The following is a 288,358-nucleotide window of genomic DNA, read 5'->3' as shown; positions in this document are numbered from 1 at the left end:
GGAAAAATGGTGGGAGGAAATGGAAAGGAAGAGGTTTAAACAGAAAAAGGAAAGGCTAAATTTGTGCCATTTGGAAAAAATCAGTGAAATGGAGTGAAGAGGTGTGTTTAGGGCCCACCAAGCATGGTCAAAAGAAGAAAAAAAAGGCCAGAGATGGCCATTTAACCGACGAGATAAGGCTGTCCGGTTGGTGATAGTGCACTGGTCTTGGACGCATGTACCTCCGTTAGGATAGCTACTAGGAGTGATGGGTAGTTTGGTTCCCAAACTCGATTGTATAATCAATATAGTTCATCGTCAGTCATTGTGAAGTGACCATCCTTGCTACTATCACTCATGGAGCAAAACTTGTTCCTGTGCTTCAAAATCTCTAGGTTCATTTCCTGAGCTTCCCAAATTCTACTTAAGATGTTGGGTTATTCTTGTAGTGCAAGGTAGAGATGGTGGCCATGTTGGCTTACTTAAAGTTCTCGAATTGTTTCTAACATCTTCCACCTGGATGTTAGTAGATGCTTCAACGAGACTCGTTCTTCTCAATTAAAGGCACCATCGGGTGTTCTCCCTCTACTAGGATGTCGTAGGACTATAAAATTGTGGTCCTTTAGAAGATCTGTTCAGTATTCCTATCTTTTAGCCCATTCCTCCTTGAAAAATATTTATTTTAGGCTCTCATGATTAGTGTGAATCTCAAAGGTCTAGCCTTGCATATCATGACACCATATTTTTAAAGGGTAGACGATGGTAATGAGCTCAAGGTTGAGGTGGGTGTAGTCGTGCTCATACGGCTTTAGTTGCTTGGATCCATAGGATATAACTCAACCCTACTATACGAGCAATCTCCAATCTTGTATGGGATGCATTGCTTTCTATTTGAAGGTAGTTGGTGTTATCAAGAAAGGTCAATATTGGAGTGGCGACAAGTCGATGCCTAATCTCTAAAATACTTTCTTCACATTTAGGATCTCAATTAAATTAGAAACCATATTGAAAATGTTTGTAAGGGGAGTGGAGATACGAGAAAAGTCTTAGATGAAATACTAGTAGCACCTAACTCGTCTAAAAAATCTATAAACATTTTTAATGTTGATAGGTTGGTTTAAGCTAATGACGTTCTCAATCTCCACTGGGTCGATGAAAACCCCTTCACTGGAAACCATGTGTCCAAGAAAAAAGATTTGGTCCATCCAAAAGGAACACTATTTGAACTTGGGGTATAAACAGTGCCGACTGAGAGTTTCCATTACATGAGTGAGGTGGTTGGCGTGGTCTTGGGGTTCCTCAAGTTCACCAGCATATCATCAATGTGGACAAGAATGTACTAGTCCAAGACAGGTTCAAAAATCTAGTTCAAGAGGTCTGAGAGTATTGTTAGGGCATTTGTCAATCCATAAGGCATGACTCAAAATTCAAAGTGATCATAACAGCTGCAAAATGTCATTAATGGCATATCTTTAGTTTAGACTCTTATTTGGTGATAGCCCAATTTGAGGTGGATCTTGGAGAATATTATAGCACCTGAAAGTCAATTGAATAGGTTGTCAACACGGTGTAAGGGGCACCAGTTTATTGGTTGTCACTTGGTTGAGTTTTCGGTAATCGATGTAAATGCGGGGAATTCCATCCTTCTTTTTGTGAGTAAGACAGAGGCACCCCACAGAGAGGAGCTGCGTCAGATAAACTTCTTCTTCTGCAATGCCAAGAGTTGGCAATGCAGTTTCTGAAGCTCGATCCTATTTATTTGTCCTGAGGGTATGCGACGGGTTGAGATTTAGGAACTGGAATGATGAAGCACTCGACATCTCGCTTGGGTGGCAGTCATGTTAGTTCCTTAGGGAATAAATTCAAAAAGTTGCCAACGATAGGGATGTTTTGAGGTGATGGTTCAGGATCCATCGTCCTATGTACCACACAGGTTAAAATAAAACAATATTTGTAAAATAAGCTTTTACTACTAAGGTACATGCATTAGAGAGTTTTAAAATAATTCCTACTATTTTCTAGATGTAGTATGTTTCCTAACCTATCTAATTGGCAGACGACTCTTTAATGATGATAGTGATTGACATATAAGGCTTTCTAATGTTGGGATGGAGGGATCTCTCCTATAATCAGGCTCTGATACAATTTTTGTGTCGTCCCAAATACACATTGGGTGGAAAGGGCACTAGTACTCAAGTAGATTACGAGTGTGAAATAAAATATTTACATTGAAGTGGAATTAGGAAATCCCTTACAACCTTCTAAGTTCGATTCCCTATATCGAGGCCATAAGATGGCAATTTAATACAAGATATGCTCCTTGTAGGAAGCCTCATCAAAGTGTGGAGTAACTATTGCACTCGAATTATGTCTTAAAGTATTATCAAGAGTCTTAAACTAGGTCTAATTGGACTCCAAGAGGTGACTCAAAGAACTAACTCTTAACTTTCTCAACACTTGGGGGCGCACAAATTAGGGGTGAGTTCTATGTAAACTCAGTAAGGAAAATAGTATTTGAAATTACATGATTAAGGTTTACAAAGTAAGCAATTTGAATAAAGCCCGTATACCTCTTACCTTAGAGTTCATCATGGGATGGAGCTATTAAATCTTATAAAAAAACCATTGTCTTTAGAAATACCATATAAACAAATATTCAACATGATAAAATATCATCTTAAGTAGGCATATTTCATCAAGTATGCATAAACGGGTATCATACTGGGTAAACAGAGAAGTTGGACAAGGTGACAATAAGATAAACATCAAAAAGTATAATCAATGCACGAAAAGTAAGAATTTCATCATATAGATCAAAAGGATGCTCTAAACCATACTTAAATTTTATTTCTCTTTTACTAACCTTCGCATAAAGCCATTACAACATATATCCAATGAGGGTAGAAGGGATCCCCGACTACCACTATGAATCACCGATTCCTTTCTCAGGTCCCTATCATTTCCCTATCTAGACTCTAATCCATGGCAATCCATTCAGAATGGGTTTTTTCATTCTTTTCATTTACTTATTCAATGTTCACAATAATTTCATATTCTTTTCATATGCATGCTATATGTTTAATGCAACTATTTTTGAACCCGATAAGGATTCTTCAGATTATCCAGCCCGAAGGCTCATATCTGGCCCGAAGGCTCATTTCACATATCTGGCCTGAAGACTCATATCACATATCTGGTCCGAAGGCTCATTTCACCCAAACTTGATCTTCGAGTCACCTTCTTGAACTAAGGTCCACTAAAATAACCCTCTTCACCATTACGTAAGTAAGGTGAAGGGAAAAACCTATATGCAAACTTCAAACTATCATGTTTTCATGCAATATGTTCAGTATTTCCATAGCAAAATGATATTAAACATTTCAGAGGTAACCAACCAACAGTTTAACCAAGTAAAACATCACTTTAGACAAGGTTTCATGCATCTTGATCATGTAACCTACTCTTATGCATTATGCCTCATGTTTGGAACTCGGTGGGGGTTCAACCCATTTTACCAAAAATCCATTACCACTGGTCTTTACCATCGGAATATTTTCACGTAGCCATGGCTCATCAAAATACCCTCTTTACTATTACTAAGAGTAAGGCAAAGGATTAGTACCCATACAAATCCTATCTAGTCAAAACGAGTATAAAGACATCGGAGTAGATTATCAACCAATACTAAACAAAATATGACATCAATCAAGCATTCACAACTATCTCATGTTATCATTATTTTATTTAGCTAGAAAGAGCACTTAAAGGCATATAAGTAAATACTAAAGAATCTTATCGTATCTGAGTTGACCTGACATTTTGATAGCAAAAGAAGAGCTTCTAGAAATCCATCAAACGCTTGTGAAACTCCAAACTTTTCTTTCCTCTCTTGCTACTTAATCTCCTTAAAAGATCTTCCATTCTCTCTCAAAAAGTCTCTCCTCTTACTCTCTCTCTAAGATTGGAAAATGAAGAAAGAAAAAAAATGGGGAGGAAATGGAAAGGAAGAGGATTAAATAGAAAAAAGAAAGGTAAATTTGGGCCACTTGGGATAATTTGGTGAAATGGAGTGAAGAGATGGGTTTAGGGCCCACCAAGCATGGCCAAAAGATGAAAGGGAAGGCCAAAGATAGCCATTAGACCGACAGGGCAAGGCTTTCTGTTGGTGACAGTGCGCATGTAACACCCCACCCATCGTTGTGCTTAATTAATTTAGAAAATCCTATTTGTTCACGCCTTTGGCCGCATTAAACTCATTTAAATTACAACTTATATTATTTATCGTAATTCCTAAATCTAGTTGATTTTTAATTATTTTGATTTTATCTAATTTTATTAAATTTTATTTTTGTTATTTAATTTGCATTTAATTTTATTTAATTTAATTTTAAAAAATTGGAAAAAAATTAGAAAAATAGTAAAACGAGAAGAAATCCCATGGGATTTTCCCGCGGGGAAACAGAGCCGCCCGTGCGGAGCTGCGCAATGTGCACGTGCACATGTCCCGTTTACACGCATGCAAACACGGGACATGCCCATAACGCGCACATCCCATCCATGCGCACGACGCGGGGAAGGTCATGTGTGCGTCTTGTCGTGCGAAGGTAGGCTGTCCGCAAGTGAACTCTCGCACGGACTGGCATCACACACTGTGCGCGCACTATCCACGTAGTAGGCCTACGAAGATAGGCCCTGCACACGATACCCAGAGTGCCAAGGCACTACGTGTGCGGCAGGAGGCCTGTGCACCTACGCATGCAGCAGGAGGCCTGGGCCTATGCTGCACAGCAAAAGGCCTGTGTGCTTGTAGTGCGCTGGTCGGCACACTGCCACATTGGGCAGTGCACCACTGTCGCCTCGGGCGATGTGCCACCATAGCTGTGGAGGAGGCCCTCCTCTCTTATTTTTCGTGCCGAGCATCTTTTTCTCCTCTCTCTTCATCGAATTTTGCCACTTGGTGAGAATTCGACTGTTCAAAAATTCTATAAATAGGTCTTCCCATCCCATTTTTTCCCACACTTCCATTCTTCTATTTTTCTAGACTTAGAGAGAGAAAAAGAGAGAGAGAGTAATCTAGTGAGAGAAGGAGGAAAAGAAAAGAGGAATAGTGAAGGAGAAAATATCAAAGTTTTGGTAAGAAATTTAGTATTTGTTTCGACGTCTTAAGGTGTATTTTTAGATAAAATAAGGTTATTAAACATGATGATTGTGATTTTCCCTGCTTGTATGCCTTTGCGCTTATAGTTCAGATAAGTCGAATTGTTCTTTTTTTCAAGCATGCCGTGTGAGTTATAAACACTTGATGATTTGCATGTAATAAAATATAATATGAAGTCTGTATTATTACTTGGTAAAAATAAAGAAAAAAAAGAAAAAAAAAAGAAAAGTGGAATGAAACATGAATAGTCTGAAATATATATTTGTATTGATGTGCATATTACATCAAGTGTCTTGTTAGTCTTTTAATCTCTGAGAGGTATCTGTTTTCTCCTCCCCCATCTGGTCTAGAACTTAAGAGGACTGCTCACTAGTGAATGACGGTGGACCCTCTGATGTGAGTGATAACACAAATATCTATTAGGGGTCATCTTTGGCTAAGTATTGTCATGACTGTAGATATCTTATCGGGCCACTATAGTTGGTAAGGCCATGGTCGTAGATCATACCATGGTTTGGCCAGTCGGAAATGGGCCTAAGCAAATTGTCGTATCTGTGTCTTATCTTTTCATTCCACTTAGGTAGTTGAAAATCTGTATCTGCCTTTAGAGATGGAAGTTATAATGACTTCGTGAAGCATGAGACAAAAATATGAGCATTTCATGATTATTTGATTTTCACTATTATTTGACATGATGTATGTTTGATTTGTTCATATTAATGTACTGTTTTCTTAATCAATAAATTATTTTCATAATGTAAGATTGGTCTATGAGGTGGCAAAATGGTAAGCATTTAAGTTAAAATAATTCACCTTTAAGACCTTATGATGTTAGTTTCCTTGGCTTGGCAGGTTATTATCGACAGTTCATTGATGGATTTGCTAAGATTGCCACCTCACTGACCCGACTTACCTGAAAGGGGGTACCATTCATATGGAATTATGAGCGTTATGAAAGATTCATGGAATTGAAGCATTGTCTCACCTCTACTCCTGTGTTGATCCCTTTGTGAATTTACTTATAATAATAGTTATCATTCCAGCATCGGCATGGCCCCATATGTAGCACTATATGGAAGGTCTAACTGTTCTCCTACTTGTTGGAGTGAAGTCAGAAACCAACGCCATTTAAGACAAGACTTCATTTAGGAAACCATTGAGAAGGTCGCAATAATCCACAAGACCTTGGCAATTGCCTAAAGCAATTAGAAGAGTTACGTCGACAATCGTAGGCGACTCTTGGAGTTTGTCATGGGGGATCAGGTCTTCCTCAAGGTTTTCCCTCTAAGGGAAAGATTTGGTTGGGGAGGAGAGGGAAGTTGAGCTTTATTATGTGGGACCTTTCTGGATCATCGAGTACATTAGACCCGTAGTATACAGCCTCACTTTATCCTGAGAATTTACGGGTCTACATAACGTCTTTCACGTCTCGATGCTTAAGATGTACCACCCTGATTCTTCTAATATTATTCCTCATGATAAGGAGCAAGACAAGCCAACATGACTTATGAGGAGGTTCCTACGGAGATTTTTGGGTGGACCGATAAGGTCTTGCGTAACAAGACAATTCCCATGGTGAAGGTGAGATGGTAGCATCATACCCCAGAGGAAGCCACATGGGAGTTGGAAAGCGAGATAAGGAAGAAGTATCCGTACCTGTTCAAGACAAATTTGGGGATCAAATTTTTTTAAGGTGAGGGGGATGTAACACCCACCCATCGTTGTGCTTAATTAATTTGGAAAACCATATTTGTTTGGGCATTTGGCTGCGTTAAACTCATTTAAATTACACCGTGTATTATTTATTGTAATTCATAAATCTGGTTGATTTTAAATTATTTCGCTTTTATTAAATTTTAATTTTTATTATTTAATTTGCATTTAATTTTATTTAATTTATTTTTAAAAATTTGGAAAAAATTAGAAAAATGACAAAACGGGAAGAAATCACGCGAGAAAAATCCCACAGGGAAGCACAACCACCCGCACAGATGTCTTGCACTTTGCACAAGTATGCACGTGCATGTCACATCCGCATGCATGCACACAAGGGACTTGCGGAAAGTGTGCATGTCCCATCCGTGTGCATGGCGCAGGGATGAGTCCTGCACACGCAGGCAAGCTGTCTGTGCGTCACCTCATGCATGGATAAGTGCAACAAGCTATGTAAGCAGCACCCTGTGCGCACGCGGTGCCCAACACACATAGGCTCTACGCATGTGCAGGGGCTAGCTTGCGCGCGCAATGGGAGGCCTGCACGCCTGCAAGCTAGCCTACATCGCATCAGTTGGGGCACTACCGTCTCGGGTAGTGCACCGCCGTTGCCTCAAGCGGTGCACCGTTGTCACCGATGGAGAAGGCCCTCCTCCCTCGTTTTTCGTGTTGAGCATCTTTTTCTCCTCTCTCTTCATTGGATTTTATCACTTGGTGCGAATTCAACGATTTTAAAATTCTATAAATAGGTCTTCCCATCACATTCTTCCTAATCACTTCCATTTTTTTATTTTTTTAGACTTAGAGAGAGAAAAGGAGAGAGAGAGTAATCTAGTGAAAGAAGGAGGACAAGAAAAGAGGAACGGTGAAGGAGAAGACATTAAGGTTTCGCTAAAGAATTTAATATTTTTTTATGTCTTAAGGGATATTTTTAGATAAAATAAAATTATTAAACATGATGATATTGATTTTTCCTTCTTATATGCCTTTGCGTTTATAGTTCAGATAAGTCAAATTGTTCTTGTTTTTCAAGCATGCCATGTGAATTATAGATACATAATGATTTACATGTAATAAAATATGATATGAAGTTGGTATTATTACTTGGTAAAAATAAATAATAAAAAAAAAGAGAAAAAAGGAATGAAACATGAATGGTCCGAAATATATATATGTATTGACATCCATATTGTATCAAGTGTCTCATTAGGCTTTTTATCTCTAAGGGATATCTGTTCCCCTTGCCCTTTAGGGTATTTGTTTCCCCCTCCCCCATCTGGTCTGAAAAGACATAATAGGACCACTCCCAGTGGATAATGGTGTACCCTCTGATAAGAGTGGTAACGCAAATATCTGTTAGGGGTGACCCTTGGCTAAGTACTGTCGTGATTGTAGATATCTGATAGGGCCATTATAGTTGGTATGGCTGTGGTCGTAGGTCATACCGTGGTTTTGCTACTCGAAAATGGGCCCGAGCAAATTACTATATCTGTATCTAATTTGGTCATTACACTTGGGTAGTTAGAAATCTGTATCTACCTTCAGAGATGGAAGTTATAACGATTTCGCGAAGCATGATACAAAAATCTTAGTATTTCATAATTTATTTGATTTTTTCTATTATCTGGCATGATGTATGCTTGATTTGTTTATATTAATGTACTATTTTCTTAATAAATAAATTATTTTCATAATGTAAGACCGGTCTACGAGGTTGCCAAATGGTAAGCGTTTAAGTTAAAATAATTCACCTTTAAAACCTTATGATGTTAATTTAATACTCTTTCCATGCCCCCCTCATTTGAGAAAGAAAATGAGGAACCATAGACTGACCTACCCTTGGAAGTCTATGATGATCGTGTGGATCCACAGAATTTGAGTGCATGATTATTTCCGCAATCTGATGAGTCCAATAGCATAGTGAAAGAAGTGGCATTCTTTTGTGTTTTGTTTTTTTTTTTGTATTTTATAGCCATTTTCTACCTTAATTTTATGTATGTAATTGGAAATCATATATATTTGTAAGGGATTTGTATTAATTGTTCCGCTGTATAAAATTTTATTATGCACTCGTTATTCTAAATCTATATCTAACATCCATTTGCCTTAATTTGCATATGGGATATCACAACACAGCTATGCACGAGAGTAACCGCACTGCATTGTGCGCACAGTCGCGCTGGCCTGCCCACATGAGTTTTCCACGGTCACAGGTTGCAGTAATTGTCTGAGTTTCCTTAGCTGTTTTTTTTTTCATTTTTTCTTCTAAAATTTTGGGCAAACTCAAATAAAATTTTGGACAAGATAATTAAAATAAAAAGGCTTGTAAATCTAAAATTAAAAATTCCACACTGTAGTAGACTAAAAATATCGTAGTTTTAAAATCCATTAAGGACCAAAAACTCGAGGTGTTACATAAGAACTGTAGAGTGAACGTTTCAAGTAAAGAACTAACTTATACTCTTAGATTTTTTCAGATTTGATGTAATATTAGAAATGGACTGGTTAGAAAACTATCGAGTGGTTATCAACTGTGATGACAAATATGTAACCCTTGGCTCGCCCAAAAAAAACAACCTTAAAACTATAAGAAGATTTTGTTTTGTGAATAAATATAGTCTAAATGTTTATAAATTTTATTTGTTTAAGTATTTGCATGGAAAGGATTTTTCTTAAATTTTAAAATTACCTGTTTTTTTCTAACCTTTACCATATATAGACACATATATCCTAAGCCATCAATACAAATGATCCCCATCATCTATAACTCCTCAGATATTTTTCCTACGGAGCTACAAGATATGCCACCCTGGCAGAAGATTGAGTTCTCCATTGACCTAGTCCTAGGGACATAGCCTATCTCTAAACCATCTATCGAATGGGCTGAATGGAACTCCTGGAGCTAGAACATCATATCACAACATTAAAGGAAAAAAGTTTCATCATACCAAGTCATTCTCCTTGGGTGGCCTGGTTTTTTTGTGAAAAAGAAGGATGGGATTCTTAGGCTATGTATGGACTATCGAGAACTTAATCAGATGATCATCAAAAGTAAGTATTTCTTACCTCGTATTGATGACATGTTTGACCAATTATAGGGTTCATCAGTTTTTTCTAAGATTGATCTCAGGTCGACTTATCACCAGTTGAGGGTTAAGGTCGAAGACATTCCCAAAATTGTATTTTGCTATAAGTATGGTAAATTTGAATACCGGATCATGCCCTTTGGTTTAATCAATGCCCCTATAGCATTCATGGACCATATAAATCAAGTTTCCAAGTTTGCACTAGATCAATATGTCATCATTTTTATTGATGACATCCTAGTATATTCCAAGAGTCCTCAAGAACATGTTGTTCACCTAAATCAAGTCTTAGATACTCTCTGATGACACCGACTCTATGCCAAGTTAAGTACATGCTCTTTTTAGTTGTACAAAATCTTTTTCCTTAGTAATATGATTTCTGGTGATGGAGTTTTAGTTGATCCTTCAAAGATCAAGGTTGTAATCAATTGGAGCCAATCAACCAATGTCATAAAAGTTTGTAGCTTTTTGGGACCGACAGGATATTACTGGTGCTTTATTAAAGGCTTCTCCAGTATTTTCTGTGCCTTAACTTGTCTCACCAGAAAAGGTGTCATGTTTGATTGGGCTAAAAGATGTGAAGATTGTTTTGTTGAACTTAAACATAGATTTACCATTGTTCTAGTGTTGATCCTTCCTGACAATATCTGTCGATTTTAAATTTTTTATGATGCGTCTTATGTTGGTTGGGGATGTGCATGCATGCAACATGGTCGAGTAGTAGCATATGATTCCAGACAGCTAAAGCTGCTTGAACGTAACTACCCCACTCATGACCTTCAGCTTGCTGCCATTATATTTGCCGTAAAGATATGATGCCACTACTTATATGGTCAAACTTTTACAATCTACACCAATTCCAAAAGTATGAAGTATTTATTTTTCCTAAAAGAGTTGAACATAAGACAGTGGTGTTGGATGGACATCTTAAAAGACTATGATTATAAGATCCTATTACCACCCAGGTAAGAGTAATGTAGTCACTGATGCCCTTAGTTAAAAGGATTTAGCCATGTTGGCCCAGTTAATGGTTTTCAGCTGAGAAATACTAGCAACAATTCATGGTCTCTGACTGAATCATTACAGCAAAGGTACATAAGTTACTCAAATTTGGATCCAATCAACTCCCTTCTCGAGAATTTGGGAAGCTCAAGCAAGAGATCTAAAATCTTGAAGCATATAGACAAGTATGCATCCAAGGAAATCAGCGACTTTAGAATAACCAATTATGGACTGTACCAGTTCCAAGATCGAATATGGGTACCTTATGACCTTCAACTCATATTGAATATTCTGAAGGAAGCCAAAGCATCCACGTTTTCTATCCATCTTGGAAGTACAAAGATGTATTAAAATTTGAGGCACCATTTATGGTGGCTTAGTATGAAGAAAAACATTGTTGAATTTGTCTCCTGATGTCTCACGTGTTAAAAGATCAAGGCAGAGCATTAAAGATCCAGTGGCCTTCTGCAAGGTCTCCCCATCCCAGAATGGAAATGGGAGCATGTAATTATGAACTTAATCATAGGTTTTCCAAGAACAAGTTCATATTGTAATGCTATTTGGGTCATCGTGGATAGATTGACCAAATCTGCTCATCTTTTTTCAGTCAAGACTATTGACTCAACCAGTAAGTTAGCTTGGTTGTATGTTGAGGAGATTTTCTGACTCCACATTGTCCCAGTTTTTGTGGTTTTACATAGGGATCCTCAATTTACTTCTCATTTTTAGGAAAGTTGTTAAGAGACTCTTGGCTCCAGCCTTTACTTTAGCATTACCTACCATCCATAAATTGATGGGTAGTCTCAATAAACCATCTAGACCTTGGAGGACATGCTGCGTGCCTATGTACCGGATTTTGGTAGCAGTTGAGATCAGCATCTCCCTCGTGCTGAGGTTGCGAACAACAACAAATATTGCTCTAATATTGGTATGACTCCATCTGAAGTATTTTATGGTAGGCCCTGTTGATCCCCAACCTATTGGAATGAAATTGGGAAAAAGTATCTCCTTGAAATGGATTACATCTAGGAGACTGTTGACAAGGTTGAATCATCCGTAAAAGCTTCATTACCACTTAGAGTCATCAGAACAGTTATGTTGACAATAGAAGGAGAGCTCTGGAATTTGTTATTGGTGACCATGTTTCCCTCAAGGTCTTTTCATACAAGGGAAAAATGCAGTTTGGAAAGAGATGAAAGTTGAGTCCTCGTTTTGTTAGGCCTTTTAAGATTTTAGAGCATGTATATCCCGTGGCATATCACCTTGCTTTGCCCCCTGAATTTGTTGACCTACATAATGTTTTCTATGTCTTCATGCTGATAAGGTATCCCCATGATCCGTCTCACATAATCCTGCATTAGCAAACTCTGGTCCGTTCATACATGGCTTCTGTGGACCCTACCGAGTTCATTGATCAGATGGAGAAGGTTATGCAAAATAGGAGGATTCCGATGGTCAAGGTGCTATGGCAGCATCACACTCTAGATGAATCAACGTGGGAGATGGAAGATTAAAAACTTTTTTCAAATTTAGATGACTAAGTTTTTGTAAGGTGGAGAGGATGTAACACCCTGAAACCTTAATGTTCAAATGCAGTAATTTTTTGAAACTTCATATTTTTGGGCATTACGGCCTTTGACATTAAATTTAAATATTTATCAATATTCAAAATTTATTTCTCCTAGACATATTTTTTTTACTTTATTGGTCCTTTTACTTATTATTATTTTCACTAAAAATTATTCGAAATTTCAAAAAAATGAAAAAAAATAAAAAAAATGGAAAAATAGTGCAGGAAAAGCCTGCGAATAATAGAAACGACCCGCAAGCTTGCGTGCCTGTGTAACCATGCCCTTGCACCTGTGTGCCCGCACTCGTGTGCCAGTTGTGTACGTGGGGTTGTCACTTGACTTGACAATGTGCGTGCATGAAAGCCAGAACACATGCATGCGCGCTGCAAAGTTTGTCGCATCAGACTGCCTACACGTGTCTGGGTGCTGGAGTGCCTGCGTGTTCCGCTAGCTATCATGTTAGCCCTCAGCACTCGCAGTAACATCGTGTGATCAATGGATGAAAGTGTTATCCCATCCGTCACGTCCACCTAGTTGGGCGAGCATGGCCGCCACAGGGCGTGCATGTGGGCCTCATGTAGTGGTTGATCGACCACTTGGCCAATTTGTGGTCGTTGATTGCCCATGCGATCCGACGACTCTCGTTCATCTAAAAAATTATTTAAAGGGCCCTTCCTTTAAAGAAAAGTTTTGGGGAAAATTGTGTAGGAGACCGGGAGTTAGGATTTCTTCTTATGATTCACAAATTAAGAAGCAATTTTTAAATCTTTTTTCTGTAGGACTGCAAAAAAGCATTAAAGGTTTCGATAAGAGATTTCTTGAGTATTTTCTCATACTTTTTTAAATAGATTTCTAGATAATTAATTAGTGATTTTTAATTTTTTTTTATGCATGAATTTAAATGCGATTTATCGGCTATCTGATATAAGTGAGAATATATATTGATAGTGTTCTGTAAAAATGATTGCATGTTTGATTTAACATTTAATTGTTTGAACTATGTACGGGTTTGGACCTCTGCCTTGCCCTTGGGTAATGGTGGAGAGGATCATTTTATTGGGCCTCGGCTCAAGAAGATGACCTAATGGCTATGTCTGGGTAGAATAGCACTTGAGGCCAGGATATGTTATTAGACCCCCACTGAGTTCTATGTTCGTGATTAATTGTGAAATAAAATCAGTAAAGAAAGAGGAAAGAATGGAAAAATACATTTGAGCATCATCTCTGAGGGGTTTCTGCTTTTGTATTTTAATTTGTATCTGAATCTGTTAGTGAACCGCTCCCCATGAATGGTATTGGCGTTCCCTCAAATGAGAGTGGATTTACAATCGGAACTGTATGAACCACAGTAGTGAAGTAAGATCATGGTCATTGGGCTTATCTGATCTGTAGGGGCCATAGTGGCAAAGTAAAACTATTTTCATTAGTTTATATCTGAAATATCTTATATGAAAATGAATATGTTTGCCCATTTACAGTGGAAGTCGGTGATGCCTTCTACCCTAAGCTGATCTAAGTTAGAACGGCTTTGCATGAAGATCTATAAAAGATGTAAATAAAATTTAACCACTTGATGAAATGGCTAGAACAGTTGCTTGATATTCCATGCTTTAGTAGTTTCTCGTGATATGTTCATCCCGGTTCCATCATTACATTGCCATGCTTTTAGTTAGTTCAACTAGCTTCTATTACACTACCTGGTTGAATCATGACTATTTTATGTTATATTGCTCTATCTTTACTTTATGTTATGATTTAAACACCAATGTTCTGAATTAGTTTTAAAATAAAAATAAATGCTTTCTTAATATTTCAAATGAACCCGTTCTATGATAAGTATAAGAGGTAAGTCACTTGTCTATATGATAATGTTATACTTTAAAGTTTAATAACCTTTGAAAACCTTAGTAGTTTACTTTAAATACTATTTTCCTTATTGAGTTATTTGGAACTCACACCAATTCATGTCCCCTTTTAGATGATGGAAGTGATTATTTGCTTGCTGAGTTGCCCACTGAAGCTTGTTTGGATCCATCATAAGATCTTTAGGAAGATTACGAGTGTATTATGTATCCGCACTCTAATGAAATAATCTGGTAATGAAAGAAGTTGCTCTCTATAAACTTTTATATATATGTATTTTTACAACCATCATTTTCGTCTCAATTGTAAAATTTGAAACTCAAATTTTATTGTAAGTGATATTATTTGTATCTGTTCTATTATTAGGCTTTTTTTTATCCCACCTGGTATCTAGGATGTCACACCACTAAATCGCAAATGTTGTGGTGTCCCAACCACCTTTCAGAGAAGGTCAATTGCCTAGCCAATTGTTGAGCTACAGCTTCTTTCTCCTTATGTTGTTGGCCACTTTGGGAGAGTAATGGCCTGGATCATTTGCATGTGATCCAAGGGCTAACAATCGATGTAAATACCATTTACATGCTTCCTAATCTGACCTCTTTCTTCCTGATTTGATCAAGAAGAGAAAAATAGAAATTTGAGAGTAAAAATTGAGAGATTAGAGAAAAATCAGAAGAGAAAAAATGAGTGAGAAAGTAAGACAGAAAACAAAGCATATAAAGGAGAGTTGTGCGAGTTTGTAGGAGGGAATTTTGCTTCTTTTTGGTTAAGGTAAGCTCTATTCCTCTTATATTGTGTCATCCCTTTCTTCTTTAGTGTCTCAACATAATTGTTCATAGCCACATGAACCCAAAAAATCGCAGTAAGCTTCAGCCTGAAGCATTCCTTCAATTGCACCTGAACACAAAGACAACGATAGTAATCCTGTATTTTCCTTCTAAATTTTGTTTCTATCTTCGATTCCATTTCATTTCTAAGTAGTAAATGGTTAGATTAAGATCTTAGGAGTCTTAAGAAATGAATTTCAATGGTATAATTGTTTCTAAAATAATGAAAGCATCCAAACTTCACAACTGACTCTACAGTCACTACCTGGCGGAGTTATAGAACATTTTCCCTATTATAGATTCCTTCCACTCATGCGTTTAGGCCCAAATAGTTGTCTTCGTTGAGGTAAGATGGATAGTGATTTAGTGAATACAAGTATTGAGCTTTATATATGCATTTAATCAGTAAAAATTGAATAAAATCAAACTGTCCTTGTGGTTTTAACGAAAATAATGGGTGAGTGTATTCATGCATATTTTCTTTATGTAATTCAATGTTTTGTGCTGTTTTAATGATGATTGATGTTTAATTAATGTATAAGAATGGATTGGGGTGGAAAAAAAATTTTAAATGATCAAAATTGAATGGAAAATTGAAACAAAATTGTTGATAGAGCCCAAATGCCTCCATTGATCATGCCAGGCAGAAACATTCCGGTAAAGATGGGAACTCACAGCTTACTTGTGCGGGAATGCGCACGAGACCCTTCTTAGGCGCTCAAAAGCATAGGTGATGTAGGAGGGTATGGGGAGGATAGAATAAACTCCTATAACCCACTCAATGTTATGCAATATCGAACTTTAACCGCCTAGATAATCCCTTCCCTCTAATTAAATCTACAATCCTAAAAGCAATACAAAAATAAAGACTAGAAAAAATAAACAAAGAAGAGAAAAATGCCACAGACTTACCAATAAGTTAATCCCCGCTTCTTGGCTCAACAAGACTTCTGAAGACTCCTGCTTCCCAAAGAACTTGAAGAAGCTAAATTAGCAAAAATGCTAGTAGAAGAAAAGCTTAAGCTTTAAGAATGTCTCTCAAATTGATTGTAATTGGTGTCTTATAATCTATGGCCAAATGCTTATTTATAGCCTTTCCCGGGCAATCTAAATGAGTTAAACTCTTGAAATAAATTAGTAAAATAATACCCTAGATAAAAATCTATCTAAATCTAGGATAATTACATAATAAAATAATTATCCTATCCCAAAAAAATAATTAAATAATTGTAAGGATATAATTTACAATAAAATAATAATTAAAATAACCTAATACTTATCTCATGTGATTTTCATGTAAAACACATGGGAATATTAATTTAGGCATATGGGTTTTTAAATTTAAAATGTAGATAGTTAAAAGTGGGTCTCAAAGTCTTTTCAAAATAAAAAATAAAAAATTAAAAATATCTTAATTAATTAAACTGGGTGGAGAACGGGCCAGTTGGATTTGGTCAACTCGGGCCAGCCGTTCTGCATGGGCTGCGGATAGCAGACTTGGAAGTTGGGCCACAGGTCACACGCTGGGCCGGCTGGCCCAGTTTGCCCAGTTCCTAACCCGTCCATGTGGGGTGCGCGTGTTCAGCCCCTTAGGCTTGCACGTGCATAACGGGCTCCATGCACGATGCTTGCGGGCCTTCTAGGTTGTGCAACAGAGTTGTTGGGTTTGCTTGTGCGTGGGCCTTGCTGCGCGCATATGGGCTATGCAAGCTTGGTTTACGTAGGCCATCTTACTCGGGTGTGGGCTTTATTACAATTCTTAAAACCCATTAATCTTACTTGGGCCTTAAGTCTTTTGGCTTGAACAAACTTGGCCCATCTCTTGGAATAATCCCAATTGTGAAAGTAGTCAAGAATGAAATTACTTTCCTATTCTGAACATTCCCCTTTAGGAAACCAAAACTTACTTTCCTATTTGAGTTTAGACATGCTGGATTCGTCCTTGATGTAAATTAGCATCCTTGACACCAAATTTGGGCCATCCAATATGACATCATCCCTCCTTCTTCAAAAGGATTTGTTCTCGAATCTCAACCTTCATGAAAAGGAAAATGGTTAGTGATAACAATAGAAAATACACCATACTTTGCCAATATGTTTATTTTGTTGATGCATGTCATGACTTGATTCATAATTCTTATGGGAAAGGTGACTTATTTTAACAAAAATACTTACCATTTGGCTACTTCGTAAACCTATCTTATATTATGAAAATAATTTATTTATTAAGTAAATAGTACGTTAGCATAATCAAAACAGACACACATCAAATTAGATAATTAAGAAAATCAAATAAATCAGGAAATGCTCAGATTTTTATGTCATACTTCATGAAGTCATTATAACTTCCATCTTTGAAGGCAGATACAGATATCTAACTACCCATATGGAATGACAAGATCAGATACAGATAACGACAATTTGCTAAGGCACAACTCCGGCTGACCAAACAATGGTACGATCTACGACCACGGCTATACCAACCATATTGGTCCTATCAAATATCTAAAGTCACGACAGTACTTTTCCAAAAATGACCTCTAACAGATATTCGCATCACCAATCTCGTCAGAGGGTACGCTGTCATCCACAAAAAGCGGTTCTTATATGTTTTTCCAAATCAGATGGGGAAGGGGAACACAGATACCCTAGATGGGGTTAGAGGAACAGATACCCCTTAGAAATAAAAAGCCTAACGAGACACTTGATGCATTATGCATGTCAGTACAGATACATACTTCGGACCATTCATGCTTCATTCTATTTTTTTTTGTTACTTTTATCTTTCAAGATAACAATACCGACTTTATATTAATTTTATTACATGCAAAACATCAAGTGTCTATAAATCACATAGCATGCTTGAAAACAAGAACAGTTCAGCTTATAAGACCTACAAATACACAAGCATGAAAAACAGGCAAAGTCATAATTATCATAAGTTAATAATTTTTCTTTATCTAAAAATACTCTTTAAGACATCGAAAGAAATACTACATTCCTTATCAAAACTTTGATATTTCCTCCTTCATTGTTCTTTTTTTCTTTCCCTCTTTCTCCTTCTAAATCACTCTCTCTCTCCTTCTCTTTCTCAAAGTCTTGAAGAATAGAAGAATGGAAGTGTTGGGAAGAGTGGGAAAGGAAGACCTATTTATAAAAATTTAGAACTATTAGATTCACACCAAGTGACAAAATTCGGTGAAGAGAGAGAGGAAAAAGATGTTCTGCACGAAAAACAAGGGAAGAAAGTCCCCTCTACTGGTGGCAGCGGTGTATCGGCCGAGGTGATAGCGGCGAACTGCTTGAGGTGGCAGTGGCCTGCCTCACGTGCTGCAGGTGCATAGGCCACCTTCCACGCGCGGAGAGGCTAGCTTGCGCACATAGGGCCTTGGTGCGCTGAGCGCCACACGTACCCACTGCACATAGGCCCAAGGCGCACAAGGACTTATCTTTGCAGGCCTACTGCATGGATGGCACGTGCACAGTCTACACCACCTATCCTCGTGCAAGGTGACACGCAGACAGCCCGCTTGTGGGCAACAGGACACGTGCAAGGTCTGACATCGTGCTGGGAGAGCGAATGGGTTGTGCGCACGTCCTATGTCTGCTGTGCGCGAGGTGACGCGCAAACGACCTGCTTGTGCGCATCAGGACCAGCGCAGGCTCTGACCCCGTGGCACGCGCGCGGATGGGACGCATGCACTATGTCCATGTCCCGCGTTTACTGTACGTATGTGCATGTGCGCATAGTGCGCAAGCATCCCGCGCGGGCAGTTTTCCCTCCTTGCGGGATTTTTTTTTCATTTCATCATTTTCTCTGAATTTTTCAATTTTTTTATTAAAATAAATAAATAATATAAATGCAATTAAATAAAAATAATTAAAATAAATAAAATCAAAATAATTAAAATTAGCAAGATTCACGTTTTACGATAAATAATATGTGGAGTAAATTAAATGAGTTCTATGCAGCCTAAAGGCCCGAATAAATAAAATTTTTCAAATTAATTAAGTGCAGCAATAGATGGGATGTTACAATTATCTCAAGAATTTGTCTTCATCTAGATTGTCTGGGAAAAACTATAAATAGACATTTGCCCTTAGGATGTAAACACACCATATGGGAATAAATGTGAGAGAATTCTTGAGAGCTTCGGCTTTTCTTCTTTTAGTATTTTTGCTAAAATTAGCTTATTTAAGTTCTTTGGGAAGCAGTAGTATTCAGAAGTCTTGTTGAGTTAAGGAGTAGGGATTAACTTATCGATAAGTCCATGGCATTTTTTATTTCATTATTTATTTTCCCTAGTCTTTGTTTTTGCTTTTCTTCCAGGATTGTACATTATTGTGAGCATGTGGGTTGCACACGCTTGGTTCATGTGGGCCATCTTCCTCGGGCGTAGGCTTTATTATAATTCTTTAAGCCCATTCATCTTACTTAGGCTTTAAGTCTTTTGGCTTGAATGAATGTGGCCTATCTCTTGGAATAATCTCAATTAAAAAAGTAGTCAGGGATCAAATTACTTTCCTATTCTGGGCGTTCCCGTTTAGGGAATTGGAACTTACTTTTCTGTTTGAGTTTGGACCTGCTGGATTCCTCCTTGATGAAGGTTGGCATCCTTAACACCAAATTTGGGCCATCCAATATCACATCAACGGGAATAGGCCCCCTTGGCACACTGCACACGCAGTGTGTTGTGGATTAGAGTACGAGGTTCTGTTGGGCACCTTGAGGTGCTAAGAGAACATGCGCGAGAACGGGCATCGCATGCAATGCGAGTGTGCATGCTTATGCGAGTTGCACACTTATGTGCGTAAATATGTGTGTGAGGGTGCCCCATTGTGCCTCAGCACATGCCCCAGAGGCCAGCTGTTTTGTGCAACTGGTGGCATGAGTTACGCTGACCTGACAGGCATATGCACATCAAGAGGCCTTTGCGGATGCCAACAAGCATGAATAAGGGGAGAATTTCCTCAAATAGGTAGTGGTCTGAGGACAAATTGGTAATTTAAAAAATTGATAATTGATAAATTAAATTAGAAATTGAAATTGAAATAAAAATGGGTATGGAATGAGTAAAGATATTTTATTCAATAACAAAAAAAAATGAAAAACGGACCCCTGGGCAGCCCTTGCTGGAAATACTTATGGGCATACGCACGAACATGATAGCCCCCACACCTGCAAGCCCCGTGCATACACTTGTAATGCACGTCCCATCACTGCACACCAGTAACGCACGCGAAAAAGTCCTATCATAGACGGTCACGTCTGCGAACTTGTACACTTGCGTGTCCTATTGGGCAATCTATCACGTAGTCATTACCTCTCATGCACGCCCACGTCATGTCCACTTGCGTCCTGCAGGTCACGATTGCTTGCTAGATGCAAGTCATGTCCACTTGATGCCCGCAAGTAATTTGATATTCCTACAAAATGGGGATCTCTATGGGCCATAACTTTGCTCACAACATTGACCAGTCTCATACTGCAAATGACCATTGTCATAATGATCGTGTTACTTGGAACAATATCTTAGAATTGTAAAAACTAATCCCTCTTCATTTTAATGGTGGACCAAACCCCATGGTCTAGAAGTATGGATCATATGAATAGAGAAATGTTTCTCTGTCCTTGAGCTCACTAAAGAGTAGAAGGACACCCAGCTTACTCTAACTAATTGTGACCAGTTTATTGATGCTTCCTCAAGAGTTCTTTTCCAGTTTATGTTTAGGAGAAGAAAAAAGAAGAATTCCAAGACCTGCACCAGGGAAGCATGACTGTGAGCTAGTATGCTTCCAAGTTCATTCAATTTTCCATATTTGCCCCAAATATCATAGCCATGGAAAATAAGAAGGTCTGGAAGTATCTTAAGGGTTTAAGGGCCAACATCTTCGACTTAGTGGCCATGATGAGATCAAATACCTACGCGAAAGCCCTCGAGCATGCCCAGTTGGTTGAGGAGCTTTTTACTGCCCATTACCGACACATTCATAATGATAGAGCACAACACTAACAGAAGAAGATGTAGATCAACCAGGGTCATACTTATAAGTGACCCAAAATGGCTCCTGCTGTAGTTACTGCCCCACCTCCACCTCAAGGTAATCCTTCTCAACTTGTTATAAGTTGAACAACGCTTGTTACAAGTGCGGGACTATAAAACACCTTGTGAAGGAGTGTCTTAGAAGCATAGGGATGTTGCAAGACTCGTTGCTAGAGGAAGGGTCTTCCACCTTGATAAACCTGGTGCTGTGGTAATGCCAACTATTATTCATGGTACGGTTTCTATTCATAATTCTACTACTCGTGCTTTGATTTATACTAGTGCCACCCACTCCTTTATATCTTGTGAATTTGATAGTTGAGACCTTATGTGTTTTGGCGCCCATACCGGACGGGGTATGGAGACCTTATGTGTTTTGGCGCCCATACCAGACGGGGTATGGGGACGGCCCGTTTCACCCTCATACCGAACGGGGTATTGAGGTTCATGATTTTGGCACCCATACCGGACGGGGTATGGGGACGGCCCTAGAATCAGGTTGTAAATGTTAATGGTTCACGTATAGAGGCGACACCCTATGGATCACCAGGGATACTAGTAGGTTGGTAAAAGAAGAAATCTGTTTCCTGATGATTGAAATGTAAAGGTGTGATATATGTTATGTTATAAAGTGTGTATGATTTCATGATATTATAAGGTTATTGTTTTCATATGTTGTTTTCATGGATCTCGCCGAGGTAAGTGGATAGTAAAGGTTTTTATGTTAATAAACGAGTTCGTTATAAATTATGCTCCATTTGTCATTTTTGTTTTCTACCCACCTTTACTTCCGTGGCGGTGAGATAGTGTGATGTTTTTACTGGGCTGTTGTAGCTCATTCCTTATTTAACCATTTCAGATCAGGAATATATTGTTCCCGAGCTCGTTGCGTAGGAAGACGGCGAAGGGGACGCCTAAAGACTTCATAGCTATATTTATAGTTTTTATCTTGAGTATCTCTTTTAGTTAGTTTGTTCTTTCATGTTTTGAGTACGTTTTGGTTATTGTGTAAGGGATATTAATCAAAATTTTTATTACGCTTCTGCATTTGACATTTTTAATACATATATTTCATTTAAATTTCCGGGGCCGTTACAGTTGGTATCAGAGCCGCGTTCCTCGGACCCATCCCTTATGCAATAATGCTTAGAGAAATATTAACCGATAAACCGTTACTCAACCATTCCTTATGAAATGCAGGTGCAGAGAGATGAGGAGAGGAAGACCCCCATTAAACCGAGCGGCCCAGGATAATTCACTTCGGGAGGATGTAGATAGGTTATTTGAGATGATGGAAGGGTTCATAGCTGCCCAGCAAGGGCGAGGGGAGAGAAGGAAGTTACCCGACCCTCCTCCACTACCGCAGGTTGAGCCTCTACTACAGCAGGCTGATCCCGAGCCACCCTAGCAAGAGCCTGCTCCTCCACAGTACCACCCGGCACCACTGCCGCAGTACAACCCGGTGCCCCAGTCACGGTACTACCTGGCACCGCCACAGCACGACCTAGTGCCCCCAACATATCAGCAGGTGCCACCATAGGACCCCCCAGTCTATCCCCAGCCGGGTCCAGTCCCTCCTCCACGGGGCCCCGCTCCTTCCTTAATCGACCTGAGCTATATACAGAGGTACAGGAGACTGAACCCCTCCACCTTTGGAGGGGGATCCTCTTTTGAGGAGGCCCAGTACTGGCTGGCGGAGACTGAGAGAGCTTTCAGGATCTTGGGAGTAGTTCCTGAGCAGAGAGCTGCCCTTGCTTCCTACATGCTGGTAGGGGAAGCAGGACGTTGGTGGGAGCTAAAGCAGACCACCCTGCCTACACCAGTCACTTGGGAGCAGTTCCTAGCGGCCTTCCATGCGAAGTATCTCCCTGAGCACCTCCGACACCTAAAGGAAATGGAGTTTGTTCAACTGGTTCAGGAAAACATGACAGTATCAGAATATACTCGTAAGTTCCTAGAGCTGGGCCGATACTCCCCCGAGATATTGATGGATGAGGGCCGAAAGGCCAGGAGATTCCAGTCGGGTCTCCGCCCAGAGATCAGGCAGCACTTGTTAGTACTGGAACTCAAGACATATTCAGCAGTCCTAGCAAAGGCACAGATCGTGGAAAGAAGCTTCAGCACCTGTCCTCAGCCAAGAGGGAGTTCCCGACCCTCAGCTCCGTTCCACAGGCCAGCACCTACTGTGCCTGCCCAACCAAATAAGAGGCCCAGACCAGCCATCCAGGCCCCTCCTCAGGCTCCAAGGACAGCACGTGGGAAAATCTATCAACACTGCGGCAGAGATCACGGGGACCGACCCTGCTACCGCCTCAACAACACTTGCCGCATTTGTGGCAGTGCCCAGCATTATGCTAGAGAATGCTCGAGGAACCAGAATCAAGGGGGGCCTCCTATCCAGGGCAGAGCTTACAACCTTACCCAGCAGGATGCCGACGCCGACCCGGATGTAGTACAGGGTATGTATACTATCTGTAACCATATTGCTCATGTTTTGTTTGACACTGGTGCATCGCACTCTTTTGTTTCACATGCTTTTGCTTCCAAAATTAATGTATCACTTGATAAACTTGAATCATTGTTGTTTGTGTCTACTGCTGGGGGTGAAACACTACTAGGAGAAGTTATCTACAGGGCTTGTGCCGTGGAGATAGCAAATAGGAAACTGAGTGTAGACCTGATAGGGTTAGACACGGGGGATTTTGATGTAATCTTAGGAATAGATTGGCTAGCGGCGTATCACGCCACCATCGATTGCTTTAACAAGAAAGTTGTATTTAATCCTCCTAACGAGGAGCCATTTACAAATTAATAAAATTATTCAGTACTTATTCCCTGATGGTAAGTTTTCTTAACTTCTAGTGCCTTAATCTTGCTGTTTTCTCTGATTAAGCAAGCCCAAGAAGGAAATTCATATTCAAGAGATTCTGGTAGTCCGAGACTTTTTAGATGTGTTTCCGGACGAACTGCCCGATCTGCCAGTGGACAGAGAAATCGAGTTCACTATAGACCTACAGCCAGGCACCCAGCCCATTTCGGTTGCTCCTTACCACATGAGCCGCATGGAGATGGAAGAGCTGAGGAAACAGATCACTGAATTGCAAGACAATGGTTTTATTAGATACAATGTGTCCCATTGGGGTGCCGGAGTCACTTTTACAAGGAAGGGAGATGGAACGTTGAGACTGTGCATTGATTACAGAGGATTGAACAAGGTCACGATCAAAAACAAGTATCCCCTTCCCCGGATTGATGACCTCTTTGATCAGCTGCAGGGTACACAAGTCTTCTCTAAAATAGACCTACGATCAGGTTACCATCAGGTGAAGATAAGAACAGAAGACATCCCCAAGACGGCCTTCCGAACCAGGTACGGACACTATGAGTTCCTGGTCATGCCATTCGGGCTAACTAATGCCCCGGCAATCTTTATGGATTTGATGAACAGGGTCTTCAAAGAGTTCTTGGATCAATTTGTCATCGTGTTCATCGATGATATCTTAGTCTACTCAAAAAGCAGAGAAGAATATGCTCACCATCTGGCCCAAGTTTTGCAGGTCTTTAGAAACAAGAGGTTATATGCGAAGTTGAGTAAGTGTGGATTCTGGCTTGAGCAGACCGCCTTCCTAGGACACATCATATCGAAGGAAGGGGTATCAGTGAATCCCGAAAAGGTTGAAGCGGTACTGGGCTGGGAGAAGCTGACATCAGTTAAGGAAATCCATAGCTTCTTGGGAATGACAGGTTATTACCGCAGGTTCGTTGAATGATTCTCCAGTCTAGCAGCTCCTCTAACCCGACTCACAAAGAAGAATGCCAAGTTTGAGTGGAGTGAGGACTGTGGAAGAAGTTTTTTAGAATTAAAGAAGCGGCTGACCACTGCACCCGTGTCGGCTTTACCGAGTGGATCGGGAGGATATACAGTTTATAGTGATGCCTCCTATATGGGCCTAGGTTGTGTCCTGATGCAACATGGAAAGGTTATAGCATACGGGTCCAGACAGTTAAAGAATCATGAGAAGAACTATCCCACCCATGACTTGGAGCTTGTCGCAATCATTCATGCCTTGAAAACCTGGCACCATTATTTGTACGGAGAGACCTTTCAGATCTATACCGATCACAAGAGTTTGAAACACATATTCACTCAGAAGGATCTCAACATGCGTCAGAGAAGGTGGATGGAACTCCTTAAGGACTATGATTGTGACATCTTATACCATCCGGGTAAGGTCAACGTGGTAGCAGATGCCCTCAGCAGGAAAAGTGCATGTATCTTAGCCCATTTGATGGTTTCAGAATGCAGACCAATTGGGGCCACGCAACAGGTTCGACTTCATGATTTGAGGAGAGTCACATGTTTGGGCCACCTGACAGTCCAGCCCGAGTTAATCCAGAGAATAAGGGAAGCCCAGACAGTTGACCCCGCCCTGGTAGCCCGCAGGAAGGATGCAGAACAGAAAGGGAGCTCAGAATTGCGAATCTCTGCCGATGGATTACTTCGTTTCCAAGACAGGGTGTGTGTCCCAGATGACAGTGAGTTAAAAAGGGACATCATGATGGAGTCCCATAGCTCGAAGTTTGCCATGCATCTAGGAAGCACCAAAATGTACCAAAGCATGCGACCCCAATTTTGGTGGCATGGGATGAAGAGAGACATAGCCGACTTTGTATCTAAATGCTTGGTATGTCAGCAGGTCAAGGCAGAGCATCAGCGCCCAGGTGGGTTACTTCAGCCTTTACCGATCCCGGAGTGGAAGTGGGAACATATAACCATGGACTTCGTATCAGGGCTACCCAAGGTATGTTCAGGACATGATGCCATATGGGTAATCGTTGACCGACTAACCAAGTCTTCCCACTTCCTAGCCATCAGGATGACTGATTCATTGGACAAGTTGGTAAGGATGTATATCCGGGAGATAATCAGATTGCATGTGACAGTAGTATCCGACAGGGTTCCCAGGTTCACTTCTCGGTTTTGGAGTAGCTTCCAGCAAGCTATGGGAACAAAGCTGTCTCTTAGTACTGCTTTCCATCCCCAGACTGATGGACAATCAGAGAGGACAATTCGTACGCTTGAGGATATGCTTCGAGCTTGTGTCTTTGACTCCGGGGGCCATTGGGACAACCATCTACCCCTGATAGAGTTTGCCTACAACAACAGCTACCAAGCAAGCATCGGCATGGCTCCATATGAGGCGTTATATGGGCGCCCGTGCAGATCACCGATTTGTTGGGAGGAAGTGGGCGATAGAAGATTGTTCGGCCCGGAGTTGGTAGAGGAGACCACGTCCAAGATAGTTAAAATCAAGAAAAACATTCAAATAGCTCAGAGTAGACAGAAGAGTTATGCAGATACCCGGAGGAGAGACCTAGTGTTTGAGAAAGGCGACCGGGTGTTTCTTAAGGTCACTCCTTTTAAGGGAATTAGTAGGTTCGGCAGGAGGGGAAAATTAAACCCCCGATATATTGGACCCTTTGAAATCTTAGACAGGATTGGTACTGCTGCCTACAGACTAGCACTGCCTCCAGAGCTCTCTAGAGTCCACAACGTGTTCCACGTATCCATGCGCACGGACGGCCCAGATTCATGCGCACGGACGACCCAGATTGCATCACGATAGACGGCCCAGATTTAATCCCAATTAAATCGCGATCGAACGGTCCAGATTTAATCTTGATGGATGGTTGAGATTAAAAGGCAAAGGGTATAAATAACCCCACCCACACCTGACCACAAAAACCCTAGCCGCCAGTGCCTCGCCGGAGAAGAAGAACCAGACGCCAGAGGAGCCGGCCACCGTCACCCGTCGCCGCATCGGGGAAGTTTTTGACCACCGATTGAGGTAAATTTTCACTCCCTTGCTCGTTTTTCGATGCTGAGTCCGCCTATGGTCAAACTGGAGCAAAACCACCGGCCAAACGGCCGAAAAATCCAGCCGAAGCCCAACGGCGCCGCCGCGTCCCTCCTCAGTTTTTGCCTCCGATGAGGCCCTTCCCGTTCGATGTAAATTTTATACCACTGAGATCACCGTTCTTTTCTCTACAGGTTGATCAGAGCCAAACATCAAAACGCGACTCACGCCGGAAGAGCCGCCCTACCCGAGAGCACCGCCGCCGGTAAGTCTTAGTTTTTCGTGATTTTTTGGCCCACCGAGGGCCCTAGGCTTGTTTTATCACAGGGACCGATGCAAGTGTGGCCGAATTCGGCCGAAAACGGCCAGCCTGAGGCAAATCGCTGCCGTGCTGGAATTTCGATATTTGTCGAAAGGGGCCTAGGTCTGATTTGGGATTTTTTTGGGACACTTGCAGGTACCGGTAGTGCGTTTCAGTTTTTTGAAAAAAATTCAGGGAAATTAGGGACAACCTGTAGGCATACTGTAGAGTCGAATTCAGACCCTGAAACAAGTAAGGACCCCTCACTCTATTTCCTATCACAGTATTAAAGCTAAATAAATGATTAAATTGTACTGTGTGATTTTATAGATGTATAATTATTAAGGTTGCCAATGGAGCCCGAGTCTGATACAGTGTTGGTCTGTTATTGTTTGATTTAATTTTCAGTATTAAATGCAGCATGATGTTTGATGTAATTATGTTATGGTCTCGTATGCATGAACTATGGTTCTTTTTATTATGGTTTGTATTATGGTGAACCCGGTACTGTAGTGTCTTATTTGGTGTCAATTACTGGTTTACATGTTTTGTATGATTGGATGATTGAGATTAAGAAAAAAGGCAAAAGGGTTATGTGAATTGATAAGTGGATAATGTGGACAGTCTAACTAGATATCCTGGGAGATGGTGGACGGACCGGGTCCGTAGGGAACCCTACCGGGAATGTGGTCTCTCATACCGGACAGAGTATGGAGACCTTATGTGTTTTGGCGCCCATATCGGACGGGGTATGGGGACGGCCCGTTTCACCCTCATACCGGACGGGGTATTGAGGTTCATGGTTTTGGCGCCCATACCAGACGGGGTATGGGGACGGCCCTGGAATCAAGTTGTAAATGTTAATGGTTCACGTGTAGAGGGGACCCCCTATGGATCCCCAGGGATACTACTAGGCTAGTAAAAGAGGAAATCTGTTTCCTGATGATTGAAATGTAAAGGTGTGATATATGTTATGTTATAAAGTGTGTATGATTTCATGATATTATAAGGTTATTGTTTTCATATGTTGTTTTCATGGATCTCACCGAGGTAAGTGGACAGTAAAGGTTTTTATGTTAATAAACGAGTTCGTTATAAATTATGCTCCATTGGTCATTTTTGTTTTCTACCCACCTTTACTTCCGTGGCGGTGAGATAGTGTGATGTCTTTACTGGGCTAGTGTAGCTCATTCCTTATTTAACCATTTCAGCTCAGGAAGACATTGTTCCCGAGTCCGTTTCGCAGGAAGACGACGAAGGGGACGCCTAAAGACTCCATAGCTATATTTATAGTTCTTATCTCGAGTATCTCTTTTAGTTAGTTTGTTCTTTCATGTTTTGAGTACGTTTTGGTTATTGTGTAAGGGATGTTAATCAAAATTTTTATTACACTTCCGCATTTGACATTTTTAATACATATATTTCATTTAAATTTTCGAGGCCGTTACAGTCATTATTTCTACTATGATAAAACTATAACCCTCTGTCCCCTTAAAAAACAATCTTATAACCAATATAAATGGGAATTTTTGTTTTGTTTAAACCTATATTTTTTAAAATGAAATTGAATGTTTTAAATTAATTGTGTTTGACATTTCTGGAGGTTATATGCATAACAAAAAAAATAATAAAATAAAACTGCCTATTTTTCTGACATCTTTAGTGTTTAGGCAAATAGATGATGAAAACTCAATACAAATAATCCAAATCATTTGTGACTTCCCGAATGTTTTTCCTAGGGAGCTTTCAGGTCTGCCACCTAGGCAGAAGATTGAATTCTCCATCTACTTATTTCCAGAGACACAACCCCTCTCCAAATCCACTTATTGGATGGGCCAAGCAGAACTTCAGGAGTTGGAGATTACAACACTAAGAGAAAAGAGGTTTATCAAACCAAGTAATTCTCTTTGGGGTGCTCCAGGCTTGTTTACCAAAAAACATGATGGGACCCTCAGTTGTGTATTGATTACAATGAGTTCAACCAAGTGGTGATCAAGAACAATTATCCATTACCCCACATTGACAACCTATTTAACTGTTACAGGGTGCATTAGTCTTCTCCAAGATTGATCTCAAGTCAAACTATCACCATTTGAGGATTAGAGTCGAAGACATTCCCAACACGGCATTCAACCTGAGATCGAGGCCATTAACCACCCACATTCAATCTCGAAATTTGAAGATTCCATTTTAAATTTTGAAGTCACGAGATTCCTCTAACCCAAGCTGGTCTACTTTTTTCAAAATCTCAGGATCCATAGACTAGGCTTCTTAAATACTCTAGATGAGAGTGGTTAGATCTAAATTTAGGTAAGGTATGCGCTCTCACCATAATGGTTCAATAGGAGACCTTAAATCATTTCAAGCATTCTCCAACTAGAAACCATTATCTATGCTAACAAGGCTGAGTTCTTTCTATTAAGGGCATCCACGACTACATTACCCTTACCTGAGTGATATAGGATCTTACAGTCAGAGTCCTTCAAAAGGTCCATCAAATACTTCTATTTCATATTTAGTTCATTTTGAGAGAATAAGAACTTCAAACTCTTATGATTAGTATAGATCTCAAAAGTTTGACCATACAAATAATGACACCATCTCTTGAGAGTGAAGACTATGGCAGCAAGCTCAAAGTCATGAGTGGGGTAGCTCTATTCATGCAGCTTCAGTTGCTTGGAACCATAAGCTACTATTTGACCATGTTGCATGAACACGCATCCTAGACCAACATGATTCATATCATAGTAAACCTGAAATCGACCAGTATTATCAAGAAGAATCAACATTGGGACGGTGGTAAGTCGATGCTTAAGTTTGATAAAACTTTCTTCATAACTAAGGTCCTAGTGGAAAACAATATTCTTTTTAGTGAGGCAAGTAAAAGGGGTTAAATGTGGAAAAAGCCTTTAATGAAGCAATGATAATATCTAGCAAGTCCAAAAGACTACGGACCTCTGTGACATTGGTTGGTAGACTCCAATTAATCACTACCTCGACCTTCGAGGGATCCACAGAAACACCATCACTAGAAACAACATGAAATATAAACTAATATCAATGCACGTATGCTGGTACCCATGGACACCATTAAGAGTAAGTATCAATGAAAAAACATTACAGTGGAAGAAAAGCCAAATTTGCAGCATGGCATTCTAGCTTTCATGGCATCTGATAAGGATCCTCGTTTTACGTCTCAAGTTTAGGGAAGCCTCCAAGAAGCTCTTGACTCTAGTCTTTACTTGAGCACTGCTTACCATCCACAAACTAATGGCCAGTCTGAATGAAACATTCAGATGCTAGAGGACATGCAACAAGCCTATGTACTGGATTTCAGTGGTAGTTAGGACAAGTATCTACCCTTATAAGAGTTTTTTTACAATAACAACTATCACTCTAGTATTAGTATGGCTCCATATGAATCTTTAGATGATAGGCCATGTCGATTCCCTACTTGTTGGGATAAATTCAAAGAGAGACATTTTTCAAGAACTGAGCTCATTTAGGAGATGATAGATAAGGTTGCCACCATTTGCAAGAATATCATCATTGCTTAGAGTCGACAGAAGAACTATGCTGAAAATTGGAAGAAGAATTTGGAATTTGTTGTAGGTGATCGTGTTTTCGTCAAGATCTTTTCATATAAGAAAAGTATATGGTATGGGAAGAGAGGAAAACTAAGTCTTTATTTTGTAGGACCCCTTCAAGGTATTTGAGCATGTTGGCCCCATGGCTTACTATATTACTTTACCACTCAAGTTTATGGGTCTACACGATGTCTTCCATATCTTAATCTCAAGAAGTATCACCATGATCCTTCTCAATCATTCCACATCAATGACTTCTAGTTCGTTCAGACATGTCGTATGTGGAGTATCCTATTGAGATCCTTGATTGAGAGGAAAAAGTCTTCAGGAAAAGAGAATTCCTATGGTCAAGGTGATGTGGCGATACCATTCTCTTGAAGAGGCTATATGGGAACTCAAAAATGAAATGCAGGATAGGCATCCCCATCTGTTTTAATCTTCAATATTTGGAGGACAAAATTTTTTTAAGGAGGAGAGGATGTGACACCCTTGAACCTTTTATTTATCGGATGTAGTATTTTATTGTGTTTGAAATTTTTAATTTGGCATTTAAAATATTAAAGGTGTTTTACCATTGAATGTTGTACTTTATTTTATGTCGATTTTAAATTTTGCATTCTAAAATTTAAATTTGACATAATTTAAAATTATTATTTTAAAAGAAAACAAAAAAGATATGAAAAATGGACACTAGGACAGACCTCGCGGGAAATGCCGGTGGGTGTGCGCATGGACATATGAGCCCGCATTTGGCATGCACGCATGCACTCCTCTTAGCTATTTAAAGCCCATTTCTCCTCTCCTCTCTCCAATTATCTTCATTTTTCTTATTCATATTCCCTATGCCAAGAGAGAGAAACTAAAGAGAAAGAGAAAGAGACTTGAGAGAGACAGAACCAAGAAAACCCGAGAAGCATTCCTCCTTTGCATGGTAAGCTTTCTTCTTTCTTCTTGATTTATGTTCTTCACTAAGACTTTCAAGAGCTCACCCATAAGCTCTTCCTTTCTTTAAATTTTCATAAATCCTTTAAAAAATCCATGGGTTACCAAGTAACCTTCCATCTCCTTTAAATCCGTAAACAACTTCATTTTAGGAACTCAAAAGCTTGAAAGTTTAGCTAAGGGTCTTGGTATTTTTAGGTGCTCTCCTATTATGTTTTTTAGACTTTAAAAACATTTAAAGGTAATGAAATTCATGATTTTTTGGCTTAGTTTCATGCATGTAATGAGTATTATTTTAAAGATCATATTTTGTTGAGCATTTGATGGAATCTTAGTGTTTTGTCTTCGAACTCTATGTGGATATGAAAATGCATGCTTAAATTGAGTCATAAAAATAGAAGAAATTATTTTGAAGGGTATGCCATGTGTGCGGGTTGGGCCCTCGACCTCGCCTTTGGGTGATGGGAAAGAGGGTTAACCGATTGGGCCTTGGCCCAATAAGGTAACACAATGGCATAATCTAGGTATGTGGGTGCTTGTCAGGTCAAGTTTTGTTAATAGACCCCCATCGGGTCTAGACTGTAAATTTTACTTTGATCTCAAACCGATAAGAAAACTGAAAAGACTGAAATCCATTTGACCATAATAATTTAGGGGTGACCTAATATGATTGCTACTGACTGTTGGTCAACCGCTCCCTGTGAATGGTATTAGCATTTTCTTTAATGAGAGCAGAATTGCAACTGATTATAGGGGCTACAGTGGCGAAGTACGACCATGGTCATTAGTTTTCAACTATTTTATCGTATATTGAACTGAATTGTTTTCCATTCACAATGGTAGTCGGGGATCACTTTTTCCCTCTGTTGATATAAGTTAAAATGATTTCACATGAAGATCTGTGACATTCGTAATTAAATAAATTTGTTTGACTGTCTAGCTAAGACTGTTGACTGGTTACACATGTTTTGATTGTTTATTGAATTAAATATATTTATCACTGTTCTGTTATGTCATGCCATGTTATTATTGGTTATACTGCTTTCTATTATGTTTCTCACTCCATTATGTTATGTGTAACACCCTAAAAAACCTTCGTACTTAATTTGTAATGTGAACCCCTATTAATTCGGGCCCTATAGTCATTTAAACTCATTATTTTTTATTTTGAATTTTCAGATGAATTTCGTACTTCGTATTTTATTTGGTTAAATAACTATTTAAATTAATTATTTTATTTTTCTCGTAGGCAATTTACATTTTTAAATTAAATGAAAAGATTTCAGGGAAAAACATAAAAAAATATATGGAAATCCCGCGGGAACGCCCGTAGGAGGAATCGTGCCTGCGCAGGCTCTGTGCATCACATGCGCGGCCAGCACTAGATGTGCACACGTCCCATCTATGAAGGATGCAAAGCATAGTCTACACGTGCATCCCGTTGAAAATAGACAGACGTACAGCTCCACGCAGTAAGATTGCATGCAGGAGGCCTATTCGCAATAGGCCTATGGACGATAGGCTTGTCCACGCGGCAGGCCGAGATGGCATGTGCTGCCTTGGGCAGTGCATGTCGCACCCTTGGGAACCATGGGCCACCTTCGTGCGGCATGCGCCGCCAGTTGGGTAGTGAGCCACCATCAGTTAGGCGATATGTCGCCATCGTTTGTGTGGCGTGCCTTTGGTTCATGCCTCACTGTCATGTCGAATCGTCCATCCATTGGTCATATCCGTTGGTCGTCACATCTCATCATTTCACATTGACTTTTTCTCTCTTCGCTAGATTTTACCACTTGGCATAAATCTAACAGTCCCTATTTTCTTTAAATGGGGACCCTCACTTCCACTTCATTCTTCCATCCACCAAAGAGTTTAAGAGAGAGAGGGAGTGATCTAGAGGGAGAAGGGAGAGGAGAATAAGAAGAGAAAATGTAGGAAACACCAAGGTTTCAGTAAGAAATTTAGTATTTACTTTTAAACATCCTTAGGAGCATTTCTAAGTTAAAATTAACAAAGTTTAAATTAAATGGTTGAATGATTAAATTATATGCTTAAACAAAATAAGTTACGTGTTAATGCATGTTTAATGAACATATATAAATTGATTATTTGCATGTGTAATTTAAATGATTTAATGTTTTAGATAAATATTGATATGTGATGCATTATACGGTGAAAAAGTGATTAAGCATGAAATGATGTATAGACATGAGAAATATGTATTGGTATTGACATGCATAATTCATAAAGTATTTTGTTAGGCTTTTTATCTCTGAGGGGTTTCTATTTCTCCTCGCATCTGATCTGAAAAGACGTGAGATGACTGCTCCCTATCGATGATGGTGTACCCTGTGACGAGAGTAATGACATGATATGGTCGTAGGGGTCACCGTTGGTGAAGTACGTGGCCATAGTTAACATGTAAGACCATTATGATTGGCACGGTCGTGGTCATAAATTGTGTCATGGTTTGGCAAGCTGTAAATGTGTTGTTGGTTTGGAAAGCCGTAAATTATTGATATAAATGAAATAAATTAATAATTCCACATGGGTAGTCGGGAATCCGTATTGCCCTCAGTAGATGGAAGCCGGAACGACTTCACGTGAAGAGTAAAAATGAAAAATAGTGCATATCATGATTTGTTTGATTTTCTCTGTTATCAACATGATTGATTTGATTGACATGATATGACTTTGATGTTTTCTTTATTAAAATAAATCATTTTCGTAATTTATAAAGAACCTTGATATGACTCTTGATGGTAAATGATGATGGCACTTTTAATTACCTTTGAAATCTTATGATGTTATTTAAATATTGCTTTTCTTACTGAGTATATAGAACTCACTCTTTTCATGCCCCCTAGATGAGAAAGATAACAAAGAACCGATCACTAACCTATCCCTTGAAGCCTTTGAGGATCCTGTGGATCCATGATCTTTTATAAGTGCATGATTGTCTCGCACTCTAATGAGTCCATCTTTTGTAGAAGCTTGTAGTTAATTTTTTTTCTACCTCAGTGATGTAAGAAACTCTATTATTATTTTTTTAAGGGATTATAATCATTTGTTTCACTATACATATTTATCTATTATGCACTCGTAATCTATTTTTGTATCTGGCATCCTTATGCCTTGATTTGCATTTGGGATATCACATCATGTCATGCTATTATTGGTTCTATTAGTTTATGTTATGTTTCTCATTGTTCTATTTTATTGCTTATGTTTGAGACTAACATTTCAAAATGTATTTTGATTAATTTAAAGTGTAGCATTTTCAAAGGTATTTTAAATGAATCTATTCTACGATGGTCCCCAATGATAAGTTCACCAATTTCAAAGGTAACAACACATTTAAATACTCTTTCCTTTATTGAATTTTATAGAATTCATCCCAATCTATTTCTCCACAGATGATGAGGAAAGTGAAGAATCACTCTCCGAGCTACCCTTTGGCTCGTAAAACAGGATAGAATAACAACACTGCATATTGGTGCAGATCAAGGTTGAATGTTAATTTGATGATATGAACCATTATATTGGATAAAGAATTCACAAACCATTTAGATGCTGGAGGACATGATATCATCATCATCTGAGGGGGGATATAGAAAGGGGTGAGTTCCACATACTCAGTGTCAGAGGTCCATTTGAATAATTGTGAAAATAATTTACTTTATTAAAGAATATATCAAATCAATAATGTCAAGTCGTGTGATAATCATATAATGTTAATAAAATCAATCATGTTGAGTATAGAGAAAATCAAATAAATAAATACGTTCTTTTTATTTCTTTTTTATTATTTGCGCGAAGTCATTCCGACTTCCATCTACTGAGAGCAATACAGATTTTTGACTACCCATATGGAATGACCAATTCATTTCATATTATATCAGCAATTTACAGCTTGCTAAGCCAACAACATATTTGCGGCTTGCCAAATCATGACACGAACTATGACCACAGTTGTGCCAACCACAGATGTGCCAACCACAGTGGTCTTACATGTAAACTATGATCACAACCATACTTCGCCAAATGTGACCCCTACGATCATATCGCGTCACCACTCTCGTTAGAGGGTACGTCGTTGTCCATAGGGAGTGGTCTTCTCATGTCTTTTCAGATCAGATAGAGGAAAAACATAAATCCTTTAGAGATAAAAAGTCTAATGAAACATGTTATTTGTAAACCATGCATTCCAATATCAAAAAATATTTCTCATGCTTAAACATAACACCATGTTTCGTCACTTCATCATCTTACAATATGTCATGCATTAACATTTATCCCATGCAGTTTAATTATTATAATTAAACTTATAAATAACCTATTTATATACATTTATATAAACATGCACATAATAATCGTATTAAAGCATATAAACAGTCTCCAGGAAGCCATTGGTTCAGGTCTATACTTCAGCACTACTAATCACCCCCAAACTGATAGACAATCTGAGTGTACCATTCAAACACTTAAAGATATGTTGCGCGCCTATGTTCTTGACTTTAGTGACAATTGAAATGAACATCTTCCTCTTTACGAATTTGCCAACAACAATAGTAATCACTCCAGCATTAGCCTAGCTCCGTATGAAGCTCTGTATGATAGGCCTTATCGTTCCCCAGCTTGCTGGAATGAGGTCGCAAATAGGCATCACTTGGGACAAGATTACATCTACAAAACCATTGAAAAGGTCACCATTATTCACAAGAATCTTACCACTACTCAGAGTCACAGAAGAGCTACGCTGACAATTGTAAGAGACCACTAGAGTTTGCTGTTGGTTATCATGTCTTCCTCAAAATCTTTCCTTATAAAGGAAAAATGCAGTTTGGTAAGAAGAGGAAATTGAGCCCTCAATTTGTGGGACCTTTTATGATCGCGGACCATATTGGACCAGTGGCGTACCACCTTGCTCTACCTCCGGAGTTCGGGGGGTTTGCATGATGTTTTCCATGTCTCAATGCTTAAAAAGTACCACCATGACCCTTCTCATATTGTTTCACACTAGGAAACTCAGGTTCAAGTATACATGACTTATGCGATCCTCGATTGGACTGAGAAAGTCTTGCATAATAAAAGGATCTTGATGGTGAAAATGCAGTGGCAACACCACACTCAGAGGAACAACGTGAAAACTAGAGGAAAAAATGCGATAGAAATTTCAACACTTGTTTGTAACAAATTTAGAGGACCAAAATTTCTAAGGGTCAAGGGAATGTAAACCCCCAGAACCTTCACGCTTAAAAATATTGTGTAAAACCTCTATTTATTCAAGCCCTAAGGTCGTAAACTATTTAAATTTATGTTTTCAATTTTCATATAACTAGAGTTATTTAAAATTTTCTTTATTTTACTTATTATTGTAAGTTTTATCACTAATTTTAAATTTTTAGAAGAAAAACGGTGAAAAAATCCCGAAGTAAAGCCACAGGAAAAAATTTCACCGCCCGCGCGAGTCCTGCATGCCACGCACATACGCACACGTGGCTCGTTAAACATGCGTCAGCATGCGTGATAAAACTTGACTTGCGTGCTATAGGTCAGCACTTGTCCCTTGTGCAGTATGTGCCACCCCTTGGGGGCGTGTGCCACTATTCAGCTGGCACGTCACCGCCGTCTAGGAGGAGTGCACCATCGCTTTGCTGATGTGTCCTCAGCTTTCATGTAGTTGTCACGTCATCGTTGTCTTATCAGTCGTCTGTCAATCACATCCGTCAGTTTTCATGTCGTATCGTTAACCTTTCCTCCCTTTCTCCTCATGGATTTGTGCCACTTAGCAAAAATATAACAGTTTATTTTTCCTATAAATATGGACCCTCCTTACTATTTCATTTTCACTCGCCAAAGTATTTTAGAGAGAGAGAGAGCTACTGAGAGAGAAGGAAAGGAAAGAAGGAAGAGGAACATAGGAAAACTACAAGCTTACGATAAGAAAATTTGTATTTATTCAAATGTTCTAAGGAGTATTTTTAGATTAACAAATGAAATATTATAATAAATGTGAATTAGCATGATACATGTTTAGTAAAGGCTTAAAAAAATATATTTTTTTTATGATATTTTATGATTGGTAACGTACTAACGCTTGATGACGAGTGGATAAATGATATGAATACGTTGACATGCTAAGAAATTATATGTTGTAATTTTTATTCAAGAAGCATTATATTATCTAGTAAACATGTGAACATTGAAATATCTATGCATGGCATTTAAATTAGTATGATCTATTAGGCTTTTTATCTTTGAGGGGTTTTGTTTCTCCCCTATCTAGTCTAAAAAGACGTGAGATGACCACTCCTTATGGATGATGACGTACCCTCTAACAAGAATGGTTGTGCAATATGATTGTAGGGGTCACTGTGGCAATGTATGGTCGTGACTATAATTTACATATACGACCACTATGGTTGGCACGATTGTGGTCATAGAACGTGTCATGGTTTGAAAGCTATAAACATGTTATGGTTAAGAAACCCATAAATATACTAAAATAAAATGAACCTTATCATTCCACGGTGGTAGTCAGAAATCCGTATTGCCCTGAGTAGATAGAGGTCGAAACAATTTCACGCGAAAAATAAGTAAAGGATGAAAAGAAGCCATGACATTATTTGTTGATTTTCTCTATTTGATACACGATGTAATTATATCCATGATGTGATGTCTTGGTGTTGACATCTTTATAATTAAACAAAAAATTTTTTCTTAATATTGAACTGAACTCACATGCTATGACCTTCGATGGTAAGTGACTAATAGTACGTTTCTCTTAATTTATTGTACCTTTAAAATCTCAGCAATGTTGTTTAAATACTATTTTCCTTATTGAGTTTGTAGAACTCACCCATTTCCATGCCCTCCCAAATGAGGACGATAGTGAGGAACCGCTCGTTGACTTACCCATTAAAGTCTTCGAGGATCCCATGAATCCGTGAACCATTACGAGTGCATGTTTTGTCCCGCACTCTAATGAGTCCATTTTTGGAAAGACTTGCATTTATTTTATGTTGCCTCAGTATTGTGAGATTTGGAACTTAAACTTCACTTTGTAAGGGATTGTAATATATTTATTCTACTGTATATAATCTACCTTGATGCACTCGTAATCTGTTTCTATATTTGGTTTCCTTATGTTATGTTTTAGTTTTGGGGATGTCACACGAAGGGTGTCACATATGGCACCAAATTGCTTGAAAGTGGCTGCTATAATCGATATCAGCTCCCTTACTAACCGTGGCATTTTGTTCAGATAGCTCCTCTGCTGACTACATCTAGCATCCTTCTTCTGAGAGGAGTAATCCTTCATAAAAAAATGTATTAGAGATTTCTCTGATATGTCATATTGTGGACAACTTGCATAAAAGCATTTGAACCTCTCCCAATAGTTTTGGAGGTTCTCGGAATCCTTTTATCAAATTTCATATATTTCTCTTCTAATACTTGTTGCTTGGGAGACAGGTAAGAAGTGATCTAGAAAGGATTTTACCATCTCTGTCAAAGTTGTGATCGATCTACGAAGTAGATAAAACAACTACTCCTTGGCCGCTTCATTTAATGAGAATGGGAATGCTTGCATCTTGATTTATTCTTCAGATACACCTTATGGTTTCATACTTAAGAAAACCACATGGAACTCTTTAAGATGTTTGTGCGGATTCTCATTTTCTAGACCTCAAAACTTGGGTAGTAGATGGACCAAACTAGATGTTAGCTCAAAAGGGACATCCAAATCTGGGTAGGTGATGCAGAGGGGCTGTTGGTTTATGGGTGGGGCTGCCAGCTCCCTCAATATGTGTTCTTCTTTCATCTGTTCTGATTCGGTTGCAGCATATGAGGTATTGTTTTGATGCATTTGTGTTCTTTGTCTGGTTTATTTTTTTAAACTCTTGGCGATCTTCTCAATCTCAGTATTGTGAAAAAGTGGTTCTTCACGATCAGTAGTTGTCATAAAAATGAAAATAATAAGTTAATCTCAACTCCCCAACAACAATGCCAAAATTTGATGGCTTGAATCCACCAAAATAAAATCCTAATGATCTGACAAAACAAAAATGTGGTAATGGTAAGCAGGGTCGAAACCAAAGTGAATTAGAAACTGAATTTTTTCCTTAACCAGCAAATGAAAAACAACAGGGTTTTTGTAGGATTCAATATTAATCATAAAATGCAAAATATAAAATAAGAATATAACAAAACAACTAACAAAACTTCTATCTGCAAGTAAAAAAATAGATCAGTTATGAGAAAGATTCTTAGTCAACAAAATGACTAAACTCTAGTTATGTCATTAATCATAAATGTAAGGATTAATTTTATTTAACATGCAGCAAATCAATTATAGTTGTCGGAAACGTTCCAACAACCAATCATTCCTTAATCTTAAACCAGCCAAGAAATGTTCATTAATTGGCTTTTCGCTGAACAAACAGTCCTGGGAACGTCCTTAGGATTTTATCAATCAACGACCTTAGGAGTGAGAAGAACCTAATTCAAGCAGCCGGATTCATCCGCGTGAACTGGTTAACTAGATTACTTACCTCCTCAATGTAGCAATGATCGCCATTGGGTGTTGGAACCATTCAAAAAATTACATATGTAAGTGGTTCGGCTTGTTGCTTGCTATTTTATCTAACGTCCGACGAGCCTTGTTCAAATCGATTCAAAGATAACAAATATATATATGTGTGCAAAAAGTAAATAAATAGTATAATTGAAGTAAAACATAGGTTAACTCAATTTGATCTCATAACATGTCACCAGAGTTTGCTAAATTTGATAACTAAGAAGAGAAAATAAATCAGCCACTTATAGTGGGCTTTAATACAAAATAAGTTTCTTAACACATCATTAGAGTTTGATATCAGTCGCTTCCTCTTATATTTAAAAGGATTAGGTTTTCCTTTTGGTTTTCTTCTTAATGATTTTGGCACTTAGCTTTCTTTCCAAAATCATCTTCGTCTTTATTTTTGGTTGCCAATCCTTGTTGCGATGGGATTCTCTCTTTTGAATCTCAAGATCACGTCTTTTTCAAATCTGCAGCTATACATATTCTAAGCCTTGATGAAGGCTTAGTCAAGTGTGGATCGGGCCTACCTCCTGCTTCCTTAGTGTTAGATATGCCCAAGGGTAAGTTATGCTTCCTCCTTCTTTTGAGACGTAAGCCTTGGTTGAGGTTTATCTGAGTAGGTGTGCAAATGGTAATTCCACTGATGCCTTAGCCTTGTCTAAAGGACAAGTGAAAGGGAACTCGGGTCTACTGCTTTTTGAAGGTCCTAAGTCTTAGGCAAGGCTTATTCTTGGTTTGACAGCTTCTCCACGAATTCTACCCCTCTTCATGTTGTTTTTCCTTATTTTGCTCCCATCTTTTATCCTATATCAAAATGAATGGAATAACTCAAATCAGATAGCAATTATTCTAGTTAAGCATTAAAAATGGATAATGAAGGTGATGTTTTTACGCACTATCATCCAATCAAAATAAAATATGAATAAACAGAAAAGGTCATTCGTATTTTTTTAGTCAAATTTTTATGATTATAATATTATAAATTAAAATAATTTTATATGGTTAATAACCAAATTGTAAGTAGAAAAACTTTAAATACCTAATTATAACATGACAAATGACATATGAATATAATTTATTCTATTTATTAACATGCTACAAGTTGTACTATTGTTAAAAATATGTAGCCTCCTATTACTAAAAAAATAAAGTAATAATTTGCATTATTTGTTAAGATATTAATATTATACTTTTTAAGTTGATTAAACTAAATAATTTTTTTTGTCTTAAAAAATAGTTATAAGTTTAGGTAAATTGTTCATAGAAAACAAATGAATAATTATTTATTTTTTGAAAATTTTAATAAAAGCATATATTTATCATTAAATGTATAATGTATATTACTATATCTTGTTAGTTTTAAATAAATATAATTATCACTAGGGTAGTTAAATAACTTTATAAACTAAAAAAATTTATATTTTATTATTCAAAGTTTCGAAATTAGTAATGCTATTTATTTTCAATAATTTCAATAATAATTTAACATCATTATAAAAGTTGTTGGGCTTGGGTTCCCTCTTATGTGGAACACTCATGTTGTTTGAGCTCACTTATTTTGGTCCATTAGGATTATGAATGTTTTAGTTTATGCCACCTGTGCCCTAAGTTATTTGTGAGACAACTTCTTAACTAAGAAAACTACAGAGAACAAAAAGGGATAAAAAAAGGAAATTTTTGCAGACAAATTACATTAAACCAATCTTGGTTTTTCTAGCCATCAGACGACCATCTGCGCTCCAATCAGACTGAAATTTGGTAGACATTTTGATGACTCATTGTTCTTCATTCTAAATGCTGGAGATCAGTTTTAAATGGCTGGATTTATGGTATTTGTGGTTCAAAGTTTACTGTTCATGACATTTTTGCAGCACTGACCAATTTGGCTTTCTTCTATGATCGGACGATTATTTATAGTTCGTTAAGGCTGAAATTTGGTGAGTATGTTTGGGATAGATCTTTGATTTAGATTGTGGAGATCACATTTGAATAACTAGAGCTCATGCGTTTTGCATGAATAGTAGCTATCTTGGTGATATTTCTCCATTCACTTGTTTATCTCTTATTATTTGCTTGATTTGTCATTGAGACTTTTGCTTGAAGATTATTGTGGTAGTTTGTAGTTACTGTAAACATTAATTTTTGATAGTTAAAATCTTTTACTTGGACCAAGAGAGGTTCCGTTGATGCAATATTGAAACTTAACCACCTACAAAACCCCTCCCTCTACTTGAATCAACAACACCTAAAAGGCATGCATAAACAAGAGCTATGGAATTAAAAACAAGAAAAAGAAAAATGACATGGACTCACTAATAAATTGATCCTCACTCCATGGCTCAACAAGACTTCTAAAAACTCTTGCTTTTTGAAGAACTTGAAAAAGCTAAAAAAAATTAGAAAACTACTAATTGAAGAAAAGTTTAAACTTTATTTTTTTCTCAACTAAATTGTGTTCACAACCTATGGGCAAAAGCTTTTATATAGGCTTTTTTCAAACCAATACTAAAGGGTTACAAGCATTTGAAAATTAATTAAATGATATTCTGTCCTAATCTAGAATTCAAATTAAACAATTAAATAATCCTAAGGGATAGAAATTATAATAAATTAAACATAAAAAATATTTTAAAAATGTTGAAATTATCCCATGTGTTTTCCATGTAAAAAAGATGGGAAAATTTAAAAAATGTGAAAAGGACGAAGGTGGAGTGTAAAAGGACTCAAGGAGAAGAAAGGTTGACTAGGTCACCAATCGGGTTACATGTGCGAGCTGGCCCGCGAAGAAAACACAGGTCGTGTGGAGCAGGTCTGTGGGTTAGGCTCGCATGCTAGGCACGAGCCCGATGGGCGCTCGTTTGGCTCAACTGCCTTCTGTTCGCGTATCTCACCAGTTGGGTCTGCACGCACGTGGTCTGCTCTACGTGCAGAGCCTGCAAGCCTTGCGCATGAGCGCTACTGCACATACAAGTGCATGACCTGTGTACGTGTGCGGGCTGTCCATGCGTTTGTGGGCGTAGGGGGGCATACGAACTTGCTCATACACTCGGCGCATGTATGGGAGTCTCATTCATGCATGGGAAATTCCACACACGTACTAAGGTGCCTTCTTGCCACCTGCTCTCTTGCGGAGAATATGGTCACCCTTGCTTGTGCAGTATGGGTTCCCAGAATACTGACAGATATAGCGATTATGTCTCCTGAGTGTGCAATGCTAGACATGTGTACCCCAAGGGTGCCCATGCCTAGACAACATCTAGGCCATCGTATTGTTCCAGGATTTTTAGGTTGAGTCGTTCTTTGGTAGTGAGGCCTATCACCCTCTAGGTTTCTGATATTTTCTAGTGTCATTTTTTTCTAGGCCAGAGCTTTTGTACGGTGGATTCTATCTCGTTGCTTGATATTTGGTCAGGAATAGACTTGGCTTGAGTACTTTCACTTCAAAAATGCTTCATTTCTTTCTCCAGGAGGTCATTAATACCAGTTGTCTTCTTCCTTCCACCAGTTTAGGTTTGTCTTCAACTGCGACCGCGTCACTCATGGTTTTTATCCTTCACATTGAAGGCATTTTCCATGTTAAAAATCCTTGTTTCTTTGTGTGATGGTCTTTATACATCTTAGGGTAGATTTTATGCTATTTGTTTGTTGAATTTTATTTAACTTTCACTCCTCATAGATTCATTCAATAAGGGAGGGATATTTTTTGCTTTCGATTTTAGCCTAACTTTTCTTGGTTCCTTCTCATCAAAGTGGCATCAGAGTCTAGTTCACTAGTTCATTAGTTGATTGTAGATTTTTTGCTTGTTTCAATGATGAAGGTGAATGTAAGTAAAATGGTTTGTTTGGATCGAATAAATAATCACAAGTGGAAAGGAAAAATGAGGGATCTTCTTGTTGCGAAAATGTTGTATTAACCTATGTTTGCTTCTAAAAAACCTAAGTATAAATCAGATGAAGATTGAGAATTTGAGAATTTATAAGTATGTGGCTTTATTCGACAATGGATTGAAGACAATATGTTAAATTATATTATTAATGAAACAAATGCCAAAACTTTATATGCTTCAACGACTGAAAATAATAAGTTATTCTTACTTGAACAAGCTTTACACTTGCAACATAGAGAAGCTAGTTCTATACTTGATCATGTGAATGAATTTTAAGGTATCTTTAATCAATTATTTAGCATGAGTATCAGATTTGATGAAGATATTATTGGACTTTGTTTGTTAACTACACTTTCTCTTACTCATGGGAAAACCTTTGAGTATCTTTGACGAATTCAACTCCCGATGATATTGTCACCATGCAGTATGCAAAGACTGGTGTTTTAAATGAAGAGGTGAGAAGAAAAACTCAAGGGACTTCTAGTTCACAGTTAGAAATCTCAGCTACTAAAAATAGGGGAAGAAGTAAAAGTAAGGGTAGAATGGAGGCAAAAGTAGGAGTAAATCAAATTCAAGGTAAAAGAACCTTGAATGTCATCAATATGGTAAACCAGGGAATATCGAGAAATATTATTTCAAGTGAAAGAAAGAGAACAAGGTAAACTAAGGGCAATGACAACAGTATTGATCATGTTGCCACTCCCACTTCAGATGATGATTTAGCTGTAGTTTTTCAAGAGAATATCATCAATGTAGCCTATGATGACACCATTTAGGTTTTTAATAGTGGTGTATGCTTTTATGTTACATCAAGGAAGGTTCGTCACATCTTACACTCCAGGTGATTTTGGAATTATGAAGATGGGTAATTATGGGTGTTAAAGGTAATAGGCATTGGAACTATTTTTTTATGGACCCAAATTAGAACAAATTTATAGCTCAAGAATGTTAAACACGCACCAGACATTAGGTTGCATTTAATGTCCATTAGGAAGCTTGATGATGATGGCTATTGCAGCACTTTTGATGATGCAGAATGTAAACTCAGCAAAGATTCCTCAGTTATGGGTAAAGGAAAGAAGGCTTCAAGCTTATATTGGTTGCATGCTTTAATCTCTATAGATCTTATTAATGCAGTTAAAGGTGATTGCTCTTTAGAATTATGGCATAAGAGGTTGAGTCATATTAGTGAAAAGGGACTTAGTTGTCTAGCTAAAAAGAATTTGCTTTCAGGATTGAAAGGTGAAAGGTTAGATAGGTGTGTTCATTACTTGGTTGGGAAACAGAAGATGGTTTCTTTCAAACATCATTCTCTTTTTAGGAAAAATGATCTGTTTGACCTGGTTCATTCAGATGTTTGTGGTCCTTTAAAGGAAAAGTCATTTGGTGGTGCACTTTACTTGGTGACTCTTATTGATGATCATGCAATAAGAATTTGGGTTTTGTACCTTAAAGTCAAAAGATTAAGTGTTTAGTGTATTTAAATAATTTCAAGCTTCTGCTAAGAGAAAAACTAGAAAGAAGTTGAAATATATTCGCATTGATAATGGTGGTGAGTATTATACCTTTTGATGTATATTGCAGAGAAGATGGCATCAGACATCAAAAGACACCTGTTAAGGCTCCTCTGTTGAATTGCTTGGAAAAAAGGATGAATAAAACATTGATAGAGAGAGTCAGATGCATGCTTTCATATGCTAAATTGCCTAACTCTTTCTAGGGTGAAGGTTTGTATGTTGTTGCACATGTAATCAATATAATTCCCACTATTTTATTGGAAAATGATGTTCCTAATAAGTTATGGTATTGTAGGAATATTTCTTATTACCACCTACAAGGGTTTGGTTACAAACACTTTATGCATGTTCCCAAAGATGAAAGGTCCAAGTTAGATGCCAAGACTAGACAGTGTATCTTCATTGGCTATGGGAAAAATTATTTTGGTTACAAATGCTATGATCCAGTTCAAAAGAAACTTGTTAAAAGCCATGATGTTGTCTTTATAGAATATCATACTATTGTAGATATTAAAAAAGTTGAGAAATCAAAGCCACAGGTTGGTGGTTTAATTGATTAAGACTCATCTCATACAACTCATATTCCTGATACAGTTGAGGTTCATAATCATGTGATGTGCAAAATGACAATCATAATGCAGATGAGTACATACTCATGACAGATGGAGAAGAACCTAAATGCAATGAAGAGGCTATTGAAAGTGAGCAAAAACCAAAATGGATTACAACTATAAAGGATGAAATGCAATCTTTAGCTGATAATCATACTTTTGAATTGGTGAAGCTTCCTAAAGACTGAAAAGCCTTTAATAATAGGTGGGTCTATAGAGTGAAGTAAGAAGAGAATTCTTTATCTGCATGATATAAAGCCAGATTAGTCGTCAAGGGCTTCAGTCAGAAAAAGGAAGTTAACTTTGAGGAAATTTTCTCACTAATAGTCAAGATGTCATTAATTCGTGTTATTTTGGGGTTAGCTACTAGTCTTGATTTAAATGTTGAGCAAATGGATGTTAAAATTGTCTTCCTTTATGGTGACGTAGAGGAGGAAATCTACATGGAACAACCTAAAGGCTTTGTGGTGAAAGAAAAAGAAAATTATGTCTAAAAATTGAGAAAAAGTTTGTATGGATTAAAACAAGCACCTAGGCAATGGTATGAGAAGTTTGAGTCAGCTAAGGTTCAACAAGGCTACAAGAGAACTACTTTTGATCATTGTGTTATTATGTAGAGATTTTCTTAAAGTGATTTTATCATCCTGTTGTTATATGTTGATGATATGTTCATTATGGGTCCTATTTCTTCCTGAATTGATAGCTTGAAGTAAGAGTTAAACAAGTCTTTTGCAATGAAAGCTTTAGGGCCAAGAAAACCCATTTTTGGCATTAGGATCATTTGTGATAGAAAATGCAAGAAGTTATGGCTATCTCAAGAAAAGTACATTAAGAAGGTACTACAGTGATTTAATATGGCTAAATCTAAACCTGTAAGTACACTTCTTGCTATGTCTTTCAGATTGAGTGTCAAATAGTCTCCTTCTAATGAGCAAGAAAAAAAAACAAGCAGAAAATTCCTTATGCATCTGCAGCATGTAGCTTGATGTATGCTATGGCTTGTACTAGGATAGATATAGCTCATGTAATTGGTACTGTTAGTAGATTTCTATATAATCTAGGAAAAAAATATTGGAATACTTTAAAGTAGATTTTGAGATATCTCCATGGCACTTCTAGTTTGAAGTTGTGTTTTGGGATTGAAAAGCCCATTCTTAATGCTTATATATATTCTAATTTAATAGGGGATATAAATTGAAGAAAAGTTTACCTCTGGGTATCTAATTACTTTTGTAAGGGGGGTTGTGGCATGGCAATCTAGGTTTCATAAATGCATTACATTGTCTACTAAAGAAGTTGAACTCATTACAGCGATTGAAGCATGTAAGGAATTTCTTTGGATGAAGAAAATTGTGAATGAGCTTGGCTTTACATAAAAAAGATATGTCTTATTCTGTGATAGTCAGAGTGTTATTCATCTTGATAAGAATCCTATTTTTCATGATAGATCCAACCACATTGATGTGAGGTATCATTATATTCGTGATGTTTTGGATTCTAAGTAGGTTAAAGTTGAGAAGGTATATCTTGATGATAATGGTTCTAATATGTGAACAAGGGCTTTTTGTATGGTTACCTGTTTGGCAAACTCCTCCATATAGTCGGCAGGGGGGAAATTGTTAGGTTTGGGTTCCCTCTTATGTGAAAAACCCATGTTGTTTGAGCCCACTTTTTTGGTCTATTAGGGTTATTAATGTTTTAACCTATGTTACTTGTGTCTTAAGTTACTTGTGAGACAACTTCTCAACCAAGAAAAATACAGAGAACAAAAAGGAAGAGAAAAAGGAATTTTTGCTGAGAATTTACATCAGACCAGTACTGGTTTTTCTGGTGATCAGACGACCATTCATGTTCTGATTAGGCTGAAATTTGGGGGGCATTTAGAGAACTCATTGTTCTTCATTTTGAACAATGGATTAGTTTTAGATGGCTGGATTTCTAGTATTTATAGTTCAGAATTTATTATTCATGACATTTTTGCAGTAGTGACTAGTTTGGCTTTCTCCTGAGATCAGACGATTATTTATTGTCTGATTAGACTGAATTTATTGAGTATATTTGGGATAGATTGTTCTTTGATCTAGATGGTGAAAATCTGGATAGTTATTAAAAATCTGTAAACGTCTAATTACTAAAAAAAAAGAGTAAATATTACTAGTACACTTTTTAAGTTGTTTAAACTAAATAATCTTTTTGTTTTAAAAAATAGTTATAAGTTTAGGTAAATTATTTATGGAAAATAAATCAATACATTTTTAAAAAATTTAATAAAAGTGTATATTTATCATAAATATATATAATGTATATATCTATATCTTGTTAGTTTTAAATAAATATATTTATTAATAAGGTAGTTAAATAACTTTGTAAAAGAAATTCATATTTTGTTATCTTAAGTCTTTTTGTAACACCCCGTCACCTTCATGCTTAATTATGGTCATGTAACAACTTTTTTATTTGGGCACTAAGGGCGTTAACTATTTAAATTTGATGTTTTAAATTTCCATATAAATTTTGCTCTTTGTTTAAATTATTTTATTTATTTATTTATGTAATTTTATTACAAATTTTAATTTTTAGGAAAAATGGAGAAAACGATGGAAAAATCTTACAAAAATGGTAGGAAAATTTTCCCTGTCTGCGTGCTGTGCACATTCACACATGCGACCAGCTAAACGTACGCTTGCACACACGTCCAATTTGCACAAGGTGTAAGGTGCGCATAGGCACCTCGGCCAACACGCACGGCAGGCGTTGCCAATATGCAGCCTGCCTTGGGCGGTGTATGCAACACCTTAGGGGGCGTGCACTACCGTGAGCGTTTGGGAGGCGTGCGTCGTCTCATGGCTGACGAGCCCACAACATTTGTGCTAAGTCGTCACGTTGCTATTGTCTTGTCGGTCATCCGTCAGTCACGTCCCTCAGTTGTCCCGTCGTGTCGATCAATCCTTCTCCCCCTCTTTCCTCATAGATTTGTGCCACTTGGCAAAAATCTAACAGTTTTTTTCGTTATAAATAAGGGCCCCCTCCCCATTATTTCTTCACACCTCCTCTTCATTTCACTTTTCAAAGAAATTCTAAAGAGAGATAGAGAGCGAGAAAGACTTAGAGAGAAGGAAGCGAAGAAGAAAGAAAATGTAGGAAATTCTTCAAGTTTTCGGTATGGAAAATTTGGTATTATCATATACATTCTAAGGAGCTTCTTTAGAAATTATTAATTTAAAATATTGCATGATTTATGTGACATGGAAATTTCATGTTTTGAATAGTCTTTGAATTGTACATTAATTTATCAAGTGATATGATCCTGATAAAAATATGAATGAGGCATGAAGAATCGTGATACTTGCATTTAGACAGATGAATATATTATGAAAATGGACATGTAGGATAAACACTATAATGTTTATTGCACGACATTCAAAATGGTTAAACCCATTTGGCTATTATCTCTTAGGGGTTCTGTTCTCACCCATCTGGTTTGAAAAGACGTGAAAGAACCACTCCATATGGATGACAGTGTACCCTCTGACGAGGGTGGATACGCAATATGGTTGTAGGGGTCACAATAGCGATGTATGGCCGTGACTATAGTTTATATGTAGCACCACCATGGTTGGCACAGCTGTGGTCATAAAAAGTGTCATGGTTTGGCAAGTCATAAATGTGATGTAGTTTAGCAAGCTGTAACAGTGCTAAAATGAATTGAATTTATCATTGAAGAATGGTAGTTGGAAATTCATATTGCCCTCAGTAGATATAGGTCGAAACGAGAGGTCATAAGTATGTTTCATATTTGTTTGATTTTCTCTATTCTATGCATGATTGATATGAATGTTTTGATGTTAATGATTTTTTCTAAATAAATAAAAACATTTTCTTTATAATTAAAATGGACCCCATGTGGCAATCTTCGACAGTAAGTGGATAACATTATATTTTTTAAAAAGTTAAATTACCTTTAAAATCTTAGCAATATTGTTTGAATATTATTTTTCTTACTAAGTTTATCGAACTCACTCCTTTCCATGCCGCCTCCAAATGAGAACGATAGTGAGGACCCACTCATTGATTTACCCATTGAAACCTTTGAGGGTCTTGTGGATCCTAGAGTTGTTACGAGTGCATATTTTGTTCAGCACTCTGATGAGTCCATTTTTGTGGAGGCTTGTATATCATATTTTGCCAAACTTCTAGGCTTAATGTATGTAAAATTTGAAACTCAAATTTTATTTTGTAAGAGATTTGTAATTATTTATTCTGCTGCATATAATTATTTTTAATGCACTCATAATTTGTTTCTTTATCTAGCTCCGTTATGCTAGATTTTAGTATTGAGGATGTCACAAATTGTATCAGAGTAGTTACACGAACTAATCCTTTACACTGAGGCTATAGTCTAGGAAACCAACCTAGAGAACATAGGAGATTTCCTTATTCTTGAAACCAGCCACCAAATTATTGTCTTCTTTTCTTTTCTATAGGAGCAATGACTCGAGGAAGACCATCAATAAAAATAACCGAGAGACCCGAGGCTCAGGACATACTAACCAGGGTCGAATTCATCGAGCTCTTTCGAGCAATCCAAGGCCTAATAGTAGCCATGGGACAAAACCAAGCAAAACAATGCCACCATCCCCTAGCCCAAGACTATCACTCTGCTAACCACTCCATCTCACATAATATTGCCAAGTTTAAGATACTGAACTCTCCCCAATTTGAAAGAGGACCTGGCCCTTTGGCCGCAGAAGCCTAGATTAGGCAAATCGAGAAGTGTTTCTCTATCCTAGACCTAATCGAAGAATAGAAGGTCCCCCTTGCCACCTTTATGTTGATCAGTGAAGCATAACACTAGTGGTGACTTAAGAAGATATTCTGCCCACCCCCATCACTTAGGAAGTCTTCATAGATCCTTTTTTTGAAAACTTTTTTCCTGTATATGTCCGAGAAAAGGAGGAGGAATTTTAGGACCTCTGTCAAGAAAACATGACTATTAGTTAATATGCAATTTGGTTTACCCAGTTATCTCGATTTACCCCTTTACTAGTCACCCCTGAGAGTCGTAAGGCTTGGAAATTTTTGAAGGGTCTTTGTCTAAACATTTATGATCGAGTAGCATTGTTAAGGCCTAACTTTTGCACGGAGGTGTGCGAACATGCCAAGTTTATCGAAGAACTCATCTTGGCCCAACACCAACACACCACTTGAATCTATACCCAGCAGTAGCAAAAACAGCAGTAAAAGAGAAGGTTACCTGACCTTAATAATGATCGCCCTGACAAAAGATCCCAAATTGCTTTGTCCCCACCCACTGGAAATCCTACTCAACCTCCCCAACCATGCAAGAATTGTGGACATTTCTATAGTTATTAACCTGTTAGCATTTGAATAACACCTACTACAAGTGTGAAGCACTTTGTGAAGGATTGCCCCTAGAGACCCAAGGATCTTGCCTGATCAGTTGCCCAAGAACGTGTTTACTACCTCGATGAGCCTGGTGCCCCTACCACTCCTACCATCATCTAGGGTATGCTTTCTATTGACAATACCACTGCTCGAGCCTTGATTAATACAAGTGCTACCAATTCCTTTTTATCTTGTTCTTTTGCCTGTAATTTAGACATTAAGTCTGAACCATTGAATGAGACATTAGTAGTAGAAACACCCTCTAAGGGACTTTTAAAAGCTCACTGTGTGTATAGGAATTGTAAGATAAAAGATTCAAGAACATAATTACTTATAGATCTTATACTTTTAGATTTCTCAGGGTTTGATATAATTCTAGGTATGGATTAGTTAGAAAAGTATAGGGCGATTATTAATGTGGAAGTAAAATTATAACTATTCGCTCACCTAAAAAGTAAACTATTTTGTAAATGGTAATTAAGAAATATTCTATCGTGTATTTTTTTTTTTCTAATCTTGTGGTGAACAGAACATTGATCCAACAGTTTTTACAATTCTTATGGTTTGTAACTTTCTGGACATCTTTCCAGAGGAACTATCGGGGTCACCTCCTCCTCGGGAGATTGATTTCTCTATAGACTTGTTTCCTGGCACCCAGTCCATCTTGAAGCCTACCTACCATATGAGTCGTGCAAAATGGTCAAACTGGCTAAACTGGAATTCCAGCTCTCTGAACTCCAAGGGTTAAGATTCATTTGCCCCAACCTTTCCCCATGGGATGACCCTATACTATTCGTGAAAAAGAAGGATGGTTCTCTCAGACTATGTATAGACTACCACGAGCTCAATCAGGTGACTGTAAAGAGTAAGTACCACATGCCCCGCATTAATGGCCTTTTTGACTAGTGGCAAGGTGTTTTTGTCTTCTCTAAGATCGATCTCAGATCAAGTGACTATCAGTTGAGAGTGAAAGAGGAAGATGTTCCCAAGACAACATTTTGGCACAGGTACAGTCAATTCGAATTTAAAGTCATGCCTTTCGAATTGACCAATACCTCTGCCATGTTCATGGACGTAATGAAACGAGTCTTCAGACACACACTGGATCAGTACATCATCGTTGTTATCAATGATATCTTACTGTATTCCAAAAATCATAAAGAGCACATAGATCATCTCTTCAGAGTGTTAGAGAACCTCTAGTAGCACCATTTGTACACCAATTTTAGTAAATGTTCTTTTTGGTTGGACTTATTTTCCTTTCTCAATCATGTAATTTCTAGTAAAAGAGTTTCTGTCGATCCTTTCAAGGTTGAGACTGTCATCAATTGTAGCCAACCGATCAATGTTGTTGAAGTTTGTAGTTTCTTAAGATTGGCCAGTTATTACCAACATTTCATTGATGGTTTCTCCAAAATTGCAGACCCCTTGATTCACCTTAACAGGAAGGATATAGTCTTTAATTGGGATGATCTTTATGAAGAAAGTTTTGTTGAGTTGAAGTGTCAGCTCACTACAGCCCCAATATTGATCCTTCTTAACAATATTGGGGGATTTCAGGTTTTCTGTGACATATGTCGTGTAGGTTTGGGATGCACTCATGCATTATGGTCATGTATTCGCTTATGGCTTCAAGCAACTAAAGCTTCATGAGCGTAACTACCACAATCACGACCTGAAACTGGCTGCCATTATCTTCACCTTGAAAATATTACGTTACTTTTTGCATGGCAAGACCTTTGAGATCTACACTGATCATAAAAGTTTCAAAAGCTTGTTCATTCCAGTATCAGAATGGCTCTATATGAAGCCCTTTATGGTAGGTCCTTTCATTCACCTATCTATTGGAATGAGGTTGGAAACAGGCGTCATTTGGGACCATATTACATCCAAGAAACCATCGACAAGGTTGCCATTATCTACGAGAATCTTATCACTGCCCAGAGTCGCCAGAAGAGCTATGCTAACAACCCTAGGAGATCGTTGGAATTTATAATTGGTGACCATGTCTTCCTCAAGGTTTTGCCCTACAAAGGTAAAGTGCGATTTGGAAAAAAATGTAAACTGAGTCCTTAATGTATAGTACCTCTTGAGATTTTTGAGTTATTGGACCCGTGGTGTACTGCCTGGCTCTACCACCGAAACTTACAGGTTTGCATAATGTTTTTGATGTCTCTATGCTTAAAAGGTATTACCATGACCCTTCTCACATTATTCCACACCAAGAAGCTCAGGGTCAAGCAGATTTGACTTATGAAGAACTCTCAATCAAAATTCTCGATTGGATGGAGAAGGTCCTGCACAACAAGAGAATTCTGATAGTCAAGGTGCAATGGCAGCATCAAACTTCGAAGGAAGCGACATGGGAGTTAGAAGCAAAAATGTAGGAGAAATTTTTGTACTTATTTGTAACCAATTTAGAACACCAAATGTTTTAAAAGTGGGGGGAATGTAACACAACGTCACCTTCATGCTTAATGATGGGCATGTAAAAACTCTTTTATTCGGTCTCTAAGGCTGTTAACTAATTAAATTTGATGTTTTCAATTTTCATATAAGTTTTAAGCTTTATTTTAAATTATTTATCTATATTTTAATGTAATTTTATTACAAATTTTAGTTTTTAGAGAATGAAAAAAATGGCAGAAAAATCCTGCAGACCACGAGAAATTTTTCCCACTTGCACGGGCAAGCGTGCCACGCACATGCACGTAGACGGTTAGCTGGACGTGAGCCAACGTACATGTCCCATTCGTGTGAGATACGAGGCATACAATCTCCGCATGTAGGAGCCTCGGCCAGCGTGTACGGCAGGTACTACTAGCCTGCAGTAGGCCCACTGCCCCTTGAGGGGCGTGTGCCACCTAGTTGGGAGGCATGCACCATTCGTTGGCCAATGTGCCCTCAACCTTCACGCTGAGCTATTGTATCACCATCGTCTTGTTGGTCGTCCGTCAGTCACGTCCGTCAGTCGTTGCGTCGCGTCAATCAATCCTTCCCTCCCTCTCTCCTCACAAATTTATTCCACTTGGCAAAAATCCAATGACCATTTTTCTCTATAAATAAGGGTCCCCTCCCCACCATTTCTTCACACTTCCTCTTCATTTCACTTTTCAAAGAAATTCTAGAGAGAGAGAGCTAGACAGAGAGAGACTTAGAGATAAGGAAGGAAAGAAAAAAAATGGAGGAAACTCTTCAAGTTTTCAGTAAAGGAAATTTGATATTTTCTCATACATTATAAGGAGCATTTTTACAAATTATTAATTTAAAATATTGCCTGATTTATTTGACATGTAAATTGCATGTTTTGAATAACCTTTGAATTGTACATTAATTTATCAAGTGATATGATCGTGATAAACGTATGAATGATGCATGAGGAATCGTGATATTTTCATTTAGACACATGAGTGTATTATGAAAGTGGACATGTAGGATAAACACCGTAATGTTTATTGCATGACATTTAAAATGATTAAATCTGTTTGGATATTATCTCTAAGGGGTTCTGTTTTTCCCTATTTTGTCTTAAAAGACGTGAGAGAATCACTCCATGTGGATAATAGTGTACCCTTTAACGAGAGTGGATATGTAATATTTACACATGATTGATATGAATGTTTTGATGTTAATGATTTTTTTAAAATAAATAAAAACATTTTCTTTATCATTAAAATGGATCCCATGTGGCAATCTTCAATGGTAAGCGGTTAACGGTGTATTTCTTTAAAGTTTAATTACCTTTAAAATCTTAGAAATGTTGTTTAAATATTATTTTTCTTACTGAATTTACAGAACTCACCCATTTCCATGCCCCCATCCAGATGAGGATGATAGTGAGAACCTGCTCATTTATTTGCCCATTAATGCCTTTGAAAATCCCGTGGATCCCTGAGTTGTTATGAGTGCATATTTTGTTTTACACCCTTATGAGTCCATTTTTGTGGAGGCTTGTATATTATATTTTACCAAGCTTCTAGCTATAATGCTGTAAATTTTGAAACTCAAATTTTATTTTATAAGGTATTTATAATTATTTATTATGCTGCATATAATTATTTTTAATGCACTTATAATCTATTTCTATATCTGGCTCTCTTATGCTATATTTTAGTATTAGGGATGTCACACTTTTTAAATTAGTAATGCTAGTTATTTCCAATAATTTCGATAATAATTAACATCTTCGTAAAACATCTGGATAACTCGTACATGAAATATTGCCACACAAGTTATAAGCACAATACAATGACGATACATTATGTAAAGACATATATACATCTCCCTTTCTACATATCTTGCTATACCTCCTTTGAGAGAATTTACTAGCAACACTCAAGAATTAATGGCAGTTATCTAGCCCCGATGGGTAAAAAATTCTACTGAAATAAGACTTTATATCATATATTTTAATCCCTAATGATCATACATAAGGATTCATTAGGATATAACAAAAGATCAATGATAACATAACTACTAAATCAACCAAGACCATCCATATGTGGTCGAGCTATACCCATTATAGGAGGCCCCATCATATTCAAAAATCACGAGTATGATATTATTGAAAAAATGTATCATTATTAAACCTTAAATGATACTTCTAGAAGCCAACCAACTACACCCAAAACTAACACAACAAAGGATTAAAAGAACATACAGAATTATGCAATGAATACTTAAAAAATAGACAAAATCTAATGAAGAACTTTATAGAAATTCAATCTAATGTTGATACTAATAAATGACATAAAATGAGAACTATCAATATGAGATCAGGAAAGAAAACTTTATCTAAAAGAGTAAATTCCGTGTTATTATATTTCAATCTCTACCTACACTCTACATAACCAAAATACATAAAAAAAAATAATGATCATAATAGAAGCATACCCAAGCAATTTTTCCCAAAATCTAAAAAGATAACCCTAAGTTGTTGCATATTCAAAAGGTAAAATAAAATATCATTGGTACTGTGAAAGTTTAGGTTTCCTACCTTGAAGCCCATTTAAAATATATCCAACAGATATGTGGAACTTGAGAAATAAATGACCACATGCATAAATAAAGAAGGTTTAAAATAGAATCGATACATTCAAATATATATAATAGACTGGAAAAAAAAAAGATTTGTATTGCAGAATTTGCATGCTAGCTTCAAAGATTAGCTAATTAAATGTGGTTCTAACCTCTATAAGAGTCATTATGACAAGTGGTTACCGAATTGCTTTGATATATCTAGTTAGAAGATTTAGCAATCAATAAACAATCAACGTCTATTTATCAACTATATCTACTTGATAAAATATAATTTGAAAAATAACATATATGATAAGGTACAATTAAAATGTAGAAAAAGATCATTTCTTTTATCCTTATTTATTTTTTTTACTTTTTTTATTATTATTTCTATAGAACATTTTCTAAAATATCTGAAGATATTATCTGTTTGATTAAAACAAATTTACTATTAAAATATTAAAAATATTAGTCCTTCTCTCTTTTTCTTTTGAATAGAACTAAATAAATATTTATATATTAATTAATTTTTTTTTAGTAGAATAATAATTTTGTTCTTTTTTTTTTACAAAAGATACAAATCAAAATCTTGATTTTTTTCTTTCATATAACAATTTTATAGTTTATCATTTTATATAATATAATTAATCTTTTAAGAAAATATTTGCACATGTTTATTACAGATGAAATTTCTTGTAAAGGATAATAAAGGTAAAAATTATATAATATATGTTTTTTTTTTCCCAAAAATTTCTAGAGGAGAAACTACATACCAAGTAATAGAAGTATTTTGTATGAGCTCTCGCAGTCCATAATCAAAAAAATAAAAGTTTTGGACATTAATTAGCTTGTACCCATAGAACATTTGGCATGACATAGATAATGAATAAATAGGAGTTAATATCATTCCAATTGCCATTACAAAAGTAATTAGTATTTTTGTCATTAAAAAATATTTATGACTGATAATTATTCCAAAAGATACTATCAACTCTGCAACAAACCCACTCATGCCCGGTAATGCAAGGGAAGCCATCGATAAGATACTGAACATTGTGAATATTTTTGGCATTGAGATAGCCATTCCGTCCAATTCGTCGAGATAAACAAGAGAAAGCACAAGAGTATGAAAACCCAAAATAAAATGAGAGCTTACTAAAATGATAAAAAGAAAAAGGAGAAAAAGCAAAATCTAAAATATATAAAAAATTGGTAAAATTATTAAAAAAAAATTATAAAATTTCTTCGCCATTTACGAAAGAAATGAATATGTAGATAACTAAACAAAATAAATTAAAATATATTAGCGGTCTTAATTATCTTTTTTTTTTTTTTGTTCTTTTGTGAATGTCAAGATTGCTCTTTTTCAATACTTTTTTTTTTACAAAAGATTTTAAGAAAAGGAAACTTTTCAAATAAGGACAGGCACTTGAGCCATCTACTTCATATAATTTCAAGAACCCATATGAGAGGCTCAAAAATATTTTGCCATTTTCCTTCTTATGGTTCATAAGAAGATAAGTTGGTTATTCAATGGGAGGAAATTTTCCCATTTTATAATATACCCCAATTTGGTGTGAGCGAGATTTGATTCAAAAAAGGTATGTTTTTAATCTTTTGCAGTTCTTGATTCTTCATCTTCTTCACTTTCTTGTCGCCTTTTTCTGTTTCTTAATTCTTAATGCTTAATTTTCCTTTCTGGATATTTTGAGTATGAGCTTAGGCAGTAAGGTTATAGGTATTTAATTTATCTTTAATCTCTATTTGGAATAACCTAATTACATCCCTTGTCTTAGTTATTCCTTATCCTAATTCTAACATTTTTTTTCTCAATCATACTTGTATTGTCCTTACTTTATACATGTTATACATAATTTTCTGAATCCTTAATTTATGTATCTAATTTGAAGTTTTATTCTACAAAACTTATATATAATTGCAAGGTGAAAAAATTATTTTTAATTCAAATATTTATTTTTAGTAAAAAGATAGTGTATATTATATTTTGAATTTTAGTAAATTATATTTGAAATGAATAAATTTTGATAAATATAGAATATATATCTAAAGAAATTAAACTATATTTTAATTCTATATACAATAATTTAGATTAAAACATTACTACACCATTGATCTAAATTACTACAAATTAAGAAATTCAGCATTCTTTATAATATCAATTAATAAAAGTATCTATTGTTAATATTAATTAATAGTTATACAACCTATCAAAGTATCTTCATCTTGAAAGCTCATTTATCCATAACTATGACATAATTTATGAAGAAATCTTCATCTTAATTAGTAATATAAATTGTTGGAATATGTAAATTGATTTTTATGATAACAATAATTATTCCATACTTACGTAAATTCTTAAATTTTTGTAAGTTAACATATACACATCAAGAACGAAGAACGTTATAGAAAATCATAAAGTTTTAACCGCCTTCTTGCTGACCTATGATGTTATTGGACATAGCCTATATATTGGCAATGAACACCACCTATTAATTTCTCTCGACGTAATTTTTTATTTATTCTAGTTAATCATTATATAATTTTTACTATTTATTTTACTATTATTTTACTTTAATTTTCTTATAACCGTTAATTTATAATTTTTTATCATAACTAATAGTTTATAATTTTCATAAAAAATTAATATTGACATTATTTTGAATCATTTATTCAATGCTCTCCCTTGAGTCAAAATTGCATACACCAAGTAGTGATATGAAGTAGACATATTTCTAATTTGGAAGTGCTACTTTTGTAAATATATCTGTTACTTGATCAATCTTTTTCTTCAACTTGAATGTCTCAATTATCTCTAAGCTTGATTGTCATTTTTTGTGTCTCATCAACCTTTTTAAATATTGTCTTCATGCCTGATATATGGTTAGAGCAACCACTATTTACAAACCATACATCACTTGCAACTTCACTAGCATCATAATAAGCCATAAACAACTTACTTTCTTCATTAGTTGTCTCTACATAGTTAACTTGCTTCTCCTTATACTAGCAATCTACTTTGACATGTCCGTATATAGCGACCCAGAACTTGAAAGGAAGTAAATTATAAATTAAATGTAGAAGCAAAATAATAGTGTTAGGGTTTATATTCCTTACACAATAATTCAGAATACTCAATAGGGATACAGGAATGACCCTTCTAAAAGAATAACTAATAATTAAAGAAATAAATAAAAAGTAAACAAACTGAACATCCTACTCGCAACCTTCTTGTGGATCGGAATCTGCATCTTGGTCCTCTTGATCTGAAATGATTAATGAAAGAGTGAGTTACACTAGCCCAGCAAGAATGTCACACCACTCACCGATACAAAAATGAAGGTTGGTAAAAAATCATTAAAATAACTAATGAATCTCTTATTTTAAGTAAGTTCATTTATCATAAGTAAATCATTTATTGTGCATAGTAAAATTTTAAAAACTGACCTATAGAGGTAATAGTACCAACAATATCATAATCTCATGTACAATTAATCATAACAACTACCTTTCCTTTTTATTTGCATACTGGTATCCATAGGGGTTCATAGGGATATTCTCACTACGCGTGAACCCTTATTCAATATTTTAAATTAACCAACCATCCCCATACTCCGTCTGATATGAGTGCCAAAAATTTCATCCCTCAATACTCCGTCTGGTATGCGGACCGTCCCCATACCCCATCCGATATGAGCACCAAAGTACAAATCCTCCATACTCTGTTCAATGTGAGGCAACATTCATGGTAGGGTTCCCTATATACCCAATCCGTCCACCATCTCCCAGGATATCTAGTAAGGCTACCATTCATTCAATCACTTAATCAAACAATTTTCCGTTTACATTTAATTTTCAGTTTTACAATTAAACTGTAAATCACGCAAAACAAGCAATACATGCATCAAGGAAACACAACTAAATCATCTTACAACTCTAGCGTATTATCATGCATTAAAAATTGTAAAGTCAATTAAACAGGATAAACAGTGAATAATAACCGGTTTCAGCTCCATTAGTAACATGTGATTAATTATCAAAATTTTTAAAATTGAATAAAATACCACATTATTTATAATTAAACTTCAATTCCATAACAGGAAATAAGGTGAGAGATTCTTACCCGAATCAGTGTCCGAAAGTTAAACTTTTGCCTGCGGCGGCGGTTTGCCTCGTATTGGCTATTTTTGGTCAGTTTCAGCTGATTTCAGCTGATTTTGTAGTCATTCCTGCAAGAAAACACATTAATGGGCCTCAGTTGGCTGAAAAAAGTTGAAAAACAAAAGCTTACCGACGGTAGAGTTTTTCAGTGTGGTGGCTCCGCTAACTCACCTTTGCAGTTGGGTGTTTTTCTTCGATCAACCTGTGGAAAACAAAATGGTGAATATGATGGTGAAAAAATTACACAAAACGGGAATCGGGAAAGGCCTCATCGGAGACAATTTTTTATTTTTCCCGCGACGGCGCCGTCGGGGTTTACCCGCGATTTTAGGCTCATCTGCCGGTCCTTTTGCTATGATTTAGCAATGGGGGTGTTCAAAATTAAATTTCGAGCGAATAAAATTTTTTTTACCTCTTTTGGCGGTCGGAGGTGGCTCCGGTACGGCGACAGTCGGCGGTCGGCTAGGGTTAAGGTTTGGTGTGAAGTGAGGTACTTATATCCGTCTCCTTTTAATCTGGATTGTCTATCGCATTTGATCTGGACCATCCGATCGCGTTTAAATAGGAAGTGAATCTGGACCGTTCATCGCGATTTGATCTGGGTTGTCCGATCGAGTTTAAATAAAAAATGGATATAGACCATCCACACTTGTGAGAACAAATCTGAACCGTCCAATTGCGGGCATGCAGATTATCTGTGTAGCACCGCACTAGTGTGCTTTGCCACGTGACGCGCTCCAATACGTCGGGGCTGCTGACTGGGCAGTCCTACATGGCACATCTTTCCTAAATTGTGTTTTGACCCCTTGTTTCTAATTTTTCTTTCAAAAACACCCTCAGAACCTAAATTTTCACCCCTTTTTCCCAAAATTGTTTTCAATTTCATCCTCCACCTATTTTTCTTTATTTTTACATTAAATAAAAATTCAAAAATTTTAAAAATTATATTTTATATATTAATTTTAAATACATTAAAATTAATTCTGGATATTACAACTCTCCCCCTAAAAGAAATTTGGTCCCTCAAATTTAACTCTCTCTCACTCAATCGAACAGTTGGGGATATTGGGCTCTGAAGTCTAATTCTAGCTCCCATGTGGCCTCTCCCTATGTGTGATTCTGCCATAGGACCTTAACGAAAGGAATTTTTTAATTGCTGAGTACTCTGCTCTTTTGGTCCACAATACCAACTGGTACCTCCTCGTAGGACAGATCCTCCTAGAGTGAAAGAAGGTCATGGGCCAAGACGTGAGAGGGGTCCTGGTTGTACTTGTGTAGCATGGACACATTAAATATATTATGGACCCTTAAAAGTTCTTGAGGCAGTGCTAGTCTATTGGTGGCAGTACTAATTCTGTCTAAACTTTCAAATGACCCAATAAATTGGAATTTAATTTCTCCTTCTTACCAAACCTACTAATTCTCTTGAACGGAGTGACCTTAAGGAACATCCGATCACCTCTCTCAAATTCCAAATCCCTCCTCCGAGTATTCGCATAACTCTTCTGCCTGTTCTGAGCCGTCTGGATGTTCTTCCTGATTTTAACTATTTTGGTTGTAGTCTCCTCCATAAGATTTGGACCAAACAATCTTCTATCACCCACCTTTTTCCAATAGATCAACGATCTGCATGGCTGGCCATACAATGCCTCGTACGGAGCCACGCCAAAACTTGCTTAGTAGCTGTTATTGTAGGCGAACTCTATTAGGGGTAAATGATCATCCCAATGGCCTCTGAAGTCAAGAACACAAGCTCAGAGCATATCTTCCAGTGTGCAAATCGTCATTTTTGATTGTCCATCAGTCTAAGGGTGGAATGCAGTACTAAGGGACAATTTCATTTCCATAGCTTACTGAAAACTAGACCAGAACCGAGAAGTGAACTTGCGATTCGTGTCGGACACTATTATCACTGACACTCCATATAGCCTGACTATCTTTCGAATATACATTCTTGCTAGCTTGTCTAAGGAGTCGGTCATTCTCATGGCTAAGAAGTGGAAAGACTTGGTGAGCTGATCAATAATTACCCAAATGACATCATGTCCCGAGCGTGCCCTAGGCAATCTTGTTACGAAATCTATTTTGATATTTTTCCACTTCCACTCTGGAATTGGTAATGGTTGAAGTAGCCCGTCTGGGCGTTGATGCTTTGTCTTGACTTGCTGACATACCAAACACTTGGAAACAAAGTTAGCCACATCTCTTTTTATCCCGTTCCACTAAAATCAAGGTCACATACTTGGATACATCTTAGTGCTTCTGGGATGCATGGCAAACTTTGAGCTATGGGCCTCTGTCATGATGTCCCTTTTCAGCTTACTGTCACCTAGAACACACACTCTGTCCTAAAATCTAAGTAACCCATCATAAAGGAGTCGAAATTCTGAATTAACTCCCTGTTCTGCATCTTTCTTGAGGGCTGCTAGGGTGGAATTGGTGGATTGGACTTCTTTTATTCTCTTGATCAACTTAAGTTGAACAGTCAGGTGGGCCAAACATGTGACTCTCTTTAGGTCCTGAAGTTGTACCTGTTGTGCAGCCCCTATTGCCTTGCATTCTGAAACTATTAAATGAGCTAATATACCTACACTTTTTCTATTGAGTGCGTCGGCTACCACGTTGCCCTTACCCGGGTGATACAAAATGTTGTAATCATAGTCCTTGAGGAGTTTTATCCATCTTCTTTGACGCATGTTGAGATCCTTTTGAGTGAAGATGTGTTTCAACCTCTTATGGTCGATATAGATCTGAAATCTCCCTATACAAGTAATGGTGCCAAGTCCTCAAAGCGTGGATAATCGCGGCAAGTTCTAGGTCATGGGTAGGGTAGTTTTTCTCATGACTCTTCAACTACATAGACCCATAGGGTATGACCTTTGAATGCTGCATCAAAACACAACCTAATCCAAGGTAGGAGGCATCACTATAAACTGTATATCCACCTGTCCTGCTCGGCAAGGCCAACAAAGGTACGGTAGTCAACCACTTCTTTAATTCCAAAAAACTCCTACAATCCTCGTTCGACTCAAATTTGACGTTATTCTTTGTGAGTCGAGTCAAATGAGCAGCTAGACTAGAAAATCCTTCCACAAACGTGCAGTAATAACTTGCCATTCCCAGAAAGCTACAAATCTCCTTGACCAAGGTTAATTTTTCCCAACCGAGCACTGCTTCAACCTTTTCAGGGTTCACTAACACTTCATCACTTGATATGATGTGCCCTAGGAAAATAGTTTACTCGAGATAGAACCCACACTTGCTCAGCTTTGCATACAACTTCTTTTCTCTGAGGACTTGCAAAACCTGAGTCATATGTTGAGTGTGCTCCTCTCTATCTTTTGAATAGACCAAGATATCATCGATGAACTGATCCAAGAATTGTTTGAAAACCTTGTTCATCAAATCCATGAAGATGGCTAGTGTGTTGGTTAGTCCAAATAACATGACTAAGAATTCATAGTGTCCGTACCTGGTCTAAAAAGTTATTTTGGGAATGTCTTCTGCCTTGATCTTTACCTGATGGTAACTTGAACGTAAGTCTATTTTGGAGAAGATTGTTGCACCCTGCAACTGATTAAAAAGGTCACCGATCTTGGGGAGAGGGTACTTGTTCTTGATCGTGACCTTGTTTAGTCCCTTGTAGTCAATATATAATCTTAATGTCCCATCCTTCTTCCTTGCAAATGTGACTCCGACATCCCAAGGGGACACACTATGTTAGATCAATCCACTATCCTGCAATTCATTGATCTATTTCCTCAACTCCTCTATCTCAACACAACTTATGCGATAAAGGGCAACCGAAATAGGCTGGGTGCCTAGTTAAAGGTCTATGGTGAATTCAACTTCTCTCTCCACTGGCAGTCCAGGTAGTTCATCCGGGAACACATCTAGAAAGTCTCAGACTATCAAAATCTCTTAAATACAAATTTTTTTCTTGGGTTTGCCTAGTTAGAGAAAACAAGCGGGTTAAAGCACTTGATAATAGGAAAATTTTTCATGAGGGAACAAATGTTAAACAATTTTATTAATTTGTAAATGACTCCTCATTAAGAGGGTTGAATACAAGTTTCTTATGAAAATAATCTATGGTGGCGTGATACACTACTAGCCAGTTCATTCTTATGATTATGTCAAAGTCCCCCGTGTCTATTAGGCCCACACTCAATTTTCTATCAACTATATCTATGACACAGGTTCTGTATATAACCTCCCCTAGTAGTGTCTTATTTCCAAGAGTATACATAAACAATATAGAATCAAGTCTTTCAGGTAACACATTCAAGTTTGATATAAAAGCATGTGAAATAAATGAATGTGAGGCACCAGTATCAATTAAAACATGTGCAAGATGATTACAGATAGTGTATGTATCCTGTATCATGTCTGGGTTGGCCTCTGCATCCTGCTGAGTGAGGTTGTAAGCCCTGCACAGGATAAGAGATCTGGTCTGGTTCTGATTCCTTGGCACTCCTTTGCGTAATGCTAGGTACTTCTACATATGCAGCAGGTATTGTTGAAGTGATAGCAAGGTCGATCCTCATGATCCTTATCATAGTGTTGGCAAGTCCTACCACATCCTGTTGTTAGAATCTAAGGAGGAGCTTGAATCATTAGCCCAAGTCTCTTGTTCTGCTGAATAAGTGCAGTAGGTGCTGATCTGTGGTGTGAAACCGAGGGCCTGAGGTTCCCTACTACTGGAGGAAAAATGCAAAGTTTCCTCTCCACTAGCTGTGCTTTGGCCAGAACAAGCGAGTAAGTACTGAGCTCGAATACATACAATTGCTGTCTGATCTCAGGATGGAGGCCCCACTCAAACCTTCTTGTCTTTTTGCCTTCATCCATCATACTCTCAGGGGAATACCGGCTCAACTCTAGGAACTTTCGAACATATTCTAATACAGTCATGTGACCCTAGACCAGGTGTGCAAACTCCATTTCCTTCAGATGTCAGAGATGCTCTAAGAGACATTCTACATTAAAGGCCATCAAGAATTATTCCCAAGTGACTAGAATGGGCAGGGTAGCCTGTTTGAGTTGCCACCAATGGCACGCCTCTCCCACCAGCCTGTAAGTGGCAAATATGACTCTCTCTTCGGAAATCATCCCAAGAGTCGTGAAGGCCTTCTCTATCTCAGCTAACTAGTACTCGACCTCTTCAAATGAAGATTCTCCTGTAAAAGTAGATGAGTTTAGTTTTTTATACCTCTCAATGTAGCTTGGGTCCATCATGGGAGGAACTGGGTCCCATGAGAGGGGGACTGGATTATGTTGGGGATGGATCAGATGGCCCTGTGGTGGTACTGGATGATACAGCAGAGGCACCGGATTGCATGTGGTGGTGCCGGGTGATGTAGTTGGGGCACAGGGCTATATTATGGTGGTGTCGGGTGGTACTGTGGTGGTACTGGATGGTACTGTGGAGGAGCAGGGCGTACTGAGGTGTTAAGGATCCTCCCACTGTAGGGGTGGCTCAACCTGTGGTAGCAAAGGAGGGTCAGGTAGCTCCCTCATTTCCTCCCAGGCCTACTGGACAGCGATGAGTCTTTTTAGAATTTCAAACAATCGGTCAACATCCTCAAAGTGAATCCTCTCGGGCTGCTTAGTTTAATGGGGATCTTCCTCTCCTCATCTATCTGTACCTACATTTCATAAAGAATGATTGAGTGATAATTCATTCTTTTATGTAAGGAATGGTTCTGAGAAACGCGGCTTTGATACTAACTGTAGCGACCTGAAACTTGAAAGGAAGTAAATTATAAATTAAGTGCAGAAGTGAAATAATAGTGTTAGGGTTTACATTCCTTACATAAAAATTCAAAATACTCAATAGGGTTACGGGAATGATCCTTCTAAAAGAACAACTAATAATCAAAGAAATAAATGAAAAGTAAACAAACTGAACGTCTTACTCGCAACCCTCTTATAGATTGGGATCTGGATCTTGGTCCTCTTGATATGAAATGGTTAATGAAAGAGTGAGCTACACTAGCCCAGCAAGAATATCACACCACTCCCCGATACAGAAATGAAGGTTGGTAAAAATCATGAAAATAACTAATGAAGCTCTTATTTTAAGTAAGTTCATTTATCGTAAGTAAAATCATTTATTGTGAACTTACCGTAGCAAAATTTTAAAAACTGACCTATAGAGTTAATAGCACCAACAATATCAAAATCTCATATACACTTTCCTAGTTTTGATGTGATTTTAGGTATGGATTGGCTGGAGGCCTACCATGCTGTTATTGATTGTTATGATAAAATTGTAACCCTCTGTCCTCTCGAGGAGAAATATCTTTAGGATAAAGATAAATGGAAATTTTTTTTGTATAAACATATGTTTTGTAAATAAAATTTTGAATGTTTTAAATTAATAATGTTTGACATTTTTAGATTGAATACATGATGAAAGTTTAAAATAAAATTATCTATCTTTTTTCTAACCTCTTTGATGCTTAGGCAAATGGACTCTGAGAACTCTATACAGATAATCCCAATTGTCTGTAACATTTTGCATATTTTTTTTGAAGAGTTTCTAGGTCTGCCACCCAGACGGGAGATCTCCATTGACCTAGTTTTAGGAACACAACCTATTTCCAAGGCCACTTATTGGATGGGCCAAGTTGAACTTCAGGAGTTGGGTTGTCAGATTGCAGCACTACGAGAAAGAGATTTATCAGACCAAGTAATTCTCCATGGGGTGCTCCAGTATTATTTTTCAAGAAAAAAGATGGAACTCTTTAGTTGTGTATTGATTTCAGGGAGCACAACCAAGTGACAATCAAGAACAAGTATCCATTGCCTCGTATTGACGATCTGTTTGACCAGTTACAAGTACATCAATCTTTTCTAAGATTGATCTTAGGTTAGGCTACCACTAGTTGAGGGTTAGAGACAATGACATTCCCAAGAAAGTATTTCGCTGTAATTATGGCCATTTTGAATTTAGGGTCATGCTCTTCGGGTTAACCAATGCTCCTATGACATTCATGGATCTTATGAACTGAACTTTCAAGCCTACATTGGGTCAATACGTTATTCTTTTTATCGATGATATTCTATTTTATTTGAAGGATCATCAAGAGTATGTTGTCCACCTTAATCAAGTTTTGAGAACACTTAGAAGGCATAAATTGTATGTCAAGTTCAATAAGTGCGCCTTTTGGTTAGATTGGATCTCTTTCCTTGGTCATGTTGTTTTTGGTGAAGGTGTTTATGTGGATCCCTCGAAGTTCAAGGCAGTAATTAATTTGAGTCAACTAACCAATATCAGTGAAGTCCATAGCTTTTTGGGTTTGGCGAGATTTTATTTGTAATACTCTGACTTTTTGACACTGACCAGATTTTAAAACTACGATATTTTTAGTCTACTACCTTGCAAAATTTTTTATTTAGAATTATAAGCCCTTTTATTTTAATTAGTTTTTCCAAATTTTATCTGTATTTACCAAAATTTAAGGAAAAAAAAAGAAACAATGGCTTGAGAAAAATTCAGACCGCGGCTCGTGGCCTGCAACCCGCATGTCGCAGTCCACGACCCCCGAGTCGCAACCCGCGACTGTGGATAGCCCGCACGCACTATGTTTGCCTTCATTGGTCAAATGGCCACTCTCGATCTTTTTTTTCTTCTTTTGGCCATACTTGTGGGCCCAAATCCACCTCTTCACTCCATTCCACCTATTTCTCCAAAGTGGCGCAAATGCGACCTTCCCTTTTTCTATTTAAGCCTCTTCCTTTCCATTTCCTCATCACCATTTTTCCTTCTTAATTTTTCAATCTTATAGAGAGAGTAAGATGAGAGACTTTTGGAGATTGAAAGGGGAGACTTTAGGGAGATTAAGGAGCAAGAAATAAAAGAAAAGTTTGGAGTTTCACAAACTCGTTCGAATGATTTCTAGAAGCTTTTACTTGGCTACCAAAAGGCTAAGTCAACCCGGTTATAGTAAGGGATTCTTTAGTATTTACTTTTACGCCTCTAAGTGCTCTTTCTAGCTAAATAAAATAATGATAATATGAGATAGTTGTGAATGCTTACTTGATGTCATATTTTATTTAATATTGGTTAATAATCAACTGAGATATCTTTATACTTATTTTGGCTAGATAGGATTTGTAAGAGTACTAATCATTTGCCTTATTCTTAGAAAGAGCAAATAGGGGTAATTTGATTAGCCACGACTACGTGAAAATATCCTGTTGGTCAAGACTAGAAGGAATTGATTTTTGGCCAAATAGGTTGGACCCCCACCAGGTTCTGAACATGAAGCATGATGCATAAAACTTTATTTAGAGTGATGTTTTGCTTAGTTGAACTGTTGGTTTGTTTTCTCTATAATGTTTGATACCGTTTTGCCATGGAAATACTAAGCATACTGCATGAAAACATGAAAGTAGAAGTTTGCATGCAGGTCTGGCCCTTTGCCTTACTTAAGTAATGGTGAAGAGGGTTATTCTAGTGGAGTTTAGTTAAAGAGGGTGACCCAAAGCTCAAGTCTCGATATGTGATATGAGCCTTTAGGCATGATATGTCCAATGAGTCTTCAGACAGGATATATGATATGAGCCTTCAAGCTGGATATGAGCCTTCATGGTAGATGAATTGAAAACTCTTTATCGGGTTTGAAAATGATTGCATTGAACATGTAACATCCATATGAAAAGAATATGCAATTGTTGTGAACATGAAATAAATAAGTGAGAAGAATGAAAAAATCCGTTTGACCATTATCTTTGAGGGGTTTTTTTTTCCTCCCTTCTCTGAGTAAGTGTTGGCAAATCACTTTCTGTGATGATCGATGTTCTCTCTGATGAGAGAGGATACGCGTTAAGTGAATATAAGATTCCCATGATCAATAGATTGCCATAGATTAGAGTCTACATAGGGAAATGATAAGGACTCGAGAATGGGTCGGTGATTCACAATGGAGTCAGGATCCCTTCTGCCCTCAGTGGATATAAGTTGCAATGATTTTACACGAAGGTCAGTAAAAAACAAATTAATTTTTAAGTATGGTTTAAAGCATCATTTCAATCTGTATGATGAAAATTTCTATTTTTGGTGCATCATTTATACTTTTTGATATTCCTCTTGTCATTACCTTATCCAACTTCTCTGTTTGAGTATTCTTGATGAAATGTATCTACTTAAGAAGATATTTTTATCATGTTGAAAATCTGTTTATCTGGTATTTATAAAGACAACAGTTTTTCACACGATTTAATGGCTTCATCCTACAATGAACTCTAAGGTAAGAGGTATATAGGCTTTATTCAAAATGTTTACTCTTTAAACCTTAGTCATGTGATTTCAAATATTATTTCCCTTACTGAGTTTACATGGAACTCACCCCTAATCTGCGCCCCCCAAGGTGTTGAGAAAGTTAAGGCTACGCTCTCTGAGTCACCTCTTAGAGTCTAGTTAAACTCAATTCCAAACTCTTGATAATATTTGAGGACATAATTCGAGTGTAATAGCTACTCCGCACTATGATGAAGCTTCTTGTAAGGAGCCTATCTCGTATTGAATTGTCATCTTATTGCTTTAGTGTAGGGAAGCAAACTTAGAAGGTTGTAAGGGATTTCTTAATTTCGCTTTAATGTAAAAAAGTTATTTTGCACTCAAAATCTATTGAGTTCTTGACTCCTTTTTTACCCAATGGGAATTTGGGACATCATAAAATGGTATTAGAGCCTGATTCTACGAGAGATCCCTCATTAATAGGTTCCCAAGTCCAATATTAGAAGCCTTAGATGTCAGTCACTATCAATATTACAGAGTTGTCTACTAATTAGACAGTTTATGAAATGTACTACATCTAGAAAATACTAGGAACTATTTTAAAACTCTCTGATGTATACGCCTTAGCAGTTGAAAATTTATTCTACAAATGATGTTTTATTCTAACCCGTGTGGTACGTAGGAGGATGGATCCTAACCATCACCTCAAACCATTCCTATTGTTGGTAACTTTCTAGATGTCTTCCTTAGGGAACTAATGAGACTGTCATCCAGGCAAGATGTTGAGTGCTCCATTAATCTAGTTCCTGGAACTCAACCCGTGGACATATCCCCATGCCAAATGAACAAGATCAAGCTTTGGGAACTGCATCACTAACTCTTGTCATTGCAAGAGAAAATGTTTATTTGACCTAGGTCCTCTCCATGGGGTGCCCAGGTCTTATTCACAAAAAGAAAGGATGGAACTCCTGACCATTGCATTAATTACCTAGAACTCAACCAAGTGACCACCAACAAATGGTGTCCCTTGCCCCATGTTAAAAACCTGTTTAATTAACTTCCAAGAGTTGAAATGTTCTCCAAGCTCCACCTCAAGTCGGGGTATCATCAAATAAGAGTCTAAACCGAGGATATGCCATTAACAGAGTTTTCCTCCTGCTATGGTCGTTTTTAATTTCGAGTCATGCCCTATGGATTAACAAATATCCTGGTAATACTCTCTAACCTCATGAACCAGATTTTGAAAATTGCCCTAGATCAGTACATTTTTATCAACATCGACGATATACTAGTGTACTTAAGGAACTCCCAAGATCATGCCGACCACCAGACTCATGTAATGGAAACTCTTTGTCAACATCATCTATACGCCAAGTTTGAAAAGTCCTCCTTCTGGATGGATCAGATCTCTTTCTTTGGACATATGGTTTCCAAAGGGCTTTCCATCATCCCAGCGATGATCGAGAATGTCATCAGCTTAGATCAACTAATCATCATAAAAAATGTTTAAAGATTTTTCAGACGAGTTGAGTACTATTAGCATTTCATCCAGCACCTTTCTTGCATTTCCACTCCCCTGAAAAACCTTGTCAATAAGCAATTCTACTTTAATTGGGATCCTAAATGTGAAGAAAACATTTAGGAGATTAAGTGTCGACTTACCACTGCTCCGATATTTGTCTTTCCTGATAACACCAACTACCTTCGAATAGAAAGCAACGTGTCCCATACAGGATTGGAGAGTGTGTTCATACAGTAGGGTTGTAACACCCCGCTCACCATCGTGCTAAATTTGTACCTGGAAACCCCTATTTATTCAGGGCTTAAGACCACCTGAACTCATTTAAATTAATCTCGTAGCATTATATCGTAATTTGTTATTTAAATTCTTGATTTCAATTTTATACTGATTTTGTTATTTTATCTTTATTTTATTTTTTATTTTATTTTTATTTAATTTTATATATTATTTTTTTCTATTTAAAAATAATTTTCAAGAGAAAATAGAAAAAGGGGGAGAAATCCTGCAGGAAAATGCCTGCGGGAAAGGCTCATCCATGCGGGCACCGCGCGCATGCACACGCAACCAAGCGTAGGACGTGTGCACGTCCCATATGTGCGGGGTGCGGGGTCGGCCTATGTGAACACATCGTCGCACGCAGACAGGCCAGTCCTCTCACATCACGCACAGACTGGGCCGGGACCGCACACCCTGTGCGCTCACCGTCCGCACAGTAGGCCTGCACAGATAGGCCTGCGCACATGTAGGCTAGCTCCTGCATGCGGTAGGGTAGGCCCGCGCCTGCAACGCGCAGCTAGCCTGGTGAGGCACACTACTGCCTCGGGCAGTGTGTCATCGCCCCTTGTGCACCATGCACCGCCTTGGGGTAAGTGTTGCTGCTGGGGGAGGATTCTTCCTTTTTTTTGTGCTGTCATCGTGTCACCTCAAAGCATTCATCTTTCACTCAACTCTCTCTCTCCTCACTAGATTTTGCCACTTGGCACAAATCCAATGGTATTTAGTTTCTATAAATAGGGACCCCTTTCTTCCATCCTCCAAGAGCTTAGAGAGAGAGGGAATGATCTAGAGAGAGAAGGAGAAAAGGAGAAGAAGAAAAGTGTAGGAAAACCTCGAGGTTTTGATAAGAAATTTAGTATTTCCTTAAACATCTTAAGGAGCATTTCTGGAAAAATAAAAAATTATGAAGTTTTCTTTTTGTGCTTGCATGTTTTATGTCTAATAGTTCTAATAAAGTGATTTGTTCTTGATTTCAAGCATGCTATGTGATTTATAAGCACTTGATGATTTGTATGTAAATTAAATAACATGAATCTGGTGATATTTGTCTGAAAAATATTTTTTAAAAAAAAGAAAAGAAAAGGGGAATGAGCCTAAATGGTCTGAAATATATATATATATATAAGTATTGACATGCATAATGCATTAAGTGTCTTGTTAACCTTTTTATCTCTGAAAGATTTATGTTTCCCCCACCCCACCTGATCTGGAAAGATATGAGAGGACTGCTCCGTATAGATGACGGCGTACCCTCTAACGAAAGCGGTGACGCGAATATCTTTTAGGGATCACTTTTAGCTAAATATTGTCGTGGCTATAAAATATCTCATAGGACCACTGTGGTCGGTATAATCATGGTCATTGATTGTGCCATGGTTTGGCAAGCTAAAAATTTTCCTGAGCAAACTATCGTTATATATGTGATATGGTCATCCCACATGGGTAGTCAGAAATCCGTATCTTCTCTCAGAGATGAAATTTGAAACGACTTCGTGAAGCATGACATAAAAATCTGAGCATTTCATGATTTATTTGATTTTCTCTATTGTTAACTATGATGCTTGATTTGATTGTTGTGATTATTTATGCTGATTCTGACATTTTCTTTAATAACTAAAATTATCTTCATAAAGTAATAAATGACCCTGACATACCCTAATAGTAAGTATTAATGACATAATTATTCACTTTTAAAATTTTACAATGTTATTTAAATATTATTTTCTTTACTGAATATATGGAACTAACCCTTTCCATGCCCCCTCCCCAGATGAGGAAGATAGTGAGGAACCGATCACTGACTTACTCTTTAAAGTCTATGAAGATCCCATGGATCTAAATATCTTGAGTACATGACTTGTCTCGTACTCTGATGAGTCTAATCGCATAGTGAAAGAAGTGACCTTTTGTATTTTGATATTTTGTATTTTACCACTTCTGGCCTCAGTTATATATGTGTAATTGGAACTCATATATTTTGGTAAGGGATTTATAATAATTTTCTCTGCTGCATATAATTTTATCATGCACTCGTAATCTATTTTTGTATTTGGCACACTTATGCCTTTATTTGCATTGTGGATGTCACAAGGGCCAAGTTATAGCCTATGGATCCAGGCAACTGAAGTCGTATGAGCGTAACTACACTTACTTGATGTCGAGCTCACTTCATCGTCAACCCTTTAAAAATATGGCGTCATTATCTGCAAGGCCGGACCTTTGAGATTCACACCGATCATGAGAGCCTAAAATAAATATTCTCTAAGGAGGAATAGGCTAAAAGATGGAAACACTGGACGGATCTTCTGAAAGACCGCGACTATACAGTCCTACGACATCCCAATAGAGGAAGGAAACTTGATGGTGCCTTTGATTGAGAAGAACAAGCCTCGTTGAAGTGTCCGCAGACATCCAGGTGAAAGATGTTAGAGACGATTCAAGAACTTCGAGTAAGCCAACGTGACCATCATCTCTACCTTGTACAGATATGGGAATAGCCCAACATCCTAGGCAAACTTTGGGAAGCTAAGGCAACGGATCTAGAGATTTTAAAGTATATAAACAAGTTTTACTCCATGGTTGATAGTAGCAGCGATGGTCACTTCATTGTGACTGGCAATGGACTATATCGATTCCACAATTAGCTTTGAGTGCCAAACTACCCATCACTCTGAGTAGTTATGCTAAGGGAAGTACATGCATCCTAGCTACCCATCCATCCCAGTAGCACCAAAATCTATCGCGATCTAAAATGTCGTTACTAGTGGCCTAGCATAAAGAGGGATGTCGCTAAATATGTCTTCCAATGTCTCACATGTTAGAAGGATAAGGGCCGAGCATCTGACGCCCTATGGTCCATTACACAATCTTCCTATCCCCAAATTAAAGTAGGAGTATGTCTATATTGAATTCATCACAGGACTACTCAAGACCGGCGTCAACCATGATGCCATTTGGATCATCGTAGATCAACTAATCAAGACAACTTGCTTCCTTTCCGTTTGGACCACCGACTCAACTACGAAATTAGCGCAACTATTTATTGAAGAAATTATTCGACTTCACGACATTCCTACCTCTGCAGTGTTAGAAAGAGATCCCCATTTTGTGCCACACTTTTGGGATAGCTTCTAGAAAGTTATCGATTCTAGTTTGAACCTCAGCACTGTCGGACATTCCCATACCACTTATTAAATTGAGTAGGCTATTCTGACCCTGGACGACATGTTACGCGCTTACGCTCTAGATTTTGGTGGCTGTTGGGATCAACATTTGTCCCTTTGAAAATTTAATTACAGCAACTGTCACTAATTTAGCCTTGGTATGGCTCCCTTCAAGGCCCATTATGATAGACCTTGTCAATCTCCAACATGACGTAATGAGGTTAGAAACAGATGTGTTCTTGTGTGGGACTACATTCATGGAGTTATTATAAAGTTTAACACTATCTGGATACACCTTGCAGCTATGAGTCACTAGAATAGCTACACGGACAACCAGAGATGGCCTTTAGAGTTTATAGTCAATGACCATGTCTATCTTAAAGCTTTCCCATGCAAGGCAGGAAGGCCTGACGGACAGATAATAGACTAAGTGCTCATTTCATTGTGCCCCTGAAGACTTTAGAATAGTTAAGCCCCATAACATACCGCCTCACTCCGACCCCTGGGTATGCCACCTTGCACGATGTCTTCCATGTTTCCATGATTCAAAAACACCTCCATAACCCACCCCATATAATTCTATGCCCGAGAGCCCTTATTTGCTTGAACAACACCTATACTGCCAACCCTATGGAGATCACCAAATGGGCTGAGGAGATGATATATAGTTGAGAAGTTTCCATGACTAAGGTGCACTAACAACACCATGTCCGAGAGGAGGCGACTTGAGAGGATGAAAAGGAGATGTGGAATCTGTATCCAAACTTACTTTTACGAACTCTTACAAATTTATAGGATAAAATTTTTATTAGGTGGGGGGAATGTAACACCCTGACTTCTTGGCACTTAACGGATTTTAAAACTACAATATTTCCTGTCAACTACCTTATAAAATATTTCATTTAGAATAACAAGCCCTTTTATTTTAGTTAGCTTTTCCAAATTTTATCTGAGTTTACCAAAATTTCAGGAGAAAAACAAACAAAAAATGAGTTGGGAAGAAATTAGACCACGACCCCGACCAGTAGCCTGCAACACGTGCACTGCAGCCTACAATCGCAGATAGCCAAAGCATTGTGCATGCCTATGCGTAGGGTAAGGTTACGCACAATGCATGACATAGCCTAGTCTTGTCAGTCAAATGCCCACTTTTTCCCTATCTTTTCTTCTTTTGACCATATTTAGTGGGCCCTAAATCCACCTCTTTACTCCATTTCAGCGATGTCTGGCAAGTGGTGCAAATCTGGCCTTCCCTTTTTTTCTATTTAAGCCACTTCCTTTCCATTTCCTCCTCACAATTTTTCTTCTTCTTTTTTCAATCTTAGAGAGAGAGCAAGAATAGAGACTTTTAAAGAGAGAAAGGGGAGATCTTTAGGAAGATTAAGGAGCAAAAAGAAAAGAGAAGTTTGGAGTTTCTCAAGCTCATTCAAAGGATTTCTAGAATCTCTTCCTTTGCTACCAAACGGCTAGGTCAACCCAGTTATGGTAAAAGGTCCTTTAGTATTTACTTCTATGCCTCTAAGTGCTCTTTCTAGCTAAATAAAAAAATAATAACATGAGATAGTTGTGAATTCTTGCTTGGCGTCATATTTTTTTTAGTATTGATTGATAATCTACCTCAATGTCTTTATACTCATTTTGACTAGATAGGATTTGTATGAGTATTAATCCTTTGCCTTACTCTTAATAAAAGCAAAGAAGGGTATTTTGATGAGCCATGACTTTGTGAAAATATCCTGATGGTCAAGACCAAAGGTAATAGATTTTTGGTTGAATGGGTTGGACCCCCACCAGATCCTGAACTTGAGGCTTGATGCATAAGAATTTACAACATGACTAAGATGCATGAAACCTTGTCTAGAGTGATGTTTTGCTTGGTTGAACTACTGGTTTATTATCTCTACAATGTTCGATATTGTTTTTCCATAGAAATACTAAGCATACTACATGAAAAAGGTTATTCTAGCGGACCTTGGTTCAAAAGGGTATTCTGAAGGTCAAGTCTGGATATTTGATATGAGCCTTCAGGTTGGATATGTGCAATGAGCCTTTGGGTCGGATATGTGATATGATCCTTTGGGCTAGATATGTGCAAAGACTTCAGGCCAGATATGAGACTTTGGGCTGGATGAATTGAAGAATCCTTATCAGATTCATAAATGGTTGAATTGAACATATAGCATGCATACGAAAAGAATATGAAATTGTTGCGAACATGAAATAAATAAGTGAGCAGAACGGAAAAATTCATTTGACCGTTATCTTTGAAGGGTTTATGTTTCTCCCTCCTTTGAATAAGTGTTAGTGAATTGCTCCTTGTGATGATCAGTGTTCCCTCTAATGAGAGAGGATACGTGTTAGGTGAATGTAGGGTCCCCATAATGAATGGATTGCCATGGATTAAAGTCTAGATGGGGAAATTATAAGGACTCGAGAATGGGTTGGTGATTCATAGAGGTAGTTAGGGATCCTTTCTGCCCTAACTGGATATAAGTTGTAGTGGTTTTGTGTGAAAGTCAATAAATGACAAATAAAATTTAAGTATGGTTTAGAGCATCATTTCATTCTATATGATGGAAATTCCTGTTTTTGGTGCATCATTTATACTTTTAAATATTCCTTTTGTCGTCACCTTGTCCAACTTCTCTATTTGAGTATTCTTGATGAAATGTATCTACTTAAGATGATATTTTTATCATGTTGAAAATCTATTTATCTGGTATTTATAAAGACAATGATTTTTTATACGATTTAATGGCTCAATCCCACGATGAACACTAAGGTAAGAGATATACAAGCTTTATTCAAAATGTTTACTCTTAAACCCTAGTCATGTGATTTCAAATATTATTTCTCTTACTGAGTTGATCAGGGGTGATATTTTATTATTATTATTATTATTTTAATTATTTCAATAATTTTTATCTTTATCTAATTAAAAATAGATTAATAGGTTTAATTAATTTACCAAAAAATATGAGAAGATATTAATTTATATGTTATTTTTTAGATTTACTTATTTTAGTTTCTTTACTATTTTTTGTAATCTCCTCAAAGCTATATAAGAGGATTGCATTGTAAGAATTAGGCAAAGAAGAATGAAAGTTATCTTATCTTCTTCAGAGAACCCTTCTCTCAAATTTCCATTAACATATGTCTGAGAGTTGTCAAGTTCTATCACTCCCATACAGATCAAAATGGTATCAGAGCATTTTGATCCTACCTGTATATGGTTAAGACTAGAAGTGGTTACAAGGAGACTGGAGAACCGTTTTCTATTCTCAACATTCACCGAAGACCTTCAAGAAGAATAACAATTGTTGAGTCTGTTATAATGGCAAAAGACTCTACCGTAGTAGATTTAGCCAAGCAAATTGTTAGTCTATCTATACAAATGGCAAAAGTTATGTCTTGAATGGAGGATCAATCACATGATGATTCTGACAAAAACTCCGCTAAGACAATTAAAAGTCATGGTCCAAGTTTAAGAAAAAAGAAAAAGAACCAGTCTCCTCAAGAAGAAGAAGATGAGAGGCTGCCAAGACCTTTTAAGTTAGAGGCAAAAATAGACATTCCATCATATTATGGTTCAATTGATGCTAAGAAGTTAGATTCTTAGATCAACTAGCTAGAGACTTACTTTACCTTATATAGGTATAGTAATGAAGACAAGGTCTTATTAGCAAGACTAAAAATGACAAGTCATGCCTTAGCATGGTGGAATTCATATATACAAACCCATGAGGGTAAAGAAATTACTTGGGATAATTTTTTAGATCAAATCATAAAATAACTTTATCCAATAGGCTACTAAGAAGATCAGTGGAGGCAATGGCACAACCTACGCCAAAAGTGAGACCAATCAGTGCAAGAATATACAATTGGGATATTCATGAAATACACCTCACAACTATTGCCATATATAAGTACTGATATCTCACTTTACAAACCAAATGATGTGTCTAGCGCAAGTACGATCATTATGACCCTCGAGAAGAAAATAGTCGTAATGAGAAATTCTTTGAAGGCTTAGGATCAAGCTCATCAAAACAGAAAAATTTTAAGAATGCTACTTCAGTTTTATCTTCCCATCATCAATACTAAATGCTATAAGGTATTTTGACTATTGTAAGACCAATGGCCATACAAAGGAGAAATATTGGAAGTTGCACCCAGAGTTACACCAAAAAAAAGACAAAAAAGTAAGACCGTGGCAACAACAACTTGTGATAATGAACCTATAGTAGTTGCTCAGGTTCAAAGAGCATATCCAAATTTATCTCTAATGGCAACGCCAAAAGTTATGGATTCGGAGTCACTTACCAAGCATGATGAATGAGAGGAGTTATTTGTCTTAAGTCCAAGTAAAACAAGAGGTGATTATTAACGTGGTTGATAATGGAAGCCACAGAAATCTCATTTCTAAGCAACTGGTACAAAAGTTATGATTGTCCATGATTCTTCACCCTAAGCCATACCCATTAGGTTGGATTCACAAAGATGTGGGGCTTCAAGTTAATCGATAATGTACCTTTTGGTTTGCTATGACTAGTCAATTTATCGATGAAGTGACTTGTGATGTAGTCCCCCTTGATATATGTTAGATAATACTTGGAAGTCCTTATTTATGGGACCAAGATGCCATTTATTATCGCCAAGCTCAAAGAATTCAATTTACTAAAGAAGAAAGGAAATATCTCTTTTATGGTAAAAAGATGAAAAAAAAAAACTGTTGATTTGATCACCGTATTTCAAGCTAAACGAATGATTAACTCGTCAATGAAGTTTATATTACTATTTATACGACCTTCTAAAGATGAGGGACACACAGAGGCAATTAATATTGTTAATCCAACTCATCTGGCTATTGCTAGGCCATCTCAAACCAAAGAGAAAAATGAGTTAATAAAGTTATGTTGAGAATTCCTTGACCTATTCTCTGAAGAATGAGGTTTACCATAAAAGCAAGAAGTGAAGCATGAGATCCAACTCATCTCAGATTCATCACTTCTAAATTTAAGCATGTATCGGTATTTTGTAGTAGAGAATGAAAAAAATAAAGAAGCAAGTGTTTTATTTGCTTGAGAGTGGTATTATAAAACCAAGCAATTCACCTTATGGATCACCAATGGTTCTTGTTCCTAAAAAGGATGGTTGTTGGTGTATGTGTATTGACTACCGTGCCTTGAAAAAAATTATAGTGAAGAATCGATACCCTCTTCCCAGAATAGACGATCTTCTAGATCAATTGAAGCATGCATATTATTTCACAAAGTTAGATTTAAAATCTGGTTATCATCAAGTACGAATCCGAGAAGAAGATTCCTGAAAGATGGCTTTTAAGACAAAGTAGGGTTTATTCGAGTGGCTAGTCATGACATTTGGACTTTTTAATGCTCTTGCTACATTTATGCGGTTGATGAATGATGTTTTGCGACCTTTCGTTGATCAATTTTTCATTGTGTGTCTTGATGACATTCTCACCTACAGTCGTACTTGCAATGAACACCTAGATCATTTGAGAAAGGTATTCGAATTATTATAAAAATATGAACTCTACCTAAATAAGAAGTGTGAGTTTGGGCAAAGATCATTATTATACCTTGGATTTGTTGTGGGTAATGGTGAACTGCAAATCGACACAGGAAAAGTGAAGGCTATTAAAGAGTGATCTGGACCAGCAAATATTACTGAAGTTTGAAGTTTTATGGGAGCTTGTAAGCATGTTAGAAAATTTATTCAAAATTTTTCTATGATAGCTACTTCCTTACATGAACTAACAAAGGCCAATCAATGATTCAAGTGGACTCAGAAACATGATGACACATTTCATCTTTTGAAAAAGAAGATATGCAAGGTGCATGTTTTAGTTCTACCAAATCTACAAAAGCCTTTTGAACTCGAGACTGATGCATCTGGATATTTGATGGGTTCTGATGTACGAAGGAAAAGTTATTGCTTACTACTCTGAATTGTTTCAAGGGTCTCAAAAGAACTACCTAACTTATGATAAAGAGTTGTTTGCCCTACACCAAGCCATAAAACATTAGTGTGTGCCTTTTGGGTAAAGAAATGGTCATTTACACTTATCATCGACCCCTTCAATATCTTCAAACACAGTCTAAATTATAACAAGCTTGTCACATGAAATGGATGACCTACCTTCAACAATTTAACTTAGTCATCAAGTAGAAAAGGGAGTTCAGAATAAGTGGGTTGATATGTTATCTCGGCCACCGATAACAACACTTTGTTTATCTGTTGTGATGGAGATTCAGCCAAGTGTAGTGAAGAATATGTCAATATCTACGACTATGATCCAGATTTTTCTGATATAGTGATTATGGTGAAAATGGAGAAATCGTCTAAGTTTACATTGTGAGATGGATCACTCTACAAAGGATCACAACTATGTGTTCCAAAAAAAGCAAATTATATACAATGGATGCGAGAAGCTCATACTTTAAAAGTAGTAGGACACTTTAGAGTAAACAAAGCTGTACAAAATCTTCAACATTATGTCTACTAGCCCTAGATGCAATAAAATGTAACACATTTTATTAAAGTGTGAGTGCTATGTAGCACTTCAAAGCCATCAAATAGAAATATTGGACTTTACACACCATTACCAGTTCTAAGTAGACCATGAAAAAGTATATCTACGAATTTTATGAGAGGTCTACCAACTACTAAACGAGGATATAACTACCTATATTTAGTAGTAGATAGATTTTCCAATATGATAATGTTAATACCATACAAGAAAACCATCATGGGAGAATAAACATCGAAATATTTCTTCAGACATGTCTGGACACATTTTAAGTTACCAAGCTCTATTGTTTTAGATCGTGATAGTCGTTTTCTTCAAGTTTCTAGAGATCTTTATGGTCTATAATGGATATGAAGTTGAACAGAAGTATAGTTTTTCATTCTCAAACTGATGGTCAAACTGAAGTTGTCAACTAGACCATCATACACCTTCTGTGAGGTTATAATGCCCGACATCCTAAAACTTGGGATGAGAGCTTACCATATCTATAATTTACATTTATAGCAATTCATAGCTCTACTAATAAGTCACCATTTGAAGTTTGTCTTGGCTACTTACCACAAACCCATTTGACATTGAGTTTACCCTTAAGTCAACATCAAAAGAAGTGCAGGATAAGAACGGTTCAGAGAAGGCTCAAAAGTTCTTAGAATATATTCGACGGGTCCATGGTGAATTAGAAAAGTAGTTGCAAAAAACTCAGCAAAAATATAAAGTTAGACATGATCGACATAGAGTAAAAGGTGAATTCCAAGTGGAAGATCTAGTATGGCTACATTTGGGAAATGAGAGATTAAAAAGAGAAGGCAAGAAGTTGAAGCCTATTCATTATGGTCCTTTTAAGATCCTTAAAAAGATTGGTGGTAATGCATGTCAACTATAGTTACCAAGTTACATAGAAACATACTATGTGGTTAATATCAAAAATTTAAAACTTTTCAAACCATCAATGTTGGATGATGAACCTGGAGAAGTTTTGCCTTTAGTGGAGGATTTACACCAACAACGAGGCCTCATTACTAGAAGATACTATCCTTGAAAGGAAAGTCACAGAAACTCATAGGGGAACACGAGAAGCATTTTGTGTTGGAAAGAAAGGACAAAAGCCTAGTGCATCAAAGTGGTTCATTAGAGAAATGGGGGAATCTATGTTTCACAATCTCAAATTTTAAGATCCAATATGAGTTGGATTCCTCTAAAGAAAGGGGAGTAATGATCAGGGGTGATATTTTATTATTATTATTATTATTTTAATTATTTTAATAATTTTTATTTTTATCATTTTCTACTTTTATCTAATTAAAAATTTATTAATTGTTTTAATTAATTTACTAAAAATTTGAGAGGATATTGATTTATATGTTATTTTTAGGATTTACTTATTTTAGTTTCTTTACTATTTTTGTAATCTCCTCTAAGCTATATAAGAGTATTTCATTGTAAGAATTAGGCAGAGAAGAATGAAAGTTATCTTATCTTCTTCAAAGATAAACCTTCTCTTAATTTTCCATTAACATTTGTTTGAGAGTTGTCAAGTTTTATCACTCCCATATGGATCATGAGTTTACATGGAACTCACCCCTAATCTGTGTCCCCCCCTCCCCACCAGGTGTTGAGAAAGTTAAGGGTACGTTCTCTGAGTCACCTCTTGGAGTCCAACTAGACCCAGTTCTAGACTCTTGATAATACTTTAGGACATAATTCGAGTGCAATAGCTACTCTGTACTCTAATGAAGCTTCCTATAAGGAGCCTATTCGGTATTGAATTGCCATCTTATGGCCTTATTGTAGGGAACCGAACTTAAAAGGTTGCAAGGGATTTCGTAATTCCACTTCAATGCAAAAAATTTATTTTACACTCATAATCTATTGAGTTCTTGACTCCTTTTTTACCAATGGGTATTTGGGACGTCACATTTTCATCGCTTCCTTAAGGCTTTTTCCTACATTACGACCCCTCTGACCCGTCTCACTAGGAAGGATGTGGTTTTTTATTGGGACCCTAGCTTTGAAGAAAGTTTTGTCAAACTCAAGCGTCGATTAATAACTACCTCGATATTGATTCTTCCTCACAATACTGGTTAGGTTTAGGTTTACTGTGATGCATGCCCATGCAACATGGTGGGGTGGTAGCTTATGGTTTCAGGTAACTGAAGTCGCATGAATGGAACTCTCCACTCATGATCTTGAGCTAGTAGCCATAGTTTTCGATCTCAAAATATGGTGTCACTATCTGTATTATCAAACTTTTGAGATCTACACAAATCATAAAAGTTTGAAGTATCTATTCTTCTAGAAGGAACTAAATATGAGACAGAGGCATTGGATGGACCTATTAAAGGATTACGACTGCAAGATCCTATACCACCCAAGTAAGGGTAATGTAGTCGTTGATGCTCTTAGTAGAAAGAACTCAACATTATTGGCCTAGATGATGATCTGTAAGTGAAGAATGCTCGAGTCAATCTAGAGTCTCCAAGTTGAACCATTATGGTGAGGGCACTTATCTTGCCCAAATTAAGATCCAGCCTACTCTCATCCCGAGAATCTGGGAAGCCCAGTCTACGAATCCCAAGGTAATGAAGCAGAAAGAAAAGTTGGAATTAGGAGAATTGCATGACTTTAGAATGTCCGATGATGGGGCTCTTAGATTTCGAGATCAATTGTGGGTACCTAATGACCCCAAACTCATATTGGATGTTCTACAGGAAGCTCATGCCTCTAAGTTGGCTATCCACCCAGGAAGTACGAAGATGTATCAGGATTTGAAGTGTCATTTCTTATGGTCAAGTATGAAGAAGGACATAGTTGATTTTCTCTCAAATGCCTCACTTGTCAGTTGGTCAAGGCAAAACATTAGAAACCCATTGGTCTTCTATAGTGTCTCCCCATCCTGGAGTGGAAATGAGAACATGTGACTATAAAGTTTGTCCCTGGATTACCAATGGTTAGTTCATATCGCCATGTTATTTGGGTCATTGTTGATAGATTAACCAAAACAGCTCACTTCTTTGTAGTTAAGACTACTACTTTTGTCAGCATGTTTGCTAGATTGTATGTTCAGGAGATTATCAGGCTCCATGGCGTTCCAATTTCTGTGGTGTCTAACAGGGATCCGCGTTTTACCTCTCAATTTTGGGGAAGCTTATAAAAAGCTCTTAGCGCTAGTCTTTCCTTCAACACTGCATACAATCTATAAACTGATGCTCAGTCAGAATGAACCATTCAAATGCTGGAAGACATGTTAAGGGCCTGTGTATAAAATTTTAGTGATAGTTAGGACTAGCATTTACCCCTGGTGGAGTAGAATTATTAGGTCTACACGATGTATTTCATGTCCTAATGCTCAGAAAGTATCACTATGACTCCTCCCATATAATCCTGCATCGACAACTCTCAGTTCATTCGTACATGTCCTATTTGAAGTATCTTGTTTAAATCCTTGATTGAGAAGAAAAGGTCCTAAGGCATAGGAGGATCCCTATGGTCAAAGTAATGTGGCAGTATCACTCCCCCGAAGAAGCTACATCGGAACTAGAATAAGAGATATAAGAAAAAATTCCAAAAATATTTTAAAATTTTAAATTTGGAGGACAAATTTTTTTGCAAGGAGGGGAGGATGTGACATCCCTAAACATGTTTAAGGTCGGATACTTACGTTTTAAACTCAAATTTTAACTTAATAGTTAAAATATATATGCGTGATTTAAATTTTTATTTTTGACCTAAAAGAGATAATTTAAAAAAATAAAATAAATAGAAAACTAGCAAATTGGTGAAGGCATCCCATGAGAAACCCTTGCAGGAAATAGCCCGCATATACATGCACAGACTTGCAAGTCCACATGCCTGTATGCCTGCAAGCCTGCACACATGTGTGCCTGCGAGTCTGCACACCTGCGAAACAGTGCCCCATGCCTCACATAGGGAACAAGCTACCCGCTACAATAACCTTTTGTTGCTACCACTAGTTGGTGTACATGCATGACCTCCCTCACTTGTTGGTCAGCCACTTAGGCCGATCAATTCCCATCTTGCATGCATGTGATCTAAAAGATCATATAGTCTCCCTCTTGTTATTTAAACTTAATTTCTCTTATTTCTTTCTTCATTCTCTTATATTCTCTTCTTTTTCACTTGACCGAAAGAAAAGAAGAAAGTTTAAGAGTGAGAGAGGGCCAAACCGAGAGCACCGAAGCCTTTTTCTTCTCTTTCTGGAGGTTTCACTGTGCGTTCATCATTTAGCTACACGGTAAGTCTTTTATCCCTCATTCTTGACTTTTTTCTTCCCTGAAGGTGCTAAGGACCTCACCCATAAGGCTTCTTCCTTCCTCAAGTTTATAGAAAACATTCTACAAATAGGGCAAACAGTTGCAACAATTGTCCTTCTCCTTCAAAAACCCGAAGCTTCATCACTTCTTTTGGGAACTCAAATACTAAACAGTGAAGGTGAGGGTTTTGGTATTTTTTTCTCACACTTCTAATAAACATTTTACATTTTTAAAACTGTTTAAAATTGAAGTGCATGCATGGTTGTTGATTATTTTTGTGCATATAGGTGTTTGGTATTTAAATTTATATTTTACAAAATCTTTGATGAAAATTTTGACTATTTTGATGCTTAAAAGTCAATGTGATTATGCATGCTTGAAAAGGGATATATATGCTCAAAATTTGTGAAATGGTAAGGTGAAAAACTTATTTGAGACAGTTTTGAGCACCAAAGTGTCGAGAAGGATCTCAACTCACGACTATCTCGCGACTACTTGTGCATAGTAGCCGCGCACATGAGCACAGGTCCCACTAAGTGTGCCAGCATGACGAAGGACCTAATGCTTGTGCATGCATGCAGAGGACCTACCAAGAATTGAGAGGCCTGCACATGTGAGGTGAGGAATGGGCATGCACAACACGTTGTGTCATGTTGCCCTATCAAGTGCGCGTGCATATACACACACTGCGCATGAGGCATGTCCCGACCTACTCATGCATGCAACATAGCTTGACTGAAGCACACCACTCATGCAGCTTGCAGTGTTATGCGACTTCTTGGACGTCAACGTGCCAAGCAAGCCGAGCAAGTTGGGCCCTCTACCTCATCTTTTGGGTGAAGGCCGAAAGGATTACCTTAATTGGGCCTCGGCCCGATAGGGGAATTCAATGGCCCAATTCAGGTTTATAGGCATCTAAATGGGCTGAATTTAAGGTGTAAGCCCTCAATCAGGCCATGTTGGACCTATGGGCCAAGATGGCCTTGATAAGGTTTAGTGGGCCCCACTGATTTCGGGAAAGGTTAATAAGCCTTTACAAGCCAGGGTAGTTAATGGACCCCCACCTAGTCTAGGTCGAGTATATTTGGCCCTTAGTGAAACAGGTCCATATTGATTCGGTTAATAGACCCCCACCGTGTCTAAGTCGTGTATGTTATACCTTTAGTGTGCTAGGTCGGTTAATGGACCCCACTAGATCCGAGTCAATTCGATTAATAGACCACCACCAGATTTAGGTTGGGTATATTAGGCCCTTAGTGGGTCGGGTCAGTCAATGGACCCTTATCAAGTTTAGGTTCATTTAACAGGCCCCGTTTGGGTTCGTGTTTGGACAGTAGACCCCCATTGGGTCTCAATTCAACTTTTTGGGCCTTAGTGGGCAAAAACAATTGGGATTAGGGTAGTTTAAGAAATTGGGAAACTAATGGATTTTAAGAACTGGTTTGACGAACCCAAAAGGCTGAAATGAATTATGTGAACTGTAATTCATAGTGTGATCTTGTAATAGTTAAGAACAACCAAAGGACTAAAATTTATTTTACCGTTATCACTGAGGGGTGATTGAATATGACTGTTATCGACCATTGGTGAACTACTCTTTGTGAATGGTACTAGCTTTCCCTTTAATAAGAGCAGATTGTGACTGATTATAGGGTTGCAGTGGTGAAGTACTGTTGTGATCATAGTCTCCAACCATACTACTATATATCATTGAACTATCTCCCATTCACAATCATATTTGAGGATTCCCTCTTCCCTTTGTTGATGTAGATTACATTGGTTTCGTCTAAAGATCTGTAAACACTGAAACTAAACTGAATAACTTAACTGGTATAGCTAGGACTGTTGTTTATGATTTTATGCTCTAGATAAGTCTTCCTTAGGTTCGTTATGTTTCTCAATGTTCCATCTTGCCATGCCATGTTTTCGAATGTTTTCTTGTATTAGATATGTTTCTCACTATTTCATCGTATTGCTTATGATTTGAGACTTGTATTCCAAAATGTATTTCAAGCAATTAAAAACATAATGTTTTCACCAATATTTTAAATAAACTTAATAATGCGACAGAATCTGTAATTGTCTCTGATGGTAAGTATTATTGATTGTAAAGGTAATGACATAAATTTAAAGAATAAATACAACCTTTCAAACTTTAGTAGTGTAGTTTAAATATTATTTTTCGTACTAAGTTTTATGAAATTCACCTCAATCAAATTCCTCCAGACAATGTGGATGGTGAGGAGTTGCTCCCCGAGCTGCCCCTTGAAGCTTGTTTGGATCCGTTTGTAGACTAATAGTTGATATTTGAATGCGTATGGATAATTTTACTCTGATAGACAATATTTTATAATGATAGAAGTAGCTAGAACAATGTTTGTATATATTTTTGTTAGCCAACTTCTTGACCTTAGATGCATATAAACATCATATTTTGTAAGGGATGAATTTTTCTTCTACTATATAACTCTTTTATGCACTCATATATGTTTTGTTACCGGACACTACTACCCAATCGGGTACCAGGATGTTGCACATTGGCTATCCTGAATGGTGGAATTTTTCAAAGAAACCACGAAAAAGGATTGTAGGAAAAGCTATGATGACATCGTCTAAGGAAGTTGAATCTAATAAGGAGGATAATTTGTAGCCTATAACAAATGTAGTCGCCTAGGTATTATCGATCTGGCAAATTTTTTTTTACAACTTCTAAGAATACAAGTTGGATTATTGATACAGGTGCATCTGATCATATGACTAGAGACCCTGGCTAGTTACAATCCATTCATTCATCTTCTCAATCCGTTAAATCTACAGCTAATGGGAGTACCTCTTCTATTACTAGAGAAGGATATTCCATTATATCTAGATATAGTCACTTTGGATACAATTCTTATTGTTACATCTCTTGAATATAACCTTTTATCTGTGAGCTAGATTACCTTATCCCTTGATTGCACAGTAATTTTTTTGCCTTCGTTTTCTATATTTCAAGATATTTTAACCTAAAAGATTCTTAGTTATGGTATTAAACAAGGCAAACTGACGCAGAAGGATATAGGGAGGATCAAATCAACTCCAGTAACCTTCACCAACGCATCCAATATAGAAACCTAACTACCTAATTAATCCCCCCTAATTGAGAATACACCCACTTAAATTACATGCATAAATAGAGAAAAGTGAAATAAAAATGAGGAAAAGAAATATGCCACATATTCACTGGACAAGTTGATCTCAGCTCCTCGACTCAATAAAACTTAAAAAAAAACTCACTATCTTTGAAGAACTTGAAGACTTTAAAAGAAATTAGCAAAGCTAATTCTTGAAGAAAACAAAAGCTTCAATTCTTATTATTCTCAATTGTGGATTTATAACCTATGGGTAAAGATTTTTATATAGATTTTTTCCAGGATAGTTCTAAACAAATATAAAGACTTGAAAGATAAAATTATATCCTAGAATAAATAATAAAATAATGATCTATGCCAATCCTAATCCAAAGAAACTAATTAATTAATTCTAAGGGATAGAAGTACATGAAAATAATATTAAATAAATTAATAAAATAACTACAAAATTATCCCATGTGAAATTTGGATTAAAGCACATTATAATTATGCAATTTAATGTAGAAGAGGAAGAAAGAAAGAAAAGAGTCCAAAAAGACTCACATAAGTGGTTGCCACGCGGGCAGCAGCTAGGCACATGGGTCAGTCCAAGAGGGACACACGGTCATGTCAGATGCATGTGCGAGTCGTGATGGATGGGTGGTTGGGTCATGTGCAGGTCTCGCGCAGGTCACACAGGCAGGGCTTTTGCTCGGATTGGATTCACGCACAGATCGGGCACTAGCATGCATCTGCCATGTTGGGCTTAGGCGTGCGCAAGTGCTGGGTGTGGACTGGCCTCTTGGGGCCGAAACATGCGCAGGCGCTGGTAGTGCGCCTAGCCTGCTGGGCCTCGGCGTGCACAAGCATTGGGCATGCGTCAGGCCTACTGGACTGGGGTGTGCACCTGGGTTGGAAGCCTCGAACGGGCATGGGCATTGGGTGCTCTACTCAGTGCTCACTTGCGCATGCTACACGGATATACGCATTATCTGCGAACAGGCTTGTGCGTGGAAGGGGTTTGGAGTTGTTCGTCTTCACGCTCGGCATGCTATGTCACACAGGCAGTGACCCTACACGTACGAGTGAACCGTTCTACACGTGCTGAAGAATCATGTGTGCCGCATGTGACGTCCACTGATTCTCTAAGTCAGAAAGTTTCTTGTGGGCCTCCTCCTGAGCTTCAATGGTGATTTCATCGCTTACCCATCTTTGCACCAAAAGATTGAAAATATTTTAGAATTTTTTGGCCTAGCTTTGAGTAATTGGTCTTAGGGGCAATTGAACCTAGTTTCCCATTGGTCTTAACTTATCGTGGACACTATCATCCTTTCCTTTATGAGACATTTTGTTATCCACATTTGTTTATGTATTCTATGTGCTTGGAATCACATCATCCCCCTTTCTTCAAAAATATTCGTTCTTGAATTTTCACTTACATCAAAAGGAATAAATCTAAAATATTAAAAGTGACAGACACTTCATACTCACCTGGTAGATCAATCTTGTATGTGTTATCATTGACACGTTCCAAGACTTGGAATGGTTCATCTCTTTGGGGATCTAGCTTTGATTTCTGCTGTTTGGGGAATCTTTCTTTCCTTATATGAACCCAAACTTAATCTCTTGGTTGAAACACAACTCGTTTCCTCCCTTTATTAGAATTACGGGCATAGGATTCATTTTGCCTTTATTTGTGTTGTCGTGTCTTCTCTTGTATGGTTTTGATAAGTTTGGCTCTTTGCTGACTATCTGTACTCTTAATTTTCTGTACAGGAATAGGGGTTAGATCTAATGGAGTTGAAGAATTAAAACCATAAACCACCTTGAAAGTCAAGAACCCGGTAGAAGTATGAATACTATGACTATAGGTAAGTTCTATCATAGGTAAACAATCCTCCTAAATCATCATGTTTCAAACAACTACGGCCCTTAATAGGGAACCTAAGATCCAATTAACCACCTTAATTTGACCATCGATCTGGGGGTGACATGTAGTAGAGAACAATAGCTTGGTCCCTAAATTTCTCGCAATACACACCAAAAGTGGCTAAGGAACTTGATATCCCTTTCACTCACTACTGTTTTAGGTATGCCATGAAGCCTTATGACATCCCTAAAAAATATATTCACAATATTTATTGCATCATTAATCTTGTGGCATGAGGTAAACCGATCTACTACAACAAATATGTTACCGTGGCCCCTCCTAATCCTAGGCAATTCTAGCATGAAATCTATAGAGATATCTATCCAAAGTGCCATAGATACAAGCAAAGGTGTATAAAGATCATGAGGTAGTACTCTAGACTTGGCTTGTCTACACATAATACACTAGCTACAAATGCGCTCAACATCCTTCATGTTGGGCTAATAGAAATGTTCATGTAAAATATCTAAAGTTTTGGCTACCTCGAAATGTCCTATGAGTCCCCCACTATGCTATCTTGTACTGACAATTCCCTAATTGAACAACTCAATGCACATGGTTTATTCTCCCTAAGAAGGAAGCCACCACACCTATGGTACTTTTAGAATACATAATGCTCACTTACAAGGTAAAAAGAGGAAAAATCCTTATCATCAGCATACATCTCCTTGATGTTCTCAAAACCTAAGAATTTAGAGCTTATAGTGGAAAGTAAAGCATACCTAAAAGACAATGCATCAGTGACGATATTATATTCTCCCTATTTATACTTAATCACATAGGGGAATGACTGTATGAACTCTACCCACTTAATGTGTCTACAGTTGAGCTTACCTTATCCCTTTAGGTGCTTAATGGACTCGTGATCAGTGTGAATCACAAATTTATTCTCTAGCAGATAGTCTTTCCATACCTCCAAAGACCTTACGAAGGCATACAACTTATCATAGATTAAGTAGTTTAACAGTGTGCCACTAAACTTTTCACTAAAATAGCCTATTGAGCGTCCTTCTTCCATTAGCATTGCTCCTATACCTATCCTTAAAATATTACATTCAAGTTCAAATATTTTATTAAAATCAGGTAAAGCAAGAATAGGTGCGAAACATTTTTTTTCCTTTAATAAGGTAAAAACAACTTTATGTTTTTCAATCCACATGAACTGGATATCGTCTTGAACTAACTTATTTAAGGGTGTCGCAATGGAACTGAAGTCTTTGACAAACTTAAGGTAGAAGCTAGCTAATCCATGGAAAATTCTTATCTCACTCGTGGTTATCGGCGTAGGCCATTCCCTAATGGCTTTTACCTTTTCTTCATCCACCTCAATGCCATGAGTACTCACTAAGAATCCTAGGAAGATCAATTTGTCACTGCAAAAGGTGTATTTCTTGGCATTAGCATACAATTGTTCCTTTTTAAGAACCTTAAGGACTGAACAAATATCTTAAACGTGGTCATCTAGGTTCTTGTTATAGATCAAGACATCATCAAAATACGCGACTACTAACTTCCTAAGGAATGGGCGTTGGACATGGTTCATAAGCCACACGAAGGTACTAGTTGCATTTAAAATACCAAAGGGCATTACTAGCCACTCGTACAAGCCATACTTTATCTTGAAGTTCATTTTCCATTTGTCGCGGGATTCATCCTAATTTGGTGATACCCACTTTTGAGATCAGTTTTTGTGAAAATGGTTGCTCCACTAAGCTACATGTCATCTAAATTGAGGAATAGGATACCTATACTTTACTGTATTGATGGCTCAGCAATTGACGCACATCCTCCAAGCACCAATTTTTTGTAATAGTAGGACAGGAACAACTCAAGGGCTCAAATTTTCCCTAATATATCCTTTCTCTAACAACTCTTCTACTTAGAATTGAAGTTAGTTTCCTTCAGGTTGCTCCTATAATCAGGCTAGTTAGGAATGGTGGATCCAGAGACAAAGTCAATTTGGTGTTCGATCCCTCGAATTGGTAGAAGATGATCCAGAATTTCCTCTAGTAGGACGTCCTCAAACTCCTGTAAGAGAGAGATAATGCTACTAAGCAAGGATGGGCCAAGATCAAATACATTCAAATAAGCCTCTCCATACCGTAATATGACAAGGCTTTTCTTCTCATAAATTGCTTACCTCACATGTCTTCCCCTCGCATAAAGATTCTCTTTTTTTCTCTTGCTCTCTTGATTTTACTGGGTCGGGTTTATTTTCCTCTTCTACCCCCGTATTCTCCTTTTTCTTCTCTCTCTCTAAATATTCCTCAAAAACCCTTTTCACTCTTATTTGATCCTCGTAACCTCCTATGGTGAGAGAGGTATGAGGATATGGGTAAGGTTATCCTTTAACAATGAATAGTGGTTAGTCCGACCATGGTATTGTACTAGCCTATCAAATTGCCAAGGTTTGCTAAGGATCACATAGCTGGCATGCATAGGTATAACGTCACAACATACCTCATCTTTGTACTTACCGATGGAGAAGGGTACCATGACTTACTTAGTTACCTTCATTTCACTACATTTGTTCAACCACTTTAGTCGATAGGGGTTGAGATGGACTATGCACGTCAATCCCAATTTTTCCATAAGCAGGGTGTTTGCCACATTGGTGTAGCTGCCTCCATCGGTGATCATATTACACACCTTGTCATTAACTAGGCATCGGGTGTGGAATATGTTCTTCCTTTATTTGTGGTCCTCGCTCTTGACTTACAAGTTGATAGTTCTTCGCAGAACAAGGGCACTACTCTAGCTCGAAGTCCCTGCAACAATTTGAGACATATCGAAGACCTACAAGAAAAGGTTAGTGAAAGCAAATAACTCTCCCTCACATTCACTTGTGTTTACCTTGCAGTCTCTCACTCTATAATTTCTCCTATCGAGTTGAGCGTTCAAAATTAAAATCACTTAGATGGGGATCTGCACGCTAGTCTTTATGACACAATAAATAACCATAAAGGAATTTGATTTCTACTAAAGCTCAAAAACAAGCACACAAAAGAAGGAATGGTATGCTTTTACTTACGGGTTAAACAACTAGCAATGATTAGCCACTTAATTTTAATTAAAAGTACTATAAAATGATGGAAAGGTAGATCACGAAGAAGACAAATGCAAACTGATGTGTAGGGATCCAATCACCCTGATGGGTATAACTAATTACGAGTGCATAGTAGTTAATTGTATGCAACGGAGTAATTTATTACAAATCCCTTACAAAAGATATGAATTCTAACTACATTTATAACTGGGGCCAGAAGTGATAACAAAATACAAAATATCAAAATACAAAAAAATACCATTTCTATCACTATGTAAAAGGACTCATCAGAGTGCGGGACAAGTCATACAATTAAAGGTTTATGGATCCATAGGATTCTAAAAGACTTCAAGGAGTAGGCCAATGATCGGTTCTCACAATCTTCTTCATCTAGAGAGGGGCATAGAAAGGGGTGAGTTCCATATACTCAGTAAGGAAAACAATATTTATATAACATCATAAGATTTTAAAAGTGATTAATTATGTTATCAACACTTACCATCGAGAGTCATGTCAGGGTCCTTTCTTAAATTATGAAAATAATTTATTTATTAAAAAAATATCAAATCTATCATGTCATGATCATATCAATCAAATCAATCATGCTGATAAAAGAAAAAATCAAACAAATTATTATATGCACAGTTTTTTGTGTCATTCTTCATGAAGTCATTCTAACTTTCATCTACTGAGGACAATGCGGATTCCCGACTACCCATGTGGAATGACCAATTCATTTTATTTATAACAACAATTTGTGGCTTGCTAAACCAACAACACATCTGTGGCTTGCCAAACCATGATATGATCTATGACCACGGCCGTGTACACCACAGTGGTCTTACATGTTAACTATGGTCACGCCTGTACTTCACCAACGATGACCCCTACAGTCATATCGCGTCACCACTCTCATAAGAGGATATACTGTCATCCAAAGGGAGCGGTCCTCTCATGTCTTTTCAGATCAGATAAGGGAGAAAAAGAAACTCTTCAGAGATAAAAAGCCTAACAAAACACTTATGGAATCATGCATTTCAATAGCAGTACATGTTTCTCACGTCTACACACTATTTCATGCTTAATTACTTTTCCACCATCAATTGCATCACATATCAACGTTAAATTATTTAAATCATATACAAGTTAACGAGTTCATATACGATCATAAAACATGCATTATCAAGTAAAATTTACTTCGTTTAGACATTAAAACTTAATCATGCAAATCAAAAATTCAAACTCTATAATTTTGTTCCAAAAATGCTCCTTAGGATATTTAAGAGTAAATACAAAATTCTTTACCGAAATCTTAAAGTTTCTTACACCATTTCTTCTTACTCTCCTCTCCTCTCTTTATATCACTCCTTCTCTCTCTAAGCTCTTAGAGGATGGAAGAATGTAATGAAAGTGATGAGAAAATGGTGAAAGGAGGGTCTCTATTTCTAAAAAATGGGGACCGTCGGATTTGTGCCAAGTGATAAAATCTGGTGAGGAGAAAGAAAGTCAATGAAAAAAGAAGTGATGTGACGACTGACAGATATAACCGATGAACAAACGACGTGACGTGATAGTGGCATGAAAAATAAAGGCAAACCACCCAATCCACATCAGCACGTCACCTAAACGACGATGGCACGCTGCCCAAGCTGGCAGCGACTCGCTACCTAACTGGTAGCGCACGCCGCCCAACGTGGCACACAGTGCCCAAGGGGCAGCGCGCATTTCCCGAGGCAGTAGCTCGCTGCCCCAATCGGTCATACACGCAGGACCTACAAGGCACATGAAAACACACCCGTCTGCACGCGATGGGACGTGTGCGCAGACTAGGCCTCGTTCCCACATGGACAGGACGTGCACACAGTGTGCACGTCTAGTTCTGGCTACGAGCACGCACACACGAGCGGCGTGCTCTACCCATGCGGGTAGGACCTTCCTGCGGGTGTTTTCCCGTAGGATTTCTACCCTTTTTCCATTTTTTCCTAAAAATTATTTTAAAATATCGATAAAAATATTATTTTTCTATGACGAAATAAAATGATAAATTTTAAGAATTATTTAATTAAATAAAAATATGAAATTTAAAATACGAAATAACAATATTTGTCTGAAAATTAAAATCACAAAATATTCCTAGGCTGAGATGTTTGATTATTATAGAATGGTAGAAAATGTGTTCATTAAACCATTCCTAGGACACACATGAGTGATATTCACATGACACCTACATTTGTTCTACATAAAGTTTTATTTGCACCTCAACTTATTATTAATATCATGTTTGTTAGCAGATTAATTCTTGATTCACCTTATCATTTACTCTTCCATGAAAGTTGTTGTATTATTTAGGATGTTTAGTAATAGAAGATGATTGGTACAACTAGAGAGAAGAACGGGTTGTACTATCTTGAAGCAATTAAGACCAAGTTCTGTAATGTAGTAAAATCTGTTACATCCTTTTTCTTTGATTGTAATTCTCTTGTTCACCAACATTTATGGCATTTCCATCTTGGTCATCTTTTAGCACCGAGATTAAGAATAATTCATCAGCTTGATAAGTCTGTTTTACCTCATACTCTTAATGTATGTGACTTTTGTCACGTTAGTAAACAAAAATGACCATGTTTTCTTTTAAGTTGTACAAATAGTCTTCATTGTTTTGACTTGGTACGTTTTGATATTTGGGGTCCAGTTTCCATTGCTTCCCTTTATGGTCACCGCTATTTTCTTACTATTGTTGATGACCTAAGTAGGTATACATGGTTGTACCCTATGGAGAACAAAGCAGAAGCAAGGAAAATAATGGTTGATTTTTTTGCTTTAATTGCAAAGTAATTTGGTGGAAGAATTAAATATATACGGACTGATAATGGAAAATAATTCAACATACCTGAATTTTTTGCATCAAAAGGTACAATACATCAATCTTCGTGTCCATATAAACCTAAGCAAAATGATGTTGTGGAAAGAAAGCATCAACACATTTTAAATATGGCTCATTCTTTGAGGTTTCAAGCTAGTCTGCCAATGAAATTTTGGGTTGATTGCATACTACATGTAGTTCATTTAATCAACTGTATACCTTCCCTGGTCATCAACAATAAAACTCCGTTTGAGATTTTTTATAATTATGTTCCTCAGAACAAGCATCTTAAGGTTTTTGGATGTTTGTGCTATGCTTCTAACTTAGCACTAGTAAAATCCAAATTTGATTCAAGGGTGTCCAAGTGTGTATTTCTTAGATATCCTTCTCACATTAAAGGATATCGACTTTATAATCTAGATACTCAAAAAATATTTGTTTCATGTGATGTTGAATTTGTTGAGTATGTTTTTCCCTTTTCTTCTTATTCACCTGGGTCTTCAGACGATTTTGCACTCCCTAACATTCTTGACTCTATAACAGATTACAATAATGTTGCTTAGTCTACTAGACATCAAGGTAGTTCAACTTCATATCACTCTTAAGCACCAATCAGCCCTGATAATGCTTACTCTACCTCACCTTCTAATAATTCTATTTCATTACCCAATAATGCACCTGAATTTTCTACCATTACATCTTATATATAACTACATCCTGAACCACAATAAGTTGATATTTCCCTTAGAAAATCTACTAGAATTAGGAAGCATCCATCTCATTTGCATGACTACTTGTTATGTGATGATAAGTCTCAGAATCAATCCAATTTATCCACATCGCACTATATTTCTAAAGTGATTTCCTACAAAAACTTGACCCTTCTTATAAACCATATATTCTTGCAATGTCCCAAGAAATAGAACCTAAAAGTTATAACCTGTGATAGCTTGAAAATACATTCGAGTTAATTTTTTATATTTGATATATTTAATTTAGTCTTTATAAATGTTTGAAAATATATAATAAGATTAGGAACACAATATAAAGTCAAACGAAAAAATGATGGATAAGGATGAATGAGCTAGAATAAGCATGAAGAGGCATGGAATAAGTTGGGAACCTTTTTAATAAAGTGGTATAATGAAAAGTGGTAACTATTAGATAAAATGACATAATGAAAAATGACAACTTTTAGATGAAGTGACATGTGAAAAGTAAAAATTTTTAGATGAAGTGACATTACATAAAGTGGCAACTTTTGGATGAGGTGGCATCTGAAAAAGAGTAATCTTTTAGATGAAGTGGCATGTAAAAATACCTTTTAGATAAAATAGCATGCGAAAAGTGGTAACCTTTTAGGTGAAGTGACATGATTAAATAGTATGACGGAATGGTGACAACCTTTCTCTCGTGGTTCCCCACTCCTATAAATAGGGATAGGAGAGAGGAGGAAGAAACATTCTGAACGAGAGAAAAATAGTGAGAAGCATAGAGGTGAAGGAAGAAGAGGGAGTATGAAGTGTGTGAGATTTGATAGTATTTTGAGATTTTAGATAAAAACTTAGGGAAACTATGCAAAAATTGTGAGAGCAGAGAAAGATGAAGAAAAGAGGAATAAGTTTCAAGATCAAAAGGAAGTTATGAACCATTAGAAAGGTAAGCTTTTTCTTAAGTTTTGAAGTTCAGTTTCTCTTTAATTTTTGGGACTAGTTTTTGAGTATTCTGTTGGATATTTTTTGAGTCAAGAAAGTGATCAAAAATTATCCTGAAACTCTGTTGGATTTTTTAGAGGAAAAAGTCATAAATAAAGCCAGAACTCTGCCGAAATTAAGACTACTGCTGCTAAGAACCTAAAGTAAGTTGATATTATGGATTCATAGCCTACGTAGTTTTGAAGAACTTTACGTATTTTCAGTATAAAAATGTGCACATGTTTTATTTGTCTTCCGTGTTTGGTAAGTAAATATTTTTTAAATTTTTACTTCAATATAAGTATTATTTTGTTTTATATTTTTAAAATGTGATTTTGATATGTGTGCATCACTCATTATGGAAAGATATTATTTCCAAAACACCTGCATTATGCTAGGCTTCAATCTGGCCATACATAACTATTCCGTGTTCGGGTGTATTGACGAAGTGATAAGTTTGTACCCATACATAATCGTTCTGTATTCGGGTGTATGGGAAAACAGTCTGATCTGCATGCCCTAATCGTTCCGTGTTCAAGGGTAACAGTGTTTCAAGGTACTCATGTATGTTGTTCAGTGTCCAGTTACATAGGGAATCAGTGATAAGTATTTGTACCTAGGGATAATGTATGGTAACTAATTGATCCTCCATAATAATGATAAAGTATGCAACATGAATCTATTTTCTGATTTGTGCCTTCATCTTCGGATTCGTATCTGTTTTGAAAAGATTATATGATATATGTTTTATTGTGTGTAAAGAAACTATATATTGTATGTACTATGCTGTGATTTCATAATATTACTTATTGGGATACTTTATCTCACCCCCTATCACCTTCCAGATACTAAAGATAACGTTGTAGAGTGAGCGGTGATACGTAAGAAATTTCTGAAGTCTAGACTCTTATATTAAGGTTACTGTTTCGTACTTTTGTTTAGTAATGTTAAGAAAATTTAAAGTCTCATATATATGTTTATGTTTTATATTTAAGGGGTGTAATGCTTCTATGACTCTTTTATTATTAATAAAATTGAGTTATTTTACTTAACTCGAGTTTATATGATTTAAGAAAGTATGTTCCTGTCATTACCCTATAAGACAGGATATGGTCCGTGACATAACCAAACTATTAAATTTGCATGCTAGAAAGAGTCTATGAAATCTGAAATAGATGCTTTGAAAGAAAATCATACATGGGATTTAGTCACCTTGCCCAAGAACAAAACTCCAATTGGCTGTAAATGGGTGTTTAAGATAAAAAGGAAAGTTGATGGTTCCATTGAGTGATATAAGGCACAATTTGTAACACCCAAGTGTTATTATTTTTATTTTGTAATTATTTGAATTTTTTTATTTTTAATTAATTTAATTTGATTTAATTTAATTTAATTTTATGAAAATAAAAATAATAATAATGATAAATTGGGTAAAAATATTATTTGGATTTAATTGAAATTGATTTTGGGAAAAAGGGGTGAAAATTTGGATTCTGGGGGTATTTTTGAAAAGAAAACCGTAAACCGGGGGTCAAAACGCAATTTATAAAAGTTGTGCTGCGTCAACACCACGTCAGCAGCCCCGGCCAACCAGGACGTGCCGCGTGGCAAGGAAACGCTAACCAGGGGACGGGCCACGTGGGCGATCCGCGTGCGCGCGATCGGACGGCCCAGATCCGTTCCCTCGCGCACGGACGGCCCAGATCAAACGTGCGCACGGACAGCCCAGATCAAACGTGCGCACAGACGATCCAGATTCACGCGCATGGACGGCCCAGATTTAATCCCAATTAAATCGCGATCGAATGGTCCAGATTTAATCTTGATGGACGGTTGAGATTAAAAGGCAAAGGGTATAAATAACCCCACCCACACCTGACCACAAAAACCCTAGCCGCCAGTGCCTCGCCAGAGAAGAAGAACCAGACGCCGGATGAGCCGGCCGCCGCCACCCGCCGCCGCACCGGGGAAGTTTTCGACCGCCAATCGAGGTAAACTTTCTCCCCCTTGCTCGTTTTTCGATGCTGAGTCCGCCTATGGCCAAACCGGAGCCAAACCACTGGCCAAACGGCTGGAAAACCCAGCCGAAGCTCAGCGGCACCGCCGCGCCCCTCCTCGATTTTTGCCTCCGATGAGGCCTTTTTCGGCCTCCGTTCGATCCAAAGTTTATACCACTGTGATCACCGTTCTTTTCTCTACAGGTTGATCAGAGCCAAACATCGAAACGCAACTCATGCCGGAGGAGCCGCCGCACCCGAGAGCACCACCGCCGGTAAGTTTCAGTTTTTCGTGATTTTTTGGCCCACCGAGGGCCCTGGGGTTGTTTTATCGCTGGGACCGATGCAAGTGTGGCTGAATTCGTTATAAACGAGTTCGTTATAAATTATGCTTCATTGCTCATTTTTATTTTTTACCCACCTTTACTTCCGTGGCGGTGAGATAGTGTGATGTCTTTACTGGGCCGGTGTAGCTCATTCCTTATTTAACCATTTCAGATCAGGAAGATATTGTTCCCGATCCTGTTTCGCAGGAAGACGGCGAAGGGGACGCCTAAAGACTCCATAGCTATATTTATAGTTCTTATCTCGAGTATCTCTTTTAGTTAGTTTGTTCTTTCATGTTTTGAGTACGTTTTGATTATTGTGTAAGGGATGTTAATCAAAATTTTTATTACGCTTCTGCATTTGACATTTTTAATACATATATTTCATTTAAATTTCTGGGGCCGCTACAGTTGGTATCAGAGCCGCGTTCCTCAGACCCATCCCTTACACAATAGTGCTTAGAGAAATATTCACCGATAAACCGTTACTCAATCATTCCTTATGAAATGCAGTTGCAGAGAGATGAGGAGAGGAAGACCCCCACTAAACCGAGCGGCCCGGGATAGGTTATTTGAGATGATGGAAGGATTCATAGCTGCCCAGCAAGGGCGAGGGGAGAGAAGGGAGTTACCCGACCCTCCTCCACTGCTGCAGGTTAAGCCTCCGCTACAGCGGGCTGATCCCGAGCCACCCCGGCACGAGCTTGCTCCTGCACAGTACCACCCAGCACCACTGCCGCAGTACAACCCGGTGCCTCAGCCACGGTACTACCCGACACTGCCACAGCACGACCCAGTGCCCTCAGCATATCAGCAGGTGCCACCACAGGACCCCCCAGACTATCCCCAGCCGGGTCCAGTCCCTCCTCCACGGGACCCCGCTCCTTCCTTGATCGACCTGGGCTATATGGAGAGGTACAGGAGACTGAACCCCTCCACCTTTGCAGGGGGATCCTCTTTTGAAGAGGCCCAGTACTGGCTGGCGGAGACTGAGAGAGCTTTCACGATCTTAGGAGTAGTTCCTGAGCAGAGAGCTTCCCTTGCTTCCTACATGCTGGTAGGGAAAGCAGGACGTTGGTGGGAGCTCAAGCAGACCACCCTGCCTACACCAGTCACTTGGGAGCAGTTCCTAGCGGCCTTCCATGCGGAGTATCTCCCTGAGCACCTCTGACACCTAAAGGAAACGGAGTTTGTTCAACTGGTTTAGGGAAACATGACAGTATTAGAATATGCTCAAAAGTTCCTAGAGCTGGGCCGATACTCCCCGGAGACATTGATGGATGAGGGCCGAAAGGCCAGGAGATTCCAGTCGGGTCTCCGCCCAGAGATCAGACAACACTTGTTAGTACTGGAGCTCAAGACATATTCAGCAGTCCTAGTAAAGGCACAGATCATGGAAAGAAGCTTCAGCACCCGTCCTCAGCCAGGAGGGAGTTCCCGACCCTCAGCTCCGTTCCGCAGGCCAGCACCTACTGCGCCTGCCCAACCAAATAAGAGGCCCAGACCAGCTATCCAGGCCCCTCCTCAGGCTCCGGGGCAGCACGTGGGAAAATCTGTCAGTACTGCGACAGAGATCACGGGGACCGACCCTGCTACCGCCTCAACAACACTTGTCGTATTTATGGCAGTGCCCAGTATTATGCCAGAGAATGCCCGAGGAACCAGAATCAAGGGAGGCCTCCTATCCAGGGCAGAGCTTACAACCTTACCCAACAGGATGCCGACGCCGACCCGGATGTAATACAGGGTATGTATACTATCTGTGACCATATTGCTCATATTTTCTTTGACACTGGTGCATCGCACTCTTTTGTTTCACATGCTTTTGCTTTCAAAATTAATGTATTACCTGATAAACTTGATTCATTGTTGTTTGTGTCTACTGCCAGGGGTGAAACACTATTAGAGGAAGTTATCTACAGGGCTTGTGCCTTGGAGATAGCAAATAGGAAACTGAGTGTAGACTTGATAGGGTTAGACATGGGGGATTTTTATGTAATCTTAGGATTGGATTGGCTAGCGGCGTATCACGCCACCATCGATTGCTTGAACAAGAAAGTTGTATTTAATCCTCCTAACGAGGAGCCATTTACAAATTAATAAAATTATTCAGTACTTATTCCTTGATGACAAGTTTTCTTAACTTCTAGTGCCTTAATCTTGCTGTTTTCTCTGATTAGGCAAGCCAAAGAAGGAAATTCATATTCAAGAGATTCCGGTAGTCCGAGACTTCCCATATATTTTTTCGGATGAACTGCCCAATCTGCCAATGGATAGAGAAATCAAGTTCACTATAGACCTACAGCCAGGCACCCAGCCCATTTCGGTTGCTCCTTACCGCATGAGCTGCATGGAGATGGAAGAGTTGAGGAAACAGATCACTGAATTGCAAGACAGTGATTTTATTAGACACAGTGTGTCCCCTTGGGGTGCCGGAGTCACTTTTGCAAGGAAGGGAGATGGAACGTTGAGACTGTGCATTGATTACAGAGGATTGAACAAGGTCACGATCAAAAATAAGTATCCCCTTCCCCGGATTGATGACCTCTTTGATCAGTTGCAGGGTGCACAAGTCTTCTCTAAAATAGACCTACGATCAGGTTACCATCAGGTGAAGATAAGGACAGAAGACATCCCCAAGACGGCCTTCGGAACCAGGTACGGACACTATGAGTTCTTGGTTATGCCATTCGGGCTAACCAATGCCCCGGCAATCTTTATGGATCTGATGAACAAGGTCTTCAGAGAGTTCTTGGCTCAATTTGTCATCATGTTCATCGATGATATCTTAGTCTACTCAAAAACCAGAGAAGAACATGCTCACCATCTGGCCCAAGTTTTGCAGGTCCTTAGAAACAAGAGGTTATATGCGAAGTTGAGTAAGTGTGGATTCTGGCTTGAGCAGACCGCCTTCCTAGGACACATCATATCGAAGGAAGGGGTATCAGTGAATCCCGAAAAGGTTGAAGTGGTACTTGGCTGGGAGAAGCTGACATCAGTTAAGGAAATCCGTAGCTTCCTGGGAATGGCAGGTTATTACCGTAGGTTCGTTGAAGGATTCTCCAGTCTAGCAACTCCTCTAACCCGACTCACAAATAAGAATGCCAAGTTTGAGTGGAGTGAGGACTGCGAAAAAAGTTTTTCAAAATTAAAGAAGCGGCTGACCACTGCACTCGTGCTGGCATTACCGAGTGGATTGGGAGGATATACAGTTTATAGTGATGCCTCCTATCTGGGCCTGGGTTGTGTCCTGATGCAACATGGAAAGGTTATAGCATATGGGTCCAGACTGTTAAAAAATCATGAGAAAAACTATCCCACCCATGACTTGGAGCTTGCCGCAATCATTCATGCCTTGAAAACCTGGCGCCATTATTTGTACGGAGAGACCTTTCAGATCTATACCGATCATAAGAGTTTGAAACACATATTCACTTAGAAGGATCTCAACATGCATTAGAGAAGGTGGATGGAACTCCTTAAGGACTATGATTGTGACATCTTATACCATCCGGGTAAGGGCAACGTGGTAGCAGATGCCTTCAGCAGGAAAAGTGCAAGTATCTTAGCCCATTTGATGGTTTCAGAATGCAGACCAATTAGGGCCACGCAACAGGTTCGACTTCATGATCTGAAGAGAGTCACATGTTTGGGCCGCCTGACAGTCCAGCCTGAGTTAATTCAGAGAATAAGGGAAGCCCAGATAGTTGACCCCGCCCTGGTAGCCCGCAAGAAGGATACAGAACAAGGAGGGAGCTCAGAATTTCGAATCTCTGCAGATGGATTACTTCTTTTCCAAGACAAAGTGTGTGTCCCAGATGACAGTGAGTTAAAAAGGGACATCATGATGGAGTCCCATAGCTCGAAGTTTGCCATGCATCCAGGAAGTACCAAGATGTACCAAAGCATGCAACCCCGGTTTTGGTGGCATGGGATGAAGAGAGACATAGCCGACTTTGTATCTAAATGCTTGGGATGTCAGCAGGTCAAGGCAGAACATCAGCGCCCAGGTGGGTTACTTCAGCCTTTACCGATCCCAGAGTGGAAGTGGGAACATATCACCATGGACTTCGTATCGGGGCTACCCAAGGCACGTTCAGGACATGATGCCATATGGGTAATCGTTGACCGACTTACCAAGTCTTCCCACTTCCTAGCCATCAGGATGACCAATTCATTGGACAAGTTGGCAAAGATGTATATCCGGGAGATAGTCAGATTGCATGGGGTTCCAGTGACAGTAGTATCCGACAGGGATCCCAGGTTCACTTCTCGGTTTTGGAGTAGATTCCAGCAAGCTGTGGGAACAAAGCTATCTCTTAGTACTGCCTTCCATCCCCAGACTAATGGGCAATCAGAAAGGACAATTCGTACGCTTGAGGATATGCTATGAGCTTGTGTCCTGGACTCTGGGGGCCATTGGGACGACCATCTAACCCTGATAGAGTTTGCCTACAACAACAACTACCAAGCAAGCATCGGCATAGCTCCATATGAGGCGTTATATGGGCGCCTGTGCAGATCACCGATTTGTTGGGAGGAAGTGGGCGATAGAAGATTGTTCGGCCTGGAGTTGGTAGAGGAGACCACGTCCAAGATAGTTAAAATCAAGAAGAACATTCAGACAACTCAGAGTAGGTAGAAGAGTTATGCAGATACCCGGAGGAGAGACCTAGTGTTTGAGAAAGGTGACCGGGTGTTTCTTAAGGTCACTCCTTTCAAGGAAATTAGTAGGTTCAGCAGGAGGGGAAAATTAAACCCCCGATATATTGGACCCTTTGAAATCTTAGACAGGATTAGTACTGCTGCCTACAGACTAGCACTGCCTCCAGAGCTCTCCAAAGTCCACAACGTGTTCCACGTATCCATGCTACGTAAGTACAACCCAGACCCTTCTCATGTCTTGGCTCATGAACCGCTTCCACTCCAAGAGGACTTGTCTTATGAAGAAGTACCAGTCGGTATCACGGACCGAAAGAGCATAATACTCCGCAACCGGAAAATATCATTTGTAAAGGTCGTGTGGTAGAACCACACGCCCAATGAGGCTACTTGGGAGCTAGAATCAGAATTTAGAGCCCAGTATCCCCATTTGTTCGTCCAGGAGTAAGAGGCAAATTTGGGGGACCAAATTTCTTAAGGGGGAGAGAGTTGTAACACCCAAGTGTTATTATTTTTATTTTGTAATTATTTGAATTTTTTTATTTTTAATTAATTTAATTTGATTTAATTTATTTAATTTTATGAAAATAAAAATAATAATAATAATAAATTGGATAAAAATATTATTTGGATTTAATTGAAATTGATTTTGGAAAAAAAGGGTAAAAATTTGGATTCTTGAGGTATTTTTGAAAAGAAAATCGGAAACCGGGGATCAAAACGCAATTTAAAAATGTTGTGCCGCGTCAGCACCACGTCAGCAGCCACGTCAGCGGCCCGGTCAACAGCTCCGGCCAACCAGGATGCGCCGCGTGGCAAGAAAACACTGACTAGGCGACGGGTCACGTGGGCGATCCGCGTGCGCACGATCGAACGGCCAGATCTGTTCCCGCGCGCACGGACGGCCCAGATCAAACGTGTGCACGGACGGCCCAGATTTAATCCCAATTAAATCGCAATCGAACGGTCCAAATTTAATCTTGATGGATGGTTGAGATTAAAAGGCAAAGAGTATAAATAACCCCACCCACACTTGACCACAAAAACCCTAGCCGCCAGTGCCTCCCTGGAGAAGAAGAACCAGACGCCGAAGGAGCCAGCCGCCGCCACCCGCCGCCACACCGGGGAAGTTTCTGACCGCCGATCGAGGTAAATTTTCTCATCCATGCTCGTTTTTCGATGTTAAGTTCGCCTATGGCCAAACCGGAGTCAAACCACCGGCTAAACGGCCGAAAAACCCAACCGAAGCCCAGCGACGCCGCCGCGCCCCTCCTCGATTTTTGCCTCCAATAAGGCCCTTCCCGGCCTCCGTTTGATGCAAATTTTATACCACTGTGATCACCGTTCTTTTCTCTACAGGTTGATCGGAGCCAAATATCGAAACACGACTCATGCCGGAGGAGCCGCCGCACCTGAGAGCACCGCCGCCGGTAAATTTCGATTTTTCATGATGTTTTGGCCCATCGAGGGCCCTAGGTTGTTTTATCGCTGGGACCGATGCAAGTGTGGCCGAATTCGATCGAAAACAGCCAACCCGAGGTGAATCGCTGCCGCTTGCGGCGGCACCGTCGTCGACGGAGCACGGCGGAGCCTCCGTGCCAGAATTGCGATATTGGCCGAAAGGGGCCCTAGGTCTGATTTGGGATTTTTTGGGACACATGCAGGTACTGGTAGTGCGTTTCAATTTCCTAGAAAAAATTCAGAAAAATTAGAGACAGCCTGTAGGCGCACTGTAGAGTCGAATTCAGACCCCGAAACAAGTAAGGACCCCTCACCCTATTTCCTATCACGGTATTAAAGCTAAATAACTAATTAAACTGTACTGTGTAACTTTATAGATGTATAATTGATTAAGCTTGCCAATGGAGCCCGAGTCTGATACAGTGTTGGTCTGTTATTGGTTGATTTAATTTTCAGTATTAAATGCAGCATGATGTTTGATATAATTATATTATGGTCTCGTATGCATGAACTATGGTTTCTTTTATTATGGTTTGTATTATGGTGAACCCAGTACTGTATTGTCTTATTTGGTGTCAATTACTGGTTTATTTGTTTTGTATGATTGGATGAATGAGATTAAGGAAAAAGGCAAAAAGGTTATGTGAATTGATAAGTGGATAATGTGGACAGTCTGACTAGATATCCTGGGAGATGGTGGACGGACCGGGTCCGTAGGGAACCCTACCGGGAACGTGGTCTCTCATACCGGACGGGGTATGGAGACCTTATGTGTTTTGGCGCCCATACCGGACGGGATATGGGGACGGCCCTGGAATTAGGTTGAAATATTAATGGTTCACGGGTAGCGGGGACCCCCTATGGATTCCCATAGATACTAGTAGGCTGGTAAATGAGGAAAATATGTTGTTTAATGATTGAAATGCAAAGGTGTGGTAAGTGTTATATTATAAAGTCTATATGATTTTATGATGATGATAATGTTATTGCTTTCATATGTCGTTTTCATGGATCTCACCGAGGTAAGTGAACAGTAAAGATTTTTATATTAATAAACAAGTTCGTTATAAATTATGCTCCATTGCTCATTTTTGTTTTCTACCCACCTTTACTTCCGTGGTGGTGAGATAGTGTGATGTCTTTACTGGGCTAGTGTAGCTCATTCCTTATTTAACCATTTCAGATCAAGAAGACATTGCTCCCGATCCCGTTCCGCAGGAAGACAGCGAAGGGGACGCCTAAAGACTCCATAGCTATATTTATAGTTCTTATCTCGAGTATCTCTTTTAGTTAGTTTGTTCTTTCATGTTTTGAGTACGATTTGGTTATTGTGTAAGGGATGTTAATCAAAATTTTTATTACGCTTATGCATTTGACATTTTTAATACATATATTTCATTTAAATTTCTGGGGCCGTTACACAATTAGTTGTCAAGGGTTATACTCAGCAATCTGGAGTGAATTATTTAGATACATTCTCTCTTGTTGCTAAGATAACGACCATTCAGACCTTACTTGCTATGGCTGCAACTAAAGCTTGGTATTTACATCAACTTGACATTAACAATGCATTTTTCCATGGAGACTTGAGTGAAGAGGTCTGCATGGCTCTTCCCCCAAGTTTTTAAGCTAATCAGCCTAATCAAGTTTGTAAATTGAAAAAGAGTTTATACGGAGCAAACTAGTAAACAATGGTACTTTAAGCTCACTACTGCATTGAAAGGATTTCTTCAGGCACATTCTGATTCTTCATTATTTTTGAAGTCTTCTAGTAAAAGCTTTATTGCTATTGCTATGTATATGGATAATCTTATTCTTGCTAGTAATGATATGTCTCTCATTACTTTTGTAAAAGCTTTTCTGCATGATGAATTTCATATTAAAGATCTTGGTGAATTAAAGTTTTTCTTAGGGCTTGAGATTCCCCGTTCTCCTTAAGGCATTAATCTTTGTAAAAGGAAGCACACTTTAGTTCTTCTATAGGATACGAGTTTTCTGGGCTGTAAGCCAGCATCCACTCCTATGTTGTCTTCCACTCGGTTAATAAAAGATAATGGTTCTTCTTTGGTAATTTCTACTTCTTACCGAAAGCTAATTGGTAAGCTTCTCTACTTCACCAACACAAGGCCAGATATAAGTTTTTCTGTTTAGCAACTATCATAATTCTTGGATGCTCCGACTCAAGTTCACTTACAAGTTGCTCATCGGGTCTTACGATATTTAAAGGGGATACCTAGTCAAGGTTTGTTCTGTCCTTCTTAGAATTGTGTACAGCTAAAGGCATTTAGTGATTCGGAGTGAGCTTCTTGTGCGGATTCTCGCAAATCTGTTACTGGATTTTGTATCTTTCTTGGTACTGTACTTATTTTTTAGAAGACAAAGAAGCAATAAACTGTTTCTCGTTATTCATCTGAAGCTGAATATTGTGCAGTTGCATTTGTTACTTGTCAAATACAATTGTTACAATATCTTCTTTTAGATTTACAAATTTTTTACGAATAAGTAGCTTTCATTTATTGTGACAATTTATCTGCTCTAAAAATTACTGAAAACTCGATCTTTGATGGAAAAATTAAATATATTGAGATAGATTGTCACGTGGTTCATTAGAAGATTTCTAAAGGGCATCTTTGGTTACTACCTATCTCTTTTTCTCATCAGTTAGCAGATTGTTTCACCAAGCCTTTTCCTACTTCTCACTTCCATGGTGCAATGGTCAAGCTGGATATTCAAGATTTATATACTCCAGTTTGAGGGGGGGCTATTAGACATATGGAGTCAGTGTAAATTTTGTAAGTACAGGAGATTTATTGTAAATACGTAAATTTAAGGGGTCACTTGTGTAAATTTACACTGTATAAAATAGCATATTTTTTTCAGTAATAAAACAGAACTTTATTTTTACACAATCGAAACTTTCTTCCCATTTTCTCTCTGCACAAGCTGATTGCATATTGAATCAATCTTCCTATTTCATAGTCTTTCTTAGCAGAATTTCATTGCAAAATTATCCAGAACTCATCAGTTTGAAAAATCTGCGTCGGTAATAATGTTAATTAGGCTGTAAAGGATTCCTTGGCTGTCCAGATTTTGGAATTTATATATTCCGCTTTTATTATTATGAAACGTATTGAGTCATAGTCTAATTATTTTTTTGTTAGTTTAATTTCATATTAAATTAGTTTATATCTAGTTTTTCTTTTGTGCTTTCCGCAATAAAAATCTTCTCTAAGTCATGAAGACTTTATAACAATTTCCTAGAATTTTGAAGGCGGGGATAGATTGAGAAGTTTTAGGAGGAGTTTACCTAACATTTTATCTACCTTTTTCTCCTCATGATTATCCATCACAAAAATATCTAAATAGCGAATAAAATTCCTTAATAAATTGCCTTAAGTATCCCTTTCTTGAAACAAAGATAAGTATAAATAGCATAGTTATGGGAGGGTGGGAAGTGAATATCTCTTCTAAGTGTGTTGGTTAATATCTCGAATTATAAAGTGCTAAAGCTATTATCTAAATGATATAAAGCAAGAAAGAAAGCTTGAATATAGAATCGATTTAGAAAACATAACATTAAATGAAATGGTTTTAAGCTAACTTAATATAGAAGTTATGATGAGAAAATGCTTAAAATCTCTATATTTTAGATTTCTTAAAAAGGGAAGAGTCGTAATGCAAATATTTCTTTCAAGGTAAAATACTACAAGTATTGCTGTTATAATTTTAATAAAACAATCAATTAAAATAAGAATCCTAAGTCTGATAAAATATACCATAATCAGTTCCCTAGCTAGATTTGGGTAAAATTTGATCTTTGACTTGAATCACATTTCTCCTCCTTTTTTTTTCTTTTCTAATGCAGTAAATTTATTAATTTTGGAAGGACAAAAGGGCAATTGGCTGTAGAATCAAAATTTTATACCCTAATTGAAGTCTAAAAAATAAATGGCTATTTACGTTCAAGATCTATTAAAATAAACTAATTTAATTTTTAAATTAAATTTACGTTTTCTAAAAAAACTAATTAATTAATTCTTTGCCATATTCTCTTTGTTCTTGGATAGATAAGATGATGATATTCAATATTTTTTAAAAAATTTCATATATTAGCCTATTATAAATACAAAATATGTCTTCATATTTTTTTTTTTCATAAAATGAGATTAAGGAATTTTTTATATAAGAAGATCCATCCTCCTTTGTTCTATAATTTTTCTTAATAAAAGTAGAGATCACGATAGAAGACTATATATATATTTTTAAATTAAGTGGAAGCAAATAAAATGCATTATATTAAAATTATTCCAAGGCAAAACCACAAGCAAAACCTACACATTTTTCTTCTTTGGGTGGTTCAACTTTAGATTTAGTTCTTAAATAATGATAATAATTACCTTTAAAATCTATATAGAAGATAAGAGCATTAATATACTTAATAAAGCACTCTTTGACCTTTTAATGTAATTCTATACTTTAAAAAAAAAAACAATAAAACTAGTTTCCTAACTCTCATAAGTCTCATTCAACCAACTTCAATTAATGAGAATCTTATACCAATTTAATTTAATTTTATCCAATATAATAGTAAGTTTGAAAATCAATAAACTACATTATAATGCATTAGTTGTAACAATTTAAATTTTTATGGCTCTTAGAGTTTTTTAGAACATAAATTCACTCGCACGTATATGTAAGAGTTTATAAATGATATAACCCTAGTCATTTTAGTATAAAATGAATCCAACATGAAAGTAATTGACCAATGACAATGAATATCTTATATGTACATAATCTATAATAGCACTAACAAATATCAATTCAGTTTAAATTATTTTTTTCAGATGAAATGTAGTAAGAACATTATCTTCTATTTTATACATATGGTGATAATGTAGTAGTGTTCATGAACCAAAATAACTATTAAAATCAATATGAAATTTAAATTTCTTTCATAGAGTTAGTATAACAACTTATATATTACTTGAATTGTGCACATATCAATGATTCTGTCACTGTTTCCATTATAGAAATAATTATTATTGCTTCATGGGAATTGCTTTAATTATCCGCATTTTTTCATTAATCTATATGTAAAGCTTGCATGCATGTAATATATATATATATATATATGCTATTTTATTCATAGATATTATAAATTAATATTATTGTCCTTAATTAAATCTGACTTAAATTTAATAAGAAAATTATTATTGTGTATAGTCGAATTAGATTTCATCAATAAAATGCAAAATAATATTTTAGTAAATAATTGATAAAATTGTTATTAGAATATCTTATGAATAAATATATTTTTTTCAGTATGTAAGATATATAATAAAAATTGATAAAGCGGGTCTTCACAAGTATATATTACTTTTTTAAGCAGAATAATTACATGCAACCATTCACTAGATGCATTACCATACTTAAAATCAACATATGAATTGATTGAGGGTAAAATAAAACAAATCCAATTTAGATTTTACTAGTTAAGCTAATATATGTAGAATATCTAGAGAGAGAATAAGATATGCCTATTGAAAATAAGCATATATCCTTCCATTTTAATATAAATCTTACAAGAAAATAACTTTAGTTTCTGCTTAGATCTCATAATTACCATTATATATACCAAGCCTAGTTAACATCTATATATACAAGGATTTTGAAGCTTGGGACTCAACAGTGTCCTCTCCTCCATATTTATTTCTTCTGAAAATATGTTCAATGTTGAGCTTAGAACCTAAGAACAAAGCAAAATTAATGATGGTAGGTTTCGTTTCCTAACTAGACTTCAGCGAATAATCATATGCAATCTTTGTCTCTTTGTGATTCATTTTTTTAACATCTAATTTAAATGTTTACCTAATACAACATATAAAGAAATCATGTCTTCAATATATGTACATCACCATGAAATCTCATTTTTCTTGTACAGAAAATCTATTTCTCAAATTTTTTACGTTTTAAAAACCTTTAGAAATAAATATTTAATTGACTTACTTGCGTTTGATTTCTAGGGTTCACCAAAATTTTAAACTATTTAGAATTCTTTTATCCTTGTGGCAGTTTTTTACTTATTTATGACTAAAATGAATTTCAAAAAGTTGAATTAAGTGATCTACTAAGTGTGCATCACTTATATAAAGATTTGGTTTAGTACTCAATTTGTGCCATACTATAAACATGAAATATTATTGTTTTGTTTCTTCTTAGTAATAAAAATTATAAAACAATTTATATTAAAACGTTCAGAGGTAATGGTCTATGTCATCTCGAAGGGGATAAGACAATAATTCCTTTAGAGCTCATATTTTCTCTCAATAATTTACTACTTCTAGTTATTTTTCTATCATGTTAATAAGAATGTTCTTTGTTCAACTCTTTAAAATCATAGAAGTTTTTGTTACCCAATTCTTAAATTTTACGTTTTAAATTGAAATTTTAATGATTTACTTTTCTTTTAGAATTACTTAAAAAAATTATGATAGTAAAAGAATGATTAAAAACGACATTATTAGAAAAAATACCAATGCATATGGTAAATTTTATTTTTTTATATATATAAAACTATAAAACTCTCATAACTGTAGTCTAACCCATCGATTTGAGTAAAAATTTACATTCACAAGTGGTTCAAAGAGACAAACTTAGTCCACAGCCATATCGTTATCCTGATTATGATTGATATTTTTGTTAATCAAAGCTTTACCTTGGTTCGTAGCCGTGGGAGGACGCAAGTGCCATTGCACGTTTCTCCGTTAGTTCCCTCATGGAAACCTAAGTGATACTATTTAGTAGGGAGAGTAAGCATTGAATGAAGACATTAAATCAAAGTTGATGAAGTGGGCGATTCCATGGTCAAGAACTGCACTGTCCAGTGGCCCTAGCTTGGTGGCATTTAGTTGTGTGGCCAAGGGAGGAAGGTAGAGATTTTAGAAGACTTGGAGTCATTAACTAGGGTTTTTGAAGAAAAATATATTTTCGTTTTTTAAAAATAGGAATAAGTTGTAATTAATAAATTTATATAAAGATATTTTTGAAAAATTATTTATAAATCTTTTTTTTAAAAGTAAAAATAATTTTTGAAAAAACTTAGGAAGTCTACTTATGTGTTTATCTATATTAAAAATATATTTTAATTTTATTTTTTGTCAAAAATATTTATAATATTTTAAGATAATGTTTCTCAAAACACAAAAGCAACACCTAGAAGTTATTGCCAAACCTACAATAAAAAAACATAATACATTGAAGAAATTTATTGTGGATGAAAAAATTGAATGAAATGAATTTATTTTAAATTTATTATATTAAATCGATACGTCTCCCTTGGCTTAACAATATTTCTTCCCCTATCAAATATATATATTATAGTATATGGAACTAAATGACATTTAAGATGGAGATACTATTTAAAGATATAGATATATTAGTATGAAATTAGTTAATTTGTTTATTTTTCTAATCTGTGTATTAACCACAACTTGTTACTAACTATTTATGGATTTGATACGTTATGTTTTGAGGATACAAGACATTCTTGTTACAGTATGAACCAATATTTTACCTTTACAACTTTAAAAAGCAGCAGACAAGAGATGGAGAAAGAGAGAAGATAAATTTATAAAATAAGATAGCAAGTAATTAAGAAAAAAAAAAAAAAAACCGAAAGTTGAAGGAATGAATATCCTACTTGGGTTCAAGCTTTGACGAAAAAGTAAATCCACCACTGTAATCAAATGCATGAAGATGTAATTTTGAAGAGGCAAAATCAGTAGCTGATGAAGATGCTGAAGTAGTAGCAGATAAATCACTGTGTAGAATGGTTTCAATAGCCTTCACCACTTCACTCATGGTTGGACGATGTGCAGCTGATTCTTCCACACACTGCAATGCCAGCTCCACAAACCTAACAAATCCATTATTACCCATCTCATCTCTACACCGTTTAAGCCTGGGATCAATTAGATCACTTAGACCCCAGTACTCCTCCTCACTTCTGTCTATTGCCATTCGGACCTCCCGCACTATGTACTTTCCCTTCTCAATTGGTTGCTTTGCTGTTACTAGCTCCAGCATTACCACTCCAAAACTGAAAACATCGCTTTTCTCTGTTAATTGTTGACTCATGTAGTACTCTGGATCCAGATATCCCTGTAACCAAAACCTCTAATTTCATATCCCGTTATAGTTTAGAATCAGTAATTTCAAATTCAATACCAAAAGTTTCATTATTAGTCCAAACAGTTTTAACCAATTAGCTTAAACACGTGGATGATGTAGACTTTTGAAAATTTTGACATATGAACTGCTCAAATTAGACCTTTTTATCATTTTAGAAAACATTGGAATTAAATAAAATACTTAGAAAAGAAAATTTGAACTGCCAAAATTTGAAAAAATTTAGGAGTACTAAAACCAATTTTTAGGTTTTCTTTTTACTTTTGAAAAGGCTAATCCAATCGCTACACACAAACTTTTTAAAATATAAAATGTTCACTTATTTAAATTAATATTATTATATTATATGACTAATAGTAAAATTATTAACACCATGACCACTAAAGATAAAACATGGGTATTAAAGTTACCAAAGACTTCTAACCCTACCTAATACTTACTATTATATGCGTCATAATATATTATAAATGGTTTCGTTCATACTCACCAGCGTCCCTTTAACTTGAGTTGAGACATGTCCTTTAGAGGTGTCTGATACTAATTTTGATAATCCAAAATCTGCAACTTTGGCTGTCAAATTTTCATCAAGTAAAATGTTGGTGGACTTGATGTCTCTATGGATAATAGGAGGGTTTGCATGCTCGTGCAGATAAGCAAGTCCTCTAGCTGACCCAAGAGCAATTCGTAGTCGTCTTTTCCAATCAAATTCGATATTTGATCTTCCTAAAATCCATGGTTCACAAAACCAACTAAGCAGTTTTATTTATAATATAATCTAAAATGTAGGATGCCCAATTCATCTGCACGATGTACTCTTGTAAATTTTGATTTAGCTTAAACAATTTCTTATAATAACATATTAAATCTATTTTCATCTTTAAATATGATAAATGCATTTCTTTTTAATTGTCTTTAAGTTCAACTTATGTCACTCTTTTATACCATTTTACATAGTCAAACAAGTTGAATAGATCAAATGGTTAACTATTTAATTAATTTAGGATCTATTTAGTCAAATTGGTATTTTTGCTGTGACATAGTAAAAATACTTTGAAAATAACTTTCAGTAAAAATAATTTTAAAATGAAAAATAACATACACTTGAGAAAAAAGAAAAAAAAAACAATATAGTATTTGGTAAAGCTTGTTGTGCAAAATACTTTAAATATAAAATTAATATTATATTCCATTAATAATAAGTATTGAAATGCATAAAAAAATATATAATAAAATTAATTATTATAATTATTTAAATGATATTATTTTTCTTCTAAAATTATTTAATAATTTAAATGATTTTAAAATATTTACTTTATTAAAAATAAATATTACTTTGAAATTATTATAATTTAATTTTAAAATAAATATTATTTAAAAAGTTATAGCAAATATAAAATTAATAAATATGTTGATGGAAAATATTCTCACCCCTTAAGGCATAAATCATTTCTCAAAACATCTATTCTCAACTTTTAGTCAACAACAACTTTTTGTTTACCTTGAAACATTTATATTTTTTATTTTATAAGTATTTGACTAAACTTCTGTTCTAAGCAGAAGCAGAGACAAAACCTAGTCAAACATTCACTTAATATATATGTACATGGTGGCAGGTATAGAAATTAACATAAATAGATAATCTAAAACCAAATGCATATGTATACGTATTGCCACTGTATGCATATGGAAATTTAAAACCCAAGTACTATTGCATATTTGAGTTTGTTTTTATAGTTATTTAACCCTTTTCACTTCAACGAAATCAAGAAGATTGAAAAAGGTTCCATTCACTAATTGAATATAAATGTAGGACTCGTAACAAACTAAGTAATTAAACTGATAATGTTATGAATTACTCCAATTTGGTACTGTTTAAAGGGGAAAGAAATAACCTGACAAGCAGTGTCTAAGTGTTCCTCCGGCCATGTACTCATAAACCAACATCTGCTCTCCTTGTTCAAAACAAAATCCCACGAGCCCAACAAGATTCTTGTGATGAACTCGTGAAAGCAACTCAATCTCTGTTTTGAACTCAGCTCCACCCTGCATTGATCCTTGCTTGGCCCTTTTAATTGCTACTACTTGTCCCTCTGGGAGGATGCCTCTGTAAACCTGAAGTAGACCAGTACCACCATTTTTATTTTAAAAAACCATCTTATCATATTTATACTACAAATTTCAAAAAAGAATTTAATTACCTTGCCATAACCCCCATAACCTAATTCATTGCTTTCAGAGAAATTATTGGTGCACTTCTTAAGTTCCTCATAGCAGAACCAGCGTGCTCCTTTCAATTGTGGTGCTCCCCCACCACTATCTTTTCCACTGGGTGCCCACGATGCTGAAACAAAAAAAAACCTCAGTTTATTTTATCTAACAATCTTTCCGTTTAGCCTCAACCTTTTTTTAAAGACATGGTAAAAATAAAATTCTAACTAACATTGTCGACTCCACAATAAGAAATGTCATCGTATCTTAACAAAATCCTCTTGAATGCTTAGTCTAAACTTAAATTTTAATTTATTTTTTTCTTGTAAATATGTACAAATAATAATAAGTTTTTTTTATCTGGTTAGGAATGCATGAATCGTTAAGTATAAACAGTAGAAGAAAACAAAATCTATCAAAACTAAATTCAAACAAGCAGTACTAAGTAGACAGGAGGAGCCTCAGCTTACCAAACGGCTTACTGAACCCAATAGCTTTTTCAGCACGTTTCTTTTGGCGAATGGCATATATTACTACTCCCACAAGGCAGAGAACCAATGAGGCACACCCAATGGCTATTCCAAATACAACACTAGGGCTTATAGAATTTCCCCCATGTTCTGCTGAAACAGTAAAATAAATGTTTTTCTTAGTTTTCTTGGTTTTCTCATCTACTCTATGCGTATACATATAACTTCAACTCAAAATCTTCCTACTTACCTGGAAATGCATAAGGAGAAGCAATAAAGTAATACGGTCCAAATTCTGGCGGAGGCTTGTAAGTTTGATTACTTAAATCAAATCCAATCCTCTGTACTTCTGACCTATTGAAATACTTTCCACCAGCGGGAAACAGTGTGAGCTGCACCTCCAGATAATCGTCAACGTTGAAGAAAGGATTCTGAATAAAAACTGAACCAGGAGTAAGGTCCAGTTTCACCCACAAGCTCATCTCCAGGGCATGGAACAAGTTCACATTGGATGTGTCCCTAAAGGAAGGTCCTCTGAAGTACAACGTACCCTCATATGGATAACCACATTCACAGCTTTGGGGGCTCAACTTCTGATCAAGTGGACACAATTTGCTTCCACAGTTTGCCAGACTGGTAGAATATGGCTTTGTGGGTTGCTGCTGAAGCTGACAGTAGTTAGTATTCGATAGAGCAGTTGTGCAAACTGGGTTTCCTACAAGTCTGAACACTTACTGTTAGACAAATACAGACACATGATTCCATTTCCATCACTAATTAATTAGGTCAATCAACTATCTCACATCAATGTATCTGTATATTCAGAACTTAAGGTCACTGATGATATCCTGTTGTCCTGCAAATCAACTAACTGCAATTGTTGGCCAATGCTGTCACCCAAGTTCAATGTACCATTAAAGGCGTTGTTCTTGAGTCTCCTGTTCACAATAAAAAAAAATCATACATATTCTGCAACTTACTGCAACTTTAAATTACTGTTATGATACATTCAACTTCAAGCTTACACTTGCTGTATCTGAGGAAAGCTGAAGAGCTTTTGTGGTAGAGTTCCTTCAAGTGATCCATACTCTATGACCCTGCTGAACAGAGCAGATTATGGAACTTGTGCAACTGAGTTTCATATTCACATTTTTGTGAACTATTCAAGACTTACAGAGTGGTTAATGAGGGTAAGGTTGAAAACCAAACAGGAGCATCTGATGGATCAAATGAATTATTGCTCAGGTCCCTGTCAAAGTAAACCATTTATAAACATTGAAATGAACAATACATCAAGTCAACAAAAAATGGAAACTCCCATGCTCTCAACTCACACATAATTAAGTGTACTCATTTGTGCTAGATCTGGTAAACGGCCGGTCAGGTTATTGTGTGCTAAATTCCTGAAGAAAAGTAGAACCGCACAATCAGTTGGGTGATTACCGACCTGACGATTCTAAGAAGAAAAAGAATTAAGGAGATACCCACAGTTCATTGATGTTTGTGAGGTTGTTTAGATTTAATGGGACCTTTCCTGTCAAAGCATTTCTATCCAGCCGACTGAGGCACATTGAAAAAGTGTGAATTTCAATGAATTTCAGGATGTAAAACAAATTTCGTTGTAGAACAAAGAATGCAGTCATAGTAAGAGAAATGAGAATTATATGAAATTTATTATAGTTTTCACTCACAGAACCTCAATAGTCTGAATGAGTCCTAACGTGGTTGGGATACTTCCAGTAAATTGATTTCCATCAAACAACCTGTGGTTAAACTGAAAAACAATTAGGAAAAGAAACATTTAGGAAACCAAATAGCCAGAAGTTATGACGGGTCAACTTACACATGTATGAGTACCATCTTAGAGCTGAACAGCTTTGGGGGAATGGTACCTGAAAGTTGGTTCTTATTGAAGTGGCTGCAAGGGTCATATAAATGGAACACTCATTTCCGTGGTCGGATGCAAACTTGAATTGGGAAACTGAAAAGGACTCACAAGTGCTTAGCCTTTAAAAGCAGGTCGAGACCCGGATCAGTGGGTGTTGAAACTGGAAGATCACCTGTCAACTGATTGTCTGCAATGTCCAACCAGTAGAGCTTGGAGAGTTTACCCAAAGAAGATGGAATTCCGCCCGTAAAGTTGTTTGAATTCAAGGCCCTAAGAAGCAAACACGGTTCTCATTGTGTTACAAAAATCAAAAGAGAAAGTGAATGTCACTGATGTATATCACTATTGTAAGTTCTTACAAGAAAGAGAGTTGTGCGAGATTGCCGAGTTCTGGAGGAATATTGCCAGTGAAGCTACAGCCAGCCAGGATTCTGAAAGGTGAAATGGAATGTTTATTACACAATGCCATGTTGGATATATAGGAATTATGCAGACAGTCATCTTACAGGATATTCAATTTTTGCAAGTCACCTAACCGGGGAGACAAGGAACCAGTGAGTCCTCGATTAAATGATAAATCCCTGAAAGCAAAATCATAAATCATATTAAAATGCAGTCTGCAGATGGAATTCATTCTTTAATTTGGTTTCCATTACTGAAATTAATATCGCTTTTATCACAAACCCTATTTTCCTATTCTACACCCATTAATTATAAATGACACAACAGATGACCACAGTCTTCTGCACAACAAACAAGCTTAATTACGAGAAGAAGAAGAAAGCAGTACTGAAATCTGATTTAAAATCCAGAGTGCCCCCACACAGAAGCAAATTAATTAAAAGCTCCAATTCTGAAGGGAGGAAGGTTCTACTCACAAGGATCTCAATTCTGTCAAGCCCCCAATATCACCACTTAGTTTCCCTTTCAGGCCCATTGTTGATAAACCCCTGCCAACATTTGAACATGAACAAGTCCGCTTCAAGTACTCATTGCGATAATTTCCCAAAAACAAACAAACAAAACTGACATTGCAGTAACCCTGGAGTCGTTGCAGGTGATTCCTTCCCAAGGTGCTCCGCAAGGATCATCAGCCTTTCCCCAACTAGGAGGTGTATTCTTCCATTGATCCTTGAGAGATTGAAGAGCAGCAGCTGCATCAATTTAACCATTTAAATTACATTACCAAACTCAAAATAAAACACTAAAATCAAATCATCACCATTACATGCTTGAAAACACAAGAGCATTATACCGTCACGAGGATCGGTAATGGAGGAGATGGTGTGAAGGATTTTGAAGAAGAATGCAAGGAAACAGAGGAACCGCGGAGTTGCCATGGCAACCGCCAATCGTCACTGCCCTTTCTGATCCGTTCGTGACTGAAAAATATAAATATATACATATATATAATGTACATAGTCAGTCATGAACAAGCATCAGCGACAGCATAAGCGAAATTTTCAAGCTGGGAAATGATTTACCTTGTCTTCCAAGCCAATCTATACTCCCACATCGATTACCTGAAATCTATTCTTAAGTAACAATTTATTTTCGGTGGATGTCTGTTGTAAGTTTTAAGAATTAATCATACCTATTTGATTTCAGTGTAGAAAGGGTCCCACACTCGAATTGTCGAACTACTTTACTTACCTATTTTTTGTTTTCTTCTTATCAAATTTCCAACGACCTTTTATCATGTATTTTTATGCCACGACAAAAAAGAAAAGTGCAATCCACATCTTTGTAAAAAATGGTACAGTATTAAGTATTTAATTAAAGAATAATTTGTTTTATATTTATCATATTTAAATTTTATTTATAAAAAATATATCAAATATATAGTAAAAATAAACTATAATAAAATTATTGACAATAATGATAATAATAATTTTTAATTACATAATAATTAAATATTAATATTACTGTTATTTTTATATTATTATTATTTCTATTCTTATTATTTTTAGTCTTCTTATCATTTTATTTTTATTCATTGTTGGTGTTTTATTTTATTGATATTTGAGAAAGAGAAGACGGAAAAAAAAAAAAAGGACGAAAAAAGGCTAGAAGGGAAAAATAGGAAAGAAGAAAGGAGCCTGAAAATGATGTCGTTTCAATTAAAACAAAATCAGACCCCTTAAAGAAGAAAAAAAAAGAGGAACATGCATGTTGGCTATAGAGGAAGAAAAGATGTAAGTTTTGATGAAGAAAAAAGATTTTATGAGAAGAAACAGAAATCCAAATAGATCATTGAGAAACGAGAGATAAAAAAACAATAAAAGAATAGTGATGATATAAGAAAAGAAAAGAAGGTAAATTGTATAACGTATATACACGAATTTTTCCTTTAATCTAAAACTATGCATATGTATACATACATAATACATATGCAGATCCCTTCTAAGCTTATGTGCCACCTAGTTTCAAATAGTTTGATTTGAGATTTCCTAATTATCAGACTTAGTGAAATTCCAATCCCAATCCACCTAGGCACAAATAGAGTTTTGTGGTTAAAAACATATGAGGGTATTCTATTAAGTAAATATTTGTTCGATTTAGCTGTTTCCACAAACCTCTATTGGTGGACAATTCCATTTTTTTAGGTACAAATCCCCATTTCAAATTCTTTTCCATTATCACTGCAAATGGTTTTTGATTTTTGTTTTGAATTGAATTGTGTTTTTACGAGGCGTAAAAGTTTTGTAGGGTAAGACTAGTGTTAGCATTACATGATAAATAAGCTGTACAAAATAAATGATTCCCTTACAAACGACCACTGTCATCTATAATTTCAGGTAAAGAGTAAGGTATCTCTACGGTCGTCTTCCACCAGAACTTGTAAAAGAAGTTACTTTTGACCGCCAAGTGCCATACGGATGTAGAACGATAAGCGAAGAAAGACTAATCAATATCCTTACTTCTTACATGGCTCTTGCAGGAGTTCTTTACAATCCCTTATTCTTCAACAATGTGAGTCACTCCAAACAGATTTTTTTTCGATTGCATCTCCTTATTCACTTACATACTTTCATCTGTTTCAGCGTTGGAATTAGTTTATGACTTTGTTTTCTGTGATTCTTTGGTCTGACTATAATGTAACATTCTATCTCTCAAGTGGTTGCTGTCGAGCCCTAGAGAAGCTTCTCACTACACATTCCGTTACTTGACACTTTCAAGCTCATCTATGGATTCAAACATCGATAGAAGTTATCAAAAGCAACGTTTTGTGGCGCAAATAACTGGTTCTACAACAACAAATGATTGCTCCAACAAGAGAATTCCCATGTATTAACTGTTGTCGGGTCTGATTCAGGAGCTGGTGCTGGAATTCAAGCTGATTTGAAAACTTGTGCTGCTCGTGGAGTTTACTGTTCCACTGTCATAACTGCTGTCACGGCACAGAACAATGTTGGGGTTCAGGTTGCACTTTGATATTACTTTTCTCCTTAAAAAAAAAAAATCCCGAAATTGAAGCAAGCTTTTGTTTACTCAAAGATTTTCTCAAACAGCTCGGTGGAGGTATCTTATAAATCTTACTACCAAATTTATGGTTACAATTCGTCTAAATAATCTCTTTTTCGTTTGTTCCAGTTTGACAGCCAACTTTGTTCTATGGTTTCTCTGATCTATTGTTCTTTTTCTCAGGGTATTAACGCTTTGCCAGCAGAGTTTGTTGCAGAGCAGTAATGATTACATTTTATGGGTATTTCATTCAACTGGTTTCGTGAGTTGGTCTGACTGGTTTGATTTTATTGAGGTAATTGGTCATGAATTATGTCTTTTAGAACAGATAAACTTACAGCAGTATGTGTATGCATTTTATAAGCGCAAAAGAAGAAATAATTAAGGAAATTTAATATTCTTTTTGGAAATTATAATAAACTATTGGACAGAAGAAAATTATCAGTCGCTATAAGTCCCAATTTGAACTGAGCTTATGGTATCTCATAAGATTACATATAATTTTCTTGAGTTGAAAAATTAGGTCTTAATTTGAAGAAAAGATAATAAAGTAGTCAAATTGAAAAAGAGATCAATGCTCCCAATATTAATTGAGTATTATGAAAGCACTTGGATTTGATAAGATCCAATACAAGTTTTTTAAGTTAAAAAATTGGGATTTAATTTTGAAGAATACATAACAAACTAATCTAGGGAAAAAAAAGCCCAAATGCTCTAAGTCCCAATACGATTTAAATTTTGACAGCATTTGGAGATATCCCCATGCTGTCCTTCTGGGGGATTCACACTTCATTTTTCTTGGCTGTTTAAGCTTTTTACCGTGCTGTTTCTGTCACCAAGAATGTTTTTGGTGTCAGAAAAAAGATCTTTTGATGTGGTTTTGCAAGCAGAAGTGGAGGATATCCTTAGAATCAGAAAAAGGTTCGCCTCTTATCTTCTTAGCTTGGAAATCAGATATTTGAAGCTTTAGGGCCATAATTCTTGATCCAGAGTTTATAAGAGTGAGGGCAGGTTATCTCTATCTGGTTGAAATGGAACAGCAGGGGCATCTTCTAGAGCTGAAAGAGAAGAACAAGGGCAGTAAAGGGAGTTTGATGATCCTCAAACCAAAGCAGAGGGTTGGTGGCAACTGTCAATGGGGGTTTGTTTGGTTTCCGACATCAATTTAGAGGACAGGAAGAGGAAAGCCCTTGAGGAACCTTGCTGGTCGGAGGAAGAGGTAGAGATGCCAAAGAAATCGCCAGTTCTAGAGGCCTAAGGATAATGTTAATGGGCCAAATCTACCAAGACCAAATTCCTCTAGGCAAGAGAAAGAAAAGTAAGCTGCTAATGACCATAAAAAGGCTGCTAGTAATGCTGTTTCCTAAAGACCTTGCAAAAACAACCAAGCTGGTAATAAAAAAACCAGACCAAGTGACATGATCCTAGACGGCTCAAAGTTAGTTCCCAAAGAGCAACCCCACATCGAGGAGGAACCCCAAAAAATCAGGATTCTCGTAGGTCTTGTCCCAAACAGGCAAGCAATTCTAAATTCTTTTCATTTCCTAAATGGGGTCGACTCAAACGGGAAATAATCCTAGTTTCCTAAACTAGAACCCCCTGAAAAGAAAAGTAACTACATCTCTAACTACTTTTCTCAACGGGATTACTCCAAAGAATGGGAAAAATTTGTTCAAAGCAAGCTTAAAGCCCAAGTGAGATTAATGGGCTCGAAGGATTGCAAGAAAGTCCAAATGTTAGATCAACCAGAGAAGGCCTCAAGACCAAACAGCCACGGCCCAAAGGAGATCGCGCCAAAGGAAGCGGGCCAGCCCATGCCGCGTCTTGGGAAGCTTTTGCCACACGCTTGTGCGGGATGAACAAGCCACAAAGCCAACACGCCTGGGAAAAGTCGAAGCCGCCTGCAGCAGAGTGCGCATGTGCGCGCATTAACTCCAGCAGGCCACATGCAGGACGCGCATGTGGGGACAGCCTCTGCCGCATGCATGCACCAGCCATGCACGCGAAGAAGCTTCTACGCGCGCTAGGCGCAGACAGCAAGCTTGCGAACCAATTGCACGCGGACAGCCTGGACAGCAAGCTGTTTTCCTTCTCCAACTCCTTTTCCTTCCCTTATTTCCACATGTTTTCCATGCTGCAACAAAGGAGGCTCCTACACAAAATTGAAGTCCAAAAGAGCACAAAAGGAGTTAAGGAGTTCAAACAAAGGAAGAAGTAGTCTACTCCTAGTCATTCGATATTATTTTATTAATATAATTGGAGTTCTAGATTAAGATTCAATTGTTTAAATAATTTCCAGCAAAAGTTCTGGTTAAATTAGTTTTAAGAGTTCAAGTAGGAATATGTAATCCTACTTTGGTTGTATTCGTAAAATAAAGTCTATATAAAGGTTTCAATCTTTAGGTTGTAATCACAACTAACAACTTTCAAGATCAATAAAATTTGCAAGATTTTGCTTCTTAAAATTAGTGTTGTTGATTTTCTTTTAGTGTTCTTTAAGTGTCTTCAAGGTAGGGAGTTTCAGAAGCCTTGTTGAGTCAGGGAATCAGGATTGATTTATCGGGTAAACTTTGACATCCTTCCTTATTCTTTTATTTTTTCCAGTTATTTTGAATTTGCATTCCATATTGGTGGGTGTAATTTCAAGTAAAGAGGGTAAATTGGGTGATTAAGCTTTCCGGTGTCACGTTGTGTGAGGTTTTGGAAGTCAAAACAATCATTCCCCGACCCTCCCACGTCACCAAGTCCATGTTTTAGAGCACTCTTCCTCATCAAAAGGCTTGCTTTTCAACTAGGGAGCCAAACTGCCAGTCTCAAGGCAATGCATAAAAAGTGGAGGTAGAAACGTCTTCACATTGTTTATCAAGGTCTGATTTCTTCCTCTCTGGAATTTCCTCCTCTTTTGGCTAGACTTGGAACTTGTGAAAGGAGAGGTTGCTCCCATGCTTGCTAAGGTAGTAAACCAGTTGCAGGGCATGGTGTTTGCTGTAATGGGCTGATGAACAAAAGAGAAGTTTCTGTTTGCGTGAAAAATAATATTGTGAAGATGCATAAGGAGTATGAAGTGAGCTTGTAAGGTTTCAAACAACAAGCATTCAATTTGTTCTGTGCTATGGAGGCTAAAAGAGAGGGAGAGTCCACTGATGACAGGTCTCATAAAAGCAGGAACAGGAGGGGCAAGGGTGAAAGAACAAGAAAATCTAGGGAGCTTAAATGGTTAGAATGCATAGCCAATTATGGTAAGAAGGGCACTTCAAGGAAGTTGAGGGAGAAAGAAGACATGAAACCATTAATTAGAATTATTTTCTGGAACATGAGGGGGTTGAACGTTAAGGGGTCATAATGAAGGGCTTCCTTAAGGAATGGGGTGGCAGTCTAGTTTTTCTGCTAGATACTAAATTTGCAAGCATGAGTGAGGATATTTTCAGGGTACATACAGTAGGCAGGAGGTTGTTTGATTGGATCTATCTGCAGATGGGAGTGTTGGAGAAATCATTATCTTGTGGGAAAATCAACCAGAAATGTTCGGTGTTGTACACTGATGGTGCCCATTTCTTGTGTATGAAAAACAGAAGTGGGGGTGTTTCTTTCCTTTTCGTGGGGTGTATGGAAAGGGGAAAGGTAGAGATAGGCATTTGTTATGGAATGATCTTGAGGCAACTAGGGGTTAATGGGGTAACTTGCCTTTGTTTGTGGGTGGTGGTTTTAATACAGTGTTCTACTATCATGATAAGTGCAAGAACAGATTTCTCTTCGGTGTCTACTATGAATTTAGATGTGTTGGATACTGGAAGGTTATTTATCTCTCCCTCGTGCAGGGCAAATGGACATGGTCCATTTTGAGAGAGGATGCTTGCCTACCTCATATCGATCAATTTTGGTGTCTCTGTATTTTTAAGAATTGATGCCTAACTTTATCCAAAACTTTTGCTCAGGGTCAGTTTGAATCACCATCCCTTATTTCTTGGCAAATTTGGCATTAGATGAGCCACTTTCCTCTAGATTTTAGAATAAATGGCTGAAGATGCCTAGATCTTGGTTGATTATAAGTTGGTGAAGAGAGGAGAACTCGAGAGGCTTTTGCTAGTTCTCGAGTTATTAAAAATCTTTCTTTCGTCCAATCCAAATAAAAGCTTGGAGCTCTGCTTTCAATAACGGTGGTAGGTTTGTTGGGAAGGACTAGGCAGATTGATGTCCTCAATCAAAGGGAGAGGGAAGGTTGACAAACTTGATTCTTATGGTGGAAGTGGTTTGAAGGCAGAGATCTAGGTTCTTGTAGTAGGGGGACCGCAATACTTAATTTTTTCATAGGATTACCAATTTCCATTGCACAAAAAATTTTATATCCCTAATCAAGGTTAATGGGATTGGATTCAAGCTTGATATGTTCCTATCAACTGGATCTGGTTGAACACTCCCCTCTGCTTGTTCGTGTGGATGTGGATGGTCTATAGATAATTTTTCCAATCTACCTTATTTCAAAAAGATTTTTTCCAATCTGCCAGCCAGAAATTTGTACTTTAACTGATTGTCTTCATGATCTTCCTGGTAAATTTTCATGAAAGATTCAAACTGGCCTGTAATTCAAACCTTGGCTATAATTCACTCATAACTTTTGGCTCTGAGACCAAATTGTTAAGGCCCTTAGTGACATATCTAGTTATAGAAAATTGAATCTAATAAGAGTTTGGTAATGTTTGTGAGTTTTTTTTTCCTTTGCCTATTTTGATATCTACTTTAAGGACTCGTCAAGAGAGAGCCTTACTTTCTCTTGAGAAAAAGTACTTAAACTTTTTCTTTAGTTTTGTTCATACGTAATTCTGTCTTCATACATAATTCTGTCTCCAAGAGACTGCAGCTTTTGTTACAAACAAAGGAGTAGTTACCTAAAAGTTATTTTCAGATTTATCTTGACTAGCATTTTGTTCTTATCTTAATATTCAGCCTTACATTTTTTGAAGCATAAATTTGATGCATGTGGAGTAGCCAAGGATTTTGTGGCATATGTTAAAAGGCAAATTGGTTACTCTTTCAAAACTTTAAGAACTGATAAAGGCACATAATATATTACTTGTGATGATTTTTAAGAAAACATGAAATTAAGCATCAGTTACTGACTAGGTACACTCCTCAACAAAACGAAGTGGCAGAAAGAAAAAATAGAACCATTATGGATATGGTGAAGAGCATGTTGCATTGTAAGAAGTTACCTAAGTTTTTGGGCAGAAGCCATTGCTTGTACAGTTTATGTTGTAAACAGATGTCCTGTTAAAAGTGTTCGTAATAAAATCCCACAAGAAGTGTAAAGCGAACAAAAGCCTAATTTGAGTCGTATGAGGATATTTGGTTCAATTACTTATTCACATGTAGCAGATGAGTTAAGGAAAAAACTTGAAGACAAAGCGGACAAATGCATCTTCACTGGTTACTGTATGGAAACAAAGAGCTACAAGGTGTACAATCCAAAGGCCCAAAAAGATAATCATTAGCCGTGGTGTTAACTTTTGATGAAGATGGAGTATGGGAATGGTGAGAAGAAGAAAAGAGATTGTTGTCAGTTTCGCTATTCATAAACAACGAAATAGAAACAAATAATCACACTGGTGAGCAGTCTTCTCCTCTGGTTTCCGAAGAATCATCTGGTGTCTTTTTAGAAGCTTCATCTCCTTCTATACTTAGACGCTCACAACGAGATTGTCGTCCACCAGCTTATTTAAAGGATTATAAAATTAGTGATGATTCTGACGATGATGAAGATGTTGTTCATTATGCTTTCTTTGCAGATTATGATCTAATAGTGTTCGAAGAAGCATCTAATGATGATTGGTGAATTAAAACAATGGATGAAGAAATTTTTGCCACTAAGAAAAATAATACATGGGAATTAACTGTTTTGTCAAAAAAGAAGAAACCAATTGGAGTCAAATAGGTGTACAAGACAAATACAAATCTAACAGAGAAGTGGAACGATTTAAAGCGAGTCTAGTTACAAAAGGATACAAGTAAAAGTTAGATATTGATTACTTTGAAAGTATTTGCCGCTGTTGCTAGATTGGATACTGTGTGTATGATCATTTTGCTTACTACCCAAAATTGTTGGAAAACATATCAAATACATATAAAGTCAGAATTTTTAAATGGTGTACTCGAAGAAAAAGTGTGCGTTGAACAACCACCTGATTATGACAAACAAGGTGAAGAAGATAAAGTTTATCGGTTGAAAAAAGGTTTTATATAGGTTTAAACAAGTGCCAAGGACATGGTACACTTGTATTAACACCTATTTTCTTTATCATGGTTTCCAAAAGTGTCTGTACGAACATACTCTGTATATCAAAATAAACAAGGATGGAGACATTGCTGTTGTTTACTTTTATGTGGATGATTTGATCTTCACCGACAATAATTCAAGACTTCTATCAGAATTCATGGAGTACATGATTGCGCACTTTGAGATGACATATATGGGGTTAATGCTTTACTTTTTTAGTATTAAGATCAATCAAACAGATAAAGGCATATTCATTTCACAAAAAAAATACACAGGAGATATCTTGAAGAAATTTAAGATGGAAGCCTGCAAACCAATACTAACACCAGCAGAAGAAAGGTTAAAGCTTGCGAAAGACGGCAGCGGTGATTTGGTTGATGCAACAAACTTCAGGAGACTTATTGGAAACTTGAGGTACTTAACAGCAACTAGACCTAACATTGTTTATAGAGTTGGTATTGTGAACAGATTTATAAAATCATCACTACAGTCTCACTGGCAAGCTACAAAGTGAATATTGAGATATATCAAAGGAACGCTTGATGATGAAATTCTATTCAATCACTAACAAAATGGAATTAATTGGCTATACAGACAGTGATTGGACTAGTGACACTGAAGAAAGAAAAAGAATTTCAAGTTTTGTGTTTGATATTGGTTTAGGTACATTTTCTTGGTCCTCTAAAAAAAACAAATAATAGCTCTTTCAATAGCAGAAGCAGAATATATAGCAGCTGCAAGTTGCACTACCTAAGCAATTTGGCTACGGAGGGTGCTTAATGAATTAAAATATCAATAAGATGGTCCAATGACAATCTATTGTAATAATAAATCAGCTATCACCTTAACAAAGAATCTAATGTTCCATGGTCGTAGCAAACGTATGGACATCAAACATCACTACATCCGTAAGTTGGTGAAAGATAAAGAGATCATGGTCGAGTACTGTGCATTTGAAGATCAAATCGCAGATATTTTTACAAAATCACTTAAAACAGATATATTTATCAAGCTAAAGAAAATGTTGAGATTAAATAAATCAAGTTTAAGGGAGGATGTTAGAAAATTAAACTTGACTTAATTAATGTTGCAAAGTTAAACTTGAATAAATTAACAATAAAGAAGGGGAAAAGTGAGGTGACAATAGTAAAGAGGGGAAGGCAAAACAACAATAATAAAGAAGGTGAATACAAAATGGTAGCAATAAAGTGAGGGAAGTGGAACAGCAATTTTGTTGCTTATATAAGTATGTACATATACAGGTTAAAGATAAGTGTCAAGAAAAAAAAACAATTGGGGACGTGAGGTGAAAAAAAATAAATGAGATTTATTAGTTTCAATAAAGTAATGTATAGCGAGTTTGGGATATGAAATTTTGTTTTATAAGTGTTGTAAATTTTGTATTATTTCTATTAATAAAATTCTGAGTGTTTGTTTGATTATTAAATTTATTCTTGACAATTACAACAGAATTAAATTGTCAATAAAAAGGAAAAGTGTTCTAATCGTCAATGGTGTAATCATATTTTTTCAAACGTATTAGTGGAGAGAGCGGAAGATGGCATCTCATGTGTATTCAACAATCAGAACCCCTGTTGTCTCAGTATGTCCAATCATCATTCTCGAGGTCTGGTCATGAAATTCACAATAAGATGAAGAAAAAATCAATTTACAATTGAAGTCGTGATGATTTGGTCATTGAAATAAGATTTTGGCATAATTAGGAACATGAAATATGTTAGTAAGTGTAAAGTGGAGACTAATCTTTATACTTTCAATTTTTGGTACAATGGTCAGTGAACCATCACCTCTAACTGTTTTCTTATTGTTGGACATGGAACATAAGTGTTAAAGTACTTAGAAGAGTTAGTCATGTGATCTGTGCCTTCCGAGCCTATATTTTAGGACACTGCAAATGGTTTATTTAAGGCATTTAGTCCATGCGAGATAGAAAACATTTCTAAGTGTGTGAATAAATTGGTACCTGTAGGTTTCTCCAATGACACAAATCGAGTCCTTAATCTTTCAGTCTCTACTTTGCATTCTCTAAGATATGATGTTCTCTTCTCCAGTTCAGTTTTATACTGTTGCCATATTGAGATTAGTGCCAGTAACCTTTGATGTAAGTTTAGACATGATAAAAAAGTTGGAGTGATGAAGGCCCATAGTTCCAGTAGTCGGCAACGAAGATCGTGAAATCCGTGCAAGGGAAACAGCTGGTCGACGCGCAGCTTGCTGTGCTCAGCTGGTTGGGTGCCGCTGGCTGTATGAGGCTAGCAATGAAGGCTGGGAACAAAGTAGAATTGATCACTTGTTCTCCACGAAACAGAGGATGTGGAAAAACAGAGCCGAACAAAGGTTTTTGTGGCTGTGCAGAACAGAGCTAAACAGCCGAGCGGAACAGAGTAATATAGAAACAAAGCAGTCATGCGGAACAGAACAGGAAAGAAGCAGATTGCACAGAGGCAGAGCAAAACAGAACACCGGGTGGAGTGGAAACATAGGCTAAACAGAGCAGTGGCGGCTAAAACAGAGTTTGGAAAAATATCACAATGGCCGCCGAAAACAGATTCTGCAAAACAGAGTTCGGCTGGGTGTTTTTTGGCTATGAAGGATGGCTGGGCAGCAGCAAGATAGCTGCAGAATTTTGGCTATTAGGGCTGGTTATGTGTTTAGTTTTTTTTTTTTTCTTTTATTTCCGGCAATAAAGGCTGGTTAACTATTTGGTAGACTATTTATGATTGTTATTCAATATTGAGTTATTGATGTGATTATTATGATCTAAAATCTTCAAGTTTGATTCTTGATAAATTTCTTTTATATATTTTTGTTCAAGCTCTCTTTGTCCTGCATGAGCTTTCCTATCATCTTTTTTATTCTTTTCATCCTGTCTAGCAATCAACATAGAAACATCAAATAACTGAACACAGTCAGTTTTGTAAAGACAATAAGACTATCTAATCTCTTAGCATCCTCAGGGAAAGGCAACTTGATCCCTAATGATGGCCATAGAAAATGTTCTGAGGAGCAGATCCTTCTTAGAGCTTACTTTATAAATTATATGTAGGCAAAACCTGTCTTGCCCCATTGATTGCAGCTTGAAAACTCCTACACATTATAGCATGAATGACTGAATAAGCTATCAGAACCATTAGTTGAGTAAATTTTCATCTTTTCTTCTATATCTATATTCAAAGTTAACCTCACGGCGTAATTTGTGATATCTGATTCCTGAATGCAGTGGGGAGCTTTTTCCCTTGGCAGACATAATAACCCCAAGTATCAAAGAGGCATCTGCTTTACTTGGTGGTATTCCACTTGAGACAGCTGCTGACATGTATTCTGTTGCAAAGTTGTTACATAATATGGGGCCACAGTTTGTCTATTTGCCCCTCTATCAATCTTCTCATCAACTAATTTTATTGAACAGTTATTACTGAAGTGAATTCTCTGTCAAAGGTCTTATATAACTCGTACTCTTCGAAATATGTTTGATTTCCCTAACAAGATTCAGTTACACAACTAGTTTCAAGTCGTTGTTATCATTGAAAAATTGTATTCAGGATGTACATTCCTTTTTTTTGCTTTAGAGGGTATATAACACAAAGCAACCAAGGTGAACCTTTTGATCTTTGTATTTCTCATTCCAAGAATATATTAGACCATATAGGATCACGAAAAGAGGAAAAACTTTATAATGGAAACAACAACATTTTGCTTGCTAGCATCTTAACAAGGAAGTTAGTACTTCATTGCTAATTGATCTAATGAGGCCTCTAAATTAGGAGCTCAAGAAACAATGAGCTTCTACATTAAATTTTGAGAGAGTTAAGCAATAGTGTTAGGTTCTCTGGTTAAGGATCAAGTTATGGATCTAGAAATGGGATAATCTAAGAGGGGATTACAGTTTTTAACAACTTTTCCTCCTTTTCTTTCCTGGTTAAGGTTCTAGAAATAGAGTTAGGTTCCCTGGCTAAGGGTTGAGTTACAGCTCTAGAAATGAGATAATCAAAGGGGGGATTAGAGTTATGAGTCTAGCAATGGAGTTAGGTTACCTGGTTGAGGCTTCAGTTATGGTCTAGGGATGGGATAATCAAGAGGGAATTAGAGTTTTTAACAATTTTTCTTCCTTTCTTTCTTACTGCCACAGAAAGTAAGGCTTGATTGTGGAGAAACCTAAGGTATCATAATTTAGGAAGAACTCAGAGTTTAGGAAGAAAACCCAGCAATTGATGAACAAATATTGCTTGCCTTAATATCCAGCTGGAGATTTTTATCATCAATGACAGCAGGAACTTCTTACTAAGCAGAACACCCTAAACTTACATAAAATTAAAGAGGAAACTGAAATAAACTACTACAACAAATTTGGACATAAAGAAAACTAAAATTAGCCTAAAACTAGGACCAAGCAGGAAAAAAAATAAAGACAAACTATGGATATCCAAAGGAAGCAGATATCTGTTTCACCCCTTGACTTGATGTAGAAATATTAGGAATAAGTTATATTTACTGTTACTACTCACTGTCAAACATCTATAACAGAATGGTAGCTGTCATTTAGTAAGAAAGGTTATTAATTTGTTTTGTTTTTTTTTCCTTTCTGTTTTGCCTATAAAATGAGGCACAAAACCATTGATGAAATAAGATGACAAAAAGAGTTTTTGCTACTCTCAAAAATCTTTTTGGTATCGGAGCCAAGTTAATTTTGTATTCTGTGCTATACATTCCAAATTTGAATTACAATCTCTTATCAATAAGTAAACTATCACAAGACTTGAATTGTGTAATTATATTTAACTATAAACTGTGTGAATTTCAGGACTTGGATTCGGGGAAGACGATTGGCAATGCTAGTATGAATTCAGATCTTTATTTACTGCAAGCTGACAACTCTTCTCTTAGTAGACAAACTCATCATGCAGTACTAATTCTGAATTTGTGAACAATTTAAATAGGGAATGCCTCATCATGTTATGACATTATCGTTTAGGACATTCTAATTTCTTATACTTAAAAAAGCTATTTTTTACTTTTTTTTGAAATAAAAATCTAATTTCCTTTCAGTACAAAGTATGTCAACTGTCCAAATATATTTGAAATTCATTTCCCAGTTCAGTTTACAAATCCACAAAACCTTTTTCATTAATTCATAATGATGTATGGGGTCCCTCTCGGGTTACTAGTATCAGCGGGACAAAATGATTTGTATATTTGTTGATGACCACACTATAATCACTTGCATCTTTCTCACGAAAGAAAAATCTGAAGTTGGTCAAATTTTTCAAAAATTTTACACTATGATTCAAAATCAATTTCACACTAAATTCAAGTATTGAGATCAGACAATGGGTGTAAATACTTTGAAACTACTTTGAGATAATATTTTTCTGACCACGGCATTATTCATCAAAATTCCTGTATTAATACCCCACAACAAAATGGCGTAGCTGAACGAAAAAAATAGACGCATTCTTGAAGTATCCTGATCAATCATGTTCACTGCCCATGTTTCAAAATTTCTTTGGGGAGAGGCTGTTCTCACCGCTGCATACTTAATAAATCGCATGTCGTCCCAAACTCTTGCATTTCGAACACCCTATGATACATTCTTAAAAGCCTTTTCACAATCTCATATCCTTCATACCCTTCTCTACAAAATTTTCGGTTGTTCAGTTTATGCCCATGTTCATACTCACCTCAGGGGTAAACTTGACCTAAGAGTCATTAAATGTGTTTTTGTTAGATATTTACCAAATAAAAAAGAATACAAATGTTTTTGTTCCAGGACCTGTCATTTCTACAACACTATACATGTTATTTTCTTTGAAAACCAGTCATTCTATCCCACTATTGATATTCAGGGGGACAGTATTAATCAGGACTATCAAGTATGGGATATAAGTACACCACCTCTCAACTCTCTTCCCCAGTGTATTCCCGAGTCCTCATCAAATTTTCCTGAAACCAGTATCAAAAAATTTAAATCTAAACCTGTACCTACTACTTTCAACAAAGAGTTACGTATCTATATTAGGAGAAACAAAACTCCAGTTGATAAAAATTCTAAACCAACTACATATTACCATGAGTTTATTCCAGTTCCGAGCAGTAAGGACATATCAGGTAATGAGTTTTGAGGCACAATTTCTTATATTGTTATTATTACAGATCATGATACTGAGTTACCTATTGCCTTGCGGAAAGGAACTCGATTTTGTACTAGACACCCTATACAGGATAATGTTTTATTCAACAACTTGTCTTCAAAGTATCATGCATTTGTAAGTAAGTTTGATGGCAGCTCCACTGAACCTAAAACAATTCATAAAGTCCTTGCACTACCAGAGTGGAGAGGTGCTATTCAAGAAGAGATCAGAGCTCTAAAAAAGAACAAGACTTGGGAACTGACAGAATTTCCACCTGGAAAACATAAAGTGGGGTGCAAATGGGTATTCACTGCAAAACACAATCCTGATGGAAGTGTGAATCGGTACAAAGTTCGTCTAGTGGCTAAAGGCTTCACTCAGTCCTACGAGATAGACTATCAGGAGACATTCGCCCCAATGGCTAAGTACAACATTATTCGGGTATTACTCTCTCTTGCTTCTAATCGTGATTGGCCTCTCTGTTAACTTGATGTAAAAAATGTATTTCTCAATGGTGATTTAGAAGAAGAGGTATATATGGAAGTCCCTTTGGGCATTGAGACCACATATGAATCTCACAAGGTATGCAAACTGAGAAAGGCACTCTATGGTCTAAAACAATCTCCGAGAATTTGGTTTGACAGATTCACTAAAGGAGTCAAACATATGGGCTATGAGCAGTATCAGTCTGATCATACTTTATTTGTCAAGAACAGTGCCTCAGGTAAGAAAGCGATCCTAATTGTTTATATTGACGATATTATTTTAACAGGTGATAACATAGAAGAAATTCAGAAACTCAAAATTTTTCTTGCCATGGAGTTTGAGATAAAAGATCTTGGAGCACTCAACTATTTTTTTAAAATAAAATTTGTTCGTTCTAAAAATGAGATATATGTGTCACAATGGAAATATGTTCTTGACCTACTAAAAGAAACAGGGATGCTTGGGTGTAAACCAGCAGAAAAACCCATAGAAACGACTACAAAAGTTGGTTTTAAAACCAATGGCAAGACAGTTGATAAAGAAAGATATCAGAAACTTGTAGGCAAACTTATTTATCTCGCTCATACGAGACCTGACGTCAGTTTTGCTGTTAGTACTGCAAGTCAATTCATGAATCAACCTACTGATGATTATATGAATATAGTATATCGGATCCTAAGATACCTTAAGAAGACTTCAGGATAAGGACTACTTTTTTCCAGAAAACAATGAACAAGAATATTGAAATCTACACAGATGCAGATTGGGCGGGTTATGTAACTGATAAAAGATCCACATCTGGGTACTGTACTTATGTTTGGGGAAACTTAGTCACTTGGCGGAGTAAGAAATAATCTGTTATATCACGAAGTAGTGCACAAGCTGAACTTCAGTCACTTGCTCATGGAATATGTGAGGGGGTTTGGTTAAAAAAGATTATAATGAAAATAAAATTCTCAGTTACTACTCCCATAAAAATATGGTGCAACAATCAATCAACAATCAGCATACCTAAAAATTCTGTACATTATAATCGAACTAAACATGTGCAGATAAATCGGCATTTCATCAGAGAAAAGATTGAAGATCAAACTATTACAATATTTCATGTTCCTACTAGTCAGCAAACTACAAATATTTTAAAAAAGGCACTTCCCAAAGGATCCTTCAATGAATTGATATTCAATCTAAACTTACTCAACACTTATGTAACCTAAATTGAGGGAGAGTGTAGAAATATTAGGAATAAGTTATATTTACTGTTACTGCTCACTGTTATTTTATTTTTGTCAGACAACCAAGCATCCGTAACAGAATGCTAGCTGTCATTTAGTAGGAAAGGTTGTTAATTTGTTTTGTTTTTTTTTTCTTTCTGTTTTGCCTATAAAATGAGACACAAAACCATCGATGAAATAAGATGAAAAAATGAGTTTTTCCTACTCTAAAAAATCTTCACTTAGTTTTCTTTTACTCATGTTCAGAGTGTTTGTGAACTTGCCAATCAAAAGGAGCCACCTGGATTGCTTCATCTTCATTAACTGTTAATATTGACCTGTTTTGACTCATAACATCGCTTCTTCCTTAAGACAGTGTTTGTCCTCAAGCACGAAGGTGGGTAGCGAGCAGCAATAGGAATGATTCGCGAGTAGCATCTGCTGGTGAAAGAGCCTCCCAATGGATCAAGGTTTCTTGTTGTCTCTTTTATGGAATGATAGTTGTTTCTGCCAAAGGAGTCAGCTGAAACTTTTTTTGGATAGAAAAAGAAATCCTGTTTAAAAGGAAGAATGAAGAATGATACAGAAAAAGGAGGATTTAGATATCATTACTTAGAGAAAGAAGAAAAGGAAAAATACAACAAAGAATAAGGAAAACGAATCCTGGGAAAGGATAGCTAACCAATCTCTATATAAAGAAGCCAAGAATGACTCTCTAAAGTGCCCATTCGTCTTATTATCCCAAAGGGAGGTTAATAAGAGTAATTGCTGAAAACTTTTGTATTTCTTTTCAAGTCAAATTCCCCATAATCATCAAAGAAAGAACCATGCTGAAGTGCTTTAGCCTCTTTCCTCATATACTGAGTACATAGTATAAAAGAAAAGAAAAAACCCTCAGTTGCACCAAAAGATGCGCAGGAAACACCTAAAACACATAACTCAAGATGCAAAATCAGATGTATGAGTCTCTGTGGCTCTAAAACACAACATAATTCCCAGATGATAACGCACCATTTGATGGACAAGCTTGGAGCAAATTATTAATATGCAACTTAAAACAAACTGCAGTCTAACAAAAACCTTTAACTTTAGAGAGAGCAGGAACCTTCCAAAAATATTTATTGAAGATATAATTATGAGACGTAGGATTGCAAGTTGAAAGCAAAGCAGGATTTCTAAGTATAAAGGCCTGAAGGTCCCAAAGACTAGATTCAAGGGTCAAGGTTTTTAGAAAATCCAAAAGAAAATGTAACTGAACTAAAGAAATATTGTCAACTTACCGGTCATTAAGATTTCTAAGGAAAGACATGGTCCAAGAAAGGAAGCATTAGAATAATCTGCAAATGAAGAAACCGTAGCATCAGTGGGTCTGAGACAAATTGCAGAGTTGAGGGAAACAGGCTACTAAAGGATTTTGTTTGCATTGGAGATGGTGTCTGCTTCTTTTTCTTCTGGTTCTCTTTGCAGTCCTTTCATATTTGCATTTAGGCTGAGCTTTTCTCTTTTTCATGCAAACCATTTTTCATCATACTTGGTGATCATCATGCTTATTACTCGGGTTGTAGACCCTTTAGTCTATGATGCTTTTAAAGTTTAGATGTGGCAAAAGATGACAAGGAGGAGCAAATAAGCTAAATAAGAGATGAGCAGATGCTGTATTTTCTGATTTTTTTGTGTGATTTCCGATTGTTGAGGACATAATATGGATTCTACTGGATCATACTTCTATGTTTATATTGGTGGTTGCTGGTTAGGTTGTTTCTGTTAACAGAATTAACTTCCAAATGCTTGACTCTGCTGTTCTATTTCTTTGCATCTGCTCTAGCCCGGGACAAACCCTGCTAGAATTGTGTCTGATTAGTTCACCTCCAAGAGTATGTGTGGTTATCACAATAATTTATCCAATAACTGAAGAAATGACAAAATTGGGAAGCTTTCAGAACAATTATGGACTCAAACAAGCTAATTTGTTTTCAGAAATGTACTTGTAAAAGGTGGTGACCTTCCAGATTCATCAGATGCTCTTGATGTTTTCTTTGATGGTAAGATCAGGTTCTTAAGAATTCTTTAGTAACACATATCCCTTTATACAAAGTTAATGCTGTCGGATAGTTGTGTGCTCTTTTTGCAGGTGAGAACTTCCATGAGCTGCGTTCATCTCGCATAAAAACCCGTAATACTCACGGCACCGGGTGCACCTTGGCATCATGTATCGCAGCAGAGTTGGCAAAAGGTTCTCCAATGCTTTCGGCTGTGAAGGTATTTATGCAGATACTTTGTGTATTTACTCCCAAACTTTCTTAAAGACTTTGTGTATTTACTTCCAGATTCATCAGATGATTGTTTTGAGTAGACACTGGAAAACTTAAAACTAAGTACAATTAACAGCCAGTAGACCATTAACAAGACAAGAAAATGTTGTGATAATTATGCTAAATTCATTTGAGCAAAGCAAATTAACATTGACAAACCTTATCTGAACAACAGTAGCACCTCCTTCTACAGCAGCTTTAACTGCGTCTACAATAGAATGGCCCCACTTCTTGTTCATCCCTGAATCTGTCACAGCATATAGAAACAAGTCACTTGGATTAAATGCACCCAGCTGATGACAACAATAGTTTTTCCTAAGTTTCAAAAGGTGGTCAAAGGGACCTTGAGGCCCATTTCCAATGAGAATGCCTTTGCTGTAATTTAAGGCAGTTTCAACAACACGCTTAGCCACCTGATAAAGTTTAGACGAATGAAGATAAAAATAAGAGAGAGAGAGAGGGAGAGAGAGAGAGAGTAATTGTTGAATACCATATTTCATCATTTAATTATTTAGTAATATATAATTAAGATTTTATGAGAATAATAATCTCATATTATTAGAATTCTAATAGAATAAGAATTTTCTTATTATTAGATTAGAAATTTTATAAATACTCTAAGTGTAACAATTTAAAAGGTGATAAATAAAATTATTTTTTCTTCTAAAAACCACATGTTATCATAGCTAAATAAAATTATTTTAGTTTTCTTTCCAAATTTTAAAATAACACAATATGTTGGGTTGGTACCCTTTTATTCAGATCTACTCTCATCATTATCTAAAACAGATTTGAACTCGCCGATGTGTCCTGTGGTATTTATGATGATTTTCAACGGCAATGGATGCACTGGTAAAAAGGTGTAGCCACACTCTGGAAGCGATAAAAAGGTGCAACAGCACTCTAGAGGCGCTAGTAAAAAACTACAGCCGCACATCTTCAAACGCTAGTAAAAAGGTGTAGATGCACATCTGCAGATGCTGGTAAAAAGTTATAACTGCACATGTATAAGTGTCGATAAAAACGGCTGCACCATTCCATTTTCCTGCTCATATTCAAGGATCTGTTTGGAGAAGACGAGGCAAGCCGACTTTGAGTTATTTTTGAGCCGACTTCGAGCCATTTTAGAAACAAGTTTGAGCCGTTTTAGAGCTAAACTCGAGCCGTTTTAGAGCCAAACCAACCCGTTTTGAGCCGAGCCGAGCCTAGCTGTTTTGAGCCGGGTCGAGCCGTTTTGATCCAGACCAAGCCGTTCTAAGTCGGGTCAAGCGTTTTGAGCTAAGTCAAACCATTTGAGTCGAGTCGAGCGCGTGTACACCTCTGGTAGATTGCGTGATGTCTCGTTAGAATTTGATTTGCAGGTTGGGCATATGTGATATCCCTGTACCAACTTGAGTGGAAGTGTCGAATACCATATTTTATTATTTCATTATTTAGTATTATGTAATTAAGATTTTATGAGAATAATAATCTCATATTATTAGAAATTTCACTTAAGATGAAATTTGCAGATCTGTAGGTTGATTAGCTTGGGTTTTGAAATATAGAGTAATGATGATTTGTTGCGTTTATAATTCAATAATGCTACCTTCACCAGTTTGGATAGGTGAAGTATGATGATTCATATATTCTTACTGGCACTCACTTGCCTTCTTTAAAATGCTCTCTTCTAAAATTTCTCTTCTACAGTTTTTTGTTGATAGAAGAAGAATAATTAAAATGAGAAAGACATAATTATAAACTTGTAGAATAAGACGTCCTCTCAAAATCATCTGAAAAGAGAAAAGAAAATAGGAGTATAAATAGGGCACAAAACCATGTGCAAATCAAGCTTTTGTGCAAAACCACTATGGTTCCCTTTGACATACTAATTCTACATAATTGAAATTCAATGCTTTAATGCAAATATAAATAATCTGACATTTATGTTTATCTAATTGATGAGACATTATGGGAGGTTGACGAGTTTACTAGGCTCCTTCAATTAATGGCTGATGTGCATCTTGAAGCTTACAAGAATAAGGCTGTGTGCAAACTAGAGAAAGATGGTGTCTTTACAATCAAGTTCTTTTATGACTATTTGCCAATGATGAAGAGGGAAAAGGTGTGAGATTTCCGACTTTGCAGATTTGGAAAGTGAAGACACTATTGAGAATTACTTTTTTTGCTTGGGAAGCAGGACAAGAATGCATCGTTACCATTGATAAGTTGATGAGAAGGGGCCACAATATGTTTATTACATGGTTAATGGTTGTTATTTATGTAAGGAGGCGGCTGAATCATACAACCATCTACTTGTTTGGTGTCTGGTGACTAATAGTATATGGAATATGGTTTATAGTTTATTGGGTATTAATTGGATGATTGGGGGTATGGTGAAAAATGAACTGGGTTTGGGATGGGATTGGAAAGAAATCAGAAGTTGTAAAACTCATTCCTTTAACTATTTTCTAGGTGGTGTGGAAAGAGAGGAACAATAGAGCGTTTGATGAGTGTATGGGGGATTTGAGCAAAATTAGAGATAGATGGATACATACTTTTGGCACTCTAATTTTGGGGCATGATGTATATGGGTGGGATGATTTTGGGAAGCTTTTTGATATTTTAACAGATATGTAAATATTCTATACAAGAGTGGCACCCCCTTGGTGCCTGATACTTAATATACTTGATTTTTTATCTCAAAAAAAAAAATTGATGAGACATTATATCATCAAGACCATTTTGACGTGTTTCCCAAGATACTGCTGATAATAGTTTCAGAATCTTCCAATAAGAATTAGCATAAACTGGTCTCATCTCGAACTTCATAAATTAGTTATGGTAATGGGGATTACAACAAGAGGTAACAAGGATGGTTGGATCCCTGAAAATCTTAATAAAGGCCATATGGATAGGTTCTACTTTCTTATAGTTGTGCTTACAAGGTTTGATTTTGTAATTTATGTGTTTTGGGCAAGATGGTATAAATGCATCAACCTAGATCAGTTTAAGAAATGGAGATCATGAGGAATCTAGATCAGTTTAAGAAATATGTTATGATCAGAATCTGCAACAAGTTAAAGTTGAGATCAGGAATTGGAAATGGGTGGAATCAGATATCTAATTTCATTGTTGCTAGAGAAAATATAATGGAAAGCAGGAAAAGAGACTGATAAGTCTTTTCAGTAGCTGTGATAGCTCAGAGCCTTCAAATTGAAAACTTCTATCAAGTTCAATCCTGCTGGGGAGTAAGGACTACCAAGTTAGACGGAGATTAGGGAGTGGGAGTCGGTATAAGAAAATCACGTAGTTAGGCAAAAACTTTTTCTGGTTATGGAACTAATGAGCAGAAACCTATGAAGCTACATCAAGGAGATATGCGGCCAAAGAAATACAACTAAGAGGACCAGCTATCCTCCTTTTTCTTAAAATAAAAGTTAGTAAAGTATTATTAACATTGTATCAAGGGGTACCAAGTGTGTGGTACTCTTTTTTCTTTTTGTTGATGGAGTTAGAGCTGTCCTTGTTTTTTGTTCAGTTCAGCATTAGATACTGATTATGCTCTGAATATTTCCGTAACCCATAACATCTATAAGTGACGAGTTATTGGTTTCATAATTGAAATAGATTCTAATACTTTCATTATCACATAACATCACTCTTAATTTAATAGTTTTCTCTAATTTGAGACCAATAATCAGACCTTGAAGCTAGCCAGACCATAAAGCTTAACTTATTGGCTCGAAGATAATTAGTAGCCATCTATTCTATCTCTGTGGTAGCTTGCTGTGTAAGGCAACTATATATATAGAGATTTGTAAAGTCGTTCTCTTAGTAATGGCATACCCTAAAAGAGTAAATTAAGCACATATATTGTCTGTAATTGATCTTCTTTTTTTTCCAAGTCACCAACAAAATCAAAGTCAACAATCATACATTATTACCCTTTATGTACATTATTACCTTTACTAATTTACCCAGAATTGAATATATACACTGGGCCGAGCAGTGTACATATATGCTATTGGAGAGTCAATCTGAAACAAACTCTGCAGGAAATGAAGCTAGATAGGGGAGAGTTTCATGTTAAGTTTATGGCAAATATATACATCCATATATATATATATATATAATATAATGAGCATACCGCAGAATCAGGAATGTATATATATGTGTGTGTGTGTGTGTGTGTGTGTGTGTATAAAGCTAACCAGTATTGAAGATATCTATGTCCAAAAAAACAGTCATACAGAGTTTTGTAGTGGTGAGGGCACTATAAACGAGAGATAGAAAAGCCAAGGATGAAACAAGCTGTAATTATGATTAGCAAGTAACTTAAAACATGCAGCAAAAATTGAGCAACCTCTGTCGCAGATAAGTGAGGAACACAAACTAAGAAATCTATATTGTAAAAAGGCAGCAAAATGAAAGTGAAGAGCAAAGTACTTGAATAAAATTAACAATAAAACCCAATATGAAAAAGAGCAACCTCGGTTGCACTCTCAAAACTGTCTACAAACTCCATGACCACCAGAACTTTTTGAGATCCAAAACAAAAAGAACAGAAACAGGATTTAAAGAAAGAAAATGTGAATAAAATATCAAATAACAAACTAACCTTGAATTCAATGAATTTAAACTCTCAACTATAACTCATACATTTGTAAAGAAAATAAGCTAAAAATGCTCTAGATTAATGAGCTGAGTAAATGAGATTAGCAACAAAAACAAAATTGAACCAATGAACTAAGCATGCAGACTGAAGTAGGAGAGTGTTCTAATACTCTCTGCCACCTAATAGAGTACATTCTAAGAAAATCTGGAAGTAGACAATTCATGGTACACGTTATAACCATCTGCTTATTATTTTACCCATCCCAGCCAAGAACAAACGGTACAATCCATCTGGAAAATGCTTATGCACACCAAGGAAAAAGAATATGCAGAAATGTTCGAACAAACATATTCAAATGACCAACAAAAAAGAATGCAAGTATGAGTTTGCTGGATTTCTGCAATAGGTTCAACATAATGAAAACCCTAATGACCAACGAAAAATAAACGACATTGTTTATCATCTTCAACGTTCAACAGTAAAATTAGGGTTTATAAGAGAAGCAAAAAATAGGACAAGCTCTTCAAGGTTAAAATTTTGTTTTCCAATAAGAACTTGGTGATTTTCTAATTATTTTATACTAAAGTAATTTCTTAATTTTAATTCTTTTTATCTTAAAAAATTCTGATTCTCTTCACAGAGATGATAAACAACGAAAAATAAACAACATAGGTTCAACAGTAACATGTTGAAGAAGAGAAGCAAAATGAAAAACCAATCACCAGTTATTATCTTCATTTTCTCTTTTCGTCTTAGATTGAAAGAGAATCACTATAAACTAAACTAATTATCCAAAAAAATCATCACCTGCTACAAAAATCAGTACGCACCTTAATTGAAAGAAGGATAGATGAAGGAGCTAACACCGACGGAGACAATCGCAACAAGCAAAAGCTGACTCAGGAAGTGGAAGAAGCAGACTCGGATGAGAAGAGAACAACTATGGTGGACAAAACAGAAGCAGGTCGGGTTTGCTGTTGCCGAAGAAAACAAAATTTGGGGAAGAAAACAAAATAAGGGTAAAAGGAAAATTAATAAATGTTTGTAAGGATAAAATGGTCACAAAAATATTCAACCATTAAAAACTACTAATCGGTGTTGAAAAAACTGAAAAAGATGGGGAAATAATTTACCACCAAATACACTCAAACAACCATACCATCTGTTTAGAAGTGATCTAAATAAGAAAAAACTATGAAATTACCATACTGCACATTAATTACCCATTATCCAAACACAACATTAGTATATTTATAAAACTTTTAAACTATTAATAAAGAAATTTCCTATTTTGATTGAATTCTTATTATATAAAATTCATATTATATTAAAATGCTTATTCTAGTAAATAATAATAAAGTATCTTATTCAACACCTTTCTCAAGTTGGTATAGGAATATCATACATGTCTAACTTGCAGAACAAGTTGCAAATTGGAACTAGATCTTTCAGGTAGCAACTCACCTCGGTTCTGCTCAAAAAAAGGCTTGGGTTTGGCTCAAAATCGGATCGGGTTCGGCTAAAAAAATGGCTCGAAATCTGTTTGAAAACGGCTCAAACTCGACTCGAACTTGGCTCAAAATGGCTCAAACTCGGACTGAAACCGGCTTGGCTCAACGGCTATGCTCAGGCTTCAACTTCCTTTACTCAGGCATATCTGCAGTACACGACGACCAGAAAAATGAAGCAGATTGCATCTGCGATCTTGCGTGAAGGCACAGCAAGCGATGTGTCTGTGAAGTGAAGCTGATCACGGCCAGAAAATCTTCTTGCGCATGGCGGAAGAAAAAGGTTGTGTCTGTGTGTCCGTAGACGTAGATGATCGGGGCACGGGTTTGTGCAACATGGAATGAGGAACTGAATCGCGCAGCTCTTCGCGCGGTTTTGCGCACAGTGGAAGAAGGAACCCGTGGCTCTTCGCGTGACTCTGTGGGCAGTGAAAGAAGGAGCCCGCAGCTCTACGCGCATTGGAAAAAGGAGCCCGCAGCTCTTTGTTTGGCTCTGTGCACTGTGGAGGAAGGAATTGCGGCTCTTTGCACGCTCTGCGCGTGGTGGAGGAAGGAACCAGCTGTTTTCTCTCTTTCCTCTGATCTAGCCTGTCTTCCCTCTAATCTGACTCTTTTTGCTATACTTAGGGTTTGAAAAACTCTTGAAATTAGAACCCTAAAATAGAGGGTGAAGAGGATAACTTTCGATAAGTGGGTACCAACCCAATCTATTGTGTTATTTTAGGGTTCCAATGAGACCCTTAAATTAAAATTCTTAAATTAAAGATTTAAAATAGTTTTATTTGACTATGATACCATGTAGATTTTTGAAGAAAAAATAATAATTTTATTTTTCGTCTTTTAAAGTACTACATTTAGTGTATTTGTAGAATTTTTAAACTACAAATAAGAAAATTACCTATTTTATAGAATTTTTATTATATAAAATTGCTATTATAGTAAAATGTTTATTCTAGTAGATAATAATAAAGTATCTTATTCAACACTTATTCTCACCTATAATTGTCATATTACTGTTAACATATTGAATTAGTATATGTTTTATGTTAGATCTCACTTCCAACTCTTAGGTTGATTCCTCAGGGATGGGAATCCAATGTATATTTTATTTCATATGAAATGAATTCTCAACCACAAAGAATTAAATGTGGGGGTAGTGTGAGATTAAACATATAAATCGTGTTCTAGTTCTACATTTTAAGACTAGCATAAAGGTTAGGAGGAATTAATGCAAATGAATGGAATTTGAACCAAATGCAACTTTGGAGGAATTACTGCTTTTATAGCAGCGTGGTTCTCACTGTAATATTACTCAAAACTGTTTTCTTGGACTGGAGCGTCCCAGAATGACAAGAATTTCTGTTATAACTTGAAAGGATGCTTATTGAATTTAATGTGATTCTGCAGTTGCATGGTGATATTGATACTGAATGGGAATAAGCTATAAGATGAAATGGTTTATTATTAGGATGTATTGTTGGAATATATATGCTTCTGGAGTCTTTTGTATTTTACATTATAGGTAATTTAGGAAATATTAGCTAGATTTAAGAGTACTCTTGATTGTATGTTTTTATTTTATTTTTCTTATGATGACGTGGCACTTTGTTTCCTAATTGTTCCTTTAAATGCCAGCTGTGGTTGGTCCAAGTGTGGTGCTATCTTTATATTGGACTTGTTAGTTGCCAAGTTCTCTTGGTTCTCCTTTCCATCTATTTTCCAATATATGGTGGGATGTGAAAATATGGTGATAATTATTATGTTATTTTAGGATATCCCCAATCATGAAACCAAGAAAAGAACAAATAGGATAGAATATTAATGCAATGAAACAGTATCCAAAAATATGAATGATATTCTTTGAGATGGCATCATACAGTCATTCTCTGATCTACAATCATAGTCTTCCTTAGGTTAATCAGTTTTCTCTGACATTTTCATTAGATTTAGCTTCATCCGTCTTGCATTATCATAGGAGGTTATCAAAACCGATGGCGAGACAATCCGATGGCTCTTGTACCAAACTGAGCCGACCATCACTGCACTCAATGGGAATAAGGTTTCTCCTGCTCCTCCATCACCGGTGGTGGATTCTTTCTCCAGCTTACAAGCCTGTGCCTTCCCTGCCAGGACCAGAGTTCAATCAGTTAATGACGGTCCTTGGGCTTTGGAGTTGGAAGGCCAGCGGGTTTTTGAAATGGGTTGATCTACTCCGTTTAGATCGGTTGCAGATATCCTGAAATTTGCACTCATCTTGTTTAAACTCATGGGGGAAAGAAGCTCTGGAATTTTGTAGGTTAGAGTGAACGACTTGGCTTCGGAGGATGTATATCTAATCGCGGGGTTTGCATTATTTTGTGCTTGGAGAGAGAGAGAGAGAGAGAGAGAGAGAGCTTTTTAATTTTATTTTACTCTTCTTAAAAATCCTTCCCTTTACCACAAATTAATTGAAAAGACATATTATTATTATTATAACATTAAACAAATGATTTAGTGGTTGTATTAGTTGTTATTTATAATTTTAGTTTATTTTTAAGATTAAATTTTAATTTTATTTTCGGCTTCCATGCATAATTGTCTTTCAATTACTTCAAAAACAATAGCTTCAATGCTCAACTACAGAATAAGATCATTCCTCAGTTGGTTGCCCCTACTTTAGTGCTCTTTTTGATGCCTAGTTCGCCGCCAACCTACAGAATAAGTTCAGCGGTGCTCATCCTTCAGGGATTGAAAAACTGTGTTTGGCATTACCTGTTGACTCTTTTAGAAATAAAAGAATGCGCTCATATTTGGGGGTAGCTCTTCCAGTTTAGAGGAACTGAGACATGAGATCTTCAGATTGACAGAATACACCTTTCAAGCATCCGTCATTAAGACGATCATATCTGGTCATCGTACTGGTAGAGTAGAAAAACTTATCAACTGAACCCCGCCTCCTTACCATTGGATTAAGATCAATACTGATGGCGCTCTCTAGGGTAGCACCAATACGGCTTGTGCAGGTGTTATCAGGAATATTGGCACTTGCATTGTTCTTTAGGCCGAACTCTAGGATGGTCTTGAGCTGGCTTGAAATTTAGGGTCGCATCGTGTGATCTTGGAAATAGATAATGTCCTTACTGTTCAACTTTTGAACTGTGCCCTCAACAAGGAGCATATCCCCACCACCGCGAATTCTCACATAGTGTTGGCTATTCAGTCTTGGTTGGCGAAAGATTGGCACGTCATAATCCAACATGTTTATGTGAGGGGAATCGTTGTGTGGATTTACTGGCCAACCTGACCTTCACTTTTTCTCTCGAATCCTACTATCTGCAGCGGCTGCCCACTGAGCTTTTGAGTATCCTTAGGGAGGACTTTACTGGTGTCTTCTGGCTTAGAATGTGTACTCTTTAATTGTTTCTTTTGGCTTTTTTCTCCCTTGTATCCAAAAAAAAAATATTTCAATACCTTTTGTTTAAATGGGTAATATACATTAAAAAGCGAATTAAGTATTCTCTCTCTATTAATTTACTCTCATGTAGTCATCAATGTTGCCACATCATTTAAATTTTTTTTTAGTAAATACCAACATTAGCACCAAATGATTGTAAATTAGCATTCGTTAGGAAAGTTATTTTTATTATATATTAAAAATAAATAAATAAATAATTTTTATGTTAAAAATTATTTAAACTTTTAATATTTTTATGTTAATTATAATAATATTAAAATAACTTATATTAGGTCATTTAATAAAATAAGACATAATAAACTAATATATATGAAAAATCAAAAAATTAATTAAAAAAATAAAGATAACAATGAATAAGAAAAGAAAAAATGGAGAACAGTAGCAAAAAAAAAAAGGAAAAACATTAGCTTTACTTTCAAAATAGTTCCAGCATCGACCTCACCCTCCACAACCATCTCTGGCCAACATCCACCACATACAATACCCTACCAACTCATCATCATCTCTCTCTTGCCTCCTTTATCACTCTCATAATTGTTGACATTCTTTATCATCATTCCCAACGTGAAAATCAAGAAACTTAGTTCAGTTTCAAACATGTGAGAATTTGGTACATGGACATCTCATTTCCAATCCCTCTCCTCTTGATCCCAATATGGTCTTCACCACTATTATTGTTTCGCTTTCTCATTAACAATAGTGGTAGTTGATGTAGGAATATTTTGAGAGATTATATAAAAGTACTTCTAAAAGATAATTTTTAAGGATGAAAATCATCATCATCAAAGAAAGAATTTTATATGTCAAATCATCAAGAGAAATATATGAAATAAAAATATACATGAATTTACAGAAAATATCGTTGTATATTATACTTGTGACTTTCGGTCTTATAAGTTGATAAATATAAGATCTTCAAGATATAATTTTTTATCCAACTTTTCTTTAGAAATCTCCATCTCTCTCTTGCTAATAATGGGATTTTAGATAAGAATATTCACATTTATAACTTGGGGACTATAACTTCAATTTTTTTCTAATTTCTAATGAAGTCCATTATAAAGTTAGAAATTAAACTTTTTGACGTGAAATCCAAAATCAACCAATATAATAAAAAACTCACACATTTTGCTAATACTTTATTATCCATTAAAATTGAAAGAAAAATATCAATCGTTGAATTATAAAGTCATAATTTCTATCTAATAGTCACAGTTTATGGATAGATATTTACCATCTTTGTAACTGACATTACTTACAAGATTGTCTCAGAGAAAAATTTTGTGATATAGTTTAAGATATTGTGTTTTTCATAAATATAAATATTAGATCGTATTAATGCAATTACAATAATTGATTTTGAATAAAAATAAATGATAAATATTAATTTATTTAATTTAACAATTAAAAGTTTAAAAATGTAAAGTGTCTTTTATTAAAAACTCACACATTTTGATGATGTTCTATTGTCCATTAAAATTGAAAGAAAAATATCTGTTTAATTATAAAGTCATATAAAAGTAAGAATTTATGGATATATATACTCTTTTTGTAACTAGTGTTTATAGGTTAAGAAATTATTTTTTATAATTACAACCATTAGACCGTATAAGTGAAATCAAAATCATTGATTTTAAATAAAAATGAATAATAAATATTAACTTATTTAATCTAATAATTATAAATTTAAAAATATAAAATATTTTTTATTAGAAACTCACTCATTTTGCTGACATTTTATTATCTTCAATCATTGGATTACAGAGTCATAATTTCAATCAAACAGTTAAAATCTAACATTTTATTATCTTCAATCTTTTTTGTAACTAGTGGTTTGTACAAGATTGTCAGAGAGAAAAATCTTGTAATATAGTTTAAGATAATATGATTTTCATAGCCACAATTATTAGATCATACAAGAGAAATTACAATCGTTGATTTTGAATAAAAATAAATAATAAATATTAACTTATTTAATTTAATAATTAGAAATTTAAAAATATACCGTATTTTTTATCAAAAACTAACACATTTTGCTAGCATTTTATTATCCATTAAAATTGAAAAAAAAAATATAGACAGTTAGATTATAGAGTCATAATTTCAATCTAACTACCAAAATTTGTAGATAGATGTAGACCATTTTTGTAACTAGAATTACCTACAAGATTGTTCTAAAGAAGCATTTTGGTCATGTAAGTTGACAAATAGAAGATCTTCAAGATCGAATTTTCTATCCAACTTTTCTTTAGAAATCTCTCTCTCTTCCTCTTACTAATGATGGAATTTTAGATAAGAATACTCATATTTATAACTTGTGAACTATAACTTCCTACATTTCCTAATTTCTAATAAAACCTATCATAAAGTTAGAAATTAAATTTTTTTATATGGAACCTAAAATCAATCAATGTGATAAAAAACTACACATTTTGCTGACATTTTATTATTCATTAAAATTGAAAGAAAAATATTAGTCATTGAATAATAAAGTTATAATTTCAATATAAAGTTCATAATTTGTACAGATAAATACCCTTTTTGTAACTGATGTTACTTATAAAATTGTATTAAATGAAAGTTTTATAATATAGTTTATGATATTGTGCTTTTAATAATTACAACTATTAGATCGTATAAGTAAAATCACAATCGTTAATTTTTAATAAAAATCTGTTATTATTTTATTATGGAAATCAGTGTAAACCAACAAAATAAAAAATAGAAAAAATCAAAATTTTCAACTAATTTTTGTTAAAGAACGAATTTTCAAGAAAAATAAGATAAATACTAATATAATTTTAATATTTAAATTTTGGCAATTTTTTTTCTTAAAATTACATATTAATGAATTTTGTTTCATATTGATTGAATTCTTGATTTTTAAAATCAGGATTTTAAAATTTTCAATTCTTTATTTCCAATTCAAATTCTGATTCAACAATTATGTATTATGATAGTTAAAAATAAAAATAAAAATATATTCTAATTAAAAATTTAAAAATATAAAATATTTTTTATCAGAAATCTACATATTTTAATGATGTTCTATTATCCATTAAAATTGAAAGAAAAATATTAGTCAGATTATGAAATCATAATTTCAATCGAATAGTAAGAATTTATGAATAGATATATATTCTTTTTGTAACTGGCGTTGCTTACAAAATTATACTAAAGAAAAATTTTGTATAATAGATTAAGATTTTGTGCTTTTCATAACTACAACTATTAGGTTGTGTAAGTGAAATAACAATGGTTGATTTTGAATAAAAATGAATGGTAAATATTAACTTATTTAATCTAATAGTTATAAATTTAAAAATATAAAATATTTTTTTTATTAGAAACCCACATATTTTATTAATATTCTAGTATCTATTATTGAAAGAAAAATATCAGTTATTGGATTATGAAGTCATAATTTCAATCTAATAGTCCAAATTTGTGGATAAATATAAACTTTTTTTTATAACTGGCATTACTCACAATCTGATTTTGAATAAAAATGAATGGTAAATATTAACTTATTAATCTAATAATTATAAATTTAAAAATATAAAATGTTTTTTATTAGAAACCCACACATTTTACTAACATTCTTTTATCCATTATTGAAAAAAAATCATATAATATAGTTTAAGATGCTATGCTTTTCATAACTACAACAAGTAGATCGTATAAATGAAATCATAATCATTGATTTTGAAATAAAATAAATGGTAAATATTAATTTATTTAATCTAATAATTATAAATTTAAAAATATAAAATATTTTTGATCGGAAATCCACACATTTTACTGATATTTTATTATCTTAAATCATTGAATTATAGAGTTATAATTTCAATCTAATAGTCAAAATTTGTGGATAGATATAATTTTTTTTTAATTGACACTACTTACAAGATTGTCATAGAGAAAAATCTTGTAATATAGTTTGAGATACTATGTTTTTCATAATTACAATTATTAGATCGTATAAGTAAAATCACAATTGTTGATTTTGAACAAAAATGAATGGTAAATATTAACCAATTTAATCTAGTATTTAAAAATTTAAAAATATAATGTGTTTTTTATCATAAACTCACACATTTTGCAGATATTTTATTATCCATTCAAATTGAAGAAAAGTATCAGCAGTTGGATTATAGTCATAATTTCAATCTAACAGTTGGAATTTTTGAATAGATATATACTCTTTTTGTAACTGGCTTTACTTACAAGATTGTTTTAAAGAAAATTTTGGCCTTCTAAATTGATAAATAGAAGATCTTCAAGATAGAATTTTCTATCCAACTTTTCTTTAGAAATTTTTCCCTCTCTGTAAAGACCCGGAACTTAAAAATAAATAAATTCATAAATTAAATGCGGAAGTGAAATAATAGAGTTTAGGGTTTACAATAATTTAGAATGCCCAATAGAGCTATGAAAATGTCTCTTCTAAAAAAACAAACGAAAATAAAAAAAAATAAATAAAAGACAATATACTGAACATTTTAGGACGACCTTCACTAGCTTTTGAATGGAGTCCGGGTGGTGAACTATTCACAAACCTCTTATTGATTAGAATCTGGATCTTGGTCTTCTTGATATGAAATAGTCAATGAAAGAGTAAGCTACACTAGTCCAGTAAGAATATCACACTACTCACCGATACAAAAGCTGAAGGTTGGTAAAAATCATAAAAAAAACCAATGGAGCTTTTGATTTAAGTAAATTCATTTATCATAAGAAAAATTATTTATTGCGTATATTACCATTGCGAGATTTCTAAAATCAACCTATAAAAACAAAATAACATTCTAATCTTATATTCAAGTGAGCAAGAACAACAATTTTTCTTCTTTATTTGTTAAATGGTATCCCTGGGGTCCATAGAGATGTCCTACTACGCGTGAACTAATATCCAACATTGTCAACTAATCGGTCGTCTCCATATCCCATCTGGTATGAGCGGCAAAAATACAATCCCTCAATACCCTGTTCGGTATGAGGGTGAATCGGACCGTCCCCATACTCCGTCCAGTATGAGCGCCAAAAATATCATTCCTCGATACCCCGTCTGGTATGAGACAACATTCACGGTAGGGTTCCCTAATGTACCCGATACGTCCACAATCTCTTAGGATATCTAGTAAGATTATTATTTATTAATTCACATGATCAAATAATTTTCCATTTGCATATTAATTTTCAATTTCATAAATTAACTGTAAATCATGAAAGACAATCAATAAATATACATCAAGGAAGAACAACTGAATCATTTAATCATTCCAGTATATTCTCATATATTTAAAGCTGTAAAAATAAATAATCAGTTACACAGGACAAACAAATAAATAACTAAATGGTTCCGGCTCCATTAGTAATATGTAATTATTCTCAAAGTTTTCTAAATTACACAAATATTATATTATCGATTATTAAACTTCAATTCTATAACAGAAAATAAGGTGATGGATTCTTACTTAAATCGGTGTCTGAAATACTGAACTTTCTACTGCGCCTACTGGCGGTCTTCGGGTTTCCTGAATTTTTCTGCAAAGATTAAAATATGCTTTACGTACCTAAAAATACGGCAAAAACCTAAAATTAGTGTTAAAAATCCTTTTCTAGACCAATTTCAGGGTTCCGGCACAGTGGCACCACCATGCTCCGGAGATGGCGACGCCGCCCACGATGGCAGTTTGCCTCAGCCTAGCCGTTTTTGACCAGTTTTGGTCGGTTACGGCTGGTTTTATACTCATCTATGCGAAAAAACACGTTAGGAGGCCTCGATTGGCCCAAAAAAAATCAAAAAAATGGAAACATACTGGTGGTGGGATTTTTCGGTGCGGTAGCTCCTTTGGCTCACCTTCGCGGGTGGGCATTTTTCTTCAGTTAACATGTGAAAAACAGAATTGTGAACACAACGGTAGAAAAATCGCACAAAATGAAAAACGAAAAGGGGCTCATTGGAGGCAGTTGCGGGTTTTGTCTGCGATTTTCGGTTCATCCACCGTTCCTTTTGCTCTGATTTGCCCATCGAGGTGCTCAAAATTAAATTCCAAGGGGATAGAAAAATTTTTACTTTTTTTGGTGGTCAGAGGTGACTCCAATGCGGCGGCGATCAACGGTTGGCTTCCTTCTCTGACAAAATTAAAGTGCGGAAGCGAAATAAATGTTCAAGGGTTACATTCCTTACACAAAAACTTAAAGTACCAATTAGCATTCCGGAATTCACCATTTTGAAAGAAATATAATAAATGAAGAAATGAACGAAAAATAAAGAAAACTAGCATTCTACTCGCAATTATCTTATGGATTGGGCTCTGGATCTTGGTGCTCTTGATCTAAAATAATTAAATAAGGGATGAGGTACACTAGCCCAGTAAGAATATCACACTATATCATTGACCCAAAAATGAAGATTGGTAGAAAAATAAAAAAAAAACTAATGGAGTACTAAATTAAGCAAATTCATTTATCAATAATAAAACTATTTACTGTCCACTTACCCTAGTGATATTTATAGAAAACAACCTATAGAAATAATAATATTATGTATATTATGATTCCGTATGTAATTGGCAATATAACACATATCATACTTTTATATTCAAATCATCAAACAACAATTGCACCTTTTTCTACCAACCTGCTGATATCCATGGAGGTTCATAGGAATGTCCCTGCTATGCGTGAACCTTTTCCTTTAACATTCTCAATTTCGGACCATCCCCATACCCCGTCCGGTATGAACACCAAATTACCAAACCTCAATACCTCGTCCGGTATGAGGGTGAAGCGGGTCGTCCCCATACCCCGTCCGGTATAATCGCCAAGTTATCAAGTCTCCATACCCCGTTCAGTATGAGACACATTCACGGTAGGGTTACTTGTGTACCCGGTCCGTCCACCATATTCCAGGATGTCCAATAAGATTGTCGTTTCTTTCAGTCACTTAATCACATAAGTTTTCCATTTACCTGTAACCTCCACTTTTCTAATTCAACCGTAAACACATAAAATAACAATACATGCATTCAAAGCTATAAAATAAATCAATAAGGCACTATCATGCATTTAAACTGTAAAAACAATCAATATAAATTAATAGAGAATAGTTTCTGGTTATGGCTCCATTAGCAATATGTAATTAATCATGAATATTTTTTAAATTGTATAAAATAATGTATTTATTGTTAATTAGATTTCAATTCTATAATAGAGAATAGGGTGATGGATTCTTACTCAATTTGGTGCCTGAAAAACTAAGCTGTTCACTGCACTTGCAGGAGGTTCCCGAGTTCCCTGAATTTTCCTTCGGGAATCAAAACACGGTATAAGTACCTACAAATGTCTCAAACAAACCCAAAATCAGTATCAGGGTCCATTTTGGCAAATTTTAGAATTCCAGCATTCGGCTCCACCGTGCTCTGATGACGGTGCCACTGCGGGCGTCAGCGGTCCGCATCGAGTCGGCTATTTTTGGCCAGATTCAACCGATTTCAACATCAATCCCTACAAGAAAACATGTTAAAGAGCCTCGGTTGGTCAAAAAAATATAAAAAAACTAAAACTCACCAGTAGCGGGACTCTTTGGTGCGACGGCTCTTCAGCTCACATTGCAGTTGAGTGTTTTATTCCAGTCAACCTGTAGAGAAAGAAACGGTAATCACAACAGTAGAAAAATCACGTAGAATAGGAATCGAGAAAAGCCTCATCGGAGGCGTTTTGTGAAAATTCCCAGTGGCGGTGGCGCCGGGCTTTGCCCAAATTTTTGGCCAATCAGCTGGTCCTTTTTCTTTAATTTTGCCATGACTGTGTTTAAAATTGAATTCCGAGCAACAAGGGAAATTTTTACCTTTTTTGCGGTCGAAAAAGGCTCTGGTGCACCGGCGGTCTCTTTCCCGGCAATTAGGTCTTCTTCTCCGGCGAGGGGGTCTGGCGGCTAAGGTTAGGGTTTGGTGTGGATGGGGGTTATTTATATCTGTCTATTTTTTATCTGGGTCATCCATCGCGTTTGATCTGTACCGTCCGATCGCGATTAAATAGAGAGTGAATCTGGACCGTTGATCGCGATCCAATCTGGGCAGTCCATCGCAATCTAATATGCACTATCCAATCGCATTCAAATCTGACTGTTCGATCGCGTTTGGAGAGGGAACGCAACTGGGTCGTCCGTGTGCGCGGGAACAGATCTGGGCCATTTGATCACAGGCACGCTGATCGTCCGCGTGGCACTGTGTCAACGTTCGCTGCCACGCGGCGTGTCCTGATTCATTAGGTCTGCTAACCGGGTGTCTAACGTAGCGAAACTTCTCTAAATTTTATTTTGATCCCTGATTTCTGATTTTTCTTTTAAAAATACTCCGAGAACCCAAATATTCACCCTTTTTTCCCAAAATTATTTTCAATTTAATCCTCCATCAATTTTACTTCATTTTTATTCTAAATTAAAATTAAAAAATATAAAAATTAAGAAATTATATTTATAATTAAATCCTAATTTACAAACAATTAATTTAGGGTGTTACAACTCTACCCCCCTTAAAAGAAATTTGGTCCATCAAATTTGTCTCTTTCACTCTTAATCAACCAACTGGGGATAGATGGTCATCCCAATGGCCCCCAAATTCAAGAACACAAGCTTGGAGCATATCCTCAAGTGTACGGATTGTCCTTTCTGACTGCCCATCGGTCTGAGGGTGGAATGCAGTACTAAAGGACAGTTTCGTTCACATGGCTTACTGAAGGCTAGACCAAAATCGAGAAGTGAACCTGGAGTCCCTGTCAGGCACTACTATCACTAGCACTCCATATAATCTGACTACTTTCCAGATATATATTCTTGCTAACCTGTCCAAGGAATCGGTCATCCCGATGGCCAAGAAGTGGAAAGACTTGGTAAGTTGGTCAACAATTACCCAGATAGCATCATATCCTGAGCATGCTTTAGGTAATCCGATCACGAAGTCCATGGTGATATGTTCCCACTTCCACTCCGAGATTGGTAATGGTTGAAGTAGCCCACCTGGGCATTGATGTTGTGCCTTGACCTGCTGACATACCAAATACTTAAAAACAAAGTTAGCTATATCTCTTTTCATCTCATTCCAGCAAAATCGAAGTCGCATACTTTGATACATCTTAGTGCTTCCAGGATGTATGAAAAACTTTGAGCTATGGGCCTCTATCATAATGCCCATTTTTAACTCACTGTCACTTGAAACACACACTCTGTCCTGGAATTTGACCAACCCATCGGTGGAGACTCAAAAGTCTGGGTTAACTCTCTATTTTGCATCTTTCTTGATGACTGCTAGGGTGGAGTCGGCAGACTGAGCTTTCTTTATTCTCTGGATTAACTCAGGCTGAACAGTCAGGTGGCCCAAACATGTGACTCTCTTCAGGTCCTGAAGTTGTACCTGCTGTGCGGCCCCTATCTGCATGCATTCTGAAACCATCAAATGGGTTAATGTACCTGCACTTTTCCTGCTGAACGCGTCGACTACCACGTTGCCCTTACCCAAGTGATACAAGATGTCGAAATCATAGTCCTTGAGAAGTTCTATCCAACTTCTTTGACGCATGTTGAGATCGTTTTGAGTGAATATGTATTTCAAACTCTTGTGATCAGTATAGATCTGAAAGGTCTCCCCATACAAATAATGGCGTCAAGTCTTCAAGGTGTATATGATTGCGGCAAGCTCTAAGTCATGGGTGATATAGTTTTTCTCATGACTCTTCAACTATCTAGACCCATAAGCTATGACTTTCACATACTGCATTAAAACACAACCAAAACCTAGGTATGAGGCATCACTGTAAACTGTATATCCACCCGATCCACTTGGCAAGGCCAACACAGGTGTAGTAGTCAGCTGCATCTTTAGTTTTAAAAAACTTCTTTCACAGTTCTCGTCTCACTCAAACTTGACATTTTTCTTTGTGAACCGAGTCAGAGGAGCAACTAGACTAGAAAACTCTTTCACAAACCTGCGATAATAACCTGTCATCCACAGAAAGTTACGGATCTCCTTAACCGATGTTAATTTTTTCCAGCCGAGCACTGCTTTCACCTTTTCAGAGATCACTGATTCTTCATCCTTTGATATAATGTGTCCTAAGAAGGTAGTCTGCTTAAGCCAGAACCCATACTTACTCAACTTTGCATACAACTTATTTTCTCTAAGAACCTACAAAACTTGAGTTAGATAGTGAGCGTGTTCCTCTATACTTTTTGAATAAACCAAGATGTTATCGATGAATACAATAACAAATTAATTCAGAAATTGTCTGAAAACATTGTTCATCAAGTCCATGAAGATGACTGGAGCGTCGGTTAGTCCAAATGGCATGACCAGGAACTCATAATGTTAGTACCTGGTTCGAAAGGCTATCTTGGGGATGTCTTCTGCCCTGATTTTTACCTGATGGTAACCTGAACGCAGGTCTATTTTAGAGAAGACCTGGGCACCCTGTAACTAATCAAAGAGGTCGTCAATCTTGGGGAGGGGATACTTGTTCTTGATCATGACCCTATTCAGACCTGTGTTATCAATATATAACCTCAACGTCCCATCAGTCTTTCTTGCAAATATGACTTTGGCACCCCAAGAGGACACACTATGTCGGATGAATCCACCTTCCTACAGTTCAGTAATCTGTTTCCTCAGTTCCTCCATCTCAACGCAGCTCATGCAGTAAGGAGCAACCGAAATAGGCTGGGTGTCTGACTAAAGGTCTATGGTGAATTTGACCTCTCTTTCCACTAACAGTCCAAGTAGTTCATCTGGAAAGTCTCGGACTACTAGAATCTCTTAAATATAAATTTTTTTCTTGGGTTTGCATAGTTAAAGAAAACAGCTGGGTTAAAGCACTCGATAATAAGAAAATTTGCCATGAAGGAAAAAAATGTTAAACGATTTTATTAATTTGTAAATCACTCCTCATTAGGAGGGTTTACAACCTTCTTACTAAAATAGTCTACAGTGGCGTGATACACCGCTAGCGAGTTCATTTCTAAGATTACATCAAAGTCCCCCGTGTCAATTTTTATTATGTTTACACTCAATTTTCCATCTGCTATATTTATGACACAGGCCTTGTATACAACCTCTCCCAGTAGTGTCCTACTTCTAGCGGTAGATATGAACAACACAAAATCAAGTTTTTTTAGCAGTACATTTAATTTTGATGTAAAAACATGTGAAACAAATGAATGCGATGCACCAGTATCAATCAAAAAATTAGTAAGATGATTACAGATAGTGTATATACCATGTACTATGGCTGGGTTGGTTTCTGTATCTTGCTGTGTGAGATTATAAGCTCTGCCCTGAACCGGAGGTCTAACATAGTTTTGGTCCTCGGGCACTCCCTCGCAAAATGTTGGGCACTACCACATATACAGCAGGTGTTGTTGAGGCGATAGCAGGGTCGGTCGCTCATGATCCTTGCCACAATGCTGACAGATCTTGCCACGTCCTGCTGGTGGAACCTGAGAGGGAGCCTTAATCATAAGCCTGGGTCTCTTATTCTGTTGAACATGTGCAGTAGGTGCTGATCTGCGGTGTGGAACTGAGAGTCTGAGGGTCCCTGCTACTTGAGGGAAGGTGCGAAGGCTCCTCTCAGCTAATTGTGCCTTGGCCAGAACAGCCGAATAAGTGTTGAGCTCGAGCACAAACAACTACTGTCTAATCTCAGGACGGAGGTTCCACTCAAACCTTCTAGCCTTCTTGCCTTCGTCCATCATGCTCTCGGGAAAATATCGACCCAACTCTAGGAACTTGTGAGCATATAATAATACAGTTATGTCCCCCTGCACCAAGTGTACAAACTCCACCTCTTTCAGATCTTGAAGATACTCTGGGAGGTACTCTGCATGAAAGGCCGTCAGGAAATGTTCCCAAGTAACTAAAAAGGGCAGGGTGACCTGCTTGAGTTGCCTACAGTGGTCTGCGTCTCCCATTAGCATGTATGTAGCAAGGATGACCTTCTATTCGGGGATCACCCCAAGGGTCTTGGAGGCTTTCTCTCTCTCCGATAACTAAAACTCGTCCTCTTCAAAAAGGATCTCCCTGCAAAAGTATAAGGATTTAGTTTTTTATGCATTTTTATGTAGCCTGGGTCCATCATGAGAGGAGCTGGGTCCCGTGGATGAGGGACTAGGTTGGGTTGAGGATGGACTTGATGACCCTGCAATGGTACTTGATGATACGATGGAGGCACCGGATTGTACTATAGTGGTGCCGGATGACGCGGTGGCTAGGGCATCGAATCATACTGTGGTGGTACTAGGTGGTACTATAGAGAAATAGGGTCATAACAGGGTGGCTCGGGATCTTTCAACTACAGGGGTGGCTCAACTTATGGCAACTGGGGAGGGTCAGTTAGCTCCCTCCTTTCATTTCGGGCCTGCTGGGCAGCAATAAGTCTTTCCACCATTTAATATAACCGGTCAACATCCTCTCTAAGCGAACCCCCCCAGGCTGCTCGGTTTAGTGGGGGTCTTCTTTTCCTCATCTATCTGTACCGGTATTTCACAAGGAAATGTTGAGTGAAAATTCATTATTTTTGGTGTTTCTTAAGGGTTTTGTGTAAAGAACGGGTCCGAGGAACGCGGCTCTGATACTAACTGTAACAACCCCAGAAATATTCAAGGAAATAAATAAAAATTAAATGGCGAAAGCGAAATAAGGTTTACATTTCTTACACAATAACTTAAAGTACCATTCTGGAATTCAGGAAATGAACGGAAAATAAAGAAAACTAGCATTCTACTCACATCCCTCTTGCGGATCGGGCTCTGGATTCTGGTATTCTTGATCTAAAATGGTTAAATAAGGGATAAGGTACAGTAGCCCAGTAAGAATATCACACTATATCACCGACACAGAAATGAAGGTTGGTAGAAAAATAAAAAAGAACTAATGGAGCACTAAATTAAGCAAATTCATTTATCAATAATAAAACTATTTACGGTCCACTTACCGTAGTGGGATTTATAGAAAACAACCTATAGAAACAATAACATTATATATATATCATGATTCTGTATATAATTGGCAATATAGCACACATCATACTTTCATATTCAAATCATCAAACAATAATTGCCCCTTTTTCCACCAGCCTGCTGGTATCCATGGGGGTTCACAGGTATGTCTCTGTTACACGTGAACCTTTTTCTTTAACATTCTCAATTTCGGGTCATCTCCATACCCCGTCCAGTATGAGTGTCAAATTACCAAATCTCAATACTCCGTCCGGTATGAAGGTGAAGTGGGTCATCCCCATACCCCGTCCGGTATGAGCACCAAGTTACCAAGTCTCCGTACCCCATCCAGTATGAGACACATTTACGGTAGGGTTCCCTGTGTACCCGGTCCATCCACCATCTCCCAAGATATCCAGTAAGGCTATCGTTTCATCCAGTCACTTAATCACATATGTTTTCTGTTTACCTTTAACCTCCACTTTTTCAATTCAACCATAAACATGTAAAATAATAATACATGCATTAAAAACTATAAAATAAATCAATAAAGTACTATTATGCATTTGAACTGTAAAAACAATCAACAAAAATCAATAGGGAATAGTTTCCAGTTCTGGCTCCATTAGCAATCCGTAGTTAGTCATGAACATTTTCTAAATTATACAAAATATCGTATTTATTATTAATTATACTTCAATTTTATAACAAATAATAGGGTGAATGATTCTTACTCAATTTGGTGCCTGGAAAGCTAAGTTATTCATTACACCTATAGGCGATTCCCAGGTTCCCTGAATTTTCTTTTGGGAATCAAAATGCGCTATAATTACCTACAAATGTCCCAAACAAACCCAAAATCAGTCTCATGGTCCATTTTGGCCAATTTAAGAATTCTGGCACGGCAGCTCCGCCGTGCTCCGACGACGTCACTGCCGCAAGCGGCGGCTGTCTACCTCAGGTCGACTATTTTCGGCCGATTTCACATTGATCCCCGCAAGAAAACATGTTAAGGGGCCTCGGTTGGCCCAAAAAAAAATAAAAAACTAAAACTCACCAGCGGCGGGCCTCTCCGGTGCGGCGACTCCTCCGGCTCACGTTGTGGTTGGGTGTATTGTTTTGGTCAACCTGTAGAGAAGGAAACAGTGATCACAACGGGGAAAAAATCACGCATAACAGGAATTGGGAAGGGCCTCGTCAGAGGCGTTTTGTGAAAATTCTCTGTGGCGGTGCCGCGGGACTTTCCCCCAGTTTTTCGGCCAATTGGCTAGTTCTTTTGCTCTGATTTGGCTATGAGTGTGTTTAAAATTAAATTCCAAGTAAAATGGAAAATTTTTACCTTTTTTGGTGGTCGGAAAGGGCTCCAGTGTGGCGGTGGGTGGCGGCGGTCTCCTTCTTGGCGGCCAGGTCTTCTTCTCCGGCGAGGGGGTCTGACGGCTAGGGTTAGGGTTTGGTGTGGATGGTATTTATTTATATCCGTCTGTTTTTTATCTGGGCCGTTCATCGCATTTGATTTGGACCGTCCGATCGCGATTAAATAAGGAGTGAATCTAGGCCATTCATCGCGATCCAATCTAGGCTGTCCATCACGATCTAATCTGGACCGTCCGATAGCGTTCATATCTGACCGTCCGATCGCGTTTGGGGAGGAAACGCATCTGGGGCGTCTGTGCGCGCTGGAACGGACCTGCTCCGTTCGATCATGGGCACGCAGATCGCCCGCGTGGCTTGCATCAGCTTCCGCTGCCACGTGGCACGTCTTGATTCATCGGGTCTGCTGACCGGGCATTTGATGTGGCGAAACTTCTCTAAATTATATTTTGACCCCTGGTTTCTGATTTTTCTTTCAATAATACCCCCAGAACCCAAATTTTCACTCTTTTTTTTTCAAAATTATTTTCGATTTAATCCTCATCAATTTTACTTCATTTTTACTCTAAATTAAAATTAAAAAATTGAAAAATTAAGAAATTGTATTTATAATTAAATCTTAAATTTCAAAAAATTAATTTAGGGTGTTACAGGGTGCTCGAAATAAAATTTCAAGTGGATAGGAAAATTTTTACCTTTTTTGGCAGTTGAAGATGGCTGCAGTGCGTCGGCGATCGGCGGTCGACTCCCTTCTATGGCGACTGGTTCTTCTTCTCTGGCGGGAGGCTGGTGGCTAAGGTTTGGGTTCAGTGTGATGCAAAATATTTATACTCATCTTGCGTTAATCTCGATCGTTCATCACATTTGATCTTGACCGTCCGATCACATTTAAAGAAAAAATGAATATGGACCGTTCATCGCGATTTAATTTCAAATGTCCGATCGCGTTTAAAAGAGAAACGAATTTTGACCATTCATCGTGTTTGATCACAACCTTCCGATCGCGCTTGAGGAGGGAACGGATCTAGACCATCCACTCGCGTGGGAATGCTTCTGGGTCGTCTGATCGTGGGGCACGTGGCACTGAGTCAGTACACCTTGCCACACGGTGCATTTTGGTTCGTCGAGACTGCTCACTGGACGGTCCTATGTGGCAAAATTTTTCTTAACTACGTTCTGACTCACAGTTTCTAATTGTTCTTTCAAAAATACACTCCGAACTCAAATTTTCACTCATTTTTTTCGAATTTATTTTTAATTTCATCCTCAACCTATTTTTTTCATATTTTCACATTAAATTAAAATTTATTAATTTTAAAAATAGATTTTTATACTTTTTTTAATGTTAAAATTAATCTTGATCCAAATTTCGGGATCGAGTATAACACTCTCCCTCTTGCTAATGATGGGATTTTAGATAAAAATGCTCATATTTATAACTTGGGGACTATAACTTCCAACATTTTCTAATTTCTCATTAAGTCCATCCAAAAGCTAGAAATTAAATTCTTTGATGCGCAATTCAAAATCAAACAATATGATCAAAAACTACACATTTCGCTAACAATTATTTATCCATTAAAATTGAAAGAAAAATATTAGTCATTGAGTTATAAAGTTATAATTTCAGTCTAAAATTTATAATTTTGATAGATAAATATCATTTTTATAACTGACGATACTTATAAGATTGTATTAAAGGAAAGTTTTATAATATAGTTTAAAATATTGTCTTTTTAATAACTACAACCATTAGATTGTATAAGTAAAATCACAATCGTTGATTTTGAATAAAAATCATCTATTATTTTATTATAAAAATCAATGTAAACTAACAAAATAAAAAATAGAAAAAATCAATTTTTTTTCACTTAATTTGTGGTAAAGAACGAATTTTAAAGAAAAATAAGATAAATACTAATATATTTTTTTTAATATTTAAATTTTAGCAAATTTTTTCTTAAAATTACATATTAATGAATTATGTTTCATATTGATTGAATTCTTGATTTTTAAAATCAGGATTTTAAATTTTTGAATTTTTTGTTTCCAATTCAAATTCTGATTCAACAATTATTTATTATGATAGTAAAAAAAAAAATAAAAATAAAAATATATTCTAATTAGAAATTTGAAAATCTAAAATATTTTTTAATTAGAAACTCAAATATTTTGATGTTCTATTATTCACTAATTAAAAAAATTAATCGGATTATGAAATCATAATTTCAATTAACAATAAGAATTTATGGATAGATATAGTCTTTTTTTAGTGTTACTTACAAAATTATAATAAAGAAAAATTTTGTTCTATAGGTTAAGATTTTGTGCTTTTCACAACTACAACCATTAGATGGTATATGTAAAATCACAATTGTAGATTTTAAATAAAAATGAGTGGTAAATATTAACCTACTTAATCTAATAATTATAAATTTAAAAATATAAAGTGTTTTTTATAAGAAATTCACATATTTTGCTTACATTCAATTATGAAAGAAAAATATTAGGAATTGGATTATGAAGTCAAAATCTCAATCTAATAGTCAAAATTTGTGAATAAATATAAACTTTTTTTGTAACTAGTGTTACTTACAACATTTGTTATAGAGAAAAATCATGTAATATAGTTTAAGATATTGTGCTTTTCATAATTATAACAATTAGATCGTATAAGTGAAATTACATTCATTGATTTTGAAATAAAATGAACGATAAATATTAACTTATTTAATCTAATAATTATAAATTTAAAAATATAAAGTATTTTTTATAAAAAACCCACACATTTTTGCTAATATTTTATTATCTTAAGTCATTAGATTATAAAGTCATAGTTTTAATTTAACAGTTAGAATTTGTGGATAAATTATAAACCATTTTTGTAACTAGTGCTACTTACAAGATTGTCATTAAGAAAAATTTTATAATATAGTTTAAGATACTATACTTTTCATAACTATAACCATTAGATCGTACAAATGTAATTACAATCGTTGATTTTAAATAGAAATAAATGGTAAATATTGTAACACCCAAGTAATTTAATTTTTTTCTTATTTTTTTTATTTTTTTTTTGTATTTGAATTTTTTAGATTTTTATTAAGTTAATTTAATTTAATTTAATTTAATTTAATTAAAATAAAAATAAAAATAATGATAAAATTAGGTAAAAATATTTTTTGGATTTAATTGAAATTGATTTTGGAAAAAATGGGTGAAAATTTAGATTCTGGAGGTGTTTTTGAAAAGAAAATAAAAAACCGGGGGTTAAAACGCAATTTAAAAAAGTTGTGCCATGTCAGCAGCCATGTCAGCAACCCCGGCAAACCAGGACATGCCGCATGGCAAGAAAACGATGACACGGGATGGGCCACGTGGGCGATCCGCGTGCGCGCGATCGGACGGTCTAGATCCGTTCCCGCGCGCACGGACGGCCTAGATCAAACGTGTGCACGGACGGCCCAGATTGCATCGCGATGGACGGCCCAGATTTAATCCCAATTAAATCGCGATCGGACGGTTCAGATTAATCTTGATGCGCGGTTGAGATTAAAAGGCAAAGGGTATAAATAACCCCACCCACACCTGACCACAAAACCCTAGCCGCTAGTTCCTTGCCGGAGAAGAAGAACCAGATGCCGGAGGAGCCGGCTGCCGCCACCCGCCGCTGCACCGAAGAGGTTTTCGACCGCTAATCGAGGTAAATTTTCTCCCATTGGCTCGTTTTTTTATGTTGAGTCTGCCTATGGCCAAACCGGAGCCAAATCACTAGCCAAACGGCTGAAAAACCAAGCCGAAGTCCGGCGCCGCCGCCGCGACCCCCTATGTTTTTACCACTGATGAGGCCCTTCCCGGCCTCCGTTCGATGTAAATTTTATACCACTGTGATCACCGTTCTTTTCTCTACAGGTTGATCAGAGCCAAACATCAAAACGCAACTCACGCCGGAGGAGCCACCGCACCCGAAAGCACCGCTGTCGGTAAGTCTCAATTTTTCGTAATTTTTTGGCTCACTGAGGGCCCTAGGGCTGTTTTATCGCAGGGACCGATGCAAGTGTGGCCGAATTCGGCCGAAAACGGCCAACCCGAGGCAGATCGCCGCCGAAAGCGGCGAAGCCACCGTGCTGGAATTTCGATATTGGTCGAAAGGGGCCCCTCACTCTGTTTTCAGTTTTCTGAGAAAAAATTCAAGAAAATTAGGGACAGCCTATATGCGCACTGTAGAGTCGAATTCAGACCCCGAAACAAGTAAGGACCCCTCACTCTGTTTTCTATCACGGTATTAAAGCTAAATAAATAATTAAATTGCACTTTGTGACTTTATATATGTATAATTGATTAAGGGTACCAATGGAGCCCGAGTCTGATACAGTGTTGGTATGTTATTGTTTGATCTAATTTCCAGTATTAAATGCAGCATGATGCTTGATGTAATTATGTTATGGTCTCGTATGCATGAACTATGGTTTCTTTTATTATGGTTTGTATTATGGTAAACCGGGTGTTGTATTATCTTATTTGGTGTCAATTACTGGTTTATATGTTTTGTATGATTGGATTATTGAGATTAAAGAAAAAGGCAAAAAGGTTATGTAAATTGATAAGTGGAAAATGTGGACAGCCTGACTAGATATCCTGAGAGATGGTGGACGGACCAGGTCCGTAGGGAACCCTACCGGGAACGTGGTCTCTCATACCGGACGGGGTATTGAGGTTCATAGTTTTGACGCCCATACCGGACGGGGTATGGGGACGGCCCTGGAATCAGGTTGTAATGTTAATGGTTCACGGGTAGCAGGGACCCCCTATGGATCCCTATAGATACTAGTAGACTGCTAAATAAGGAAAATATGTTGTTTAATGATTGAAATGCAAAGGCATGGTAAGTGTTATGTTATAAAGTCTATATGATTTCATGATGATGATAATGTTATTGCTTTCATATGTTGTTTTCATGGATCTCACCGAGATAAGTGGACAGTAAAGGTTTTTATGTTAATAAACGAGTTTGTTATAGATTATGCTCCATTGGTCATTTTTGTTTTCTACCCACCTTTACTTCCGTGGCGGTGAGATAGTGTGATGTCTTTACTGGGCTGGTGTAGCTCATTCCTTATTTAACCATTTCAGATCAGGAAGACGTTATTCCCGAACCCGTTCCTTAGGAAGACGGCGAAGGGGACGTCTAAAGATTTCATAATTATATTTATAGTTCTTATTTCGAGTATCTCTTTTAGTTAGTTTGTTCTTTCATGTTTTGAGTACGTTTTGGTTAATTGTGTAAAGAATGTTAATCAAAATTTTTATTACGCTTCTGCATTTGAGATTTTTAATACATACATTTCATCTAAATTTACGGGGCCGTTACAAATATTAACTTATTTAATCTAACAATTAGAAATTTAAAAATATAACATATTTTTTGTCTTAAACTCACACATTTTGCTGACATTCTATTATCCATTATTGAAAGAAAAATATCAATTATTGAATTATAGAGTCATAATTTCAATCTGACATAATTACAAGATTGTCTTAGAGAAAAATCTTGTAATATAGTTTAAGATATTGTGTTTTTCATAACTACAACTATTATATCGTATAAGTAAAATCAGAATTGTTGATTTTGAAATAAAATAAATAGTAAATATTAATTTATTTAATATAATAATTATAAAATTAAAAATAGAAAGTGTTTTTGATTAAAAACTCACACATTTTGTTGACATTCTATTATTTATTATTGAAAGAAAAATATTAATCATTGAGTTATGAAGTCATAATTTCAGTCTAACAGCCAAAATTTGTTGATAAATATAGATTTTTTTTTATAACTGGCATTATTTACAAGATTGTCCTAGAAAAAAATTGTTTAATATAGTTTAAGATACTGTGCTTTTTATAACTATAATAATTGATCGTATAAGTGAAATTACAATCATTGATTTTGAAATAAAATAAATGGTAAATTGTAATAAAATTGTAAATTTGAAAATATGAAGTGTTTTTCGTCAAAAATCCACATATTTTGCTAACATTTATTATCTTTAGTCATTGGATTATAGAGTCATAATTTCAATTAAAAATCAAAATTTGTGGATATATATAAATATTTTTTATAACTGGTGCTCCATACAAGATTGTCAAAGAAAACAAATCTTTTAATATAGTTTAAGATGCTATGCTTTTTCTAACTACAACCATTAGATCGTGATAATGAAATCACAATTGTTGATTTTAAATAAAAATAAATGGTTAATATTAGCCTATTTAATATGACAATTAGAAATTTAAAAATATAACATTTTTTTATCAGAAACCCACACATTTTGCTAACATTTTATTATCTATTTAAATTTAAGAAAAATATCAGTCGTTGAGTTATAGAGTCATAATTTTAATCTAACAGTCAGAATTTATGGATATCTATACCCTTTCTGTAATTGGCTTTATTTATAAGATTGTCCTAAAGAAAAATTTATGTTTTCTAAGTTGATAAATAGAAGATCTCTAAGATATAATTTTCTATCTAACTTTTCTTTAGAAATCTCTCTCTCTCCCTTTCGCTAATGATTAATAGATAAGAATACTCATATTTATAACTTGGGGACTATAACATCTAACATTTTCTAATTTCTAATAATGCCCATCATAAAGTTAGAAATCAAATTTTTTGATGCAGAACCCAGAATTAATCCATGTGATCAAAAACTACACATTTTACTGATATTTTATTATCTATTAAAATATAAAGAAAAATATTAGTCATTAAATTATAAACTCATAATTTCAATCTAAAATTCATAACTTGGATAGATAAATACCATTTTTGTAATTGATGTTACTTACAAAATTGTATTAAAGTGAAATTTTATAATATAGTTTAAAATATTGTGCTTTTAGTAACTACAACCATTAAATCGTATAAATGAAATCGTTGATTTTGAATAAAAATATGTTATTATTTTATTATGAAAATAAATGTAAATTAACAAAATAGAAAATAGAAAAAATAATTTTTTTTCAATTAATTTGTGGTAAAGAAAATATTTTTAAGAAAAATAAGATAAATAATAATATATATTTTTTAATAAATTTGGCAATTTTTTCTTAAAATTACATATTAATAAATTATGTTCCATATTGATTGAATTCTTGATTTTTAAGATCAGGATTTTAAACTTTTGAATTTTTTATTTCCAATTCAAATTCTGTTTCAACAATTATGTACTATGATAGATAAAAATAAAAATAAAAATATATTTTAATTATAAATTTAAAAATATAAAGTGTTTTTGATAAAAAAAAAACCCACACATTTTGTTGACGTTCTATTATCCATTATTGAAAGAATAATATCAGTCATTGGATTATGAAGCCATAATCTCAATCTAACAATAAAAATTTGTGGGAAAATATAAACTTTTTTCATAACAATCATTGGATTACAAGATTGTTCTAGACAAAATCATGTAATATTGTTTAAGATACTGTATTTTCTGTAACTATAACAATTAAATTATATAAGTGACATCACAATCATTAATTTTGAAATAAAATAAATGGTAAATATTAATATATTTAATCTAATAATTATAAATTTAAAAATATAATGTATTTTTTATCAGAAACTAGCACATTTTGCTGACATTCTATTATCTATTATTGAAAGAAAAAAAATCAATCATTTGATTATGAAGTCATAATTTCAATCTAACAGTAAAAAAATTTGGATAAATGATGGCATTATTTACAAGATTGTCCTGGACAAAAATCATGTAATATAGATTAAGATATTGTGTTTTTCATAACTACAACAATTAAATCGTATAAGTGAAATTACATTCATTGATTTTGAAATAAAATAAACGGTAAATATTATCTTATTTAATCTAATAATTATAAATTTTAAAAAATAAAGTATTTTTGATTAAAAACTCACACATTTTTGCTAATATTTTATTATCTTCAGTCATTAGATTATAGAGTCATAATTTTAATCTAACAGTCAGAATTTGTGGATAGATATAAAAAAATTTTGTAACTAGTGCCACTTACCAAGATTGTTATAGAGAAAAATTTTATAATATAGTTTAAGATATTATACTTTCTATAACTACAACCATTAGATCGTAGAAATGCAATTACAATCGTTGATTTTGAATAGAAATGAATGGTAAATATTAACATATTTAATTTATAATTAGAAATTTAAAAATATAACATGTTTTTTATCGCAAACTCACACATTTTGTTGACATTCTATTATCCATTATTGAAAAAAAATACCAATAATTGGATTATAGAGTTATAATTTCAATCTAATAGTCAGAATTTGTGGATATATATAAACTCTTTTTGTAACTGACGTTACTTACAAGATTGTCTTAGAAAAAAATCTTGTAATATAGTTTAAGATATTGTATTTTTCATAACTACAAGCATTATATTGTATAAGTAAAATCAAAATTGTTGATTTTGAAATAAAATAAATGGTAAATATTAATTTATTTAATCCAATAATTATAAATTTAAAAATATAAAATATTTTTTATCAGAAACCAACACATTTTGCTGACGTTCTATTATCCATTATTAAAAAATCAGTCAATGGATTATGGAATCATAATTTCAATCTAACAGTCAGAATATGTGCATATATATAAAATATTTTTGTAATTGACGTTACTTATAAGATTTTCCTAGAGAAAAATTTTGTAATAGAGTTTAAGATACTATGATTTTCGTAACTACAATCATTATATCGTATAAGTAAAATCATAATCGTTGATTTTGAGTAAAAATAAATGGTACATATTAACTATTTAATCTAACAATTAAAATTTTGAAATATAAAGTGTTTTTAATTAAAAACCCACACATTTTATCGACATTTTATTATCCATTAAAATTGAAGAAAAATATCAATCATTGATTATAAAACCATAATTTCAATCTAACAGTCATAATTTGTAGATAGATATATATCTTTTTGGTAACTGGCGTTATTTACAAGATTATCCTGGAGAAATTTTTTAGTTGTCTAAGTTGATAAATAGAATATCTTCAAGATAGAATTTTTTATCCAATATTTCTTTAGAAATCTCTCATTTTCTTGCTAACGATGGGATTTTAGATAAGTACACTTGTTTATAACTTGGGGACTATTTCTTCCAAAATTTTCTAATTTCTAATAAAGCATATCTTAAAGTTTAAAATTAAATTTTTTGATGCAGAACTCATAATCAACTAATGTAATAAAAAACCACACATTTTGCTGATATTTTATTATCCATTAAATTTTTTTAAAAAATATCAATTATTAAATTATAAAGTCATAATTTAAATCTAAAAGTCAAAATTTGAATAGATATATACCATTTTTATAACTAATGTTACTTTCAAAATTATCTTAAAGGAAAATATTATTATATAGTTTAAGATATTGTGATTTTCATAACTACAACCATTGGATCATATAAGTAAAATCACAATTGTTAATTTTGAATAAAAATATGCTATTATTTTACTATGAAGATCAATGTAAAATAATAAAATAGAAAATAGAAAAAATCAATTTTTTCAAATAATTTGTGGTAAAGAACAAACTTTAAGAAAAAAAAAATAAAAACTAATCTAAATTTTTTAATATTTAAATTATGGCAATTTTTTTTTAAAATTACATATTAATGAATTACATTTCATATTGATCGAATTCTTGATTTTTAAAATCTAGATTTTAAAATTTTGAATTTTTATTTCCAATTCAAATTATCATCCAACTTTTCTTTAGAAATCCCTCTTTCTCTTATTAATGATGGGATTTTAGATAAGAACACTCATATTTATAACTTGGGGACAATGACTTCCAAAAATTTTTAATTTCGAATAAAGTCCATCATAAGCTAGAAATAACACTTTTTGATGTGGAACCTAGCTTCAACCAATTTGATCAAGAACTCACACATTTTGTAACAATCTAACCCACCTGGTTCAAAATGACGTCGTTTTAAAGTTGTTCACTAGAAGCTCAGAACAACTTGGGAAACCCCAAAATCACATCGTTTTGATGAAAGACAAAAAAAAAAGGAAAACCAAAGGCATGTTCGCCTTTGGCAGAGGAAGAAAAAGAAGCTTAGACCTTCATTCCTAAGAAGGAGGAAGAGTTGTGTGGGACTTTCATTCATTCTGGCTATAAAAGAAGGAGAGAGAGTCGTGCAAAGAGAGAGGAGGAGAGAAATCTTGGCACAGGAGAGTATTGGAAGGATCAAATCAACTCCTATAACCTTAACCAATGCATGCAATATAAAAATTTAATCGCCTTAACAAACCCCCCAAATTGAGAATACATCCACTTAAATAGAATACATAAACAAAGAAACTGAAAAAAAAAATGAGGATAAGGAAAACGCCAAAGATATATCGATAAATTGATCCCAGCTCTTTGGCTCCATAACACTTCAGAAAACTCCCTACCTTTAAAGAACTTGAAGATGCTAAAAGAAATTAGTAAAGCTAATTCTTGAAGAAAGCAAAAACTTAAATTTTATTCTTCTCAAAAGTATGTTTGCAACCTATGGATAAAGGCCTTTATATAGGTTTTTTTCTAAGATAGTTCTAAACAATTACAAATACTTGAAAAATAAAATTTTATCTTAGAATAAATAATAAAATAATAATCTATCTCGATTTAAAATTAAAATTAATGATTAATTAATCATAGAGGATAGATTTTATATTATAATATCAATAAAATTAATAGTAAAAAAAGTTAAAAAACTATCCCATGTATTGTTTTCTTAAAAAACACATGGGGAATTGAATAAAAGAGTCCAAAAAGGACTCTAGGTGAGGGTTGGTCAAACCTAGTGTACGAGTTAGCCCGTGAGAGGGGTGTAGGTCATGGGGAGTAGGTGCGTGGACTGCTCTAGATGAGGCACTCAGGTCGCGAGCATGGGTTGTTCCTCTTAGGTCGCCTGAGTCGTTATGCGAGTTGGCTTGTTTGCGGACACGCAGTCACATATGGGGCTATGTTGGGCACCCTGATGGGCTACCAACGTAGGCTAGGCTTGCATGCACACTGAGCACTAGGCATGTGTCTAGCTTGCTGCATACTGGGCATATGCCAAGCCTACTAGGCTTGAGCGTGTAGGGGCTACCTTGCTGTGGGCGTGCTGGGCATGGGCTGGGCACTTGGCTTACTGGGCAACACGCATACAACGTGCGCTTGTTGTGTGCTTATGTGCTCGACGTGAGGCCACACGCTTGCTTTTGCTTGGGCAGGGCATATGGAGATGTTCATTGGCACGGTCAACGTGCTATGTCACATGGGTAGCATTCCCACATGTGCGAGTGAGCCTGTCTGTGCATGGGAGACTTTTTACATATACCGAAGGCAAGTCAAGTGTGCTGCACATGATGACCACTGGTTCCTTGGGTTGAATTTGTCCATTTGGCCTTTCCTTAGGCTCTATTGGTGATCTTGTCATTTACCTATCTTTGCACCAACAGGTTGAAAATATCTTGGAATTTCCTGGCCCAGCTTCGCGTAGTTAGTCTTAAGGGCTATTGCACTTATTTTCCCATTAGTCCTAACTCGTCATGGATGCTACCATCCTTCCCTTTGTGAGACGAGGTGTCATCTTCATCTTCTTGAGTATCTTGTGTGCTTCGACTAGCGTCATCCCTCCTTGCTTTGAAAATATTTGTCCTCGAATCTTCACCTACATTAAAAGGAGGGAGAGATAAAAAACATTAAAGGTGGTAGACACTTCATACTCACTTAGAATATTGATCTTGTAGGCATTATCATTAACCCATTCCAAGACTTGAAATAATCTTTTCCCTTGGGGATCCAACTTAGATATTCTTTGCCTGAGGTGGCAGTGTGCCTCACTCGATCGACGTTTGCTGTAGGCCTAGCCTGTAGGCACCGGGCTACCCTGCCACGAACAGGGTCTATGGCACATTGGGGCGCCACGCGCAATCCTCCTGAGTATAGACCCCACTCACGTAGGCCTATCCGTACAGGCCTGTTACGCGGACGACGTACGACGCCTGGCACTTGCATGTGCACGATGTGACACATGTGCAGATCTGGCCCTATTTTTTGTGCGGATGGGACACATGTCCTGTGCCTATCGCATGCGCATAGCGCTTAGTGCCCACACGAGCAACCCTTTCTCGCGGGTATTTTCCTGCGAGATTTTTTACCCTATTTTATTTTCTCCTAAAAATCAATTATTTTTAAAAAATAATAAATTAAAATAAAATTAGGTGAAATTAAATAAAATCAAAATAAAATAAAATAATAAAATCAATATAAGTATACGAATTACGATATAAAACTACGAAATAAATTTAAATGAGTTTAGGTGGCCTTAAGACCTGAATAAATAGGAGTTTTCCAAATACAATTTAGCGTGGTGGTGAGTGGGGTGTTACACCCCCCCCCCCCCACCATGTTAAGAAATTTGGTCCCCCAAATTTGTCTCAAATAGGTTATAGAACTTTTCCCTCATCTCACTTTCCAACTCCTATGTCGCCTTTTTTGGAGTATGGTGCTACCACTGCACCTTCACCATGAGGATTGTCTTATTATATAAGACTTTATCGATCCATCCAAGAATCTCCATGGGAGTTTCTTATAAGTTATATCGGCTTATACATGCATTTCATCGTGAGGAATGATATGAAAATGGTCAGGGTGGTACCTTTTGAGTATGGAGACGTAAAAAACATCATGTGGACCTATAAACTCTCAAGGCAGAGTAAGGTGGTACGCTACAGGTCTAATGCGCTCCACGATCCAAAAAGGTCCCAAATAACAAGCACTCAACTTCCCTATTTTCTCGAACTGCACTTTTCCCTTGTAGGAAAAAACTTCAAAGAAGATTTAGTCTCTAACGAAAAATTCTAGGGTCTCCTACGATTATCAGCGTGGTGGCTCTGGGTAAAAGCAAAGTTCCTACGGATGATCGTAACCTTCTAATAGTCTATTGGATGAATTTTTGTCCCAAATGATGCTAGTTTCCAACTTTACTTCAAAAAGTGGGAGAACGGCAGGGCCTACCATAGAGGGCTTCATACGGGGTCATGCCAATGCTGGAATGATAACTGTTATTATAAGCAAATTCACACAAGAGAAGATCTTCACACCAGTTATCACTAAAGTCAAGGACGCAAGCATGTAACATGTCTTCAAATATTTGGATAGTACGTTCTGACTAACCATTAGTTTAGGCATGATAAGTGGTGCTGAAGTACAATCCAAACCCAAGAGCTTCTTAAAAGCAGTCCTAAAAGTGGAGGTAAATCGAGGATCTCGATCGGACACAATGGATGAGGTGACACCATAGAGCCGAACAATTTCATCGACATAAAGGTGGGCTAATTTACTGGTGGAGTTAGTGGTCCCGATGGGAAAAAAACCAGCGATCTTGGTTAGTTTGCCAACGATGACCCAAATAGCATTACGACTAAAACAGGTCCTAGGTAGTTCGATGATAAAATTTAGGGTTACATGCTCCCACTTCCATTCCAGAATCGAGAGGCCCTGTAACAAACCACCGAGTCTCTAGTGTTTTGCCTTAATCCTCTTGTAAGTAAGGCATCGGGAGACACAGTCAACAATGTCCTTCCTCATTCTCAGTCACCAGTATTGGCGCTTCAGGTCCCAGTACATCTTGGTACTCCCGGGATGGATGGATAGTTTAGAGGCATGGACAACCTTGAGAATATCCATCCTAACAACAACAGGAACCCAAATTCGATCTTGAAATCTAAATAACCCATCGTCTACAATCATAAATAAGGAAATTCATCAGAAGAGAACTTACTCAAATTTTTGGTGATTTCTTAGTTTATGGACTGAGCTTCCTAAATCTTTATGAAAAGATCAGGCAAGGTTTGGATTTGAGCGAGATAGGTACCGTTGCCATAATAGTTGAGGCGAAGTGACTGCATAACTTCTATTAATTTCCAACTTGAGGCCATGGTTAGGGCCAACACTGTGGGCTCTCTTTGGCTTAATGCATCAGTGACCACATTTTCTCTACCAGGATGGTAGATGATCTTACAATCATAGTCCTTCAGGAAATCTATCTAGCATATCTGTCTCATGCTTAACTCCCTCTGCGAGAAAATATACTTTAAACTTTTGTGTTTAATGTAAATTTCAAAGGTCTAACTAAACAGGTAATGATGCCATATCTTCAAGGTAAAGATGATGGTCGCCAACTTTAGGTCGTGGGCAGGGTAGTTCCACTCATGGGATTTTAACTGTCAGGATCCATAAGCGACCACTCTACCATGCAGTATCAAAATGCATCCCAAGCCAATATGAGATGAATCACAATAAACATGAAATATTTCAGTGTTGTCAGGGAGAATCAACACCGGAGCAGAGGTAAGACGACATTTTAATTTCATAAAACTTTCACCACATTAGTAATTCAAGACAAACAGTACGCCTTTTCAAGAGAGTCGGGTCAACAGAGTAGTAATCTTAGAAAATTCATCGATGAATCGCTGATAGTAACTTGCAAAGCCAAGGAAACTACATACCTCACTCACATTCGTGGGCGGATTCCAATTGATCACTCTTTTAACCTTGGCCAGATCCACGAAAACTCCTTCACTTGAAATCACATGGCCGAAAAAGGAAACTCGATCAAACCAGAAGTAACATTTGCTACGTTTAGCAAATAGCTAATTTCGACAAAGTATCCCAAGCACTTCAGACAGGTGGACTGCATGTTTTTTTGGGCTTTTAGAGTATACTAGGCTGTCATCAATAAAAACGATGATGTACTGATCCAGTGCATGCCGAAAAATCTTATTCATGAGGTCCATGAAGGTAGCAGGGGAATTAGTTAACCCAAACGACATCATCTTGAACTAGTACATACTGTATCTACACCGAAAAGCGATCTTCGAAATATCTTCTTCTTTGACTCTTAACTGATAGTATCTCAATTTGATGTTGATCTTAAAGAAGACCATGGCTCCTTGCAATTAGTCAAAAAGATCATCGATTCGAGGTAGAGGATACTTACTCTTTACTGTTACTCAGTTGAGTTCTCAATAGTCCATGCACAGTCTGAGGAAACCATCCTTCTTTTTCACAAATAATACCAGAACGCCCTAAGGGGAGTGACTAGAGTGAATAAACTTCTGGTCAAGAAGCTTAGAAGCTGGTTTTCTAGTTCTGTGAGCTTAGCATGACTCAAGCGATAGGCAGGTTTCGAAATTGGTTGGGTTATAAGTAGTAGTTCGATAGAAAATTCTACCTCTCGTGAGGAAGGCAGACTAGGTAATTCGACAGAAAAAACTTTCGAAAAGTTACAAATAATGGGAATAGAATACACAACAGGATCAACATCCATCTTCCTGTTTATTCACTTGTTAGAAGACAAAAATAGTTTTATTTCTTTTGTAGGGACTGCAATGTTACAACTTTACTTTCACAATCAATAATTGCTCTATATTTTTTTAACCAATTCATTCATAAAATAATGTCAAACCCTAAAAAATCTAAGAGTATTAAATTTACAAATACTTCTATTTCTGAAGCTTTTTTCTTACAATTTTTATATACACAGTGAGCTTCTAGTAATCCCCCTAGAGAGAGTCTCTACAATCAATATTTCCTTTAAAGGTTCAGACCTAATATTAAATTTATAACCGAATGCACAGGAGATAAAAGAGTGAGTAGCATTTGTATGGATCAATGCCTTGGCAGAAGTATCATGAATAGAAAGCATACCTTGGATAAAGACAGGAGTTGGGAGGGTATCGAGTTCATCTATATGGTACAGTGACCCTGGGCTACAGTTCTGGCCATGTCCTTCGATTGCTGAAGGTAGTCCTTTATAAGATATTGGGTGCTTCTACACTGATAGTAGACGTGATTGATACATTGATAATGTAGATCACCATACGAGTGACCATAATGCTTATATAGTTGGGAAGGTCGGGCAAGATGTCCAGTAGGTGGAGGTAGGGCAGGGGGAAGGGCAACTCGGATTTGTTTATTGAGGTGGCTACTTACTGGGTCGGACAATCTTCTTCTGAGTTATTGGGGTTGTTGTTGTTGGGTATGGACTCGAAAAATATGCTAATGTCTGGCTGAGATGAAGTATTTAGCCAACTGGGCATGTTCTAGCACCTCGGCATACGCAATGGGTCTTAGCATCGGAACCCAGTAATAGATATCGCACGAAGGCTATTTAGGAACTTTCTAGCTTTACGACTTTCAAGTGCGACTATAAGAGGGGCAAACCTAGATAATTGGATAAATTAAGCTGCATATTGGGCAATCATTAGATTTCCTTAGTGGAGGTCCTAAAATTCCTCCGCCTTCTTCTCTCAGACATAGGCTGGGAAAAAAAATTATCAAAGAATGCATCCATGAAAACTTCTCAGGTGGTAGGGGTAGATAGGACTTCCTTCTTAAGTGGCCACCAGTGTTCTGCTTCATCGATCAGTATAAAGGCTGTTAGGGGAACCTTCTGTTCCTCAGTTAGGTCTAAGGCAGAGAAAAACTTCTCTATCTGCAGGATCCAGGCTTCAGCTACTAAGGGGTTAGGGCCACCTTCAAAGTGTGGTGGGTTAAGTTTTCTAAACAACCTCTTAGTTGTTCGGTACTTTAGGGTAGGGGTTGGCTTGGTTCTGTCTTATGGCTGCGGTCAATCCTTGGATAGCTCAAAAGAGTTAGATAAACTCGACCTTGGTTTGTGTCATACTTTGCGAAGTCATTCCGACTTCCATCTCTGAGGGCAGATACAGATTTCTGACTGCCGATGTGGAATGATCAGATCATATATAGATAACGACAATTTTTTTAAGCACATTTTCGGCTGGCCAAACCATAGTACAACTATGACAACGGCTGTACCAACACGGTAGTACTTAGCAAAAGCTGACCCCTAATAGATATTTACATTACCACTCTCGTCAGATGGTACGCCATCATCTACGGGGAGCAGTCATCTCATGTCTTTCCAGACCATATGGAGAAAGAAAAAATAGATACCCCTGAGATAAAAAGTCTGACGAGACACTAGATACAATATATATGTTAATACAATACTTACATACTTCGGACCAATCAAGCTTCATTCCACTTTTCTTTTCTTTTCTTTTTATTTTACAAATAACCTCACCAGTTTTATATTATTTTATTTACATGAAAATCATTAAGTTCCTATAAATCACATAGCATGCTTGAAATCAAGAACAAATTATTTTATTAGAACTTCTAAACATAGAACATGCAAATCACACAAAATTGCATATTCATTATTTTAATTTTTCTAGAAATACTCCTTAAGACGTTTAAAAAATACTAAATTTCTTACCGAAACCTCGAAATTTTTCCTACGCCATCTTCTCCTCCTCCTCTCCTTCTCTCTCTAGATTACTCTCTCTCTTTCTCTCAAATCTTGGAAGGTGGAAGAATGGAAGTGATGAGAAAATCGAAGGAAGGATCTCTATTTATAAAAAATAGGGGTCGTTAGATTTGCGCCAAGTGATAAAATCCAATGAAGTGAGATATTATTGAAATGAAAAGATGCTTGATTTGATGTGGCACAAAAAACATAAGAGAATTTTCCCCCACCGGCAGCGGCACATCCCAAGCGGCGGCACGCTGCCTAAAAAGAGTGGCGGCACACTGCCCGAGACGGCAATGTGCCTCACCTGGCCGGCGCGCGCTGCAAGCTTAGCCTGCCGGCCTTGAGCTACCCTGCCGCGCACAAGAGCTAGCCTACACACAAGTAGGGCCTAGGGCGGGCTGGGGCACTGCGCATAAGCCTATCTGCACAAGCCTGTTGTGCGGATGGTGCACGCACAGTGTGCGGCTCCTGGCCCCCTATCCGCGTGCGATGTGATGGGCACGGACAAACATGCCTTCATGCAACAAGACACGTGCATAAGTTTGGCCCCACACCTTGCTCGGATGGGAGGTGCGTACTATGTGCACGTCCTGCGCCTATCACGCACGTACACAAGCGCACAGTGCCAAGTGCTTGCGTGGGTAACCCTTTCCCGCGAGATTTTTCCCTATCTTTCATTTTCTCCTGAAAATCAATTATTTTAAAAAGCAATAATAAAAATAATAAATCAAAATAAACTTAGGTGAAATTAAATAACATCAAAATAAAATAAAATAATAAAATAGGCATAAATTTACGAATTACGATATAGATCTACGAAATAAATTTAAATGAGTTCAAGTTGCCTTAAGGCTCGAATAAATAGGGGTTTTCCGAATACAATTTAACGCGGTAATGAGTAACCCCTACTGGTCCTAAACAATCCTAACACGAAATCCACGGAGATATCTACTCATTGGGTTATAAGTACAAGTGGGGTGTATAAAGGTCATAAGGCAATACTATAGACTTGGTTTGCCTGTATGCAATATATTGGCTACAGATGCACTCAACATTTCTTTTCAAGTTGGGCTAGTATAAATGTTCCTATAACTTGTCTAGGGTCTTGGCTACCCCGAAATGTCCCATGAGTTCCCCACTATGTGCTTATCGCACTAACAACTCCCTAATATAACAACTTGGTACATATAACATGTTTTCCCTAAGAAGGAACCCATCCCACCTATGGTACTTTTGGAACACATAATGCTCACAAGCTTGCATCAGCACTGCTCTTATACCTATTCTTGAAGTATCACATTTAAGCTCAATCAAGTAAAGCAAGTGTAGGTACAGAACATAAATTTTCCTTTAGTAAGGTAAAAGCGGACTCTTGTTTCTTAGTCCATGCAAACTTGACATCCTTTTTCACCAACACATTCAAGGGTGTCATGACATAACTGAAATCTTTGACAAACCGATGATAAAACCTAGCTAACCCATGAAAACTTCTCACATCGCTCGCATTCGTCGATGTAGGTCATTCCCTAATGGCTTTTACCTTTCACCTCATCAACCTCAATGCCATGAACACTTACTACAAATCCTAAGAAGATCAGTTTATCACTGTAAAAGGTGCACTTCTTGGTATCAACATATATAATCATTCTTTCCTAAAGACCTCGAGTATTGAACGAATATGAGATGGTTATCTAAGCTCTTACTATATATCAAGATATCATCAAAATGCATGACAATGGACTTTTCAAAGAATGGGCATAGGACGTGATTCATAAGTCTCATAAAGGTACTAGGTGCGTTTGAAAGGTCGAAGGGCATTACGAACCATTCATATAGGCCATATTTAGTTTTGAAGGTCATCTTTCACTTGTCGCTAGGATTCATTCTAATCTAGTGATACCCACTTTGATATCAATTTTGGTGAAAATGGTTGCCCCACTAAACTCATCTATTATGTCATCTAACATGTGATAAAATACCTACACTTGACCGTGATCTTATCGACGGCTTGACAGTCAACACACATTCTCTAGGAACTGTTCTTTTTGGGTATCAGTAGGACATGAATAACACAAGGGCTCAAATTTTCCTTGACATGTACCTTCTCCAATAACTCTTCTACTTGGATTTGGAGTTCCTTAGTTTCTTCCGAATTGCTCTTATAAGTCGGCCAGTTAGGAATAGTGGATCTGAGGAGAAAGTTAATCTGGTGTTTCATCTATCGAATTAATAAAAAAACCATCCAGAATTTCCTCCAATAAGATGTCCTCGAACTCCTATAAGAGGGAGACAATACTACTAGCCAGGGATGTGTCAAGGTTAGATAAGCGTAGATTAGCCTCTCTATACGTAACACAATAGGCTTTTCTTTTCACAAATTACTTGCATCACCTGTTTTCCCCTCACATAAAGACTTTTCTTTTGTTTCCCTCTCTCTCTTGCTTTTACTAGGCCTATTTACCTTTCTTTAAGGCCTTTTGATTCTCCTTTTTCTTTGTTCTCTCTAAGTATTCCTCAAAAGCCCTTTTGACTTTCACTTGATTTTCGTGTACCTCTCGTGGGGATAGTTGTGAGGACATGGATGAGGTCATCCTTTTGCAATGAGCAGCGGTTAGTCTAACCATGGTGTTGTACTTGCCTATCAAATTGCCAAGGCTTGCAGAGTATCATGTGGCTGGTATGCATACGTATAATATTACAACATACCTCATTCTTGTACTTACCGATGGAGAAAGGTACCATGACCTGCTTAGTTACCTTCACTTCACTGCACCGTTCAACCACGACAACTACTAGGAGCTGGGATGGATAGTGCATGTTAGTTCCAATCTTTCCACAAGTAGGGTGCTTGCTACATTGATGTAGCTACCTCCATCGATGATCATGCTGCACACTTTATCGTTGATTAGACATCGGGATGTGGAATATTTTCTCCTATTGTTCGTGGATTTCTCCCATAACTTGCAAGTTAAGTGTACTTTTAGGAAAAATAAGAAAAAATGAAGAAAAAAATTAAAAAAAGAGGAAAAAAATCAAGGAAAACCAGCAAAAAGGGGCTCGCAGGCACTGTTTGTGATCACACCGTGCGAGCCTGCGTGTCAACCCGTATGCAGCACAGTGCGTGCATGTCCCCGCTCTGTGTGTGCAGATGTGCACGCAAGTGCCTACGTAGGCACTGTGCACGCACAACGCCCGACATGGCCTGTCGACGCATACAGTGTGCACAGGCCATGCACATTGGCAGCCGTGCGGACATGCTTTCCTGCCGTGCAGACACGTTTCCCCGTGCACAGATGTGACAACTTGATGCACATCCAATACTTCTCTTTTAGCTATTTAGAGAGCCTTTTTTCCCTCATTTTTCTCACCATCTTCTATTCTTCCATTGAATAAAATTTTAGAGAGAGAAAGAAGAAGTAGGAATTCTTATGAAACTATTTTCTTCTCCACCCAAAAGATGAATTCAGTTACAGTTACGGTAAGAGACTTTTTGGTATTTTCTCTTATATTTCTAAGCATATTTTCTTGAAAGAAGAATTTAAATGTTAAATGATTTTTTATGCATCAATTTCTATGATGATTGGTGATTGTTTATTTCAATGTAAAATACATAATTATTGAATATGATGATTTTTTATGCATGAATTTATATGGTGATTGACTATTATTTATTTGAATATGAATTATGGAAATATTGAATATGATGCACGGAAAACATGATGATTTGAAATCCATGTAGGTTAGCCCTTTACCTTATCTTGGTAATGGAGAAGAGGGTTATTCTAGTAGGCTTTGGCTCAAGAGGATGACTCGATGGTCAAGTCCGGGTAAATGAGCCTTGGGCCAGATATGTTATTAAATTCCCATCGAGATCAAAACATGTGATTGTTATGATTAGGCATCGAATATAAAAGAAGAAAAGAATAAAAATTCATTTAACTATTATCTCGAAGGAGTTTCTGTCTCTCCCTACTTTAAATATGAAATGTTAGTGAACTGCTCTTTGTGAATAATTGACATTCCCTTTAACGAGAGTGGATATACAATATGATATGTAGGGCCAAAGTGGCAACGTACGGACATTGTCATAGAATTTACCCAACATGGATATGGAACCAACCAAATAAGAAAATATGATTGATTGATCATTCATAGTGGTAGTTGGGGATCCTCTCTGCCCTCAGTGAATATATGTTGGAACAGTTTCATGCGAAGATCAGTAAAAGATTTAATAAGCCATAAACATGATTAGAATAATTGTTTGATGCTCTATGGTGATTTTGTATGGATTTTCTACTTTATCCAGATCTTGTTGTGTCCTTAGTTAGTTCAACTAGTTTCTATTACAATGTTTGTTAATGATTGACTTTATACTTTCTCTATCTTTATTATTCAATATGTTGGTGATATTCATATGCTTTTCTAAAGAAAATAACGATCTTTTCTAAATATTTGAATTGAATTCGCCCTGTGGAGACTTCTAAGGTAAGTTATTTAATTGAGGAATGATGTTTTATTCTAAAAATTGATCCTTTTTATAAACCTTAGTTGTGTAGTTTAAATACTATTTTTCTTACTGAGTTTACCCTAATCCATGCCCTTTTTAGATGATGGAAGTGATGATTCGCTCGCTGAGTTGCCCCTTGAATCTTATTTGGATCCCTTCTTGGATCTTTAGGATGATTACAAGTGCTTTATTTTGTCTGCACTCTGATGACACCTGTTTGTAATTATTACAAGGACTCTTACTTTTGTATATTCATATTTTGGTCGCCAACCTTTGGCCTTACGTGTAAAACAAACCTTTGATTTTATTGTAAGGGATTTTTATTTTTCGATGCATATATATATTTTATTTGCAGTCGTATTTATTTATATTACCAGGCTCCCTTTTACCCACCAGGTATTTGGGATGTTACAGATTCTCTTCCAAAACATCTATTCATGTGAGAAAGTAAGAGTATAACATTCTGAAAGTCTGAAGAGAAGAATTTTATGTGTTGCAATGTGATAAACCTAGGAATCAAAAGATTTTGGCTTCACTCCAAATCCAATTAGAGATAGTGAATAAGTAAAATGATAGAAAGCTTAAACTTTTATTGAGAAGTCCATCTAATGAAAGCAAGAGAACAAAGTAAGAAGGTAGAGTGCCATTTATTTCTAGAATTCATTTGATGAAATTTATTAATAATTCTAATAAAGTGGTTTATGTCATTAAGAGGTTTATACATGGGTTTAATCCAACAAGAAAATCCCTATTATCCATTTTAGTTTTCTATTTTCCTAAATTTCTGCATGCTTTGTTTAATTTCTTATAATGGTGAATGTAGTATGTGTGTGTTATTGACAATGTTGAATATATGAAGCTGTAAATATGAATATGTATAGTTTTATATAGATACATATATATATATGCAAGCATATGGCTAGGTATGTGTATTGGTGATTATATATATGTATATATGAAAAATCTATATGAGAAATTGTATAATTACTTATGTACGTGGGAGTTTGTATGAGTCTTCATATGTAAATATAAATATGTACTTGCATGTAGTGATATGCATGTAAAGCGTGCTTTTATAAGAATATATGTATACTGAGTGCACTGTGTATCGTGTATATATATTGTGTGTGTACTTGGCATAATTTATGTAAGTATATCTGTACGTGAATTTATATACATATATACATGAACGAATAAGCGTAGGAGACATTGAATAAAATTTAGAATGGTATTGAAGGAATTATGTTTAAATTAAAGAAAATAAGACAATAATATGAATTGGATTAGTGTTTATACGGAGATTAAACCTGTCTTCTTTAAGTTTTATTTTTCTATAATTTCTTCAAAAAAATTCATGACATTTTAAGATTCCCTTGCATGTTTTTTTGCACTTTAACTTTATTTTTGTTTACTTAGATATGTAATCATATGAATGTTAGTAGAGCTAGATACCGTAGGAAAGTATGCGTGTTTATATGTACATATGCATGTAGTTAAGGATTTATGTGTTTAACTGCATGTATATGTATATAGAACTAAAGTTGTGTGGATATGATTATATGCGTCTATATATGATTACGTCTGTGAATGGTTCAGTATGACTAGTGTGTAGTTGCATATGAGTGTGTGTAATTAGGTGCATGAATAATATATATATGTTAGGTATACATGCAGTGTGATATGATTTTATGCCAGTATGTATGTGTAAGTGCGATATAGGTTTATATATGTCGTATATACATAATATAAATGCAAGTTTGTGTGATAATATATGTAAAAACTAAGGGTATACACACCTGTGTGTGTTACGCATAACATGCATATCGTTCTAAGTGTATGTATATATCAATGATGCTTAAGTATGTCTGTGTAGTGTAAAAATGGTAAAAAAGGTCTTAAGTATTTAAAAAATAGTAAAAGAAAATAGCATGAATAACATCAAGCTTTATAAAACCCTTCTTCTTAATAACCATAACCACTATAACAAGAAGTTTTTTCTCTCCAAACCAACAAGGAGAGATTGATGATGTGATAAACCCGCAACTCATATCTTAAGACCATATTTAAGAGTGGTCACTTGAAAATTTTGGGAACTTTCTACCTACAAAAACTAGAACTAAATATAACCACTTGTAACAAAACTAGTAAATGAACTTTATGTGAAAAGAATTCCTAATGATTGTCAACAATAGCCATGGATTCCATAATCCACCATGTACATTATAAAAAACTTTAGGAATAAGTTGATCAAATATTGAGGCATATTAGGAATCAATCAACATTTGATCGATGTAGAAGAATAATACGACTTAGTTGAAGGATAATACAGGTAGATGTCAAGTCATTAGAATAAAAAAAAAGTCTTGAGAACCCTAATATTGTAACAAATCCACAAGTAATATATGGAAGTTCAAAAACCATGACACCTACATAAATTTTATACTCAATTATCGTGAAGGGAATTAACCTACGGTAAAACCATCAAGTTGACACATTTTCACATTCGAGTACGACTAACCAAATATAGTTTAGAATCTCAAATCTTTAAAGGTAATGCATATGTTTGATGTATTTAGAAAATATAGAAGACATATGCCACATAATCGCATATTAATTTTTGGAAGATATAAAATAAATAAAATAATTTGGACATATGAAATTTGGGAGACTGGAAACGTGCCATGGCATTGTGGTTACTTAAGTAATTGAGAATTTATTATCGTAGTGAATTTACAATATGATACATATTATTGAGAGATTCTTATAATGATGAATAAACTAAAAATTATGTTTTCAAACCCTGCGGGATAGTAATGACAATTGCATACCATATAATTGGGAGACACTAAGCTTTGATAAATTTTGAGGATAAAGATAGCCTTAAATGATATTTCTTGGACAAGATCAAATGCTCTTAAAAGAAATTATAGTTAGATACCAAAAAAACCCTAAGTATTGGAATATTTAGAATTGAAAGATATATTCCTAGCAGTTATACCAACGTATGGAATTTAGAAAAGTAGGGATTTCAAATTAACGCGATCTCTTTAGTGATAAAATTATGATGACACCATTATGTCGAAAAGGAAACATGTAAATGGATAAAGGTGTCTCAAAACCTAATTACTGCAAATTTGGGGGACCAAATTTATTTTAAGGCGGGGGATTGTAATAGCCTAGCCCATCTGTTTTAAAATGATGTTGTTTTGAAGCTGGGCACCATAAGCTAAAAATGATGTCATTTTGGGAAACCCTAAGACTACACCGTTTTGATGCAAGACAAAAAAAGAAAGAAACTAGAGGTCTTGTTCGCCTCAAGTAGAGGAAAAAGAAAAAGCCTGAACCTTCAATTCGAATAAGAATGAGGAAAAGTCGTGCAGGATTCTCCTCTGTTCTAGAAATAAAAGAAAGAGAGAGTCGTGTGAAGAGAGAGTGAGAGATACTTATACCGTGGAAGGAGAGAAAAAGAGTCGCATGAGGAGAGAGAGTGTCGCTAGAGGAGACTTCCAGTCCTGAATGCGGCAAATCTAACCAGATATAGTGCATGTGATAAGTGGCACTTACGCGACTTGAAAACGAGAATACCAGAGAGAGAGAGAGAATGTGTGATAGTGCGACCAAAAAATAAAAAAAAATTGTGATGGCCAGTCGTGCGATTTCACAAATTTGCCGATCCTTTCAACGTGATTTCACTGGATTTTTGACAAATCTGAATACAAGACATGTTTTGTGGTGATTTCCAGTCAGTTCGTGGTGGTATAGTAGTGGCCGTAATGGTCCAGAAGAAATGTATGGCGACATGTAGAGATGAGTGCAAAGGTGCAATTTTCAATGGTTATGCATTATAGCACCCTGTAACCTTCACGCTTAATTATTGTTTAAAACCTCTATATATTTGAGCCTAAGGTCGTTAACTATTTAAATTATATTTTTTATTTTCATATAATTTTAAGATTTTGTTTATTTATTTTATTAAAATCATTGTATTTTGTTTATTTTTATCATTAGAATTTTAATTTTAAGAAAATACCAAAGAAAAACAGCGGAGAAATCTTGCGTAAAAGATGCAGGAAATTTTCCTTGCAAATTCGGGCCCTGTGTGTCGTGCACAGATGTGCCCACGGCTAGCCAGACGTGCTGCACACTTGCGCACCCACGACTAGCTAGATGTGCGCTTGTACACAGTCCCATTCGTCCGAGACGAGGTGCGTAGTCTGTGTGCATAAGCACTTTGGCTAGCGCGTGCGGCAGGCGTCGGTTGCGAGTAGCAGGCCTTGACTAGTGCGCCATCGCCATTTGGGAGGTGTGCACCATCCCTTGGTTGGCATGCCTTCAGTCTTCATGCTGCCATCGCGTCGTTGTCGTCTCGTCAGCCGTCCATCAGTTGTGGCATCACGTTAGTTTATTTTTTCCTCCCTCTATCCTCATGGATTTGCACCACTTGATGAAGATCCAACGATCCACTTTCTATAAATAGGGACCTTTTTCACCACTCCTTCATCACTTCTTTTTCATTCACTAAAACAATTTTAGATAAAGAGAGAGAGAGAGAAAAAAGGAAAAAAAGGAAGGAAAATGAGCGTAGGAAAAATTTCAATCTTTCAGTAAGGAAACTCAACAATTATTATTTTCAGATTAATAAACAGAATATTGCATGAATATGAAATGGCTTGTTACATATTTAATTTATTGTTATGGTTTTAATATATTTACACATATTCCATGTTATTGCATGTTTTGTATTGTACTAACACCTGTAAGTAAATAAGTAAATAAAATGAATATGATGGCATGATAAGAGATGATGGAAGGAAGATGATGTCATTTGATGAACATATGAAGTGAATAATGACAATTATATGCATGGTATTAAATACATATGATTTGTTTGGCTTTTTATCTCTGAGAAGATTATGTTTTTCTCTCATCTGATCTGAAAAGAAGTGAGAGGATCACTCCATATGGATGACGACATATTCTCTGATGAGAGTGGTTATGCGATATGATTATAGGTGTCATCATGGCGATGTAGGACTGTGACTATAGTTTACATGTAGGACCACTGTGCTTAGCACGACCGTGGCCATAGAATGTGTTATGGTTTGGCAAGTCGTAAATGTGTTGTGGTTTAGCAAGTCGCAAATATGCTAAAAGAGATATAAAAAAATGTAACTGTCATTCCACAATAGTAGTTAGGAATTCGTACTGCCTTTAGTAGATATAAGTTGGAATGACTTCGCGCGAAAAATAAGTAAAAGATGAAAAAAAGCATGATATGATTCGTTTGATTTTTTTTTTATTTTACACGTGACATGATTGTATCTTTGATGTGATTGACTTGATGTTGATGTTTTTTAAATAAAATAAAATAAAATATTTTTTTAATTATCGAAATGGATCGACATGTACAATTTTCGATTATAAGTGAATAATGTATAATTTCTAAGTTTAATTACCATTAAAATCTTAATAATATCGATTAAATATTATTTTCCTTACTAAGTATATGAAACTCACCCATTTCCATAACCCCTATTCAGATAAGGACAATAGTGAGGAACTGCTCATTGACTTACCCATTGAAGCCTTTGAGGATCCCGTGGATCTATGAACCGTTATGAGTGCATATTTTATTCTGCATTCTGATGAGTCTAATTTTTTGAGAGACTTGTATCTATTTTTATTTCATATTAGTATTATAAGATTTGGAACTCAATCTTTATTTTGTAAGATATTGAAATATTTTATTCCGCTGCATATAATTATTTTAAATGCACTCGTAATCTATTTCTGTATCTAACGCCCATATGCTTTAATTAGTATTTGGGATGTCACACACGAGGTTGAATTTAGCATTCAAGGACCCTTCTGCAAAGTAGATTGATGAGAAAAAATTAGCTAAGTGCATAAATACTTATAAATGTAGTTTAATTTATTTAGGAGATAAAAAATATGATGCCTAATAATTAATTTTTTTATTTTAAATTATAAATTGGTGCAAGATTTGACATGACTATATTATTTATTTTGTGTTCTTACTTATGTTTATTACTGATGATTTGTTATGTTTTGTTTTATAACTGAATTCTTATATATATTGGTTGCTGTTGTATGAACTATGAGGATATTAAAGGTATATAAAAGAGTCTAATTTGATGAGTATGAATAGGATGTGTGTTATCATAAACTTAAAAAATTTATTAATGAGTTGAAATAAAAAAAAATATTAAAAGTCATGAAAACTCATTTAACTAGTATCAACGAGGAGTGGGTGTGAGTGTTGCATTTTGGCATGTGAATGTGGTGAACCCTATCTATAGATATGACTTTAGCCAGACATGGCTAAGTGATAAATATTGTGAAACCGTGAACTGTATACTGTCTACTGTGACTGTAAACTGTGAATTATGAACTATGATGTATTCATGTGTGATGTGAGCATGGGCCATGAACATAACAAACAAGCTCTTCAACTTTTTATCTAAGAATGGATTAATTGGGAAAATGGGTTTAGATCAAGTGATGAAGCTCACGAGAAGAAAAAAACAAGCCCATTAACTTAAGGGCATAATGGTCCCTACAATTCAATCTAAGTGGAAAAGGGAATCAAACAAGAAAAGGCAAGAGAAGTTGGCCATAAAAGGAGAGATCTTCCAAACCATGAAAAGAAAAAATTCCCATAGGATTTTCTTTTCTAAGATTGTTGTAAATCTTTCCCTTCAAGAGGGCGGATCAGTCAAAGGGGGAAAAATCTCTTAAAATCACAAAGTACATTAAAAAAAGGGAAGACTCTTTAAAGAACCAAATCTTAGAAGAAAAGGAAAGGTTTGGGTGGCCATAATGCTCCTTTAATAGCTAGCCTTAAACTTCCATTTAGTATCCCCCCTAATTTTTTTACAATCAATTAAGATCTTCCTCAATTAAAAAAACTTCCAAAAAGGGAAGATCCTATCTAGCCTAATTAGTTAAAGTTTCTTAATTTTTATTAATTTTTCATTTAAAGTAAGATTTAGTTTCCCTTTCAATTCCTACAATTAATTTAGAAGATTTACTTTTTTGTATTGTATATAGTCTTACTCTATAAATAAGCCTTCAATTCCTAGTTGTAACCATTCAAATTTTAATAAATAATCTCCTAATAAAGATGATTTTATTATTTATTGGTATTTATACACTTAATGAGCATGTTAAGCTCGCTCAATTATTATTGATCTTTTTCTGATCAAAATAATCAGGATCAGGCTCCTGCACAGTGAAGGAGTTGCTATGAGATCTTTTTATTTTGTTACATTTTAATTAGAACTTAAAGTTATTTATTTCTTCTACTCTAAGTCTTTATTTTTTACTTTAGATATGTCTCATATGCATTGGATATTTCAGATTTAGTATGCACGGTTAACATTTCAAACCCAACATTTAGGATGTAATTTTAAATTTTTAAACTCGTTGTGTAATATAATATTTTCTAAATTATTTTACTACTTTATTGTGTGCATGCGGTAAGAACTCTAAATGAGAGTTTGGACTATTACATATTTTACTGATGTTTTATTATCCATTAAAATCAAATTAAAATAGTTCAATGATATTTAATAATGTGTAGTTAATCAAGAAACTCATCTAGTTGCATTTTATCTTTAAACTTTAGAAATTTAATTTTCTTAGCAAGATCTATTTGATAAGAAAGCCTCTTAGCCCTTTAATTACGTCAAAAGGAATAATCATTACTTGACTATTTGATATCCTCATGGTAAAAAATATTTTCATCATCTTCATGCTCTTCATAGTGAACATTATTCTTATGAACATCAATTCAACAATCACAAAAATCTATTGCAATCTTTCTTTGAAACCAAACTTGATATGGTTGAGAAATTAAAAGGTCAATTCACAAATGAGAGAGTATTATTTTTCATAATAAAATAGAAAAGACTTACAAATCTGTTCATAATTCACGTTGTGCAATTTGGATTAATATGAAACTTGAGAGAGCGAAAGTTCACGCTGTGAACTTTGCTTTCATATGATGAATCATGCTAAAAAATTAAAAAAAATAAATAATTTTTTCTAATAAATCACATTAAACTAAATGTACGCATGTGTGCGTGTGTGTGTGTGTGTTTTTTTTAAAGGTTTGCTATATAAATGGGAATTGTTAAGCCGCCACCCTATGGAATCCTAAAACTTGATAGCCACCCTATGGAATCCTAAAACTTGATAGATACAAGATAAATGTTTTATACTCTAATTTTATCATACCACAAATAACAAAAATAATAATTTTATAATAATAATAATGATAACAATAACAGTAAACTTTTATTAAACGGTGAGAAATTCAATAAAAATTAATTTCTCCACAATTTAGTATTATTATTACTATTATTATTATTGTTATTACTATTATTGTTATTATTATTGTTATTCTTGTTGTTATTCTTGTTGTTATCGGTATTTTTATTTTACTTTTTTTGTTTTTATTTATTTTTTTAATTTAAAAAAAATGAAGAAAAAAAAGAAGAATGAAAGAAAGGAAGGGAGAAAAGAAAAGACAAAGAAGGAAGAAGTCACAGAGGCCCGAAAACTCGCCAAAGGGAAAAGGAAAAGAAGAGTCTAATAAAAGAAAAAGGAAGGAAAATGAGCAAACTAGCCCAAAATTGTATGACTCATTCAACAATCTACATTTAAAAGTGTACATTCTGTCGGTTAGATTAAAAATTTTTAAAATTAAAAACATTAACCAAACCATATTTTGAATTTGATAATCTCAGTTAGATTAGTTGAAATTTAAATAATCATAAAATTAACTTGATTTTTTTTAATTTTATATTTTAAAATATTACTAATATATTAAATATATTATGTACAATGCATATATTTCTATATAGTATATTATACATAACATATAATCTACATTTTATAGTTTATATAGATATTATATTATATTATATATTTAGTATATCCTAAAAAATTATTCGATTAATTAGGTGGGTTTGGTTCCATAAATTTAGGACCAAAATCGGACCAAAAAGTTAATAATTTTCAGTTAAAAACCAAATATTATCAGACCAAAAAAAGTAATAAATTTTCAGTTAAAAACCAACTTATATCAGTTTAATTAATTAATCGAACCGATTTTCTTAAATCAATTCGGTTTAATCAATTAAATCGATTAAATAATGGCATTTTCTAAGGCTTTTAAGTGTGAAAAAAGGCGGTCTGAAACCACGTCGTTTTGTTTTAACTCCAGAAACAGAGGTGGTCGCGTGCAAGGAGGATCGGGCAATCGCGGCACCATGAAGATCCTTCCTCTCCTATAAAAGGCGAGCCCGAGGAAGAAGAAGGGGGGTGGGGGGTATCGAAGGGGGATTAGCAGAAGAGAGAAAAAGAGCCGAGAGAGCGAGAAGCTTAGCGGCGAATCCTTGGGAAGAGAGAATCCGAGTGAGAAAGAGCCCGAAACAGAGGAAACCAAGAGTGGGAACAAGAAAGCAGAAGGTGGCGGATAGAGGAGGCTGACTCCCATGACGGGTTCACCGAAGGTATTATTTCTTCATTCTAAAGTTCAGTTCTATTTATTTTTTATAGTTTAATCAGTGAAAATGGAAATGAAAATGGAGTTCATGCTAAGCTTTGGTTGAATGTGGATGATAAATTTAGAGTAATAATCTTGTTCCTGTTTTGGGTGAATGATTGAGGATGATGATTCCTAATGATATGTTTACTTGTGGATCTGTTGATTGAACTTAGAATGATAATTTCCGATTCACAAGACATTGCTAGGTTTAATTCCTCTTTATTTGAATGTTTGATGAGTCTTCATTTTCATTAAGTCTAATTCTTAAGAATGAAAGTGAATTAGTCACTTTCTATTGTCTTGTTTGGCTTCTTATTCATATGGGATTTCAATTGATTTGTTGGAGAATGAAGCATGCTATTGGTAAAGTGGTGATGTTTACATGATAAAGAAAATAATGGTGTCAAGTTGTAGGTGCGAAACCATAGGTTTGCTGCATGTGGTATAAATTCTAGTTAAGATGCAAAATTCTTGGTTTTATTTGTCTATATTTCGGGTCTAGAAGAGAATATGATTTGTAAACTTATGTCTATTTTCAATTAATGGAATTTAAGATCTTTTCTCATTAACATTTGTTGTTGCGTTTTTCCATTAGGACAAATGCAAGCATAAAAAAGAGTGTGTCAGGAAAAATTTGTTCATGGAGTTGAGGAGAAAAAGTAGATTACTTTTGCGCAGTTCCTAAGCAATTTAGTAGTTGTTAAAGAGGAAGAAAATCATGATGTTAAAAAAGAAGTTAATTAATGTGTTAAAAAGGAAGTAAAATTGGAGTGTTATGGAGGAAATACATCAGTGTGTTAGAGATGAGATAAATTAGAATATTAAAAAGCAAGTGAATCAAAATATTAAAGAGAAAATAAATTAGAGTATTAAAGAGAAAATAAATAAGGGGTAAGAGAGGAAACAAATTAGGTTAAAGGAGAAAATTATACCCTTTATAATCAATTGTCTATTTTATTTTATTTTTCGAGAAACTTGTATATATAGAATTGTAATATTCAATGGAATACAAATCAATTAAAAAATCATTACTAACATGGTATCATAGATTTAGGTTAAGAAATCCATAGACTCTTCTGCTAATCCTACTCCGTCTTCATTGCTGAAACAAAAATAAACCCTAAAGGGGCCAGTCTTCATAGCCAGCCATTCACCACCACTCCAAGCCTTTATAGCTGACCACTAGCTGAATTATACCTCCTCAGCCACACAGCTACTCCAGTTGACCTACTTCTGCTCCTAGTTTTGCTTCAACACGGTCTGTCTCTGCTCTTTTTTTTCGTGCAGCCACCTCTTGTGTGCAGCCACCAGCTGTGTAGTCTTAAGCTACTGTTTCAATTGGTTTTATGTTTGAGGCATCTCAAAATACTGAGAATATTACCATATAGAAAATTTCACCTGTGAATTCTAGTCAATTTAAGTTGTTTATCGGTTCTTAGGAAAAGACTATGTGAGATAGTTTTAATTAATTTGAACCACCCTAAAGGGAAAAGGGAAGCTCAACCACCTTTTAGGTACCGTACCAACACTAGGAGACCCTACATTTGATGCATGGGATGATGAAGATTCCATGATCATGACATGACTTTGGAACTATATAGCTGCAGAGATAAATAAAACTGTAGTGTTCCTTCCCACAACAAAGACGTTGTAGGATGCAATCAGCGAGACCGAATCCAAAGTCAAGGATGCCGCACAAATTTACGCTCTGACGGTCAAAACATGGTCCCGAAACAAAGGCATGTTAAAAAAGTGGTGGTAGGTACTAGACCAATACCACAGTCTGACCATAATTTGTAGCTGAGATGTAGGCCATCTCAAAAGGTTTGTAGAAAAAATCATGCATATCAATTGTTGACAGAATTAAACCCAGAATATGCTCAAGTATGAATCAAGATCTTCGGAAAAGGGGAAATATCATCACTTAATGAGGCATTTCTATCATAATATTAGAAGAAAGCAGGACAGAGATCAAGCTCGAACCTCGCTTCACTCATAGTTTAGCTCTAATTTCATGAGGTTTTAACTCCGTCAACATTCAAAAGAAGCAAGTTAACTAATTAAGAATAAAATATTTTATGAGAGAAGAAAATTTGAGAAAAATTGTGGGAAAATTTTGGAGAAATTTGGAGGGAATTTTAGAGAAAAAGGAATGCTAAGAAAGAGGGAGATGGAATGGAAGGAATTGAGGTCCAAAAAGTGAAGGAATAAGGCTAAATTAGAAGAGTCTCAGATGTATAGAAAATTTATATTTTTATAAATTTTGAGTTCTAATTTTTGAAAAATTTTTAGAATACTATTTAAAGTATAATTATGATATTTTTGAGAAATAATATAGAGATAGAATAACCCGAGACTTTGCTCGAAATTAGGAAGAAAAAATGGTACTCGTGTAGGCCATTACACTGTTGAGAACAACAGAAAGGTCTAAAGAAATTTTAAAAATTAGCGGGAGTTGAGATAAATGATTATTATGGTATTGTTAGCCTGATTTTGATATTTGGAGTATGAATTAATTATGTCATTATTTTAAAATTAGTAATTTTGATTAATTATATTATTTTATGAAAACTTTGAAAATTATTAAAATTTAGAATTTTGATTTTGCAATTGAAAATAGTATTGTTGTATTTTCGTTTATGAAATAAGATTTTGAAATTGCATTCATCAATCATTTTGGGGGACTCCAGCCTCATCAACACTCTCAACCCACTTATACCATCGTAGGAGTCTATTTATGTCCATACATGCTGGTTCCGTATTCGGGTGTATTAGAAATCTTTGTGTGCCCATGGGAGTTGAGAGTTTGTCCTTATCGGCAATCTGTGCCCGAGCATGACATAGCCTGATATGTTTGTTGTACCCTGCATAGTAATGATGAATTTAGGCTCATTGTACATTGTAGCAACGCTGTGCGCACCTTGTTGAGCGCAGGCTGCCTGCCATTCGCAGGCGCAGCTTTACTGCACACAGGGGGGGTGCAGTGCGCGTGCAGGGCTTGCCTGCGCGTGCAGGGCTTGCCTGCGCGGGCTCTCTGCGGGTCACAGGTTGCGGCTCACGGGTCTAGTGTCCCTTGCTAATTTTTTCGTCGTTTTTCTCTTAAAATTTTGGTTAGTTCGGACATAAATTTTGGGAAAGTTAAGTAAAATAAAAGAAACTCGAATTTCCAACGAAAATCTCATATTAGCCGAAGACCTGAGATATTGGAGTTTTGAAATTTTTTTACTGCCAAGAAGCCGGGGTGTTACAGAAGTGACTCTATTCAGGCAGATATTGCACGTGCTATGCATATGGAGGAGATTAGTTGGAAGCAGAAATCAAGAACAAGGTGGATTTTAGAAGGTGATAGAAATACTAAATTTTTTCATTGCTTAGCCAATCACCATCGAAGGAACAATTTTGTGGCTTCAATGTTCTTTGGGTCCAGGAAAATTGAAGGGAATTCTGAAATAAGAGAAGTTGCCAGAGTACTTTTCCAAACAGTTTTCGGAAAGTATGATTGGAGTCCGAAATTGGGGGGGGGGGGGGGGAGGGGGGGGGGAGGATCAGTTTTGCAGCACTAGATAACGTGAGCAGAGAGTCTATGGAAAGCTGTTTTACTGAAGAAATTCTGGACGGGTTAAAATTTGTAGAAAGGATAAGGCGCCGGGTCCGGATGGGTTTAACATGGGTTTTCTATAGGAGTTTTGGGATGTATTCAAGAAGGACTTTTCAATGAAATTCATAACTCCGGTAAATTCCTTAAGTCTTTAAATTCCACTTTTATTGTACTCATTGCAAAAGTGAGAGGAGCATCTAATGTTAAGGAGTTCGAACTGATTAGCTTTGTAGGTTGTGTATACAAATTAATTGCCAAAGTCTTGGTTAGGAGAATGGCAAAGGTACTAAACAAAGTCATTGGTGAAGCACAACATGCTTTTGTTAGTGGCAGACAGATTCTTGATGCTGGGTTAATTACTAATGAGGTAGTGGATGATTTGGTTAATAGAAAAAAAGAAGGCATATTATGCAAGTTAGATATGGAAAAGGCCTATGATTATCTTAATTGGGGTTTTGTGGATTATGTGCTATCAAGAATGGGCTTTGGAAATAAATGGAGAAAATGGATGGAAGCTTGCATGTCAACTGCCTTGTATGCGGTAATGATTAATTGTGGTCCCTCTTCTTTTTTTAATGCCTCGAGGGGACTTAGGTAAGGGGACCCCTTTTCTCCTCTTTTGTTCATTGTGGTTATGGAAGCATTGAATAAAATGTTAGCCAAAGCAAGAGACCAGAATTTATTTTAGTGGCTACAAGTTTGAAGGGGTGACAACAAGGAGGTTTTTTGCGGATGATGCTCTCCTTTTTTTGAACTGAAGAATAAGGCCTTGTTGAATTTGAGACGTGCGTTGATGGGATTTCAGGCAGTGTCAGGATTGAGTATAAATCTTCAAAAATCAGAAATTGTCTGGTCGGGTGAATGCAGTGGCAGTGTTAATTTGGCCAGAATTATGGGTTGCGATTTGGTGGATTTGCCTGTTAAATATTTGGGTTAACTGCTGGGCGCAAATTACAAATGCAAGAGGACATGGGAGCCGATAGTGAATGGATTTGAACAAAGATTAGCTGGCTGGAAAAGAAATTTACTCTCAAAGGGGGGAGATTAACCCTTATAAAAAGCACTACGTGTAATCTCCCCATGTACTATTTATCCCTTATTGCTATTCAAGTCAATATGGCAAAAAAGTTTGGAAAGCATTCATTTTAAATTCCTTTGGGGTGATAATGATGAGCAAAGAAGATATTATTTAGTTGCCTGGGAAGAGGTAAAGAAGCCTGTCAGAAATGGTGGCTTGGGGGTGAAATCCATGGTTGAGATGAATCAAGCCTTACAAGAAAAATGACTTTAGAGGTTTATGTTGGAGGAAAAAGCTCTCTGGAGACGTATTATTATGGTAAAATTTGGTGGGCATGTGAGGGATGGTTTACAGGGGAGATTATGAGAATTCACGGCCGCAGTTTATGGAAGAAAATAGGTGAAAGTAGAGACAAATTTCTGCAGTGTATTAACAGGGAAGTTGGGAGGGGTGATAGATTAAGCTTCTGGAAAGATAATTGGATGGAAGGGAGAAGCCTCAAATATCAATTCCCATTGATTTACTCAATTGCTCAGAGTAAAGATAGCATAATTTGTAATTGTTTTGATGGGGAGTTAAGGGAGGAGGGTGAATGGCAGGTGGTGGTGACAAAAAATCTAAAGGATTGGGAAATCAATGAGTGTGGGAATCTGTTGGGTTTACTTTCTGGTACTTCGTTGAAGGATGAGGATGACAAACTGAGATGGTCTCTGACAAAAAATGGTGTGTTCATGGTAAAATCTTGGTACGGTAGGCTGATGAGAATTTCGGATGAGACAGTTTCGTTCCCCTTCAAGCAGATATGGAAAGTTAAAGTACCTCCCAAGTTCTCTTTTTTTTACCTGGGAAGCGGCCAGAGGTTGTATTTTCACAATAGATAAATTTAGAAGGAGAGGGCAGATGTTGGTTAATAGACGCTTTATATGTCTAAAGGCTGAGGAGAATTGTAACCATCTATTGCTTTCATGCCCGACTACCATGGAATTGTGGTCATTGGTGTACAGAGCGCAGGGGGGTTGACTGGGTGATGGCGGGTACTGTCAAAGATGAACTTTGGGTTTGAGATTTTTTGAGAGACAGATGCTCCTTTATGGAGATTATTCTGCTCACGATTTGGTGGACTGTTTGGAAGGAGAGAAATAGAAGAGTGTTTGAGGGGGTAGACATGGATAAGGGTTTTGATATTCTAAAAAATAGATGGGTGAAGACCCTAGAGTTTTTGTTGCTGGGTCATCCAAAGGAGGTCATGGAGTCATTTTTGTTAGGCTCCTGAAGACTGTTTTGTAAATTTCTGTAAATGGGTTGCACCACCCTTTGGTGCTTATAGTAATACAATTTATATTTTTCCTTTTTAAAAAAATGCTACAATTTCATAGTATGTCGCTTATTGAAATAGTGTATCTCACTTACATATTACCCTTTCAAATATCAAGAATATCGCTGTAGAATGGTGGATAGTATTGGGTGAGACTTTTTGAAAGTTAGGCTCTTAATACATCTATAATTTGAGGTTATTGTTTAATATTTTAAAAAATTGTAATTTGAGTCTTGTACTTTACGTCTATAATATATATATGTTTCAAGCGATATGCTTTTGCATTGTTGTAATAATAATATTTTACTGTTCATAAAATTTTGTTTTGGTCATGCCTTATAAGAGGAGATTATGACATCATTGATTGTTATGATTATATCATCAACATTTTAAAAAAACTGCAGCGAAGTTTCTTCCATTATTTCACATGAATAGGCTAATCAGCCTTAGATTTTACCAATATTTGCTTGAAGGCCAAAAGCTTAGCATACCATTGCTGTGAAGCTTATTTGAGGCCTTATGTCCTCTTCAACAAGCTACACACCTCTGGTTTCCCTCATTACAATAGTCATGACAATTTCATGTACATTTCTTCATTTAAATCTCCATGTAAAAAAGTATTGTTGATATCAAATTGATGAAAGTGACACCCTTTAACAGTTGCCAAAGAAAGAAGCACTCTTATATAGACAATTTTTGTGATTGGTGAGAAAGTTTTACGATAATCTAACCATTCATTTTGCGTAAATCCTTTAACAACAGGTGTTTATTTAAATCTCTCTATTGATCCATCAGCATTGAGCTGAAATTTTTACACTTATGTGCACCTTATAATCCTCTTATCAAGTGGCGGATCAGTAAGAATCTAAGAATTATTTTGCTTTAGTACATCAATTTCAGTCTTCATAGCCTCTATCTAATTTTAATTTCTATAAGCCTCTCGACAAAAGTTGAGTTGACTTTGAGAGTTGATGGAAAATAAAAAACATTTATGCTTATTAGTAAGTTTGGCATATGAAATACTCAAGATATGGGTATAGGCTTATCTGTTAACGTATTCTCCTCGTCAACAGTTGCAAGTGAGTGATTGGGCATCAATTTGTTCACATACAAAGTCTTTCAGGTAGGAGGGAGGTATCCTAGTTCTGGTGGATTGTCCTATCATGTGAGAAGGATCAGTACTAAAATCATCTTGTCTTGGAATCTCATGATTTCTCTCTTGATCAAGGGCTGGTAAAGTGGAGGTTGGACTTGTATGTGTATAATCTAGGTGATGACTGTAAGGATCTGTTTAAGTATCCTTTGAGCTAAAATCATTATCCAAATTTTCTGTAGGATAAACATTTTGTGTTATCTTTGGCTGAATATGGAGCAAATCATGGGACTTGGGATTGATATCTTTGTTGGTTGAAACTTGAAAGGAAAAATATTCTCATGGAATGCTACTAGCATCTGTTGAAACAAATGTTTTTCTAATCTTAATATCAAGGATTGATGTCCCAAGAACACACACACATTTCTTAGCTCTGGGATCAAACTTGTGCTTGTTATTGGTTAAGGTAGAAGCATAGACTAAACACCTGAAAACTCTGAGGTGTGTGTAAATTGGATTGGTTTTAAATGATGGTTCAAATGGAGTTTGGTGGTCAATAACAGATGAGAGTATTCTATTTAGTGAATATTCGTTCTATTTAGGTGTTTCGACACACCACTTTTGGTGGGCAATACATCTTTTTAGGTCCAAATCCTTTATTTCAAATTCTCTTCCATTATCACTGCAAATGGTTTTGATTTTTGTGTTGAATTATGTTTTTACAAGGTGTAAAAGTTTTGTAGGGTAAGACTAGTGTTAGATTTACATAATAAATAAGTTGTACAAAATAAATGCTTCCCTTATATATGGCAACTGTCATCTATAATTTTAGGTAAAGGGTAAGGTATCCCTATGGTCGTCTTCCACCAGAACTTAAAAAAGAAGTTACTTTTCACCCCCAATTGCCAGACAGATGTAGAACAATAAATGAAGAAAGTAAAGAATTTAATGTAGGAAATAATGCTTCTGCTTATCATTTCCATTCATCAAAGGTATATATATACAGTCTAACTTCTAACAAATTCCTAACAGAATTATGGGGAGGAGGAAATAACAAAATTGGTTATTCTCCACCAAATTTGTGACTGCCTCCATTTACAACAGAAAACAAAAATTGTACATCTAACAAAATTAATTTAGAATTTATTCCCTTATTTTTCTACACTCCCTCGCAATTTAGTTTACATATATGTTTAGTAAACCTAGATTGGATATTATGTCATCAAAGTTTCTTTTGGGTAGAGATTTTGTTAGAATATCTGCAATCTGTTGATTCGTTGGAATGTGCATCAGAACAATAGCTCCATCTTCCAATTTTTCTTTTATAAAATGACGGTCGATCTCCACATGTTTAGTTTTGTCATGGTGTATTGGATTTTTGACCATATTGATAGTTAATTGGTTGTCGCATCATACTTTCATAGGCATATTATTAAGGGTTTTTAATTCTTCAAGTATCTTCTTCAACCATACACCTTCACAAATACCATGAACAAGTGCCATAAATTCAGATTTTGCACTACTGCGAGACACAACCGATTGTTTCTTGATTCTCCAGGTAACCAGGTTACCTCAAATATAGGTACAATATCCTGATGTAGATCTTCTGTCATCTGTAGAACCTGTCCAATATGCATCAGTTTAAATTTCAACACCTCTTCTTTTTGTCTTCTAAAAGAACAATTCTTGTCCTGGAGTCATCTTGAGATACCTTAGAATTCGATACATAGCTCTCATGTGATCTTCAGTTAGCTGTTTCATGAACTGATTTACTGTACTCACTGCAAAATTGATGTCTGGTCTTGTATGTGCTAAGTAGATAAGTTTCCCAATAAGTCTCTGGTATCTTCTTTTGTCAACAATTTTATCACTGATTTTGGATTCAAGTTTGATAACTGATTTCATCGGGTGTCAGCAGGTTTGCTTCCTAACATCCCAGTCTCTTTTAGGAGATCCAGAACGTACTTTCGTTGAAATACTGAAATTTCATTTTTGGATCTAGCCACTTCCGTACCGAGAAAGTATTTTAGTATCTCAAGATCTTTTATTTCAAATTCTCTAGGCATGAATTCTTTAAATTTCTGAATCTTTTCAAGGTGATCTCCTGTAAGAATGATATCATCAACGTATACAATCAAAATAGCTTTCTTACCTAAGATGCAGTGTTTGACAAATAGTATATGATCGGATTGACATTGTTCATATCTTTTATGCTTTACGGCTCTTGTGAATCTATCAAACTATGCCCTTGGAGATTGTTGTAGGCCATAGAGTGATTTCTTCAGTTTATACACTTTCTGAAGATTGTCTGTTACTTCAAACCCTGTTGGTATATTCATATACATTTCTTTTAAATCGTCATTAAGGAATGCATTTTTTACATTTAGTTGATAAAGTGGCTAATTAAGATTAGATGCAAGTGAGAGAAGTACCCGAATAGTATTGTGCTTGACAACCGGTGCAAACATCTCCAGATAGTCTACACCATATGATTGAGTATAGCCTTTGGCTATCAGGCGGGGCTTAAACCGATTCACACTCCCATCTGGGTTATATTTGGTTGTAAAGACCCATTTATACCCCACTTAACGCTTTCCTGGAGGTAGATCGGTTAGCTCCCATGTCTCATTCTTTTCAAGTGCCTTGATCTCATCTAGGACAGCTATCTTCAATTCTGGAATTTCCAAAGCCTTATGTATTGTTCTGGGCTATGGTGAGCTGCTGTCTATCCTGTAGACAAAAGCATGATGTTACGAGAACAATTTGTTCAATGAAACATAGTCCTGTATAGGATGTTTGGTGCATGTCCGGGTACTCTTCCTCAAAACAATAGGAATATTAGAATCAAGAGTTGGTACAGAGATTACATTACCTGGATCAAGAGTGGATTCATGGCAATACTTGGATGATTCAGGTGCTTTTCTTTTGTTTCTTCTCGTATACACACGTAACTCACTCATTGCGGGTAATAACTGGTTTTGGTTCAGTTTTCTTTTGTGAGGTTTCAGGTTCCAAAGAAGGTTTGTCTGGTGGTGGATTTTGTGGGTACAGAGGAGGTACACTGACATCCCACAACTAATATTTCTAAGTGAATGTCTCCCCCTGAATATCAGTAGTGGAATAAAATGGTTGGTTATCAAAGAATGTGACGTCCATTGTATTATAAAAATGGCGGAATTCTGGAATTAGACATTTATATCTTTTTTGATTAGCAGAGTACCCAACAAAAATACACTTTATTGCTCTTGGGTCTAATTTTCCATGAAGATGTTTATGAATATGGACATATGCTGAAGAACCAAAGACTTTAAGTAGCAAAGTGTTTAACATGTGTGAATTGGGAAAGGTATTTGAGAGGATAGTGTAGGGTGATTGAAACTGTAAAATACAGGAGGACATCCGATTAATCAAATAGTTAGCTGAAAGAACAGCCTCTCCCCAAAGAAATTTTGGGACATGGGTGGTTAACATGAGTGATCTGACAACCCCAATGATATGTTTATTTTTCCTTTCAGCTGTGCCATTTTGCTGTGGAGTATGGACACAGGAGCTTTGATGAATAATGCCATGTTTAGTAAAGTATTTTTCAAGAATAGTTTCAAAATATTCACAAGCATTGTCGGATTTCAACACTTGGATGGTAGCATGAAATTGAGTTTGAATCATTGTATGAAATTTTTTAAACAGAGATCCTACTTCAGATTTTTCTTTCATGAAAAATACTCAGGTGATTTTTGTATGGTCATCAATAAAAGATACAAATCATCTACTTCCGGAAGTGTTGGAAACCTTGGAAGGGCCCCATATATCACTGTGAATTAATGCAAATAGTTTTGAAGGTTTGTATGACAAGTTAGGAAATGAACTTCGAGTGTGTTTAGAAAATTGGCATACTTCACACTGTAATGAAACTGGATCTTTTTCTTTAAATATTAATGAGAACATCTTTTTCAAATACATGAAATTTGGATGTTCTAGTTTATAGTGCCGCAACATAATATCATGGTCATTATTTGCAGAAATAGAAACAAAGTTTGCACATACTGCATTGTGAGCTTGTTTTTTAGAAGTATTGATTAGAAGCAAATATAATCCTGAGCTCATTCTAGCACTGCCAATCGTTCTCCCCGAATGTAAGTCCTGAAAATTACATATATTAGAAACAAATTTTGCAGAACATTTCAAATCTTCACATAGTTTGCTAACTGATAATAAATTACAGTACAAAGTTGGAACATGGAGAATTGAACAGAGAGTAAAATTTGGAGACAAATTTACAGAACCCATTTCAGTCACTTTTGAGAGAGAACTATCTGCAATTCTGATTGAAAAATCTTTTTTATATTTTCTGTAATCTTGAAACATTGAGGCATCTCCACTCATATGGTCAGATGCTCTAGAGTCCACTACATTTGCCATTTTTTTGAAAAAACAAACAAGCCAAGAATATTACCTTTGTGTGCCACAAAGGTACTGACCGGGTAAGATTTCTTGGACAGAATACGTTGGAGGGCTTTTAACTACTCATGAGGAAATGGGTCTATTTCCACTGCATCAGGAGGCATTTCCTCGGCAACAATGTGATTCCCTTAATGCTTGCTGGAGTTCTCTGCCTTTGTCGTCTTCCACTCACCCGAAGATGGTTTACAGTCGCTTGGTTTGCTGTGAAGTTTCCAGCAACGATCCCGAGTGTGCCCTAGCTTCCGACAGTGATCGCACTAAGGCCTCGCCTTCTTCGTTCGACTGTCAACAGTTCGGCTTGTGAGTGCTGAAGCATTTTTAGTCGGGTGAGTTTGGTCAGTCTTTCCCATCATGACCTTCTGACGGTTCTCCTCGCGTTGAACTTTAGAAAAAGCTTCCTGAAGGCTTAGCAATGGCTTGGTGCTCAGTATGCGTCCCCGAATCTCATCGAAATTCTTGTTCAGCCCTAGCAAAAATTTGAAGACTCGCTTTTCTTCAACGAAAGCTTTGAAGCTTTTCACGTCCTCAGGACAGTTCCAATGACGCTCCTCGAAGACATCCATCTGCTGCCAATTACGGGTTAGGAGATTATAATACTGAGTGACGCTCAATTCACCTTGTCGAAAGTCATGGAGTGTCGATTCGATTTCGAAAATAGCCGAAGTGTTCTTCTTGCTGAAGTAGAATTCCTGAGCTACCTTATAGATTTCGTGGGCAGTTTCGTAGAGAAGGAAATTCTCTCCGATTTCAGGAGTCATCGAGGTGATAAGCCAGGATATGACCATGCGGTCTTCAATCTCCCAGACTTCCGCATTTGAGTCGGACGCTGGAGGAGGCACGAACTCGCTAGTGAGGTGCCCATAATGCCCTTTTCCGTGGATGAATAAGTGGACAGACGACGACCATTAAGGTAGTTGCTGCTGTCGAGTTTGTGTTGTGTGATACAGGACGATGACATCTCATTCACAGCTCTGGTGGTTGCTGTGTGGCGATAGGAACTAGAGGAAACCTCTGGTGGAGAAGACGGAAGCTTATCCATGGCCATTGAAGATGTTGGCTGAGCAGGAATCTCTTTTCTTTTGAATCAGGTATGCTCTGATAGCATAAAGAATTTAATGGAGGAAATAATGCTTCTGCTTATCATTTCTATTCATCAAAGGTGTATATATACAGTTTAAATTCTAACAAACTCCTAACAGAATTATGGGGAGGAGGAAATAACAAAATTGGTTGTTCTCTACCAAATTTGTGACTGTCTCCGTTTACAGCAGAAAACAGAAATTGTATAGTTAACAAAACTAATTTAGAATTTATTCCCTTATTTTTCTATAGAAAGACTAATCAATTTCCTTACTGCTTACATGGCTCTTGCAGGAGTTCTCTACAATCCCTTATTCTTCAACAAGGTTGTTCACTCCAAACAGATTGTTGTTTAATCGCATCTCCTTATTCACATTATGTGCTTTCATCTGATTCTGCGTTGGAATTAATTTATGACTTTGTTTTCTGTGATTTTTGTTCTGAATATAAAGTGACATTTTCTCTCTCAAGTGTTTGCTGTTGAGCTGTAGAGAAGCTTCTCACTACACATTTCGTTACTTGAGGTTTTCAAGCTCATCTATGGATTCAAACATCAATAGAAGTTATCAAAAGCAAAGTTTTGCAACCCAAATAACTGGTTCTTCGACAACAAATGATTGCTCCAACAGGAAAATTCCCCATGTATTAACTGTTGCGGGCTCAGATTCAGGAGCTGGTGCTGGAATTCAAGCTGATTTGAAGACTTGTGCTGCTCGTGGAGTGTACTGTTCCACTGTCATAACTGCTGTCACTGCACAGAACACTGTTGGGGTTCAGGTTGCACTTTGATATTACTTTTCTTCTTAAAAAAAAATCCTGAAATTGAAGCTTGCTTTTGTTTACTCTAAGATTTTCTCAAACAGCTCCATGGAGGTATCTTATAAATCTTACAACCAAATCTATAGTTATAATTCGTCTAAATAATCTCTTTTTCGTTTCTTCCAATGTAACAACCAACTTTGTTCTGTGGTTTCTCTGATCTATTGTTCTTTTTCTCAGGGTATTAATGCTTTGCCAGCAGAGTTTGTTGCAGAGCAGTTGAAGTCTGTTCTCTCTGATATGCAAGTTGACGTGGTAAGCTTGAAGTAATGATTACATTTTATGGGTATTTGATTCAACTGGTTTCGTGAGTTGGTCTGACTGGTTTGATTTTATTGAGGTAATTGGTCATGAATTATGTCTTTTAGAACAGATAAACTTACAGCAGTATGTGTGTGTATTTTATAAGCATAAAAGAAGAAATAATGAAGGAAATTTAATATTCTTTTTGGAAAATTATTATAAACTATTAGACAGAAGAAAAGAACCAGTTGCTCTAAGTCCCAATGTGAACTGAGCTTATGATTTCCAATAAGATCACATATAATTTTCTTGAGTTGAAAAATTAGGTGTTAATTTGAAGAAAACATAACAAAGTAGTCAAGTTGAAAAAGGGATCAATGCTCCCAATATTAATTGGGTATTATGGAAGCATTTGGATTTGATAAGATCCAATACAAAATTTTTAAGTTAAAAAATTGGGATTTAATTTTGAAGAATACATAACAAACTAATCTAGGGGAAAAAAAGCCCCAGTGCTCTATGTCCCAATACAATTTAAACTTTGACAGCATTTGGAGATCACCATGCTGTCCTGGGGGATTCGCACTTCATTTTTCTTGGCTGTTTAAGCTTTTCACCATGCTGTTTCTGTCACCAAGAATGCTTTTGGTGTCAGAAAAAAGGTCTTTTGATGTGGTTTTGGAAGCAGAAGTGGAGGATATCCTTAGAATCACTGAAAATGATGCTAAGAAAAAGGTTCTCCTCTTATCTTTTTAGCTTGGATATCAGATCTTTGAAGCTTTAGGGCCATAATTCTTGATCCAGAATTTATAAGAGTGAGGATAGGTTATCTCTATCTGGTTGAAATGGAACAGCAGGGGCATCTTCTAGAGCTGAAAGAGAAGAACACAGGCAGCACAAGGAGTTTGATGGTCCACTAAGGCACTGAAGCAGAGGGTTGGTGGCAACTGTCACTGGGGGTTTATTTTGTTTCCGACATCAATTTAGAGGACGGGAAGAGGAAAGCCCGTGAGGAACCTTGCTGGTCGGAGGAAGAGGTAGACATGCCACAGAATTCACCAGTTCTAGGAGCCTAGGGATAATGTTATTGGGCCAAATCTACCAAGACCGAATTTCTCTAGACAAGAGAAAGAAAAGTAAGCTGCTCCCAACCATAAAAAGGCTGCTAGTAATGGTGTTCCCTAAAGACTTCACATTTGTGCCTATTAAACCAACCAAGCTGGTAATAAAAAAAAGCAGACCAAGTGATGTGATCCTAGACGGCTCAAAGTTAGTTCCCAGGGTGCAATCCCGTATCGAGGAGGAACCCCATGGAAATAAGGATTCCCGCTAGTTCCGTCCCAAACGGGCAAGCAATTTTAAATTCTTTTTGTTTCCTAAATGGGGTCGGTTCAAACGGAAAAATAAATTTCAGTTTTCTAAAGTAGAACATGCTGAAAAAGAAAGTAATTTCATTCCTGACTACTTTTCTAAATGGGATTACTCAAAAGAATAGTGCAAGTTTGTTCAAAACAAGCTTGAGACCTGAGTGAGATTAATGGGCTTGAAGGATCGCAAGAAAATCCAAACATTAGATCAACCCGAGAAGGCCTCAAGACCTCATGGCCATGGAGGGCCACGGCCCAAAAGAGATTGAGCCAAAAGAAGCGGGCTGGCCCGTGCTGCGTCTTGGGAAGCCTTTACTTGCAGGCTTGAAGACCTGCTTGTGCGGGATGAACAAGCCACACAGCCCACACGTCTTGGAAAAGCCGAAGCTGCACGTAGCAGAGTGCGCATGTGCGCACACGCACTCCAGCAGGCTGCATGCAGGACGCGCATGTGTGGACAGTCCCTGTTGCGCACACGCACCAGCCGGGCGCACGAGGAAGGTTCTGCGGGCACCAAACACAAGCAGACAGCAAGCCTGCACGCCAGTTGACAGCAAGCTGTTTTCCTACTCCAACTCCACTTCCTTCCCTTATTTCCACATGTTGTCCATGCTACAACAAAGGAGACTCCTACACAAAATTGAAGTCCAAAAGAGCATAAAAGGAGTTAACGGGTTTGGCCAAAGGAAGGAGAAGTCTGCTCCAAGTAATTTGATATTATTTTATTAATATAATTGTAATTCTAGATTAGGATTTTTATTATTTAAATAAGTTCCAATAAGAGTTCTGGTTAAATTAGTTTTAAGAGTTCAAGTAGGAATATGTAATCCTACTTCGAGTTGTATTTGTAGAATTTAATATAAAAACTTCAATTCTTAGGTTGTAATCATAACTAATAACTTTCAAAATCGATAAAATTTGCAAGCTTTTGTTTCTTAAAATTAATGTTGCTAATTTTCTTTGAGTGTTCTTCAAACGTCTTCAAAGTAGGGAGTTTTAGAAGTTTTGTTGAGACTGGGAATCAGAATTGACGTATCAGGTAAGTCGTGACATCCTTCCTTATTCTTTTATTTTTGCCAGTTACTTTAAATTTGCATTCCATATTGGTGGGTGTAGTTTCAAGTAGAGAGAGTAAATTAGGTGGTTAAGCTTTCTGGTGTTAAGTTGTGTGAGTTCCGGGAATCAAAATGATCATTATTCCCCATCCCTCCATATCACCAAGTCCATGTTTTAGAGAACTCTTCTTCATCAAAAGGCTTACTTTTCAACTAGGGAGCCAAGCTGTCAGTCTCAAGGCAATGTATAAATAGTGGAGGTAGAAACAAGGTCTTCACATTGTTTGTCAAGGTTTGATTTCTTCCTCTCTGGAATTTCCTCCTCTTTTGGCTAGACTTGGAACTTGTGAAAGGAGATTAATGGGCTCGAAGGATCTTGTCCCAAACAGGCAAGCAATTCTAAATTCTTTTCATTTCCTATTCCTAAACTAGAACGCCTTGAAAAGGAAAGTAACTACATCTCTAACTAGTTTTCTCAATGGGATTACTCCAAAGAATGGAAAAAATTTGTTCAAAGCAAACTTAAGGCTCAAGTGAGATTAATGGGCTCGAAGGATCGCAAGAAAGTCCAAATGTTAGATCAACCTGAGAAGGCCTCAAGACCAAACAGCCACGGCCCAAAGGAGATCGCGCCAAAGGAAGCGGGCCAGCCCATGCTGCGTCTTGGGAAGCCTTTACCGCACACTTGAAGACATGCTTGTGCTGGATGATCAAGCCATAAAGCCAACACGCCTAGGAAAAGTCGAAGCCGCCCGCAGCAGAGTGCGCATGTGCGCATGCACTCCAGCAGGCCACACGCAGGACGCGCATGTGGGGACAGCCTCTGCCGCACGCATGCACCAGCCATGCACGCGAGGAAGCTTCTGTGCGCGCTAGGCGCAGACACCATGCTTGTGAACCAGCTGCACGCGGACAGCCTGGACAGCAAGCTGTTTTCCTGCTCCAACTCCTCTTCCTTCCCTTATTTCCACATGTTTTCCATGCTGCAACAAAGGAGGCTCCTACACAAAATTGAAGTCCAAAAGAGCACAAAAGGAGTTAAGGGGTTCAAACAAAGGAAGAAGAAGTCTACTCCTAGTAATTCGATATTATTTTATTAATATAATTAGAGTTCTAGATTAAGATTCTATTATTTAAATAATTTCCAACAAAAGTTCTGGTTAAATTAGTTGTAAGAGTTCAAGTAGGAATATGTAATCCTACTCTGAGTCGTATTCGTAAAATAAAGCCTATATAAAGGTTTCAATCCTTAGGTTGTAATCACAACTAACAAATTTCAAGATCAATAAAATTTGCAAGATTTTGCTTCTTAAAATTAGTGTTATTGATTTTCTTTTAGTGATCTTTAAGTGTCTTCAAGGTAGGGAGTTTCGGAAGACTTGTTGATTAAGGGAATCGAGATTGATTTATCAGGTAAACCGTGACTTCCTTCCTTATTCTTTTATTTTTCCCAGTTACTTTGAATTTGCATTCTATATTGGTGGGCGTAATTTCAAGTAAAGAGCGTAAATTGGGTGGTTAAGCTTTCCAGTGTCACGTTGTGTGAGGTTTCGGAAGTCAACGATCATTCTCCGACCCTCCCACGTCACCAAGCCCATGTTTAAGAACACTCTTCCTCATCGAAAGGCTTGCTTTTCAACTAGGAAGCCAAACTGCCAGTCTCAAGGCAATGCATAAAAAGTGGAGGTAGAAACGTCTTCACATTGTTTATCAAGGTCTGATTTCTTCCTCTCTGGAATTTCCTTCTCTTTTGGCTAGACTTGGAACTTGTGAAAGGAGAGGTTGCTCCCATGCTTGCTAAGGTAGTAAACCAGTTGCAGGGCGTGGTGTTTGCTGTGATGGGCTGATGAACAAAAGGGAAGTTTCTGATTGGGTGAAAAATAATATTGTGAAGATGCATAAGGTGTATGAAGTGAGCTTGGAAGGTTTCAAACAACAAGCATTCACTTTGTTCTGTGCTATGGAGGCTAAAAGAGAGGGAGAGTCAAGTGATGACAACTCTCATAAAAGCAGGAACAGGAGGGGCAAGGATGAAAGAACAAGAAAGTCTAGGGAGCTTAAAAGATTAGAATGCATAGCCAATATAGTAAGAAGGGCACTTCAAGGGAGTTGAGGGAGAAAGAAGACATGGAACCATTAATTAGAATTATTTTCTGGAACATGAGGGGGTTGAATGATAAGGGGTCATAACGAGGGCTTCCTTAAGGTATGGGGTGGTAGTCTAGTTTTTCTGCAAGATACTAAATTTGCAGGCATGAGTGAGGATATTTTCAGGGTATATACAGTAGGCAGGAGGTTGTTTGATTGGATCTATTTGCAGATGGGAGTGTTGGAGATATCATTATCTTGTGATAAGAGAATCAACCAGAAATGTTTTGATGTGAGCATGGTAAAGCCGAAGGACCTCCCGAAAATCCGAGCAAAGTTCCGAGAGGCATAGCCCCCATGCGGGAGGAAGAAACCCTGCGAAAAAGGAAAGTCCTGCAGGACCTGTCTTAAATAGGCAAACAATTCTGAATTTTTTTTCCCCTAAACAAGGTTGGCCCAAACAAGTTCCAGTTTCCTAAACTGGAATGCTTCGAAAAGAAAAGTAATTACATCCCTAACTATTTTTCTAAACGGGATTCTTTTAAATAATGAGTCAAATTTGCTCAAAGGAAACTTAATGCCCAAGTGAGATTAATGGGTTTGAAGAATCACAAGAATGTCCAAGTCTTAGCCCAAATTGAAGGAAGACCGAATCTTGGTCCAAGAAGAGTCAAGGTCCCAACGGCTGAAAAGGCTTGCAGACAGCATGTGCCGCGCATGTGAGTCTTTTACTTCACATGTGCGGGCTGCCACATGTGCGGGAAGGAGAACCCGCACATGCAAGACCTCATCTCGCGTGAGGAAGTCAACCTGACGGCTACCTCTTCTAAACCGACTGCAAATCCTCCTTGAAATCAAACAAGCGGCTTCTAGAAGACTCAAGGAAGTAAGGAACCCGAAGGAGGACTTCTACCGCAAGAAGGAGTCGCAGGAAAGCAAGAGACTGTGTGGGAGAAGCTTCCATGGCATGCTTGGACAGCAAGATAGAATCCAAGAAGGACTTCTCATTCTTTTCTTATTTTTCCATATGTGATTAATACGTTGAATTTAAAGGAGTTCTACTCAAAGTTGGAGACAAAAACAAGGATAAAATCGCTAAGGGGGTTCAACCAAGGGAGGAGGAGTTCTACTCCAAATAAATTAATATTTTTTATTAATTTAATCTTAGTTCTAGATTATGAGTTTATTATTTAAATAATTTTCAGGAAGAGTTCTAGTTAAATTAGTTTTAAGATTTCAAATAGGAATATGTAATTTTACTACGAGTCAGAGTAGAAAATAAAAGTATATATAAAAACTTTAGTTCTTATGTTGTAATCACATCTTTGAGATTAATAAATTTTCCAAGCTTTTGCTTCTTGAAATTAGCTTTGCTATTTTTCTCCAGTGTTCTTCAATTTCTTTAAGATAGGGAGTTTTTTAGAAGTTTTGTTGGGTTAGGAAATCAGGATTGACTTATTAAGTAGGTTGTGACGTCCTTCCTTATTCTTTTATTTTTCTATTATCTTGAATTTGCATACCATATAAGTGGCTGTAGTTTCAAGTAGGGAGGATAAATTAAATGATCAAGTCTTCCGAATGATACGTTGTGTGAGGTTCCGGGAGTCAAAATAGTCCTTTCTCATCTCTTCCATGTTATGTTCAGTGTTTTACAGTGATGGTGTCCATTTCTTGTGTATGAAAAACAGAAGTTGGGGTTTCTTTCCTTTTCATGGGATGTATGGAAAGGGAAAAGGTAGAGATGGGCATTTGTTATGGAATGACCTTGAGGCAACTAGGGGCTGATGGGGTAACTTGCCTTTGTTTGTGGGTGGTGGTTTAATACAGTGTTCTACTATCATGATAAGTGCAAGAACAAATCTCTCTTTGGCTTTTACTATGGAATTTAGATGTGGTGGATACTGGAAGCTCATTTATCTCTCCCTCGTGCAGGGCAAATGGACATGATCCATTTTGAGAGAGGATACTCGCTTACCTCGTATTGATCAATTTTGGTGTCTTTGGATTTGAAGAATTGATGCCTAACTTTATCCAAAAACTTTTGCTTAGGGTCAGTTTGAATCATCATCCCTTGTGTCTTGGCAAATTCGGCATTATATGAGCCACTTTCCTCTTATTAGATTTTAGAATAAGTGGCTGAAGATGCCTAGATTTGTGGTTGATTATAAGTTGGTGAAGAGAGGAGAACTCGAGAGCTTTGCTAGTTTTCGAGTTATTAAAAATCTTTCTTTCGTCCAATCCAGATAAAAGCTTGGAGCTTTGCTTTCGATAACGATGGTAGGTCTATTTGGAAGGACTAGGGAGCTTGATGTCCTCGATCAAAGGGAGAGGGAAGGTTTGTTGTTTGGGAAAGAGAAACATGCCAAGTGGCTAAAGTTGAGTTGACAAATTGGATTCTCACGGGGGAAGTGGTCTGGAGGCAGAGATCTAGGTTCTTGTAGTAGTGGGACCGCAATACTAAATTTTTCATAGGATTACCAATTTCCATTGCACAAAAAATTTTGTATCCCTAATCAGGGTAAATGGGATTGGATTCAAGCTTGACATGTTCCTATCAACTGGATCTGGTTGAACACTCCCCTCTCCTTGTTTGTGTGGATGTGGATGGTCTGTAGATAACTTTTTCCAATATGCTGGCCAGAAATTTGCACTTTAATTGGTTGTCTTCTTGATCTTCCTGTTAAATTTTCATGAAAGATTTAAACTGGCCTTGTAATTCAAACCTTGGCTGTAATTCACTTGTAACTTTTTGCTCTGACACCAAATTATTAAGGCCCTTAGTAATGTATCTAGTTATAGAACATAGAATCTAATAAGAGTTCGGTAATGTTTGTGAGTTTTTCTTCCTTTGCCTGTTTTGATATCTAGTCTAAGGACTCGTCAAGAGAGAGCCTTACCTTCTCTTAAGTAAAAGTAGTTAAACTTTTTCTTTAGTTTTGTTCATACATAATTATGTCTCCAAGAGACTGCTGCTCTTGTTACAAAGGAGTAGTTACCTGAAAGTCATTTTCAGATTTATCTTGACTAGCCTTTTGTTCTTATCCTAATATTCAGTCTTATACCTACATTACTTGCACTGTTTCTCTTGATGACAACCACTATAAGATTTCTGGAGTTGAGATGGCAGAAAAGGTTACTTAGTTTCATAGGAATGGCTTACAATTGTCTTATGATGAGCACTACACGATTTATTTTGAGTAAGATGACAGAAAAAGATAGTTTCTGTAGAATTACTGCTAACTTGTGATTTTCTGGGGTAGGTGAAAACAGGAATGCTGCCTTCCATTAACATAATCAAGGTTCTTAATCAGAATCTTATAAAGTTCCCTGTTAGAGGTATGCAGCGAACAAACCGTTTTCTTCTTTTCCTTTATTTAGGCAGCTTTTGAGTTGAATTTTCTGGTGATTCGAGGCAGCTTTGGTTGTTGATCCTGTTATGGTATCTACAAGTGGAGATGTGCTGGCTGATCCATCGATTCTCTCTGGATTTTGGTACAGTGAAGCTTTTCTGGATTAACATTTTCTGTCACATGGTTTATTTTTGCATCATCCATAAGTTGGAGACAAAAACTTCATCATGTAAGTGCTTCTTAAAAATTAAAGTTTATTGCTGGCTGTTACTTGGTAATGCTCTCAACTTGGCAGCATGAGCATTTGATTAAATGGCCTTATGATGGTTATATGGTTGGGTATTCGACTTCTAGTTGACTAGTCAATGCCATACTTTGGTTATTCTTTTACCCAAACTACACATCTTTCAAAATAAAATTTCAAATTCTAGGATGGCGCAAAACCCTGTTCATGGAGCCAGGGGATAGGTTTTATTTATTCATATATGATAACGTAGCTTGTGAGAAGATGAAACTAACATGGAAGCAAAGGGCAGAAGGGAGTACTATGTTAAACTTTCTGTCTCAAACAATACTTAGTGTTAGAAAATTCCTTAATATAAGATATGAGGAAATTAATCTTCACAAAACCAAAAGATACATGTTAGCAAGTCCCGCTTTTATGGGATTTGATTTGATGTAAATGGATACCTTTCTTCTCAATATACAAGAAAATCCAGTCTCAAATTCCATATGGTATTAGAGCCCTAACTCCTTTGGGGATTTCTTTGGGACTTTCTTGCTGTTTATACTCTTGTTCTTGCTTTTAAATAAAGTTTGCAGCATCATTTGCTTGAAATTGCTCCAACACACATCCGTCCTAGTGCATGCTTATTCTCACTGTGTGTACTCATACACGCCAAAGGTGATCCTAGCAGATTGTTTCCTCTACTTTCATCAGTTTTCTTTTTCCTGTGGCCTTCATCGCTGCATAGTTGGTGGCGACTTGTGTTGCTGTCTCCATCATTGGACTTGGATTCTATGTTCACTGCTTTAATTGCTAGGATCCTTGTTGGAGCTCTCTGGTACTTGATCATTTGAAGAAGAGACTGAGATATCATTCCAACAAAGAGGAGGTCATCTTTCAAAAATATTGGATAGGCTGTGGAAGTTCACATCAATCGACCTGCAGGACAACTCCAAAATGTTGAGATAGCATATAGGCAGGATGAATTATCTTAGGTGGTCCTAATTTTTTTGAACTTATTGAAAGGAAAAAGGAAACTCAATCATCTCCTAGAAATGATACTGAAGGAAGGAGATCCAAGATTTGATGTGTGAGATAAAGTAGATTCAATGATCGTATCATGATTATAGAACTCAATGAATCCTGAGATCAACGATAGTTACATGTGCTTTTGATCACTGCTAAAGGAATTCAGGATGTTGTTTGACAGATTGACTTATTTGAAGACTCTTGGTGCAGCATAAATATATTGCCATACCTTTTGTAGTGGCAGAGGGAGAGTGCTTGCAGTTTTGTTCTCCATTGGCTTCCCTTATTAGTGACGGTTTAGATGGCTTCTAGCACGATTTGACGATACCACCACCGTTGACCAATAGCGGTGGTCATCTGTCCAGAATAGGACCAGACTGGACCGAAGACCAAAAATTGGTGATGGTCCAGATGAAAGATTGGACCATTGGCAGTCCAGTCCGGTCTGGGTCTGGTTTGATCGAGATGGACCAACTTTTTAAAATATCTCTTGATTAAAGAAATTAGTATAAATATAAATATAAATATTGAATATAATCAATATCCATACACAATAATATATATATATATATATATACAAAATGAAATTAGTGAAAAATGAAATAACACTGCCAGACCCATCTTGTCTAAGCCATAAACACGCTCATAAATCAACATCATACATCATACATCATACATCATAATTGTCATGACTCAAGATGGAAATAATTTTCTAAAAAGAACACATATGTATATGCACTTAATCATCGACACATAGTGTAAGAGGAACCAGCAGCTACAGAAGGAGAGCAAAGAAGGAAGCTGCTTGCTTTTGGCGCTGGTGGTGGTGGAGCTGCAACGACAACTTGGTTTCATTAAGGCACTGTGGTTGTGGGCCTTTGGTGTTTTGCATGGGAGGAGTGTAGGAATTGTGATGCATATGGTTTAGGGAGGGCAGAGGTGCGGCAAAGAGGCAAAGAGTCAGAGGTCTTTTTTTGGAGAAAATTGAAAAGTGAGAGACGAGAGCAGGTAGGTTAGTTTCTTTTTTTTCCCCTCTATATATTTATGTATTTAATTGGTATAGACTGGGGCCAGTTTTCTCAGTCTATACCCTCTTCGACTGGAGACTAGAACAACATTCTTTTGGTATCCAGACAGGGAAATAGATACTTCTATTGACTAATGATAGCTCTGGTGATAATTATTGCAACATAATTTGATCCGATAGCTTCGCTTCTGCCTTCTAAGATCTGTGTGGATTATGATTATAATTTAGTTAAATTAAAATTTCTAGGTGGTGATAGGGTTTTGGTGAATAGCAGAGAGTGATGAAGATGGAGAGAGAGACAAAGTGAAGAGAAGTTTTCTTAGGAAATTGTGGAATTTTGTTTTTTGTTTTGATTTCTTTAGAAGTTTTCGGAATTTTGATTTGGGTTTTATTTTCTTCTTCTTGTCTCAGTTCCAACTTGGTTTTTCCTGCTGCTATGGTGAATAACGTCGAAGAAGATGAATAATTATGATTTTGATTTTTATCCTAAATTTAACTTATTCTCAATTTTGCTCTAGACTATAAGTCAACCCTTTTTTTTTTGGTTCCCAAATAAGACTGTTTTTTCTGCTTCTTCTATTTAGAAGTAACTGAGTCAATATTTTCAAAACAAACTTAAAATGTGGTGACTAAATTGAAATACATATAGGACTAAAATGTTATATGAATCATACTTTGGCTAAATTATGTATTTTCCTAAAAAATACTGGGAAGAGATTGTTATTCCCGTTGATCAAGTTGAGTTTTCCAATGATGGAGCTCTTGATTTGGTCATAAATAATGATATTTTTGAAGTTAAAAACAATGCTATTTTTGTTGATTTTAAGAAGAAAGAGACCCCAACTATCGTGAAGATTCTACCTCACATGCTTCTTTGGCTCCTAGCAATAATGAGGAAAGTTTTGCTATTCTTCCTTTCATGGATCTCATCGTTCTTAATTGGTTCAAAACATTTTTTGAATCTTTGATTTGGAAGTATTCAAGTTTTTTCATGACAATTTCAAGTTTTGTAAGCTTTATTTGTTAAGAATATAAGTCCCATCTTTGATACTCTTTCTATTTCAATATTTTTGAACTTGAAGTCTAGTTTTAACAAAGTGGGGTTGAATGATGCAAAACAGTTAGATCTTAGAATGAATATATTTCAACAATAAATATATTTATGTAATTGTAATATTTATATATTGTGGAAAAACATAATCTAGTATCTATTACTGAATATGGAGGCCTTATATATATTTATATTCTTGGAGTAATAAAACGAAACATACAATTAATTACATATACGGGTGTTTTACTAATTCACCTTTTATCCTGATTATGTAAAACATATACTTTCCAACATTCCCCTCAAGCTATTAAATAAATATTGTCCATTCTCCGGTTGGCAATGGTTGTCTAAAATTCTAGATTACTTGCAAGTTGCGAGTTGGTAACTATGTAAGGTATGCATATCATGCTCCTATTTAATTTTTCTTGGATAAAATGTCTGTCAACTTCAAAATGCATAGTTTTATGATGTTGTATTGGGTTGTGAGCAATTCTGATCATTGACTTGTTGTTATAGTAGAGTCTCATAGGACATCTCATTTAATCTTTAGGTCTTTGAGAACCTTCTTTAACCATAGTACCTCACATATTTTTGTATCATTACTTGAAATTCTGACTCTGCATTAAACTTTGCTACCACATTATGTTTTTTACTTCTTCATATGACTAGATTTTCTCAAAGAAAGGTACATAGGCTGTGGCTGTCCACTATTAATCCTACATAATCTACGTTAAGTGTAGGTTTCAAGAAGTAACTTGTTTCTCCTGAACATGATACTTTTTCCTAGTGTTCCCTTTAGGTAGTGTAACTTCAATATGCAGCCTATAGATGCCTTTTTTGTTAGACTTGTGCATAAATTGACTTATCATATTTACTGCATAAACAATATCTTGTCTCATGTGTGACAAGTATATTAGTCTTTCAATCAGTCTTTGGTATATCTCCTTATAAACTTATGTGTCTTCCTCATCTAATCCCAATTTATGGTTGGTGTGCTAACCACTTTGTATAACAGTTCACCTATCATTTAGTATATTACTTGTGTACTTTTACTGTGAGATGAAAATTTCGGCCTTTGAGTGAATCACTTTTATTCTAAGGAAATACTTTATATTTTTCTGATTCTTTAATCTCAAATTTTTTGGTTAGGCATGCTTGAGCACCAATCTCTCCTTTTCATCATACCTGTTCCAATAATATCATAAACCTATACAAGGAGAGCTGTAACTCCCCTTGAGTATGAGTACTTGATAAATAAGGTTTGGTTTCCTTGACTCTACTTATTCGCTATCACTGGCTTTACCTTTGCAAATCTTCCAAACCATACTTTTGATAATTGTTTGAGCCTATAAAGTAATTTTTTTAGTTTGCACACTTTATTTGCTCCTACTTTTTGGTAAATCCTGGAGGAATTTCTATATAGATTTTTTTTTTCAAGTCTCAATGTAGAAATGCATTTTTTACATCAAATTGCAGTAACTACCAAAATCAAAGTTGGCGGCTAGGGATTGTAGGACGATATTATATTCATCTTGGCAACTGGTGCGAACGTTTCCTGTTAGTATATCCCATAAGTTTGAGTATAATCCTTGGCCGCCAATCTTACTTTATATCTCTCTATGGTCCCCATAAGCCTTGTATTTTATGGTAAATAGCCACTTGCATCCACAGGTCTCTTTCCTTGGGAAAATCCACCACTTCTTATGTCTGTACTCTTTTCAATATTTATATTTCAACACTCATGCATTTGTTCACTCCTTACCAAATAAAGTCTCAGACAATGAATTAGCAATAGACACTGCATTTAGACTTATGAGAAATTTTTGTAATATGTTGAGCATCTATCAAATAACAAAAAGTTTGTAATTGGGTAGAATGGATGTTTAGTATATTCACTAGTCCTTTTTCTGAGTATAATTAAATATATTTCTAAAGATAAAGAGTTATTAGAAGTTTCCTCATTCCCAGCACTCAGTGCTCAGATACTTGAAGTTGCTTTGGTTTAGGATTCGAGTTTCTTCTCCTTGAGTACACTTCAGTGAATCATGGGTCCTGTATGGTTTCTGATCCAAATTCATTATCTGGATTTTGGTGTACCTTGGGTTCATTTTTTGGGTTTTTGACACTGAGAATGAGAGAGTTCATTTTTTTGGTGAGGAAGGTAGTGTGATGTCAAGCATGATTAAATCCTTATCTCTACGACATTCTCCCCCTAAAGATAAAGTTGGCTAAAGAAGAATTCAATTTCAACAAACTTTTTGGTAAGAGGGTGATAATATTGAATCTCCTTTATGTGGATGGAGTATTCTAGAAATACACACTTAAAGGGTCTTGGGTCAAGTTTTCCCCTTTGATGTTAACGTATCTGAACATAGGTAATATACACCTAAAGACTCTAGGGATAAGATAATTTGTGACCCTTACCTTTGGAAAAAAAATATGGAGTAGACTTCCATGTGACTATGAAATTCCAATACCTTAGATGGTAACATGTTAAAAAGATATGTGACAGTCAAAATTGCCTCCCACCAATATCATTTAGGTACCTGATATTGAGACAAGAAGACATAGGTAATATGATGTAAGTAACTATTTTTCTTTTTTGCTACCTCGCTTTGTTGTGAAGTGTGAACACAAGAATACTTATGAATAATCCCCTCACTGTAGAAAAGGATGATAGTGTTTGATTGAAGTAGACTTTGGTGTTGTCAGTTTGAAATCATTTGATTTTTATCCCAACTTGAGTTTTAATCATATTGTGAAATTAGGGAAGGACATCACTCACTTCAAGTTTAGATTTTAGTAAGAAGACTTAGGTCATTCGTGTTCAATCATCTAAAAATAAACCATTCAGCTCTAGAAATGTTGGGAATGTTTGACAAACCTCAAACATCACTATGAATTAACGTAAAAGGAAAATTGCTTCTTCTATTACTTGAACGAAATTACTTCTTTATATTTTGTTAGTTCACATACATCACAGTATAAATTCTCATTATTGAAATTTTAAATGAGAAGAGAAACATAACCTTAAGAATAGAAAAGGAAGAGTGTCTTAATCGTCTATGGTGTAACCATGTTTTGTCTAATGTATTAGTTGAGAGAGCGGAAGATGGCATCTCAGGTGCATTCAAGAAGCACAACCCATTCCGTGTCTCAGCATGTCCAATCATCAATCCTGAGGTCTGGTGCTGAAATTCACAATGAGATGAAGAGAAAATTAGTTTACAATTGAAGTCGTGATAATTTGGTCATTGAAAGAAGGTTTGTGCATAATTAGGAACACGAAACATATCAGTAAGTATAAAGTGGACACTAATCTTTATAGTTCCAACTCTTGTTATAGTAGTCAGTGAACCATCACCAATAACTATTTTCTTATTATTAGAATGTGGGACATAGGTGTTAAAGTACTTGGAAGAGTTGGTCATGTGATATGTGGCTCCTAGTCTATAATCTAAGGATGCTGCAAAGGGTTTATTTAAGGCATTTAATCCATGTGAGATATTAAGAGTCCTTGACTGTGTGAATAAATTAGTACCTGTAGGTTTCTCTAGATACTCAAGTCAGAGTCCTTAACCTCGTAGTCTCTACTTTGAATTCACTAATATATGAAGCAGACTCTTCTCCAATTCAGTTTTGTATAGTTGCCATATCGAGATTAGTGCCAGTGATTGGTGATGTAATTTTAGGCGTGATAAAGAAGTTGGAGCAATCAAGGCCTACAGTCCAATAGTCAGCAACGAAGGTTGTGTAACTATAAATCCAAGGGGAGTGGCTGGTCGGTGCACAGCTGGTTGTGTGCCGCTGGCTATACTCGGCTAGCAATGAAGGCCGGGAACGAAGTGGAACGGACCACTTGTTCTCACGAAACAGAGGATGTTGAAAAACAGAGCCCAACAAAGGCTTTTGTGGCTGTGCAGAACAGAGCAAAACAGAGCAAAAACAGACACATGGAACAGAACAGCAAAGCAGCAGATTAGGTCCGCAGAAACAGAGTCAAAATGGAGCACCAGCTGGACCAGAAACAGAGCACCGGGCAGAGCAAAACAGAGGCGAAACAGAGCAGTGGTGGCTGAAACAAGAGTTCGGAAAAACAGAGCAATGGCGGCAGAAAACAGATCTTGCAAAATAGAGTTATGTTGGGTGTTTTCTGGCTACGAAGGGTGGCTGGGCAGCAGCAGGATAGCTGCAGAATTTCGGGTATTAGGGGTGGTTATGTGTTTAGTTTTTTTGTCATTTTATTTCGGGCAATAAAAGCTGGTTAACTATTTGGTAGACTGATAATGATTGTTGTTCAATAGAGTTATTGATTTGATTATTAAGATCTAAAATCTTCAATATTGATTCTTGAGAAATTTCTTTAAGTATTTTTGTTCAAGCTCTCTTTGTCCTGTATGAGCTTTCCTATCATCTTTCTTAGTCTTTCCATCCTGTCTAGCAAGCAACATAGAAACATCAAGTAACTGAACACATTCAGTTTTGTGCAGACAATAAGAATATCTAATCTCTTAGCATCCTCAGGGAAAGGCAACTTGATCCTTAATGACAGCCATAGAGAATGTTCTGAGGAGCAGATCCTTCTTAGAGCTTACTTTATAAATTATATGTAGCCAAAACCTGTCTTGCCATATTGATTATAGCTGAGACGTGGGCTTGGTTGCAACTTGAAAACTCCTACACATTATAGCATGAATTCCTGAATAAGCTACCAGAACTGTTAGTTGGGTAAATTTTCATCTTTTCTTCTATACCCATATTCAAAGTTCACCTCATGGAGTAATTTGTGGTTTCTGTTCCTGAATGCAGCGAGGAGCTTTTTCCCTTGGCAGACATAATAACCCCAAATATCAAAGAGGCATCTGCTTTACTTGGTGGCATTCCACTTGAGACAACTGTTGACATGTATTCTGCTGCAAAGTTGTTACATAATATGGGGCCACGGTTTGTCAATTTTCCCCTCTATCAATTTTCTCATCAACTAATTTTATTGAACACTTAGTTACTGAAGTGAATTCTCTGTCAAAGGTCTTATATAACTCATACTCTTGGAAGTACGTGAGTTTTCCCTGAGCAAGATTCGGTTACACAACAAGTTTCAAGTCATTGTTATCATTGAAAAATTGTATTCAGGATATACATTCCTTTTTTTGCTTTAGAGGGCATATAAAACAAAGCAACCAAGGTGAACCTTTTGATCTTTGTATTTCTCATTTCAAGAATATATTAGACCATATAGGATCACGAAAAGAGAAAAAATTTATAATGGAAACAATAACATTTTGCTTGCTAGCATCCTAATGAGGAAGTTAGTACTTCATTGCTAATTGATCTAATGAGGCTTCCAAATTAGGAGCTCAAGAAACAATGGGCTTGTACATTAAATTTTCAGAGAGTTAAGAAATAGTGTTAGGTTCTCTGGTTAAGGATCAAGTTATGGATCTAGAAATGGGATAATCTAAGAGGGGATTAGAGTTTTTAACAACTTTTCTTCCTTTCCTTCCTGGTTAAGGTTCTCTGAGTTAGGTTCCTGGCTAAGGGTTGAGTTACGGCTCTAGAAATGAGATAATCAAAGGGAGGATTAGAGTTATGAGTCTAGTGATGGAGTTTGGTTACCTGGTTGAGGCTTGAGTTATGGGTCTAGGGATGGGATAATCAAGAGGGAATTAGAGTTTTTAACAATTTTTCTTCATTTCTTTCTTACTGCTACAGAAAGTAAGGCTTGATTGCAGAGACCCTAAGGTATGATAATTTAGGAAAAACTCAGAGTTTAGGAAGAAAACCCAGCAATTTATGAACAAATATTGCTTGCCTTAATATCAAACTGGAGATTTTTATCATCAATGACAGCAGTAACTTCTTACTGAGCAGAACTCCCTAAACTTACATAAAATGAAAGAGGAAACTGAAATAAACTACTACAACAAATTTGGACATAAAGAAAACTAAAATTAGCATAAAACTAGGACTTGGTTGGTTGGTTTTCTTTGAAAACTAAACAAATAACGACAAACTATGGATATTCAAAGGAAGCAGGTATCTGTTTCACTCCTTGACTTGGTTGGTTTTCTTTTCCTCATGTTTAGAGTGTTTGTGAACTTGCCAATAAAAAGGAGCCACCTGGATTGCTTCATATTCATTAGCTGTTAATATTGACCTGTTTTGACTCAACATCGCTTCCTCCTTAAGACAGTGTTTGTCCTCAAGCACGAAGGTGGGTAGCGAGCAGCTATAGGAATGATTTCCAAGTAGCATCTGCTGGTGAAAGAGGCTCCCAATGGATCAAGGTTTCTTGTTGTGTCTCTTAAGGAATGATAGTTGTTGCTACCAAAGGAGTCAGCTGAAACTTTTTTTGGATAGAAGAAGAAATCCTGTTTAAAAGGAAGAATGAAGAATGATACAGAAAAAGGAGGATTAAATATCATTACTTAGAGAAAGAAAAAAGGAAAAATACAAAAAAGAAGAAGGAAAATGAATCTTGGGAAAGGATAGCTAACCAATCTCTATATAAAGAAGACAAAAATGACTCTCATAAGTGCCCATGCATCTTAGCACAAAGGGAGGCCAAGAAAGACTACTTTATTCTAAAGAATCATAAATGGCGAAGAGTAATTGCTGAAAACTTTTGTGTTTCTTTTCAAGTCAAATCCCCCATAATCATCAAAGAAAGAACCGTGCCGAAGTGCTTTAGCCTCTTTTCTCATATACTAATTCCAAAGTATAAAAAAAAAGAAAAAACCCTCAGTTGCATCAAGAGAAGCCCAGGAAACACCTAAAACACATAACTCAAGATGCAAAATCAGATTTATGAGTTTCTGTTGCTCTAAAACACAACATAATTCCCAGGTGATAAAGCAACATTCAGTGGACAGGCTTGGAGCAAATTATTAGTATTCAACTTAAAACAAACTGCAGTCAACAAAAACCTTAAATTTAGAGAGAGCAGGAACCTTCCAAAAATATTTATTGAAGATTTAATTATAAGTAGGATTGCAAGTTGAAAACAAAGAAGGATTTCTAAGTATAAAGGCTTGAAGGTCCCAAAGACTAGATTCAAGGGTCAATGTTATTAGAAAATCCAAAGAAAAATGTAACTGAACTAAAGAAATACTGTCAACTTGCCTGTCATTAAGATTTCTAAGGAAAGACATGGTCTAAGAAAGGAAGCATTAGAATAATCCACAAAAGAAGAAACTGTAGCATCAGTGGATCTGAGACAAATTGTAGAGTTGAGGGAAACAGGCTACTAAAGGATTTTGTTTGCATTGGAGATGGTGTCTGCTTCTTTTTCTTCTGGTTCTCTTTGCAGTCCTTTCATATTTGCATTTAGGCTGAGCTTTTCTCTTTTTCATGCAAACCATTTTTCATCATACTTCGTGCTCCACATGCTTATTACTCAGGTTGTAGACCCTTTAGTCTATGGTGCTTTTAAAGTTTAGATGTGGCAAAAGATGACAAGGAGGAGCAAATAAGCTAAATAAGAGATGAGCAGATGCTATATTGTCTGATGTTTTTGTATGATTTCTGATTGTTGAGGACATAAAATGGATTCTACTGAATCATACTTCTATGTTTATATTGGTGGTTGCTGGTTGGGTTGTTTCTGTTAACAGAATTAACTTCCAAATGTTTGACCCTGCTGTTCTATTTCTTTGCGTCTGCTCTAGCCCGGGACGAACCCTGCTAGAATTGTGTCTGATTAGTTCAACTTCCAAGAGTATGTGTGGGTATCACAATAATTTATCCAATAACAAAAGAAATGACAAAAATGGGAAGCTTTCAGAACAATTGGGGACTCAAACAAGCTAATTTGTTTTCAGAAATGTACTTGTAAAAGGTGGTGACCTTCCAGATTCATCAGATGCTCTTGATGTTTTCTTTGATGGTAAGATCAGGTTCTTAAGAATTCTTTAGTTAGACATTTCCCTTTATCCTTCAAAGTTAATGTTGTTGAATAGTTGCGTGCTCTTTTTGCAGGTGAGAACTTCTATGAGCTGCGTTCATCTCGCATAAAAACCCGTAATACTCACGGCACCGGGTGCACCTTGGCATCGTGTATCGCATCAGAGTTGGCAAAAGGTTATCCAATGCTTTCAGCTGTGAAGGTACTTATGCATATACTTTGTATATTTGCTTCCAAACTTTCTTAAAGACATGATTCTAGAACCTTGACGTAAGGTGTTTGTCTCTTACCTACTGTTATTTAGAAAGATAAAGATAGAGGATGCTTACAGAGTCTTTTGTTGTACAAAACTGAGAAGTTAGGTGCCTCTGAAAGAGATAATGTTGCTTTCACATTCTGTGAGCTAATAGGGATAATGTTGAAAAAATTAAAAGACAGAGAAACTTAACCAGGATTCATAAATTTGATGGTTTCCTCTTCTAGACCATAACATAAACACAGTTTATACTGACCATCAAGATATAAAGGATATGAGTTTATGGGAATAATTGATACAGTTCTCCTCCTCCCCACCCTTTCTCTCTTCCACTCTCTCTCTCTCTCTCTCTCTCTCTCTCTCTCTCTCTTATTTTTATCTTCATTCGTCTAAACTTTATCAGGTGGCTAAGCGCGTTGTCGAAACTGCCTTAAATTACAGCAAAGACATTCTCATTGGAAATGGGCCTCAAGGTCCCTTTGACCACCTTTTAAAGCTTAAGAAAGATTATCATGGTCATCAGCTGGGTGCATTTAATCCAAGTGACTTGTTTCTTTATGCTGTGACGGATTCAAGGATGAACAAGAAGTGGGGCCGTTCTATTGTAGACGCAGTTAAAGCTGCTGTAGAAGGAGGTGCTACTATTGTTCAGATAAGGTTTGTCAATGTTAATTTGCTTTGCTCAAATGAATTTAGCTTAATTATCAGAGCATTTTCTTGTCTTGTTAATGGTCTACTGGCTGTTAATTTTACTTAATTTTAAGTTTTCCAGTGTCTACTCAAAACAATCATCTGATTCTGTTTCATGGGTAGAGTAGGGAATTTTGATGTTTCCATTTCCTCTCTGTATCTTTGATTGTTAATTTTTTTGTCATGTTTACTTTGTAAGATATACTACAAGGTAGTCATGTTTGTCCATTTTCACGGTTTTCATTTTATTCTGTGAATTCCAGTATTCCATTACAGTAAAAACTTTTATATATCCAGAAAGTTTGGCACATCCAGGATGGTTAGTATTGTATGGCATGATTTGATGCTTAAAATTTTGATTTCACTTCAGATGAAATTTGCACATCTGTAGGTTGATTAGTTTGGGTTTTAACATATAGAGTAATGATGATTTGTTGCGTTTATAATTCACTAATGCTGCCTTCACCAGTTTGGATAGATGAATTCTGATGAGTCATATATGCTAACTGGCACTCACTTGCCTTCTTTAAAATTCCCTCTTCCAAAATTTCTTTTCTACTGTGTTTTGTTGATAGAAGAAGAATAATTAAAATGAGAAAGACATAATTGTAAACATGTAGAATAAGATGTCCTCTCAAAATCATCTGAAAAGAGAAGAAAATAGAAGTATAAATAGGACACAAAACCATGTGCAAATCAAGCTTACGTGCAAAACCACTATGGTTCTCTTTGACATACTAACTTCTACATAATTGAAATTCAGTGCTTTAATTCAAATATAAATAATCTGAAATTTATCTTTATCTAATTGATGAGACACTATGGGAGGTTGACGAGTTTACTAGGCTCCTTCAACTATTGGCTGTGCACCTTGAAGCTTACAAGAATAAGGCCATGTGGAAATTAAAGAAAGATGGTGTCTTTACAGTCAAGTCCTTTTATGACTATTTGCCCAATGAAGAGGGAGAAGGTCTGAGATTTCTGACTTTGCAGATTTGGGAAGTGACAATGTTACTAAAAATTGCTTTTTCTTATTCAAAGCAGATAAGGAATGCATCCGCACCATTGACAAGTTGAGGAGGAGGGGCCATATTATGTTTAATTACATGGTTAATGTTGTTATTTATGTAAGGAGGCGGCTGAATCATGCAACCATCTCCTTCTTTGGTGTCTGGTGACTTATAGTATATGAAATATGGTTTATAGTTTATTGGGTATCAATTGGGTGATTGGGGGTACGGTGAAAATGAATTGGGTTTGAGATGGGATTGGAAAGAAGTCGAAAATTGCAAAACCCATTCCTTTAACTATTTTCTGGGTAGTCTAGAAAGAGAAGAACAACAGAGTGTTTAATGAGTATGTGAGGAATTTGAGCAGAATTAGAGATAGGTGGATTACATACTTTTGAGACTCAAATTTTGGGGCATGATGTATATGGGTGAGATGATTTTAGAAAGGTTTTTGATATTTTAACAGATATTTAAATATTTTATACAAGAACGGCACCATCTTGGTGCCTTATACTTAATAAACTTGATTTTCTATCTCAAAAGAAAAAATTAATGAGACATTATATCATCAAGACCATTTTGAGGGTGTTTCTTAGGATACTACTGATAATAGTTTTAGAATCTTCCAACAAGAATTTGTATAAACTGGTCTCATCTCAACTGCATAAATTAGTTACGTTGTATTTGGTTCAGATCTCTTTCTATTCTCAATCTCATTCTCACCCATAATTGTCATATTACTGTTAATATATAGAATTAGTATATGTTTCATGTTAGATCTCACTCCCAAGTCTCAGGTGGATTCCTCACTGATGGGAACCCAATGTCCATTTTAATTCATACGAAATGAATTCTCAACCACAAAGAATTAAATGTGGGGGTAGTGTGAGATTAAACACGTAAATGATGTTCTAGTTCTACATTTTAAGACTAGCATAAAGGTTATGAGGAATTAGTGCAAATGACTGGAATTTGAACCAAATGCACCTTCGGAGGAATTACTGCTTTTATAATAGCATGCTTCTCACCATCATATTACTCAAACTGTTTTCTTGGACTGGAGCATCCCAGAATGACAAGAAGAATTTCTGTTATAGCTTGAAAAGACTTAGTTTAGCATCATTCTGATTCTGTTGGGATGCTTGTTGAATTTAATGTGATTCTTCAGTTGCATGGTGACATTGATGATCCGTGGGAATAAGTTGAAGATGAAATGGTTTATTATTAGAATGTATTGTTGGAATATATATGCTTCTCGAGTCTTTTGTATTTTACATTATATAGGTAATTTAGGAAATATTAGCTAGATTTAAGAATACTCTTGATTGTATGATTTTATTTTATTTTTCTTATGATGATGTGACACTTTGTTTCCTAATCGTTCCTTTAAATGCCAGCTTTGGTTGGTCCAAGTGTGGTGCTATCTTTATATTGGATCTGTAACGACCTGAAAATTCTAAAAGAAATAAATCATAAATTAAGTGCGGAAACGAAGTAATTAGTTAAGGTTTACATTTCTTACACAATAATTTAAAGTACCAAATAATGCTATAAAAATTACCCTTTTAAAGGAAATACAAAAATTTAAGGAAATAAACGGAAAATAAATAAAACTGACATCCTACTCGCAACCCTCTTATGAATTGGACTCTGGATCTTAGTACTCTTGATCTGAAATGATTAATAAAGGAATGAGGTACATTAACCCAGTAAGAATATCACGCTACTCACCGACACAGAAATAAAGGTTGGTAGAAAAATCAAAACAACTGATGAATCTCGTAATTAAGCAAATTCATTTATCATAATAAAATTATTTACCGTTTACTTACCGTAGCGAGATTTGCAAAAACAACCTGTAGAGTCAATAACATAATACATATCATGATCTCATATTCAATTAACCAGAACAAGAATTTTTCCTTTTTATCAGCCTATTGGTATCCATGAAAGTTCATAGGGATGTGCCCACAACGGTGAACCATTTCCTTCAACATTTCCAATTCACGGGCCGTCCCCATATCTCGTCTGGTATGAACGCCAAATTACAAAAGCTCAATACTCCGTCCGGTATTAAGGTGAAACGATCCGTCCTCATACCCCGTCGGGTATGAACACCAAATTATTAAGTCTCGATATCTCGTCCGGTATGATACAACGTTCACGGTAGGGTTCCCTATGCACCCAGTCCGTCCACCATCTCTCAGGATATCCAGTAGAGTTGTTGTTTCATCTATTCACTTAATCACACAGTTCTCCGTTTACTTTTAATCTTCAGTCTTCCAATTCAACCGTAATCACATAATACAAATAACACATGCATTCAAATCTATAAAATCGATCAATTAGATACTATCATGCATTTAAACTATAAAATCAATCAACAAAATCAACAGTAAATAATTTTTAGTTCTGCCTTCATTAATAATCCGTAATTAATTATGAATATTTTTTAAATTGCACAAAACACCGTATTTATTGTTAATTTGACTTCAATTCTATAACAGAGAGTAAGGTAAGAGATTATTACTCAAATTGATTTCCGAAAAGCTAAACTTGTTGACTGTACCTACTAGCGGTCTCCGGATTCCTTGAATTTTTCTTCGGAGATTAAAACGCGTTATAAGTACCTACAAATATCCCAATAACCCAAAATTGGTGTCAGGACCTCTTTTTGGCTAATTCCAGAATTCCGGCACGGTGGCTCCGCCGCTGCCTGCAGCGGCAGTTTGCCTCGGGTCAGTTGTTTTTGACAGTTTTCAGCCGAATTCGGCTGGTTTTGCATCAATGCGAGAAAATACGCTAAGAGGTCTTGGTTGGCAAAAAAAAAAACGAAAAACCGAAACTCATAAACGGCGGGGTTCTCTGGTGCGGTGACTTCACCAGCTCACCTTTACGGTTGAATATTTTGCTTCGGTCAACCTGTAGAGGAGGAAACGGTGTTACAATGGTGAAAAAATTACGCAGAACGAGAATCGGAAAGAGTCTCATCGGATGCGTTTTTTACAATTTTGTGCGGTGGCCGCACTGGGCTTTATCCGCGGTTTCCTGCCAATCCGCAGGTCTTTTGGCTCCAATTTGGCCATGGGGGTGTTTAAAATTGAATTCCGAGTAAAGGAAATTTTTTTTACTTCTTTTAGCAGTCAGGAGTGGCTCCGGCGCGGCGGTGGGTGGCGGCGGCTCTCCTTCCCGGCAGTTGGGTCTTCTTCTCCGGCGAGGGTGTCTGCCAACTAGGGTTAGGATTTGGTGTGAAGAGGGTTATTTATATTCGTTCCCTTTTAATCTGGGCCGTCCATCGCGTTTGATTTGCACTGTCTAATCGCGATTAAATAGGAAATAGATCTGAATCGTTGATTGCGTTTAAATCTGACCGTCCAATCGCGTCTAGAGAGGGGATACATCCGAGCCGTCCGATCGCAGGCACGCGATCGGACGTGGATGCCCAGACCATTAAAGTCCCTTACCACGCGGCGCATTCTGGTTCATCGGGGTTGCTGACTGGGCATTCTACGTGGTGTAACTTTTTTAAATTACGTTTTGACTTATAATTTTCGTTTTTTTTCAAAATATCTCAAGAATTCAAATTTTCATTAATTTTTCTCAAAATTATTTTCAATTTCATATTTTACCTAATTTTTTTTATTTTTATATTAAATTAAAATTAAAAAATTATATTTAAAAATTAATTTAAATTACAATTAAATTAATTTGGGTATTATAGGACCTGTTAGTTGTCAAGTTGTCTTGGTTCTTCTTTCCATCTATTTTTCTATATATGGTGGAATGCGAAAACAGGGTGATAATTATTATGTTATTTTAGGATATCCCCAATCATGAAACCAAGAAAAGAGAATATAGAGAACAAAAAAATAGGATAGAATATTGATGTAATGAAACAGTATCCAAAAACATGAATGATATTGTTTGAAATGGCATCATGCAGTCATTATCTGATCTACAATCATAGTCTTCCTTAGGTTAATCGGTTTTCTCTAACATTTTCATTAGATTTAGCTTCATCCGCCTTGCATTATCATAGGAGGTTAGAAACTTGTACAGCATCAGTAGCTTCTGTGTTAGCTCCCTTCTGTGATAATTTCCATGAGATTGCTTGGGGACTGACTAAGAAAATTGAGAGGGTCATGAGGGATTTTTATGGTCTGGGCTAGTTTTTCTGAAATAACAAGATTGAAAATATATTAATTTTCAGCACCAAAAAGGTGGTGCCGCCCGTATATAAAATTATTTACATTCAATTAAGCTATCTATTATATACCCCAAATCCTCCTTTCTATACAAATTATACCCAAGATGAATGGATCCAAAGAGATGAAACCATCTATTTTTAATCTCAAGAGATGATTTCATTAGATAAGTTTTGTATTATCTACCTAAAATAGATAATGGTATGGTATTGAGAATCTTATATCTAAAACATATTTTGATTGGCTAAATAGTTATGGCATTTGTTATATCCTAATAATTGCTAAAGAAAATGAAGAAAGTGAATGAAAGTAGTGGCAGAAGAGAAAGCAGAAGAAAGAAAATAAGCGGCTGAAAAGAATATGATTGTCTAGGTGTGAGCCTGACAAGTACATGGAAACTTTTACAAATTATTAGAATTAGGAATGAACTAGAGTTCGCTATTGTCTGTTAAAGAGGAAAATTTATGCAGTCACTTATATGTATGTAAATAGTTCGTGTTTATAAAATCAAATATAAGAATAATAAATTAAAAATTAGTTATATAATAGCTTAACCTTCAGAAATTGGTGGGTTCTCTCTTACAAACCCTAAAGCCTAAGTTTCAAAGTGAAATTAGACAGGTTTTGCCCATCTAATTTCACCAGGTTTCAAGGTTAATTCAAAAGTGAACAGGTTTTGCCTTCTCTTACACCATACATGCCTACCAACATACAACTTGCCGACGTGTTGGCCAAAGGCTTGAATAACCCAGTATTCGAGAATATCATTGACAAGTTAGTGATGGACAATATTTAATTTTCTAACTTGAGGGGAAGTGTTGAACGATTTATTTTACACGTTATTAAATTAGAAGAATTAGATTAAAGGGCATTATGATATAATACACCTTGTGTAGTTAATTGTAGGCTTCCTTTCTTACTCTAGAAAACTCGTCAATATAAAATTGTGTTATCCAATAATAAATACAACACATTATTCTTGACAGTCAAATTAATCTAGTGTCTATCTTAATGGAGAAGCCTTTCTGAACCTATGAATGAACTGGTTTGGAGACTTAGGTTGAAGAGGCCCTTTTTCAGTCAAATCCTTCAACTCCCATTTGGCCATAAACAGGACAACCTTAGAAGAGCTTCTATAGAAATTGATATGGGCAGTCAACTTATGGTTGCCTTCTCGGCATGGGAAGCAGCAAGAGGTTGCATCTTCCCCAAGGACATCTTGAGTAAGAGGAAGAAGATTATTGTGAATGGCACTCTCTTTTGTAAGAGGGTTGCAGAGTTGGTCAAGCACCTCCTTTTATCGTGGTCTGTTTCCTATCGGCTTTGAGTTTTGGCTTATAATCATATTAAGAGATGAACTGGGTCATGGCAGGTTCAGTCCATATGAGTCTAGAATAAAAGATATAACAAGACTTCAGGCACTATCTCGCTTGTCATATTATGGGTTTTATGGGAAGAAAGAAATAAAAGGGTCTTTAAGGACATTAAATGGTACTTAGATAGATTTAAAGATTCTTGGGTCCAAATTATGTCTTTCAGTGAAATATCCTCCTCTTTGCACTGGGAGGATTTAGGAAACTTGATTGATCTGTTGATAGACATGTAAAGCTTTTGGATGTGGGCTGCACCTCTTTGGTGGTTGTTAATATTGTACTTCTAATTTTAAAAAAATTTAATATCATTGTACATATATTAGTAATTATAACAGTATAAATAATTATATTTGATTTGGATCTACGAGTTCGAATTCATATGAAATGAAATCCGAGTTTGATGGAGTCGATACATATTGAGTCTAAAAATCAAATCAGATTCGAGCCTAAAGATACTTGTATTAGGCTTCCAGTTGAACTCGAGCTCAATAATATTTAACTAAACTGAGCTCGAATACGCAAATATACAGCTCGTTCTGCTGATTTCTACTCTAATTGCAACAGGGACTCGTATAAACTTAGTTTAGGATGCCAACTAACTCATTACTCTAGGCACAGAAACTACTGAGATTTGATAGAATTACTTATTCTATGTATCCTCAATTCTAAGTGGCAGCAATGGATGATTATTAATGTGTTTTTTTTTTTTTTACTTCCAGATGAATGTAAAAATGAGATCAATGGCCTGTGTGACTACTGTGACGATATTTCATTTCCCTCTACAGGGAGAAGAATGCTGAAACACTGGACTTTCTGGAAGCAGCCGAAGCATGCCTTGAAATCTGCCGTTTACACGGAGTACCTTTGCTGATAAATGACCGAATTGATGTTGCCCTTGCCGTTGATGCTGATGGAGTGCATGTTGGCCAGTCTGACCTGCCTGCTCATGTTGTGCGCACCCTTCTTGGCCCTGAAAAGATTATTGGTGTCTCATGCAAGACACCGGAGCAAGCCCAACAAGCATGGATTGATGGTGCTGATTATATTGGTTGCGGTGGAGTTTATCCAACTAATACAAAGGCAAACAATCTCACTGTTGGATTGGATGGATTAAAAACTGTTTGTACAGCCTCAAAGTTGCCAGTTGTTGCAATTGGTGGTATTGGAGTGTCGAATGCTGGTGACGTCATGGGAACTGGTTCACCCAATCTAAAAGGTGTTGCTGTTGTATCAGCTATGTTCGATAGGGAATGTGTTTTGACAGAGACAAGGAAGTTGCGTGCAGTACTTATGGAGGCTACGTCTTCTGTGAAATAAAGAGCCTCCCTCGAGTGTTTGTTGGTTCTAATAAAATATGTTTTATATTCGATTTATTTATGCAAAAAGAATTGCTTTATTGTTCGAAATACCGACATTGTTGAAACAGACATGAGATGTTGATACTGAATTACATAGCAAATAATCCACTTGTCATTAACCTCCAAAGAGTAACAAACTGTTGATTATTATGTGCATTGTGCATCAACAGAACCATGATTGTCCACTGGCTACGCAATTAGGTTCTGTGTAATACAGAGATAATTTCTACCTTTATTTCCTGCATACGTTAAGAATGAGTTTGTACTGCCGTGTATACTTACTACATATTTTTGTGGGGCCATGCATATGCATGATATTAGAAACAAAAAATTGACTGTATTGTTAAAATCTTATTATTCATCGCTTGAATCTTACAATTATTTTGATAATTTATTTTTTTTTAATTATTAAATACAAAATATACACTTCAATTTGAAAACCAATATTTCTTCAATTTTTTAAATACTAATATAAATTTTTTAAAATATTTATAAATTGTGGCAATTTTTTCTTTAAATTTTAGATATTAATGAATTATGTTTCAAATTGATTGAATTCTTGATGTTAAAAATCTGGATTTTAAAATTTTGAATTTTTCATTTTCAATTCAAATTTTGTTTCGACAATTATGTATTGTGATATTTACAAATAAATATTAGAATATATTATAAAAAATAAAAATGTCATAATTACTTTTACTAGTTTTTTTGTATGTAGTTTTTGTTTATTTATTATTTTTAAAATATTATATTCGTAGGGTTAAAGAGATATAACTTGAATTTAATAATTAAAATTTATAAATAGATATATATTTTTTTTGTTACTCGAATTTTAATTTAAAATAAGTAGAGCTATAAAATTATTAAGTAAAATCACAATTTTTTATTTTGATTAAAATTAAATGGTAAATATTAATTTATTTAATGTAACAATTAAAAGTTTAAATATATAAAGTGTTTTTTGATATATGATAGTACTGCTATTTTACTACGAAAATCAATGTAAAATAACAAAATAGAAAACAGAAAAAAAAATTAATTTTTTCAATTATTTTGTGGCAAAGAAAAAATCTTTTAAGATAAATAAAATAAAATTAAAAAGCTCTCTCTCTCTCTCTCTCTCTCTCTCTCTCAGCCCAAACCCACGCAAACCCAGCGATTATGTATAGAGGTTCTCTGAAGCCAAGGTGTTAACTCTAACCTACAAAATTACAGAGCTTCTTTCCACCATGAGTTCAAACAAAATGAGTGCAACTTTCAGGATGTCTGCAACCGATCTAGACGGAGCAGATCAACCCATTTCAAAATAATAGTGGAGGTCAGGGACTGGACAATCCGGATTCCGGTAGCGTGCGCCGCCAGGATTTTCCAGCTCACTCGAGAGCTCTGCTTCAAAACCGATGGCGAGACAATCCGCTGGCTCTTGTACCAAGCTGAGCCGGCCATCACTGCACTCACTGGAAATAGGGTTTCTCCGGCTCCTCCCCCGTTACCGGTGGCGGATTCTTTATCAGGTTTACAAGCCTGTGCCTTTCCTGCCAGGACCGGAGTTCAATCAGTTAATGGCGATCCTTGGGCTTTGGAGTTGGAAGCCCAGTGGGTTTGTTTTGAAATGGGTTGATCTACTCCGTATAGATCGGTTGCAGACATCCTGAAATTTGCAGACATCTTGTTTGAATTCATGGTGGAAAGAAGCTCTGGGATTTTGTATGTAACGGCCCCGTAAATATTAAAATGAAATGAGTATTTAAATATATCAAATGCGGAAGCGAGATCAAAATTTCAGTTAACATCCCTTACACGAAAAACCAGAAACGTACTTAAAATATAAAAGATTAAACTAACTAAGAGAGAAACTCGAAAATAAAACTATGAGTATGACTACAGAGTCTCTAGGTATCCCCTTCGTCATCCTCCTGCGGAACGGGCTCGGGAACCATGTCTTCCTGATCTGAAATGGTTAAATAAGGAGTGAGCTACACTAGCCCAGTAAGAACATCACGATATCTCACCGTCACGGAGGTAAAGGTGGGTAGAAAAACACAAAAGACCAATGGAGCATAATTTACAATAAAACCTTTTATCAATAATAAAACTTTTACCATCCACTTACCTTGGTGGAATTTATGAAAACAATATGAGAAAAACAATAACATCATCATAATCATTGAATAATCTAAGCTGTAAAACATAACACTTATCACGCCTCTTGTAATTCAATCATTGTACAACATATCTTTTTCTCATTTACCAGCCTACTAGTATCCGTGGGGGTCCATAGGAGTTCCGCTACCCGTTAACCTTTAACATTCATAATCAGTTTCCAGGGCCGTCCCCATACCCCGTCCGGTATGGGCGCCAAAACCATAAACCTCAATACCCCGTCCGGTATGAGGGTGAAACGGGCCGTCCCCATACCCCGTCCGGTATGGGCGCCAAAACCATAAGATCTCCATACCCCGTCCGGCATGTGAGACCACAATCCCGGTAGGGTTCCCTATGGACCCGGTCCGTCCACCATCTCCCAGGATATCTAGTCAGGCTGACCCCATCATACAGTTATCAGTCTATACAAGGTTTCATTTCCCTTTTCCTCAATAAGCATCATCAATTCACATTTAAACAAGCAAATCGTAATTCATGCCGAACAGACAACATACAGTATCAATTCTTCAGTCATTCAACCCATAATTAATAAAACAGTAATATATGCATTCGAAACTATAAAATGAACACATCAAACCCCATAATGCATTTAAAGCTGTAAAACAGTGTAAAACAGGCCAAATAACAGTGAATCATCAATCACACTAGACTCGGGCTCCATTAGCAACCTTAAGCAATTTCACACATGCGTTAATTCAAGAAATACCGTTTTATCATTTTGAACTTTAATACCGTGATAGGAAATAGGGTGAGGGGTCCTTACTTGTTTTCGAGATCCGAATACGATTCACAGTGCGCCTGCAGGCCTTCCCTAATTTTCCCTGAATTTTTCCCGGGGAACTGAAACACACTAACAATACCTGCACGTGTTCCAAAAAAATCCAAATTAGGCCCAGGGCCCCTTTCGGACCAAATCGCAACTCCGGCACGGCGGCTCCGCCGTGCTCCGGCGACGGCACCGCCGCTGGCGGCGGCGAGTCGCCTCGGGTTGACTGTTTTCGGCCGTTTTCGGCCGAATTCGGCCACACTCGCATTGGTCCTTGTCAGAAAACAGCCCTAGGGCCCTCGGGGGGCCAAAAATCACGGAAAAAACGGAGCTTACCGGCGGCGGCGCTCTCGGGTGCAGCGGCTCTCCGGCGAGGTTCGTGTTTTGGTGATTCGGCTCCGGTCAACCTGTAGAGAAAAGAATGGTGATCACGGTGATATAAAAATTGCATCGAACGGAGGCCGGGAAGGGCCTCGTCGGAGGCAAAAACCGAGAGGGGGCGCGGCGGCGCCGCTGGGCTTCGGCCGCGTATTCCGGCCGTTTGGCCGGGATTTCGGTTTCGATTTGGCCATAGGAGGAATCAGTGCGGAAAAACGAGTCGGGGGTATGAAATTTACCTCGATCGGCGGTCGGAAATTTCCCCGGTGCGGCGGCGAGTGGCGGCGGGTGGCGGCGGTCGGCCTCTGGTTCGTCTTCTCCGGCGAGCGGCTGGCGGCTAGGGTTTGTGGTCTGGTGTGGGGGTTCTATTTATAACCCCTTGCCTTTTGATCACAGCCGTTCATTTTGTTTTAATCTGGGCCGTTCGTTTTTGATTGAATCTGGGCCGTCCGTGCGATTGAATCTGGGCCGTCCGATCGCGTGATTGATCTGGGCCGTCGGATCGCACCCACGCGGATCGCCAACGTGGCTCCTTTCGGAGTGACGCGATCTTGCCACGTGGCAGGCACTGGTTGGCCGGGACTGCTGACGTGGCTGCTGACGCGGCTGCTGACGTGGCCCCCCTTTTTTTTTTTTTTTTTTTTTTTTTTTTTTTTTTTTTTTTTTTTTTTTTTTTTTTTTTTTTCTTCCCCTCCTCCTTTCCGGGTGCTACAACTCTCCCCCCCATAAAGAAATTTGGTCCCCAAATTTGCCTCATTACTCTTGATCAAACAGATGAGGATATTGGGCCCTAAATTCTGATTCCAGCTCCCAAGTCGCCTCCCTAGGCGTGTGGTTCTGCCACAAGACTTTTACAAATGATATTTCCCGGTTACGGAGTATTCTGCTTTCTCGGTCTGTGATACTGACCGGTACTTCTTCATAAGACAAGTCCTCTCGGAGTGAAAGCGGTTCATGAGCCACGACATGAGAAGGGTCCGGATTGTACTTGCGCAGCATAGATACATGAAACACATTGTGAACCCGGGAGAGCTCAGGGGGCAGTGCAAGTCTGTAGGCAGTGGTACCAATCTTGTCTAAGATTTCAAAGGGTCCAATGTATCTGGGGTTTAATTTTCCCCTTCTGCCGAACCTACTAATTCCCTTGAAGGGGGTGACTTTAAGAAACACCCGGTCACCTTTCTCAAAGGCCAGGTCTCTCCTCCAAGTATCAGCATAGCTCTTTTGCCTACTCTGAGCCGTCTGGATGTTCTTCTTGATCTTAACTATCTTGGACGTGATTTCTTCCACCAAATCCGGGCCAAACAATCTTCTATCGCCCACTTCCTCCCAACAAATCGGTGACCTGCACGGACGCCCGTATAGCGCCTCGTATGGGGCCATGCCGATGCTTGCTTGGTAACTGTTGTTGTAGGCAAACTCTATCAGGGGTAGGTGGTCGTCCCAATGGCCTCCGGAGTCAAGGACACAAGCTCGGAGCATATCCTCCAGCGTACGGATTGTCCTCTCTGATTGTCCATCGGTTTGGGGGTGGAAGGCAGTACTGAGGGACAGCTTTGTTCCCATAGCTTGCTGGAAACTATTCCAAAACCGAGAAGTGATTCTGGGATCCCTGTCGGATACCACTGTTACTGGGACCCCATGCAGTCTGACTATTTCCCGGACATACATTCTTGCCAACTTGTCCAACGAATCAGTCATTCTGATGGCCAGGAAGTGGGAAGACTTAGTGAGTCGGTCAACAATTACCCATATGGCATCGTGTCCCGATCGTGCCTTGGGTAGTCCCGATACGAAGTCCATGGTGATGTGTTCCCACTTCCATTCTGGAATCGGTAAAGGCTGAAGCAACCCCCCTGGGCGTTGATGTTCTGCTTTGACCTGCTGACATACCAAGCACTTAGATACAAAGTCGGCTATATCTCTCTTCATCCCATTCCACCAGAATCGGGGTCGCATAATTTGGTACATTTTTGTACTTCCTGGATGCATGGCGAACCTTGAACTATGGGACTCTGTCATGATGTCTCTTTTTAATTCATTGTCGTCTGGGACACACATTCTGTCCTTGAAACGAATCAATCCGTCGGCAGAGATCTGAAATTCTGAGTTCACTCCTTGTTCTGCATCCTTCTTGCGGTTTACTAGGGCGGGGTCGATTGACTGGGCTTCCTTTATTCTTTGGATTAACTCGGGTTGGACTGCTAGGTGGCTCAAACATGTGGCCCTCTTCAGATCTTGCAGTCGAACCTGCTGCGTAGCCCCAATGGACCTGCATTCCGCAACCATCAGATGGGCTAGGGTGCCTGCACTCTTCCTACTGAGGGCATCGGCTACTACGTTGCCCTTACCTGGATGGTATAGGATGTCACAATCATAGTCCTTGAGGAGTTCCATCCACCTTCTCTGACGCATGTTGAGATCCTTCTGAGTGAAGATGTGCTTCAAACTCTTATGATCGGTGTAGATCTGAAAGGTCTCTCCATACAAATAATGGCGCCAGATTTTCAAGGCGTGTATGATTGCGGCAAGCTCCAAGTCATGGGTAGGATAGTTCTTCTCATGATTCTTTAGCTGTCTAGACCCATATGCTATAACCTTTCCATGCTGCATCAGGACACAACCCAGGCCCAGATAGGAGGCATCACTATAAACTGTATACCCTCCTGATCCGCTCGGTAGAGCCAGTACGGGTGCAGTAGTCAGTCGCTTCTTCAATTCTGAAAAACTCCTTTCGCAGTTCTCATTCCAATCAAACTTTGCATTCTTCTTTGTGAGTCGGGTTAGAGGGGCCGCTAGACTGGAGAACCCTTCGACAAACCGGCGGTAATAACCCGCCATCCCTAGGAAACTGCGAATTTCCTTAACTGTTGTCAGCCTTTTCCAACCAAGTACCGCTTCAACCTTTTCGGGGTTCACCGACACCCCTTCCTTCGATATAACATGTCCTAGGAAGGCGGTTTGCTCGAGCCAAAATCCACACTTGCTTAACTTTGCATACAACTTCTTTTCCCTGAGTACCTGGAGGACTTGGGCAAGATGATGAGCATGTTCTTCTCTACTTTTTGAGTAGACTAAGATATCATCGATGAACACGATGACAAATTTATCCAAGAACTCTCTGAAGATTCTGTTCATTAGATCCATAAAGATGGCCGGGGCGTTGGTTAGCCCAAACGGCATAACCAGGAACTCATAGTGTCCGTACCTGGTTCGGAATGCCGTTTTGGGGATGTCTTCTGCTCTCACTTTTACCTGATCGTAGATCTATTTTAGAAAAGACCTGTGCACCCTGCAACTGATCGAAAAGGTCATCAATCCGGGGGAGAGGGTACTTGTTTTTAATTGTTACCTTGTTTATCCTTCTATAATCAATACACAGCCTCAACGTTCCATCTCCTTTTCTTGCAAAAGTAACCCCGGCATCCCATGAGGAAATGCTGTGTCTAATGAAGCCACTGTTTTGTAGCTCAGTGATTTGTTTCCTTAGCTCTTCCATTTCGATGCGGCTCATTCGGTAAGGAGCTACCGAGATGGGTTGGGTTCCTGGCTGTAAGTCTATGGTGAACTCGACCTCTCTGTCCCCTGGTAGACCGGGCAGTTCATCCAGAAATACGTCTGGAAAGTCTCGGACTACTGGAATCTCTTGGATATAAACTTCCTTCTTGGGTTTACCTAGTTAGGGAAAATACAATATCAACGCACTGGGAATTAAGAAGAAAAGAATTTGTCATTAGGGAGAATCAGTACCGAATAATTTTATTAACTTGTAAATGGCTCCTCGTTGGGAGGATTAAATACAATCTTTTTATTAAAGCAGTCTATGGTGGCGTGATACGCCGCCAGCCAATCCATTCCTAGGATTACATCAAAATCCCCTGTGTCTAACCCTATCAGGTCTACCCTCAATTTTCTATCTGCTATCTCCATGGCACATGCCCTGTAGACAACCTCTCTATGAAGCCGGGGTCGATCAAGGAGGGAGCGGGGTCCCGAGGTAAAGGAACTGGGGCCGGCTGAGGGTGAACTGGGGGACCCTGTGGTGGCGCCTGCTGATGGGGTGGGGGCACTGGAATATGCTGTGGCGGCGCCTGCTGGTACCGTGGCTGTGGTACAGGGTCGTACCGCGGCTGTGGCGCCGGGTGGTACTGTGGAGGAACAGGCTCCTGCCGGGGTGGCTCGGGATCAGCCTGCTGTAGCGGGGGCTCAACCTGCGCTAGCGGAGGAGGTCCGAGTAACTCCCTTCTCTCCTCTTGCCTTTGCTGGGCAGCTACGAGAGCCTCCACCATCTCAAATAGTCTGTCTAAATCCTCCCGAAGTGAATTATCTTGGGCCGCTTGGTTTAGTGGGGGCCTTCCTCTCCTCATTCCCGTGTACTCGTTTTCACAAGGAATGATTGAGTAACGATATATCGGTGAGTATTACTCTAAGGCATTATTGTGTAAGGGATGGGTCCGAGGAAACCTGGCTCTGATACCAACTGTAACGGCCCCGTAAATATTAAAATGAAATGAGTATTTAAATATATCAAATGCGGAAGCGAGATCAAAATTTCAGTTAACATCCCTTACACGAAAAACCAGAAACGTACTTAAAATATAAAAGATTAAACTAACTAAGAGAGAAACTCGAAAATAAAACTATGAGTATGACTACAGAGTCTCTAGGTATCCCCTTCGTCATCCTCCTGCGGAACGGGCTCGGGAACCATGTCTTCCTGATCTGAAATGGTTAAATAAGGAGTGAGCTACACTAGCCCAGTAAGAACATCACGATATCTCACCGTCACGGAGGTAAAGGTGGGTAGAAAAACACAAAAGACCAATGGAGCATAATTTACAATAAAACCTTTTATCAATAATAAAACTTTTACCATCCACTTACCTTGGTGGAATTTATGAAAACAATATGAGAAAAACAATAACATCATCATAATCATTGAATAATCTAAGCTGTAAAACATAACACTTATCACGCCTCTTGTAATTCAATCATTGTACAACATATCTTTTTCTCATTTACCAGCCTACTAGTATCCGTGGGGGTCCATAGGAGTTCCGCTACCCGTTAACCTTTAACATTCATAATCAGTTTCCAGGGCCGTCCCCATACCCCGTCCGGTATGGGCGCCAAAACCATAAACCTCAATACCCCGTCCGGTATGAGGGTGAAACGGGCCGTCCCCATACCCCGTCCGGTATGGGCGCCAAAACCATAAGATCTCCATACCCCGTCCGGCATGTGAGACCACAATCCCGGTAGGGTTCCCTATGGACCCGGTCCGTCCACCATCTCCCAGGATATCTAGTCAGGCTGACCCCATCATACAGTTATCAGTCTATACAAGGTTTCATTTCCCTTTTCCTCAATAAGCATCATCAATTCACATTTAAACAAGCAAATCGTAATTCATGCCGAACAGACAACATACAGTATCAATTCTTCAGTCATTCAACCCATAATTAATAAAACAGTAATATATGCATTCGAAACTATAAAATGAACACATCAAACCCCATAATGCATTTAAAGCTGTAAAACAGTGTAAAACAGGCCAAATAACAGTGAATCATCAATCACACTAGACTCGGGCTCCATTAGCAACCTTAAGCAATTTCACACATGCGTTAATTCAAGAAATACCGTTTTATCATTTTGAACTTTAATACCGTGATAGGAAATAGGGTGAGGGGTCCTTACTTGTTTTCGAGATCCGAATACGATTCACAGTGCGCCTGCAGGCCTTCCCTAATTTTCCCTGAATTTTTCCCGGGGAACTGAAACACACTAACAATACCTGCACGTGTTCCAAAAAAATCCAAATTAGGCCCAGGGCCCCTTTCGGACCAAATCGCAACTCCGGCACGGCGGCTCCGCCGTGCTCCGGCGACGGCACCGCCGCTGGCGGCGGCGAGTCGCCTCGGGTTGACTGTTTTCGGCCGTTTTCGGCCGAATTCGGCCACACTCGCATTGGTCCTTGTCAGAAAACAGCCCTAGGGCCCTCGGGGGGCCAAAAATCACGGAAAAAACGGAGCTTACCGGCGGCGGCGCTCTCGGGTGCAGCGGCTCTCCGGCGAGGTTCGTGTTTTGGTGATTCGGCTCCGGTCAACCTGTAGAGAAAAGAATGGTGATCACGGTGATATAAAAATTGCATCGAACGGAGGCCGGGAAGGGCCTCGTCGGAGGCAAAAACCGAGAGGGGGCGCGGCGGCGCCGCTGGGCTTCGGCCGCGTATTCCGGCCGTTTGGCCGGGATTTCGGTTTCGATTTGGCCATAGGAGGAATCAGTGCGGAAAAACGAGTCGGGGGTATGAAATTTACCTCGATCGGCGGTCGGAAATTTCCCCGGTGCGGCGGCGAGTGGCGGCGGGTGGCGGCGGTCGGCCTCTGGTTCGTCTTCTCCGGCGAGCGGCTGGCGGCTAGGGTTTGTGGTCTGGTGTGGGGGTTCTATTTATAACCCCTTGCCTTTTGATCACAGCCGTTCATTTTGTTTTAATCTGGGCCGTTCGTTTTTGATTGAATCTGGGCCGTCCGTGCGATTGAATCTGGGCCGTCCGATCGCGTGATTGATCTGGGCCGTCGGATCGCACCCACGCGGATCGCCAACGTGGCTCCTTTCGGAGTGACGCGATCTTGCCACGTGGCAGGCACTGGTTGGCCGGGACTGCTGACGTGGCTGCTGACGCGGCTGCTGACGTGGCCCCCCTTTTTTTTTTTTTTTTTTTTTTTTTTTTTTTTTTTTTTTTTTTTTTTTTTTTTTTTTTTTTTTTTTTTTTTTTTTTTTTCCCCTCCTCCTTTCCGGGTGCTACATTGTAAGTTAGAGTGAACAACTTGGCTTCGGAGGATTTACATATAATCGCTGGGTTTGCATCGTTTTGTGCTGAGAGAGAGAGAGAGAGAGAGAGAGAGAGAGAGAGAGAGAGAGCTTTTTAATTTTATTTTACTCTTCTTAAAAATTCTTCCCTTTACCACAAATTAATTGAAAACAAATGATATAGTGGTAATATTTATTATCTTATTAAGTTGCTGTATTAGTTGTTATTTATAATTTTAGTTTATTTTTAAGATTAAATTCTAATTTTATTTTCGGCTTAAATGCATAATTGTCTTTCAACTACTTCAAAAACAATACCTTCAATACTTTTTGTTTAACCGGGTAATGTACATTGAAAAGTGAATTAAGTATTCTCTCTCTATTAATTTACTCTCACGTAGTCGTCATTGTGGCCACATAATCTAAATTTTTTTCTTAGTAAATACCAGCATTAGCACCAAGTGACTGCAAACTAGCATTTGTTAGAAAAGTTATTTTTATTATATATTAAAAATAAATAAATAATTTTTATGTTAAAAATTATTTAAACTTTTAATATTTTTATGTTAATTGTAATAATATTAAAATAACTTGTTTAATAAAATAAGACATAATAAATTAATATATATGAAAAAATTCAAAAAATTAATTAAAAAATAAAGATAACAATGAATAAAAAAAGAAAAAATGGAGAATGGTAGCAAAAAAAAAAAAGTTGAAAACATTAGGTTCGCTTTTAAAATAGTTCTAGCATTGACCTAACCTCCACAACCATCTCCGGCCAACATCCACTACATACATTTCCCTACCAACTCATCATCATCTCTCTCTTGCCTCCTTTATCACTCTCCTAATCGTCGACATTCTCCATCGTCATCCTTAATGTGAAAACTAAGAAACTTAGTTCAGTTTCAAACATGTGAGAATTTGGTACATGGACATCTCATTTTCAATCCCTCTCCTCTTGATCTCAATATAGTCTTCACCGCTATCATTGTTTTGCTTTCTCATTAACAATGATGGTAGTTGATGTAGGAATATTTTGCGAGACTATATAAGAGTACTTCTAGGAGACGAAATTTTTAAGGATAAAAATCATCATCATCAAAGAAAAAATTTTACATGTCAAATTATCAAGAGAAATATATGAAAAAAAAGTATACGTGAATCTACAGGAAATATTATTGTATATTAGATTTGTGACTTTCGGTCTTATAAGTTGATAAATACGAGATCTTCAAGATATAATTTTTTATCCCACTTTCTTTTAAAAATCTCTCCATCTTTCTCTCTCTTGCTAATAATGAGATTTTAGGTAAGAATACTCACATTTATAACTTGGGGGCTATAACTTCAAATATTTTCTAATTTTTAATAGAGTCCATTATAAAGTTAGAAATTAAACTTTTTGATGTGAAATTCAAAATCAACTAATGTGATTAGAAACTCACATATACCATTAAAACTGAAATAAAAATATCAGTCGATGGATTATAGTCATAATTTCAATTTAACAATCAAAGTTTGTAGATTAATACATAAATTGTTCTAGAGAAAAATTTTGCAATATAGTTTAAGATATTATATTTTTCATAACTATAACTATTAGATCGCATAAGTACAATTACAATCGTTGATTTTGAATAAAAATAAATGGTAAATATATATTTATTTAATTTTACAATTTGAAATTTAAAAATATAAAGTGTTTTTGATCAGAAACTACACATTTTGATGACGTTCTATTATCCATTAAAATTAAAAGAAAAATATCAGTCAGATTATAAAATTATAATTTTAATCTAACAGATAGAATTTATGGATAAATATATATTCTTTTTGTAACTGGCGTTACTTACAAAATTATCTTTAATAAAATTTTGTAGTATAGGTTAAGATATTGTGCTTTTCATAACTACAAACCATTAGATTGTGTAAGTTGTAACACCCCGAGCCCGAGATTTAGGCTTGAGATGATTAAATTTATATTAGTAATAATTTTAAAAATTTTAATTTTAATTTTTTTTTAGAATTTTTGAAGAAATATACATTTTTGGTATATTTGAAAATAATTTTCAAAAGTCATGGCCAAACTAAAAATAAGGAAAGACCTATTTGAAAAGAAAATTAAAAAACTAGGGTAAAAATGCAAATATAAAAAAATAGCCACGTAGGACGGCCACGTCAGCAGCACGACCAATCGCCGTGTGCCACGTGGCAGACACGCGGATACACATCCATGCGGGAAGCCACGCAAGCAATCTGCATGCCAGTCGATACAACAATCCGGATTCACTCCTGTGCCCACGAACGACCCGAATCTCTTTCAAGCGCGATCGAACGGTTCACATGCCTTTGATCAGATGACTCTGATTTATTATCCAAATAAAATAGATCCGACGATGGAGATTAGGCCATATAGCCTCGAACAGACGGCCCGGATTAAAAGCGGAGAGGTATTTGACCTCTCCACCTGGACCCCCCAAAACCCTAGCCGTTAAGGAGAATCGGAGAAAAAGAAAAGGGGGAGCCGGAAAGAGAACTAGTCACTTGAGAAAAAGATTGACCACCGTCACTGTCGCACTGGAACCCGTCGCCGATGCGAGAAAGTGAGTTTTTTCTTTCTGTTCACTTCGTTTTTTGATTTTAAGCAACCCCAAACCTTTATCGGGGCCAAAAGACCAAAGGAGAAGCCAAAAACGGAGGGCAGAGCTTCACCAAGCCACTGCACCCGAAACCGAAAACTCCTCGAGTTAGCCCAAATCCTCTTCTCGTTCCCTTCTATTTTTCGACCATTGGTTTCCTAACATGTTTTCGGTGCAGGGCAATGAAGTAAATCGCAACCACGAGGGAGGAATGACAGAGCCGCTGCACCAAAAATCCCAAACCACCGGTGATTTTTGATTTTTTCTAATTTTCTACTAGTAGGGGCCACCTAACCCCGAATTTTATAGGATTTCGTAAAGAACCAGCCAAAACAGGCATGACTGAGAGGATGAACTGCCGTAGGCAGCAGAAGCGACCCCAGAACATGGTAGGGCCAACGCCGGAACACGGCAGTATCGCTGCCCTGAAACCCTAAATTAGAACCCGGGAAAATTTTAACCCTTTTTGGTAATTTTTTGCGTATTTCCATAATATTTGACTTGTATTTTTGGTTTTTCTAAAAAAAATCCAAGAAATCTAGGAACTAGGAATTGTCGAGAAGTACAGTGAAAAAGATGATGTTCCGAACACTTATTCGGGATAAGAATCCCTTACATTTTTCTCCCGTTATAGTTAATTAATGTTTAAGAAATAATAAACAAAAAATTATAAATGTTGGTAACCCCTTGATTAATTAAATACAGGTCACGGATGGAGCTAGTAATTAGTCAGTGCATAATTGCCCTAACTTATCTGTGTTGTCTATTTATTGCTATACTGCCTTACTTGTTTATCGTTACTTCGTGTACTTTATTTTGTTCATTTTAATTGCTTTTCTTGTTTATTAGTTTACACAACCGTTTTTTTAATCTCTATTCGTTAATCTGATTTGAAATAAATTTCTTAAATTCACTTTCTTGAATTATTGAGTATTGAACTATATTGCTTATTAAAGGAATCATACTATTGTCTTGAAATATTAAAATGTGAGTGTTGCATGTATTGGTGCTAAATGGTGATGGGGACATATATGTGTTAAGTAACTAGAAGAGGCTTACCGAGTGTCATGGGAAAGGGTGTACAAACCCTGTATATAGGGCAAATCCTACCGTGGACGTTATTCTCAGTTGAATGGGGCTAAGAAGTCCTATACCGGAAGGGGTTGGGAAGTGTTTTGATCATGCTTATACCGGATGGGGTATTGAGGCGGTGGTATGTTTGGTACCCATTACCGAATGGGGTATGGTGACGACTAGTTGATTAATAGAATGAATGTTTAGTCCACATATAGTGGGAACCCTTATAGACCCCCAGCGACACCGGTAAATAAGTAAAAATGTAAGGTTTGATTTCTGTTGGTATCTTAGAATGGATGATGTGTATTACTATTCTGTTTTCTTTCCTTCATAAATAGTATCTCAGAACTTAAACATTAGTAAGGAATAAATATTTTTTTTAGTTAAATGAATTTACTTAAAAAGAAAAATAAACTCTATTGGTTATTTTACGATTTCTACTAACCTTTAATTTTTCTGTATCAATAGTAAAGTGGTAATATTTTTACTGAGCTAGTGTAACTCACTCCCTTATTATTAACTATTTCATATCAGGACGACTAAGATTTGGGTTCTGAACAACAAGAAAGTTAGCAAAAAGTTAGCAACAAGAAGGATAGGTTTTCAATTTGCATTTCTCTTTCTTTTATGTTTAATTTTCTTAAGGGGTATTGTCGTAACCCTATTGGGCATTTCATTTAAACTGTGCAAGGAATGTAACCCAAAATTAGTAAACTACTTCCGCAAAGTAATAAATTTCAATATTATTATTTAGTATAAATGTTTAGATCTTTATAGTTGGTATTAAAGCCGTATTCCTCATAACTGTTCCTTGCAGATAATTAAAATAATTTAATACAACCCGAATCTTAAATCTTGCTGTGAAATATTGGTACAACTCGAACAACAAGCATATACAGAAATTCCCAGCAATACGCGAGAGAATGCCTGCAGAATCAGAATCAGACCAGACTCGCAATCTAGGGCAGAGTCTATACATTCACCCAGCAGGATGCTGAAGCTAACCTGAACGTAATACAAGGTATGTACAGTATCTACAACTATCTTGCACATGTTTTAATTGATACTAGTACTTCACATTCTTTTATTTCACATGCTTTTACTCGAAATTTAAATGTGCTACCTGAAAGCCTTGATTCTGTATTGTTTGTATCTACACCTAGAAATGGGACACTACTAGGGAATGTTATATATAAAGCTTGTATCATCAAAATAGCAGGTAAAAAATTGAGTATAGATCTGATAGCACTTGACACGGAAAATTTTGATGTAATTCTAGGAATGAACTAGTTAGCGGTGTATCACGCTGCTGTGGACTGTTTTCATAAGAAGCTTGTATTCAATACTCCTAACAAAGAGTCTTTCACAAATTAATAAAAGTTTTAGATATCATTCACACTTGGTAATTGCGTTTTTTATCAAATGCCTTAACTCAACTATTTTTTTCCATGTTAAACAAGTCTAAGAAAGAGATTTGCATTCAAGATATTCCTGTTATCCGAGATTTTTCGGACGTATTCCCTGATGAACTACCAGGACTGTTAGTGGATTGAAAAGTTGAATTTGTCATAGATCTTCAGTGTGGCACCTAGCCCATCTTGGTTGCCCCATACTGAATAAGTCGTGTTAAAATAGAAGAACTGAGGAAACAAATCAAGGAGTTGCAAGATAATGGGTTCATTCGACATAGCATATCTCCTTGGGGTGCCGGAGTCACGTTCGCAAGGAAAAGTGATGGCTCGTTAAGGTTGTGTATTGATTACAGGGAACTTAGCAGAGTTACAATCAAGAACATGTATTCCCCCCCCCCCCTCTCGTAGGATTGATGATTTTTTCGACTCGTTACAGGGCATCAGATTTTCTCCAAGATTGACTTGCATTTAGGATATCATCAGGTAAAGATCAAGGCAGAAGACACTCTTAAAACGACCTTTAGAACCTGGTATGAGCACTATGAGTTCCTGGTCATGCCATTTGGGTTAAACTAATGCACCCACAATTTTCATGGACTTAATGAATAGGGTCTTTAAGCAGTTCTTAGATTAGTTCATCATAATGTTCATTGATGATATTCTAATTTATTCGAAGAGCATAGAGGAACACGCTCAGCATCTGACTCAAGTCTTACAGGTTCTCAGGAAAAAGAAACTATATGCAAAATTGACTAAGTATGAGTTTTGGCTTGAGCAAACTTCCTTTTTGGGGCACATAATTTCAAAGGATAGAGTGTCAGTGAATGACGAGAAGATTGATGTAGTGATGGGCTAGAAGTAGTTGATTTCAGTTAAGAAAATTAGAAGCTTTTTAGGTATAGTAGATTACTACCGCAGATTTGTAGAAGGATTTTCAAGCATAGTCACCCCCTTGACACGACTTACAAAGAAAAATGTCAAGTTTGAGTGGAATAAATAATATGAAATGAGCTTTACAGAACTTAAGAAACGATTGACTATTGCGCTAGTTTGGGCTCTATTGAATGGAATAGGTGGATATATAGTATACAGTGATGCGTCATACCAAAGACTGGGTTGCATTCTGATGCAGCACTGGAAAGTCATAACTTATGGGTCCAGGCAGCTGAAAACTCATGAAAAGAATTACCCCACCCACGACTTGGAATTTGCTTCCATTATCCACGCCTTGAAGACCTAACACCATTACTTATATGGGGAAACATTTGAAATTTATACAGACCATAAGAGTTTAAAACACATATTCACCCAGAAGGATCTCAACATGCATCAGAAGCGTTGTATAGAGCTCCTTAAGGATTATGTTTGTAAGATCTTGTATCACTGGGGCAAGGGTAATGTGGTAGCTGACACTTTTAGCAAGAAAAATGCAGGTATGTTAACTCACATAATAGTTTATGAGTACAGGGTGATAAAGGCTACGCAGTAGATACAGCTCCAAGATTTGAAAAGGGCCACATGTTTTGCCCACCTAACAGTCCAACTTGAATTAATTCAGAGAATAAAAGAGGCTCAACTAACCGATCCCACTTTAGCAGCTCTTAGAAAGGATACAGAATAGGGTTTAAACTCAAAATTCTGAGTCTCTCCCGATGGGTTGCTCAGGTTCTAAGATAAGTTATGTGTTCCCAATGATAGCGAACTGAAAAAGGATATTATGATAGGGGCTCACAGTTCAAAGTTTATCATGCATTCGGAAAGTACTAAGATGTATCAAAGCATGCGACCCCGATCTTGGTGGAGCAGGGTAAAAAAGAAAATTACCGATTTCGTCTCCAAGGGCTTTATATGCCAATAGGTTGAGGCACAACATCAATGCCTAGGTGGGCTACTTCAACCATTATCGATCTCGGAGTAGAAATGAGAACATATCACCATGGTCTTTATAATAGGGTTGCCTAGGGCACGCTGGGGACATGACGCGATTTGGGTAATTGTTGACCGACTCACTAAGTCCTCTCATTTCCTAGCCATCAAAATGACTGACCCCTAGGACAAACTAACTAAAATCTATATTCGGAAGATAGTCAGGCTACATGGAATTCCTGTAATAGTAGTATCAGACAGGGACCTCATGTTCACCTCTCAAGTTTGGATAAGTTTTCAACAAGTAATGGAAACGAAGTTATCTCTTAACACAACATTCTACTTTCAAACAGATGGACAATCAGAGTGAATTATCCGCACACTTGAGGATATATTCAGGACTTGTGTCCTAGATTTCGGAGGGTACTAGGATGACCACTTACCATTGGTAGAGTTCGCCTACAATAACAGTTATCAAGCAAGTATTGACATGGTCCTGTATGAGACGTTATATGGCCGACCCTGTAGATTGTCGATAAATTGGGAAAATGTGGATGATAAAAAATTGATTAACCTAGATCTTGTAGATGAGACCACAACGAAGATTATTAAAATTAAAAAAAATATCCAAATGGCTCAGAGTAGATAGAAAAGTTATGCGGACACCCAAATGAGAGAGTTAGAATTTGAGAAAGGCGATCAAGTGTTTCTTAAGGTCATCCCCTTTAAGGGCATCACCAGATTTGGAAAGAGGGAGAAGTTGAACCCCCGGTTCATCGAACCATTTAAGATCTTGGACAGGGTTGGAATATCCGCCTATAGATTAGTACTATCTCTAAAACTATTCAGAGTTCATAACGTATTTCATGTGTTAATGTTATGCAAGTACAACTCGAGCCCCTCACATGTCTTGTCTTACGAGGAGATACCAGTTGATATTTTAGACCAGAAGAGCAGAGTGCTTTCAAACAGAGAAATTTCCTTCACCAAGGTCCTATGACAAAATCACTCATAGGATGAGGCCACTTGAGAGTTAGAATTAGACTTAAGGACCCAGTATCCTCAATTATTTGACTAGTGGGAGAACAACAAATTTGAGAGACCAAATTTTCTTAAGGGGGGAGAGTTGTAACACCCCAAACCCTGGATTTAGGCTCAGAGTGATTAAATTTATATTAATAATAATTTTAAAAAGTTTAATTTTCATTTTTCTTAGAATTTTTGAAGAAATATACATTTTGGGTGTATTTAAAAATAATTTTCAAAATTCAGGGCCAAATTGAAAATAAGGAATGATCTATTTAAAAAAAATTAAAAAATTGGGACAAAAGTGTAAAAATAAAAAAAATGGCCACGTAGGTTGGCCACATCAGTAGCATAGCCAGTCATCGTTCGCCGCGTGATAGACATGTAGATATGCGTCCACGCAAGCAATTCGCGTGCCAGCTGATCCAATGGTCTGGATTCGCTACTGCGTGCACGAATGACCCAGATCTATTTCCTCTTCAGGCGCAATCGAACAGTCCACATGCCTTCGATCGGACGACTTTGATTCATTTTCCAAATAAGATAGTTCCGATGGTGGAGATTGGACCACGCAGCCTCGAATGGATAGCCCAGATCGAAAGTTGAGAGGTATTTAAACCTCTCTGCTCGGACCCCCAAAACCTTAACCGCCAAGAAGAATTGGAGAATAAGAAGAGGGGCAGCCGAAAAGTGAACCAATCGCCGAAGAAGAAGATCAGTCACTGGAGAAGAAAACCAGTCGCCATTACTGCCAAACCAGTCGCCGACGCTGGAAGCTGAGTTTTTTCTTCATGTTCGCTTTGTTTTCTGATTTTAAGCCAGCTTAAACCCTTATCGGCGCTGAAAGACCAAAAGAGAAGCTGAAAACGGAGGGTGGAGCTCAACCGAGCCACCGCACCCAAAATCAAAAACTCCTCTAATGAGCTCGAATCCTCTTCCCGTTCCCTTCTATTTTTCAACCATTGGTTTCTTAACATATTTTTGGTGTAGGGCAAATGAAGGAAAAGTACGACTGTGACGGAGGAACGGCAGAGCCACAACACCTAAAACCCCAAACTGCTGATGAGTTTTTATTTTCGCCTTGTTTCTGTCAATAGAGGTCACCTAATCCTGAATTTCACAAGAAACTGCACAGAACTGGTTGAAACTGGCCTGATTGCGAGGAGCAACCGCCGTAGGTGGCGGAGCCGGCATCGAAACAAGGTGGCACCATCGTGTTGGAACACTAAACTGGATCTTGAGAGAATTTTAATCCCTTTTTGCCATTTTTTTCATATTTCAATAATATTTGATGCGTGTTTTTGGTTTTCGTAGAAAAACTCAAAAAATCCAGGAACCAAGAACTGCCGGGAAGTGCAATGGAAAAGGCAATGTTCCGAACATCGACCCGGGATAAGAATCCCTCACCTTTTTCTTTCGTTATGGTTATTTAAAGTTTAATAATAATAAATAAAAAATTATAAATACTGGCAACCCCTTGATTAATTAAATACATGTGGGTGTCAGATACAGAAACAGAATTACGAGTGCATGATAAAAATTATATACAGTAGAGCAAATTAATACAAATCTCTTACAAATATATGAGTTCCAATTACATATATAATTGAGACCAGAAGTGGCTGCAAAATATAAAGTCAAAATATAAAAAGGGCCCACTTTTTTTACTAAGATATTAGATTCATCAGAGTGTGGCAATGATCATGAATTCAAGTTTTGCAGATCCACGGGATCCTCATAAACTTCAATGGGTAGGTCAGCTGGAGGTTCCTCATTTTCTTCCTCATCTGGCAGGGCATGGAAAGAGTGAGTTTTATATGCTCAGTAAGGAAAATAATATTTAAATAACATTGTAAAGTTTTAAAGGTAAATTAGTCTAACATAAATACTTGCTATTTAAATAGTCTAACATATGGAAAGATTGAATTCTATATGCTCAGTAAGGAAAACAATATTTAAATAACATTGTAAGGTTTTAAAGGTAAATTAGTCTAACATAAATACTTGCTATTTGCTTACTTCGTAGACTTATCTTACCTTATGAAAAGAATTTATTTATTAAAGAAAACATCAGGTTAATATAATCAAAACAAACACACACATCATACTAGATAATAGAGAAAATCAAATAAATCATAAAATGCTCAGATTTTCATGTCATGCTTCGCAAAGTCGTTACAACTTCTATCTCTAAAGGTAGATACAGATTTCTGACTACCCATGTGGAATGACTAGATCAGATACAAATAACGACAATTTGCTCAGGCACATTTTTGGCTTACCAAACCATGGTACGATCTATGATCATGTTCGTACCAATCATAGTGGTCCAATTATATATTGTATAGTTACGATAGTACTTAACCAAAGGTGACCCCTAACAGATATTTGCGTCACCACACTCGTTAGAGGGTACGCTGTCATCCATAGAGAACGGTTCTCTTACGTCTTTTCAGACTAGGTGGGAGAGGGAAAAACATATACCCTGAATGGAGTTAAGGGAACAGATACCCTTCAGAGATAAAAAGCCTAACAAGACACTTGATGCATTATGCATGTCAATACAGATGCATACTTCAGACCATTCATGCTTTATCCCACTTTTCTCTTTTTTTTGTTTCTTTTATTTTTCAGGTAAACTTATTTGTTTCATATTATTTTAATTACATACAAATCATCAAGTGTCTATAAATCATGTAGCATGTTTGAAATAAAAAACAATTCAACTTATTAAACCTATAAACACAAAAACATACAAAAAACATGCAAAATCACAAATTATCGATTTAAATTCTTTCTTTTTATCTAAAAATATCTCTTAAGACATTTAATAAAATATTCAGTTCCTTACCAAAACCTTGATAATTTCTTATACACCATTCTTCTTTTCTTCCTCTCCTTCTCTCTCTAGATAATTTCTCTCTCTCTCTCTCTAATTCTTAAAAGGTGAAAGAATGAAAGTGTGGAGAAAATAGGAAGGAAAGGCCTCTATTTATAGAAATTAGGAGCCATTGGATTTGCACCAAGTGGCGAAATCCAGTGGAGAGAAAAAGATGTTCAACACGAAAAACAAAGGAGGAAGACCTCCGTCAGAGGTGGCGACGGCACACTGCCTGAGGCAGCAGTGGCCTCCTCGCTTGGCACATTGCAGGCTAGTCTATAGACGCACGGTCTACCCTGTCGCACGCGCAGAAGCTAGCTTGTGCCCGCGTAAGCCTACTGCACGCAGGAGCTAGCCTGTGCGTGTGAAGACCAACTGCATGCTGGGGCCTATCCGCACAGAATTGTTGTGCAGACGGTGCGCGCACAGTGTGCGACAGTGCTTGTCCACACGTATAGTGCGCGACGCATGTCCGTGCGCATAGTGTGCGGTGCCTGTCCGCGTAGCAGTGATGGGCGGGGTGTTATATCCCCCCCACCTTAAAAAAATTTGGTCCTCAAATTTATCTTGAACAGGTCTAAAAAGTTTTTCCTCATCTCTCTCCATCTCCAATGTCACCTCTTCTAGAGTATGAAGCTTCCATTGTACCTTCATCATGGGAATCATTTTGTTGAGCAGGACCTTGTCAGGCCATCCAAGAATCTCCATTGGGATTTTCTCATATGTCATATCAATTTATATCTGCGTTTCATTGTGAGGAATGATATGAGAAGGGTCAGGGTGGTACTTTTTGAGTATCGAGACATAAAAAATATCATATAAACCCATAAACTCTCGGGGTAGAGTAAGGCGGTACGCCATGGGTCCAATGCACTCAATGATCTGAAAAGATCCCATATAACGAGTGCTTTACTTTTCTTTTTTGCAAACCACATCTTTCTTTTGTAGCAGAAAACCTTGAGGAAAACCTGCTCTTTAACAGCGAATTCTAAGGGTTGCCTACGATTATAGGCATAACTCTTTCTGACGGCTCTAGGCAGTAGCCAAGTTCTTACGGATGATCATGACCTTCTCAATAGTCTCTTCGATGAAGTCCGGTCCCAAATGACGCTGGTTTCTGACTTCATTCCAACAAGTGGGAGAACGACAAGGCCTACCATACAATGCTTCATACGGAGCCATGCTGATATTGGAATGATAACTGTTATTATAAATAAATTCACATAGGGGAAGATACTCATACCAGTTATCGCCAAAGTCAACGACGCAAGTAGGCAGCATGTCTTTTAACGTCTGGATCGTACGTTCTAACTGACCATCCGTTTGGAGATGATAAGCAGTGTTAAAATACAATCCAGATCTTAGAGCTTCCTGAAAGCTGTCTAAGAAGTGGGAGGTAAATCTAGGATCTCGATCAAACACAATGGACAAGGAACCACTATGAAGTTGAACAATCTCATCAACATAAAGACGGACTAATTTACTGGTAGAGTCAGTGGTCCTGCTGGGTAAGAAATGGGCGGTCTTGGTTAGTCTGTCAATGATGAACCAGATAGCATTTCGACTAGAACAAGTCCTGGGCAATCCTGTAACAAAATCCATGGTTACATGCTCCTACTTCCATTTTAGAATTGGGAGGCCTTGTAACAAATCGTCGAGTCTGTAATGTTCTGCTTTAATCCTCTAGCAAGTAAGGCATCAAGAGACGTAGTTGACTATATCCTTCTTCATTCCTGGTCACCAATATTGATGCTTCAAGTCCTGATACATCTAAGTACTCTTGGGATAGATAGATAGCTTGGAGGTATGGGCAGTCTTGAGAACATCCGCCCTTATAGTGACGAAAACCCAAATTTGGTTTTGAAATCTAAACAGTCCATCATCTAAAATCTTGAAATCATAAAATTCATTAGAAGAGAACTTACCTATATTCTTGGTGAGTTTCAGGTCCGTGGATTGATCTTCCTAGATTTTCATAAAGAGGTCCGACAGAGCTCGGATCTGAGCGAGATAGGTGCCTTCACTATAGTAGGTGAGGCAGAGTAACTACATAGTATCCATTAATTTTCAATTAGAGGCCATGGTTTGGGCCAACACTGTGAACTCCTTTCGGTTTAGTGCATCACCGACTATATTTCCTCTACTAGGGTGATAGATGATCTTGCAGCCATAGTCCTTCAAGAGATCCATCCAGCATCTCTATCTCATATTTAACTCCCTCTATGAGAAGATGTACTTCAAACTCTTATGGTTAGTATAAATCTTGAAAGTCTGACAAACACGTAATGATGCCATATCTTTAGGGTAAAGATAATGGCTGCTAACTCTGAGTCATGGGTAGGGTAGTTTCGCTTTTGAAGTTTTAATTGTCGAGACCCATAAGCGACTACTTTACCATACTACATCAAAACACACCCCAAGCCAATATGAGATGCATCACAGTAGACCTGAAATCTTCTAATAGTGTCAGGGATGATCAACATAGGAGTAGAGGTAAGACGACGCTTCAATTCTATAAAACTTTCATTGCATTCATAATTCCAGAAAAATAGCATGCCTTTTCGGGTGAGTCGGGTCAATAGAACAATAATCTTAGAAAATTCATCGATGAATCAACGATAATATCCTATCAAGCCAAGAAAACTATGTACCTCAGCCACATTAGTGGGCAGATTTCAGTTGATTACTGTTTTAACCTTGAACGGATCTACACAAACTCCTTCACTTGAAATTACATGACCAAGGAAGGATACTCGATCTAACCGGAAGAAGCATTTGCTAAGTTTAACATACAGTTGGTTATGATGAAAGGTCTCCAACACTTCAGACAAGTGTACTGCATGTTCCTACAAGCTCCCCTGTGAGTAACTTACCACACTTCTGGTGGTAGCCATTGGGCTAAGTCTCCATAAAGAGCCACTCACATATTTATAGTTCGGTGTGAGATCAGCTAAATTGAGCTACGCTCATCATTTATGATCCGCGGCTCACTCAATTAGAGCACTAACTACTTCAAAGGCCAAAGACGCTTTTAATCTTGGAGTACATTAAGACGTCATCGATAAATACATTGACGTAGTGATCTAGTGCGTGCTAGAAAATTCTGTTCATGACGTCCATGAAGGTTGCAGGGGCATTAGTTAACCTGAACGACATTATCTTAAACTCGTACAAACTGTACATGCACTAGAAAATAGTCTTTGGAATATCTTCTTCTTTGACTCTCAGTTAGTGATATCCCGTCCTGAGATCAATTTTGGAGAAGGCCATGGCTCCTTGCAATTGATTAAAGAGGTTATCGATATGAGGTAAGGGGTAATTGCTTTTAATTGTTACTCAGTTAAGTTCCTAGTAATCCATGCAGAGTTTGAGAGAACCATCCTTTTTTTTCATGAACAATACTGGAGCGCCCCAAGGAGAATGACTAGGGCAGATAAAATTTCGGGTAATTAGTTCAGAAAACTGATTTTCTAGCTCTACAATCTCAGTATGACTCATACGATAGGTAGGCTTCGAGATTGGTTGGGTTCTGGGTAGCAATTCAATTAGGAACTCTACTTTTCGCTGGGGAAGCAGACCAGGAAGTTCGATGGGAAAGACATCCAGAAAGTTACAAACAATTAGTATGGAACACACAGTAGGATCAACACCCATATTCTTATTTATTCAATTGTTAAGAAAAATAATAATAATAGATTTTTTTCCTTTTTCAGGGACCGCAAAGTTACAATTTTACTTTCACAGTCGATTATTGCTCTATATTTTTCTAACCAGTCCATTCCTAATATCACATCAAATTCTGAAAAATCTAATAATATTAGATTCACAAATACTTTTATGCCTAAAGTCGTTATCTTATAATCTTTATATACACAGTGAGCTTCTAATAATCTCCTAGAAGGAGTTTCTATCATTAATATTTCTGCTAAAGGTTCTGGTCCAATGTTAAGTTTACAAGCAATTGCACAGGAAATAAAAGTGTGTATTGATTAAAGCCTTGATAGAAGTGTCATGAATAGAAAGCATACCCTATATAAGAATAGAAGTGGGAGAGCACCGAGTTCATCCAGGTGGTACACACGACCCTGTGCTACAGGCCCGCCACATCCTTCGGTCACTGGGGGTAGTCTTTTATAAGATGTTGGGTACTTCTACACCGATAGCAGGCGTGATTGATACATTGATAGGGTAGGCCATCATGCGAGTCGACCACAATACTGATAGGGTTGGGTAGGTCAGGTAAGTTGACCCATAGGTAGAGGTAAGGCAGGGGTAAGGGCAACTCGGGTTCGTTTATTGGCATGGCTACTTACTGGGTCAGAAAATCTCCTTCTAGGCTATTGGGGTGGTTGTTATTGGGTACGGACTTGGGCAATACGTTGGTGTTTGGCCAAGATGAGGTCTTCAATCAACTGGGTATGTTCTAGCACCTCCGCATACGAGCTGGTCTCAGTATCACAACTTAATCATAGATGTCGGCACGAAGGCCCTTTAGAAACTTCCTAACTTTTTGACTTTCGGGAGTGATCATTAGAGGGGCGAATCTAGACAATTGGACAAAACAAGTTGTATACTGGGTAATCGTTAGATTTCCTTGGTGGAGATCTTAAAATTTCCCTTTCTTTTTTTCTCGAACATAGGCAGGAAAGAAGTTATCAAAGAATACATCCATGAAAACTTCGCAGGTGGTAGGGGTAGGTAGGACTTCCTTCTTAAGTCGACACGTGTGCTCTGCTTCTCTGTTTAGCATAAAGGCTACTAGAGAAACTTTTTATTCTTCAGTTAGGTCTAGGACAGAGAAAATCTTCTCTATCTATAGGATCCAGGTTTTAGCTACTAAGGGCTCGCTTGGTACGCTCTACGGATGGTCTTTTTTGTATCATTCCTACAAAAAAAAAAGACACGAGTTGGTGGTTGATTTTTGAAAAGATGACTTATTCTTCCTAGGTACTATAAGAATCTTTTTACCTAATTCCTCAGTGTAAGGGATTTAATCCATGTAATTTGCTCTGATACCATCTGTGACATCCCAAATGCTAATTAGGGCATATGGGTGTCAGGTATAGAAACAGAATTACGAGTGCATGATAAAAATATTATGTAACGGAGAAAATTAATACAAATCCCTTACAAATATATGAGTTATAATTACATATATAACTGCGGGCAGAAGTGGTTGAAAAATACAAAGTCAAAATATAAAAGAGGGCCACTTCTTTTACTATGCTATTGGACTCATCAGAGTGCAGGAATGATCATGCACTCAAGTTTTGCGAATCCACAGGATCCTTATAAACTTCAATGGGTAGCTTGGCTGGTGGTTCCTCATTTTCTTCCTCATCTGGGAGGGCATGGAAAGAGTGAGTTCCATATGCTTAGTAAGGAAAACAATATTTAAATAACATTGTAAGATTTTAAAGGTGAATTATTCTAACATAAATATTTACCATTTGGTTACTTCATAGACATATCTTGCCTTATGAAAATAGTTTATTTATTAGAGAAAGCATCACGTTAATATAATCAAAACAAATACACATCATACCAGATAATAGAGAAAATCAAATAAATCATGAAATGCTCATATTTTTGTGTCATGCTTCGCATGTGGAATGACTATATCATATATACATAATGGTAATTTGCTCAGGCATATTTCTCGCTTGCCAAACCATGGTATGATATATGATCACGGTCGTACCAACCATAGTGGTCCTATCAGATATTCTATAGTCACGATAATACTTAACCAAAGGTGACCCTTAATAGATATTAACGTCACCACTCTCATCAGAGGGTACGCCGTCATCCAAAGAGAGCGGTCCTCTTACATCTTTCCAGACCAGATGGAGGAGGGAGAAATAGATACTCTGAATAGGGTTAGGAGAATAGATACTCCTCAGAGATAAAAAGCCTAACAAGACACTTGATGCATTATACATGTCAATATAGATGCATATTTTGGACTTTTCGTTCTTCATTCCACTTTTTTCTTTTTTTTTTTAATTTCTTTTAGTTTTCAAGTAACCTTATCGGTTTCATATTATTTTAATTATATAAAAATCATCAAGTGTCTATAAATCACATCGCATACTTGAAATCAAGAACAATTCAACTTATTAAACCTATAAACACAAAAGCATGCAAATATAGACAAAATGACAAATTATCAATTTAAATCCTATTTTTTTGTCTAAAAATACCCCTTAAGACATTTAAAGAAATACTAAATTTCTTACCGAAACCTTGATAAGTTCTTTTACACTGTTCTTCTTTTCTTCATCTCCTTCTCTCTCTCTCTCTAATTCTTGAAAGGTAAAAGAATTGAAGTGTGGTGAAAATGGGAAGGAATGGCCCCTATTTATAGGAACTGGGGGTCATTGGATTTGTGTCAAGTGGAAAAATTTGGTGAAGAACGAAAAAAAGATGCTCAACACGAAAAATAGAGGAGGAAGACCTCCTCAACTAGTAGTGGCAGCATGTTGCCCAAAGTAGGCGGCAACACACTGCTCGAGGCAACAGTGGCCTCCCAGCTCGGCGCGCTGTAGGCTAGCCTGCAGGTGCATGATCGACCATTGCCATGCGCACAGGGTCTAGGCACACTGGGCACCGCACGCAGGCTTACTACACATAGGCCCCATACGGGCAAAGGCCTATCCGCGTAGACCTGCTGTGCGGACGTCTCGTGCATAGTATGCAGCGCTTGTCCGTGCACGAGGTGACGTGTGGACGGCCCGTTTGCGCCCAACAAGACGTGCCCAGGGTTGAGCCTTCGCCGCATGTGCAGATGGGACATATGCACTGTGCGCACAGGCTCCCACGCGGGCAACCCTTTCCTGCTGGATTTTCTCCTATTTTTCAGAATTCATTTTAAAAAAAATAAATAATTAGAATAAAATAAAATAAAATAAAATCAGTATAGTTCATGAATTACGATAATAATTTGCAGAGTAAATTAAATAAGTTCAATGTGGCCTAAAGGTCCGAATAAATAGAAATTTTCAAATAAATTAAGCACAGTGTTAGGCAGGGTGTTACAATACAGCTCATCGATGGAGCCAGTAACCGGTCAGTGCATAATTTTCCTAGCGTATCGGTGCTATCTATTTATTGCTATAGTGCGTTACTTGCTTACCGTTACTTCGTATACTTTATTTTGTTGATTTTAATTTCTTTTCTTGTTAATTTGTTTACACAACTATTTTTTTATCCTTATTTGTTAATCTAGTTTGAAATGAATGTCTTAAATTCACTTCTTGAATTATTGGGTATTGAACTATATTGTCTATTAAAGGAATCATATTATTGTCTTGAGATATTAAAATGTGAGTGTTACATGTATTGGTGGCTGAATGGTGATGGGGACATGTATGTGTCAAGTAAACTAAAAAGGGCTTACCGGGTATCATGTGAAAGGGCATATGGACCTGGTATATAGGGCAAACCCTACTGTTGATGTTAACCTCAGTCAAATGGGGCTGAGATGTCTCATACCGAAAGGGGTTGGGAAGTGTTTTGATCACACTCATATCGGATGGGGTATTGAGGCAATGGTATGTTTGACGCCCATTACCATACGAGGTATAGAGATGGTCAATTGATTAATAGAATGAATGTTCGGTTCTCGTGTAGTAGGAACCCTTATGGATCCCCAGCGGCACCGTTAAGTAAGTTAAAAGGTAAAGTTTGAGTACTATTGGTATCTTAGAATGGGTGATGTGTATTACTATTATGTTTTCTTTCCTTTATAAATGGTATCTAGGAACTTAAAGGTGAGTAAGAAATAAATTTTTTTTTTTAGTTAAATGAATTTACTTAAAAAGAAAAATAAGCTCCGTTAGTTGTTTTATGATTTCTACCAACCTCTGATTTTTCCGTATCGGTAGTAAAGTGGATATTCTTACTAAACTAGTGTAGCTCACCTATTTATTATTAATTATTTCATATTAGAACAACCAAGATCTAGATATCGAATAACAAGAAAGTTAGCAAAAAGGTTGCCTCTCGCTTTTTCCAGTTATGCAGTGGAAGTTGACCGCGTAGGTTTTCAGTTTGCATTTCTCTTTCTTTTATATTTAATTTTTTTAAGGAGTATTCTCGTAGTCTTATTGGGTATTTTATTTAAACTATTCAAAGGATGTAACACAAAATTAGTAAACTGCTTCCTCAAACTAATAAATTTCAATATTATTATTTAGTATAAATGTTTGGGCCTTTACATAAGTGAAATCACATTTATTGATTTTGAATAAAAAATGAATGGTATATATTATCTTATTTAATTTAACTATTAAAAATTTAAAAATATAAAGTATTTTTTATCAAAAACTTATACATTGCGATGAAGTTCTATTTCCATTAAAATTGAAAGAAAAATATTAGTTAGATTATAAAGTCATAATTTCAATCTAATAATCAGAATTTGTGGGTAAATATATACTCTTTTTGTAACTGGAGTTACATATAAACTTTTTCTAAAGAAAAATTTTGTAATTATAGATTAAGATATTGTGCTTTTCATAACGAAAACTATTAGATAGTATAAGTGAAATTACAATCGTTGATTTTGAATAAAAATGAATAGTAAATACTAACTTATTTAATCTCACAATTAAAAATGTTTAAATATAAAGTGTTTTTATTAGAATCCACTCATGTAATACCCTTAATTAATTTTAATATATTTAAAATTAACGTATAAATATAATTTTTAAAATTTTGAATTTTTATTTAATGTAAAAATGAAGAAAAATAGGTGAATGATGAAATTAAAAATAATTTTGGAAAAAATGGGTGAAAATTTGGGTTTTATGAGTGTTTTTGAAAGAAAAAACAGAAACTAGGGGTCAAAACAAATTTTAAAAAATGTGCCACGTAGGACGCCCGGTCAGCAGTCCCAACGAATCGGAGCGCGCCGCGTGACAAGGCACGCTGGCACGGTGCCACGCGGAAGGCTACACTAGCAATCCGCATGACCGCGATTAGACTGTACGGATTTTTTCCACGCGTGTGGATGGTCCGGATCCATTCACCCTTTAAACGCGATCGTAGGTCTAAATAAAATTGTGATAAACGGTCCAGATTCACTTCCTATTTAAATGCGATCGAACAGTCCAGATCAAATCGCGATGAACGGTCCAGATTCATTTCATATTTAAACGCGATCGGACGGTTCAGATCAAACGCAATGGACGGCTCAGATTAAAAGGAGACGGAAATAAATAACCCACTTCACACCAAACCCTAACCCTAGTGGCCAGACCCCCCGCCGGAGAACCCCGCCGGAGAAGAAGAACTAGACGCCGGGAAAGGAGTCGACCGACTCCCACCGCCGTGCCAGAGCGACTTTCGATCGCCAAAAGAAGTAAAATTTTTCCCATTCGCTCAAAATTCAATTTTGAACACCCCCATGGCCAAATTGGAGCAAAAGGACCGGTGGATGAGCTGAAAAGTGCGAGTAAAGCCCAGCGGCGCTGTCGCGGGAAAAAATAAAAATCGCCTCTGATGAGGCCATTCCCGATTCCCGTTTCGTGTAATTTTTCCATCATTATAATCACCATTCCTTTTTCTACAGGTTGATCGAAGCAAAACAGCCAACCGCGAAGGTGAGTCGGTGGAGCCGCCACACCGAAAAACCCTGCCGCCGGTAAGCTTCAGCTTTTTTTGACTTTTTTCGACCAAGTGTTTTCTCGCAGGGATGGGTACAAAATCAACCGAAATGGGCCAAAACTGGCCAAAAAATGGCCAACCCGAGGCAATCCAAGGCCGCGGGCAGTGGTGTCGTCACCGGAGCACAGTGGATCTGCCGTGCTAGAATTTTAAAATTTTTCAAAAGGGATTTCTAACACTGATTTTCGATTTTTTGGGTTATTTCTAGGTACTTAAAGCATATTTTAATCCCTAAAGAAAAATTCAGGGAACTAGGGGACCGCCAGTAGGCGCAGCTTAAAGTCTAGCATTTCGGACATCAATTTGAGTGAGAATCCCTCACCCTATTCCTTATATAGAATTGAAGTTTAATTATAAATATTGTGGTCTTTTGTACAAATTAAAAAATATTCATAATTAATTACAGGTTACTAATGGAGCCAGAACTTGTTATCTATTACTGTTTGCCATGTTTACCTGATTGATTGATTTTATAGTTTGAATGCATGATAATACACTGGAATTGGTATGATAACTCAGTTGTATTTCCTTGATGCATGTATTGCTTGTCTTACGTAATTTATAGTTAATTAGAAAACTAAAAATTAAAGGTAAACGAAAAATTGTTTGATTAAGTAAATATGAATAGTAGCCTTACTAGATATCATGGGAGATGGTGGACGGACCGGGTACATAGAAAACTCTACCGTGAATATTGCCTCATACCAGACGGGGTATCAATGATTAGTAATTTAGCGCTCATACCGAACGGGATATTAAAGGATGATATTTTTTGGCACTCATACCGAACGGGGTATGGGGACAACCTATTAATTGAGAATGTTGAAAAAAGGTTCAAGCGTAGTGGGGACATCCCTATGGGCCTCCATAGATACCAGTAGGCTAATAAATTAGAAATTTGTTGTTCCGACTGATTAAATATGAAATTATGATATTGTTTATGTTATTTACTCTATAGGTCGGTTTTAAAAATCTCGCTATGGTAAGCATGCGGTAAATGATTTTATTTATGATAAATAAATTTTACTTAAATTAATAACTCAATTAGTTGTTTTTATAATTTCTACTAACCTTCATTTCTATGTCGGTGAGTAGCGTGATATTCTTACTGGGCTAGTGTAGCTCACTCTTTCATTAACCATTTCAGATCAAGAGAACTAAGATCCAGAGCTCGATTCATAAGAAGGTTGCAAATAGGACATTCAATTTATTTACTTTTCTTGTATTTCTTTGATTATTAGTTGTTCTTTTAGAAAGGTCATTCCTGTAGCCCTATTGGGTATCCTGAATTATTTTGTAGGGAATGTAAACTGTAACGCTATTATTTTGCTTCCGCATTCAATTCATAATTTATCTCCTTTCAATTTAACGGGTCGTTACAGAGCTACTTTCCTCGGAACCATTCCTTACACAAAATCCTTACGAAACACCAAAAATAATGGATTATCACTCAACCATTCCTTGTGAAATGAAGGTACAGATAGATGATGAGAGGGAGACCCCCACTAAACCGAACAGCCCGGGAGGGTTCGCTTCGAGAGGATGTGGACCGACTATTTAAAATGTTGGAGAGACTCATCGTTGCCCAGCAGGCCCGGGAGGATCCTGAGCCACCCTAGTATGACCCAGCTCCTCCACAGTATGATCTGGTGCCCCAACCACAGTACCACCTGGCACTGCCACAGTATAGCCCATGGCCCCAACCGTATCACTCGACACCACCACAGTATAATCTGGTGCCCCCACTGTATCATCTAGTACCACCACAAGGCCATCCAGTCCATCCCCAGCACAATTCAGTCCCTCTCCCATGGGACCCAGTACCTCCCATGATGGACTCAGGCTACATTGAGAGGTATAAAAGATTAAACTTATCTACTTTTACAAGGGGATCCTCATTTGAAGAGGTTGAGTACTAGTTAGCTGAGATAGAGAAGGCCTTCACGACTCTTGGGGTGATTCCCGAACAGAGAGTCATACTTGACACTTATATGCTAGTGGGAGAGGTAGGCTGCTGGTGGCAACTCAAGCAGGCCACCCTGCCCGTTCCAGTCACTTGGGAATAATTTTTGGTGGCCTTTAATACAGAGTACCTCCTAGAGCATCTCTGACATCTAAAGGAAATGGAGTTTGCACACCTGATCCAGGGTGATATGATTGTGTCAGAATATGCCCGAAAGTTCCTAGAGTTGGGCTCGTATTCTCCTGAGAGCATGATGGATGAAGACAAGAAGGCAAGAAAGTTCGAGTGGGGTCTCTGTCCTGAGATCAGGCAGCAGCTATATGTATTCGAGCTCAGTACTTACTCGGCTGTTCTGGCCAAAGCACAGCAAGTGGAGAGGAATCTTCGCATTTTTCCTCAAGTAGTAGAGAACCTCAGGCCCTCGACTTCACATCGCAAACCAGCACCTACTGTACCTGTTCAACAAAATAATAGACTTAGGTCAATTACTCAGGCTCCTCCTCAGATTCCAATAATAGGAAGCAGTAGGACTTTCCAACACTGTGGCAAGGATCATGAAGACCGACCCTACTATCACCTCAACAATACTTGCCACATATGTGAGAGTGGCCAACATTATGCGAGGAAATGCCCGAGGAATCAGAACCAAGTCAGACCTCCTATTTAGGGAAGGGCTTACAACCTCACTCAGCAAGATGCAGAAGCTAATCCAGACATGATACAGGGTACATACACTATCTGTAATTATCTTGCACATATTTTGATTGATATTGGTTCCTCACATTCATTTGTTTCACATACTTTTGCATCAAATTTGAATGTATTACCTGAAAGACTTGATTATGTACTATTTGTGTCTATTCCTAGGAGTAGGACACTACTGGAGGAGGTTATATACAGAGCCTATGTCATAGATATAGCAGATAAGAAATTGAGTGTGGACCTAATAGAGATTGACACGTAGGACTTTGATGTAATCCTAGGAATGAATTGGCTACCGGCATATCACGCCACTTAGATTAGTTTTATAAGAAACTTGTATTCAACCCTCCTAATGTGGAGCATTTATAAATTAATAAAATTTTTTAACATTTGTTCCCTCATGGAAAATTTTCCTATTGTCAAGTGCTTTAACTCGGCTATTTTCTCTAACTAGGAAAACCCAAGAAAGAAATTTGTATTCAAGAGATTTCGGTAGTTCGAGACTTTTCGGATGTGTTCTTGGATGAACTACCTGGACTGCCAGTAGATAGAGAAATTGAATTCACCATAGACCTTCCGCTAGGCACCCAGCCTATTTCGGTTGCCCCTTACCGCATGAGCCTATTCCAATAATAGGAAGCAGTAGGACTTTCCAACACTGTGGCAAGGATCATGAAGACCGACCCTACTATCACCTCAACAATACTTGCCACATATGTGAGAGTGGCCAACATTATGCGAGGAAATGCCCGAGGAATCAGAACCAAGTCAGACCTCCTATTTAGGGAAGGGCTTACAACCTCACTCAGCAAGATGCAGAAGCTAATCCAGACATGATACAGGGTACATACACTATCTGTAATTATCTTGCACATATTTTGATTGATATTGGTTCCTCACATTCATTTGTTTCACATACTTTTGCATCAAATTTGAATGTATTACCTGAAAGACTTGATTATGTACTATTTGTGTCTATTCCTAGGAGTAGGACACTACTGGAGGAGGTTATATACAGAGCCTATGTCATAGATATAGCAGATAAGAAATTGAGTGTGGACCTAATAGAGATTGACACGTAGGACTTTGATGTAATCCTAGGAATGAATTGGCTACCGGCATATCACGCCACTTAGATTAGTTTTATAAGAAACTTGTATTCAACCCTCCTAATGAGGAGCATTTATAAATTAATAAAATTTTTTAACATTTGTTCCCTCATGGAAAATTTTCCTATTGTCAAGTGCTTTAACTCGGCTATTTTCTCTAACTAGGAAAACCCAAGAAAGAAATTTGTATTCAAGAGATTTCGGTAGTTCGAGACTTTTCGGATGTGTTCTTGGATGAACTACCTGGACTGCCAGTAGATAGAGAAATTGAATTCACCATAGACCTTCCGCTAGGCACCCAGCCTATTTCGGTTGCCCCTTACCGCTAGGCACCCAGCCTATCTGACTCAGGTTTTGTAGCTTTTTAGAGAAAAGAAGTTGTATGCAAAACTATGTAAGTGTGGGTTCTGGCTCGAGCAGACTACCTTCTTAGGGCACATCATATTAAGGGATGGAGTGTCAGTGAACCTCGAAAAAGTTGAGGTAGTTCTCGGCTGGGAAAAATTAACATCGATCAAGGAGATTCATAGCTTTTTGGGAATGGTAGGTTATTACCGTAGGTTTGTGAAAGGATTTTCTACTCTAGCTGCTCCTTTGACTCAGCTCACAAAGAAGTACGTCAAGTTCGAGTGGAACGAGGACTGTGAAAGGAGTTTTTCAGAGCTAAAGAAGCGGTTGACTATTGCACTTGTGTTGGCCTTATCGAGTGGGACAGTTGGATATACAGTTTATAGTAATGCCTCCTACCTTGGGTTGGGTTGTGTTCTAATGCAGCATGGGAAGGTCGTAGCCTATGGGTCCAGGCAGTTAAAGATTCATGAGAAAAACTAACCCACCCATGACTTAGAACTTGCTGCGATTATCCATGCCTTGAAGACTTGGCGCTCTTACTTGTATAGAGAGACCTTTCAGATCTATACTGACCATAAGAGCTTGAAACACATATCAACTCAAAAGGATCTCAACATGCATCAGAGAAGATGGATAGAAATCCTTAAGGACTATGATTGCAACATCTTGTATCACCCAGGTAAGGACAACGTGGTAGCCGACGCACTCAGCAGAAAAAGTGCAGGTACATTAACTCACTTGATGGTTTCAAAATGCAGGGTAATAGGGGTCACACAATAGGTACAACTTCAAGACCTGAAGAGTCACATGTTTGGCCAACCTGACTGTTCAACCTAAGTTGATCCAAAGAATAAAAGAAGCCCAATCCACCGATTCCACCCTAGCAGCCCTCAAGAAAGATGCAGAATAGGAAGTTAATTCAAAATTTTGAGTCTTTACCGATGGGTTGCTTAGATTTCAGGACAGAGTGTGTGTTCCATATGACAGTGAGCTGAAAAGGGACATCATAACAGAGGCCCATAGCTCAAAGTTTGTCATGCATCCCAGAAGCACTAAGATGTATCAAAGCATACGACCCCAATTTTGGTGGAACGGAATGAAAAGAGATGTGGCTGATTTTATTTCTAAGTGTTTGGTATGTCAGCAAGTCAAGGCAGAGCATCAACGCCCAGGCGGACTGCTTCGGCTATTACCAATCTCAGAGTGAAAGTAAGAATATATCACGATTGATTTCGTGACACGATTGTCTAGGACACGCTCGTGACATGATGCTATTTGGGTAATTGTTGACTAGCTCACCAAGTCTTCCCACTTCTTGGCCATCAGGATGACCAATTCCTTGAACAAGCTAGCAAGAATGTATATCCAGAAGATAGTCAGGCTACATGGAGTGGCAGTGACAGTAATGTCCGACAGGGACCCCAGGTTCACATCTCAGTCCTGTTCTAGTTTTCAGCAGGCCACGGGAATGAAACTGTCCCTTAGTATTGCATTCCACCCTCAGACTGATGGACAATCAGAAAGGACGATCTGCACACTTGAAGATATGCTCTGAGCTTGTGTTCTTGACTTCGGGGGCCATTGGGATGATCATTTACCCCAATAGAGTTCGCCTATAATAACAGCTACCAAGTAAGTATTTGCATGGCTCCGTACGAGGCATTAGAAGATTATTTGGTCTAGATCTTATGGAGGAGACTACAGCTAAAATAGTTAAGATCAGGAAGAACATCCAGATGGCTCAGAGCAGGCAAAAAAGTTATGCGGATACTTGGAGGAGGGATTTGGAATTTGAGAAAGTTGATCGGGTGTTCCTTAAGGTCATTCCCTTCAAGGGAATTAATAGGTTTGGTAAGAGGGGGAAATTAAATTCGCGGTTTATTGAGCCATTTGAAATCTTAAACAGAATTGACACCACCGCCTACAGACTGGTACTGCCTCCAGAACTTTTCAGGGTCTATAATGTGTTTAATGTGTCCATGCTACGCAAGTACAACCCGTATCCCTCTCACATCTTGGCCCACAAGTCTCTTTTACTCCATGAGGATTTGTCCTACAAGGAGGTACCGGTCGGTATTGTGTACCGAAAGAGTAGAGTACTCTGCAACTAGGAAATTTTCTTCGTTAAGGTCCTATGGCAGAATCACACATAGGGAGAGGCCACATGGGAGATAGAATCAGACTTCAGAGCCCAATATCCCTAACTGTTTGATTGAGTGAGAGAGAAAAATTTGAGGGATCAAATTTCTTTTAAGGGGGGAGAATTGTAATACCCTTAATTAATTTTAATATATTTAAAATTAATGTATAAATATAATTTTTAAATTTTTAAATTTTTATTTAATGTAAAAATGAAGAAAAATGGGTAGAGGGTGAAATTGAAAATAATTTTGGGAAAAAGGGATGAAAATTTAGGTTCTGATGGTTTTTTTGAAAGAAAAATTAGAAACTGAGGGTCAAAACACAATTTAAGAAAAATATGGCATGTAGGATGCCCAATCAACAGCCCCGACGAACCGGAGCGCACTGCGTGGCAAGGCATGCTGCCGCGGTGCCATGTGGAAGGCAACGCTGGCAATCCGCGTGATCGAGATTGGACGGTTCGGATTTGTTCCTGTGCATGTCGATGGTCCGGATCCGTTCTCCCTTTAAACGCCATTGTATGGTCTAGATCAAATCACGATGAATGATCCATATTCACTTCCTATTTAAATGCGATCAAATGGTTTAGATCAAATCGCGATGAACGGTCCATATTCATTTTCTATTTAAACATGATCAGACAGTACAGATCAAACACGATGGATAGCCTAGATTAAAAGGAGATGGATATAAATAACCCATTTCACACCAAACCCTAACCCTAGCCGCTAGACTCCCCCGCCGGAGATGAAGAACCAGACGACAGGAAGGGAGCCGATCGCCTCCCGCCACCACGCCAAAGCCACTTCCGACTGCCAAAAGAAGTAAAATTTTCTCCATTTGCTCGAAATTCAATTTTGAACCACCCCATGGCCAAATTGGAGTAAAAAGATTGGCGGATGAGCCAAAAATCGTAGGTAAATCCCAACGGCGCCGCCACAAAAAAAGCAAAAATCACTTCCGATGAGACCCTTCCCGATTCTTGTTTCGTGTAATTTTTCCACCATTGTAATCACCATTCCTTTTTCTACAGGTTGACCAAAGCAAAAAACCCAACCGCGAAGATGAGCCGGCAGAGCCGCCGCACCGAAAAACTTTGCCACCAGTAAGCTTCGATTTTTTGACTTTTTTCAGCTAACCAAGGCCCCTTAACGCATTTTCTCGTAGGGATTGGTACAAAATCGACCGAAACTAGCTGAAAACGGCCAACCTGAGGCAAATAACTGCAGTGGGTGGCGGTGCTGTCACCGGAGCATGGCAAAGCTGCCATGCCAGAATTTTAGAATTGGCCAAAAGTGATTTCTAACACTGATTTTGGATTTTTTGGGGTTATTCTAGGTACTTGAAGCATGTTTTAATCCCCGAAGAAAAATTCATGGAACCCAAGGACCGCCAGTAGGCACAGTTGAAAGTTTAGCATTTTGAACATCAATTTGAGTAAAAATCCCTCACCCTATTTCTTATTATGGAATTGAAGTTTAATTATAAATAATGTGGTCTTTTGTACAAATTAAAAAATATCCATAATTAATTACGAGTTACTAATGGAGGCAGAACCGGTTATCTATTACTATTTGCCATATTTACCTAATTGATTGATTTTACAATTTGAATGCATGATAATACACTGTGGTATGATAACTCAATTATGTTTCCTTGATGCATGTATTGCTTATCTTATGTGATTTATAGTTAATTGAAAAACTAGAAATTAAAGGTAAATAGAAAATTATTTAATTAAGTGAATAGATGAATGGTAGTCTTACTGGATATCTTGGGAGATGGTGAATGGACCGGGTACATAGGGAACCCTACCGTGAACGTTACCTCATACTGGACTGGGTATCGAGGATTGGTAATTTAGCACTCATATCGGATGAGGTATAGGGACGGACCGTTTCACCCTCATATCGGACGGGGTATTGAGGGATGGTATTTCTTGGCGCTCATACCGGACAGGGTATGGGGATGGCCCGTTAGTTGAAAATGTTCAAAAAGAGTTCAAACGTAGTGGGGACATCTTTATGGGCTCCCATGGATACCAGTAGGCTGATGAATGAGAAAGTTATTATTCCGACTGATTGAATATGAAATTATGATATTGTTTATGTTATTGACTCTATAGGTCGGTTTTGAAAATCTCGTTACGGTAAGCATGCGATAAATAATTTTATTTATGATAAATAAATTTTACTTAAATTAAGAGATCCATTAGTTATTTTTATGATTTCTACCAACCTTTATTTCTGTATCGGTGAGTAGCGTGATATTCTTACTAGGCTAGTGTAACTCACTCTTTCATTAACCATTTCAAATCAAGAAGACCAAGATCCAGAGCCCGATCCACAAGAGGGTTGCGAGTAGGACATTCAGTTTATTTACTTTTCTTGTATTTCTTTGATTATTAGTTGTTCTTTTAGAATGGTCATTCCCGTAGCCCTATTGAGGATCCTGAATTATTTTGTAAGGAATGTAAACTGTAACGCTATTATTTTGCTTCCGCATTCAATTCATAATTTATCTCCTTTCAAGTTCACGGGTCACTACAACTCATCTTGGCGACATTCTATTTTCCATTAAAATTAAAAGAAAAATATTAGTTAAATTATAAAGTTATAATTTCAATCTAATAGTCAGAATTTGTGGATAGACATATACTCTTTTTGTAACTAGTATTGTTTACAAAATTTTTCCAAAGAAAAATTTTGTAATATAGGTTAAGACATGATTCTTTTCATAACTACAACTATTAGATTACATAAGTAAAATTGCAATCGTTGATTTTGAATAAAAATAAATCATAAATATTAATTTTTTAATTTGACAATTAAAAATTTAAAAATATAATGTGTTTTTTATCATAAACTTATACATTGCAATGATGTTCTATTGTCCATTAAAATTAAAAGAAAAATATCAGTCAGATTATAAATTCATAATTTCAATCTAACAATTAAAATTGGTGGATACATACTCTTTTTATAACTAGTGTTACCTACAAAATTGTTTTAAAGAAAAATTTTGTATTATCGACTAAGATACTGTGTTTTTCATAACTACAACTATTAGATCGTATAAGTAAAATCACAATCGTTGATTTTGAATAAAAATAAATGGTAAATATTAACTAATTTAATATAATAATTATAAATTTAAAAATATAAAGTGTTTTTGATCAGAAATCTACACATTTTGTTGACATTCAATTATCTATTATTGAAAAAACAAATTATCAACCATTGCATTATAGAGTCATAATTTACATCTAACAGTCAGAATTTGTGGATAGATATAAACTTTTTTTGTAACTGGCGTTACTTATAAGATTATCCTAGAGAAAAATTTTGCAATATAGTTTAGGATATTGTGTTTTCCATAATTACAACCATTAGATCGTATAAGTGTAATTAAATTGTTTTTTTAAATAAAAAATAAATTGTAAATATTAACTTATTTAATTTAAAAATATAAAGTGTTTTCTATGAGAAACTCACACATTTTGATGATGTTCTATTATCCATTAAAATTGAAAAGAAAAATATTAGTTAGATTATAAAGTCAAAAGTTCAATCTAACAAACAAAATTTATAGATAGATATATACTCTTTTTGTAACTAGCATTACTTACTAAATTTTCCTAAAGAAAAATTTTGTAATGTAGGTTAAAATATTGTGCTTTTTCATAATTAAAGTCATTAGATCGTATAAGTGAAATCACAATCTGTAAAGGCCCGAAACTTAAAAGGAAATAAAATCATAAATTGAATGCGAAAACAGAATAATAGAGTTAGGGTTTACATTTCTTACACAATAGTTTAAAATACCCAATAGAATTACGTAAATGTCCCTTCTAAAAGAACAAACAAAAATTAAAGAAATAAATAAAAAGTAAACAATTGAGCATCCTAGGACGACCTTCACTAGCTTTTGAAGGAGTCTGGATGGTGAACTATTCACAACTCCCTTGTTGATCGGGATCTGGATTTTGGTCCTCTTAATAAGAAATAGTTAATGAAGAGGTGAGTTACACTAGCCTAGTAAGAATATCACACTACTCACTGATACAGAAACTAAAAGTTGGTAAAAATCATAAAAATAACTAATGAAGCTCTTAATTTAAGTAAATTCATTTATTATAAGTAAAACCATTTATTGCATACTTACCGTTATGAGATTTCCAAAACTGACCTATAGAGACAATAGCTCAACAATATCATAATCTCATATTCAAGTAAGCAAAAATAACAACTTTTTTTTTATTTGCCTACTGGTATCCATGGGGGTCCATAGGGATGTCCCACTACGCGTGAACTAATATCCAACCTTGTCAACAAACCGGCCGTCCCTATACCCTGTCCAGTATGAGCACCAAAAATATCATCCCTCAATACCCCGTCCGGTATGAAGGTGAAACGGACCGTCTCTATACCCTGTTTGGTATGAGTGCCAAAAATACCAATCCTCGATACCCCATCCAGTATGAGGCGACGTTAACGATAGGATCCTCTATGTACCCGGTTCGTCCACCATCTCTTAGGATATCATGTAAGGCTACCATTCATTCATTTACTTAACCAATCAATTTTATATTTACATTTAATTTTCAGTTTCACAATTTAATCAGAAATCAATGCAAGGCAAATAATACATCAAGGAAGCACAACTGAATTATTTTACCCATTCTAGTATATTATCATGCATTTAAAGCTGTAAAATCAAACAATCGGTTAAATATGATAAATAATAATAAATAACCAGTTCTAGCTCCATTAGTAACCTATAATTAATTTTTGAAGTTTTTCTAAATTACGCAAAATACGTATTATTGATAATTAAATTTCAATTCCATAATAGAGAATATGATGAGAGATTCTTACCTGAATCGGTGTCCGAAACACCGAACTTTCTACTGTGCCTATTGGCGGTCCTCGGGTTTTCAGAATTTTTCTACAGAGATTAAAACACGCTTCACGTACCTAAAAATACCCCAAAAAACTCAAAATTGGTGTTAAAAACTTTTTTTTGGTAAATTTTAGAATTCTGACACGGCGGCACCGCTGTGCTCTAGCGGCAGCACTGCTGCCCACGGTAGTGGTTTGCCTTGACCTGCCCGTTTTCAGTCAATTTTGATCAATTTTGGCCGATTTTATACCCATCCGTACGAGAAAACACGTTATGGGGCCTTGTTTGGCTGAAAAAAGTGAAAAAATAAAAATCTAGCGACGGCAAGATTTTTCAATGTAGTGAATCTGCCGGCTCACCTTCGCGGCTGGGCATTTTTCTTCGGTCAAGCTGTAGAAAACAGAACGGTGAACATAATGATGAAAAAATCGCACGAAATAGGAAACGGAAAGGGGCTCATTTGAGGCGGTTTTGGGTTTTGTGCGCGGTGGCGCTGTCGAGCTTTCCCCACAGTTTCTGACTCATCTATCATTCCTTTTGCTCCAATTTGGCCATGGGGATGTTCGAAATCAAATTTTGAGCCGATAGGAGAATTTTTACTTTTTTTTGGTGGTCAGAGGTGGCTTCGGCGCAGCGGCGGTCAGCTCCCTTCTCCAGTGACTGGTTTTTCTTCTCTGGCGGGATGCTGGCAACTAGGGTTTAGGTTCAGTGTGATGCAAGATATTTATATCCGTCTCCCTTAAATCTGGGTCGTTCATCACATTTGATCTCAACCGTCTGATCGCATTTAAAGAAGAAATAAATATGGAGTATTCATCGCGATTTGATCTTGACTGTATGATCGCTTTTAAAGAGAGAATAAATCTGGACCATTCATCACGTTTAATCGTGACCGTCCGATCGTGTCTGAGGAGGGACTAGATCTGAACCATCCACGCGCGCGAGAACACATCTGGGCTGTCCATCATGGGCACGCAGATTACCAGTGTGGCCTTCTGCATGGCACCGAGTCAACATACCTTGCCACGCAGCGCGCTCCAGTTCGTTGGGGCCACTGACTTGTCGGTCCTATATGGTGCAATTTTTTTAAATTGTATTTTGACCCCCAGTTTTCGATTTTTCTTTCAAAAATACCCCCCAAACCCAAATTTTCACCCTTTTTTTTTTAAATTAATTTCAATTTCATCCTCAACCTATTTTTTTCCTAATTTTACATTTAAAAAAATTTATAAATTTGAAAATTATATTTTTATTCAATTGTTTTTCTAATTTTAAGATTAATCTCGGGCCAAAATTTGGGCCTAGATATTACACAATTGTTGATTTTGAATAAAAATGAATGGAAAATTTTAATTTATGTATTTTAACAATTAGAAATTCAAAAATATTAATTATTTTTTTATCAGAAAGCCACACATTCTAATGATGTTCTATCATATATTAAAATTGAAAAAAAATTATCAGTAAGATTATAAAGTCATAATTTCAATCTAACAGTCAAAATTTGTAGACAGATATATACTCTTTTTATAACTAGCATTACCTACAAAATTGTTTTAAAGAAAAATCTTGTATTATAGATTAAGATATTGTGTTTTTTATAACTACAACCATTAGATCGTATAAGTGAAATCACAATCGTTAATTTTGAATAAAAATGAACAGTAAATATTAACTTATTGAGTATAATAATTATAATTTAAAAATATAAAGTATTTTTTATCAGAAACTCACAAATTTTGTTAAAATTCAATTAGTCGTTATTGAAAGAAAATTATCAACCATTGGATTATGGAGTCATAATTTCAATCTAGTAGTCAGAATTTGTGAATAGATATAAACCCTTTTCATAAATGGCATTATTTACAAGATTGTCCTGGAGAAAAATTTTGCAGTATAATTTAAGATGTGTTTTTCATAACTACAATCATTAGATTGTATAAATGTAATTAGACTGTTGATTTTAAATAAAAAAATAGTAAATATTAACTTATTTAATTTAACAATTAAAAGTTTAAAAATATAAGGTGTTTTTATTAAAAAAACCCACACATTTTAATGATATTTTATTATCCATTAAAATTAAAAGAAAAATATCAATTAGATTATAAAGTCATAATTTAAATCTAACAGTCAGAATTTATTGATAGATATAGATTCTTTCGTAACTGGCATTACTTGTAAAATTTTCCTAAAGAAAAATTTTGTAATATAGGTTAAGACACAATGCTTTTCATAACTACAACCATTAGATCGCATAAGTGAAATCGTAGTCGTTGATTTTGAATAGAAATGAATCATAAATATTATTTTATTTAATTTAACAATTAAAAATTTAAAAATATAAAGTGTTTTTCTATCAGAAACTTATACATTGCGATAATGTTCTATTATCCATTAAAATTGAAAGAAAAATATCAGTTAGATTATAAAGTCATACTTTCAATCTAACAATTAGAATTCGTGGATAGATATATATATATTTTTATAACTGGTGTTACCTACAAAATTATTCTAAAATTTTTTTTTGTACGTTTTATATTAAGATATTGTGCTTTTCGTAACTATACCTATTAGATCGTATAAATGATATCACAATCGTTGATTTTGAATAAAAAAATGATAAATCTAAAAATACAAAGTGTTTTTTATCAGAAACCTACACATTTTGTTGATATTCAATTATCCATTATTGAAAGAAAATTATCAACCATTGGATTATGAAGTCATAATTTCAATCTAATAGTCAGAATTTGTGGATAGATATAAACCATTTTCCTAACTGGCATTACTTATAAGATTGTCCTAGAGAAAAATTTTGCAATAAAGTTTAAGATATTGTGTGTCACATACCATACGCCGTCTTATAGGGTAATGACTGCAACATACTTAAATCACAATACTCGAGTTAAGTAAAATAACTTAATTTTATTAATCATAAAAGAGTCGTAAAAGTGTTACATCTCTTAAATGTAAAACATAAACATATAGACGAGACTCTAAATTTTTTTACTTACATTACTAAATAAAAGTACTAAACAATAACTTTAATATCAGAGTCTAGCTTCAGAAATTTTCTCCGTATCACCGCTCACTCTGCAGCAGTATCTTCAATATTTGAAGATGACAGGAGGGGTGAGATAAAATATCTCAATAAGTGATATTATGAAATCACAACATAGTACATGCAATATATAGTTTCTTTAAACACAACAAAATATATATCATATAATCTTTTCAAAACAAATACAAATTAGAAGACAAATGCATAAATAAAAAAACATATTCATGTTGTATACTTCATCATTATTATGGAGGATTAATCAGTTACCATACATTATACATAGGCACAGATATTTATTACTAGTTCTCCATGTACCCGAATATGGAACGACATACATGAGTACTTTGAAACACTACTACCCCCTGAACATGAAATGGTTAGGACACACAGATTAGATTTCTTCCCTATATACCCGAACACAGAACAGATATGCATGGGTACACACTTATCACTTCGCCAATACACCTAAATACGGAACGATTATGTACGGCCAAATTAAAGTCTATTATAATGAAGGTGCTTTTGGAATAACTTCTTTCCATAATGAGTGATACACACATATCAAAATAACATTTATATCGAAGTAAAACTTTAACAAATACTTACTTACCAAATACGAAAGACAATTAAACACTTACACATTTTTATACTGAAAATACATAAAATATTTCAAAACTACACAGGCAATGAATCCATAATATCCACTTACCTTAAGTCTTTAGCAGTCGTAATTTTAATTTCGGGAGAGTTCCGACTTTATTTCTGACTTTTTTCTCTCAAAATTTGGCAGAGTTTCGGGATGATTTTTAGTCACTTTCTTAATTCAAAAATATCCAATACAATACTTAAAAACTAATCCCAAAAGTAAAAAAAAAATCAAAATTCAAAACTTGAGAAAATGCTTACCTTTCTAACAGTTTATAACCTCCTTTTGATCGTGAGTCTTCTCCCTCTTCTCTTCCTCTTCCTCTGCTCTCACAGATTTAGTAGAGTTTCACCAAGGTTTTTATCTAAAACCTCAAAATATTCTCAAAAATTACACACTTCGTACTTCCTTTTCTTCCTTCACCTCTATGTTTCTCACTATTTTTCTCTCATTCGGAATGTCTCTTCCTCCTTTCTCTCATCCCCTATTTATAAGAGTAGGGAGCCACGAGAGAAAGGTTGTCATTATTCCATCATATCATTTCATCTAAAAGTTATCACCTTTTATTGTAATGGCCCCAGAAATTTAAATAAAATATATGTATTAAAAATGTCAAATGCGGAAGCGTAATAAAAATTTTGATTAGTATCCTTTACACAATAACTAAAACGTACTCAAAACATGAAAGAACAAACTAACTAAAAGAGATACTCGAAATAAGAACTATAAATATAGCTATGGAGGCTTTAGGCGTCCCCTTCGCCGTCTTCCTGCAGAACGGGCTCGGGAACAATGTCTTCCTGATCTGAAATAGTTAAATAAGGAATGAACTACACCAGTCCAGTAAAGACATCACACTATCTCACCGCCACGGAAGTAAAGGTGGGTAGAAAACAAAATGACCAATGGAGCATAATTTATAATAAATTCTTTTATCAATAATAAAATTCTTTACTGTCCACTTACCTCAGCGAGATCAAAGAAAACAACATATGAAAATAATAACCTTACAATATCATGAAATCATATACACTTTATAACACAACATATATCACACCTTTACATTTCAATCATCAGGAAACAAATTTCCTCCTTTACTAGCCTACTAGTATCCCTGGGGATCCATAGGGGGTCCCCTCTACAGGTGAACCATTAACATTTATAACCTGATTCCAGGACCGTCCCCATACCCCGTCCGATATGGGCGCCAAAACACAAGGTCTCCATACCCCGTCCGGTACGAGAGACCACGTTCCTGGTAGGGTTCCCTACGGACCCGGTCTATCCACCATCTCCCAGGATATCTAGTCAGGCTGTCCACATTTTTCACTTATCAATTCACATAACCTTTTTGCCCTTTCTCTTGGTCTCAACCATCCAATCATACACAAACATGTAAACCAGTCATCAACACCAAACAAGACAACACAGTATCGGGTTAAGCATAATACCAACCATAATAAAAGAAACCATGATTCATGCATACGAGACCATAATATAATTACATCAAACATCATGTTGCATTTAATACTGGGAATTAAATCAAACAATAACAGACCAACACAGTATCAGACTCGGGCTCCATTGGCAACCTTAATCAATTATACATCTATAAAGTCACACAATACAGTTTAATTATTTATTTAGCTTTAATATCGTGATAGGAAATAGGGTGAGGGATCCTTACCTGTTTTGGGGTCTGAATTCGACTCTACAGTGCACCTACAGGCTGTCCCTAATTTTTTTGATTTTTTTTGCAGGAAATTGAAACGCACTACCGGTACCTACACGTGTCCCAAAAATTCCAAATCAGACCTAGGGCCCCTTTCGACCAATATCGCAATTTTGGCACGACGGAAATTTGCCTCGAGTTGACTATTTTTAGTCGTACTTGCATCGGTCCCCGCGATAAACCAACCCTAGGGCCCTCAGTGGGCCAAAAAATCACAAAAAACTGAAACTTACCGGCGGCAGTGCTCTCGGGTGCGACGGCTCCTCCAGTATGAGTCGTGTTTTGATGTTTGGCTCCGATTAACCTGTAGAGAAAAGAACGATGATCACAGTGGTATAAAATTTGCATCGAACGGAGGCCGGGAAGGGCCTCATCGGAGGCAAAAACTGAGGAGGGGCGCGGTGGTGCCGCTGGGCTTCGGCTGGGTTTTTCGGCCGTTTGGCCGGTGGTTTGGCTCTGGTTTGGCCATAGGCGGACTCAGCATCGAAAAACAAGCAAGGGGGAGAAAATTTACCTCGATCAGTGGTCTGAAACTTCCCCGGTGCGGCGGCGGGTGGCGGCGGCCGGCTCCTCCGGCGTCTGGTTCTTCTTCTCCGGCGAGGTACTGGCGGCTAGGGTTTTTGTGGTCAGGTGTGGGTGGGGTTATTTATACCCTTTGCCTTTTAATCTCAACCGTCCATCAAGATTAAATCTGGACCGTTTGATCGTGATTAAATTGGGATTAAATCTGGGTCGTCAATCGCAATGCAATCTAGGCTGTCCGTGCCTGATTGAATCTGGACCGTGCGTGTGCGTGAATTTGGGCCGTCCGTGCGCACGTTTGATCTGGGCCGTCCGTGCGCGTGGGAACAGATCTAGGCCATCCGATCGTGCGTACGCGGATCGCCCACGTGGCCCGTCCCCTGGTCAGCATTTCCTTGCCACGCGATGCATCCTGGTTGGCCGGGGTTGCTGACCGGGCCGCCGACGTGGCTGCTGGCGTGGTGCTGACGTGGCACAACTTTTTAAAATTGCGTTTTGACCCCCAGTTTCTGATTTTCTTTTCAAAAATACCCCCAGAATCCAAATTTTCACCCCTTTTTCCCAAAATCAATTTCAATTAAATCCAAATAATACTTTTACCCAATCTTATCACTATTATTATTTTTATTTTCATGATATTAGATTAAATTAAATCAAATTAAATTAATTAAAAATAAAAAAATTCAAATAATTACAAAATAAAATAAAAATAAAAATAACACTTGGGGTGTTACAACTCTCCCCCCCTTAAAGAAATTTGGTCCCCCAAATTTGCCTCTTACTCTTGGTCGAACAAATAGGGATACTGGGCTCTAAATTCTGATTCTAGCTCCCAAGTAGCCTCCTTGGGCGTGTGGTTCTGCCACACGACCTTTATAAATTATATTTCCCGGTTGTGGAGTTTTCTGCTCTTTCGGTCCGTGATACCGACTGGTACTTCTTCATAAGACAAGTCCTCTTGGAGTGGAAGCGGTTCATGAGCCAAGACATGAGAAGGGTCTGGGTTGTACTTACGTAGCATGGATACGTGGAACACGTTGTGGACTCTGGAGAGCTCTGGAGGTAGTGCTAGTCTGTAGGCAGCAGTACCAATCCTGTCTAAGATTTCAAAGGGTCCAATATATCGGGGGTTTAATTTTCCCCTCCTGCCGAACCTACTAATTCCCTTGAATGGAGTGACCTTGAGAAACACCCGGTCGCCTTTCTCAAATGCTAGGTCTCTCCTCCGGGTATCTGCATAACTCTTCTGCCTACTCTGAGCTGTCTGAATGTTCTTCTTGATTTTAACTATCTTGGACGTGGTCTCCTCTACCAACTCTGGGCTGAACAATCTTCTATCGCCCACTTCTTCTCAGCAAATCGGTGATCTGCACGGGCGCCCATATAACGCCTTATATGGAGCCATGCCGATGCTTGCTTGGTAGCTGTTGTTGTAGGGAAACTCTATCAGGGGCAGATGGTCGTTCTAATAGTTCCCGGAGTCAAGGATACAAACTCGAAGCATATCCTAAAGCGTACGAATTGTCCTCTCTGATTGTCCATCAGTTTAGGGATGGAAGGCAGTACTAAGAGATAGCTTTGTTCCCATAGCTTGCTGGAAGCTACTCAAAAACTAATAAGTGAACCTGGGATCCCTATCGGATACTACTGTCACTAGAACCCCATGCAATCTGACTATCTCCCGGATATACATCCTTGCCAACTTGTCCAATGAATCGGTCATCCTGATGGCTAAGAAGTGGAAAAACTTGGTAAGTCGGTCAACGATTACCCATATGGCATCATCTCCTGAACGTGCCTTGGGTAGCGCCAATATGAAGTCCATGGTGATATGTTCCCACTTCCACTCCGGGATCGGTAAAGGCTGAAGTAACCCACCTGGGCGCTGATGCTCTGCCTTGACCTACTGACATACCAAGCATTTAGATACAAAGTCGGCTATGTCTCTCTTCATCCCATGCCACCAAAACCGGGGTCGCATGCTTTGGAATATTTTGGTGCTTCCTGGATGCATGGCAAAATTCGAGCTATGGGACTCCATCATGATGTCCCTTTTTAACTCACTGTCATCTGGGACACACACCCTGTCTTGGAAATGAAGTAATCCATCGGCAGAGATTCGGAATTCTGAGCTCCCTCCCTTTTCTGCATCCTTCCTGCGGGCTACCAAGGCGTGGTCAACTATCTGGGCTTCCCTTATTCTCTGGATTAACTCGGGCTGGACTGTCAGGCGGCCCAAATATGTGACTCTCCTCAGATCATGAAGTCGAACCTGTTGCGTGGCCTCAATTGGTCTGCATTCTAAAACCATCAAATGGGCTAAGATACCTGCACTTTTCCTGCTGAGGGCATCTGCTACCACGTTGCCCTTACCCAGATGGTATAAGATGTCACAATCATAGTCCTTAACGAGTTCCATCCACCTTCTCTGACGCATGTTGAGATCCTTCTGAGTGAATATGTGTTTCAAACTCTTGTGATCGGTATAAATCTGAAAGGTCTCTCCGTACAAATAATGGCGCGAGGTTTTCAAGGCATGAATGATTGTGGCAAGCTTCAAGTCATGGGTGGGATAGTTCTTCTCATGATTCTTTAACTGTCTGGACCCGTATGCTATAACCTTTCCATGCTGCATCAGAACACAACCCAGACCCAGATAGGAGGCATCACTATAAACTGTATATCCTCCCGATCCACTCGGTAAAGCTAGCACGGGTGCAGTGGTCAGCCACTTATTTAATTCTGAAAAACTTCTTTCGCAGTCTTCATTCCACTCAAACTTGGCATTCTTCTTTGTGAGTCGGGTTAGAGGAGCTGCTAGACTGGAGAATCCTTCAACGAACCTACGGTAATAACCTGCCATTCCCAGGAAGCTACGGATTTCTTTAATTGATGTCAGCTTCTCTCAGCCAAGTACCGCTTCAACCATTTCGGGATTCTCTGATACCCCTTCCTTTGATATGATGTGTCCTAGGAAGGCGATCTGCTCAAGCCAGAATCCACACTTACTCAACTTCGCATATAACCTCTTGTTTCTAAGGACCTGCAAAACTTGGGTCAGATGGTGAGCATGTTCTTCTCTGTTTTTTGAGTATACTAAGATATCATCGATGAACACAATGACAAATTGATCCAAGAACTCTCTGAAGACCCTGTTCATCATATCTATAAAGATTGTCGGGGCATTGGTTAGCCCGAATGGCATGACCAGAAACTCATAGTGTCCGTACCTGGTTCGGAAGGCCGTATTGGGGATGTCTTCTGTTATTATCTTCACTTGATGGTAACCTGATCGTAGGTCTATTTTAGAAAAGACCTGTGCACCCTACAGCTGATCAAAGAGGTCATCAATCCGGGGAAGGGGATACTTATTTTTGATCGTGACCTTGTTCAATCCTCTGTAATCAATGCACAGTCTCAACGTTCCATCTCCCTTCCTTGCAAAAGTGACTCCAGCACCCCAAGGGGGCACACTGTGTCTAATAAAACCACTGTGTAATTCAGTGATCTGTTTCCTCAGCTCTTCCATCTCAATGCGGCTTATACAGTAAGGAGCAACCGAAATGGGCTGGGTACCTAACTGTAGGTCTATAGTGAACTCGACTTC

General features: G+C 36.7%; 5 protein-coding genes across 39 annotated transcripts; 3 read left to right on the top strand and 2 right to left on the bottom strand.

Moving 5' to 3' along the window:
- The first annotated feature begins 53,730 nt into the window (after positions 1-53,730).
- LOC148268783 (uncharacterized) lies at positions 53,731-54,323 on the top strand. The gene is made up of 2 exons (XM_088212066.1): positions 53,731-53,971; positions 54,088-54,323. The coding sequence occupies exons 1-2, from the start codon at positions 53,731-53,733 to the stop codon at positions 54,321-54,323; spliced, it is 477 nt and encodes a 158-aa protein (XP_088068192.1).
- A 36,641-nt stretch (positions 54,324-90,964) lies between these two features.
- Positions 90,965-92,841, bottom strand: LOC148268782 (uncharacterized). The gene is made up of 5 exons (XM_088212063.1): positions 92,783-92,841; positions 92,389-92,577; positions 92,118-92,244; positions 91,830-91,964; positions 90,965-91,099 (listed from the first exon to the last, which is right to left on the bottom strand). Exons 1-5 carry the CDS (start codon positions 92,839-92,841, stop codon positions 90,965-90,967), a joined length of 645 nt encoding a protein of 214 aa, XP_088068189.1.
- A 21,847-nt stretch (positions 92,842-114,688) lies between these two features.
- On the bottom strand, positions 114,689-121,648 carry LOC110817334 (Leucine-rich repeat protein kinase family protein). Of its 4 annotated transcripts, none has more exons than XM_022045826.2 (20): positions 121,491-121,648; positions 121,262-121,388; positions 121,037-121,160; positions 120,885-120,956; positions 120,513-120,587; positions 120,366-120,437; positions 120,115-120,276; positions 119,962-120,036; positions 119,810-119,881; positions 119,607-119,678; positions 119,453-119,521; positions 119,293-119,367; positions 119,144-119,218; positions 118,922-119,056; positions 118,369-118,841; positions 118,119-118,271; positions 117,639-117,781; positions 117,333-117,552; positions 115,928-116,163; positions 114,689-115,413 (listed from the first exon to the last, which is right to left on the bottom strand). In XM_022045826.2, the coding sequence occupies exons 2-20, from the start codon at positions 121,344-121,346 to the stop codon at positions 114,949-114,951; spliced, it is 2,853 nt and encodes a 950-aa protein (XP_021901518.1). In that variant the 5' UTR covers positions 121,347-121,388; positions 121,491-121,648; the 3' UTR covers positions 114,689-114,948. The 4 variants fall into 4 exon arrangements, with proteins under 4 accessions (XP_021901518.1, XP_021901520.1, XP_021901519.1 ...); XM_022045828.2 differs by having other exon boundaries at positions 118,119-118,268; XM_022045827.2 differs by having other exon boundaries at positions 119,144-119,215.
- Positions 121,649-122,367: 719 nt separating this feature from the next.
- Positions 122,368-169,152, top strand: LOC110817314 (thiamine biosynthetic bifunctional enzyme TH1, chloroplastic-like). 21 transcript variants are annotated; one of them, XM_088213363.1, is made up of 7 exons: positions 122,749-122,979; positions 123,125-123,528; positions 123,655-123,766; positions 134,565-138,061; positions 139,569-139,633; positions 139,704-139,850; positions 147,984-150,888. In XM_088213363.1, exons 5-7 carry the CDS (start codon positions 139,610-139,612, stop codon positions 148,212-148,214), a joined length of 402 nt encoding a protein of 133 aa, XP_088069489.1. In that variant the 5' UTR covers positions 122,749-122,979; positions 123,125-123,528; positions 123,655-123,766; positions 134,565-138,061; positions 139,569-139,609; the 3' UTR covers positions 148,215-150,888. The 21 variants fall into 21 exon arrangements, 11 of the variants coding, with proteins under 11 accessions (XP_088069489.1, XP_088069488.1, XP_088069490.1 ...); XM_088213364.1 differs by having other exon boundaries at positions 122,751-122,979; positions 134,565-136,332; XM_088213366.1 differs by having other exon boundaries at positions 122,757-122,979; positions 134,565-134,598.
- Positions 169,153-194,990: 25,838 nt separating this feature from the next.
- TH1 (thiamine biosynthesis protein) lies at positions 194,991-237,154 on the top strand. Of its 12 annotated transcripts, XM_088213354.1 has the most exons (13): positions 195,001-195,269; positions 206,828-207,699; positions 207,785-207,877; positions 208,164-208,195; positions 208,341-208,646; positions 208,869-208,943; positions 216,702-216,777; positions 216,858-216,933; positions 224,934-225,068; positions 227,945-228,009; positions 228,102-228,229; positions 228,687-228,940; positions 236,347-237,154. In XM_088213354.1, exons 5-13 carry the CDS (start codon positions 208,410-208,412, stop codon positions 236,876-236,878), a joined length of 1,578 nt encoding a protein of 525 aa, XP_088069480.1. In that variant the 5' UTR covers positions 195,001-195,269; positions 206,828-207,699; positions 207,785-207,877; positions 208,164-208,195; positions 208,341-208,409; the 3' UTR covers positions 236,879-237,154. The 12 variants fall into 12 exon arrangements, with proteins under 12 accessions (XP_088069486.1, XP_088069482.1, XP_088069484.1 ...); XM_088213356.1 differs by having other exon boundaries at positions 195,000-195,269; positions 206,828-207,877; positions 208,394-208,646; XM_088213353.1 differs by having other exon boundaries at positions 206,828-207,877; positions 208,322-208,646.
- Positions 237,155-288,358: the final 51,204 nt, after the last annotated feature.

Source organism: Carica papaya, chromosome 2, assembly GCF_054855325.1.
Source record: "Carica papaya isolate Zhongbai chromosome 2, ASM5485532v1, whole genome shotgun sequence".
NCBI lineage: Eukaryota > Viridiplantae > Streptophyta > Magnoliopsida > Brassicales > Caricaceae > Carica > Carica papaya.
Note: the sequence above shows the minus strand (reverse complement) of the source record. Positions and strands in the feature narration are given on the sequence as shown.

Excerpts from the sequence above, each read along its gene's own strand:
- LOC110817314 (XM_088213361.1), top strand. Across the intron at positions 139,634-139,722 it reads TCTTGATGTTTTCTTTGATG|GTGAGAACTTCCATGAGCTG; the intron begins GTAAGATCAGGT and ends CTCTTTTTGCAG. Across the intron at positions 139,851-147,983 it reads CAATGCTTTCGGCTGTGAAG|GAGGTTATCAAAACCGATGG; the intron begins GTATTTATGCAG and ends GCATTATCATAG.
- TH1 (XM_088213349.1), top strand. Across the intron at positions 208,944-216,701 it reads CTGATATGCAAGTTGACGTG|GTGAAAACAGGAATGCTGCC; the intron begins GTAAGCTTGAAG and ends TTTCTGGGGTAG. Across the intron at positions 225,069-227,944 it reads TTACATAATATGGGGCCACG|AAATGTACTTGTAAAAGGTG; the intron begins GTTTGTCAATTT and ends ATTTGTTTTCAG.
- LOC148268783 (XM_088212066.1), top strand. The coding sequence starts at position 53,731 with ATGGCTCTATATGAAGCCCTTTATGGTAGGTCCTTTCATTCACCTATC. Across the intron at positions 53,972-54,087 it reads CAAGGTTTTGCCCTACAAAG|GTTTGCATAATGTTTTTGAT; the intron begins GTAAAGTGCGAT and ends CGAAACTTACAG.
- LOC148268782 (XM_088212063.1), bottom strand. The coding sequence starts at position 92,841 with ATGGAAAATGAACTTCAAGATAAAGTATGGCTTGTACGAGTGGCTAGT. Across the intron at positions 92,578-92,782 it reads GTGGCTAGTAATGCCCTTTG|TGACAAATTGATCTTCCTAG; the intron begins GTATTTTAAATG and ends CACCTTTTGCAG. Across the intron at positions 91,965-92,117 it reads CCTTCGTAAGGTCTTTGGAG|GGAGAATATAATATCGTCAC; the intron begins GTATGGAAAGAC and ends AAGTATAAATAG.
- LOC110817334 (XM_022045826.2), bottom strand. The coding sequence starts at position 121,346 with ATGGCAACTCCGCGGTTCCTCTGTTTCCTTGCATTCTTCTTCAAAATC. Across the intron at positions 119,057-119,143 it reads TTTCCTCAGATACAGCAAGT|GAGACTCAAGAACAACGCCT; the intron begins GTAAGCTTGAAG and ends TATTGTGAACAG. Across the intron at positions 118,842-118,921 it reads GAATATACAGATACATTGAT|ACTTGTAGGAAACCCAGTTT; the intron begins GTGAGATAGTTG and ends GTAAGTGTTCAG.